Here is a 277504-nt window from a genome sequence, read left to right on the forward strand (position 1 = left end):
TTCTATGGTTTTATAATATAGTTGGAAATCAGGAGTGTGATGACCTCAGCTTTGTTCTTTCTCTGGATGGCTTTGGGTATTTGAAGTCTTTGTGATTCCATATAAATTTTAGAATTGTTTTTTTCTATTTCTGTGAAAAAAATCCATTGGAATTTTGATAGGTATTTCATTAAATCCATAAATTGCTCTAAGTAGTATGGACATTTTAACAATATTTCTGATCTACGAAAACAGGATATTGTTCCATACATTTGTGTTGTCCTCAATTTGTTTCATCAAAATCTTATATTTTTCATAGTGTAGGCTTTTCACTTCCTTGGTTAATTTATCCCTAAGTATCTTGTTGTTTCTGATGCCACTGTGAATGGGATTCTTTTCCTTACTCTTCAGATATTCCATTGTTCATATATAGAAACACAACTGATTTCTGTAGGTTGACTTTTTATATCTGGCAACTTCACCGAATTCATTCATTACTTCCTACAGTTTTTTGGCCGAGTCTTTAGGATTCCCTGCATGTAAGATCATATTATCTGCAAATAGCAATTTTATTTCCTTCTTGATTTGGATGCCTTTTATCTATCTTGCCTAATTGCTCTAGCTAGGAATTCAAGTGCTATGTTGAGCGAGAGTGGTGAGCATGGACACCCGTGTATTCCTGATCTCAGAGGAAAAGGTCTCAATCTTTCATCATTGAGTTATTTTAGCTAGGGCTAAAATTATAATGTTAGCTTTGTATATGGCCTTTATTATGTTGAGATATTCCTTCCATACACAATATATTGAGTGTATTTATCATGAAAATATGTTCTACTTTGTCAAATGTTTTTTCTGCACCTATTGAGAGGATTATGTTTTTTCATTTGATGATGATGTATCACATCTATTCATACTTGTGTGTTAAACTGTCCTTGTATCCTAGGGATAAGTCTAAATCAATCATGGTGCATGATCTTTTTAATGTGTTGTTGAATTCAGCTTGCTAATATGTTGGGAATTTCTGCATCTATATTCGTGAGGGATATTGGCCTGTAATTTTCTTATAGGTCCTTATCTGGCTTGGTATTTGGGTAATGCTGTCCTTTTTAAATTTTTATATAATTTATTTAAACATAAAAATTGTAAGTAACTGATGTTATGAGGATAAAGTACAGCGTAGAGAATACAATCAATAATATTGTAATAACTTTGTGTGGTGAAAGATAGCAACACTTATTGTGGTGTGCATCACATGATGTATACAATTGTTGAATCATGTTGTATACCTGAAACTAATAAAACATTGTAGGCCAACTAAAATTTTAAAAAGTAACAGTAATGGGGATATAAGAGTTCATGGATGTATACATGCTAGGAGTGCCAACAGGCAATTTTAATTCATCAAACCGGACTTTCACTCATGGCAATAACATCTGCCTACATTAAAATGCAAGTTAAACAGGATCCGCTCTGCCTTCCAAAGAGTGTTGACTTGAAGTTAGATGGATTATTTACTATAAGACATTTATTTCCTCAAGATCTAAGATTTTTAAATCAAATGCAAGCTTTCTATCCGTGTTCTTTCCTGGTCATAACTGAATAAGGGACATTTAGAGACAAAACTCGTTTACCTACGATACATGATACTGTACTGAGTAATAATAAACTAAGACTAGACTATGTCTAAAGGCCCTCACAACTTTGATTCTAGTCTTGCAATTATTGGAATGAAAGGCAAAATTTAATAATTACAGGTATACTTCAAAGTGCTTATACCTAATAAGAATATTATCTTTAATCTTGTTTTTAAAAAAAAATTGCTCATAATATTAGTTTGCAACTGTTCCTTCAATTACTTTTGGAGAAATTTGAAAAATATTGATGTTAGTTTTTTAGATGTTGGTAGAATTTACCTATAAAACCATCTGTTACTGGGCTTTTCCTTGCTGGGACCTTTTTTATCACTGGTTCAATGTGCTTACTCATTATTGGACTGCTTTGATTTTCTCTACTTCCTCATGATTCCATCTTGGTAGCTTGTCTGCTTCTAGGCATTTATCAATTTCCTTTAACTTATCTGACTTATTGACATACAATCGTTCATAGTAATCCTTTATGTTTCTTTTATATTATCAGTTGTGATGTCTCCTCTTTCATTTCGGATTTAATTTACTGGACTCTTCTCTTTTTTTCTTGGTCTAGCTAAAGTTTAGGCAATCTTGTTAATCTTTTTAAAAAAACCTCTTAATCTCATTGATTTTTTTTTTTTCCCCTAGTTTTTTTTGGTCTCTTTTATTTCCACTGTGATCTCTGTTACTTCCTTCCTTCTGCCAACTTTGGACTTAGTTTATTTTTCTGCCTTGAGGTATAAAGACAGGTTACTTGAGACTATAAACCGTCCTCTAAGACCTGTTCTTGCTTCATCCCATAGATTTTGGTATATTGTATTTCCATGTTCCTTTGTTTTGAGTTTTTTTTTAATTCTCTTTTGATTTCATCTTTAAACTATTGGTTCTTCAAGAGCATTTTGTTTAGTTTCCACTTATTTGTAAATTACCTGGCTTTCCTCGTGTTGATTTTTTTTTTTAGTTTTGCACCATTGTATTTGAGAAAAATAGTTAGGACTTCAATCTTAAGTTTGCTAAGGCTTGTTTTGTGGCTGTCAAATGATCTATCTTGGAGAATGTTCCATGTGTACTTAAGAATAATGTGTATTATGTTGGATGTAATGATCTGTATAGGTCCATTTGAACTAAAGTATGATTCAAGTTTAATGATTCCTTGTTGATTTTTCTATCTGGATATTTTTTTAATAATAGTTTTTTATTATGTTATGTTAGTCACCATACAGTACATCCTTAGTTTTTGATATAATGTTCCATGATTCATTATTTGCATATAACACCCAGTGCACCATGCAATATGTGCCCTCCTTAATACCCATCACCAGCCTATCCCAATCCCCCACTCCCCTCCCCTCTGAAGCCCTCAGTTTGTTTCCCAGAGGCCATAGTCTCTCATGGTTCATTCCCTCTTCTGTTTACCCCCCCATTCTTCCCTTCCTTCTCCTACCAATCTTCCTGCTATTTCTTATGTTCCATGAATGAGTGAAACCACATAATTGTCTTTCTCTGCTTGACTTATTTCACTTAGCGTAATCTCCTCCAGTCCTGTCCATGTTGCTGCAAATGTTGGGTAATCGTTCTTTCTGATGGCTGAGTAATATTCCATTGTATATATGGACCACATCTTTTTAATCCAGTCATCTGTTGAAGGGCATCTTGGCTCCTTCCACAACTTAGCTATTGTGGACAATACTGCTATGAACATTGGGGTGCATATGGCCCTTCTTTTCACTACGTCTGTATCTTTGGGGTAAATACCCAGTAGTGCAATGGCTGGATCATAGGGTAGCTCTATTTTTAACTTTTTAAGGGACCTCCACACTGTTTTCCAAAGTGGCTGTACCAACTTGCATTCCCACTAACAATGTAGGAGGGATCCCCTTTCTCCACATCCTCTCTAGCAATTGTTGTTTCTTGCCTTGTCTATTTTTGCCATTCTAACTGGCATAAGGTGGTATCTCAATGTGGTTTTGATTTGAATTTCCCCAATGGCTAATGATTTTGAACATTTTTTCATGTGTCTATTAGCCATTTGTATGTCTACATTGGAAAAGTGTTCATATCTTCTCATTTTTTGATTTGATTATTTGTTTCTCGTGTATTGAGTTTGAGAAGTTCTTTGAGGATCTTGAATACTAGTCTTTTATCTGTAGTATCATTTGAAAATACCTTCTCCCTTTCCATGGGCTGCCTCTTAGTTATTTTGACTGTTTCCTTGGCTGTGCCGAAGCTTTTTATCTTGATGAAGTCCCACAAGTTCATTTTTTCTTTTGTTTCTCTTGCCTTTGGAGATGTGTCATGAAAAAAGTTGCTGTGGCCAATGTCAAAGAGGTTGCAGCCTATGTTCTCCTCTAGGTTTTTGATGGATTCCTGTCTCACATCGAGGTCTTTCATCCATTTGGAGTTTATTTTTGTGTATGGTGTGAGAGAGTGGTCAGGTTTCATTCTTTTGCATATAGCTGTCCAATTTTCCCAGCACCATTTATTGAAGAGACTATCTTTTTTCCACTGGATGTTTTTTCCTTCTTTGTCAAAGATTGGTTGCCCAAAGAGCCAGGGGTCCATTTCTGGGCTTTCTATTCTGTTCCATTGGTCTATGTGTCTGTTTTTGTGCCAGTACCATGCTGTCTTTGTGATCACAGCTTTGTAGTACAGCTTGAAATCTGGCAACGTGATGCCGCCAGCTTTGTTTTTCCTTTTCAACAGTTCCTTGGAGATTCGGGGCCTTTCCTGGTTCCACACAAATTTAAGGGCTGTTTGTTCCAGTTCTTTGAAAAATGTCATTGATATTTTGATCGGAATGGCATTGAAAGTGTAGATTGTTCTGGGCAGCATAGACATTTTAACTATGTTTATTCTTTCCATCCATGAGCATGGAATATTTTTCCATCTTTTTGTGTCTTCTTCAATGTCTTTAAAGAGTGATCTGTAGTTTGTAGAATATAGAACTTTTACCTCTCTGGTTAAATTAATTCTGAGATAACGTGTGATTTTTGGTGCTATTGCAAATGGGATGGATTCCCTAATTTCTCTTTCTTTAGTCTCCTGGTTCGTGTATAGAAATGCAACTGATTTCTGAGCATTGATTTTTGTATCCCGCCACATTACTGAATTGCTCTATAAGTTCTAGTAGTTTGGGGGTGGAGTCTTTTGGGTTTTCCATATAGAGTATCATGTCATCTGCGGAGAGAGACAGTTTGACTTCTTCTTTGCCAATTTGGATACATTTTATCCCTTTTGGTTGCCTGATTGCTGTTGCAAGGACTTCTAGTACTATGTTTAATAATAGTGGCGAGAGTGGGCATCCTTGTCGTGTTCCTGATCTTAAGGGAAAGGCTTCCAGCTTTTCCCCATTGAGAATGATATTTGCTGTAGGCTTTTCATAGATGGTCTTTATGAAATTGAGGAATGTACTCTCTATCCCTACACTCTGAAGGGTTTTAATCAGGAAAGGATGCTGTATTTTGTCAAATGCTTTTTCAGCATCTATTGAGAGAATCATATGGTTCTTGACTCTTTTCTTGTGGATATGATGTATCACACTGATCGATTTCTGAATGTTGAACTACCCTTGGATCCCAGGTATGAATCCCACTTGGTCATGATGGATAATCCTTTTAATGTACTTTTGGATCCTATTAGCTAGGATCTTGTTGAGAATTTTGGCATCCATATTCATCAGGGATATCAGTCTGTAATTCTCCATTTTGATGGGGTCTTTGCCTGGTTTGGGGATCAAGGTAATACTGGCCTCATAGAATGAGTTTGGTAGCTTTCCTTCTGTTTCTATTTTTTGAAACAGCTTCAAGAGAATAGGTATTATTTCTTCTTTGAATGTTTGGTAGAATTCCCTGGGGAATCCATCAAGCCCTAGACTCTTGTTTTTGGGGAGGTTTCTGATTACTGCTTCAGTCCTCTTCATAATTAATCAGTCTGTTTAAAAAATCAATTTCTTCCTGTTTCAGTCTTGGTAGTTTATAGGTTTCCAGGAAGGCATCCATTTCTTCCAGGTTGTTTAATTTATTGGCATAAAGCTGTTGATAAATTTTCTAATGATCCTTCCTATTTCATTGGTGTTGGTCATGACCTCTCCCTTTTCATCCATAATTTTATTAATTTGGGTCCTTTCTCTATTCTTTTGGATAAGTCTGGCCAGTGGCTTATCAATCTTATTTATTCTTTCAAAGAACCAGCTTCTAGTTCTGTTGATCTGCTCTACTGTGCTCCTGGTTTCTAATTCATTGATCTCTGCTCTAATCTTGATCACCTGCCTTCTCGTGCGTGGGTTAGGCCTGTCTTCTGTTCCAGCTCCAGCTTCTTGAGGTGAGAATATAAAAACTGCATTTTAGATTTTTCTATTCTTTTGAGTGAGGCTGGGATGGCTATGTATTTGCCCCTTAGGACTGCCTTTGCAGTGTCCCACAGGTTTTGGACTGATGTGTTTTCATTTTCATTGGTCTCCAAAAATTGTTTAATCTCCTTCTTAATTACCTGGTTTACCCAATCATTCTTGAGCAGGATGGTTCTTAGTTTCCAAGTGTTTGAGTTTCTTCCAAATTTTTCCTTGTGATTGAGTTCCAGTTTAAAAGCATTGTGGTCTGAGAATATGCAGGGAATAATTTCAGTCTTTTGGTATCGGTTGAGACCTGTTTTGTGACCAGTATATGGTCTATTCTGGAGAAAGTTCCATGTGCATTCGAAAAGAATGAGTATTCTGTTGTTCTGGGGTGTAGTGTTCTGTATATATCTATGAGGTCCATCTGGTCCAGTATGTCATTCAAAGCTCTTGTTTCTTTGTTGATTTTCTGCTTAGGTCATCTGTCTATTGCTGATAGTGGAGTGTTGAGGTCCCCTACTATTAACATATTATTATCTATATGTCTCTTTATTCTGGTTAAGAGTTGGCTTGTGTATCTAGCTGCTCCCCTGTTGGGGGCATATATATTTATAATTGTCATCTCCACTTGTTGGATACATCCTTTAAGAATACTATAGTGCCCTTCTGTGTCTCTAACTATAGGCTTTAGTTTAAAATCCAATCTGTCTGATATGAGAATTGCTACCCCAGCTTTATTTTGAGGTCATTGGCATGAAAAATGGTTTTCCATCCCTTCACTTTCAGTCTGGATGTATCTTTAGGTTCAAAGTGCGTCTCTTGTAGACAGCAGATGGATGGGTTATGTCTTCTTATCCAATCTGCAACCCTGTGCCATTTTACGGGAGCATTTAGGCCATTCACATTGAAAGTGATTAATGAGAGAGATAATTTTAATGATGTCATGTTTCCTGTGAAGTCTTTGTTTCTATAGATTGTGACTTTCTGTTTGTATCACTCTTGGGGCCTTTTTACTTTTATAGAACCCCCCTTAATATCTCTTGTAGGGCTGGCTTGGTGGTCACAAATTCCTTCAGTTTCTGCCAGTCTTGGAAGGTCCTATATCTCCATCAATTCTGAATGACAGCCTTGCTGGATAAAGGTCCTTGGCTGCATGTTCTTCTCAGATAGAGCTTTGAAAATACCCTGCCAACCCTTCCTGGCCTGCCAGGTCTCTGTAGACAGGTCTGATGTTATTCTGATATTCTTCCCTCTGTACGTAAGGATTTTCTTCCCCCTGGCCACTTTCAAGACTGTATCCTTGGATCTAATATTTGCGAATTGCACTATGATGCGACATGGTGTAGGTCTGTTCTTATTGATCTTGGGAGGGGTCCTCTCTGTCTCTTGGACACGAATGCTTGTTTCCTTTGCCAGATTAGGGAAGTTCTCAGCTATAATTTTTCAAATATGTCTTCTAGACCTCTCTTTTTCTCCACCCCTTCAGGGATACCGATGATTCTGACATTGGAACGATTCATTGAGTCAGTAATCTCCCATAATCTGCATTCTTGAGATTGGATTTTTTTTGAGCCAAGTTTCCGTTTTTGCTTTCTCTTCTACCATCCCATCTTCCAATTCACTGATTCGTTCTTCTGCCTCATTTACCCTGGCCATCAGAGCATCTAGTTTAGACTGCATTTGATTCATAGTATTTTTAATTTCTGCCAGATACACTCTCATTTCCGCCCTTAGAGATTCTATATTCTCGTTAATATTTTCATTAATTTTTTTCTTCAAGCCTACACATCATCTTGACCATTGTTACTCTGAACTCCATTTCTGACAATTTGGTTATATCTATATCCATCAGTTCTGTGGCAGAGGCCACAGTCTCTGTGTCTTTCTTTGCTGAGGGTTCCTCCTACTCTTCATTCTGATGAAGAGAGTTTACAGAGATTCACAGAGCTCAAATTATTGACCAGGACCCGGGCAGTGTGCACTTGTTTTATAGGGACCTTAGGGATGTGGGCTTCTTGATTTTTTTTTTTTTTTTTTTAAGCCTGCCTTCTGGGGGAGGGGCCTGCCGCGCCAATACTCAGGCAGCCCTGTTTGGGTAGAGTCTCCGTGTCCCCTGTGAGAGGAGATGGGGATGGGCACAATGTAAGCCGGTATTTCTGGGCTTTTGTTCTCCGGTGGCTTTCCCCGGTTGTTTTCTGTGCCTCTTCTGAGAGTCAGAGCAGCAGTAGCCGAATCCCAGCCTCTGTCTCAGAGCAGAGAGATCGTAGTTCGCTCTCCACTGATGTTCTGGCCACTTTAACTCTGTTTCTGTCAGTTCTGCTAAAAACCCTGCAGCGACCCAGGATATGCGCCCCACAGCCAGTGTCCCAGCCCTCACTTCCAGGGCTGGCGCGTCTCCGTCCTTTGTGCTTCTAACACTGCCAGCCGCCCCCGGGTCCCATGCATGCTCCCGAGCTCCCTGTTTCAGTGTGGTTCTCACGTGCTCCGGAGCTCCGGTTTTCAGTTTGGACGCGCGTGCTCCTGAGCTCCCGGTATCAGTCAGGTTCCAGTGAGGGCTCCAGAGCTCTGTTTTTCAGTCTGGTCGCGCGCGCATTCCTGGGCTCAAGGTCTCAGTCTGCTCTCTTGCAGGTGCCGTCCGGGAGTCTGCCTGCTCCCCAGTGCAGGTGGTTACCACTTCCCGGTGCCTGAGTGCGGCGGCTCCCTCCCTCCCCCTTCCATTTATCTTCCAATATCTGTGCGCAGATTCATGGCTCCCGACTTCGAACCTCAATACTCAGTGCCGGAGATGTTCGTTTGTAGAGATCCAGATGTATCTTCCTACATCTCAGGCTGATTTCGTGGGTGTTCAGGATGATCTGGTAGATATCCAGCTCGATTCAGGGGACCAGCTGAAAAAAAGGGTCCCCTACTCCTCTGCCATCTTTTCCCCCTCCTCTATCTGGGTATTCTGTCCATTGCTGAAAGTGCAGTATTGAAGTCACCTACTATTATTATATTGTTTATTTCTCCCTTTAGATCAGATGATATTTAATTAGGGTCTCTGATGTTGGATGTGTATATATGTATGATTATTATCTTTTCACCATTTGTCATGACATAATTTCTTTGACTGTTGTTACTGTTTTTTGGCATAAAATCTATTTTTATTTATATAAGTATAGTTATCCTAGCTCTTTATAGGTTTACATTTGTATGAAATAACTTTTTCATCCCTTCACTTGAATCTTAAGTATGTCATTAGAGCTGAAGCTGGTCTCTGACAGGCAGTATATGAGACTTCCAATCCCTTCAGCTAGTGAATGGATACACTCTGTGCTGTTTGGTGGATTTAATCCATTTACATCCAATTATTGACATGTAATAAGACTTATTAATGCCATCTTGTTAGCTGCTTTCTGGCTTTTTGTAGTTTCATTGTTCCTTTTTTCCTCTTTTTGCCTACTTTCGTGAATTGGTGATTTTTTTTTCCCCATGGTGATGTGCTCTGATATCTTTTTCTCTTCTGTTTGTAAATCTACTTTCCATTAACCTTTATATTACAGTTAAGTGGTTAATACGTCGTCATATAATAGAATGAGTTTTCTAATCTGAGTGTATATTTACCTTTACCAGTGTTTTTTTTTTATATTTTCATATGTTTTCGTGTGACTAATTATTGTCTTTTATTTCAGCTTGAAGAAATCCTTTCAGCATTTCATGTAAGGCAGGTCTAGCGATAAACTGTCTCAGCTTTTGTGTGTCTGGGAAAGTATTTTTCCTTCATTTCTGAAAGAGAACTTTACTGGATAGAGTAATCTTGCCTGGCATTTTTTTCTTTTCACATTAAAAATACATCATTCTATGGTCTCCTGGTCTGTAAGGTTTTTGCTGAGAAATCTGCTAACCTAATGGGGGGTTCTTTGGGGTTACAGTCTTTTTTTTTTTTTTTTCTTGCTGCTTTTCAGATTCTCTTTTGATTTTTCATAGTCCAATGTGTCTTGGAATGTTGTTTTGAATTGAGATAATGGCTATTGTAAATAACGTTGCAGTGAACATGAGTGCATATATTTTTTGAATTATTTGTTTTCTTTGGATAAATACCCAGAAGTGTAATTACTAGACCATATGGTAGTTCTATTTTTAATTTTCAAAGGACCTGCCTACTGTTTACCACAGTGACTGTACCAAATTATTTTTTGTCCTTTGTTAAGTTCTTCTGCCCATTTTTTAATTACATTGTTCTTTTACTATTGACTTCTAGAAGTTCTTTATATATTTTGGATGTCAACCCTTTATTAGATATGATATTCAAATATTTTCTCCCATTCAGTAGGCCTTTTCATTTTGATATTTTTTTCCTTTGCTGTGCAGAGATTTTTAGTCTGATGGAGTCCCACTTTATTTTTGCTTTTGTTGCCTTTGCTTTTGGAGTCAGATGCACAAAATCATTGCAAGACCAATGTCAAGGAGTTTACCACTTATGTTTTCTCCTAGTAGTTTGTTTCAGATCCTACATTCAAGTCTTTAATCCATTTTGAGATAATTTTTGTGTATGGTATAAGAAAGTGTTCCGGTTTTATTCTTTTGCATGTGGCTGTCCATTTTCCCCAACACCATTTATTGAAGAGACTGTCCTTTTCCCATTGTATATTCTTGTCTCCTTTGTCATTAATTGACCATATCTGTGCAGATTTATTTGGGGGATCTGTAGTTTGTTCCATCAATCTATGTCTCTGTTCTTATGCCAATACCATACTATTTTCATGAATAGAGCTTTGTAATATAGTTTGAAATCAGGGACTGTGGCACCTCCAGCTTTGTTCTTAAGATTGCTTGGGCTATTTTAATATATTTTAATATGGGATTTTAGTACTGGGATTGCATTGACTCTAGATCGCTTTGGGTATTATGGACATTTTAACAGTGTTCATTCTTCCAATCCATGAGCATGGGAATGTCTTTCCATTTATTTGTGTGTTCTTCAATGTCTTTCATGAATGTTTTATAGTTTTCAGTGTACAGGTTTTTCACCTCCTTGGTTAAATCTCAACCTAGGTATTTTATTCTTTTTGATACAATTGTAAATGGGATGGTTTTCTTAATATTTCTTTAATTTGTGAGTGTATAGAAATGCAACTGATGTTTATATATTGGTCATGTATCCTGCAACTTTGCTGACTTTAACAATTCTTCGGTGGAGTCTTTATGGTTTTCACACTACAATATCATGTAATCTACAAATAGTAACAGTTTTACTTTCTAATTTGTTTGCTTTTTCTTTTCCTTACCTAATTTCTCTGGATAGGACTTCTAATACTATGTTGAATAGAGTGGTGAGAATGGGCATTCTTGTCCTGTTCCTGAACTTGGAGCTTTCAGCTTTTCACTCTTGAGTATAGTGTTACCTGTGCACTTTGTTACGTTGAGGTACCTTCTCTACCCACTTTCTTGAGAGTTTTTATCATAAATGGTTGTAGATTATGGCAGAATCTTTAAGCTTGTATATCTTTCCTTGATCTTAAAACTCATCATGTTGGCTGCTGGAAACCTCTTTTGTATTCTCAAAGTTGGTGCTAGAGCTCACATTTGTTTCTTCTTGCTCACAGGTTTTGGCCTGCCTTCTGGGCTGATTTTGTGTTCTCCAGAGCTAACTCTTGCTGCTGCCCTTGAAGACTCACAGGAGTCAGAGCTCACATGAGGGGCCAGCCTCAGAGTGGGGGAACATTTAGCATTTGGGCCTTGGGATGGCTGCAGGTGAAATGGAGGTCATTCTGAGGTTTTTCCAGTGGTTCTCGTTCCAGCTTCATGCTGGAGTCCAGTATGCAGTCCATAGGAACCACATCCCTTTAATGACCTCTGATCTTCTTATCTGCTTCTTTCCTCCCTCAGTCATGGGGGTCCCACCTCAATACTCTGGGTTTTGTGGGAGAGAAATGGGTTTCTCCATTATTATCTTCATGATTGAAGAAGACAGGCACTTGCTCACTGTTCTCCCTCTCTCCCACAGGAGAGGCTACTTCAGCCCCATAAAATGCCGTCTTGGGGACGTATGGTACTGACCTAGCTTACCCTCTCCAGTACATCTAAACTTATATTTTCTTTTTTCCAATGGAATGCTTGTATATTTCCTCTGGAAACCTGGACTTCTACAAAGGCTATCTTGTTTTTAGGTATTGGCTCAAGTCAGTCTTCTCCAGGTGAACCCCAAATGTGGCAAAGAGGGGCTGAAGCTAGTTCATAGGCTCCTACTGGTTTCACAGAAAGCCCATACCAATGTCTCTCTATTACCCAATGCACAGGTCGGTGAGAATCCTCCTTGATCCTTTGGAATAAGGTGCTTGATCCCACAGCTCCCACAGAGCTTTTGTTCATGGATGTATGCTGAATTTTAGTTGTTAAAATGGGAGAAAGACAGGACGTACATCTTATGCCACCATGATACCATTATTACCCTCAATCCAGCTAGAAGTCTTAAATGTGTTTGCATGTCTGCCTTCATTTCTTCATTATTCATTTCCTTTAAATATTATAGAATTTGGTTTCCAACCTTATTTCTACTAAACTGATAGACTGATCTTCCAGATGTTCTCCTTGTTTCTTCCTCCACACTGTCTAGATACTATCCAAAACCATGTCTTTGACTTCTGCTTCACTCTCTCCTTGGAAATATTCAGTCTAGAAAGATAGCTCTTAAATCTGTATGTCCAACCTCACTTGGTTACTAAACTCTAGTATTTAATATTCAAATACTTTCTAGATTTCTTTGCCTGTTTGGTCTGGAAGCATCTCAAGTTCATCATGTCCAAAATTTAAACCTCCTCTGCTTCTGTTCTGACACTCTTCTTTTAATTGCTATTCACTTAATGAGCCAGGCTTTACATTAAATGACATCTATATTCTTTGATCCTCACACTTCATTAAATATAATGAGGGGTTAACTGAGTTTCCCTAATTCTCTCAAACCCAGGTTGCCCCTCCTCTTCCCACATTGAACAGCTCCTTCTTTAATGTAGTTTATACTTGGCCAATTAATCATCTTGAAGGAAACTCTAAGCATCTACATCCTGTTCAAAAACCTAAAACAGTTCTATAGACCTCCTAGAATAATGTTTGGATGCCAAGCCTGTTACTCTTTAATGGTTTGGCCTCAGAAAAACTGTTATCATGCTATTTTGTTTTGTCTGTAATACAGAACTTTTCCAAGTACATGTCCTGCACTTCCGATCTCTGTGTGTTGCAAAATGTTATTCACTTGCCTAGATTTCCCTATGCCTGCTAACTCTTCCATCCAAGCTGCTCTAGATTCTACTCATTCTTCAGGGGATTAGCTTACATTCCATCTTTATTGTGAAATATTTCTTAGTCTTCCAGATGGAAGTAATCGCTCTTTTATGAAATCTTAGATTATTTTTATCTTTATTTCATCTATGGCATTGGTTCCTTTTGGCTTTGTACTATGTAATGATTGTAACGCAATTTTAATAAATATCTATGAAACACTTGCATGTACCAGGCATATGGGTAGATGCTATGAATGCAAAATTGTATTAAACAAAGTTCAAATCCTCAAGCTGCCTCCATTCTATGTTTATGAACATTTATCTTCTCTACCAAATGAATACAAAGTATTTGGAGAAGACCGTTTTCAAAAGATGTTAAGAAAAACCCATTTATGGAAAAAATAATAGTGACATATATATTACAATCAGGAGAAATCAAGAAAACATTCTTACCTTCAAGACCTCACCACCAGCAGAAAAGTTCTCAGAACGTTCTATTGGTTTATATATCTCAGTCTATACTAAATATCACTTAATTTCAACTTAAAATTCAACTGAATATTTTGAAAACATTTTTAAGAGCATACAATTCCTTTTCTCATTTCTCATGAATTTTTAGGGATGAAAAAATGGCCCTACATCATGATCATCTCCTCACTACTTTGATTCGTAGTCTTTGGTCTCTACACTTTTCTACACCATTCATTACTTCTAGTAATGATCAAATTAACAAACAACGTTTTTGAACATTTGTCAAACCATTATGTAATAGATAATCTCATAATAAAATCTATCAACATGTAATATTGTTACCACTTTACATATATTAAAACAAAGTCACTCTACAGTAAGAATAGACCCTCAACTGTAAGAAGTAGATTCCCTGACCAGACCAAAGGTCTGACTGATACCAGATTGAGGTTTTACTCTCTCCCTACTATTTCTTTTGAGATAATAAATTTGTAGAGATCAGTGATGTGTTATTCTAGTATTTGTTATACAACTTAATTGAACAAAGATAATCAAGATGTTTCCTGAATATAGTATTTGATGAAGTTTCTCAGACAAAATTATTCCACCATGTCTCCTTTAATAAATGGCCTACTTTTTTGGTTAATGCTCTATTTTATCATCAATAATGAGCTCTTGGTGAGGGTATACATTAGGCATTTTCATATTCTCATCAGTGAGCACATTTTCTGCCACATAGTAGACATACAAGAGTCATTGATTGAACTGAAATAGGGTTGTCTCACATTTTACGTTCTAAATGCCAAGGCTTATCACATAATATCAGTGATTAGGTTTAAACACTCTTAGCAGGATGCAAGCAAGTTTCTGAAAAATACTAAACAAATTCACAATTTTATAGTGGATGTATGTTTTTAATCATTTCTTGGATCCCAATCAATCAATAACACCATTTCCTGGAATAATGTAATAAAAAACAGATACTAAAAAGTAATATAATAGGACTCTAATTCTCTTTCAACAGTGCTTGTTTTATGCCTTGACTCTGAGGAAAATTTATTTCTAAGCTTTAAATAAGAAAGAACCTTTTTCTTTCCCCTATAAAAAGTTCATTCCCCCCACACTTATCTGAAGAGCAATCACCATCTTATTCTTTTTAAGGTACAAAAGTATCTATATTACTCATATATTACACTGATAATATTTCTAGCAATGAAGAATAGAAAATTCTCTTCATATCTCATTTTCCAAAGTACCTGCCTGAGAAAGTAGTAAATTGGAAGTCACTAGAACAAAATTAAAATCTTCATTAGAACCCAGATGTTGATAATGTATGGCCAAACTCCAAGGCAAATATATATGTGTGTGTGTGTGTGTGTACAATTTATGTATGTATATATAGACACACATATTTTTTTTCAGGGGCATTGCTGCCAAAGGAAATCAACTTAAAAACTGGTGTTGACAGGGGACCAGCAGTGAAAGATCATAGGAAGAAAGAAAGCACATAATTAGGTACTTGATCTGTGACATATTAAAGTTAAGTCGAGATTATGTGAACCAAGTCATGGCACAGTCTGAAATATCATGAAACCGAGGGTAAAAACAAAAGGATCACACAGCTGAAGGACCCAAAGCAGCAAAAAAACCATGACATGCTCTTGAAGCAAGAGGACCTCTACCAGTGTAGGTCTAGGGGGTCATCATGTCAAGAACTACCACATTTAAACACAACCTTTGCCAATATATAAATGTTCTATAATGTTCTATGTATACATACATTTGTAATTAAAGATGGTTTCCCTTTTTTTTTTTTAACTTCTGACTTTAACACACCCAGGTGTCTGAAAAATGTAAGTACACTAAACAAAATCTACTCTGGGCTTGGAACCTGAAGATTTCTGCAGTCATATAGCTAAGCATAATAAACATCAAACTCCAGGCTCAAAGAGAAATGACAAAAATCAATAACTGAAAAAATACTAATCAAAGTATAGGAAAAATTGTTCTGTTTCTATAAGACTCAGAGCTTGGGGCTCAGTTGAATTATAAACCTAAGTCTGAAGCCAATATTTCCACAGATTCTTTGCCCCCAAGCACGATATTACAGGATGAAAATAAACATAAGTGCAATCAGTTTTCAACATACAGTAGGTGAATATAGTCACTCCCCTGGGTGTTAATAGCACTACTGAGGTTTTTAAAATACTATGCCTAGTATTTTACCCACAGTCTACTATAAAACAAATTGTTTCCAGAATCTAGATACAAATCTAATGTTTGTCAAAATATTGGCCATTGTCAAGATTTAACTTGCATGTAAAATAAATTGAGAGATGGGTGAAGAAAGAAGGGCATATTTCTGTCTCTAGGTTTAAGTACAACTAACACTACATAAAGTAACATCTTAAATTGTGTTAATCAAACTTTATTACAACAAAGGATTTGGAATTAATCAGACTTGAATGTATTAAAATTTTTGTTCTCCATTATTAGCTGTGTGACCTTTGGCAAGTTTCTCACCCTCTCTGGGCTTTTACTTCCTAACCTCTAAATAGGATGACTATAAAATATAACAGATGAAATAACAAATATGAAGTGTTTAGTTTAATGTTTATTATTTAGCAAATGCCCAGTAAACTGTGTCCAGAGTGATATTACCATGCAACAAATAGAATAAATGTTTCTAGGCACTTTATTTGGGACCCCCTTTTGAGATCCAGTGAGAAGCCCTAGAAATGTGTGATTTTGTGGTGTATGTCAACTTAATTTTTAACATTTTGATATATTAATCTCATTTTAAATTTAATTTTAGTGCCTGGCTTTACCTTCATAATATTGTATATATAGTTGACCCTTGAACAACACAGGAGTTAGAGGCACCAACCTTCCATGCAATAGAAAATCTGCATATAACTTTCAACTTCCCTAAAACTTAACTACTAATAGCCTACTCTTGACCAGAAGCCTTACCAATAACATCAACAGTTGATTAACACATATTTTGTATGTTATATGTATTATATACTGTATTGCAATAAAGTGAGCTAGAAAAAAAAATTATAAGAGAAGATGTATTTATAGTCTTGTATTTATCAAAAACAACCTGTATATTAGTGGACCCTCACAGTTCAACCCATGTTGTTCAAGAGTGAGCTATATTCTTAGCCTCCTAAATTGAAATTTAATTCCCACGAACCTTCTATCTACCTGTAATCATTGCCTATAATTAGTAGTCATTACCAATAAGAATCCATAACACTAAAATTCAGTATAATTTCTTTTTCCTAGCTTAAAATAACAAAAGTTTACTGTTAAAGAACATAATTATGGAATCTGAGCTCACAATTAAGACTGTATAACTAGTTTTGCTTTTAAAAACTGATTTACTATCAACAATGGGTCTTCATTTCAAAGACAACACCTCAACGCCTCCAGAAGTTAGGAGTTGCCCTCGAGTTTGCTGCTTCAAATAGGCAGTTGTTTTATTGAATTAAGCCAGGTGTTGTTTTCCAAATGTTAGTGTATTATCAAAGCCTCCGTGTGTTGGGTGAAGATAGAAGCCCATAGTGTTTTAACCCTATGAGATGGAGAAGAGACACAGCGTTGGGAGGAAAGAGGCTGAGTTTAAATGACATTGGATCTAACCTAAAATTGTCAAATGAGATAGGACGTTTGTGAAGGCCATCTGCCCAGAGCCATCATGTCCAGATCAAGAATTCAAGAATGAACCCAAGTCCAATCGTCCATGTACAATTTTTTCAAATATACAAGAGTAAATTTAGAGAGTGAGTGCCAACATATGTGTAGGAGAGAGACATAATGTGGAAAAAGCTCTTTCTGCTAGATGATCCAATGCCTCAGAGAGGCAGGTGGATGGAATGAATCTGCCCTCACATAATGTCCAGTCCCATGAGCCTCTCATTTTGGGAGATTTTTGCAACCTAAGTGTCTCAAGACACAAAGCACACAACTTAATCCGGTGTCAACAGATGTACATCCCCCCGCCCCCTGCTATTTTCTCCCTAAGCCCAACTTGAAGAATCTTTGTCAAGACTGAGAAAAATGAGTGCTCACTTAGGCAGCAAATGTACTAAAATTGGAACAATACGGAGATTAGAATGGCCCCTGTGCAAGGTGACACACAAATTCAGGAAGCATTTCACGTTTAAAGAAAAAAAGATTGGAAAAAATGTAACCATTTTTTGCCATGAACTTTATGCTTTGAACTCTTCTGCTTCTGAAAAATATAAAGGCACAGCTCTTGTAGTTCAAAATTCCTTCATATTATCACTGTGTCTTGAACTTCAAAAATCTATCTCAAAATGCAGAAGCTAAGCATTCAATTCTTTCATTCTACATTTCTGCAATAACACCACTACCATGATCGTAACAAGCCCAGGATGATTTAATTGCTAGGGCAAGGAGAAATATTCAGAGCCAGACTGAGTGGGGAAACATATCAGCTAACATGACACAATATCTCAGTAGGTCAAGAAAAAAGCTACTTGAAGGAGAATATTATGTCTCAGGTGCTGAGGGGGAACATTGCCTAATGCAAGAAATTTCTTACAAATTTCTTTATTAGGCTTCTCCAGAAACTTTGGAGGGATAGTGTAGGACTTGGAACTATGGTGGTAGCAGAGCTCTCTGATGTGGCAATGAAAACCTTTGGCGAACCTTACTGGATGGTTTTACTTAATCTTGTTCAGATGTCAAGGTAACAAACTCAGAGTTCTTTACAAAGTGATGTAACTTTTTGTTTGATGGCATTCAACTATTAAAACTATCCTATTTTGAACATAACTGTATAAATTAGAATCCTGTTTATTGACAGGATCTCTCTCTCTCTTCCCCCATTCCACCTCTTTTTCCCCCATAAATGTACAAAATACGGATAGTTATAGATACACAAGTCCGTAAGGAAAGCAAATGATTAAATTTGCAATTTCTTCATTGTGTATCTCACTTGCAGGACTGTACGTTAATGGTATCAGCAAATATTAAGAAGTTGAAATAGCTTGAAATTGGGGAAAAACATGTCTGTGGATTCTTTCTTTTCCTAGGATCTGGAAAAGGCTGCTGTTAATTGTTTCATTTTCTTCTCTATCGGCGTCTATTCAGCTCAAGAAGCAACAGTGTTCCATGGACGTAGAGTCTGAGAACTACTACGGAACCATCTGATATTCCTATATTATTCTTGTTTCATCTTTCAAAGATTTGGAATCACCTCTTTCTTATGACCAGTCTTTTCTCTGCATGGGCTGCAAACAGCCTAAAGAGTGATTTCACGTGTTCTTGTAAGCAAAACTCTAATCTATGACCTTTTGCAAAAGCAGGACCACGGGGCAACAGGTTTGTTTGTTTTGTTTGGGTGGGGGTGGGGTTTTTTGCACATTTATTTTTCTTTTTATTGATTTTAAGTAAAAGACAGACAACAACTATGAAGGAAATAGATTTAGAAAGAATTTCCATCATGAGAGAATGTCTCCCAGCAGCTCTTGGTACAGGCAATATTATATTTCCTGCCAAAACTCATTCAAGAAGTATTTGGGCCATTCTTGTTACTTGAGAGCATTTGGAAGGAGTCACACAAGAGAACTGTAGTTCCTACAACTCCCTTTTTGTATCTGTTTGAGCAATAGTAAATAGAAGTGCAGTAGAATTAGAACTGATAGAGTACATGAAGTTCAGACAGAAAGCATATGTCCCTTATGAAAAGAGCTTTGAACAATGGCAGGCAAATATTCACTGCTCTCAATGAGCCCTAGATGTAGAAGATAGAAGTAAACCATATGGGTCAGAGGCAGAAACAAAACTAAGAAAAAAATGACTATTTCGAATAGACCAAGACGCTAATAGATACATCTTTCTAAGATGTCTAGGGAACTTCATCAGTAGCAAGCAAATGGTTGATGGTTTTCAACCAAAGAGCCACTTCAGACAATGAGATAAGAGTTCTTAGGTTCTATTTTATGTATGCCATTCTATGTAAGCTCCACATTTTAGCTCCATGGCTGTCAAAGGTAGAAGAGCCGTGAGGAGTGGCACTTCGGCCATGAATTTGGTTTCTGAAGCTTAGAAAAATGCGGCAAGCAACCTGAAAGAAATAATGGTCTTTAAGCTTCTGTTAAGTATACAGTGAATATTTTTTAAAAGTAGATTTTAAGTTTCAAAGAATTATTTTGTTGAACTTTTAAAGAATCAAGTAAACCTGTTCAGACATGCTAAGGAAGGGCATGTAAATGAAAACCCACATGAAACGTAAGTACTATCCTGGATCACGAACAGATTTAGACGACTCGCACCTTAATAGGAAGCACTCCTACTGGAATAAGTCCATAAGTGATCTTTTTAAATTGTGTCTGAACGGAGACTAAATGTATAGAAGCCAACGAGTACCTGCAAAAAGAGTACATGTAATTACATCTTTGAATATAAGATATTCATTTCACTACTTCTAAAGTAGGTAATGTTGTAACATTTGTGTAATGGTGTTTTTTTCCCCCTGAATTACTATAATTAGAGCAATCTTATTAAAGAAATGATGGCATCTTAAAACTGGAAGACTAGGACAGCAGTTGATAGTATCATCAAAACAAGAGCCTTTAATTTTCCTTGGCATCTTTCTTTTTCCCCAGTTTTGAGATATATTCAACATATAGCACTGTATGAATTTAAGGTGTAGAGCATAATGATTTGACTTACGTATAAGGTACGGGGCGAAAAGGAGCAAAAAGATTTTCCTTTTGATGATGTTTTCCTTATGATGAGAACTCTTAGGATTTACTCTCTTAACAACTCCAGTGGTGTTCACTGGAGTAGTCATTATGTTGAACAGTAGATCTCTAGTAATTATTTATCTTACATTTGGAAGTTTGTACCTTTTGACCACATTCATCCAATTACCCCTCCCCCACCCCACTTCTGGAAACCATGAATCTTTGTTTTTAGCTTGCATATCTAAATGCGATCATATGCTATTTGTCTATGACTTATTTTACTTAGCATAACACTCTCTAAGTCCGGTTGTTGCAAATGGTAAGATTGCCTTCTGTTTTATGGCTGAGTAATATTCTAGTGTGTGTACATGTGTCTGTGTGTGTAATCACATCTTTATCCATTTATCCATTCATGAAAACAGGTTATTTCATGTCTTGGTTACTGTAAATAATGCTGCTATGAAAAAGGGGTGCAAATACATCTTTGACATAATGTTTTCATTTCCTTTTGATAAATACCCAGAAGCAGAATTGCTAGATCATATGGTAATTCTAGTTTTAGTTTTTTGAGGAAACTTCATTCTATTTTTGACAGTAGCTGAATCAAATTACAATCCCACCAACAGTGCACAAGTGTTCCCTTTTCTCCACACCCTCTCTAGCATGAGTTATCCTTTGTCTTTTTGATGATAACCATACTAACAAGTGTGAGGAGCTATCTCACTGTGGTCTTGGTTTGCATTTCCTGATGACCAGTGATGTTGAGCAGCTTTTCACGTATCCATTGACCATTCATATATGTTCTTTGGAAAAATATTCCAGGTATTCTAATCAGGTCCTTTGCCCATTTTTAATTGGATTATTTGTCTTCTTGCTATCAAGTTGTATGAATTCTTTATGTATTTCAAATATTAACTCTTAATCAGATACATGATTTGCAAATATCTTTTCCCACCTGATAGGTTGACTTTTCATTTTGTTGAGCAGAATTTTTTGATGTCGTCCCACTTAGTTATTTTTTATTTTGTTAAATGTGCTTTTTGTGTCATATCCAAATACTCATATCCAAGACCCATATCAAAGAACTTTCTTCCTGTTTTCTTTAAGGAATTTTACAGCATCCAGTCTTATACTTAAGTCTTTAATCCATTTTGAATTAATTTTGGTGAGTGGTGAAGAATAGGAGTCTAGTTTTATTCATTTGCGTGTGAATATCCAATTTGCCTACTACCATTTATTGAAGAGACTGTCTTTTCTCCACTGAGTATTCTATTGCTTATCAAATATTAGTTGGGTGTATATAAATGGGTTTATTTCTGGGCTTTCAATTCTGTTCCATTGGAGAGTGTGTCTGATTTTTATGCCAGTATGCTGTTTGACTACTATAGCTTTATAATATAGCTTGAAATCAGAAAATGTGATACCTCCTACTTTATTCTTCTTTCTCGATTGTTTTGGCTATTTCGGTCTTTTGTGGTTCCATATAAATTTTAGGATTCTTTTTCTACTTTTGAAAAGAAAATGCCATTGGAATCTTGATAGGGATTGTATTGAATCTATAGAGATAGCTTTGAGTAGATGGACTTTTTAACAATATTCTTTCTTTTTGTTTTTTTTTTAATTAATTTATTTATTTGGTGAGGGGGTGGAGCCAGGGAGAGAAAGCCTGAGCACAGGGAGAGGAAGAGGGAAAGGAGAATGGAGAGATTCCCAAGAAGACTCTGCACTGGGCACGGAGTCCCATGTGGGGCTTGATCCCATGACCCTGAGATCATGACTTGAGCCTAAATCGAGAGCCAGTTGCTCAACTGACTGAGCCACCCAGGCACCCCTTAACAATATTCTTCCAATCCATGAACACAAGTACCTTTCCATTTATTTATGTTTTCTTCAGTTTCTTTCATCAATGTCATAGTTTTCAGTGTAGAGATCTTTCACTTCCTTGGTTAGATTTATTACTAAGTATTTTATTATTTTTGATTTTTTTAAATTTTGTGCATGGGATCATTTTATTTTTCAAAAAAATGTTTCTAGTGTATAGAAATGTTATTGATTTTTGTATGTTAATTTTGTATTCTGCAACTTTTCTGAATTTGTCTTTTAGGCTAACTTTTTGGTGGAGTCCTTAGGATTTTCTGCATATAAAATTATGTCATCTGTAAATAGAGACCATTTTACTTCCTCCTTTCCAATTCTGACGACTTTTACTTCTTTTTCTTGCCTGATTTCTCTGGCTAGGATTTCTAGACTATTCTGGATTAAGAGTGGGCATGCTTGTCTTGTTTCTGATCATAGAGGAACATTTTCAACCTTTTACAATTAAGTGTGATGTTAGCTGTAGGCTTGTCATATATGGTCTTTATTATTTTGAGGTAGTTCATTCTATACCTCGTTTGTTTGGAGGTTTTATTTTGAACAGATATTGAGTTTTGTTAAATGCTTTTTCTATGTAAATTGAGATGATAATATAATTATTTTTCTTTTATTCTATGAATGTGAGGTATCACATTGATTTATGTATGTTAAATCATCCTTGCATCCCAGGATAAATCCCACTTGATCATGGTGAATTGTCCTTTATGTGTTATTGAATTCATTTTGCTGATATTTTATTGAATTTTTGCAATTTTTTTATCATGGATATTGGCCCATAATTTTTTTCATAGTGTCCTTTTCTGGTTTGGTACCAGGGTAATATTGGTCTCATAAAATTATTCTTTGATTTTTTTTGGAAGAATTTAAGAAGGATTGGCATTAATTCTTTTTTAAATGTTTGGTAAAATTCACCAGTGAAATCATCTGTTCCTGAGCTTTTCTTCATTGGAAGTTTGTTTGTTTGTTTGTTTGTTTGTTTGTTTCGTTGTTTTTGTTTTTTCTAACTATTATTCATGTAATCTCCTTACTAGTAATTGGTCAGATTTTCTATTTCCTTCTGATTCAGTCTTGGTAAGTTGTATGCTTCTAAGATTTTTTCTATTTTTTCCAGGTTGTCTGATTTGTTGGCATATGGCTGTTCATAATACCTTCTTATGATCCTTTGTATTTCTGTGCTATCTGTTGTAATGTCTCCTCTTTCATCTATGATTTTATTGATTTGGTCCTCTTTTTTTATGTTATTCTTGCTAAAAGTTTATCACTTTTGTTAATTTGTTCAAATAATCAACTTTGTTAATCTTTTAGGTGGGGCTATGAATTAGTTTTCCTGTCTCAACAGGGCAGCAGAATAGGCCCCATGACCTCTATAGCTTGTTTGGGGACTTAAATCAAGAAAGACCATACTGAATTCCTTGGCCAAACAGAGCCACTGGTTTTGCTCTGTAGATAGGGAAGACCACAGTCTATCCTCTCTGTTCAAGGGCCACTGTACACAGGATCATTGAAGGGGCTACACAACTTCTCATTTTCTCTGGTTAGGTTCTCTGGTTAGATGGGCTGAAGGTTATATTTAACAATGGGAAGGACTATGAATTAGTTTCTCTGCTTGGGCAAAGCTGGAGAACTGGTTCTAAGTCCAAGAAGGCTCTTTTTGGGGATATGGACCAGTTTTCAGAGACAGCAAGGTTCTTTGAGGATCCAAATCAGGCAGATCTATCCCCCCACTGAATTCCCTGGTCAAGGAGTAGTGCTGTCTTGACTCTGCAGATGAACCAAGACACTAGTTCAGACTACTACCTGGGTGCTGCAGGTAGGAATTTGATCTGCCAGGATATGAACACTGGTTGTTACAAACACTCCCCCTCACCTCCATTACAATCAGATTCCCAGTGGTCAAGTCTCACACATTTCCTGTAATACCATGGGGTGATACCAGAGTTGGGGCTCCCAAGAAGTGACCCACAATGCCAGGAGAGCTGAGTGTCCACCCTGGGCTTTTTTTCCATTGGAGAAAGAACCATAGGCTCAGGGGAGACTGCTCAGTGTGCTGCTGTGCTGGCTTGGCGAGGAGCAGTGTAATCAGTATGGAGCTACTTTTCTGAGACTTCTAATGTAGTCTTTCTTAGTCTCTGTGGTACAGGGGGGTTTCAGTAACTCCTGTGTACTAGGACTTTCTTAGTGGTATCTTGTCTATGAATAGTTTTTTTCTTGTGAGAGAGAGTGAAGTCAGGAATGATCCATGTCACCGTCTTGGTAATGTCACTTCTGTCTTAGGATCTTTGGACAACAAGCTGATTAAGCTAACAGTAAGTCTCATTTACAAGCGTATGCCTCATAAGGAGGAGTGATTGTAGAAAAAGTACATGAATTAGAGGTCAGACAACCTGGAACTTATTTCTAAGTAAGTTGATACTGACTAGTCTTCTAGTAACTTCATGCTAGATAAAGTTTTAGACTCTTCCAATGCTAATATTCTTGGGTTCTTGGGTTGTTTTTGTTTGTTCGTTGTTTGTTTTGTTTTTGTTTTTGTTTTGTAAACTTCAAAATATCCACAATACAAGAGCAGTTGATACTTATAATCTACATCTTTTATAATTCAAGAAATGTACAAATTATCAAAGATTAAATTCTACTCAGAATGATCTTAATGTTAAGTATATATATTTTTTCATATTCATTTTTTTTAAATTGGTCATTTACTTCTACAATTTTTTAAACATATAATTTATTGTTAACTGAGTATCCCTTTGTTTAATCAGGTTAAATAGGTAAAACTTATATTTTGGATATTATAAATTTGACCCTAAGCGTGAGCTACTGCAAATAACTTCGTGAAAATTGCTGAGATTTAGATTTATTTCTAGATAAAAATAAAGTAGGTACATACCATCATCATAGATTGATCACTGTTATTGCAGTTGTTTTATATTCAAAGCAAGAATCTATACAGGTAGAAATAGGAATATTAGAATATATTCATTAAACATAAGAAAACACAAAAGGCTATTTCCAGAGCATTTAGCAAATTTAATCCCCAAGACTTGAAATTTACAGATATATCCCCATGTTCTCATCTCAGAATACATCAATAGCTAGTTTTTAATCCCTGAAAAACATTGAACACTTAAGCACCACTTAGTGAAGAAGAATCATTAAAATAAAATAGAAGTTCACAATGTTACTTGGAGAGGCTTGCATTGATTGTTTCCTATAAAAGTTCTAAGAAAACTGTAACAAAATTACAAATATTGGCACATAGCGTATCACTTCTTTGCCTGCTTTTAAAAGAGTTGTCTGGACAAAGTTTATTGACGTGGAAAAAAAGCATTAACAAATCAAATTTTCAAAGAGCATGGAACATAGATCTCTAGTGAGGTGACTTTATCAGTTCAAGCTTTTTCTCTCACCAATGACTGTTTTACAGAGAACAATATAACTGGCACATCACAGACTACACAATCCCCAAAATATGTCTTCATTCTAAACACAAGCAGTTATATTTGGAAAATATTAACAACATTAGTAAAAATCTCTTTATTTATTTATTTTTCTATTTTAATGTTTTTTTATTATGTTAGTCACCATACAGTACATCCCCGGTTTCCGATGTAAAGTTCAATGATTCATTAGTTGCGTATAACACCCAGTGCACCATGCAATACGTGCCCTCCTTACTACCCATCACCAGTCTATCCCATTCCCCCACCCCCCTCCCCTCTGAGGCCCTCAGTTTGTTTCTCAGAGTCCATAGTCTCTCATGCTTCACTCCCCCTTCTGATTACCCCCCTTTCTTTATCCCTTTCTTCCCCTACCGATCTTCCTAGTTCTTACGTTCCATAGATGAGAGAAATCATATGATAGTTGTCTTTCTCTGCTTGACTTATTTCACTTAGCATTATCTCCTCCAGTGCCGTCCATGTTGCAGCAAATCTTGAGAATTCGTTCTTTCTGATAGCTGAGTAATATTCCATTGTATACATGGACCACAACTTCTTAATCCAGTCATCTGTTGAAGGGCATCTCGGTTCCTTCCACACTTTGGCTATTGTGGACAATGCTGCTATGAACATTGGGGTGCATATGGCCCTTCTCTTCACTATGAAAATCTTTTTAAAAAGACACTACAAAATTATAGTTCAGTTCAACAACATAGGATGCTTAGAAAGATTATGCATGAATATTACATTTACAAAGAATTTAATAACCTGGAGAAACTGTCTTATTATGTCAGTGAAAAAGCACAATACAAAGCTATATATATAGTATAATATCCGTCATATATAGCATCTATAAGTATATAGTAAAAAAACTGAAGGGATTATTAAAAGGAAATATACTAAAATACCATTCATGATTACTTCTTAGTGTGACTTTGATTATGTTAATACTTTGCTATACTTTCCAAATTACCTTTAATATTCATAAAAAGGGAAGATGGCTGAGTATGTAATACAACATTTAAAAGTCCTTTATCGTGATGAAAATTGATACCCAGAAAAATTAAAACTAAAGGTGAAATCATTTATTTGGGGGGAAAAAAGAGTATCACCGTGCTCAGTTTACATAAATGACACAAAATCAATTCCATATTAGAAAAATTTGGATTTTTAAAAAATTCAACAATCAGCTAACCAGAGAAAAGTCTCTTTACTCAAAATGTTTTTCTTCCTCAATAAAAATCAATGGGAGAGAGGAGTCATTCTTTATGCTTACATGTAGAGTTTCAGTCGTTTCCTGTTCCTGTGTCTTCAGTCTCCTCCTCAGACTCCCATAACTCAGTGGTGGGTTATATTACTGAGCCTGTGCCATCTGCTCTCTGCTGAAGAACATGGGCTACGTTGTGACCAGGTCTATTATATGACATCATAACACAGTTGTTGGGAGGACAAGTCCTGGTCAGGTCCCTGTGTTCAGAACTTGGCTTCACTTTGAATGCTGCCCAGTTCCCTAACTTCTATTTCAGTTTCATCTTCTGTAGCATGGAGATGATAACCTCAAAGCATTTTTAAGATGGTTAAAAAGATAATTCTTGGAAGGCTGCTGATACCACTCCCACCTACCCAAAGCTTCACAGTCTTCTCCATTTCATGTCAATTTGGTCCTTCCATGTGCTCAGACCCAACTCCTTGATGTCATCCTATTCCCTCCTTTCTCTCACACCCCACACCCAATCTGCCAGCAAATTCTGTGGTCTCTGTTTTCAAAATAAACGCAGGCTCTGGCCACTTCTCTCCATCTCTGCTGTGACCAACATGGGGCCAGCTACCATCCTCTCTCTCCTGGATTATCTCAACAGCCTCCTTAACTGTCTCCTTTGTTCCCTACAATCTGTTCTCTGCAAATCACACAGTAAACACATCATGTCACTCCCCGCCAAAACCCTTCAGTGGCTGCCTATTGTGCTCAGAGGAAAAAGCAAATTCTCAACCAAGACTGAAAGACCAAAGCTGGTCCCTTATTACCTCTCAGACCTTCCCTGAGGGTCTGAAGCCTCGGGGTTCTCTTTGCTGTTCAGAACAAAAGGCATGTCTTGTTTTAGGGCCTTTGCACTAGCCTTTCCCTCTGCATGGGTCATTCCTCCCTTAGATATTCAAATGGTTTGCCTACTCACCCCCTTCAAACCTTCAGGCAAATATAATAATCTTCTCAACAAGGCCTTCCCCATTTAAAATTGCAAATCCTCCCTTAGGACTCCCCATCCTATTTCCTGGTTCTATTTTTAACTTGAACATGTATCATTTTTTCCACTTACTATGTAATTTTGTTAATCATGGTATTTAGAATATCACTCTAAGAAAGCAAAAATTGGAGCCTTTAACAATGCCTGGTACCTGTAGTTAGTTAATATTTTCTGAGTAAAAAAATAAATGAGTTCATACCCTCAGGATGGTGACTACAGATAGCGAGTATTTTATGTATTTTAATTAATATCATGCTCTGTGAGAATATCTAGAGTTATGAAATCATAGAGTTGGAAGGAACTGAAACCATCTAGTCTATATTTTTGAAAGGTGATCATCTGAACTTTAAGTACACTCTTTAATAGGCCATTTGTTACCAAAAAGAGAAGCCAGTTTTCATTTTTAGATCATTCTATTTGTTAGCTAGTTTAGACTGAAAGTGTCTCCTGGTTAAGTTCTATTCCTTGATGCTATGGTTATGCTCTGCAACCACACTAAGTCCATTCATCTTCTACATGAGGAAGCACTCTAAATATATGACGACAACTACAATGTCCCACTTAAGTTACTTAAGTTTTCTCCTCCTCACGTAAGCATTGTGCATTCTTACATGTTATACCCCAAAGTGAGTTCAGAGATAGTCATACCAGTATGTTTCCACTATTGCAGACCAAGACTACATTAATATTTTATCCAGTGACATCACACCATTAGCTCATACTAAATTTCTGGTGGTATAAGATAACCGGATTATGTTTATGATGTATGGGGTTTTTTTCACATTAGCTTCTTTTAAAGTAATTCTCTCCCATTCCGTTCTACGGATTTCTCACAGATACAAGATAATCTTCATAGAGACACTGTCCTTTGTAAGTTTTGAAATAAACGAATGAAGTATTACAGTGGTAATGCTATAAACTTTCAGGCACAGAAAGAATAATAATCAATTTTACCATCTTTAATTGGAAAAACTTGTTATATATTTAAAGCTTCACCCAGGTAATTTCCATAAATCCTCTTCTTCCACCATTGTATCCTCTGCTATAACTTTCAGAACTCACAGCTAAGGAGAATCCCATCTTCCATGAAACACCTACCCACAGTCGTCTCAGGCACTCTACATTCTAAACTTGCCTCCGAGATCTAACTGTGGAAAACCTCTGTTTCTCCCTCTGCCACCAAACCAGAATCTTGAGAACACATAAAACTTACAAAATGACTCCTTCTCCAAAGATTGTGCCATTAAATTAATTTCACGATGTGAACTGAAAATGTTGACTAGAAACCTTGATTTGGTAAATCGCTTTCTTACTCTGATTTTTGGAACCTCATTGCTCAACCCATTTGTTTATCATTAAAAGCAGAATCATACCACGATCTCTAATAATATCAACAGTGGAATCAGATAGCCTTAATAGGATACTTTTGTAATACACTTTGAACTCCTTACAAGACACGTTATAAATAACAAGCATTTATGAGTTGAAAAAGTTAACTGCAAGAAGTGTTTAATAGCAGAACAAACAGCTTATTCCCTGTACTACAATTCTTTTCACCACATTATAAGCCTTCCCAAAGTAGGCCTCAACGTGGCGAAGGGAAAACAATCTTTACCCTCAAGATTCATTACACATGTGTAGGTACAAGACAAATTAGTAGTCAGGAAGATGGCAAATCTTACACACCCAGAAACAACCATTCGTCATCAAAACAGATTTGCTGAACAATTATTTAGTGCCCCCAGCACAGGTTACATCTAATTACCGAAACTGGGCATGAGAGACATAAATACATACATACAGCTCTGTAGGTAATAAAATGGTAATCAAAATGTATTTCAGTTGCTTTAAAATGTTCTGAGAGAAGGTTGCCAGCCTTAGCAAATAAAATTCAGGATGCCCAGTTGAATTTGAATTTCAGGTAAACAATTTTTAGTTCACATGTCTCCAATAGTGCATTGACATACACATAGTAAAAAATTATACATTGTTGATCTGAAATTTAAATAAGTGTCCTCCATCTTTTCTGGCAATCTTAGGCTAAGATCTAACAGGACTGCCCTTGGAGTTCACATCAGTGTAACAATGGGTCAACCGGGGTTTTTTAGTCCAGGCAACAAAATACAAAAGGTGATGCATGCCAAAGCTAGGTGCTAGACAAGATGCAAGATTCAGAAACAGAATGTACAAAAACTGGTTCCACACTCCTTGGACTCTTGAGTCAAATCAAGAATATTTAAAAAGGGGAGGCAAAGCATTCAGAGAATGAAAAAGATATTTTGGAGAATGTTTCTATGGAAAAAGCTGGGCTTAAGCCCCACCTCCTCTCCCCAAGCAGAAAAAGAGAGGAGTTTGTCATTCCTCATCTCAATGACAGTAAGGGCTGCTGCCAGAGCCCCTGGAGGGACCTGATTCTCTCCATAATTGAGAGAGACCATGGACTGAGAAAGATCATGGCTTAGTTCAGGAAAACAAAGAGACGACATGGCTATGTTTGCAAAGCAACTGTACTTCCATTAGTAAAAGCCAAGAAATGTTTGATTCCCATAGACCAAATGTGGGCTCTGGGGGAAAGAGCTGGTTTGGAGCATAAAAGAACTTGGATGCAGCACTAAGAGGAGGCTATCTCCACACCAGGACTGAGGGCAGGAGAGATGTTATTTCATGCGATGAGAGCTGCCACTAAAAAGGGCCACTGGGGCGTCTTCAAAATATCCACAGAAGAAAGTATCACCTACAAACACCCACCAGGACCAGAGTGAGAAGCTAACTTACGAAGATATCAGCCACCAGCAGCAAAGAACTTTCCTCCCTTATTTCCTTTTCTTCCCTCCTCCTGCTTTAACCTTGGCATGGTCCAAAACTATAGCTCGACAAGTCCAAGCCCAGCCTACTATCCACAGGCCTGGGTCTCTTACTCTGGATTAAAAATCAAAATGCTAACTAATATCTTACACTGGATTCTTTTTAAATTTTGCACTGAAGCTGTCTTAAAGTAACTGTATTACTGTACAGTGAACATAAACATTTTGGGATCTGCTAAGTTTTAATCTGATAGAAAAAAGCTTTGCTCAACTAAAAGTTTAGAAAAAACGAGTTGTAGATAAAACTGTTTAGGTTATATCCAATACATAGTGGTTATATTGGGACAAGGATTAAAATAGAGGCTTTTCTATGGAAACCAGTTTGGCCGGAACAACTTTCAAGATAAATCCATCTATGTCCACCTGTCCATCATACTGATTAACCAAGAAAAATGTTGCCAGGTACTGCGCTATCCACTTTTGCCACTTTTGCTGTTCTTTTGTTGGCCAAATATAGAGCCAGTTTTGACTGAGAAGCCTATATACCGTTTTATACATTGAATAGTAATTTTTTCGTTGTTGTTTTATTTGGGTTTTGGTTTTTTTGTTTTTTTTTTTTTGTTTTACTCAGCAAGAATGTAAGGACACTATAGATAAAAAATACTTCTAAATCTGAGATTTTTCCAGACCTAAGAAAGGTTTTACTTTGAGTCAATTTGTTGTCTTTTTCCAAAGATTTCATTCAGGTTTTTTTTTCTTCCATATTTTGTGCCAGTTTTATCCAACTCTCAAGGATTCCCAGATTGCTTTCTGCAAGAAAAGGAACAATGCTAGACAGATTAACCTCCAGAAACTGAGAACAAGAAAGACATATAAACATATCTGGAATCAATAACAAAATCTATTGCAATAATGTATAACACAAGAAACTCCTGACCCAGCCACAGCCAAAACATAATGCTAGCCAAATATTGCACAATGCTGAAGGCAGCAGTCAAGTTTGAAAATAAAAATAGTAGATAGTGTCACTATAGACAGAATGTACAAATTCCTGTAACATAATTCTCACTGGGAATGCAGAAAAAAAGAGCAAAACTGTGGAGACCTGATCTATTACGCGATTCTATCTTCTAATATTTGCAAATGTCCAAAATGCTTAGGAGTTATCCTGTTATATTTTGTAATAAAGAAGAGCTAATGGAAAAGAAGTGTATAAGAGATACTTTTTAACAAAAGTAAAATTATATAGAGTATCTCGTTTGTCTATCAGTGTAATTCAGATTTATATATCCAAAAGTATTACTTACTTTGGTTGTTCTAATTCCTTACCTTTTTTTATTGAGATATAACTGGCATATAACATTGTATGAACATCAGGTGTACAACATAATGATTTGATATATGTACATATTGCACAATGATTATCACAGTAAGTTTAGTTAACATCCAGCACCACACATAGCTATAATTTTTTCCCCTTCGAGAACTTTTAAGATCTACTCTTAGCAACTTTGAAATATGCAATACAGTGTTGTTACTGTAGTTATTATGCTGTACATTATGTCCCCAGGACTTATTTTATAACTGAAAGCTTGTACCTTTGACCACTTATACCTATTTTGTGCCCCGCCCCCCTCACCTCTACCAACCATCAATCTCTTCTCTGTATATATGAGTTCTTTTGTTTTTTAAATAGATTTCACATATAAGTGATATTCTATAGCATTTGTCTTTCTCTGTCTGATTTCTTAGTACAATTCCCTCATGGTTGTTGCAGATGGCGGGATTTTTTTTTTCTCTAAAATGTACAAAAACCCTAGTTTTAAGGCAATAGCCCCAAGATGCTATTTATTGTGCTTTTAAATATTTCTGAAAAATTATGCACTAATAGCAACCAGTCCTTCAGAAGAAATTTAAAAAGAAAACAAATACCCCTCTATGTAGTGGGTCACAAACTAGGAGACTTGACTGCCATCTACCTCAACTCCCAGTTCAAGTGACAACATAGCAAAGCAAGAGAAGCTGAGAAGACCTGGCACACACACACCTTTGCTTCTGCACCAGAAATAGTTTCAAAAAGGCACATTTGTGCCAATTACTAATTCTACCTCGACACTGTAGTCTAGTGGGGTCTCTAATCTAAAACACATTTGACAAAAATTTTGTCCTCATTCCCCACCCCAACTCTTTGCGAATACAATATTACTGGTTGGTGTTTTGTTTTGTTTTGTTTTGTTTCCAGTAGAAAAAGCAAGATGGATGCAATATAATCAAATATTCAAGTTAAATTCCATCTTGCCCATGCAGGTTAATCAGAACAGTTTCTGAGCCAACTTATCCAAATAAACCAAGCTCTGTCACATATCCAGAACATTTCTTTCTTTTAGGTTCTATTATAAGCTTCTCTTTGAAAGCTATTCCTAGAACAGCTCCAATAGAACATTAAATCACATTTTTCAAGTATTGAAACTTCTCTTTGGCCTTAATGAGAATGGGCTTGAGGGGCTGGGGCTTGTGTATTACAGTGCCCTTTTCTTTCTGATGATTAAAGTGACACTGTTATTTATGTTGTTGCATTATGATTTTTTTTTCATTCAAAAGATTCATGAACAGACTTGAAATTCAGACAAGTACAAACAAAGGGGTAGAAATAATCTATTTTCCTACCAGCTTCCTTTGACTATTTTTCTCACAGTTTTGGTTTGTCTTCTAAGCCTTTGACAAAAATATGTACACTTAAGAATATATATATAATTATATAGTTTTATATCCTGCTCTTCTCACTTATTATTCCGTTAACATTTTCCATGTTCTCATATAATAAGTGAATGTACTATGGTTTATTGTTATGATTGGACATTCTGTTCTAGTTTTTCACAATTTTAATTCTATGACCTTTTTTGAGGGTAAAGCTCTCTTCAATATTTGGGATTACTTTATTATGGTAGATTCTCAGGGATGGAATTACTGTTTAGAGGATATCAGGTTTCTTAAGTCTCTTCATACATATTTGATACACTGCTGTCCAGAAAGGTCACACCAATTAACTCTGCCAGCAGCAATAATTGGATCATTCCATCAGATACTTACCAGTGTTTTCATCCCAGACTCATTAGCATTTTTGCTAATTTGATAGGTAAAGAATTGGATCTCATTGTGGTTTTTAGTGCATTTTTTAAAAATCAGAGACCTGTATGAACATAAAGATAAAAATCTTATGAGACCTTTTATGAAAATTAGTAATCCTCCAAATCCTTTCCTCCCACCCAAACACACAGCAACCATTTCCTGTTCCCCAGTGGTGGAGCGTGTTCTAGCCAATGTCGCTATCTTGTCTTTTGACTGTGAGGCCACATGTTTATGGTCCTGGAGCAATATGACTTCTCTCCCTATTGCTGATCTATCAGTTGAGGGGATCCACTTTGGCTTGACAATGAGTTGAAGGAGGGTTCTTATGTCTGTGTGCATTAAAATGCCCCACTCATAAAGTCCCGATATTAAACAACTTGATTCTTGATTCTTGGTCCATAACATGCGTCATGCAATAGTCTATCCCTGGGGCTACTATGTCAGCTTTATTTCAACAACCCAGCAACCCACAAGAATAATGACAGTCAATTGTTCTTACTTAGCTCTGTTAATGGAGCTGTTTTTCTCCATCTTTAATGGTCCAGATGCATTCAGTTAGTTACAAGATAAATTACTCCTGCCTTCCTTTCAAAAAACCTTGTAGGCATTGATCTACTCCACTGCCTGCTTTTCTCTTCCAGGGTGAAGTTCTCAAAGAGCAGACTTCACATCTCCATGAGAAAAGGCAAGGGGCTGGGATAGGATAGGAATTCTGACTTCTATTAATCTCTGGTATGAGTTCACTGTTACTTTCTGGTGTAACCCTGTTCAAGGTCCTTAATCTCTGTGCTTCAATTTTCTTGCCTGAAAAATAGGAAGAGTATCACACGTCATAGGGCTGTTGTCGTGATTAAATAAGCTGGGGGGAGGGGCAGCATGTAGGAATATGCGTGCAGCACTTAGAAAATGAGTGTCTCACACATAAAGCCCCATTTATGTACAAGCTATAACTATACTTTTATTCTACTTAATTCCTGCCATCTGAAATGAAAATCATTGTTCATAGTTTGATTTCTTGCCTTAGACATTTACACAACTTACCTATGGAATGTTCCAGGCATAGAGCAGAACCCAGCTGCTCTTTGTGCTCTGCACGTACTTACTGTTAAAGGATTCTTACTGACATTTGAAGTTCTATGACCTATATATCCAGCTGGATTTATACCAGGGCTGTTAAATTAATAAATGAATTTAGAGAATCAGCACGTATGCAATAATCTTCCCAGTTTATACATATGTTCCTCCATTTGCTTAACACTATTTTCATAATCTCTTCTATCAGAATTTCATCAAAGAAGCAGAACCACTGCATATAAGATAACACATTAGTTACCAGGATTGAGTCTTACACAATTATGAGAGCTGGCTACGCAGTGTCTATAGGCTGCTATCTTTTGTGCTAGAACTTGAAGTTTGCAGGGTAAAGGAGGGAAGAGAAGATGGATATAGCATGGGAAGGGTGAGAACAAGCTGGAACTCACAAGAAGGAGCCGGAACCCATGAGGAAAGAACAAAACCCATGCCAATTCTTAACACCCGTGATCTTGATGATGTGATCCCACATAGAAAGGGTGACCTTCATCAGACGGCTAAACACACACCTGCCAGGATTTGCAGAGTTAAAGAAGGATCCAGGGAAAGATGGTGAAACTGCAGACTCAGCTAGTGTCCCACACCAAGTTTGAGATAGCATCACTGTCTCTGTGTTGAGAAACACTGAAGTTTTTAACTTCCATCTCCCAAATAGTTTATAAAAATGTCTCTAGTGACCCATTATAACTGGAAATATACAGAAAATGCATTCTGAGAAAAGTAGTTCAGTCTAGCCAAAGTGACATGTTATAAATCCACCACATCTCTCAATAGAATTTATTTAGTGAATTGTATGTTTCACACTCCTAGTTATTCATAATTGCCACTTTTGATGTGATTTCTATACAATATGTTTACTGTATGGTTGTGAACACCATAATACCTTTATCTCCTTTCTCTCCACCATATATCACAGTAACTCAAATGGCCTAGTTACCCATCACTGCTCTCTCCACACTGAAGTTGAGAGAGCTAAACAGACCAACTTTAAATTTGAGTAAAAATCCTACCTTAGTCCTCACTTCTGCCTTCCAAACTACTGCACTTTCCTCATCAATTTGCTCTACTATTCCCCTGTAAGTAATATATAACTTCTCAAATCTCTAGCACCTCCTCCCCCAAATTACTGTACTCAGGCTACCATTACAAACACAGCAGCTTGAGGCTTAAGCAGAAATTTATTTTCTCATTAGTTCTCATAGTTCTAGAGGCTAGCAAATCCAAGGTAAGGTGCTAACCAGTTTGATTCCTTGATAAGAGCTCTATTCCTGGCTTGCAGATGGCTTCCTTCTCACTGTATGCTTGTATGGTGAGGAGAGAGAGAAGGAAGCAAGCTATCTGCCACCTCTTCTTATAAGGGCACTAACTGCATCATGAGGGCCCTGTACCATGCCCTCATCTAAATCTAATTTCCACTCAAAGGTCCCATCTCCAAATACCATTCATTGTATGAATTCGGGGCTAGGAGATTACAATCCACAACATCTCCCTTCATCATCCTCGGTAAATGGTTCTGCTTCTTATTTCATGTATAAATGGAAACAGTCAAAAGAGAAAATCTGTATCATCCCACCTTCATATCTACCAACCCTCTACATTTGAATTCCTATACTCTGTACCTTTCCTGTTATAGTGATTGAAATATATATCCTTATGGGACCAAATACTCCATTTGCTCACTAGATTTCATGCTTTCTTGTCCACTGAAGAACCTCATTCTGGCAAATGGCCCTCTTTCTCCTACATTACCAATTTTTCCTCTCTACTGATTCTTCTCTTAAACAGGAAAACATGTTATAATATCTCCAATATTGATAAAAATCCCTTCATCTTACATTATCCCACAAGCTATTGCCTTTAGAGTAAAATTCACTATACTTACTCTCTTCGTCTCTTCTCTTCTTAGTGCCTCCTGGACCCATCTCAAATGGCCTTTCATTGCCACCACTGGACCAAAACCATTCGCCAGTGACCTCCTCATCAATAAACCCAATCAGTCTCCATCCTATCTACTGGTAGCATTTAACAATATTGATGAATCCCCCCCCCCCAAAAAAAAAACTTTCTTCTTCACTTTTGGAACAAAAGGCACTTAGGTCTCTTCCTATTTCATTAGCCACTTTTTCCCAAGAGCCTTTGCTGGTCTTTCCTCATTGACCAACTTCAAGGCATTCAAGAATGCCTTATAACCCAATCCTCAGACCTCTTCTCAATCTATCTTCATCCTTAAGTGAGCTCATTCAGGCCCTCAGTCTTAAAATCATTCATAACTTGATGATTCTTAAATGTGTAGCTCTAGCCCCAGTCTTCAGACTCCTATATGCAGCTATCCACTCAGCGTCTCCACTTGGGTGTTTAATCAGCATCTAAAATTTAAAATGTTCAAAATAAACTTATTCTTCTTACCCTCAATGTGATTTCCCCTGATATTTCCCTTCTTATTAAACAGCAACTATTCATCCAATTACACAAGATAAAAACTATAGGATCATCCTGCCTCTTCATTTTCATACACCGAAAGAGGCAATCTATCGGTAAATCTTATTGGTTGTTCTTTCAAAATACACCAAAAAATTTACTCACTTCCTACTCCCTGGTCCAAGAACTATTATCCTCAACAACTGTAAAAGTTTCCTAAATAATCTCTCTGCCTCCAATCTTGTAAGTTCACAGTCTAATCTTTACAAAGTTTTTTAAAAATTTTAGATTATTTCATATCTATGCTCAAAATCTTCTAATGGTTTCCTGTCTCTAACTGAATAACCCAAGGTCCATTCATGGTCTAAAAATCCCATAGTATGGTGCATAGGTAACTATATGACCTCATTTTCATTCTCTCCCTTACTTGCTGTACTCTAGTTACGCTGAATTCCTTGCTATACTTAGAACATATCGAGCATGCTGCAACCACAGGATCTCTGCATCTATTGTTACTTTTTGGAATTCCTTTTTTCCCTAAGATAACATCATGGCTAAGTTATTTTTTATTTGAGAAATTATTTGAGAAAGAGAGAGCACACATGTGAGAGAGCACAAGCAGGGGAAGGAGGAGGAGCAGAGAGAGAAGCAGACTCCCCCCTGAGCAGGGCTCGATCCCAGCGTCCTGGGATCATGACCTGAGCCAAAGGCAGATGCTTAACGACTGAGCCATCCAGGCACCCCTGACATCACAGCTAAATTATTACTTCAGTCAGGTCCCTTTTAAATGCCATCTCATCCCAAAGCTTTTATTCAACACCCTAAACGAAACAGCAAACTTGCTACCCTCTATTCCCTTATTCTGCTTTACTTTTTCTTCATATCATTAATCAAACCTGAAACAGGAGCATGAACTGCCTAGATTTGAAACTTGTCTCACTTTCTCACAGCAACCACTCACTGTTACGACTCTGGGCAACTTCCTTACCTTTCTATGATGAATTTTTCACATCTTCAAAAAGAGAAAAAGGTAGAACCTACCTCAGGGCTATTAAGTCATGGAATTTAAACCTGTTTGTGTATGAGAGAGAGAGAGAAGATAGTGAGAAAGAGAGAAAAACATACTTAGAAAAATGAGTATCTGGCATATAAGCACTACATATAAATAAATGCTAGAATAAATATCATTATTTATCTCCTTCCTTAAGAATGTAAGCTCAGGGGTGCCTGGGTGGCTCAGTCGTTAAGTGTCTGCCTTCAGCTCAGGTCATGATCTCAGGGTCCTGGGATCGAGCCCCACATGGGGCTCCCTGCTCAGCGGAGAGTCCGCTTCTCCTTTTCCCACTTCCCCTGCTTGTGTTCCCTCTCTCGCTGGCTGTCTCTCTCTGTCAAATAAATAAAATCTTTCAAAAAAAAAATGTAAGCTCAGTGAAAGCAGTATTTTTCTGTCTCTCTTGTTCCCCCATTGTATCCCTAGTATTTAGAATACTAACTTAAATAAATAAATGCTAACTTCACATAATATTTATTGAATGAAATTTTTAGAAGGTCATTGTGATGTATGACGTGCATCTGGCTACTTACATTAATTCAATTAAATTTGAATAATTTTTAGTTGAGTCTTTTGACTCTTCTTAGATATCCAAACATATCAACTACAAAAAATATTTTCTTACCTCCTGTAGTTACTATTAATGTATATATTTTGTATCCCACTCCCCTTCTTTTTAAAATCATTCTTGAATGCTTATATTCAATTATTTGACAGGTATGTATATAAAACATACTAAATGTCACTCATTAATCCAGGCACTGAGATAGAAGTTCTCATAGTCTGATAGGAGATCATTAAACAACTAGTTTAAAATTACTAGCTAATACAAAATATGCCTGAAAGCAGATGTTCAATTAATGCTTAGTGAATAAATGAACAAATGGTTAAGTGAAAAGCATAACCTATAGTATATATCTCTTTCTGGAGATTTAAACTTAAAGTTATTGTTTTCCCTATATCAGCAAAGACTAAAAATTTAAGTTCGTGCATATATTAGCACAATATACCTCATGTATGTCTGTGGCTAGAATAGGGAAGGGGAAGATCCGGGAGAGAGAACATGGAGTTTGTAGACCCTCTAATAGTAAAATGACATCATGGTTTTGGTGCCTCAAAAAAGAAAGAAAAATGTGTTTCAAAACAGAAAAAAATTCAGTAATTTGTTTTTATAGAGAGCCAGTTCCATCATTGGCAGTATATTCTAACAGTTTCATAATTAAGTGCCATTAGCACAAAATAAAATGTCTCATAAGACTTCCAAATACCCTTTGACTATTTCCTCTTCCGAGTTTCCAATAAGAACTTAATTGTGAGGTAAGGTGCAAGTACAAAATACCATCCTGGTATGTTTCCAATTTCAGAAAAATAGACATCATTAAAGTTGAAACAAAAAATATATTCACCTATCATCATCCATCTTTACTTAGAAAGCAATAGTTGCCTATCCAAACAGAGTTTGATTGATCCTAGGTTTTCAAAACACACATGAATGGTTTTGGACAGATGTTTCATCAATGACAAATTGGCCTTGAGGGAAACATGACCACTTTGGACAAAAGCCACATATCCACGTATTAGTTTCAGCAGCACTCATTTCAAACTGTTTTCTCATCTTAAATTTCTAAGTTAACTTCTGTTAAAATAAATATTAAGAAACTTTTAAAATTAGATTTAAATAAATCCTCTAAAGACTAAAATTACAGTTTTAAGTAACCCACTAATCAACTTTCCAATTTTTATGGCAATAATGTTATTGGCAAGATTTTGCCAAGCGGTTGATGGCATCCACCACAAAGCCCTGTTTATAAGTACATATTATCACATTAAGGGAACGCTGTTTTGATTTTTAGAGCATTCACTTTAAATTCCAACCTTAAACTGATCTAATTCTTTTTCTTGTAGTGGTTGTATTCCCCTTTTTTAAATGAATTTTTAAAGATTTTTATATAAATTCCAGTTAGTTAACATACAGGGTAATATTAGTTTCAAGTATGCAAGATAGTGATTCAAAACTTCCATACAACACCCAGTGCTCATCACAGCAAGTGCTCTCCTTAATCCCCATCATCTATTTAACCCATCCCCCACCCACCCCCATTTTATTTTTGACAATACACAGGGAGAACTGTGGGGAATTATTCCATTTAAAGTTAAAGACTCTGAGTAGCTAAGATTAGCATTATTAGCACCAAAAGCTGTGACATTATCCCTTAGATATTCTCCAGAAAGTAAGGTGGAGGAAAGATATGCAATAGCTTTAGAAAATGTTTCTAAGAGGAAGCAAGAGGAGCCCAAGAAATTCATAGCTATGTAAGTCACTGATGATTGAGATGTTTCTGCTGAATTCATGTTAAATGTACTCTACCATAGAAATTGACACACACACCACAACACATAACAAGGGCTCATTATACCATGAACTGGTTCTCAATCTACTCACCCCAGTTTCTTGTTGTTATATTATTTCATTTAATTGTATATTTTGTAGCTTCTTTACTATTAATATCTGTTTTAATGTCATGTTTGGGAAATCAAATGACCAACTCTTAAATGCAAAGGGTAAATGCAGAGATAACAAAGTATGTCTAAGTTTCTCTTGACCTCATAAAAATGGATCTATGAATATGTTTACACATTGTTTTCTTGGTCGAATAGTTCATAGTTCGAGTGTTTAAGATGATCCAGTGACTCCTGGAGAGTTTGCCATTCTGTTTGGCTTTAAAATTTGTATGTTTACTACCTCTTAGAGAATATTCTCCTGAGGGAGAGGGGATGAGTTGTGATAACCTAATCAAGTTCTAGCCTCCTTACCTTATCACTGTTTCAGAAAACTCACAGCATTACAGAAAAGCATTTCCCTTGCTAAACTCTGGCCCAGGCCATCCAAGCTTCTCTTCTACCAGCTGAGAGAGATCATCAGAATACCCAAATCTTATATTCAAGAACATGATAAAGAATCTGACTCCAAACTAGCAAGCCTTGTAGACATAATCAAATCCAACACTTCTCATTGTTGTCCAAAACAAAAACCAGAGCTCCCCTCCTCTTCACCAGACCAACCCCTGCTCAACCTTTCAGCCTCTCTCTGGCTTCTACAGAAATTCTTCACTGACTGACAAGTGCTCTTCCTGGGAGTTCAAATTTTTGCACACCTCTATTCCATTCTCAGGGCATTTACCAAATAATATCGGGTAGTCTGGATGTCCCCTATTCCCTCATCCTTCTAGCTGAATCACACTTCATCCCCAGAAACCTCCCCTGTGTAAATTGGTTTACACTGTGCACTCTGCCGTTAACACCTTCAAAATCCTTCTTAGCTATCTATCTGCCTCAAAGTCACCTTCTTTACCATTCTCCTTCTGGCAGGACCCAGGCCTCCAGAATTCTCTAGTCTGTCTTCTGCAGAGCAGTTCCAGTTTCAAGCATACCAGGTGCTTTTCAGTGTTTGACAAAAAAAAAAAAAAAAAAAAAAGGGAAAAGAGAAAAGAAAAGAAAAAAGAAAAAATCACGCAAATAGCATTTACGCTCTCCAGATGGCAATTTGTCTGGTCTAGTGTTTCCTGATCATGCTCTTGGAAATCTTTCCTATCTGATGAAAGAAAAATAACATCAGGGCGCTGCAGTTCTTTGTTCTGGAGCTGTACCAATGTGATTATCTATGCTTTGTGTTTCTATTTTGTTTCCCATCCTACATTTCTCCAGCAAATGGTTTCTTCACCCCTACTGTCTATATGCTTATTTCTACCTCATGGTCACTGTTTACTTAGAGTTCCTAATTCCCTCATAATGTCAATCTATACATTAGATCATTATGACCTTTTTGACTTTTCAACTTCTCTCCATACTACTTACTTCAAATAGTCAAACTAAGAAAGCTGATCGCCTAGCTTATCTTTTAAATTTGGTCTTATCACAGCTTATCGGCCACCATATGGGTTGACTATCCTTTGTTCAGGGCCTGGCCCTGGTCCTGCAGTCATCCATAGTTTTGATTGTCCCACGGTACAAAGATGACCATCCAGCCTCACGCCGTCTGCAGCTATTGCCGATAGCTTAGTTCTCCTCAGACTGGGCCAGAGAGAAGCAGCTATTACAAATGTATACTAGGCCAACTGTGGTTTCTTCTTCACTATCGTACTAGATGTGTGGTGCCCAGTCCCCATCTCTAGGAGCCAGTGCATTCATACTCCAGCTCCTGTGAGTGAGGCTGTTCAACCCTTGTAGCTTCCGCCCTTGTCCAGGGAACTTTGTTCGGCGGACAGGAGCTGCCTCACCTCCTACCCCCGCCCTGGATTGCTGCCTTTCCCCTCTTTTTCACCTCCCTTATCTTGCTTTACATCTTCTCTTACAGATTTTTTTCTGAAGAGCTCTCCCTCAAAAAATCTGCATCCGAATTCTTGTGTCATGCTCTGCATCTAAGGAACATAACCTTAAAAACCTGTTAAATAAACTAAGCTCCCTTTGTAACTCCACTGGAAATAAGTAATTCTGCCAGCAACTTCTGACAGTAATAACTTTGTATTTATGTTTTCAAATCCAGAATTCAGATTCTATTTTGATTTAGACATGCTATCATTCTAAGGGAGATGTAAAACTACATAATTCACCTGTGAAATGATGTATATAAGTTTGTGGTGAAATTAAATGAAATGAACTATAACAGGTTTAGCAATTGTGTTTATATAGATCACATTTTTAATCAAATTTCCAGTACTCAATTCTTCTATATTAGTCAGATATAATTGACATAAAACATGTTTCAGTTGTAGAACATAATGATTCAGTGTTTGTACATATTGAAAAATGATCAAACATGTCTAGTCAACATCCATCACCACACAAAGCTCCAATTATTTTTTCTTAAAACACTTAAAATTTACTCTTTAGTGATTTTCAAATATACAATACAGTATTAACGGTAGTCACCATGTTGTACATTACATCCATGGCTTGCTTATTGTATAAGTGGAAGTTTGTACCTTTTGACCCCCTTCACGCATTTGCCCACACCCCACCTCCTGCCTCTGGCAACAACCAATCTGTTCTCTTTATGAGTTTGGCTTTTTATTCTATTGCATAAGTAAGTGTTCTCATACAGTATTTGTCCTTCTCTGCCTGATTTCACTTAGCATAATGTCCTCAAGGTCCATCCACATTGTTGCATATGGCAAGATTTCTTTCTTTTATCACATACTAATATTCCAGTGAATATATACGTCAGATTTTTTTTTTTATCCATTCATCCACCGTAGGACATTTACATCGCTCCCATGCCTTGGCTATTGTAAATACGCTTCAATGAATATGACAGTGTAGATAATTTTTGAGGTAGTGTATTTTATTCCTTTGGATAAATAAACAGAAGTGGAATTGCTGGATCATATGGCAGTTCTATTTTTAATTTTTTGAGGAACCTCCATAGCATTTTCTATAGTGACTGCACCAATTTACCTTCCTACCAATAGTTCACAGTGATTCACTTTTCTCCACACCGTTGTCAACACTTGTCATTTCTCATATCTTTCATAACCTTTCTAACAGTTGTGAGGTGATACCGAATTGTGGTTTTGATTTGCATTTCCCTGATTAGTGATGTGGAACACTTTTTCATGTGCCTATTAGGCATTTGTATGTCTTCTTTAGAAAAATATCTATTCAGATCTTCTGCCTATTTTTATTGGTTTGGGGGTTTTTTTGCTATTTACTTGTATGAGTTTTTTATACATTTTGGATATTAATCCATTATTAGATATATGGTTTGCAAATATTTTCTCCCATTCAGTAGGTTGCCTTTTGATTTTGCTGATGAAAGAGATGGTTTCCTTGGTTGTACAGAAGCTTTTAGTTTGATGTAGTCTCACCTGTTGTTGTTTTTTTTCTTTACTGCCTCTGCAATTGGTGTCAAAACCAAAACATCACCAAGACCTATATCAAAGAGTTTACCATCAATGTTTTTTTCCAGAAGTTTTGTGATTTTATGTCTTACATTCAAATCTTTAATCCATTCTGAATTAAATTTTGTGTATGGTATAAGATGGGGTCCCGTTTCATTCTTTTGCATGTGGCTGTCCCATTTCCCCAACACCATTTACTGAAGAGATTATTCTTTCCCAATTATACATTCTTTACTTTTTTAATTGATTTTTATGAGATGGAATTCACAGACAATATATTAGTTTCAGTTATACGGCACTATAATTATACTTGCATACACTTTGAAATGAACACCACTGTAGGTCTAGTTAACATCTGTCACCACAGTTACAGAATTTTTTATGATAAACTTTTTTCAGCTTTTTAAGTTTTTATTTTAACAGTAGATAACAGTGTTAACAGTTTCAGGGGTACAATATAGTGATTCGACAATTCTGTACATTACTCAGTGCTCATCATGAGAAGTGTACTCTTTAATCCCCTTCACCTATTTCACCTGTCCTCCCACCCACCTCCCTTCTGGTAACCATCAGTTTATTCTCTATAATTAAGAGTCTGGTTCTTGGTTTGTCTCCTCTCTTTTTCCCTTTGCTTGTTTGTTTTGTTTCTTAAATTCCACATGAGTGAAATGATATGGCATTTGCCTTCCTCTGACTTATTTCACTTAGTATTATACTCTCTAGCTCCATCCATGGCATTGCAAATGGAAAGATTTTGTTCTTTTTTTGGCTGAATAATATTTCATTGTGTACATATGCCACCTCTTCTTAATCCATTTATCAACCAATGGATACTTGGGCTACTTCCATATCTTGGCTATGGTAAATAAAGCTGCTAGAAATATAAAGACACATATATCCCTTTGAATTAGTGTTCTTGTATTCTTTGGGTAAACACCCATTGGTACAATTAGTGGATCATAGGGTAGTTCTATTTTTAACTTCTTGAGGAATCTCCATACTGTTTTCCAAAGTGGCTGCCCCAGTTTGCATTGCCACTAACAGTGCACAAGTGTCTCTTTTTCTCCATATCCTCACCAACACCTGTTGTTTCTTGTTGTTTCTGACAAGTGTGAGATGATATCTCATTATAGTTTCGATTTGTATTTCCCTGGTAAGTGATGATGAACATCTTTTTATGTGTCTGTTGGCCATCTGTGTGTTGTTTTTGGAGAAATATCTGTTCATGTGTTCTGCCCATTTTTTAATTAGATTATTTGGTGGTGATTGGATAATGAGTTTTTTAAGTTCTTTATATATTTTGGATACTAACCCCTTATCAAATATGCCTTTGCAAATATCTTCTCCCATTCTGTAGGTTGTCTTTTAGTTTTCTTGTTTTCCTTCACTGTGCAGAAGCTTTTTATTTTGATGCAGTCCCAACAGTTTATTTTTGTTTTTGTTTCCCTAGCCTCAGGAGGCATATATAGAAAAAACTTGCTTTGGCTATTGTCAAAGAAGTTACCATATGTGTTCTCTTCTAGTATATTTATGGTTTCAGGTCTAACATTTAGGTCTTTAAGATATTTTGAATTTATTTTTGTGTATGGTGTAAGAAAATGGTCCAGTTTATTTTGCACAGTGCTGTTCAGTATTCCCAACATTTGCTGAAGATTGTCTTTTTCCCATTTGATATTCTTTCCTGCTTTGTCAAAAATTAATTGACCATATAGTTGTGGGTTTGCTTCCATTGATCTATGTGTCTATTTTTATATTAGTACTATACTGTTTTGATTACTACAGCTTTGTAATATAATTTGAAGTTCAGAATAGTGATGCCTCCAGCTTTGCTTTTCTTTTTCAAGATTACTTTGGCTATTCAGGGGTTTTCTGTGTTCCCATAAAAATTTTAGAATTGCTTGTTCTAGTTCTGTGAAAAGTGCTGTTTGTATTTGATAGGAATTTTATTAAATGTGTAGACTGCATTGGGTAGAATAGACATTTTAACAGTATTTGTTCTTTGAATCCATGAGCATGGAATGTCTTTCCTTATCTTTGTGTCATCTTAAGTTTCTCTCGAGTGTTTTATAGGTTTCAAAGTATAGGTTTTTCACCACTTTGATTAGGTTTATTTCTAGGTAACTTATTATATTTGGTACAATTGTAAATGGGATTATTTTCTTAATTTCTCTTTCTGCTGCTTCATTATTGGTGTATAGAAATGCAACAGATTTTTGTAGATTGATTTTTATATCCTGTGACTTTACTGAATTTGTTTATCACTTCTAGCAGTTTTTGGTGGAGTATTTCAGGTTTTCTATATGCAGTATCATGTCTTCTACAAATAATGCATGTTTTACTTCTCCCTTACCAGTTTGGATACCTTTTATTTCTTTTTGTTGTCTGATTGCTGTGGCTAGGACTTCCAGTACTATGTCGAATAAAAGTGTGAGAGTGGACATCCTTGTCTTGTTCCTGACCTTTGGGGAAAAGCTCTGGTTTTTTCCCATTGCATATGATGTTAGCTGGGGGTTTTTCACATATGGCCTTTACTGTGTGGAGGTATGTACCTAATTTGTTGAGAGTTTTTTCATGAATGGATGTTTACTTTGTCAAATGTTTTTTCTGCATCTATTGAAAAGATCATCTAATTCTTAGCCTTTCTTCTATTAATGTGACGTATCATATTGATTTGCAAATATCAAACCATTCTTGCGACCCAGGAATAAATCTCACTTGATCACAGTAAATGATTTTTTTAATGTATCGTTGGATTCAGTTCGCTAGTATTTTGTAGAGGACTTTTATACATCTATGTTCATCAGAGATATCAGCCTGTAGTTCTCTTTTTTAGTGGTGTTTTTATCTGCTTTTGATAGCAGGATAATGGTGGTCTCAAAGAATGAATTTGGAAGTTTTTCTTCCTATTTTTAAATTTTGCAATAGTTTGAGAAGAATACGTATTAATTCTTCTTTAAATTCTTTAAATTCACAGGTAGAAGCCATCTGGTCTTAGACTTTTTTTGTTGGGAGTTTTTTGATTACTAATTCAAATTCTTGCTGGTTATCATTCTGTTCAGATTTTGTATTTCTTCCTGTTGGAATTTTGGTAAGTTTATATGTTTCTAGGAATTTATATATTTCTTCCACGTTGTCCACTTTGTTGGCATGTAGTTATTCATAATATTCTCTTATAATTTTATTTCTGTGGTGTTGTGTTATTTCTCCTCTCTCATTTGTGATTTTATTTGAATTCTTTCTCTTTTTGTCTTGGTAGTCTGGCTAGAGGTTTATCAATTTTATTTATTTTATTTTAAATATTTTACATATTTAATTATCTTATTAGGGCATTTCCGCTCTAATCCTCATTATTTCCTTCCTTCTGCTGGTTTTCCATTTTGATTGTTGTTCTTTGTCTAGCTCATTTAGGTATAAGGTTAGGTTGTTTGAGATTTTTCTTGTTTCTTGTAGTAGGCCTATATTGCTATAAATTTCCCTCTTAGAACTGTTTTTGCTGCATCCCAAAGCTGTCGTTTTCATTTTCATTTGTTTCCATGTACTTTTTTATTTCTCCTCTTATTTCCTAGTTGACCCATTTATTGTTTAGTAGTATGTTATTTAACCTCCATGTATCTGTTCTTTCCACATTTTTTCTTGCGGTTGACTTTTAGTTTCATAGCAATGTGGTCAGAAAAGAAGTATGGTATGACTGATCATCTTGAATTTGCTGAGGCTTATTTTGTGGCCTAATATGTGATCTATTCTGGAGAATGTTCCATGTGTACTTGATAAGAATGTGTATTCTGCTGTTATAGGATGGAATGTTCTTATATATCTGTTAAATCCATGTGTTCCAGTGTGTCATTCAAAGCCATTGTTTCCTTGTTGATTTTCTATTTAGATGATCTGTCCCATCGATGTAAATGGAGTGCTGAAGTCCCTTACTGTAATATTATTGATTAGTTCCTTCATGTTTGTTATTAACTGTTTGATGTATTTGGATGCTCCCATGTTGGGTACATGAATATTTATAGTTGTTATATCTTCTTATTGGATTGTCCCTTTTCTGCTTATGTAGGGTCCTTATTTGTCTCATTACAGTCTTTGTTTAAAAGCCTATTTTGTCCAATATGAGTTTTGCTGCTCATTTTGCATGATAGATGTTTCTCCTTTCTCTCACTTTCAATCAGCAGGTGTCTTTCAGTCTGAGTCTCTTGTAGACAGCATATAGGTTTTTTTTAATGTATTCTGTCTCCACATGTCTTTTGATAGGAGTGCTAGTCCATTGACATTCAAAGTAATTAATGATAGATATGTATTTGTCATTTTATTATTTTGTTGTTGTTTCTGAAGACTTTCTGATCTTTTCTTTCGTGGTTTGATTTTTAATGATATATTTGGATATTTCTTTATTCTTTGCATATGTATTAGTGGGTTTTGATGTATGGTTTCCATTAGGTTTGTGTATAACCTCTTCTGCATATTGCAGTCTATATTAAGTTGATGGTCATTTAAGTTTGAACCCATTCTTTACTCCTCTCCTTCCCACATTTTAGGTATATGTTGTCATATTTTACATCCTTTTATTTTGTGGTTCCTTGACTGATTTTTTACAGAAATATTCGTTTTTGCTCCTTTCGTGTTTCTTATGCTTACACTGTCCCTTTTGGTCTCTCCTTTCCACTCAAAGTGTCCTCTTTAGTATATCTTGCAAGGCTAGTTTAGTGATCATGAAATCTTCTTGTTTTTGTTTGAGAAATGCTTTATCTCTCCCTCTATTCTGAATGATAGCCTTGCTGGTAGAGTATTCTTGGTGGCAGATTTTTCCCATTCAGCACTGTGAATATATCATGCCACTCTCTTCTGGCTTGGAAAGTTTCTGCTGTAAATTCTCCTCACTTTATGGGGGTTCCTTTGTATTTTACTATTTTCTTTTGTCTTGCTACTTTAAAAATTTTTTCTTCATCACTATATTTTTCCAATTTAATTACAATATGTCTTGGTGTGGATCTGCTTTTGTTGATTTTGATGGGGGTCTCTGGCCTCCTGGATCTGGGTATCATTTGATTAGATTAGATTAGATTAGATTAGATTAGATTAGATTAATTTTCAGCTATTAGTTCTTCAAATAAATTTTCTGTCCCCTTTTCTTTCTCTTCTTCTTCTGGGACTTTTATGAATGTTATTATGTTGGAGTTACTGGGTTCTCCACGTCTATGTTCCTTTTGCATAATTCTTTTTTGTCTCTTCTGTTCCCCTTGATTACCTTCTATTACTCTCTTCTAGGTCATTAATTTGTTCCTCTGCTTCTTCCAGCCTGTTATTCATTCTATTAACCGTGTTTCTCATTTTACTTATTGAGCCCTTTATCTCTGCTATGTTATTCCTTATCTCTGTGTTAAGGGTCTCACTTGTGTCTTCCACTCTTAAGTCCAGTGAGTATCCTTATGATCATTGTTTAAATGCCCCATGAAGCATGTTACTTATATCTGTTTTGCTAGATCTCTGGCCATGGCCTTGTCCTGTTCTTTCATTTGGGATAAATTTCTCTTATTTTGTCTAAGTCTATGTGCATGTTTCTGTGTGTTATGTTAGGAAAGTCAGCTACATCTCCTGTTCTTGAGGGTAATGGCCTTATGAAAAAGAGGTCCTGTAGTGCCCTGCTGTGTAGTGACCCTGTTCCCCAGGATTGGTCCTTTTAAGAGCATCCCCAGTGTTAGCTGCATCTACTCTGCTGTTTGGTTCTAGCCACTTTATCCTTCAGGCCAGTCTTCTGCAGAGGCTCTCTTTGTCTGTTGTGGGCAGTGTTTGATCCCTGGCCTGAATGTGGTGTGTTTTAACTAGGTGCTCTCTTGCCTGCTTGTGAAAGGAGTCCTGTTGCTACTGCCACCAGAACTGAAGCCTCACAAAACTCCTGGGTTGGGAAATGCTTTGTGAGCAGGGGTTGGGGCTAGTCTTTTTAGGGAGGGGGCCCTCCAAACTGGGACTGAGACAAGTGAGACTGGGAAGGGCACTTCCACCAGAACACAGGGAGGGGGATGGGCCTTTGTGTAAGCATGCTATGTAGTGAGTATGGGTGCTGCACTGGTTCCCACAGGTGGCCTTGTGTTTATGCTGAGGGGCAGGGGAGCGAAATGGTGCCTGCCAGTTCCTTTGCTCCCAGAGGGGTCTCTCTATGAATGTTGCCTCTTTGCAACACATACTAAGATGAAAAAATAGCCTCCCCACTGTGTGCCCCAGGTGCTCTTTAAGTCATTGTTTTCATGCTATATATCTGCAATTTGTTCACCTGTCTTCACTCCAAAAGCAGTGCAATGCTCTCCATGTTCTATCCCAGTCACGTCCTCTGACCTTAAAGGTCTGTATGCCCTACTGGTTGCCAGAAGTCATGAAATTCATCCCTTCTCACTTTCCAAGCCAGTTGTTATGGGGATTCATTTCCCCTGTGTGCTCACCTGTATGATAGTCTCTCTCTTGCCCTTCTCCGTGACCATGTCTCCCTCCCCACCTCAGCAGCCATAATCCATTTCTCTCCACACTTCCCACCTTCTTCTGTGTGGCCTCTTCTCTACCTTTAGTTGTGGCATTTTCACTGCCAGTCTTCAGGTAAATTTCTGGGATGTTTAGGATGATTTGGGACAAGATGAGCTTAGGGTTCTCCTACTCTGCTACCATCTTCCAACCAACTCTTTAATCTTTCCTGTAAATTAATTGCCTATATATGTGGGGATTTATTTCTAGGTTCTCTATTCTTTCTATTGATCTATATATCTGTTTTTATGCCAATACCAAACTGTTTTGATTACTACAGCTTTGTAATGTAATTTGAAATCAAGGAGTTTCTTGATTTCAAAACAAAGCCTCCAGCCTTGTTCTTTTACTCAAGATTGTTTTGGCTATTCCAAGTCTTTTGTGGTTTTGTACAAGTTTTAGGATAGGTTGTTCTACTACTTTTAAAAACTCCATTGAAAATTTGATAAACATTGCACTGAATGGTAGATTGCTTTGGATAGTATGGACATTTAACAATATTAAGTCTTCCAATCCATGAGCATGGAGTATCTTTCCATTTATTTATTGTATTAATTTCTTTCATCAACATCTTACAGTTTCCAGTGTATAGGATTTTTCACCTCCTTGGTTAAATTTCTTTCTAAATATTTTATTCTTTTTTTTTTTTTTTAAGATTTTTGTTTATTTATTTATTTGACAGAGAGAGCCAATGAGAGAGGGAATACAAGCAGGGGGAGTGGGAGAGGAAGAAGCAGGTTCCCAGTAGGGAGCCTGATACAGGGCTCGATCCCAGGACCCTGGGATCACACCCTGAGCCAAAAGCAGATGCTTAATGACTGAGCCACCCAGGCACCCCTAAATATTTTATTCCTTTTGATGTTTTTGTAATGGGATTTTCTTAATTTCTATTTCTGATAGTTTATTATTGGTATATAGAAATGCAACAGATTTTTGTATATCAATTTTGTAACCTACAACTTTATTGAACACATTTATTAGTTTTAACAGTTCCTGATAGAATCTTCATGGTTTGCTATATATGGTATCATGTCACCTACAAATTGTAACAGTTTTACTTCTTTCTTTCCAATTTGGATGCCTTTTATTTCTTTTTCTTGCCTAATTGCTCTGGCCAGGGTTTCCAATACTATGCTGAATAAAAGTGATGAAAATGTTTCCACCATTGCGTATGATGATGATGATCTATGAGTTTGTTATATGTTGCCTTTATCATGTTGAGGAATTCCCCTATACCCACTCTAAGAGTTTTTATCAAAAATGGATGTTGAATTTCATCAAATATTTTTTCTGCATCTATTCAGATAATCATATCAATTTTAGCATTCATTTTGTTTATGTGGTATATCAAATTTTTCACTATGAACTCCCTTCTTAGAACTGCTTTTGCTGTGTCCCATAAGTTTTAGTAGGTTTAGTTCTATTTTCCTTAGTCTCAAGATAGTTTCTGATTTTTCTTTGGATTTCTTTATTGACCCATTGGTTGTACAGTGGCATGTTGCTTAATCTTCACATATTTGTGAATTTGACAATGTTCTTTAAGTAATTGATCTCTTACCTCATGATCCAAATGATTCTTATTTTTATTTCAAACTTCTTACGCCTGTTTAGTGGCCTAATATGGTATGTCTTGGATAATGTTCTGTGTGCACTTGAGAAGAATGTTGTCTCTATGCATCATCCTACAGGTGGTATGTAGTTAAGAACTCTTTTTCCATTGGTTACAGTCCTGTGAGACATGTGAGTGTAAGTTCCATTGGTCACCAGAGCCAGGTGATATAGAGGTGTCCCCTGGGTGGCAGATGCCAGATCAGGGTGTCAGACAAGTGTACAAACTGCTGTCCAGTAGATACCAGTGATCTTAGGTGAGGCAGGGGGAGAATGCAAAGATGGGACCAGTTGGCTTCTATCTGTGGAGAGTATTTCAGTAAGCACCTAGAAGTGTGTTAAATTAGGTGCCTAAGCCTCAGGCTGATGGTTTAAGATAGGCAAATAAGCATCTTTTACAGAATATCTGGGTCCTTTTCAGTCACCTACCCCTCTGCTGGACCTTAGATTCAGATTCAGGTCTGTGCATGGGAGCCCTTTAAGAATTATTTCTCAATTCACTATAGTGTGTGGGCCTCTTCAACCTAAGCCCTATTGGCTTTCAAAGTTAGATGTTTTGGGGGCTTATTATCTGAGGTGTAGATCTTTAAATCTGGGTGTATGATGGGGGGTTCAAACCACTTCTTTCTCAGGGAGAAGCTCAGGGCTTTGTATTCCCTCCCCCATTGTGGACCCCTGTGCTGGGGGTAGAGTTTATGGCAAGATTGTGTCTCACCCTTTCCTGTCCACTTTGATAAGGGTTTTGTTCTCATGTGCTCAATTTATAGGAGTCACCAACAGATTTTGTTGTTTTGTCCTAGAGGAAATTCTTCTATATGTAGATGTAGATTTGGTGTCAACAGAAGGAGATGAGTTTAGGATCCTCCTACTCCTAGGACTCAAATTCTTAAAAAAAAAAAAAAAAATTCCAGTGTAGTTAACACACAATATCATGTTTGTTTCAGGTGTACAAAAGAGTGATTCAGCAATTCCATGTGCTACTTAGGGCTCATCATAAGTGTACTCTTAATCCCCTTCACCTATTTCACTCATCTCCCCCGTGGTAACCATCAGTTTGTCCTCTCTAGTGAAGAGTCTGTTTTTTCATTTCCTTTTTTCTTTCTTTTGCTTCTTAAATTCCACATATGAGTGAAATCATATGGTATTTGTCTTTCTCTAACTTATTTCACTTGGCATCATACTCTCTAGATCCATCTGTGTTGTTGCAAATGGCAAGATTTCATTCTTTTTCATGGCTAAGTAATAGCCCATTGAGTGTGTGTGCATGTATCACATCCTCTCTATCCATTCATCGTATCAGTGGACACTTGTATTGCTTCCATAATTTGGTGATTGTAAATAATGCTACAGTGAACATGGGGGTGCATATATCTTTTCAAATTACTGTTTTCATATTCTTTGGGTAAATATCCAGTAACAGAATTAGCAGATCGTATAGTAATTCTATTCTTAATTTTTTGAGGAACCTCTGCAGTGGCTACACCAGTCTGCATTCCCACCAGCAGTGCATGAGGTTTCCTTTTTCTCCACTATTCATCAATACTTGTTGCCTCTTGTGTTTGATTTTAGCCATTCCAACAGGTGTGAGATGTTGATTTGTATAAGTTTTTTGTATGTTTTGGATACTAACCCTTTATCAGATATGTCATTTGCAAGTATCTTTTCCCATTGAGTAGGTTTCCTTTTAGTTTTGTTGACTGTTTTCCTTTGCTGTGTATAAGGTTTTTATTTTGATGTAGCCCCAATAGTTTATTTTTGCTTTTGTTTCCCTTGGCTCAGGAGACATATTGAGAAAAATGTTGCTATGGTTAATGCCAAGACTCAAATTCTCTCTCTCTCTCTTTTTTTTTTTTAAGATTGGATTAATTCATTTGACAGAGAAAGAGAGAGAAAGCAAGCACAAATAGGCAGAGCCAAAGTGTGAGGGAATAGTAGGCTCCCTGCTGAGCAGAGAGCCCAATTTGGGGCTTGATCCCAGGACCCTAGGATTATGATCTGAGCCAACGGCAGATGCTTAATGGACTGAGCCACCTAGGCACCCCACCAGGACTCAAATTCTTAAACTGACTAGACTAGTAGCTAAACAATGAAAACATTTGTAGTTATTTAAGAAGAACTAAAAAATGGAAACCTATTTACAAGTGCTTTTATAAAAAATGGAACAGAACAGCTAGCTTTCAGAACCTTTCCCACCACCCCTGTCAGAGACCATAGACAAAGAAGATGGATTTAAAGGAACCAAAATAGAATTTTGCATTATCCAGATTTTAAAAGTTGGTAATATATAGACTTGACTTCTTAAGGATTAACCCTTTCTTCAAAGAAGATTGGTGATTTGTGTCTTTCAGTGTTTTAAATGTAAATGTATTTTTTGATAAACATTAGTCCGCTTCATAACTCAAGCAATTCTCATTTAGAATATAAATGTTTCTTGTTATTTCTATAATTTATTTCCAGCAATAAATTGGTTAAGGACACTTAGTTTCAAATTTAATTTAAAGGTTATGAAAAATTTATACCTTAATTTTTATTTTATGTCAATTTGAATTAGGTCATTACTATTCTTTCTGAAATCTCTAGAAAACTTTTTCTCTTTTAGACAAATAATGAACCTTAGGCTTTTGGTGTTGTTTGGTGATCCCACTATCCATTGCTTTCTCTACAATTGATTAGGTTGCTTGGAATTGGTTTTAGGTTCCCTGCAATACTGTTTGTGTGTGTGTGTGTGTGTGCGTGTTTTAAGTTTATTCTGAAATATAACACAGGTCAAACATATGCCACGACGATATTCTTCCATTCTCTCTACACTGTAAAGATTGTAGAGTTTATGTTCTACACTTTGAGTTCCTCTACCTGGAATCAGAGTGTTTAAGACAGATTCCCTCCAGTTAACAAGTCATTTTTGCATTTGAGAAAGGAAAACTTTTGTCAAATACTATCATCAATGAAGCATAAACACTTGTACGCATCCAGTAAGGCAGGATGCTAATCATAAGAAAAATCTGTATTTTGTTGTTTGTATTATTATAACTATTTGCCAAAAAATGCTCTCTCTCACTTTAATACACAACCAACCTTACCAAATATCTCTCTGTTGGTTTACTGGTCCTCTGTTCCATGTGCTTTCTAAAATGTTTGTGTGGCAGAAACTAGAAAATTGTACTTCAAACTCCCTTGTAGCTAGGGTTTTAGATACAGTCTACCAATGAGATCCACTGATGCAAGGTGCACAAGATGGAAGTGGGTAAAAGCCAACGATTTACCATACTGCTATTTTCTGCGGACAGTCAGAGATGCTGGGTCTTTCTGAAATGGTGCTCCAGTGCCCACTCGCTGACAAGTCGACGCCCGGCCGCAGCTGCATCGGTGCTATAGGGGCCTTGCGATTGCTACCCCTTGACTGCGGCACAAGCAGCAGCTTCCCTGATCGGTGGGTTCCTCATTACTGCTCTGAGGGTCATTCCTAGAGCCCTACCTAGAAGCTGCTTCTTTGTTTTGAATCCTCTCTACTTCAAACAGCTAGATTTTTGTTCCTTATAACTGTATTCTGACTGGTACTGCCTTCGGAGAAATGGCTTCGAAAAGATCAGTAGAGGTCTATCTGAGGTAAGTCAGAAAGTTTCAATTAGAAGATTGAAGGCGTTTCAAAAAACCTTGGCCACTGAAATTCAAACTGTACTCTGGCTTCCAGCGGTTGGTGAGTGGTGATAACTGATCAATCGTGCTGATAGGAAGTATGGCAAGATGCAAGGAGCAGAACCTTTGAAGTCCAACAACAGTGCACAGTCTAGGGGTTCACAGTTAGAGCTATAGTTTCCAAAAATGCTGGCAAAATCAAAGTAGCAAAATTAAAGAAGAAACTTAATCCCTGCATAAAGACAAAAGTCCCGTAGTCATCACTAGAAGTTTAGCGTCCCATGCCTGGAAAGGTAACCCACGCTAAGCTAGGCCAGGTGGATAGACTTAGAGCCTAGTAGAGAGAGAACGGCCTTTAGAAGGCAACAGTCCTGAGGCCTTCCGTCAACTTTGCTGCTTACTGACTGCTTGACTTTTAGCATTTCTTTAGTTTCCAAGCTTCACTTTCCACAACTGCAAAATGCGGATAGCAACACTATACCCACAGGGTTGTATCATTAGAAGTATAAAAAAGGGGTGCAGAGCGCCTACACGGTCTGGCACATAACAGGTGTTCAGAAGCGGCGACGAAGTATTATCCCTTCAGCTTTTAATTTAAAAGTGAATCCAGTCTTGTTCACACAGAAGCAGAAATTTAAAAATAAGAGAGTTGAAACTGAAGAAAGAGAAAAGATAAGTAACAAGATATAGAGCCAGAAGGGCTAATGTTGTCTCATAGGCCCCGAGACACAGGGAAAAAGGAAACATTCTCCTATGGTGAGAAGAAAGGAAATAAAGTAGTCTGGAGCCACAAAGAATCTAGGGCAGGGCCCTCCTGCTGCATTAGCACTGGGTGACTGTAAAAACATGAGGTCTGCTCTCAGCGGTAGAGGTATGCATAGCGGTTTCTATTATAATTCTGTTTTTACTCAAAACTTGCCAAAAATTTTCTTTTGAGGTGAAACTCTCCAGTATTTTCTACAGCTCAAATTGATTATTTGAAGTAGCATTGGAAGAAAGTAAAGGCATACTTGTTATTAAAATGCATGGAGGTGGGAGAAAAGACCAATTTTAAGTTGCCCCTGGTATAAGGGGTAACACCATGTCGGATTGTCCATATGAATTATTAAAAAGAAGTTGCATTTTTCTATTGAAATTCAGCATGTGAGAGAGCTTCACAGTGAGAAGCTTCACACTCTTTTTAAAGTTGTGAATATAGACACTGACTAAATACAGACTAAAATATCTAATATGAACTCCATGAGGAGAGCAGCCATGTTCTGTTTGTGCCAGCATGTCTTAACGTACATCATGTCCACAGCCTGCACACGTGGCTTCTACAGCCAAAACATCACAAAAATAACTGTTCATTGAGTTTAATCAATTAAACTATTGGTCAGTGAAACAAAATCATGCAAGTCAAGTTTGCTTGTGTATAGACAAATCTAGTCTTCTAGTTAAATTTACATCACTTTTAAAAACTATTAAAATAGCATAATGTATGCTTACTTATTATAAACTCTTTATATATGGATTTAACTATACTTGTAGGAATGACTATGTTCCATAAAGTTCAGTCTTCATCTGGCGCCACTTCTAAGAGTTTCCTTGGTCAGGCAGAGGTACATCTGAAAAGTACAACCTGGCTCAGAATATGATGCTATCTGGGGAAGCCATGAGCTCCAGACACACAAGTGATACGGATACAACTTTGAGGTCCAGCTTAATTAAGAATGTTGTTCCATGTAGGCTTTTTTTTTTTTTTTTAACAGATTAGGAATTTGGGAAAGAGGCACAGATATTGAACCATGATGGTATTAAGTATCTGGTTACTGGCACTCTTCAGCAATCTCACTGAGACAAGGAAGTACTGTAAAATCTCTACTCTGATCTGCTCTCACCTCACAATGACCACTACCAGTCACTGGAACTCCATAATCCAGTCTATCTTTCTTCTCTCCTTTCCCACTACTTCCACTCCAGATTAGACTCTCATTAACTCCCTTCCTGGAAAATTTTAAGTTTCCAACAATGCTCACAAACCCATCATCTCTACACACATACCATAGCCCCACTTAAAATTATTTTTCCTGACTAAATTTGAGTCTCCTTAGTTTGTTAATCAAGGGTGTCTACGACTTTCCAGTTCTCTTCCCCAGTCACGTCCCATGCTTTTTCCCAGCTCTGCCTTTGCCTGGATTATTACTTTTACTCGGAGTTCTCTGTCACCTTTCCAATGTTCAAGTTTTGTCTTGCTCTCAATTCCAAGGCCATTTTCTCCATAGTCATACTCATTCCTGCAAGCAAATGTCATTTCCCTAACCCAGGAGCTTATGTCATGTTATTTATACATATTTACCGATTTGTTAAATGGGAGGGAAAAAATTTCCTCTATCCATCATAGATTTTCCAGTTTGGGGAATTAGACTAGCCAAAGATAAGTTAGCAAGAGAAAATAGACAGAAGTTTATTAGCTTTCACATCACAAATACACACCTGGGAGCACGCAACAGTGAGTAAACCAGAGCTTTTCCTGCTTCCTAGGTTTCCGATGGCCTTTACCTCAAACTAAGCCTTATGTCAAAGGGACATATTTGGGGTGGCATATTCTGGTACCCTCATTACCTTAGCAATTCATTCATTAAGAAAACATCTAGTTTTGCGTAACATAACTATATTTGGGGACGTGGGCCCCGAGCCTGGGAGTTGGCAGATGCTCATCTCAACCCTGCCCCACTCTCCGCAGCTGTGAAAGGGGAGCAGGGTGTGCCATCCCACAATTTGTCTTTTTGGCATAAGGATTATTTTGAGCTGGTTATTTTTGAGAGACAGTAGAATCTCTGAACACAGAGTGGAAGTTGCCCTTTCATAAAGGATACTGACATTTCTAAAGGAATCTCCATTTGTGAGGGGGTCTTCCCCTCCATGTGAGAAAGAGAAGGTGACTTTACATCTCCAGGAACTCTGATCTGTGGAGAAAGGCAACAACTTAAATCTGCATTACAAACCTGACCCTTACTACTGCACTTTTCCTGGTCATCTCCCAGAAGTGGCCTTCCCTCCAGAACATCTTTCTTTTGTCATTAACTGGGGATGGTACTTAAGGTGGTGGCTTGGACCATTTCAGGTAGTTTTACTTGGTTTTCCTGGGTATCTTCCATGTATGCAGAAAGTATACATGTTATCAAACTTATTTTTTCTCCTGTTAATCTTTTATTACAAAGCCGGTAGGGGGATCTCAGCCAAGAACCTAGAAGGATAGAAAGAAAATTATTTTTCCTTCTCCCTGTCCTGTGGCCTGAAATAACTGCCAGTGAGGAGAAAGAAGGTTTTAAAGAGGCATTATCCCAAAGCGCCTGGCAGTGATTTTAACAGAGGACCCAGCTTAGCCCCTGGCCTCACAAGTCCCTGGTGACCCTGCCCAGACGCTTTGGGAGAGGATAGCTTTAGCATCCCTGAAGACCTCAGGCTGTACACATCAGAATTTCCCATCTGAGGTACCTATTCATTCCCGGTGGCGGCATTGGGAGTCTGGCCCTGAGTGTTTAGCCCTAGGGGACCTCTGGAGAAGGGATTACTTTGGATTTGCTGCTGTTCCTAATAAATGAAGAGAGAGGTTCAACTCCAACATGGGATAAAATGACTAATGCAATAGTAGCACCCCAGTTACAACAACGAGACTGCTTGAGTAGGTGGTCTCTGTCTTAGAGAGGGCAAAAGCACCTTGTACACTATTATTTTTACTAAATAGAAGTTATATAGTTGTGTTTTGGTAATTGACATTTTACTGTCTTACACATGCAAATCACCTCCTTTGGTCTTTTTTCTAAATGGTGTAAATGACAGACTAAGACAATACAAAGTTTCTTTTTGATGATTCTAAAACATTTTTACAGTCATCTAATAAAAAAGAATTAACACAATATACATTAAGTAGCATTCTAGATACTAGAATAACAGTGAAGAAGAAATGCCACAGCCCTTGTGGCTAAGAAACATGCAATATATTTAGAGAAATGTTCACCACTCACACATGCAACTTCCATTTATTTAATGAAGAAAAAAAAAATTAGCACCTGCCTGTCCATCCAACACCCAGCTAAGCATGGGGTGAGAAAATCCTGCCCTCAAGTTAGCAACTGAATAAGTTTTTTAAAAAATCAATATATAATTATAAATTGTGATGAACACCATGAAGGAAACAAATAGAAAATAACCCCCTCCTTTGGATTGGTGAGGGAGGTTCTCCACAAAGATGTGAAGTTGCAGCTGAGACCTGAAGGTGAAGAAGTAATCATTCTCGAGAAGTTGGCCCAGACAGAACAGTGTGTTGAAGGCACCAAGTATAAGACATACCTTCTAGATAAATCTATCAAGATATATAAGGGCATAAGCTAGTACAGTGATAAAAATATCAAATGTATTCTTTTCAACGAGTATATCCTGTGTGAATATGATGAGCTGGAGATAAAATGATTGACACAGATATAAAAAAGCTCCTGTTCTCCTGGAACTTACAGTCAGGTGAGGAAGACCCTGAGTGTGCATTTACAAGTGTGATGAGGACCATGCGACGGGGGTAATATGGACATGTGTGACAAGTGGATTTTACCAAACCCAGAAGACTGAGGGAGTCCTTTCTAAGCAACTGACGTTTAAACACGGTTTTGGGAAATTAGTATCAACCTGAAAATAAAAAGCCACAATGAGTGGCAATTGAGTGATATTAGAGGAGAGCACAAATTCAGGAAGAAATCCAAATATCGTCCAGCTTATTGGGTGAAAGCCATGAATTTCTGTGAGGGAAAGGAAGGGGGCAATTACATTAGCTGAAGAAAATATTTTTCTATGGGGTTAACAAGCTAAGCTACTCTGCGTTATGTATTGAGTACTGGTTTTAACTATTAGTTTTATCTTTAGAAGGTCCATAGGTATCAGTCTTATGATCAGAATGTTCTTTCTCCTGCTGACTCTCTAGCAATGGCCATTTTGCCTAGTCCAAAGGTTTTGGCCCCGTTTAAACAAAAGCCGTGTAAACCACTCTGGCTCTATTTTAGAAATGGCTCCAGTCAGGTCATTTTTAAAAGCCCGGGTCTGTTGGTTAAGGTTCTCTGGAAGTAGAGATAGGTAGATTTGTTCAGAGAAAACAATTTACAAAACTAAATGGGCAGTTTAGATTTGATGGGTGATAGAGAAGGAGGTATTGAGACATCGAATATGATACAAAAGTGATCAATGGCTAGTCATGGCTGGAAAAGGAAGGAGTTAGAGCACATTTGAGCCAATGGCATTAGTTTTCCCTGAAAACTTTTGCATAAGAATTAGCCTATCTATTCTTGTCATCAAGTTACTATTTTATACTTAATCCCCCTCTTCTACCTCTGAAACTGTGCTAGTAACGCATTTTAGTTTTTTGTTTTTCAAAATTGCTGTCAATAGTGCATTTGGGTTCTCTCCATTGTTTCCTTTCACTCAGTTGATCTTTCCTGGGGGGGCGGGGGATGGAGAATTTATGAAAACTAAAGTATGTCACAAAACAGGACACAGCTTTCCTCCCTAAGGCTTCTAAAGTAATTTTGGACTCTGAACAGTTACGATTTTACTTTTGTGTCCACAACATTGGTCAAGCATGAGAGCAAGAAAAAAACTGCAGAAGGAAAAGGCATTCCTTCACTTAAAAGCACAATTTGTGGGAAAGAAAGACTAAAATATGTTTTTCTAGAACCTTTACCAAATGATGTGAAGTCCATATGATTGCTAATCTTGTTTTTACCATTATGTTCGTGGAGTGCTTTGTCAAAGTACTTTGGTTTTATGATTTCAAAAATTGCTGTTTTATGACATAAGAGTCCCATGATCTAATGGACATATAATTATATAGAAGTTACATTAGCAAAGCTAAATGCAACTTGTAGCAATAATGTACAGGAACCCTGAGCCCCACATCTCATTCTCTTTGAAACTGTCCTACCTTCCCTGGCAGTCTTGGTTACTTTCTGTACTCAGCCCTTTAATATGGCAGTTATAATTACTGTTCACATACCCATTTCCTCCACTAAACTGAGCAACTCAAAGGCAGAGAATGTTTATTATTTATCTGTCTGACCACAGAACTTTATAGTAGATACACAAAAATAGACTTGTGCAGGAACAAATATGAGTAAAGTTATTAAGACATACTACTGAGGTTATCAAAGATTGGGGCTTTTTAAAAATAACATGTATAAAACTTTAAAGAGGGAAATTCATTTAGAACCCCCTCCCCTTCAACTCACAACTAAGCCAACACCCAAATACCCCCTTGGCCACTTTGACACCTAGTTCTTGTAAATGTTTCCCTTCCTTCCATGTATTCACACTCATAATCCAGTGAGTCTAAGAAACACAGCCATGTTTAAACATCTGGGATTCATCACGCTGATTCTGTTAATCAAAGTTCTGAAGATCAGTTCCAGATGTTGCCTAACTAAAGTTACATAAACATTGTTCACATTTTTAACTACAATCAGACCTAACTTCCCATATCTTGAAAGTAACTTAATTTGTATAGGTAGGAGTTATACTCTGCACTATTTTTTTAAATTAACTCTCAACTTAATACAAAGATAAGGCTGATAGATCTTCCCTAGAAGTGAATATTAATAAAAATTCAAGATATATTTTTGAAAATCATACATTTTTGAAAATCATACATTTAATCACATTAGCTCAAAGATTCCCTAAGATAGGAAGACAAATTAATATTGCCTGAGTGTCCACTATGTAGGGGAGGAAAGATAATTTTCCCTCTCCCTTCTAGGTTCTTGATGGGACCCAACCCCTGTAATAAAGTACAGACTAACAAGAGAAAAACAGTTTAATAACATAAATCCCTCCTGTATGTATGGGAAATACCCAGGAAACATGAGTAACTCCTTGGAATGACTCAAACCACCACCTAAATACCATCTACAGCTAAAGACAAAGATATAAGGAGAAGTTATCAGGCAAAGCAGAGTAAACAAGGGTATGGCTGATAGGAGTTTCTAGAGATTTAGTCAGCCTTCTCTTCCTGGTTCAGAAAGGGAGACACCCTTATAAATGGAGATTTCACTTATAAATGTCAATCAATGTCTCTTACAAAATGGTAACTTCTACTGGTTTTTTCCTGTGTCTGCTGTGTTTTAAAAATAATTAGCTCAAAATAATCTTTCTGCGAAAGATGCTTATTTTGGGTCAGCACACTCTGTTCTGCTTTGGTCCTATCTTGAAACTTCCCCAATAACTTTGATAGTCCAGAAACTGAACTGATGAGTGTTCCATATCTCACTGAACCAGTCTTTTAATCTTGAGAATAGGTGAGTTCAGTTAAAGAGTTGCTTTTCATTTCAGGAGGTAGTGTGGCAGGTGGGCTTCCAAAGTTAGGTCTATAAGGTACAAGTGATCAGGTATGTAATAAGATGCATTTCTATGGGGGAAAAAAAGATTAATGGTTAGAGCAAACTATAAACCCAGTCTGAGTCATGAGAGCAGATAGTTTAGAAGATTTTGTTGGGAAGGAAAAAATTTATCTGCTGTTCAAGGTCCTTCTGGCTGGACTAAGAACCAAACTGACAGGAGAAAATCAAATTTACTTTCAGTCATGAAATTCTAAAGATAGGCACCATGAGGCTTATACGAGATCCTCAGCTAAGGAGGGGGCGGGGGTCTGAGAATACAAAGGGGAAGATGGCCATTAACAGGAAGGTAAGAAGAGATGCTTGGAAAACAAAGGTTACTTGCATAATAGGGTAATTTTCTTAAAGAGGAATCTCTAGTAATCTCTCTCTTCCTGATATAGGCAGGCAGTTGAGGAGGAGGTAAAGAGCTTTCCCTGAATCTACTAGGTTTTGATTACTTTTAACTCAAAATACCATTCATGCCAAAGTGGCCCATCTTGAGGCAACCTGCCCTGGGCCCCTAAGTTCCCTCCTCTGAAATTTAGCTCAAGTTTCACACCTTAAAAGTGAGTTGGTAGATTGTTTCATCTTGTTGAACAAGTCTTAGTCCTGATAATAGGTCAGTTCAATTAAACTCTTTGAGGAGGTGGTGATGCAGTTATGTTTTCAAAGTTAGGCCTATGGTTCAAGTAATCAGGTATTAAATAAGAGGCATTTATATGGAAACAAAACAGTAGCTAATGATTGGATCAAATTAGAAACCAGTTTCTGAGTTCGGAGAATAGCCAATCCAGAAGATTTCTAGATGTCAAGCTTGAAGCATCCTTAGATAGAGTGAGAGCAGGCAGTTTGCTAATCTGACAGATTTTCCTGGTTTGTAGTTCAAATGTCTCTTGTCATCTTTTGTGTGGCCCACAGGCAGGCATGAAGACTGCCTATATGTGAACTGGTGTGGTGCTTTCTCTGAAGTTTACATCAAGCTATTCCTATTTAGTTTCAGAGCTTCAGGAAGAAAAGAAGTGTCAGTTCTCAAATATAACCAACTCAGAAAGGTGGGGAAAGAAATTGAAAATATTCATTTGGAGAGTTGTAACTAGGCATTGGAGGAAACTAGAAAAAATCAGGATCCAGGCTAGTTTATAATGAACATTTACTTAGTTATGTTATTGAAACATTTTCTTTCGATAATCACACTCATTTCTACTAAAGATAGCCAAATTCATATTAATTTGTGTGCAAAATTAGTTTCAAAAAAATGGGTCTGATCATTTACTTAAGTATTATAAGAAGAGCAGTTGACTGGGGTGCCTGAGTGGTTCAGTCAGTTAAGCATCTGACTTCTGCTCAGGTCATGATCTTGGGGTCCCGGGATTGAGCCCTACATCAGGCTCCCCACTCAGCAAGGAATCTCTCTCTCTGAAATAAAATCTTTAAAAAAAAAAAAAAGGCAGTTGACCATATAGGCTCTTTAAAACCTGCTTTCCTGGAACTTTTTATAAGTAATCTCTAGATTGAACTTTTAACAGCCTCTAAAGGCCAGAAGTCAAGCCAAATACTTGTCCTCAGACTTCACCTGCAATACCTATAGATTTGGGTGAATTCTTCTTTTCTTGAGTTCCCCAAAATATCCTGATGTTTTTATACCTTCTTTACTCACCTGGTAATACTGCTGGGAATTCCATAAGCTAGTATCAGGCTTCTATTTACAAGGGCTTTATTAGCTCAATAAAGTCCACCTCAGTTCTTCAAAGCTGTCTGGTCATACGTAAGTCTATGCATCTTTCTCCCAAATATCCCATTCCATTCAAAGCCTTAGTAATACAGCCACTATTTCCAAATAGTTTCCTGTTAGAAAAGGAATGGATTCTTATTGAACATATGTAAATTAATTGCCGTAAAAATATAAGAATACTGACAGTTTCAAAATTTTGGATTCTGAAATCAGGTAGGGATAAAAGATAAATTTTTCAATTAGAATGTACCTATGTAAACAGTCAAATTGCTGTAAGTCAGCTTAAGAAAAGTTTTTTTTAAAAGGTTATGGTTTTCCAGATTAAAACACTGCCGACTTTTTTAAAAACAAAAGTCATAAAAATTGCAATTATTCTCTTGTTTATGTAGTCCCACGTTATCCTTGTTCTGTTTGAACCCAGTATTTCCACTAGCTCTGGAAACTCTTATCCAGTTCGGTTTTATGAGCTTAAGGTTGTCAGAAGCCTATTCTCAGAGTTCATTTAATACATTTGCAATAGCATCAGGAAAACAGTAACTGTAAATGGCAAGACTTAAAAATGGCCCCGGTTAAAGATCTGATTAGAGTTCATTATAATGCAACCGACAAGGAAATTTGGTTACTTCTGTAACATACAACACTTCAAGATAATAACATTGTAGGACATCAGATTTCTAGGAGTTTTATACTATTTTTAGGACACTTATTTTAATAATATACCTATAATCTAAGAGGATTTAGTATCATTTATTTGACTAATGCTTTCCATATAATTTAAGCTAATTAGGCTTATTTGGTATGTTAATTGCTCACAAATTTTTTTGAATTTTTGAAATATTCCAGGAGCTCTCAGGAACACTGCAGAATATGGCCAAACATCAAAAGATTCGGACATTTGATTAAGTAGGATCATGTCATTATGAAACCAGATTGAATGATCCATTCAACCCAAGTGACAATAAAAGATATCAAAGTCAAACACAGGTTACAGTTTTGAGCAAAATTTAGCTCTTAGACATAGGAAAATATGTTGCCAAAACACAGAATCCTTGTTTTCTGGTCAGGTACCTTTAAAGGTAAAAAAAAAAAACATGTTTACAATTTCTTAAGAAGAGATCGGTAGTTATAACTTTTTTAAAAAAAAAAAACTTTTAATTTTGCACCAGTGTATTTTTTTTAAAGAATTTATTTGAGAAAGAGCACTAGGTGATAGGGAGAGGGAGAAGCAGGCTCTCCACTGAGTGGGGAGCACGATGTGGGGCTTGATCCCAGGACCCCGGGATCATGACCTGAGCTGAAGGCAGATGCTTAACTGATGGAGCCACCCAGGTGCCCCTACCTCAGTGTATTTTTAATATTAAAACTCATTTATCTTAAATTCGTCTTGATCTTAGCCAGTACTGACTACATATAAAATTCCTTTCTAAAGATTCCTTTGCCATAAATCTGCAACTTTCTATCTTACATTCAGATTTTGTACTAAATTTTTCCTCAACAAAAGCCTATTCCCACCCCCACTCCACCCCACACATTTTTTGTTTTTTGTTTTTTTTCCCATAAAGACATCATATTTTCCTTGCACACAGAGTTGTTTCTCTTATTAACTGTAGGGGCCAAGGGCTGACTACCCGAAGATGGGCCAGTTTGGCATGAACATTATTTTGAGTTAAAAGCAATCAAAACCCAGCAGTTGCAGGAAAAGCTCTCTCCCCGGTCCTCAGCTGTCTACATTTACATTGGAAAGGAGGGCTCAGACCATGAAGAGCCTATTAAGAGATACCCCTTTACCTAACAAATTTATCTGCATAATATGGCAAGCTTTGTTTCTCAAAGCATCTCCTTTCACCTTCTTTATAATGGCCTTTCCTTTGTATTCTCAGACCCTGCCCCTCTTCTTAGTCATGCTGCCTCATTGTCTTTGGAATTTCATGTCTGTGTGGATTTTTCATATGTACACCATTAAATTTAATTTTCTCCTATCAACCTGTTATCATGTCAATTTGATTCTAAGTCCACCTAGAAGGACCTTCAAGGGCAGAGGAAAGTTGTCTTCTTTGATGTTAAATAATTGTGAACTGTTTGTTATACCAATATTCTTTAGATTAAATACATTTCCTAGGGGCACCTGGGTGGCATGGTTTGTTAAGTGTCCAACTCTTGGTTTAGGCTCAGGTCATGATCTCATGGGCATTCAGTGGGGAGTCTGCTTGAAAGATTTTCTCCCTCTGCCCCTCCCTGCTGCTCACTCTCAAATCTTTTTATGAAAAGTACCAGACAGTTTTGTTCAAATATCCTAGTTTTGTTTTTATAATATTTACAAATATTTTAAGAGGAATAGGCAAAGTTTGGAGATTAATATTGGTGGGCTTTGACTGGGTTCTGGAGTTTCATTTCTGATTTTGTAGAGATTTCTAAGACAAAGACAGTTTTTAATTCCCCCAAAGAATTAGATTATAGCCTTAATATCAAGGCACTAGCCCATCTTTTTAACACAATTTGCTTATTTGTACCAGGGAGATTTTTAGCTAAAATGGGGATTAAAAAGATTTATATCTTTAAATCTGTATAAAGCATTTTAACACAAGCGTGCTTTCTGGGTATATAATTCAACTTGGCTTTTATCAGCTCCTGAATATTGGCCTTTCACAGATCATTTGTAGGAAGGCCTAAGAGAAATTTTGGTCCTCTTTCCTCTGTGAAGGGGGGTTGTAGATAGTCATTAATCTTTTTAATTTCTTTAAATTTGGTAGAACCTTTTAAAAATAGAGGCAAAAGAGCTTTATAATTTAAAATACCTACTGATGTTCAGGGGACATGAACTCTTTTGCAGTGGGGGGATCTAAAATACACCTGCACAGGACATCACGTAGGGAAGTCTAAAGCTGGCAGAACCTGATTATTGAGCTCTGGAAGGTAGGAGCAAAGCAATCCTTAGTGCTAATCTTGGGTGATTTTATTAAACTCATTTCTTGGCTTTCAGTTTTACATGAGCAACCTGTATACTTGAACCTAGAAATGAGGCTGGCATGTTCCCTGTAAATCTTGTAGGGAAAGGAAATTTAAAACAGGCAGATGAGCCTGAATTTTAAGAGAAACTTATGTTGGAAGTGGACACTTAAGTCTAATTTCTGTTCTTTGATCTTGTCATGGGTGTCCTTAAGGCTAGCCATTATACTAATAAGACAATTGTGAGCTCTCTATAAAGAATATTTTTCTTGTAAATATAACCAGTTTAAAGGATCCAGCATCTGGCCATTGGCAAGTAGGATCTATTATTAGCAAGTTAAACCAATAAGCCTTTAAATGATTTAACCAAAGATGTAATAGATATCCAACCAGGGCATAGCTGAGGGAATCTCTATGATCCAAAAATTTATTCCTCAAATTAGTCTTAGGAGGCAAAGGCTTTTGTTGCACAGATGGTAAGAATGGTGTAATGGTGGGGCGCCTGGGTAGCACAGCGGTTAAGCGTCTGCCTTCAGCTCAGGGCGTGATCCCGGTGTTATGGGATCGAGCCCCACATCAGGCTCCTCCGCTATGAGCCTGTTTCTTCCTCTCCCACTCCCCCTGCTTGTGTTCCCTCTCTCGCTGGCTGTCTCTATCTCTGTCGAATAAATAAACAAAAAATCTTTTAAAAAAAAAAATGGTGTAATGAAAATGGTGTGTCTGATCTCCCACAAATCATGTGATGCCTTCAGTCACACACCGGCTAATCTGTGACACTGGGCAGGTGCTAATAGACTGGGACCTTCCAGAACTAACGAGCAACAAAGGCTCCTATGAGCTGGAACCTCTCATGACAAACACCCTGAGAGCTAGCACCCCTGGACAGATAGACTCAGATCCCCAGTCTATTTGACCACCAGGATGCATTCTGTTAAATGCGCCTTCCTGATGGTGGAGGCAGATATCCTCAGTGGTCAAAAAGCAAAGTTCTTAGAACACAGAACAAAATGAAAGAAAAAAACGTCATCTAGTTTTTCTCTTGGCTAAGCCTTGGGTCTCTTGGAGCCACATTAATACCTAGGAGGGATGTGTTACAAGGAACTGTGCATTGTTTTTACAGTAAACCTTATTGCATGGAAGTTTTCTTGAGGTCAGTGGGTGACCTAGTATCAATCTAACCTGTTCCATGACCGACTTATCCTAACACAGTAGTCTTTGAGTTGGGTGGTACACAGTCTACTAGTTTGTAAGTGCTTGACCAGTGCCCGCCAATTTTGCAGCTTTGGCTGCTGGTCTGGTGAGAACTGTGAACGCTGACTTTTTTATGACAAAAAAGACACAAAGAAAAACAAAGACCATCCCTGGGAGGAAATAGATGAGTAACCAAGGACTACTATACAAAATTTAACCAAAGAGTCACTAAGTCCAAAAAACTAGTTCCAAAAAGTATTTTCTCCTGCTAATCTAAATTTAGGAAAGAAAAAGGACTCTTACCACTCTTGCTCCATCAGACTCCAGAGATAAGATTTCTTGCCATGTCAGCCTCTTGAAATCTCTGCCTTTTGCCTCTGCTTGTCAGATTTCTCAAGGATTTCTCACCTGTAGCAGTGTGTGGGGTGAGCTGTGTCCAGCAAGTTGAGGTATCCTGCTGGCTGTGCCAGCTGTTGGAGAGGAAGAATTTTCTCTGCTATTGAAGGTCCTTCTAGCTGGCTAACAGCCAAACTGACAGGAAACAGGTTAACAGGAGAAAATACCATTTAGTGTCATATGGACAGGGAATCCACACACACAGGAAATTCCAAAGACAGGCAATATGAGATTTATATGATATCCTGAGCTAAGGAGAGGTGTAAGGATCTGAGGGTACAAAGGAGAGAATGATCACTAACAGGAAAGTGAGAGATGTTTGGAAAACAAAGGTTGCTCTATTCTGCATGTAAGTTTCTAAAGAGGAATTCTGTTAATAGCTCTTTTTCTGGTATAGGCAGGCAGTTGAGTAGGAGAGGTAAAGAACTTTTCCAGAATCTGTTGGGTTTTGATAGGTTTTAACTCAAAATAACACTCATGCCAAAGTGGCCCATCTTGGGGTAGCCTGCCCTTGACCCCTACAATTTTTGTCAGGCTTGAAGCATCTTCAGATGGAATGAGAATAGGCAGTGGCAATCTGACGGATTTTTTTGGTTTGGAGCTTGAATGTCTCTGGTGATGTTTCTGAATGGCCCACACAGCACCAGGCATAAAGATTGTCCTCAAATGAGCTACTGTGGTTTCTCTAAAGTTTATAACAAGTCATTTAGTTTCAGTGTGCAGTGCTTTGGGGAAAAGGCAGGTGTTGTTCTTAGAGATTCCAGGTCAAAAAAAGTGGGAGTAAATTAGAAACATTAGTTTGAAAGTTGTGGCCAAATATTTGTACACTAGAGAAATTCAAGATCCAGTCCAGTTTACAGGTAGAAAACAAAGCCTCAAAGATCATTAATAGCATTAGAATCTGATATCTACAAAGGGATATTGTAGTTTCTACTGAAACATAAGTTTTCATTCTACAATTACCCTCATTTCTACCAAAGATAACCACAGGTACTAATTTGTTTGCAAAATGGGACTAGTCTTATTAAACCTGGCATGATTATTTACATTAGTGCAATAAGAACAGTTATTGATCTTATAAGTTCTTTTTGTCTGCTTCGCTGGACCTTTTCAAAAGGCATCTTAGATTGGGCATCTAAAAGCCTCTTCAGGTTGGGACTCCCCATTAGACTTTGCCTGCAATACTTATAGATTTGGGTAAATTCCTCTCTTCTCAAGGTTCCCAAGATATTCTGAGATTCCTGACTTTCTTTACTCACTTGATAGGGCTGACAGGAACATTATAAGCAAGGTAGGAAAAAAATGTTTTCAAGGGGCTTTAAAGTCCACCTACATCCTTAAAAATCTCTGATCATGTCTGATCTATGCACATCACTCTCAAATATATTTCAATTGTTTCTAACTGTGACCTATTACAAAGAGAACACACTCTTCCTGAACTTAACAAGTTTCTAAATTCTGAAGGGATCCAGTATGGAGAAATGAAATTGTTTCCAAAGGTAAAATTTACCAAATTGTTGTAAGTCATAGATGAGAGAAAAATCTCATTAAATTTGGAAATACAAAATATTAGTGAACCGGCAACATTTCACACCAAAAGGCATCCTATGGATTCATTCAGTCCCATGTAATTAATTGTTGTTGACTTTGATCTTTGTCAGCAGTTTTCTGAGTCCATCAGTTTCTCCACTAGAGTTCTGTAAATTTTGACCCACTTCAGTTTATGCTATGAAAATTATCAGAAAAGGAAATTTGGTTGTTTCTGACACACATGTTAAGATAATAATAGAATTATGACTGATATAAAACCAGGTCATATCAGATTTTTAGGAGTTTCATAGAATTCTAGAATACTTAAATTAACATATACCCCTCCAAATGTAATTCAAGAAGGTTTAGTATTATTTGACAATGCTTTCTACATAATTTAACATATCAAATAAACCTAATTAGTGTAGCAGCCCTCTTTTCAAAAGTAGAATAAATCTTTTGAAATGTTCCAAAGTTAGTCAAAAAGACTTCATTTAGAATTTGATTTTGGGATTTTTGTCAAAAATAAAGGGTTTTGGACATTTTAGCAAATTGAATCACAGATCATTTTGAAATAGTATTTAATTATCTATTTAATCAAAGTGAGAATAAAAGATTTTTAAAGGTAAGTACAGAATGCTACATACATATGTGTAAGCAAAGCCTAGCTCTTTTAATAATGAGAAGATTCAGTTTTCTTAAGTAATCAAAGACTTGATTAAGCAGCATAAAGCACAGGAAATTATTCTGATAAAATATAAAACCTTAGCTTTTGAGTCATATTACTTAAGAGACTGAAAGATTTTTCTTTACCTTTTATCAAGAACAGACCAATAGTCCAAGCAAAGTTTCTTTCTTTAAAAGGACAAAGTTAAATTTTAGTTTTACATAAGTACACTACTGATTTTAAAGCTTATTTTAAAAAGCTTTATAATGACAATTCAGTTTTAGCCAGCTTGGCCCCACAAGGTGAGATTCTCTTTCCAACTTATCTATATAGATTGTTCTTTATTCTCTTCTTTCCCATGCTGAAATGCCAGTTGTTCTTTAGGACAAAATTACTTTCATTTCCCTTAACAAAAATTTATCTCCATATCTTATACCTTGGGAACAAGGACATATCCTACTTTTCCTGTACACCAACATAAAATAGTTTCTCTTACTATTGCTAGTAGGTCTAATTACATATATTAAACAGAATTCCTAACCTTTAGGAACCTTAATTTCTAGTGAAAACTCAGAAGTAAGCCATCGTGAACTGTTACACTACAATTCTTTAAATTGGCAAATTTATGAATTCATTTCATAATTTTGAAAAGCATATGCCTCTTTTTCTAATGTGGCAGAAGACATGTTAACAGCCCCAAATACCTTTATTTTTTTGTAAAAAGAAACCAAAAGTAGATAGAAGAGTGCTCTGTATTGATAGAGATATTCAATGACTTTCTATCTCTTAGCAAAATTTTAAGACTTGAAGTTACCAAAAGGATTTTGGAAGCTATTTCAAAGGAGACACAGTCAATAATTCATTTATAAACTTTCATTCCACCTGTATCTATTTAATTCACTGTTTTTAACATTGCTCTTGAGAATTTTGAGACATGAGATGAAGTTAAGCCATCTTATTTTTCTCTTGCTGACAAATTTGGTTACAGAAACACTCTGACCTTATTTGACTAGTAAACCCAGGTGGAAAAAAAGTTGCATATCTGCATTAGAGTTAATGCTAATAACTCTGTAGATGTGTCTCTTTTAATTAAACCAACAAACTTCAACCAGTTTTTATTTACAGAGGATTATTCCAGATCATGTGAACTTAAAAAACATCAGGGTTAGTTTTTATATTTCTGAAATTTTGGGGATACCCAATCCATTCAAATTAATTGAGGCAGAAAAATACCACATGTATAACAGACAGACAGACACCCATATCACAGACAAACACAGAGATCTTACAGCTTTTGTTTAAAAATTTTAGCCATGTGTCAGGTACAATACAAAACTCACTAGTTTATAAAACAGTTGGATCCAAAATGTGTTTCTGGCAGATGAAATAAGTTTACCTGCTCAGATGACTAAAGCTATTTTATTAATATTTGTGGAAAAAAACACTTAAGGTTTTTTATTTGCCAAATTTCTAAATAGGTCCCTTTTCCCCTTCCGATGAGAACCATTTCCCTAAAGTTTGCGTTACAAAGAAATGGCTGTCAGCATACAGAGAAGACAGGGTATACTCAAACACACAGAAAAAAGGATATATAAGTTTTCTCCAAGGTGGAATTTTTGGTATATCTATTACCAGAGGTCTAGCATAATTACTATTTAAATTTTCCCTTCTTTTTCTTAAGTGCAGGACAATTCTTGTTTCCAATGTTCTGTTTTTTGGGGGTTTGTTTGTTTTTCAATATCTGCAAGCATTTGAGATGAATAGGAAAGGTTTGGCAATTGGTAATGAGAGGTGGACTCTGAATTGCCTCTAGCGGTGCATTTCTGGTTTTGTAAATATTTTTACAACAGTTTCTAATTCCTCAAAGATCTGGACTGTGGCCTAAAATGGATGGGTGAGTTAGCCCCTTGGTATCACCTCTGTATCGAGAGATTTCCAACTAAGATGGAAATCAAAAAATTGCTTACCTTTTTTTCTGAATGCACAATTCAACCTTAGACCAATTCACCTTAGGAGGAAAAACCTCTTCTATTAGCCCATGCACACTGGCCTCCAACTGAGACATTTCCTGATCTTCTGTTAAGAGGGCTTGGGAGAAATGCATTTGTTTTCTCTGTGAAGGCATTTTCCCAGGGAACAATCTGGCTTGTCTGTTAACTACAGTATAAGGGGTGGGAAGAACACCCTCTTATCAGCCAATCAAGGTCCCTGTGAGTAGAGTTGTGAATCTCCACCGATGTAACTCTTCTCTACATTTGGTAGGATCTTCTGAAATTGGAGGTTACAAAAACAAACAAACAAAAAACAAAACAACCCCCCCCAAAACTTTGCATAATGTCATCATCTTTCCATAGGTACAAATAAAACAGTTGTTTAGGATGAGAGGTCTCTAAAGTTTTCTAGTAGTTCAAAAGATGTATTGTCTGGCCATTGACAAGGATTTTCAATGGTATATTCATTTCAATAGTAACTCAAAACAATAAGCCTTTTCATGGCTTCACTACGGATGCAAAAGCATCCCAAAAGAGGGCACAGAAGATGTTGCCCCCATGATACAAAAAGTTTACCTCCCCAGGTAGCCTAAAAAAGCAATTTATGGTTACAGGCCATAAGCATGGTTTTAGTAAAAACATCATCTTTGGTCTCCCACAAAAACATGAGATGCCTGCAGTCACAGACTGCTAATCTGTGACACTGGGCAGGTGCTACTGGAATGGAACTTCGTCAGTGTTAACAACAAAGGTTCAGATCACAAAGGCTTCTTATGGACCAGAGCCCCTTAAGGTAAACTCCCCTGACAGCCAGCTTGGGCAGAAAAAGAGAATGCTGCTTGTCACTGAGTCTTGGATACCCTGCCTATTTCAGCTGGCTAAGCCAAGAGAGAATATCCTCACCAGCCACGAAGCCCTGCTCTTAAAACAGAACGACAAAAGGAAACCTCATCTTGCCTATGGTTCTCCTCCTTATAAGAAAAGAGGCAAAATCATACAATGACCACTTCTGGGAGGAAAGGGAACAGTAGAAAAAAAGAGTACTCATAATAAAAATCATTAGCAGTCACTATACCCAAGAAACTAATTCACACAATTTTTTCTCCTGCTAATCTAGATTCGAAAATGAAAGAATAAAGTTTGTTTTTTGTGTATTTAACCTTCTCCTCTAAACCAGGAGTACAGCTATAGATTCAGGAGAGCTGATTTTAGTAAGAAGGCTTACTTTCTGCCAGTTTTCCAGGGTATCTCAATGGGTCCCCTCATGGGTCATCAAACTGTAGGGGAAGAAAAATAATTTGCCCTCTACTCTTCTAGTTTCCTTAGATACCCCTGTAATAAAATACAGATTAATAGGAGAAAAACAGATTTTTAATTAGACATGTCTATCTCCTGTATATATGGGAGATACCCAGGAAAACTGAGTAATTCCCCTAAAATGGTCCAAGCCACCAGCTAAAGACAAAAAATGTTGGAATGGGAAAGGAAGAACATTATGGGAAGTTGTCAGGCAAAACAAACAAGGGTATGATAACATGTGGATTTAAGTTGTTGCCTTTTCCACTGCTAAAAATTTCTAGAGGTTTAGTCATCTTTCTCTTCCTGATACAGAGAGGGAGATACCCATATAAACAATGTCTCTTACAAAAGGGATAACTTCTACTTGCTTTTCAGACCTTCTCCCACGTCCGCTGTTTCTTAAGAATATGCAACTCAAGATAATCTTTATGCCTAATTCACACAATTTTTTCTCCTGCTAATCTAGATTCGAAAATAATAAATAAATAAAATCTTTAAAAAAAAAAGATAATCTTTATGCCAAAAAGGCATATTTTTGGGTGGCATATTCTGCTCTCCATTACTGGACATTGTCATGGGTAATTCCACATATACTATTTTCTTTAATTCTTATAATTGTGTGAAATAGAAATTACCTCCATTATACAAATGAGGAAATAGAGGCTCATACAAGTTAATTACATTGTTGAAAATCATATGCTTAGTATCTGAACTGAGATTATAGTCATTTTCCTGACCCCAAATTCAGTATTCTTTCCACATGCTGCCTCCTTCTATAATCTTAGACAATATAGGCCAGAATGATGAATTTTGGAAAAAATAAAAACATGTATCTACAACCTTTTAGGAAATTGTTTTCCTAAGGAAGACCATAAATGTACACCTTATCTCTCCTTTTCAGATGTAATTTTTTTTTAATTAAGTAAATTCTAACCCTAATGTGGGGCTTGAACTCATGACCCTGAGATCAGGAGTTGCGTGCCCTACTGACTGAGCCAGCCAGGTGTCCCTCCTTTGCAGATATAATTTAGTATTTTGTCCACATTTTATGGAAATAATTACCTGATTAAATTTTCATGAAGCTCAAAGTCTGGCATATGAGGAAAACAAGTGAATAAATCTAATTCCAGGGCTGAAGGCTATATAATAAGCACTTTATAATCCAGAAATGCCTCAAGGCTCTAGAAGCAGCATATGTGCTGTTGAATAAAAGTCACAGGCTAACTTCTGATGTTAGCAGAATCATGGCATAAATGTTCCAAATGGTGCTCTTACAGCAATGCAAGTTGATCCTGCATAACTACAATGTACTTGTTTTTTGTTGGCAAATATAATTTCCATTTATTTCATTTTTTTTTTTTCAGGGGTACAGGTCTGTGATTCATCAGTCTTACATAATACACAGCACTCACCACAACACATACCCTCCCCAGCAACCAACAGCCAGCTACTCCATGCCTCCCACACCCCTCCACTCCAGTAGCCCTCCGTTTGTTTCCTGAGATTGAGTCTTTTATTGTTTGTGTCCCTCTCTGGTTTCTTGTTTCATTTTTTTCCTCTCTTCCCCTATGATCCTCTGCCTTGTTTCTCAAATTGCACATATCAGTGAGATCTTATGATAATTGTCTCTCTGATGGACTTATTTCACCTAGCATAATACCCTCTAGTTCCATCCACGTCATTGCAAATGGCAAGATTTCATAATATTGCATAATATTCCATTGTGTATATGTGTGTATACACACATACACCCCACATCTTTATCCATTCATCCGTCGATGGACACCTGGGCTCTTTCCATAGTTTGGCTAATGTGGACATTGCTGCTATAAACATTGGGGTGCAGGTGCCCCTTCGGATCACTACATTTGTATCTCTGGGGTAAATACCCAGTAGTGCAATTGTTGGGTCATAGGGTATCTCTATTTTCAACTTTTTGAGGAACCCCCAGAGTGGCTGCACCAGCTTGCATTCCCACCAACAGTGTAGGAAGGTTCCCCTTTCTCTGCATCCTTGCCAACATCTGTCATTTCCTGACTTGCTAATTTTAGCCATTCTGACTGGTGTGAGGTGGTATCTCATTGTGGTTTTGATTTGTATTTCCCCGATGCCAAGTGATGTTGAGAACTTTTTCATGTGTCTGTTGGACATTTGGATGTCTTCCTTGTAGGAATGTCTGTTCATGTTGTCTGCCCTTTTTTTGATTGGATTATTTGTTTCTTGGGTGTTGAGTTTGATAAGTTCTTTATGGATTTTGGATACTAGCGCTTTGATATATCATTTGCAAGTATCTTCTCCCATTCTGTAGGTTGTCTTTCAGTTTTGTTGACTCTTTCCTTTGCTGTGCAAAAGGAAACTTATTAAGTCCCAGTAGTTCATTTTTGTCCTTGCTTCCCTTGCCTTTGGTGATTATGTCTAGGAAGAAGTTGCTGCAGGCGAGGTCGAAGAGGTTGCGGCCTATCTCCTCCAGGATTTTGATGGATTCCTGTCTCATATTTAGGACTTTCACCCATTGTGTATGGTGTAAGGAAATGGTCCAGTTTCATTCTTCTGCATGTGGCTGTCCAATTTTCCCAACACCATTTGTTGAAGAGACTTTTTTCCATTAGATATTCTTTCCTGCTTTGTCAAAGATTAGTCGACCACAGAGTTGAGAGTCCATTTCTGGGCTCTCTCTTCTGTTCCACTGATCTTTGTGTCTGTTTTTGTGCCAAATACCATACTGTCTTGATTATTACAGCTTTATAATCCACTGATCTTTGTGTCTGTTTTTGTGCCAATTACCATACTGTCTTGATTATTACAGCTTTATAATAGAGCTTGAAGTCCAGAATTGTGATGCCACCAGCTTTGGTTTTCTTTTTCAACATTCCTCTGGCTATTCAGGGTCTTTTCTGGTTCCATACAAATTTTAGGATTATATGTTCCAGCTCTGTGAAAAAAGGTGATGGTATTTTGATTGATAGGGATTGCATTGAGTGTGTTGATTGCTCTAGGTAACATAGACATTTTCGCAATATTTGTTCTCCCAATCTATGAGCATGGAATGTTTTTCCATTTCTTTGTGTCCTCAATTTCTTTCATGAGTATTCTATCGTTTTCTGAGTGCAAATCCTTTGGTTAGATTTATTCCTAGGTATCTTATGGTTTTTGGTGCAATTGTAAATGGGATTGACTCTTTAATTTCTCTTTCTTCTGTCTCGTTGTTGGTGTATAGAAGTGCAACTGATTTCTGTGCATTTATATCCTGCCACTTTACTGAATTACTGTATGAGTTTCAGCAGTTTTGCGGTGGAGTCTTTTGGGTTTTCAACATGTTTTTTTTAAAGCAGATTTGGGCTCAAAAAAGAAAAAAAACAAAAGCCATAGGAAATCTCCCAAGATGAGAAGAAAGAGAAGGAAAAAGAGGGAGAAGAAGCAAAAGAAAGAAGAACAGTAAGTTAAACCCTGAATAGTCCCAGTAAACAAATATAAAAGTCAAGTCTCCTCATTTCTAATAGCAGTTCTGTGCTTAGAAGACACATAGGCCATTCTGCAAGGGAAGGGTGTGGAACAGAATGCCGGTCCATAGGGAGTAAGGTAGGTGCAGTTATGAAGGGTGTGGGACAGAATGCCGGTCCGTAGGGAGTAAGGTAGGTGCGGTTATGAAGGGCGTGGGACAGAATGCCGGTCCGTAGGGAGTAAGGTGGGTGCGGTTATGAAGGGTGTGGGACAGAATGCCGGTCCTTAGGGAGGAAGGTGGGTGCGGTTATGAAGGGTGTGGGACAGAATGCCGGTCCGTAGGGAGTAAGGTGGGTGCGGTTATGAAGGGTGGGGGACAGAATGCCGGTCCGTGGGGAGGAAGGTGGGTGCGGTTATGAAGGGCGTGGGACAGAATGCCGGTCCGTGGGGAGTAAGGTGGGTGCGGTTATGAAGGGTGTGGGACAGAATGCCGGTCCGTAGGGAGTAAGGTGGGTGCGGTTATGAAGGGCGTGGGACAGAATGCCGGTCCGTAGGGAGTAAGGTAGGTGCGGTTATGAAGGGCGGGGGACAGAATGCCGGTCCGTAGGGAGTAAGGTGGGTGCGGTTATGAAGGGCGTGGGACAGAATGCCGGTCCGTAGGGAGTAAGGTAGGTGCGGTTATGAAGGGCGGGGGACAGAATGCCGGTCCGTAGGGAGTAAGGTAGGTGCGGTTATGAAGGGTGTGGGACAGAATGCCGGTCCGTAGGGAGTAAGGTGGGTGCGGTTATGAAGGGCGTGGGACAGAATGCCGGTCCGTGGGGAGTAAGGTGGGTGCGGTTATGAAGGGCGTGGGACAGAATGCCGGTCCGTGGGGAGGAAGGTAGGTGCGGTTATGAAGGGTGGGGGACAGAATGCCGGTCCGTAGGGAGTAAGGTGGGTGCGGTTATGAAGGGCGTGGGACAGAATGCCGGTCCGTAGGGAGTAAGGTAGGTGCGGTTATGAAGGGCGTGGGACAGAATGCCGGTCCGTAGGGAGTAAGGTAGGTGCGGTTATGAAGGGCGGGGGACAGAATGCCGGTCCGTAGGGAGTAAGGTAGGTGCGGTTATGAAGGGCGTGGGACAGAATACCGGTCCGTAGGGAGTAAGGTGGGTGCGGTTATGAAGGGCGTGGGACAGAATGCCGGTCCGTGGGGAGTAAGGTGGGTGCGGTTATGAAGGGCGTGGGACAGAATGCCGGTCCGTAGGGAGTAAGGTAGGTGCGGTTATGAAGGGTGGGGGACAGAATGCCGGTCCGTAGGGAGTAAGGTGGGTGCGGTTATGAAGGGCGTGGGACAGAATGCCGGTCCGTAGGGAGTAAGGTAGGTGCGGTTATGAAGGGCGTGGGACAGAATGCCGGTCCGTAGGGAGTAAGGTAGGTGCGGTTATGAAGGGCGGGGGACAGAATGCCGGTCCGTAGGGAGTAAGGTAGGTGCGGTTATGAAGGGCGTGGGACAGAATACCGGTCCGTAGGGAGTAAGGTGGGTGCGGTTATGAAGGGCGTGGGACAGAATGCCGGTCCGTGGGGAGTAAGGTGGGTGCGGTTATGAAGGGCGTGGGACAGAATGCCGGTCCGTAGGGAGTAAGGTGGGTGCGGTTATGAAGGGTGGGGGACAGAATGCCGGTCCGTAGGGAGGAAGGTGGGTGCGGTTATGAAGGGTGTGGGACAGAATGCCGGTCCGTAGGGAGTAAGGTGGGTGCGGTTATGAAGGGTGTGGGACAGAATGCCGGTCCGTAGGGAGGAAGGTGGGTGCGGTTATGAAGGGCGTGGGACAGAATGCCGGTCCGTAGGGAGTAAGGTGGGTGCGGTTATGAAGGGTGTGGGACAGAATGCCGGTCCGTAGGGAGTAAGGTAGGTGCGGTTATGAAGGGTGTGGGACAGAATGCCGGTCCGTGGGGAGGAAGGTAGGTGCGGTTATGAAGGGTGGGGGACAGAATGCCGGTCCGTAGGGAGTAAGGTGGGTGCGGTTATGAAGGGCGTGGGACAGAATGCCGGTCCGTAGGGAGTAAGGTGGGTGCGGTTATGAAGGGCGTGGGACAGAATGCCGGTCCGTAGGGAGTAAGGTAGGTGCGGTTATGAAGGGCGTGGGACAGAATGCCGGTCCGTGGGGAGGAAGGTAGGTGCGGTTATGAAGGGCGTGGGACAGAATGCCGGTCCGTAGGGAGTAAGGTGGGTGCGGTTATGAAGGGCGTGGGACAGAATGCCGGTCCGTAGGGAGTAAGGTAGGTGCGGTTATGAAGGGCGTGGGACAGAATGCCGGTCCGTGGGGAGGAAGGTAGGTGCGGTTATGAAGGGTGGGGGACAGAATGCCGGTCCGTAGGGAGTAAGGTGGGTGCGGTTATGAAGGGCGTGGGACAGAATGCCGGTCCGTAGGGAGTAAGGTGGGTGCGGTTATGAAGGGCGTGGGACAGAATGCCGGTCCGTAGGGAGTAAGGTAGGTGCGGTTATGAAGGGCGGGGGACAGAATGCCGGTCCGTAGGGAGTAAGGTAGGTGCGGTTATGAAGGGCGTGGGACAGAATACCGGTCCGTAGGGAGTAAGGTGGGTGCGGTTATGAAGGGCGTGGGACAGAATGCCGGTCCGTGGGGAGTAAGGTGGGTGCGGTTATGAAGGGCGTGGGACAGAATGCCGGTCCGTAGGGAGTAAGGTGGGTGCGGTTATGAAGGGTGGGGGACAGAATGCCGGTCCGTAGGGAGTAAGGTGGGTGCGGTTATGAAGGCTGTGGGACAGAATGCCGGTCCGTAGGGAGTAAGGTGGGTGCGGTTATGAAGGGTGGGGGACAGAATGCCGGTCCGTAGGGAGTAAGGTGGGTGCGGTTATGAAGGGTGTGGGACAGAATACCGGTCCGTAGGGAGTAAGGTAGGTGCGGTTATGAAGGGTGTGGGACAGAATGCCGGTCCGTAGGGAGTAAGGTAGGTGCGGTTATGAAGGGTGGGGGACAGAATGCCGGTCCGTGGGGAGGAAGGTGGGTGCGGTTATGAAGGGTGTGGGACAGAATGCCGGTCCGTGGGGAGTAAGGTAGGTGCGGTTATGAAGGGTGTGGGACAGAATGCCGGTCCGTAGGGAGGAAGGTAGGTGCGGTTATGAAGGGTGTGGGACAGAATGCCGGTCCGTAGGGAGTAAGGTAGGTGCGGTTATGAAGGGTGGGGGACAGAATGCCGGTCCGTGGGGAGTAAGGTAGGTGCGGTTATGAAGGGTGTGGGACAGAATGCCGGTCCGTAGGGAGTAAGGTGGGTGCGGTTATGAAGGGTGTGGGACAGAATGCCGGTCCGTAGGGAGTAAGGTGGGTGCGGTTATGAAGGGTGGGGGACAGAATGCCGGTCCGTAGGGAGTAAGGTGGGTGCGGTTATGAAGGGTGGGGGACAGAATGCCGGTCCGTAGGGAGTAAGGTGGGTGCGGTTATGAAGGGTGTGGGACAGAATGCCGGTCCGTAGGGAGTAAGGTGGGTGCGGTTATGAAGGGTGGGGGACAGAATGCCGGTCCGTAGGGAGTAAGGTGGGTGCGGTTATGAAGGGTGTGGGACAGAATGCCGGTCCGTAGGGAGTAAGGTAGGTGCGGTTATGAAGGGTGTGGGACAGAATGCCGGTCCGTGGGGAGTAAGGTAGGTGCGGTTATGAAGGGTGGGGGACAGAATGCCGGTCCGTGGGGAGGAAGGTGGGTGCGGTTATGAAGGGTGGGGGACAGAATGCCGGTCCGTAGGGAGTAAGGTGGGTGCGGTTATGAAGGGTGTGGGACAGAATGCCGGTCCGTAGGGAGTAAGGTGGGTGCGGTTATGAAGGGTGGGGGACAGAATGCCGGTCCGTAGGGAGTAAGGTGGGTGCGGTTATGAAGGGTGGGGGACAGAATGCCGGTCCGTAGGGAGTAAGGTGGGTGCGGTTATGAAGGGCGTGGGACAGAATGCCGGTCCGTAGGGAGTAAGGTGGGTGCGGTTATGAAGGGCGTGGGACAGAATGCCGGTCCGTAGGGAGTAAGGTAGGTGCGGTTATGAAGGGTGGGGGACAGAATGCCGGTCCGGTCCGTAGGGAGTAAGGTGGGTGCGGTTATGAAGGGCGGGGGACAGAATGCCGGTCCGTAGGGAGTAAGGTGGGTGCGGTTATGAAGGGTGGGGGACAGAATGCCGGTCCGTAGGGAGTAAGGTGGGTGCGGTTATGAAGGGTGGGGGACAGAATGCCGGTCCGTAGGGAGTAAGGTGGGTGCGGTTATGAAGGGTGGGGGACAGAATGCCGGTCCGTAGGGAGTAAGGTGGGTGCGGTTATGAAGGGTGTGGGACAGAATACCGGTCCGAGGGAGTAAGGTAGGTGCGGTTATGAAGGGTGGGGGACAGAATGCCGGTCCGTAGGGAGTAAGGTGGGTGCGGTTATGAAGGGTGTGGGACAGAATGCCGGTCCGTAGGGAGTAAGGTGGGTGCGGTTATGAAGGGTGTGGGACAGAATGCCGGTCCGTAGGGAGTAAGGTAGGTGCGGTTATGAAGGGCGTGGGACAGAATACCGGTCCGTAGGGAGTAAGGTGGGTGCGGTTATGAAGGGTGTGGGACAGAATGCCGGTCCGTAGGGAGTAAGGTGGGTGCGGTTATGAAGGGTGGGGGACAGAATGCCGGTCCGTAGGGAGTAAGGTGGGTGCGGTTATGAAGGGTGTGGGACAGAATACCGGTCCGTAGGGAGTAAGGTGGGTGCGGTTATGAAGGGTGTGGGACAGAATGCCGGTCCGTAGGGAGTAAGGTAGGTGCGGTTATGAAGGGTGGGGGACAGAATGCCGGTCCGTAGGGAGTAAGGTAGGTGCGGTTATGAAGGGTGTGGGACAGAATACCGGTCCGTAGGGAGTAAGGTGGGTGCGGTTATGAAGGGTGTGGGACAGAATGCCGGTCCGTAGGGAGTAAGGTGGGTGCGGTTATGAAGGGTGTGGGACAGAATGCCGGTCCGTAGGGAGTAAGGTGGGTGCGGTTATGAAGGGTGTGGGACAGAATGCCGGTCCGTAGGGAGTAAGGTAGGTGCGGTTATGAAGGGTGGGGGACAGAATGCCGGTCCGTGGGGAGTAAGGTGGGTGCGGTTATGAAGGGTGTGGGACAGAATACCGGTCCGTAGGGAGTAAGGTAGGTGCGGTTATGAAGGGTGTGGGACAGAATGCCGGTCCGTAGGGAGTAAGGTAGGTGCGGTTATGAAGGGTGGGGGACAGAATGCCGGTCCGTGGGGAGGAAGGTGGGTGCGGTTATGAAGGGTGTGGGACAGAATGCCGGTCCGTAGGGAGTAAGGTGGGTGCGGTTATGAAGGGTGTGGGACAGAATGCCGGTCCGTAGGGAGTAAGGTGGGTGCGGTTATGAAGGGTGGGGGACAGAATGCCGGTCCGTAGGGAGTAAGGTGGGTGCGGTTATGAAGGGTGTGGGACAGAATGCCGGTCCGTAGGGAGTAAGGTGGGTGCGGTTATGAAGGGTGGGGGACAGAATGCCGGTCCGTAGGGAGTAAGGTGGGTGCGGTTATGAAGGGCGTGGGACAGAATGCCGGTCCGTAGGGAGTAAGGTGGGTGCGGTTATGAAGGGCGTGGGACAGAATGCCGGTCCGTAGGGAGTAAGGTGGGTGCGGTTATGAAGGGTGGGGGACAGAATGCCGGTCCATAGGGAGTAAGGTGGGTGCGGTTATGAAGGGTGGGGGACAGAATGCCAGTCCGTAGGGAGTAAGGTGGGTGCGGTTATGAAGGGTGGGGGACAGAATGCCGGTCCGTAGGGAGGAAGGTGGGTGCGGTTATGAAGGGTGGGGGACAGAATGCCGGTCCGTAGGGAGTAAGGTGGGTGCGGTTATGAAGGGTGGGGGACAGAATGCCGGTCCGTAGGGAGTAAGGTGGGTGCGGTTATGAAGGGCTTGGGACAGAATGCCGGTCCGTAGGGAGTAAGGTGGGTGCGGTTATGAAGGGCGTGGGACAGAATGCCGGTCCGTAGGGAGTAAGGTGGGTGCGGTTATGAAGGGTGTGGGACAGAATGCCGGTCCGTAGGGAGTAAGGTAGGTGCGGTTATGAAGGGCTTGGGACAGAATGCCGGTCCGTAGGGAGTAAGGTGGGTGCGGTTATGAAGGGTGTGGGACAGAATGCCGGTCCGTAGGGAGTAAGGTGGGTGCGGTTATGAAGGGTGGGGGACAGAATGCCGGTCCGTAGGGAGTAAGGTGGGTGCGGTTATGAAGGGTGTGGGACAGAATGCCGGTCCGTAGGGAGTAAGGTGGGTGCGGTTATGAAGGGTGTGGGACAGAATGCCGGTCCGTAGGGAGTAAGGTAGGTGCGGTTATGAAGGGTGGGGGACAGAATGCCGGTCCGTGGGGAGGAAGGTGGGTGCGGTTATGAAGGGTGTGGGACAGAATGCCGGTCCGTAGGGAGTAAGGTGGGTGCGGTTATGAAGGGTGGGGGACAGAATGCCGGTCCGTGGGGAGGAAGGTGGGTGCGGTTATGAAGGGTGGGGGACAGAATGCCGGTCCGTAGGGAGTAAGGTGGGTGCGGTTATGAAGGGTGTGGGACAGAATGCCGGTCCGTAGGGAGTAAGGTGGGTGCGGTTATGAAGGGTGTGGGACAGAATGCCGGTCCGTAGGGAGTAAGGTAGGTGCGGTTATGAAGGGTGGGGGACAGAATGCCGGTCCGTAGGGAGTAAGGTGGGTGCGGTTATGAAGGGTGGGGGACAGAATGCCGGTCCGTGGGGAGGAAGGTGGGTGCGGTTATGAAGGGTGTGGGACAGAATGCCGGTCCGTAGGGAGTAAGGTGGGTGCGGTTATGAAGGGTGGGGGACAGAATGCCGGTCCGTAGGGAGTAAGGTGGGTGCGGTTATGAAGGGTGGGGGACAGAATGCCGGTCCGTAGGGAGTAAGGTGGGTGCGGTTATGAAGGGTGGGGGACAGAATGCCGGTCCGTAGGGAGTAAGGTGGGTGCGGTTATGAAGGGCGTGGGACAGAATGCCGGTCCGTAGGGAGTAAGGTGGGTGCGGTTATGAAGGGTGGGGGACAGAATGCCGGTCCATAGGGAGTAAGGTGGGTGCGGTTATGAAGGGTGGGGGACAGAATGCCGGTCCGTAGGGAGTAAGGTGGGTGCGGTTATGAAGGGTGGGGGACAGAATGCCGGTCCGTAGGGAGGAAGGTGGGTGCGGTTATGAAGGGTGGGGGACAGAATGCCGGTCCGTAGGGAGTAAGGTGGGTGCGGTTATGAAGGGTGGGGGACAGAATGCCGGTCCGTAGGGAGTAAGGTGGGTGCGGTTATGAAGGGCGTGGGACAGAATACCGGTCCGTAGGGAGTAAGGTGGGTGCGGTTATGAAGGGCGTGGGACAGAATGCCGGTCCGTGGGGAGGAAGGTGGGTGCGGTTATGAAGGGTGGGGGACAGAATGCCGGTCCGTAGGGAGTAAGGTGGGTGCGGTTATGAAGGGCTTGGGACAGAATGCCGGTCCGTAGGGAGTAAGGTGGGTGCGGTTATGAAGGGCGTGGGACAGAATGCCGGTCCGTAGGGAGGAAGGTGGGTGCGGTTATGAAGGGCGTGGGACAGAATACCGGTCCGTAGGGAGTAAGGTAGGTGCGGTTATGAAGGGTGGGGGACAGAATGCCGGTCCGTAGGGAGTAAGGTGGGTGCGGTTATGAAGGGCGTGGGACAGAATACCGGTCCGTAGGGAGTAAGGTGGGTGCGGTTATGAAGGGCGTGGGACAGAATGCCGGTCCGTGGGGAGGAAGGTGGGTGCGGTTATGAAGGGTGGGGGACAGAATGCCGGTCCGTAGGGAGTAAGGTGGGTGCGGTTATGAAGGGCTTGGGACAGAATGCCGGTCCGTAGGGAGTAAGGTGGGTGCGGTTATGAAGGGCTTGGGACAGAATGCCGGTCCGTAGGGAGTAAGGTGGGTGCGGTTATGAAGGGCGTGCGACAGAATGCCGGTCCGTAGGGAGTAAGGTGGGTGCGGTTATGAAGGGTGGGGGACAGAATGCCGGTCCGTAGGGAGTAAGGTGGGTGCGGTTATGAAGGGCTTGGGACAGAATGCCGGTCCGTAGGGAGTAAGGTGGGTGCGGTTATGAAGGGCGTGGGACAGAATGCCGGTCCGTAGGGAGTAAGGTGGGTGCGGTTATGAAGGGTGGGGGACAGAATGCCGGTCCGTAGGGAGTAAGGTGGGTGCGGTTATGAAGGGTGTGGGACAGAATGCCGGTCCGTGGGGAGTAAGGTAGGTGCGGTTATGAAGGGCGTGGGACAGAATGCCGGTCCGTGGGGAGGAAGGTGGGTGCGGTTATGAAGGGTGGGGGACAGAATGCCGGTCCGTGGGGAGTAAGGTGGGTGCGGTTATGAAGGGTGGGGGACAGAATGCCAGTCCGTAGGGAGTAAGGTGGGTGCGGTTATGAAGGGTGTGGGACAGAATGCCGGTCCGTAGGGAGTAAGGTGGGTGCGGTTATGAAGGGCGTGGGACAGAATGCCGGTCCGTGGGGAGGAAGGTGGGTGCGGTTATGAAGGGCGTGGGACAGAATGCCGGTCCGTGGGGAGTAAGGTGGGTGCGGTTATGAAGGGCGTGGGACAGAATGCCGGTCCGTAGGGAGGAAGGTAGGTGCGGTTATGAAGGGCGTGGGACAGAATGCCGGTCCGTAGGGAGGAAGGTAGGTGCGGTTATGAAGGGCGTGGGACAGAATGCCGGTCCGTAGGGAGTAAGGTGGGTGCGGTTATGAAGGGCGTGGGACAGAATGCCGGTCCGTAGGGAGTAAGGTGGGTGCGGTTATGAAGGGCGGGGGACAGAATGCCGGTCCGTGGGGAGTAAGGTGGGTGCGGTTATGAAGGGCGTGGGACAGAATGCCGGTCCGTGGGGAGTAAGGTGGGTGCGGTTATGAAGGGCGTGGGACAGAATGCCGGTCCGTAGGGAGTAAGGTGGGTGCGGTTATGAAGGGCGTGGGACAGAATGCCGGTCCGTAGGGAGTAAGGTGGGTGCGGTTATGAAGGGCGTGGGACAGAATGCCGGTCCGTAGGGAGTAAGGTAGGTGCGGTTATGAAGGGCGTGGGACAGAATGCCGGTCCGTAGGGAGTAAGGTGGGTGCGGTTATGAAGGGTGCGGACAGAATACCGGTCCGTAGGGAGTAAGGTGGGTGCGGTTATGAAGGGTGTGGGACAGAATGCCGGTCCGTAGGGAGTAAGGTGGGTGCGGTTATGAAGGGTGTGGGACAGAATGCCGGTCCGTAGGGAGTAAGGTGGGTGCGGTTATGAAGGGCGTGGGACAGAATGCCGGTCCGTAGGGAGTAAGGTGGGTGCGGTTATGAAGGGTGTGGGACAGAATGCTGGTCCGTAGGGAGTAAGGTAGGTGCGGTTATGAAGGGTGTGGGACAGAATGCCGGTCCGTAGGGAGTAAGGTGGGTGCGGTTATGAAGGGCGTGGGACAGAATGCCGGTCCGTAGGGAGTAAGGTAGGTGCAGTTATATGTGCCTTTGGCTCCAGTGAAGAAAATGCAATCTTATGCGACAGAAGCCACCATACACTAAACCTTCAGAATTCTCAAGTTATTTAATTAAACTCACAATTTTTACTTTTTGAAAAAATTTTAAAGGTTTTTATTTACTGATTTGACACAGACTGAGAGAAAGAACAAGCAGGGGGAGAGGCAGAAACATGCTTACACACTTCCCACTAAGCAAGCAGCCCCACGTGGGGCTTGATCCTAAACCCTGGGATCATGACCTGAGCCAAAGGCAGTCACTTAACCACCCGGCAGCCCTAAACTCACCATTTTTAAAAATCACCTAACAAACAATAATGAAATAGGCCACCATGCGTGAGAGTCAGCAGATACAACAACAAAAAAAATTTAAACTCCCAAAACCTGGAGATATTACGACCAAGCAGATTATAAGATTTCTACTTGATCTTTTTACAAATAAAAAAACAGATTTCTTGAAATGAGACAACTAGAAATAAGAACTAAAGAATCTGCAATACTTGGAGATAACATGAAAATACAAAAGCAAAATTAAGAATTATTGAAGACAAAATAAACACAAAGTAAAACATACATGCAATAGTTTCTTGAAAAATAATACAGAAAGAATGCAAAAGAGGCATAACGGAAGGGTTTAGAAGTAGGCTGAGAAATGCTGAGTACTTATGATAGAAACTACAGGTGTAAGATACACAATATTTACCAAATAGAATAACCAAGGAAATCTACATGCAAAATATAGCAAACCTTCAGAACACAAGAGATTAAGTATCTGAAAGGCAACCAGAGAAAAAATCCAGAACACCTACAAGTAAGAAAACAGACTAACAACAGATTTCTCAACAGCTTCAGTCAAAGCCACAAGTCCTTAATGCAGTATCTCCAAAATGTGGAGAGAAAGAACCATCAACTTAGAATTGTGTTGTAAAAAAATTCTTTTTCAAGGTCATTATCAAAATAATAACATTTACAAAAGAGAAAAACCCAGAGTTTACCAGTGACAGACCTTTACAAATGAACATTCTAAATGATATACTGAAGGAGGAAAGATTCTACAAGAGTTATGAAATGCAAGAAGAAATGTTTAACAATTTCCTTGATTAACATGTGGATTAATCTAAAAAGAAATAATGTAAATAATAAAATAAGACAGAACAAAAATATTAGATCTTACACTGTCCCATATAGTATCTGTTAGCCACAAATTGCTATTTAAACTTTTAAAAAATTGGGACACCTGGGTGGTTCAGTCCGTGAAGTGTCTGCCTTTGGCTCAGGTCATGATTCCAGGGTCCTGGGATCAAGTCCCACCTCGGTCTCCCTGCTTCTCCCTCTGTGTGTCACTCTCCCTGCTTGTGCTCTCTGACAAAGAAATAAAAATACAAATAAAAATGTTAAAAATTCAGTTGCTTAAACTAGTTACATTTCTGGTGCTCAATAGCATCAAGTACTGGGGGCCGATCTACTTTGTAAGAATAGAATTACTATAAATATGGAAAGAAACTAAGATGTCACTACTAACAGATTATATGATTGTTTACATAGAAACCCAAATCATCTACCAACAAGATTAGTGTTTATCAAGGTGCCTAAATATAATACTCAAACATTAATGTGTTAATATACACCAGCTACAAATTTAGAAAGCATAATTTAAAATACATTAATACTAAAAATACAACGAAATAGAGATTTTGAAAGACATACAAAAAGTTAAAGGTTTAAAATTTTATTGAAAGCTAAATCACAAATATAAAAAGGGAAACATAACATGTTTATGGATGGAATAGCTATCATAAAAATGTGAGTTCTCCTAAAATTTCACTACAGTCTTAATAGGATTTTTGAGAAATTTGACAAGCTAATTTTAAAAACTTATTTGAAAAAGCAAAGGCCCCAAAATGGGTAAAGCATAACTGAAGAAGGATAAGGTAGGAAACTTGTGTTACCAGATACGAAGCTTTATTATAATGCTAGGTCAATGACTATAGTGTGTTATTAACTCAAGGAGAGACCAGTTGGCCAGTGGAATAGACTAGAGACTGCAGAAACAGACCTATGCATAATAGAACTTCATAATCACAGAATATGACTGATCACTGGAGAAAGGACACAAGCTAATTATATGAAAAAACAATAAAATTATAGTTTATAACATATAATATAAAATTCCAGGTAAATTAAAATTTTAAATCCAAAGGGAAACTTTGGGAAGAAAATATAGAAAATAATTTTTATGATCTCAGAATATGGGAAATATTAACTAAGTGAAAAAAATTGCTAAATTCAACCACATTAATAGAACTTCTGTTTATCAAAAGACACCATAAAGAAAATGGAAATAAACCACAAACTATTTGCAACATACATAAATTCAACAAAGGATTAATATCCATTAAGTACATTCTTAAGAATTCTTATGAATCAACAGGAGAAAGACAAACACCTCACCCCACAAAACAAAAATAATAAAGGACCAAATAGGCATTTCAAATTAGAGAAAATACTAATGGCCCAGTCTCATTGGTAATCAGAGAAGGGTAAATTAAAATCACATCATTTTATTTATATTACATTAAATTACATTAAATAAAAATTCTGATAGCATCCACTGTTGGCAAGGAAATAATGAAAAATATATATGGCTCTAGGGTTATACATTTGGAAAACACTAATTCTGTAAATTGGAACATAAACTTACCTATAACCCAGGGATTTTACTCCTAGTAACAAAACCTAGAGAAACTTGCATATGAGTCCTAGAAGATATGTACAAGAAATGTATAATTGACAATGACTGAAATGATAGAAAAAAATCAGGTAATAAATATCTGACAAAAGTGGATGAATTGATTATGACATAGTCACAGAATATTATATAGTTGTGAAAATGAATTATAGCTACTGGCAACAAGACATATAAATCAAAAACAATGTTGAATGAAAATAGCAAGTTGGAGAAAATTAAATATTATGTAATTATGTAATGCATAATATGTACACATATATAATTAAATTGTGAATTTTACAAAAAGCTTTTTATTTAAGGATTGCGACATAGGTGAAAATTTTATTTTAGAAGATAAGGGAATATGTCTATTACTTCTGGAAGGGAGGTAGAGGAATGGAACTTTGAAGGACTATACCTATAACTCGAAGATGTTGATAACGTTGAGGAGGAAGAATTTACCCTTCAAGGTCCTTCTGGCTGAACTTAAATTGACATGAGATAGATTAACAGGAGAAAATCAAATTTGAATCCAGACAGACATGGAAATTCCAAAGACAGGCAACATGAAGTTTATATGAGCTAAGGAGAGGAGTGGGGGTCTGTGTGTACAGAGGAGAAAGACCTCAGGAACAAGGTGAAAGATGTTTGGAAAACAAAGGTCGCCCCATTATGTAGATAAAAGTGTCTCAGCCAATGAGGAATTCTGTTAATAGCTCTCTTCCTGGTACAAGGAATTTGAGGGTGAGGTAAAGAGCTTTTTCTGAATTTGCTGGGTTTAGATTGCTTTTACCTCAAAATAATGTTCATGCCAAAGTGTCCCATCTTGGAGTGGCCTGCAGTTGGCCCCTATAATCACATTCTAATTTTTAAACAGGGGGTTCACTAGTGTCGGTGGTGTTATGCTTCATGAAGTCACATCCATTATTTATATCGATAATAGAAAAACTCTCTAAAGGCCTGGTATACAAGGGAAACCATTATAAATTTATTCCTAAGTCAACCTGTTTATAAACTTCGTTCAAACCAAAATCGTGATTTATGGCTGACTGGACACGTATTGTGCATTCGCTTTGTGAATACGTAGCCCATTCCCTGCTTCCCTTTATGATACAGCTCATGATTCCTGCCTGTATGCTAATCTACAATATTTTGAGCTTTTACAAGGCATAAGAAGTAATATGTATGAATAACCCTGTAAAAACCTGTTTGTTCTCCAGAACACTTTCTTCCTTGTGAAGAGTGTGTTTTTCAGAAAGTTGTCCTAACGAACTCAAATAAAACTCTTGTTCAATCGGTGTTGGTGCCATTGGCAGGGTATCAGAGGAACTCAACTGAGAACACCGGAGGGTCATCTGAACTCGGCACTCAGTACTAGCGCTGGCCCTTTGTGTCCCTCTGACTTCTCAGCGCCTCACAAGTGTATCTGGTGAGTTCTCCTGATATCTGGATCTCCTCAAATCGGATTGAAGATCCTGTTCCTCAAGCTATTCTCTAGGTGGGAATAACCTTGAGAGATTGAAGTCTCAGATGACCCAAATGGGAGTCTTATGCCATGTCTAAGTTATTTCTCTTATGCACACAATTATAGAAAGCCGGCTACAAGGCTAAGCAACCAGAAAGTAGGAAGTTGTTTTGATGAAACCTCTAACTTTAGGGGAGGAACCAATGTTCACAGAGGAATTCTGGGATTTATTTGGTTCATTTGTTGCTGCAGCTTTGGGCATCTTTACAAAACTAGCCGTATTAGATTGGAAAATGGAAAATGATTAATGGGCCCAGAGATGATACTGCTACCTTGCACTTAGATTTGTTTTAATAAAGGGGAGATATTTAGAAATTGGGCCTTTAATGTCCTCTCCAGAAATATTGAGATTTTCTTTGCATCTTGTTTGTGTATATGTGTCCATATGTGTTATGTGAGATGTTTTTTCTACCTCTGGATGATATTGCTAAGATTAATTTGTAGGGGTGCCTGAGTGGTTCAGTTCATTAAGCATCTGCCTTCAGCTCAAGTCATGATCCCAGGGTCCTAGGATGGAGCCCTGCATTGGGCTCCCTGCTCTGTGGGGAGCCTGCTTTTGCCACTCCCCCTGCTTGTGCTCTGTCAAATTTTTAAAAAATCAAGTTAATTTGCAAAAATCCCTATTTAATGGGTTAAAAAGTTTGTTAAAAGTGCTTATAAAAACTGAGCATTCTAAAACTCAGACAGAGATTAACCCAAATGTTTGATCTAGAAAAATACTCAATATTAAAACTAGTTTAATTAAAATAGACCTGTCTTTTGGAGTTATCAACATCAAATACAATACAGATAACAGCCTTTTATTCTACCTAAATGTACTAGTTAAATTCATATTTTATCTGTTGTAATTTATCTACAAAAAAAGGATGGTTGATTTTGCTTGTCACATGAAGTCTTCATGGGTAATTGTTAAGAACAAGGAGGCTGCTAGATACATTTATAGGAAAACATAAATGGCTTTCAAAGTCTTCAGTGACCTGAAACTTTGAAGTTTTGCTAAGTTAAATGATTAATTGGGTTGAATTCATCAGCTATTCCTTTTCTAAATAACATAGAACTTTAAATTATTGATTACTAGGTTTGTCTGCTTTTGGCAGAAAGGATTCTTGAATCCGTTGGTAAACATGCTTTCTGCTTAACTGAAATTATATTATGAAAAAATTTCTAGAAATTATGAAATATATTCATAAATTTCTGATCTAAGGAATTCTGGTGTAACAGTTCATAATTGATTACTTCTTAATCCTCACAGGAGACTGAAGTTTCTAAAAGTAAAAAAAAAAAAAAAAAAAAAAAAATTAAGATTTTATTTGACAGAAAGAGCACAAACAGGGAAGCAGGAACGGAGAGGGAAAAGCAGGCTCCCCACTGAGAAAAGAGCAGGACCCTGGGATTATGACCTGAGCTGAAGGCAGATGCTTAACCACTGAGCTACCCAGGTGCCCTAAAAATAAAAATTCTGACAACGTATGAGGAATGGGAATACATTTTTCTGAGGGAAAAGAAAGTAATTTTGTCCTAAGAGGAGACTGTTTACAGAGAGAAGGCTCAGAACAAAATCTGAATGAAAAAGAAAATTATAGAAGGTTTGTGAAGGGGACTCTTTAAAAAAAAAAAAAGTTATGCATGGTCAGGAATGACTAAAATTAGAATGAGTTTGAGATTCAGTTTTTTTCTTAGATTATTGGTCTACTTTTTTTTAAACAAGATTTTATTTATTTGAAAGAGTGAGCACAAGTCGGGGGAGGGACTGGACCCTGGGATCATGAACTGAGCTGAAGGCAGACACTTAACTGACCGAGCCACCCAGGTGCCCAATTATTGGTCTACTCTTGATAAGAAATTAAAACCAAAGTTTGTCTTTAGATTATTGAAAGTTAAAACTTCTCTTTTGAAGGGGCTTAAGTTTTGTTTATAACTGTATATAACCTTCTGTAGACTCTTATTGCCACCTTGATTAAATATAAAGTTTATAATAATCTGTAATCCTATCTAGGCAGGCACTTTAGAAGCTTCTGAGGTTTTTTTAACAAAAGTTCCTAAGTATTCGAATTCTAAATGAAGTCTTTTGGACTAACTAATTAGGTTCGTTTATTTGGTATGTTTAAGTTTCGAGGGAGGCTTTGTCAAACCAATGATGAAAAACTTTGGTTACATTGCATAGGTAAAGGCTCTGTGTTAGAAATTATATGACATTCCTAAAGTTTTCATATGTTTTGGTATAAGGTCATGTCAAATGATGTTATGTCACAGAAATAACCAGATTTCCTTGTCACCTCCATTATAATGAATTCTCATCAGATCTTTGTGGCTGTTTTTCAGTCTTTTCACTTTAGCTATTGTTCTGATGCTCTTGTAAAAATGTGTTTCTTCTTCAACGAGACTCATGAAAAGGAATTTTTTACAAACACCGGTTTCTAATATATTTAAATCCTAAAACTAAGCTGAGTAAGAATTTCCAAAACTAATGGGAAAGCTGCATTCAAATAGAACAGGAATTAATAACAGGAGACTAAATGAATTAAGAAAGATGATTATAGTTTAGTGACTTTTGTTTGAAATTTTGCTGGTCCTCTAATGTGTGATCTTACAGAAATAAATGTTTCGACTTGTTTATGAAGGAATATTTTATCTTTTCTCCCTCTAGAATTCAAACTCTGTCAGTGAATATTCTTTCATTCATGGCAATTATTTGCATAAATTCAATAAGAATCTGTTTCCAATGGTGTTCTGTTCCAGAGAACATTGGTTATATTGCCATGTATTTGACTGGAATGTCATATTTGAGACATGTATAGCCTCAGATATGACCAGACAACTTTAAGGAATAAAGGTTGACTGTGCAAAGCAAGAGAGCACCTTGGAAATGTTGACCTGAGACCTTGCTTTCCAAAATTCCCTGTAGCCTTACCAGGTGAGTAAAGAATGTCGCTTCCTGACAGATACAGGGACCTCAGGATATTTTGGGTACATCAAGAAGAAAAATTCACCCAAAACTATAGGTATTGTAGGTAAATCTTGATGTTAAGTATTTGGTTTCTTTTTTTTTTAATTATGCATTCACTTTTATTATATTAGTAACCATACAGTACATCATTAGTTTTTGATGTAGTGTTCCTTCTGACCTTGAGAGGTCATGATCCCAGGGTCCTGGGATTGAGCCCCACATTGGGCTCCCTGCTTGGCAGGAAGCCTGCCTCTCCTTCTCCCACTCCTCTTGCTTGTGTTCCCTTTCTCTCTGTCAAATAAATAAAATCTTTAAATCTGCTTTGCTGGGACCTTTTTTTTTTTTTTTTTTAAAGAACTTGTATGGTAAATCACTATTCTTGCTATGCCTCTTTTTTTTTTTTTTTTAAGATTTTATTTATTTATTTATTTGACAGAGAGAGAGACAGCCAGCGAGAGAGGGAACACAAGCAGGGGGAGTGGGAGAGGAAGAAGCAGGCTCATAGTGGAGGAGCCTGATGTGGGGCTCGATCCCGTAACGCCAGGATCACGCCCTGAGCCGAAGGCAGACGCTTAACCGCTGTGCCACCCAGGCGCCCCTCTTGCTATGCCTCTTAAAGAATTAGGACAAATTTATTAAAAAAGAAAATGTTTCAACAACACATTTTTGTAGATATTTTAATACTATTCATTATATACGGACTAGATCCTGATTTCATCTGGTGTTCTCTAAATGCCTGATACAACACTCCAAACTTTATTTTTCTTCCACCTGACTTGGATCATTTGAGAACTAAAACTGCCCTTTTTCTTGAAGCTCTGCGAACTGACAATGTAAATAGCTTGATGTAAAGAAATCACTGGAGTAGCTCATGTGTAGATAATCTCTGTGCCTATTGCTCAGAGAGCCGCCCAGAGATCATCACAGACATTTAAAGTGCGAACTGGGATAGGAAGTAGATGACATCAGGGTAGATTTCTTTCCCAAGATTTGGGACTAGGTCTGTATTTCTACTCTTCTTTCCTTTAAAATTATAACATTAGGTTTACTATCTTCTATTTGTTTGCTTTTACCTCCCCCTGTATTGCATCATCAGGTAACCATGAGATTGTAACTAATATAACTTTGAATACCACCCTCATACTTTATTATGATGAGAACTTATGCAAAATGTGTAATGACCTCTTGGACATACTCTAGTGTTCCTTTAACTACACTGGTGCTTAGATATTATAAGGAACTGCTATTAGAAAAAACCTTTCAGGAAGGCTTAATTTAACCTAAATTATATAGAACACTCAACATGTTGATTCTATAAACTTACAGGATAATTTATTAAGAAAGGTTCCTGCATACAATGGGAGAAATAGGGGCAGCTTGTCCAATATGCCAAAACATCCATGTACTCACAAACCCTGTTTTTTGTGAATAGAATAGCCTAAGACAAAATAAGAAAAGACAACGGGTATCTAACAAAGCTACTACTTTAAGAGTGCCCTGGTGGATTCAGCTACCTCCTAACTCTAACCACAACCAAGAAGATTCTGAGGTAACTATGGGTCAAAGCCCTTCTTTATTAACTACAGACACCGAAAATGTACAGCTCCCTTCATCTCTGGAAAATCATTTAAAGACTCCTGTAACTTATATAAATGTTCAATTACTGCCTTGGTACCCAAACTTACAGACAACCTAAATTATGTTTTTTAACATCTTAAAAAATACAATATAAGGGGCACCTCAATCAGTTAAGCATCTGCCTTCAGCTAAGGTCATGATCCCAGAGTCCTGGGATCGAGCCCCACATCAGGCTCCCTGCTCAATGGAAAGCCTGCTTCTCCCTCACCCTCTCCCTCAAATAAATAAAACATTAAATTTTTAAAGTTTTATTTTTTTATTAAAGTAATCTTCACACCCAATGTGGGGCTTGAACTCACAACCCTGAGATCAAGAGTATGTGGTCTACTGACTGTGCAAGCCAGGCACCCTAGGAACTATTTTTAATACCACCAGAGTTCTTCCCATTGGAGGAAGATGGGCGTATTATCCAAAAATTCTTGTTGGATTCCAATATCCACTGACCTCTGTAAATTTAGGCAAAATATGTGGTTATGCCCTAAACAACAATGCAGCCCTGAATTCGTTCCCATCTGGCCTGTAACAGCCAGGCCTCTGCAAACTAACATGGTATATGCAAAAAAGATTTTGTGGAATGTTTATAAAACACCTCTGTAATCCTCTGATTTATTTGGAAACCAGAGTACTTTTTATCATAACACTACTGTTACGTGGTACAATACTGGCTTTGCAACTCAACAGAATTGCATGATGCTAACAAAACCTACACTGATGTTGATGACCAAATGTTTGGAGAGAGAGCTATTATAGCTTGTGGCTGTTGTAATTCTATGGAAACCAATTAGCCAGAGAAATCCTTACATATAGTAACAGAAAATACACCATTTTAAACCAATCAGCTCAAATGTATCACAAGGCACAAATAAGAAGGTAAAGAGATACTCTAAGATTATCAAAATACTTGTAATGGATTTTCTTTGTAATTTTGTACCTATTCCTCATTGGTTACTTCAATTGTTAGTAATTGGATTTTTATTACTAATTCTGCATGTCTACTATAAATGTTACCAAAAAAGGTAAAGGCAAACTTACCCCAAAGCACATGTACAATGTTTCCATAACAATTTGATCCCAAATTGATCTAAAAAAAAAAAAAAAGTCTATTTAAGGCCATACTCTTGACCTCCCCACGTAGACACCTAGCATCGAGGGACAAAATAATGACCATCGATGCTGTCAAAAGATTATTGATCAAAAGAGAAATGATGAGAGAAAAACTGTTAAGGCCTGATTTATAAGGGAAGCCATTTTAGATTTCTTCCCAAGTCAACCTGACTGTTCAAACCAAAAGCCTGATTTATGGCCCACCAAGCATATATCATACATCTGCTTTGGGAATGAGTAGCCTAAAGGAAAACCATCTTGTTCCTGAGATACCAAACAACACCCCTATTCCGTGCATTCCTTTATGATAAAACTTATGATTCCTGCCTATTTGCTAATCTATAACCTCTTGAGTTTTTGAGAGATGTAAAAAAGCCTAAACCCTGTAAAAACCGTTCATGCATCAGAACACTTTCTTCTTGGCGAAGAACATGTTTCCCTAACTTGGGCTCAAATGAAACACTTTTAGAGATTCTAAAAGCTTTGTTCGATTTGCATCAACAATATGTATTAAAATTACCTAACACTTAAATCAGATCTTTTGTGTATTGTTTGTTTATAACCCTGAATTTGCTAAAAATGGTAAGAAGGGTGCATTAAATGCATGAGTGAACATAAGAAAAGCATAAATTGGAGCCAGACTGACCTGGATTCAAATTTTTGTTTTGATGCGAGCTGTATAATCAGGAATTAGATACTTAAGATCTCTGAATGTCAGTTTCCTTTAATAATACTTAGTGTGGGCCTACTATGTGCTAAGTACTGTTCAGGGCACTAGAGATAGAATGGTGAACGAAATGCATACAATGTGTTGCAGAAGCATATGTAGAAAGGTTACATATGCTACAGGAGCTGCAAATGGCTGGCCGGCAATGAGCCGTAGTCTTGATGTCAGACCCGAGTCAGTGCCCTTTTAGATGAATTTCTGTGGACATTATGCCATAGGCTGTTCTTTCACCACTTCTGGGAATCTATGAAATGCAGTCAGGGACATTTTACATCAAACTAATATTAATGGTAGATATTAATATCTATTAGTAATAGATATTAATGATAATATTGGTAATCTGCCCTTTCAGCCAATCTACCAAATTCTTCATGGTGTGAGATTGGGTTGACTAGTGTACAAGGGGCTGACTCTGTAGAGAAGTCTTTAATATAACTTTATCAGGGACTAGTAATCCCTGACACACTTAATTGTGCCTTTCCCCATTTATACTCACTCTCTCGAACCACCCCTAGTGTCACTGGAAAGAGGATTTCTCTTTGCAGACATCAGGATCGTAGTTCTCCCCCTTCCTATCTGCTCATCTCACTTTATGGGTCTCATTCTTTCTCACTGGCACGTGCCCACTGAGCTCTTGGACATTCAAGCAGTCCTGAGGCTACGGTTATTGACGCTGGGTGCGTAACCATGAATCCTGAGCTAACATTTGCTCCAAAGGGACATGAGAGAAGAAAAAATTCTATCCTCACATAACAAACACCTAAGAGAAAAATACAATGAAAATCTTATAATAGTATGGTTAGTATAAAAATGAAATTTGTGTATGTGATATTTATAGGAATGTAATAAAAATCCCTCACATTCAGCAAAAAGGCAGCTCATATGTCACACAAAGAACTTACTGAAACCAGGAATAAATTCCTCTAGAAGAATATGCATCTGAAATATGGGCATAAAAAAATCATTAAATTCTTAGCATCTAAAAGAAGAAAAGAGGAATAAAAACAAAGTCAAAGACATTTGCACAAGTCGTATTTGGGAAATTACCAACTGCGAGAGCAAAGCAACAAAATGAGACCTGAATATGTATTCAGAGAGTTACTGGTGGGAAAGTGTGAGCAAAAACCAAGACAGAAGATCAGAAGCATTTAATTTCCTAGGGAAAGGGGTAAGGAGGGGGGTAGTGCTCTGTCAACCCAAAACTCAGAGGCTGACACTGACCTTCCTGAAAGGGCATTCATTTTCAAGCACCTCAAAGCTTAAAAGAACTACATCAGACCACAGGGGAGATTTTAAATATTAAATGTGTTTTTCCATTGTTTTTACCTCTGGCAGTATCTATATCTGAAACAAGAAGTCTTGGCCCATTTACAAACAAAACACATATTTAAAAAAAAAAAATGCCACTCTGACTAGCCCATCATACCATTTTTCTAAACAGTTAACGATTTCCAGCCCATGGGATTAGGAGATCCTAGAACGGTTGGCCTACTAGCTGGACCTTTTTTGAGCTAATTCTTTACAGACCAGTGGATGTTCACCTACCACAATTGGTGACTGGGAGTTCTTTGTCCTACTAGAATAAATGGGATTCTGAGCACAAGCAAGAGTCAAAATTCTGGAAAGCATAGGATCCAGACACTGTAGACAGCTTCATTAAGAAACTGAGATGGATGTTAGCCTGTATGAAATTTATTTATGTGATCTACTTATCAATAAGTATCCTCATGCAAATCACGCTTTGCTCCAAACTGTTTTCTACTCTTTTTACACGTTTTAATTAAATAAATCCCCATTTAATTGGGGTAGTACTCATTCCTTTTGCTTGCTTTGCAAGTCCCCATGGTGTTTTGCAGACAGAGTTTTAGTCCCTCTAAACAAAGTATGATTTTTCCATTAGGATGAACAAAAGAGGCTACTTACATCTGGGTAGTGTGCGGTTGCAGATTTCTACAAAACGGCCCTGGGAAACAAAAGTCAGGTCACAAATCCTTTTCTCAAAGGCAAATACAGTTCCTACTTTTGAGCCAGGCAGAAAGCCAAACCTAGAATAAGAGAAGCCATATGTATGTGTTTGAGAGAAAGTTGCCTACAAAAGTAGGGATTTTCCCCAAATAATGAAGTTAACTTTTTGATCGCTTTAGGAGAATGATGACAATGTAAAGGTCACACTACAAACTCTAAAAATGTTTTACAAATACTTTGAGGTAATTTTTTAAAAAGAAGAAACAGCAAGATAAAAGGGCCACAGCCTTCATCAAGACTGATTAATGCAGAGAGGGCAAGTATGACATTTAAAGGTTCACCAGTTTCCCTACACTCGAGTACAGCTGAAACTTGTTCCCAGATATTTTTATCCATGTCCAAAAGCAGAAAGATCTCTGACTTATTAGGGGAGAGCCCATAAAACTGCCCACCCTCAACCCCTTTCTGATCTTCATTTGTGCTTAATAAGATATGAGAAAAACAAATGAGCATTCTAGGGTTACCATCAGAAAATTTTCTACACATCAGCACAGTTCAAGAAGATTGATCCTCAGGTCGCCAAGCTCAGAAGCATCTACAGATCTTCTGAACAAGTCGTTCTCCACTGGGAGCAATTTGCCCCTAGGGAACACTTGGCATGTCCAGAGACATTTTTATTCTTACAACTGGAGAGTAGGAGACGCTACTGGCATCTAATGAGTAAAGGCCAGGAATCCTGAAAATATCCCACAGTACACAGGACAGCCCTTGACGAGAAAGCATTATAGCCCCAAATATCAAATGCAGAAATTGAGAAACACTGTTGTAGATCAGTGTCTCCTGGATCAGCCCACTCTGTGAGGAAGCATGGTCTTCTTACTGGTTTTTGACCTTTGGCTCTTCATTGTAAGCAGGCATTTGGAGCCAGAACTCCCCTGCTGTGTATGTATCAGTTGGGGGTGAGGGACATGGTTTCTCTCCTTTTTTCCAAGTTGGGAGGCCCTCCTTGTAAGCAATTATTTGGAGTCCATAGCTCTGTTCTCTCTTCTAACAGATCTGGCTCTCAGATCCTGACCTGCTCTGGCCTAAAAAGAAAGACACAAAAGGGAGGCTGGAGCCAAATAAAATGTTATTCTTTCATTTTTCTCAGCTCACCTGGAATATTCTAAGTTAAGCAGAGTGACATTTGGAGTTTGCTTCTACCTTTAGGCCAAACAGTATGTTTGACAAGGACTATAAACGAAAGTAGATTTCGGGGCGCCTGGGTGGCTCAGTTGGTTAAGCCTCTGACTCTTGGTTTTCACTCAGGTCATGATCTCAGGGTTGTAAGATCAAGCCCTACATCAGGCTCCATACTCAGTACAGAATCTGCTTAAGAGTCTCTCTCTCCCTCTCCCCTTTTTCCTGCTTGTACTCTCTCTCTCTCTCTCTCTCATAGCTTGGATATTTGAATTCCACTTCATGGTATACAATTGTATTATGAATTCCCATATTGATATATTTAATCAAGAAAAAAATTCCCATACAATTGTATGTATGAATTCCCATACTGATATATTTAATCAAGAAAAAAAGCCCCAAATGTTTAAATTTTCCTCTATTTAAAAACATTTAAATATATACTTACAGTACAAAGTGGCCAATGTTGTTTTCTTGGAAGAAAAAAAATATTCTGGGATGATATACTTCATTGATTTTGGTGTTAGTAATGGTAGAAACCGACAAGAAAAATACAGACGTTGTAAAAATTTTCCTTAGCAAAGTAATAGGTTTGGAAACTTTGCTGGTTCTCCATTTACTCATTTGAAATTTTACTGATCCGTGAAACCCAAAATTCTGGAATCACTGTTCTAGTCTGGTCAACAACTAAATAGTCAGGGTCTTTGCTTAAGCGACTCTGCTGGCGAGGAATTTTCTGCTTTCTGAGTGAGGAAGACCATGTCATATTTGGCCAGTCCTATTGGGCAGTTCTTTATGTTGCAGTAAAACATAACATTTGCAAACATCCTCCCGCAATTTCTTGGTTCTTGGCTCTTGTTCTACCCTGCAGGTCACAGCAAATGAGCCGAATTCCACTTCTATAGGACAGCAATAAGTAATGACGGTTACCATATCCATCTTGGAGTTCATCTTCTCCAAGCCAAGCATTTATTAGTGCTGCACCGACACAACCCGATAGCTCCTCTCTACGTCGTGGTCATTGTCCTCCAAATAGCTTCCAGTTTCTATAAAATTGAACACCATAAGTTTTAGCTGAAACAAAGTCTATTCTATCATTTTTCTGTTTTAGACATTTCACTTATACCGTTTGAAGGAAAAACTGGATTTGTTGTCAGGCCTTAGTAATATTGACCCATGAGATTATAGTTAAATCAAACCATAGATATTTAAATGAATTCTTCCTCCAACTCCTATGCCCTCGACTGTGTACACAGTCAATTGGTGGTGTTTCTATTTGATTCAAGGTTAGGATTTTTTTTTAATTCATATCCCAAATTTCATCTTGTTATTGTCAGCACATTGTTCCACACTGCTGAGATTTTAAGAAAATATTTTTCTTATAAGATATTTCAAACATTTGGAAAAAGAGATGAATATAACGAAAACTCATGTGGCCAAACCCAAATGCAATACATATTAACATTAGACCGTATTTTCTCTAGGTTATGTTTTTAAGCAAACCAAACATTAACTATAGTTGCAGCCCAACTGAGAACTCTGAAATCCCATCCCCTACCCTCTTCTCCCTAGTTAAACCACTATCCTGAAGGTGCTATGTATACTTCTCATCCCAGATTTATATACCTAATTCTACATATACAAATAGCTATAGACTATACATACTTTTAAATATACCATAGAGGGGCACCTGGGTGGCTTAGTCATTAAGCATCTGCCTTTGGCTCAGGTCCTGATCCCACGGTCCTGGGATCGAGTCCCACATTGGGCTCCCTGCTCAGCGGGAAGCCTGCTTCTCCCTCTTACAACCCCCCCTTGTGTTCCCTCTCTCACTCTCTGTCAAATAAATAAAAAATTTTAAGTCAATCAATCATAGAATATGAATCACTCTATAGCTTGTCTTTTTTTTTAACTCTTGTTTCTGACCCTTATCCTTGTTAAAACATGAGGTACCAGTTTTTTCATTTTCAATTGCCCATTTATCCAGTCTATTTTCTCCATTTCAAACAATACTATTATGCACATTTTTAAACACATCATCTTATATCCATGTATAATAGTGGCCATAGGACAGACATCTAGAAATAAAATGTCTGCATTATGATTATTTATCATTACTTTTAATAGATATTGTCAAATTGCTTTTTAAATTGATAGTACTAATTTATGTTTCCATTAATAGTGATTGAGAGTTTGCATTATTCCACATCCTTGGCAATACTTGGTGTCTTATGGGTTAAATTGTGTCCTCCTCCAAAATTCATAAAGTCATGTTAAAAATTCTATATTGAAGTCCTTATCAATATCTCAAATGTGACCTTATTTAGAAATGGGTCACTGCAGATAAAATTAATAAAATTAGGTCATATTCAAGTAGGGCGGGTCCTAATCCCATGACCGGTGTCCCTAGCAAAAGGGGAAATTTGGACACAGGGAGAATGCCATGTAAAGATAAAGGCAGACAGATACTGCAGTCACGTAGCAGAAGTCAAGGAACACCAAAGATTGCCAACAAACCCCCAGAAGGTAGGGATTGTCCTTCACGGCTTCCAGAGGGGGCCGACACTTTGATCTTATTCTTCTAGGCTGCAGAACCACGAAACAATAATTTGTTGTGCAAACCACCCTTTTGTGATACTTTGTTACACCAGCTTTAACAATCTAGTATACTTGGTATTACCTGACTTTTCAAATGTTTGCCAATATAATAGATATAAGAATCTTATTTTTATTTTCCTCCACTAATGACAGCGAACATATGCATTGCTAATTTGGGTTCCCTCTTCAAAGAATTATCTTTTTAATCTCTGCCTACTTTTAACTGATTTACCTTCAAGTCTGATGACTATTTTTTACATAAATACTTTACTTATTCAACAATACTTTTCTTTATGAAACAGGTTCTTGTATCATGATTAAAGTTATTCCTACCCTGAGGTCTTAATATCTTCTACAGTTTTCTAATAATTTAAAGTTTTGCTTCTCACAATTTGTTCTTTAATCTGACTGGATTTGAATTTTGTGTATAAAACGAGGCAAGAATTTATCATTTTTTATATTTGGATAATCAATTTTCCAAGAACCATTTATTTATTTATTTAACCAAAAAGTGAACAGCAGCATTGTTTTTAATGAATTTTAGTCCAGACCACAAAGCAGGGCACTAGCTGTTGCCCCAACTTGTTAGTATACACATAAACAGCGGCTTTTTGTTCCCCCATAAAAGCAAGTGACAGAAGTATATCGGATGGATAGGATAAGACATTTGAATCTTGTATTGAAAAATCAGTCTGGAAGCTACTACTACTGTTGCAGTGTAAAACGCTTTCATGTACTTTTTGCCCCACACCCACCCCATTTATCAGTTCAAATTCTGGGACTTTCTTGATCAAGAGATTTTGTGGGAGAATTAGTGTACAAGGGTCATTTTTCTTGGTTTTGCTGCTGCTGTCCTTTCCCTCTGCTGCTGGATGAGTGAGGGAGCTGGCACAGTTCTTCAGGAGCTCTTCTGAAGCACTTTGACCATGATGATTTTCACTTAAGTAGGTGCCTGCAGCCCATACTCTCCCAGCTTCTGGCTACGCGGGACATCTTCTGGCCACGGAATGGTGATTGGGCCCCAAACACATCAGAGCAGTTGATCCACACAGTGCCAGCCTGGAGGGCTTGGGACAGATAATTGGCCTTGCCCAGTCCTTGGTGAAGACAGCTGCAGCCAGCCGATAGTTGGACTTGTTGGCTCTCCCAGTGACTTCCTCTGTGGTCTTGAACTTCAGGATCTCCATCATTGGCCCAAAAATCTCCTTGACAGTAGTCATGCTGACTTGTACATCTCTGAACAAGTGGGCTGGATGAAGTAGCCACAGTCAGAAATCCCCCCTCCATCATACAGCAGACCAGCCCCCTCCTCCTTCCCAGATTTGATATAACCAAGGACCTTCTTAAACTAAGTTTCATCTACCTGAGTTCCCTGGCTGTCAAAGGGTTCCCAACTACAAAAGACCTGGCCCGGGTGATGCTCTGCTTCACAGACTCAGGGTAAATATCTTCTTGCACAAAGGTCTGGGAGCCTGCACAGCAGCACTGGCCCTGGTTGAGGGACAGGGCAAAGTGGGCCTGCTCCATGGCCCAGTTCATGTCTGCATCTGACATGATGATATTGAGGCTTCTTCCCCCCCCCCCCTCCCCACCCTGACTCCAGGGTCACTCTCTTGAAATTATTGCTCCCTGCAGCAACCTAGACCAGGTGGCCAACCTCAGTGGAGCCTATGAAGGCCACTTTGTCCACATCCTCACAGGAGGTGATGGTGGCCCCCTCTGTGGGGCCAAATCTAAGAATATTAACCATACCAGGGGGAAAGCCAGCTTCCTTAATGAGGTTGGTCACATAGAAGGTGGTGAGTGGAGTCTGCTCATCTTCCTTCATCACAACCTTTCCTGTTGCCAGGGCTGGGCCCAGTTTCCAGGCTTGCATCAGGAATGGCAAGTTCCACACAATGATCTGCCCTCACACTCTGATAGATTCATGGTGGGTGTAGCTGAAAAAGTTCCCCTCCATGGGAATGGTTTTCTTATCAGCCCAACTTATCAGCCCAACTTATCAGCCCAACTACAGTAATAACGGAGGCATCTGAGGACCATGTCCAGATCCACCAGGTAGATGACATAGGATTTGCTGTTATCCAGGGTCTCCAAGGCTGCCAGGTAGGTCCAGTCTTGCTCAATCAGATCAGCCAGGCTGTTCAGCAGGTGGCCTGTGTCAGACACGTCCATGTGGTGCCAGGGTGAGCCCAGCTGGAAGGTGGCCTGGGCCACCTTTACTGCCCTGTCCACAACTTCCTTGTCTCCTTTAGCTACCTGACAGATGACTTCTCCTGTGGAAGGATTGATGGTGGGGAATCTTTTCTTGCTGACAGCATTGTGTCACTCATTGTTTATGAAGATCTGGTTATAGAAGACTTCGGGCTGCTGGCTGGGGGTTGGCATGGCCTGGGTGGCAGCAGCAGACACAAGGTGATGGCCTAGGCTGGGCCCAAGGCAAGCAGTGTGCAACATGCTGTGGTGGGAGCAGGCATGCAGGACCTCCGAGCACCATTTATAATTCTCAGTATTTTGTTAATTTGTACGGGCATTTTGGTCACAGTTCATGCTCCCATATATGTGCAGCCATACTTCTGGGCTCTCTTCTATTGGTCTTTTTTTGTCTAATTCTGTGGTACTACAACACTGACTTAACTATTAGAGCTGTGAAGTTTTCAGTGACATGAAAAAAAAAACTTTTTAGTATCATTTTCCCCTCAATTCCTAATTACAGTGCATTGTCATTAGAGAACATAATTGGTATCATCTTGAGTCTATAATAGATTAATTATTAAAAGGAGTCTTTTTCCATCTGTTTTAGAGTAGTTGCTAAGTAGTTTGCAACACTCAGCCCAAGAACCACATTCAGGGAAAATATGTGCAGGAGGTGAGAAGAAAGAACTTCTTTCCCCCCTCCACAGGTAAAAGAAAGAGATGTCTTCTTATACCTATTAAGGAGCTTTAAGAAAAATAGCTTGATTCCAGTCTTCTGGAGCTTGAATAGCAATGTTACTAGTAGAAAAAAGGGGACATTTATCATTAGAGGCAGAAGTTAAGCGTAGAGGGAATAAGCAACCAGCTAAAGAGGCACAGCCTGCATCAGGGAGCCACAGACAAATGTTTCCAGCTGGGCAATCTTTGAGGAACCCCTTGCGACTACCCTCAAGAGAAACATTCAACTTTGAACATCCCCTGAACATCAACATAGATGTGCATAATAGCAGGCAAATAAAAGTTTTCTCTCTCCTCTTCCTCTCCCACTTTTGTCTACTATCAAATTCAAGACGAGAGGATATAGAGAAAGAATTGATGAGACTGGATGAAGGAACCAAACAAGGAAATCATGCAACTAAGTAAGCGTGCCTCTTTCCCCTGTGTTAAGCTTTCAGTGAGAAAGGGAAAAATATTTCACTTGAATGAAATTGGAAATTTTTGTTATTCACTGTAATATATATTCCTCTTATACACATGGAACATTTACAAAAATACAAAAAAAATACCCTCAATACATTTTAAATAAAGATGATAATCTTTCCTCTGATGATTATATAATAAATTAGAAATTGGTAAGAAAATTAATGCTTTAAAATCTTGTATTTTTGGCAAACATGACGTATTTCCAAGCACTTGTGTTAAAGATTATGATTCCTAGAAGGACATCATATTAGTACTTCTTCCAAAAATATACAACCTGAATCTAATCATAAATAAACATTAGACTGAATAAAACTGAGAACAGCCTACAAAATAAATGACCTGAATTCTTCAATATACCAATGTCATGAATGACAAAGAAATTGCTAAAGAATTATTCCAGATTGAAGGAGGCTAAAGAAATATAAAAGCTAAATATAATGAGTGATTCTGGATTTGACTGTAGACTAGGAGGTGGAAAGGCTATGAAGGTGATGACTGAGGCAAAAGTAAAAACAAGAAGAGTATTATGAACAACTTCATAATATCTTTTAAAACCTAAATATATGAATTTATGTAAAAGTATAAGGTATCCAAAATTGAATCAAAAGTGAATAGAAATATTGAATAAGAAGCATTAAAGAAACAAAGTACAGTCAACAGCTTTCTCCCACCTCACCCCCCAGTGGTCCTAGATTTTACAGATGAGTTCCACCAACCGTTCAGAAGCAGATAACACTGAAAGAAGCTGCCCAAGGAAATAGCAAATGCTGCCCAGCCTAATTAACAGGCAGAGATAATATTCAACCAATTCTTACTTATACACTTGTATTAGTTGCTTACATTCTGATTAGCTATGCCCCATAACGATTAAACAGTGAACATTGTCATTTTGAATGGTAGTTTGAATATTACTCAGGAAAAGTATAATTAGAATTCCAAAATCAGATGACAAAACAAGTAATACAATTTCATTTATGCATCTGGAAGCAAAAATCCCCAATAAAATTTGGTTTTAAAAAATTCAACATTTTTAAATCATGCATTATAATCACTTAATATTATCCAAGGAAAATTCCACATGAAGAAATCATTCAATGAATGAATGAATGATGTCAATGGAACTTGTGAACCAAAGGTCATCTAAAATCTTCTCCATAAAAGCAATACGAACACTGGCAAAAATTGTCCAACTTTTTCAGAACCTGAAAATTAACTAAAGACTAAAACAATCTGGGGAGCATTTATTCAAGAACAGCTGAATCTCAGTAACAACACTACCTTTGTGGCATTTGAACTTGGCCTGTTTCCATACCTGACTCCCCAGCTCCATGGTAGCTTTGAAAACCAATAATTCCACAATCACAGGGAAAGCAAGAGCATAGCAGTCACTGGAGGGAGGAAAGGATTGGAGCTCTCCAAAGCCCCAGATAGCTGTCATTATTTGACTTGTCTGGCAGTTCCCATGAAATCTTCACTAAAATGACTTGTCTTTATTTGAATTGACCCAAGTTTGCCTAATGCAAACACCTTTTTTTTTTTTCCCCTTAAGGGGTTTGTCAAAGACATTAAGCAGCAACTGTTTAATATCTTAGCTGCCTGAGATACCAATAATGGCTGGGGCAAACAACAAGCTGGTCAAACAACTTAAAGGGAAGGAAAAAAAAAAAAAACTTTTAAAAAATGGGGGGGGGTTAAAATTAAAAAAATATAATATCTACAATGAAAATTTTACCAGAGAGACTCAAAAGCAGATTTGAGCTGGAAGAATGAATCTGTGAACTTGAAGGTAGTTCAAGGAACAGATCTGAGGAACAGAGAGAAAAAATGAATAGTGAATACAGGCTCAGAGACCTGGGGAATACCATCAAATGTTCCAGCACACATATAACAGAAGGAAAGAGAAAGGGAAAAGAATATTTGAAAAAATAATGGCTGAACACTCCCTGATTTTGTGGAAAATATTAATTTACACACCCAAAAAAACTCAACAAAATTCAAGTAGGATAAGCTCAAAGACATTCCCACTTACACATATCATAATCAGGCTGTTGAAAAAAAGAGATAAAGCGTTCTTAAAATGGAACAACTATTGGGGAAAGTAACATTTTTGCTTTATGTTTTTACTAAATGTTCTAAAACACTGAAAATTCCAATATTCTATGAAAGGCAGTATATTCAAATGTCAAAGTATTATGGATTTCTTAATAGGAAATATTCTGTGCCTCCCTAAGTCTGGCTTTGGATACCCTACAAATATTGATTGAATCTGCCCCATTTGACCTACCTAATAAATAGAATCAGCTGGAATAGAAATGTTGATTGCAAAATCTTTTCATTCTCTGTGATAAATGATTCCTCCCCAGACCAGTCTTAGTCACTGTGCCAGTGCTCGGTCATATTATGTCTTTAGAGGATGCACGTCCTAGAGAGCAAACAAATCTCAATCTTCTCAATATCCTTCCGCCCATTACTGACAGTGATACAAGGGTCCCATTGGAAAGACGATACTGAGGAAATAGCCGGATAGAGGGGGAAAAAACCACATAATTTTATAGTTGGTTCTACCCACTTGAAACAGCTACTATAAAAGTGATAAATTGAGGAACTCAGCCCATCTTGAGCCAAAAAATCTCCCCAAAAACCTTGTCATCTGTTTTGTCAAAAAATGAACAAAATGATTTTTTAAAAGATTTTATTTATTTATTTGGCAGAGAGAGGAAGAGTGAGCACAAGCAGGGGGAGAGGCAGAGGGAGCAGAGAAGCAGACTCCTTGCTGAGCAGGGAGCCCACCGTCATGACCTGAGCCAAAGGCAGACACTTAACTGACTAAGCCACCCAGGCGCCCCTGAACAAAATGATTATTAGTGTATTACTTCCTTGAACAAATGTCACAATCCCTTTATAGGCCTTCAATGTCATACTTCCCTTTATTTTTGGAGACAAATACTATGATTCCCTTTCTTTTCAAATATGTATATTTACCTCTTTTCAAATGTATTTTCTTAGAACCCTCTTTTGAAGTAGCCTCTTTGAATTTTCCTAACTTCAGATAAGGACCACCTTCCCCACCCCTGATGAGAATCAGAACACTTTATCTCCCCTGAGTTCAAGAGACCCTCCACCCTTGCTCACAAGGCATATCTTGAAAGGAGCTTGGGGTATACTCGGATAAGGAAGCAAGACTGTATTTTTATATTTTAAGAAGTGGGTTTTAGTGATTATTATCTGTCATGATTCTATGGATTGTTTAGATAAGCTGCGTGATTTTTCTATTCCACTTGGCATTGTCTGGGATCTCATTTGGAGTTCACCAAATCATTCTATGAGGCCAATGTTACCCTGATTCCCAAATCATTACACAGACATTAAAAGAAATTAAACTACAGACCAATATGCTTTATGAATATAGACAAAAAATTCATAATAAATTCTAGCAAACCAAATCCAGCAACATATGAAATGTATTATACACCATGACCAAGTGGGATTCATTCCAGGAATACAAGGTTGGTTCAATATATGAAAATCAATCAATGCAATGGACCATTTAATCGAGAATAAAAACCACATGATCATCTCAATGGATGCAGAAAAGGCATTTGACAAAATCCAACACCCTTATTATAAAAACACTAAACAAACTAGGAATAGAAAGAAATTTTCTCAACCAGATAAAGGCATCTGGGAAAAATTCACAACTATTATATTATGGATGAAAGACTGAATGCTTTCCCCCTAAAATTAGGAACAAGACAAGGATGTCTGCTCTTGCCACTCTTATTCAACATTATACGGAGACTATAGCCAGAGCAATTAGGGAAGAAGAAAAAAGATATCCAGATTGGCAAGAATTCTTACAATTCAATAACAAAGATATAATCTGATTAAACTATGTGGAAAGAAATTGACCAGCTATTTCTCCAAAGAATATATTCAAATGGTTAATAATTATTAGCAACAAGCAAGTCAAAAACCACAATGAGATAGAACTTCCCACCTAATAGAATGACTATAATAAAAAAAGGTCCCCATAAAAAAAAAAAAAGTATAGGTGAAGATATGGAAAACGCTAATGTGTTGCTGACGGGAATGGAGACGATGCAGCTGCTTTCAAAAACAGTTTGGCAATTCTTCAGAAAGTTCAACATAGAGTTACCTTCTATTTCTGAAATTCCATTACTAGGTATGTACATAAGATAAATGAAAGTGTGTGGGGGGGTATGTGTATCCATATTAAAACTTGTATCCAAATGTTCATAGCAACATTATTCATTATAGCCAAAAAGTAGAAACATCCCAAATATTCAAGTGATGAATAAAGATGCTATATCTATACAATGGAATATTATTGAACTAAAAAATAATGAAGTATTGATATATGCTACAATATGGATGAACTTTGGAGGCATTATGCTAACTGAAAGAAGCCAGACATGAAAGTAAACATTGTATGAGTCCATTTGTATGAACTGCGCAGAACAGGCAAATGCATATAGACAGAAATCAGTGTGGTGATTGACAGGGACTGGGGACGCAGAGCAATGAGGAATAACTGCTAATAGGTACAGGATTTCCTTTGGGGGGTAATTAAAATGTTTTAGAACTAGATACCTTTATGGATAAACTGTATACTTTAAAAGTGCTGAATTTAATGGTGTGTGAATTATATCAAGAAAAATTGAAAATTTCCCACATATAAAGAGGGAAAATAATGTGATTGTCTCAATAGAGAAAAAAAAATCTTTGAAAAATTTCCAGATTCATTTATTAGAAAAAAAAGTCACATACCAGAATGGAAGGAAATCTCCATAATTGTTAAAGTTTATATCTACACATACACAAATATAATAAATAGTATACTTAATGGAAAACTTAAGAGTTGTTTCATTTTAAAGAACAAGATTCCCACCAACAATGTCATTTAACATTGTATCAGACCTCCTGGCCAACACTATAAAGTATAATAACAATAATAGTGATGCTGATGGTGAAGTAAAGGTATTAGGCTTCTAAGGGAAGATGCAAAAATGTTATTTAGAAATACTATCACATACCTAGATAAATCCGCTTAATTACCAAATAACAGTTAAGCAAGGTTGCCAGAGACAATCAATACACAAAAACCAATGGCATTCTCTATACCAGCAAAAATCAACTAGAAAATACAATTTAAAAAAGACATCCTTCCAATACAATAAAAATTTAAGGTACCTGAGAATTATCTTTATGAGGAATACATAAAACTCAAATTTCAAAAATATTAAATTCTACTAATGTATGTAGATAATTATATGAATAAATGGAATATATTCTGTGCTGTGGATCAGTCCATTTAATATTATAAAGATATCAGAACTTCCGGGGAAGATGGCCAAGTAGAAGGACCCTAACCTCATCTCATCCCACAGATACAACTAGGTAGCACCCACATCACTGTAAATAAGCCAGAAAATGAACCGAAGACTGGCAGAGTAGAATCTCCACAGCTAACCGTAGAGAAGAGGCCACAACTGGAGAGGGTAGGAAGGGAGGATATGCAGGACTGTCTACTAGCGGGAGGCATGCTGTGGGTGCGGGGAGGGGAAAGAAATAGAACTTCACCCAAGATACCCCAGGCAAAAGAAACCTGCATGAGAAAGACAAATCCCCACAACATCTGGCTTTGAAACCAGAGGGGCATAATTTCACAAGATCTTAAAATCAGTGGTACTTAACATCTGAAACTTTCAAAATCAGCGGCTCAGCTCTAGGAGAACCAAGAGAGCAAGAAGAAATTGAGTCACCACCTTTAAAGAGACAGCAAAAAGAACAGCCCCAGGGAGATACAGCAGGAAGCAGCAGTTTGAAAAAATGCCCGGGGTATATGGGAGGGAGATTTGTTTACTAATCTTAGACTATGTGCTGAAGGGGCAGGGATCACTGGAAGACTCCCCACTAACAAAAGAGCTGGCAGGCACAATTTCCCTCACTAGCCCCCCCTCCCCCATCCACATGCTTGAACACCAGTGGAAACCAGTGCAGTACCCACACTCACTACCTAACTTCCTCACACCAAGCCCTGCGCCCCCACCTGCTCCTGCGGAACCACCTTTCCCAATCTTGCTTGCCTCAGTCCCAGCTTGGTGGCCTGGTCCCCAAAGACCAGCCTAGACCCCTGCTCACACAGCATCTCCCAGTCTGGGAGTTTTGCAGAGCCCCCGCTCAGGCAGCAGTGGTGGCAGGTCTTATTTCACAAGCAGACAGGAGCACACCTAGTTAAAGCACCGTATTCAGGTCAGGCACCAAACGCTGCCCACGATAGGCAAAGAGAGCCTCTGCAAAACACTGATGGAAGAAATTGAAGATGACACAAACAACTGGAAAGATATTCCATGCTTATGGGATGGAAGAATATTGTTAAAATGTCCATACTACCCAAAGCATTCTACAGATTTAATGCAATCCCTATCAAAATACAGATAGCATTTTTCACAGAACTAAAACAACTAATCCTAAAATTTGTTTGGAACCACAGAAAGACTCCAAATATCCAAAGCAATATTTAAAAAGAAGAACAAAACTGGAGTTATTACAATCCCAGATTCCAAGATATACTACAAAGCCACAGTAATCAAAATAGTACAGTACTGGCATAAAAACAGACATGCTGATCAACAGAACAAAATAGCCCAGAAAAAAACCCACAGTTATATGATCAATCAATCTTCAAGAAAGGAGTCAATGATATGCAATGGGAAAAATACCATCTTTTCAACAAATGAAATTGGGTAAACTGTACAGCTACATGTGAAAGAATGGAACTGGACCACTTTCTTTCACCATTCACAAAAATAAACTCAAAATGGATTAAAGTCCTAAATGTGAAACCTGAGATCATATAAATCCTAGAAGAAAGCACAGGCAGTAATTTCTATGACATTGGCCATAGAAACATTTTTCTAGATATGTCTCCTGAGGCAAGGGAAACAAAAACAAAAACAAAAAACCTATTGGGACTACATCAAAATAAAAACTTTCTGCAAAATGAAGGAAACAATTAATAAAACTAAAAGGCAACCTAAGTAATGGAAGAAGATATTTGCAAATGACATATCTGATAAAGGAATAGTATCCAAAGTATATAGAGTATTTATACAACTCAACACCAAAAACCCCAAATAATCCAATTAAAAATGGGAAGAAGACATGAACAGATATTTCTCCAGAGACACACAGATGGCCAAGAGGCATATGAAAAGATCCTCAACATCACTAATCATCAGGGAAATCAAAATCAAAATCACAATGAGGTATCATCTCACACTAGTCAAAATGACTAAAATCAAATACACAAGAAATAACAAGTGTCGGTGAGGATGTGGAGAAAAAGGAATCCCCTGCACGGTTGGTGGGAATACAAACTGGTAGAGCCACTGGAGAAAACAGGATGGAATTTCCTGCACAAATTAAAAATAGAATACTATATGATCCACTAACTCCACTACTGGGTATAACCCCAAGAATAAGAAAACACTAATTGGAAAATATTTATGCACGCATATTTTTATCACAGCATTATGGACAATAGTTGAATTATGGAATCAGCCAAAGTGTCCATCAATAGATGAATGGATAAAGAAGAGGTAACCCACACACACACACACACACACACACACACACACACACACACAGGAATATTACACAGCCATAAAAAGCAGGAAATCTAAAAAAAAACTTTGTAATCTTGACATTACTGACAACATGACTGGATCTAGAATATAATGCTAAGTGAAATAAGTCAGTGAAAGACAAATACCATGATTTCACTCATATGTGGAATTTAAGAAACAAAAGAATCAAACAAGTTAAAAAAGAGACAAGCCAAAAAATAAACTCTTAACTATAGAGAACTGATGGTTACCATAGTGCAGGTGAGTGGGGGGGGGGAATATGAAATAGGTGAAGGAGAGTCAAGAGTGCACTTATCATGATAAGCTCAGAGTAGTATAGAGTTATAGAATTACTATATTGTACACCTGAAACTAATATAACTGCATTAACTAAACTGGAATTTGAAAAAAAATTATAAAGATATCAGTTTTTCCCAATTTAATCTATTGCCTTAACTGAATAAAAAAATACCCATCTGGAGTATTAAAAAAACCTATTTGAAATTTACATAGACAAAATAGAAGTGTGCAAATAACTAAATATACATATACTAGAAAAGCAAAGATCAACACTTGCTCTTTCAATTATTACAATAACTACTAAATAAATAAAAGGGCTGATGAATCAAAAGAGAAAATTTGGAGACAGACCCATGAACATATAAAAACTTAATATACAAGAAAGATGGCACTACACATTTATTTACTAAATGGAAAGAACAAGTTGTTTATTGGATGGTTTTGGGAAAATTGGTTCACTATGGAGAAAAATTAAAATTTAGCTCATTCGTTAATTAGCAAAGATGGAATCATGTTTTATAAAACACATATCTGTAAAAGTAAAACTATGATAATGTGAGAAAATATCTGTGAATAGAAGAGGAAATGAACTTTTTAAACATAACCTTAAGAGCACAGAGTAGCAGGCAAAAAAACATTTTTAAAACCAATTTGATATATCAAAATAGTGGCTATTGATTGGAGAACATAAAGTCTAAATTAATAAATATAGATTGAAAGATGGAATTTATGATGTCTGAAATCAATCAGAAACTTTCTTTCAGATTAGAGATCAGAAAACTTTTTCTGTAAAGGAACAGCTAGTAAATATTTTAGGCTTTGTGTGTCACATGTTGTTTGAACTACCGAACTCTGCCTTTGTAGCATAAAGCCAGCAATACCAAGCCAGCAATACATAATACATAAATAAATGAGGCTATGTTCAATATAACTTTATTTATGGACACTAAAATTCAATTTGATATCATATTCATGTGTCACCGAATATTATTCTTCTCTTCAGTTTCCCCACATCATTTAAAAAATATACACCATTTTTAGCCTTTTAGCTGTAATGAGAACAGGCAGCATATCAGATTTGGCCTGCATACCAAACTTTGCTGACCTCTGGCCCAGACTGTAAAGGAAACTTTTCAAACAAACAAGACAATGGAGGAATAGCAATACTAAATAGGCAAAGACTAAAAGCAAGCAAAATATAGAAAATGAAATTTAAAAGGCCTCAACATTTGACTACATGCTCAAACTAACAACAATAAATGCAGATTTAAATGAGGTATCATTTTTTACCTTTCAGACTGTCAAAAATTAGAAAGCTGAATAATGCCAAGTGCTGGCTGGATGAGAGGGATAGGGATCTTCACACCTTGCTGGCAGAAATGCAGATTGCAACGTTTGTAAGAAATCTGATACTATCTAGTTAAATTACCATCTGATTACCATCTAGATTGATACCTTTCCTTCTGAAACTCTTATCATCTTTATATATGAAAGAAGTATATAAGAAAGTTTGTTCAGATTTGCTGTATGGAGTTGAATGTAATCTGGGTGCCATTATTGAGAGAATAAATGGATAAATGTGATGAATACATACATACTTGCTTGGAGTACGAAGCAGATTTGAAAAGCAACATGCACAGCAAAATTGATAGTCATATCGGCATAGTACTTTGTGAAAAAAAAAAAGTGAAAAGCAGTTGACGATATAGTGAACAGTACCACTTAGGAAAATTAAATAACATCCGCACATTATACAATATATATCACATAAGCATATATACAAACAGACATCTGTTAAACCAATTACAAAGGTTTCTAACCTGAATGTGTGTTGGGGAATGGGAGGTAGGTGGAATAGAGAATGAGCATGAAAAGGAATAAACGTATAGCAAAAGAAAAGAGGGGCATTGCAGGACCATCAATAATTCTGCACTGGGTGTTGAGGTATGAGATCACTCAAACTTTTTTCTCTGGGGTTCAGACAGACATGCATACAAATATGGAAACACAAACAGAAAGGACAAATTAAAATTGCTGAAAATGTGATAGTGGGAGATTTTAACAGATACTTTCCATTTTTGACAGATCAAGTACACAAACATAAGAGAGGAAGAAATAAGAGGTTTTTACTTAAATAAAGTTAAATGAAGATGTAGTTTCCCATACGGCAAAGGAAAGAAACATTTTCATATTGTCCAGGGGCATTTAACTGAAACTGATCACCTCCTTAACTTTACTTATTAAATTTTTTTAGCTGGAGAAATACTATTTTATCACTTAAGATAATCATGAAGATTGAAACAGAACTTTGGTCAGATTCATAAATCAAAGTGACTGGCATTTCAAACTTCTCATGTCCTCACAACTGAAGAGTGGTAAATCTACTCAGTAATTCCTACATAGTCGTTGGGCTAAAATCAGAGTCCTGTAGTTATATATTAGAGGATGCCACCTCCTTAACTTTAAACAATAAACTTAAAATCTATAATTCTCCATAATGTAAAAAGTATAAACTTTAAAACACACAATCTAAAACAAAACATATCCCAACCACAGAAACTAAAAATCAATTATCTACCCATAATAAAAAAGAGAACATCTAAAACAGCTGTGAACAATTCATAGAGTAATAAAAATACTAAATATAAAAACATATAGAATGATAAATGTATAGTAATAGGTAATTTTCTATCCCAGATTTTATTAACTATTTAAAAGAAATGGAACTAGAAAAGACTTACATCTAAGTATTCATAAAAAGAAAGAATAAGACTTGTCATTAAGAATTGAAGGAGAGATACTTTTCCAGGAAAGCAAAAGCTAAAAGACTTTATCATCATAAACTAGCCTTACAAAAAAATGTTAAAGGGATCTCTTTAAGCTGAAGTTAAAGAGCACTACTTAGTAACTGGAAAACTTATGAAAGTATAAATCTCATTGACAAAGGTAAAATATGTAGTAAAATTCAGAATACATGACAGTTGTAAAAGGTGGTCAGTTAATCATTTATAAATCTAGTATGAGGGTTAAAAGAAAAAAAGTAGTAAAAACAACTATAACCACAATACTTTGTTAATGGATACACCAAATAAACACCTGTAAATTGTGACATCAAAAACATAATATGTGGAGGTGGATAATTATGTAGTGCTTAGAATGCATTCAAACTTAAGCTGCTAAAATCTTAAAATTGACTGTTATATATATAAGGTGTTTTATGTAAGCTTCATGATAACCACAAGGCAAAAATTTACTATAAATACACAAAAGACAAAGAGGGAAGAATCTAATCCTACCACTAGAGTACATCATCAAATCATAAGGAAAAGACCAAGAGAAGAAACAGGAACTACAAAACAGCCAGAAATCAATGAACAAAATGGCAATAAGTACATGCCTATCAATAATTACTAAATGTAAATGAGCTAAATTCTGTTATCAAAGTGTGTAGGAAATGTTGGGGTTCAGAGCCAGATGGCCAAGTAAGAATTCTTGAGATGTCTTCAGTGAACAATGGTGGTTTTATTAAAGCATGGGGACAGGATCCATGGGTACAAAGAGCTGCACTGGGGTTTTGAGGAGTTGGGATTATATACTTTCAATTTGCAAGGGGGTTAGGGACCGCACAAGCCTCCAAGGTATTTTGGAAACAAGGTTTCCAGGATCTTGAAGGGGCTATTTTTAGGAAAAGGTCATTTGTTGCTGTCTAGTAAAACCTTAGTCATGAGACCCTTTAGAAGTATATCAGTGGGCCATATTCTTGGGGGATGATTGCCAACATATATCTCGGGGGATAGAGATAAAGGAAGTTTCCAAAGGAATTTTTATATGTTAAAATAGACTTACAGGATCCTGGGGGGTTGGGATAAAGTTAAACTAGATTGCTTTTTGCCCTTAGAAAAGTTTAACATCCAGGCAGCTGACTTCCTAGAGGAATGTCACTCTGCCTGTTTCAAGGACTTGTCAATGGGCTGTAGGCAGTAAAGAAATTTAATATTTTCTTTTGCCTTTGTTTCCCATATCAAAAGGACTTAGAGTGGCTGAATGGATAAAAACAAGACCCATGTATGTGCTACCTAAGAGACAGCCTTCAGATATAAGATACCCACAGACTGAAAGTGAAGGGATAGGAAATTATATTCCATGTACAAGGAAAACCAAAAGAAAGCTGGGGCAGCTATACTTATATGAGATGAAATAGTGTTTAAGATAGACTCTAATAAGACACAAAGAAGGTCATTACATACTGCTCAAGAGGTCAATCCAATGAGAGGATATAACATTTTAAAGTATTTATGTACCCAACATAGGAATGCCTCAATATAAAAAGCAAATATTAACAGACCAAAGGAAGAAATAGGCAGCAATACAGTAATACTAGAGAACTTTAATACCTCACTTGCACCAATGGATAGATCATCCAGACAGAACATCAATAAAGAAACACCCACCTTAAATGACACGTTGTTTCAGAGGGACTTAACAGACATATACAGAATACTGCACCCTGAAGCAATGGAATGCACATTCTTCTCAAGCATATATCAAGCTTATGTTGGGCTGCAAAATAAGTCTTAATTTAAAAAGACTGAAATCCTATTAAGCACTTTTCTGACCACAATAGTATGAAATTAGAAATCAATTATAATAATAAAAGTAAAATATCTTCACAAATATATGAAGATTAAACGACATACTACTGGGCAATCCATGGGTCAAAGAAAAGATCAAAGAGATACTAAAAAAATGTCTTGAGACAATGAAAATGGAAACACAACATGGGGCGCCTGGGTGGCGCAGTCGTTGGGCGTCTGCCTTCGGCTCAGGGCGTGATCCCGGGCGTTATGGGATCGAGCCCCACATCAGGCTCCTCCGCTAGGAGCCTGCTTCTTCCTCTCCCACTCCCCCTGCTTGTGTTCCCTCCCTCGCTGACTGTCTCTATCTCTGTCAAATAAATAAATAAATAAATAAAATCTTAAAAAAAAAAAAAAGAAAATGGAAACACAACAAACCAAAACTTATGGGATGCAGCAAAAGTTCTAAGAATCTTATAATAAAAGCCTACATCAAGAAACAAACAAAAAAGACACAAACAAAAAAATCCCAAACAACCCAAATTTACACTTCAAGGAATTAGAAAAAGAAGAACAAATGAAGCCCAAAGTTGGTAAAGAAAGGAAATAACAAAGATCAAGGGATATAAATGAAATAAAGACAAAAAAAAAAAATAGAAAAGATCAAGGATACTAAAGAGCTACTTTTTCAGAGAGATAAGCAAAACTGACAAATCTTTAGATAGATTTGACAAGAGAAAAAGAGAGGACTCAAAATCAGAAATGGAGGAGGAGATATTACAATTAATACTACAGAAACACATGGAACCACAATAGACTTTTCAGAACAATTACACACCAAGTTAGACAATCTAGACAAAATGGCTAATTCCTAGAAAGATGCAACCTACAGAGACTGAATCATGTAGAAATAGAAAATCTGAACACACCGATTACTAGTAAGATTGAATGAGTAGTAAAAACCTCCCAACAAACAAAAGTCCAGGACCAAACAACCAGACGAGACACCTTCACTGGTGAATTCTACCAAACATATAAAGAAGACTGAATACAAATCCTACTCAAACTCTCTCAAAAAAAAAGAAGAGGAGGAACACTTCCAAAATCTTTTTACAAGGCCAGTATTACTCTAAATAGCAAAACCAGACAAGAATGCCACAAGAAAATTACAGACAATATCCTTGATGAATATAAATGCAAAAACCCTCTACAAAATATTAGCAAACCAAATTCAACAAAATGTTAAGATCATCATATACTATGATCAAGTGGGATTTATTCCAGGGATTCTAGGATGATTCAACATCCATAAATCCGTCAGTGTGATACACCACATTAACAAAATGAAGGATAAAAATCATACAATCATCTTAACAGATGCAGAAAAAGCATTTGACAAAATTCAACATCTATTCATGATAAAAACTCTCAACTAAATGGAAATAGAGGGGATATAACTCAACATAATAAAGGCCATATATGAAAAGCCCACAGTTAACATTATACTCAATAATGAAAGTTTTCCTCTAAGATCAGTAACAAGACAAGGATGCTGATTCCTGCCACTTACTCAACATAGTTTCGGAGGTCCTAGCTGGGGCAATTAGGCAAGAAAAGAAATAAAAGGCATCCAAGTTGGGAAGGAAGAATTAAAACTGTCACTATTTGCAGATGACATAACCAATTACAATAAGAAACAAATCTGAAAACACTGATGTAACAAAATATTTTAAAAACAGCCATTCTTATTTCAACAATTCTATACTTAGAAAATTGTAAAAAATGGACCAAAAGCTTACTAGATTTGAAACATTACTTGAGTAAAGAATCTGAATAAAAATGGACCATTCCCAAGTGAATAATCATTTATAATCCTAATTTAATGGAGAAAAAAAATAAAGAGAATTATAAATGACCTCAAAAAGAGACATCTTAAGTGTGAATAAAATTATAAAATTTTGCTAAAGAATGAAAATTCACATTAAATAATGATAATGCCAAATACTGGAAAGGTGTCATTTTTTATAATAAAATTTTATGTTAAACTCAAAGATAAAGATGTATTTCAATTTATCTGTAGTAAACATCTTGTTAATATGTGTTTTACAGACAAAAAGGTAATCAAAGGGATGTGCCTTGCAAATTATTCAAGTTTATTATGGAGTTAAAATAATTAAAATAAAATTAGCCCCCCAAATCACTATCAATCAATAAAAGAATGTGCTCTGGCATATATAAGATTTTAATATGTGGTAAAAGAAAAAGTTAACTTCTAGAAGAAAATTAGGTCACACTGCACCCCAAATCAATTTCATATTAAAGGTTAAGTATTAAATGAAAATGAACAAAAATAAAGTACAGGAGAACATTTTTGAAGCAGTTTTGCTGCCTGGGAAGAATGAGGATAAGTGGAATGAAGAAAAAATTTTCCTAGGGCCATCGGAGGAACGTGCAGAAACTAACCGAGCTTGGGTTAGATAGGGAGAATTTCCCATGTACTATTCATCCTCCCCATAAAGTGGACTTCCGTTATATTTAACAAAGTAGCTTAAATATAGAAATTAGGGGCATCAGAAGTAAAAGTAGCTTTTAACTCAAGTGCGGAGGCAGCGGAAGCAGGCTTTCAGCCTCCTTTGAAGGACACCATTTAGCTGTAAGTACCTCTCAGTCTCCATAAAGTGGACTTCTTCGCACCTGCCCTCTCAGAGCACTGCACCTGTGTCTAGCAGTTTTCATGTGCATATCTCATGTCTCCTTCCAATAACTCATTTAATAAACCTTCCCAGAATACATGGCCCTAGACATCTACTATGGTGATGGAAAGACAATCTGCTAGCCCTTTGGAATTTAACTAACGATCTCAAAGTGGGACACTGGGGAGGAAATACCCTTAATTTTAAGAGAGGTTTATTGTTCATGTAATTTTCATAAACAATCTGGCATTTGAGCATTGGGACCTTAAATGAAAGGTAAATTTTGAATATATGAGTGTGAGAGAAGGACAGCCCATTATAAAGGAATAGCAATGAAAAAAAGCCAAAGAACTAGGAAACTTTGGGAACATAGACAGGAACATGGAGAAATACAATGATCAACAATTTTAGTGAGTAAGTGTATTAGCTTGCTAGGGCCGCAGTAGCAAATTACCACATACTGAGTGACTTCAAGGAAATGTATTGTCTCACTGTTCTGGAGGCTAGAAATCTGGGACCAAGGATGCAGTCATGCTCCCTCTGGGGGTGCTAAAGAAAAGTCTGTGCAGGCCTTTTAGTTTCTGGTAGTACCTTGGCTTATATTAACCTAACTCCAATCTTGACATGGTATTCTCCTATGTGTGTGTCTGTTTCCCAACTTCCCCTCTTTATGAGGACACTAGTCATATTGGATTAGCACTCATTCTAATGACCTCATTTTAACTTGATTACCTCTAAAAAGACCCTAGCTCCAAAGGTAACATTCTGAGATACTGAGGGTTGAGACTTCAATACTTTTTTTCCTTGTGGAGAAATCAGGAGAAGTAGGGGGACACAATCAACCATTATAGTAAGCAATAGATCAGGGAGAGCTTTATTTAATGGGCTAGTGGAATGAAGTACTGCTTAACCACACCTTAGGTAACAATATAAGTTAAATGATTTTAGTTCAGGGAACAAATGAAAATAAGAAGGAAAACATATCTAGTTATTGAAAGCAAAAAAAAGTTACATGTATTTAACAGGGTCAGAATAAGTTAAGCTATTATAATTTACATTTGCTTTGTTATTTCTTTTGGAAAGTAGGAATTTGTCGTTCAGGTCATGGAAGAACTCAAAACACAGATTTTAGTAAAGGAATACTAGAGCTACCAAAAAAAATTGAACTAACAGCCTACAAAAATGGACCATAACAAAGAAATCTGCTGGAGGACATACAACCCCAGGAATTTTGCATGCCCTAACAACAAACAGCAGATGGTAATAAGTCCAAAGAACATTGGGAAATAAAATAGCCAATGGTTTCAATCAGTTGAAAAACTGGAATGTTAACTCCAAATCCTATGTAAACCAGTTTCCAAAAAGAACTTTTTTCTTTTTAAGTGAAAACATACTAACATTTTGATGGCACATTTCTTTCAAGGCTTTCAAAGCATTACTATGAGTATATTTATCTCCTTTATGAATCATCTAGGCAATTCACTTTCGAGTTGGTATTGTGTTGTTTTCATTATAAACATATAAATATTTCAGGTACACTGTAGTTTCTGGGGTTGGGGGAACAGTCACTACCATTTATAATGATGTTTGTAATACACCTGAAGGTAACATATGAATAAGTTGCAAACCACATAAATATGAACAAACTAGGCAATATGGAAATAGAGAAATTATAAGCATATCACCATAAAAAACATTCAGTTCTATATTAGTTAAAGCTTCTTGCAGAATGTAGCATGTTGGCACCAATCTATGAATTATCACAGATTATGCAAAAATTAACCTAATTCATGGAAAACTATTTACATTAATATCACAATAAAATAACCTCTAACATGGGTTATGCCTTAAAATAAGTGCATAAGGAGAAAACCCCATGTTGTCAAAATTACCCTTGATAACCCATGAAATCACCATACACTACACTATGTGATTTTGTGCACTCTTTCCCTCCAACATGGATTTGAATTGTTTTGTTTTTGTTTTGGTGTGCACCAACCAAAGACAAAGTAATTAGCTAATACGTAATGTCCATACTGTAATAGATAAATAATTTTTGTATACTGAACATATGTAGTCAAATTTGGATAAATGACGTGTAAATATGACAGTTCTACTTTCATGATTAGGATTCACTCCACTTTTACTCAAATCAGTGAAATATTTTAGACACCAAAAGCAATGGCAACAAAAGTAAAAATAAACGAATGGAACTACATCAAACTAAAAAGTTTCTGCATAGCAAAAGAAACCAACAGAATGAAAAGACGGTGTACCGAATGGGAAAAAAAAATCTGCAAATCTGACAAAGGGTTAATATCCAAAATATACAAAGAAATCATACAATTCAATAGCAGGAAAACAACCCAATTTGAAAAATGAACAGAGGATCTGAACAGTTTTCTAAAGACAAACAGATGGCTGACGGGTATGTGACGAGATCCTCAACATCACTAATCATCAGCGAAATGCAAATGAAAAACACAACGAAATACCACCTCAAACCAGTCAGAATGACTAGTATCAAAAACAAAACAAAAACGAGAAATAACACTGTTGCCAAAGATGTGGAGAAAAAAGAACCCTTATGCACTGCCACAATGGAAAAGAGCAGGGAGATTTCTCAAAAAAATTAAAAACAACCACCATATGATCTAGCAATTCCACTTCTGAATATTTATCCAAAGGAAATAAAAACACTATCTCAAAAAGATATCTGAACTCCTATGTTCACTGCAGCACTATTTGCAGGAGCCAAGACATGGCAGCAACCTAAGTGTCCACTGATGAATGAATAAAGAAGTTATGGTATGCATATATTATATATATAAGAAAAACACACAGATGGAGTATTATTCAGCCATAAAAAAGAAGGGAATTCTGTCGCTTGCAATAACATAGATGGATCCTGAAGGCATTACGCTAAGTGAAACAAGACAGAGAGAGGCAAAGCATATGTGACTTCACTACGTGTGGAATCTAAAACAAATAAAAACAGTAACAAAGACCTCAAAGATACAGAGAACAGATTGTTGGTTGCCAGAGAGGAGGGAAGGCATGAGGTGAGCAAAACAGGTGAAGCGGGTCAAAAGGTACAAACTTCCACATTATAAAATAGATCAAGTCCTTGGGATGTAATGTACAGCATGGTAACCATAGTTGATGATACTGTGTTGTATATTTGAAAGTTGCTAAGAGAGTAGATCTTACAAGTTCTCTTCACAAGAAAACATTCTGTAACTCTGTGTGGTTCTGGATGTTAAGAAGACTTATTGTGATGATCATTTCACAGTACGTACAAATACTGAATCACTGTGTTGTACACCTGAACCTGATATGTCAGTTATACCTCAATGAAAAAATAAATATATATTTATCTTTAGACCCTGACCTATCACTTCTTTCTCATTTGCTCTCCTTCTTACTGTCATTTTCCCTTGGTCTCATGATTTTCAGCTCTATTCCTCTCTCTCTTGAATGCCACAGGCACTACAGAGCAGGTGCTGATTTCTGTGGGGCATAGTGTGAAGACTGCAGAATTAGAAGCTGTGCCAGGCTTAACCAGACTCTGCCACTTACTGGTTACGAGGTCTTAGGTCACTAAACGTGTTGGATCAATACCACAAAGTCAGAGTTAGTGCCTATCATATGGTTTGGGAAGAATATATAAGTTATACCCCAATGAACATATATGTGTGTATAAAATAGCACCCATTTTACAGATAAGAAAACTAAGGCTTAGGGAAATTAAGCCCACAATTATAGTAACATGAAATTGTGATGGACTCTTCTAATGCAGGCTTTTATGGCGTTAGAGTGAGTTGTTCATTGTTCTAGGTCCATAATACAAAAGCCATAAATACAAGAGAATCTTAAGCTTGACTACTGTATCTGGACCTAAATATATCCATCTAACTTAGAAATCCAAGCTCTTTTCTTTTCTGCTTCCTGCCATCTATTTGTGAAGATTCTATGACTAAGATACCAATTCTACAAATTCCTCCAGCTAATTAAATGGGATGTGGATCATGGAAAATATATATCGAAGAGCTAAAATACACCACATAGCACACGGAGAAAGTTCATGCATCAACTACAACAATTTTTTCCATGTCTATCTTTAAACTCTTAAGGCAATTTTTATAAATCACCTCAGTATCCCTTCTAAGGGGGCTTCATATTAATTATGTTATTTTAAACATTCTCTTGTTTTAATAAAATTTAATACATCATAAAAATCAGAGCAAAACTTAAGCAATGCTCTCAGTAATATCAAGCCAGATAAAAACAAAATGCCAAAAATTAGATAGAAAAACAACAAAAGTTCTGAATTAAGTAAAAAGAAATAACAGCTCAGGGCACCTGGGTTGCTCAGTCGGTTAAGCGTTTGCCCTCTGCTCAGGTCATGATCCCAGGGTCCTGGGATCGAGCCCCACCTCGGGCTCTCTGCTCAGCAGAAAGTCTGCTTCTAAGTCCCCCTCTGCCTGCTGCTTCCCCTGCTTGTACTCTCTCTCTCTCTCTCTGTGAAATAAATAAATAAATAAATACTCTTAAAAAAAAAAAAGAAATAAAAGTTCAAATGTGCCATTGCCTTTTCATTCCAACTAGCTTACTTTTACTTATAATAATCTTTTAGGATATACAGAATTCTCCTAGGGTGCACATGCTTTCTGAATTTAGCAATTTTGCTCTCTGCCCTGGTAAATACACAGCAAAGAAATATTAATGAGAAATAACTGAGATTCCAGATGACTCTGGACTGGTAACAATTGATACTCCATTTGTTACACTGAAAATAATCATTAAAACACATATTTATGGATTTTATGATCAAAAAATGAATATTCATGCTCTGCTGAAAAAATTTAACACTTTAAAAAAGCATAACAAGAACAGTAATATCTTCCATAATTCCCCTTGAGAAAAACTCCATTTCATCTTAAACAATGTAATGTAAGCAAATAACTGATTGAATTTGTTTTCAAATAATTTGTAACTCCCAAATTTTAGAGAAATCTATTTTATATTTGTTTATCAGTTCAAATGGAGGAACACATGGCAAGAATATACAGTGGGGAACAGACAGTCTCCCAATAAATGGTACTGGGAAAAGTAGACAGCTACACGCAAAAGAATGCAAGTAGACCACTGTCCTACACCATACACAGAAATAAACTCAGAATGGATTAAAGACCTAAATGTGAGAACTGAAGCCACAAAACTCTTACAAGAAAACATAGGCAGTAATCTCTTGGCCATCAGCCTTGGCAACTTTTTCTGGATATGTCTCCTCAGGGAAGGGAAACAAAGCAAAAATAAACTCCTGGGACATCTTTTGCATGGCAAAAGGAACCATCAACAAAACAAAAAGGCAACCTACTAAATGGAAAAAGATATTTGCAAATCATTTATCCAATAAGAGGTTAATATCCAAAATATATAAAGAACTCCTAACTCACCACCAAAATCCCCCAAATAATCCTATTAAAAATGGGCAGAGGCCCTGTATAGACATTTTTCCAAAGAAGATATACAGCCAGCCAACAAACACATGAAAATATGCTCAGTATCACTAATCATCAGGGAAATGCTAATCAAAACCATAATGAGAGATCATTTCACACTGTCAGAATGGCTATTATCAAAAAGAAAAGAAATAACAAGTGTTGGCAAGGATGTGGAGAAAAGGGAACCCTCATGCACCGTTGGTGGTGGGAATGTAAGTTGGTGCAGCCACGGTGGAAAGCAGTATGGAATTCCCTCCCTCAAAAAGTTAAAAATAGAAATACTACTGATCTAATAATTCCACAGCAGGGTATTTACCCAAAGAAAATGAAAATATTAATTCAGAAAGATATATGCACCCCTATATTTGTTGCAGCATTATTTACAATGGCCAAATTATGGAAGCACCCCAAGTGTCCATCGATAGATGAATGGATAAAGAAGGTACGGTAGATATAGAGAATGAAATATTATTCAGCCATAAAAAAATGAGATCTTGCTGTTTGCAACAACATGGATAGACCCAGGGAGTATTATGTTAAATGTAATAAGTCAGAGAAAGACAAATATATGGTTTTACTTCTTCGTAGAACCTAAAAAACAAAAGAAAAGAATAGAAATAGACTCATAAATACAGAGAACAAAGTGGTGGTTGCCATAGGGAAGGTAAGTGGGAAGATGAGCAAAATATGTGATGGGAATTAAGAAGTACAAACTTCCAGTTACAAAAGAAATAAGTCATGGAGCTGGAAGGTACAGCATAATTAGTATAGCCAACACTATTGTAATGATTTTGTATGGTGACAGGTAACTATACTTATCATGGTGAGAATTGTGTAATGTATGGAATTGTCAAATCACCGTATTGTACATCTAAATCAGATATAATATTGTAGGTCGACTATACTGCAATAAATAAATAGGCAAAAGCACTCATTCTGTACCCATTCAACAAATATTGATTCTTCATTGAAGAACTATCCATTTAAAATAATCTGAGGCACTGTTCTAGCTATTTGGAATGAACCAAACAAATGTAAATTTCTTCCCTCATAGAAACTACATTCTAGTTAAGGCAGTAGTAAGGGCAAATAATTTTAGACTAAATATCTAAAAAACAAATATTTTAAAAATATGGTGTTTTAAAAAGTGATATGTGCTTTGAAGAAAGATAAAGCAGAGAAAGGGGAAAAAAAGACTGTCAAGAGGTAACTAGTGTAATTTTAAATAGGGTGGTCAGAGAAGGCTTCACTGGTAAGATGATAGCTGAGCAGAGCTGAAGGAGATGAGGAAACGAGTCCTGCCTGTATCTGGGAAATAGGGTTTTAGGCATTTCTCACACACCCTCAGTCACTGTTCCATCAAAGAAAAAAAGCAAAGGACATTATAGCAATAATAGTTGGTTTTCATTGTGGCAACTTAGAACTAAAATCAGTGCTTAACTGTATTTTATAAACAACTACTTCATAGCCCTTTTAAAGTATATATAGTATGGCTTAAGTCTACCTGATCATTCTATACCAATATTCAATTAAATCATTGCCAATCACTTTATGCCTTATGGAAACACCACAGAAGCAATCACAGAGAATGCAGCCTTATTCTAATTACAGCTAAAATGATTGATTTTCATACTTGTAGACTATGAGAATTTCAGAGTATGTGTGATGACATATGGCAATTGATACTCAGTGTTATGTTGAAGAGACAACAGGAATTAGTGGGGACTATAATGAGCTAGAGATAACATGTTCCATCAATTGTCCCACCACTAGTTAGCTCCAATCAACTATTGCAACTCAGGATTTACACACACACGTACAACACGGATATAAATAAAGTAGAGTGAGAATATTCCCTAGGCTTCCTATCACCTTCTAACACCTGGCTCAAATCCTTTCTAAGGTCAGGCTGCATTCTTGCCTTTCACTGCCATGAAAGAACTGTCATCATGAATGAACAGTTGCGTAAGCCAAGTGTGGGTGGTTTCTTTTTGTTAGAATGCAAAGAGTCCTAAATAATGCAGATGAAGGAAAATAAGAAATGAATTAAGGCTTGTATCTAAAAGCTACGAGCTAGTGAATTATCATCAACTCATTGTGTAAAGAAAGGATTCATGAACTGGATGAAAAATTGTGTGACAAGGTATTATATGTAACTTACTTAAAAATTTAAAAAGACAAAAAACATAAATTTACAAAGGTAAAATGCCAGATGAAACTTACAAAATAGCAGCCAAAACCTAGTCTATGATTCATTGGACAACATGGCCAGATGAAGAACATAAATGGAGGTCAGAGTGAAAGGAGATATGACCTGGAAGAGACCATTTTGTGAAGAGGAATTTCGAAGAGTGCCACATAATGCTGGAAGACCTGTTCCCTAAGAGGAAAGACTGTGGAATATAACCCCTCACCTCAAACTCTGGTGGGGAGAGATTCCAATCAGACTCTGAAGAGAGATTATTCTGTGACCTGTAAAGGTGGGGGCATAGCAAACTAGGTTGCTTGTGGAGAAAAGAGATGGAGGAATGTTTGGCAATGGGCTAGAGTGTTCTACATGGAGAGAAAACTAGAAGATGTAAGACCAGTTGATTTAGTGTTTTGGTGGCAGAGCCAGGATAGCTGCCTCATCACTGAGGTTGTGTGTGTCCCCAAAGTTTGTTGGAAAAAGGAATGCATGAGTGTTTCCTATGTGCTATAAGTGAGAGAGGGCTGGCAAGGAGTCACCTTGTGTCCTGTTCTAGGAGAGCACAAGTCCTGAAACAAGAAGCTAGAGATGGAAGCAATCCCTAGAGGCTGTAGGAGGCGGCTCCAGTCACTAGTCAGACTAGATACGCAATCTCTTGAATCAAGGGAACAGCAAGTAAGAAATCCCCCATTTAGAATTCTCAAAGGAGCCAGTGGAAGGGACCACAAGCCAAAGAGTGGGCTTTAACCATGCCAAGCCCAGAGAGCACAAAACCATTCGGCCAACATCTGTATTCCATTACCTCTCTTCTCTGCCCATGCCTCATCACTGATGGGGTAGAGAACACCCGCCGGAGAAACGGGGGAAGAAAGAAAGAGTGTTAAGTGATCACTACATCCCAGGCCTTAGCTCAGAGGAGGTGAGAGACCTATCTTTGAATAAAGACTAAAGTGTTAATTAAGAGCTCGGACCAGATGCTTTTAATTTTGGAGACAGAAACTGACTCCAACACAGTCTATTACCTCGATAACTCAACTGAGTAGCTGAAGAGTCTTCCCCTCACTGAATAAAGTTGAAAGGGGCATTGGGAGACAAAGATTTGATCACATCCCATGAATCATGTATTCAATTTATCAGTTACACATACCTACTATATATATGTAATCTTCATTATAAATGTTGTGGTTTTCACATTTTAAGACATCTGCAAATAATTGGGCATGCTTAATTTAAATGCTATAGTAAATTTAATCATACCCATACATTTAGTATATAATGAGCTCTCAGTAAGAATAAATGGTTGTAAGTCTGCATAGAGACAGTATAGCAGATACAACCGATGCATCGTCCCATAGCCCCTAGACTCCCCTCCAAGTTCACCTCCCGGTGAAGCAGAGGAGTTCCCTGCAGAGGGACAGCTTCCCTCCTCACAATGATATTGTATAATCTAGTGATATAATTATCAAAAAATGTAAACAGAAATTGTATAAAAGGATAAAAATAGTCCCTTCTGAGGAACATGAGATGGAGTGGGAAAGAGAAAGGCAAGAAACTATGGCTTTACTTATGAACTCTTGTCTCCTTTTTTTTTTCTAATTCTTTAAAGTATTTAGGTATACGTACAACTCCAAAGAAGTGTATGCAAAATATGTTATTATGTTCTAATTTAAGATGCAAAAAATACTATGATGTATCCAATTTCAATAGAACTAAATGCATGCATACACACACCATAAAATTTGTGGAACTTCTCTTAAAATACATCACTTTCTTTGGTTGCAATTTGACCAATGCTAATGGTCCAGAGCAGGTGACAAGACAGATGTCATCTTGGGAAGGAGAAAGAAGTCTCCTCCAAGCCTGGAAGAGTAAGAGATTTAGTGGTGAGGACCAATGAGGACCTCCTTCCTAATTTCAGCCAAAATCTCATGTTGGGGCAGGGGCATATTTGACAGGTTGGGGGAAAACTAAAAGCGATAGGGTTTTGGTCTGGTTTCCCATTTGGTCCTTTGGGAGGACCACACAGTAAACAATTAAATGGTACAATGGAGGAGAAGCAGGGCTTGAGTTTATCTTTCTAGAACTTCTGCCAACTGCCCTTATGTGATATGATTGATGCAAGGGGCACTCAAAGGTTTTATGGGCCCTCTGGAGGAAAGACAGGCCTTGACTGGTTCCTTTTGGGAAGCAGGACCAGGAGGGCAAGACAGGAGAAGTGGAGCCCAACGAGGACCCAGAAAACAACTCTGAGATTTTCATGCAGATATGAAACCTCCTCTATTACCCCCCAGCCACCACAAACACACCTCGGATTGCCCCAAAAGCCAAGTAGTCACTTTGGGAAGAAAAAGGGCTATGGATGAAATCCGAAAAACTCAGCATTTACTCAAGAAGGTCTCTGGTACACAAAAAAGGACCTTACAAACAACCATCAGAACTTCACAAAATATACCTTTAGAAGGTTAAAAAAAATTCCACAAATTGTAACAGTCACAATTGAGTTCGAACATGAAATATGAGAGATCGTGAAATCACAATGTGAGTTGTAAAACACAAATTCTTCCTCTGAGACTGTAAAATGTACTAAGGTTTTGTCAGATACGATTGAAAATAAACAGGATGGAGTGCCATCTTATGGGAAAACTTCCTACCCACCGCCTCATGGGACCTAGCAGCCTCCCCGCTCATGACCAGCCCGTTGTCTCATTTCTGTGTCAGCATTAGATCATGCATGCATATCAGAGTCCACCAGTGTGAAACCAATTAATCAAAAGCACATAAGGTTTACATTGGGCTAATTAACTTCAAAACAAACATAAATCTTAAGAGCATTCTCTACATAACAGCAGGAGTATGCAGAATGAGCCATGTTTCCACAGCCCCAGTGCCAACTCTGTAACATTTCAAACAGCCTTGCTCTCGGTAATAGAAGGTGACCAGGTCTTACTTTAAAACTGTTATTCTATATTTGATGACAAAACAATGACCTGAAAATAAAAATATGCAATAAGTCAACTAGCCACTTCCACCATGCTGAACTTTATTTGTACAGCCGTGTTTTCGTACAGTTTTTCTCATTACAATGAATGAATTAAAGATTGTTGCAGCACCATAGACATAACTTCGGGTGAGATGGTAAAGCCTGTTCCTGCCCTCATCGGGGGCACCACAGCAGAAGAGCATACAGACCAGAATGAACCAAGAGTGATTTTTGCAGCAGGTTGTAAAACCGGACCCACAGGCAGCTTTGTGGGCAAGAGAAGCCATCTCTACAGCATGACTTTTTATTTTATTTTATTTTATTTTATTTTATTTTATTTTAATTTTATTTTTATTTTATTTATTTTTATTTTATTTTATTTTAATTTTATTTTATTTTATTTTATTTGTTTGTCAGGGAGAGAGAGTGCACAAGCAGGGGGCACGGAGCAGAGGGAGAAGCAGGCTCCCTGCTGAGCAAGGAGCCCAATGCAGGACTCATCCCAGGACCGTGAGATCATGACCTGAGCCAAAGGCAGACGCTTAACCGACTGAGCCACCCAGGCGTCCCAGCATGACATTTTAAAAAGAGCATGGGCTTTGCAGACAAATAGATCTTTTCCCTCTCCTTGGTGAAATAAAATTAGTAATATTAAGTTACTTAGATTCTTAGAGGCAAGCAATAGACACTGACTCTAGCTGATTTTAGGGGAAAAACAAAACAAAACAAAACTTTATTTAAAAGACAAAGTGGCGGGGGGCACCTGGGTGGCTCACTGGGTGGCTCAGTCGTTAAGTGTCTGCCTTCGGCTCTTCGCTCAGGGCATGATCCCGGGGTTCTGGGATCACCACCCCCCCCATCAGGCTTCTCTGCTGGAAGCCTGCTTCCTCCTCTCCCACTCCCCCTGCCTGTGCTGTGTTCCCTCTCTCGCTGGCTGTCTCTATCTCTGTGAAATAAATAAATAAAATCTTAAAAAAAAAAAAAAAAAAGACAAAGTGTTGTTCACAGGATCTCAGGGAAGGGCAGAGAACCAGGCTCAGAGGCTGACCACAAGTTAGTTTGCCTCTCAGATGCCGTGGGCACCTTCTCTTTCTCTCTCCACTCTTCCATCAGCATTGTTTTGCTTTTTTTTTTTTTTTATGCCTTCTGATTTATCAGGAACACCCTCTTTCCATTCAAAGTCTGCGGTCAGTGTGCCCACATCTTAATTACGAGGGATGCTGAGAAGATGCAGTATAAGATAACTTTTGCCCATTGGTCAGCTACAAACACTTCTTTTGAAGACTTGTAAAAAGGCTGAAATTATACACATTCCATCAAGGAAGAGACCATAACCCCTAAGTCAAGGCTGGCACACAATGGCTGCTCAGTGAGAGCCATGTGAGTAATACAGTTTTAAAAAGCAAGAGACAGGGGCATCTGGGTGGCTCAGTTGGTTAGGTGCCTGCCTTCGGCTCAGGTCATGATCTCAGGGTCCTGGGACAGAGTCCCACATCAGGCTCAGCAGGGAGTCTGCTTCTCCCTATCCCTCTCCCCTGGCTCAGGTCATGATCTTGGGGTCCTGAGATCAAGCCCCATATCAGGCTCCCTGTCCAGCAGGGAATCTGCTTGTCCCTCTGCCCCTCCCCCTGTTTGTGTTCTATTTCTTTTTCCCTTTCTCAAATAAATTTTTTTTTTAATGCAAGGAACAGATGAATATAGGTAAAGAGTCATGCTGTGTAGCACATAATACACAAGTAACGAATGTATTTTCTTCTCCCAGTATATAAGGCTCGCTTCTCTGGAAACTACGTTATATAAATCATTTATACTTAGCAATTGGAGAATAAGTTTTCTGATGTATGGATTAGCCTGTTTAAATGGTAAATATACATTCAATAAATTATCAATTTAAAAGTTAGGTAATATATGTAGTTATTGGTGAAGATTTTTAAATTCAATTAACCCCCCTTTTTTACAGATTTAGAAGCCTCTACAGTAGTATCCCCCGGACATTGTGCGTTATATCCTTAGTTAATATTCTGAAAATGAAAATAAATACCACATAATTCTTATAATTTTAGATCACCTGCTAAAGTAACTTTTAAACATACTTTTTTCAGTAATTATGATTAAGGATGTAGTATTAACATTCTACAAGGCATTAACATAAATGTTCAATAATCTTCTTTAAAAAAAATAGTATCTCATTTTCATTAGAAAGCAATGCTTTCTCAAACATGCAAAGTAGGCTTTAATTGTCTCATTTATTATCCTTCATTTTTGCTATGAAATGTTCATGTCCTCCACAAATTACTTGCTTTACTAATGAAGTAATCATTATCATGGACCACATTTTCTCTGTATTCAATCATTGGAGTTCAATAATTTTATTATAAAGATGGCATCATTTTCTAGGCAAGAACTGAAAAAGTGGAGAGGAAGGTAATTTACCATAGTAACTCTGAATAATCTTATCTTTCTACTTCTGAAATGTGGGGGTTTTATGAAATTACAAAATAAATACAAAAGTAATTCAAGATGTTTTGAACCATGGTAAATCAGAGTTAAGCAGACCATGCCGCAAAGCTATTTACACAACACAGCATTTTTGGCCATCTGGATCGTTGTTAAACTAGACCGACATAATGATGAAACACACAAGGACCAGAGCCACGTGCAACGAAGCCAGCTCTCACCTCAATTCTATGTATGGCCCCGTGTCTAGAAATGACATTGAATCAGAAGTCTCAAGAAAACACTCTTTCTACAAAAAAAAAAAAACTCATTTAAAAAAATATTACACATAATATTCATTAAAGGAAAATACAAATAAAATCAGAATGAAAGCCCCTGTAATCCTACCACATAAGTAAATCCTGTTAACGTTTTGGTGTATTTCCCTCTAATTGCGTTTGTATGTATGTGTGTATGTGTGTCTGATGCATGTGTAGATATAGACAAAAATCAAATTATACTGTATAACCTAATTTCCTCACCTAGCAGTATTTCTGGCCTCACAATGTTCCAGGGCATGGATCTACAAAATTATTTACCCAATCCCCTCCTTAGGTATTCGGGTTAGTTCTAATACTTTCAATACAAGCATAATCGTGATAAACACACACTGATAGACTGACCTCATTTTGCAAGTTTGACCCCTGTTTTCAAACGCTACCCCTCCTCCACAAACCCCACAGGGACCCTCATCCTAGCCCCAACCCCAACAAAAAGCAAAGCCACTTACTCAGCCTTTCTTTTGTTCCAGTCATTCTGGATGGTCCTGTTATCTGAGTAATAAGCTTTTTCCTATCCCCTTTGTGCACGTGTGACATCGTTCTCAACATCTCAACATCCAAACCAAATCTGAGTGACGTGCGGATCCTGCCAGGATCATGACAACAGAGCTGTGCTGTGGGCAGGATGGCCTCGGTGATGAGCACGACCACCAGGGAGCTTTGTTCTCCGGCATCGGGCTTGCTAACCGGATCACCTGCCTGTGGCAAGCACACACGTGGAGCAGCCGTGTGCCAGCTAGCGGGGGCCTCGAGTTGTGCTGCCACCTGCGGCAAGCTTGCGTTCTGAGCTGCCCTACGCTCTGCTGCATTTGCAGAGTCCTACCAAGCCTCTGTTACAGACGTAACCCACCTAAAATCACAAGTTTCAATAACTGACATTAGAGATATAAGTATGGGATTGGGGCTCCTCTTGAAATGGACCTGGGTTGTGTGTCTTGGTCAAAATCGATTTGTGTGACAGAAGAAATCGTGTCTCGATTCCAGCTGATGGTAGGCCCATTCATGCCGTTACTTACAAATTGGCCCACTCTGAATTGTGTTCTCTACCAAAAAAGGGCTCTAGAATCTATCCAAACTACCATGCAACATGCACTCCCAGAGGCTGTCACTGTACAAGAAACTCCCTCCTCAGCCCCACGCTACACTCCATCAGAACAGCAACCTCTGGCCACGTACTGAACCCTTCTGGAGATGGAGGCTTTCACCAGCCCTAAGCCTCCAACTCCTCACACCCGACTGACTGCTATGCCTTGAGTTATGGGACTAGAACCCCAAAGGCTCAGGATGACAACAGAGGCCTCCTTATTAACATGGAAACAGTGCTTACAGATAGAGCCAAACCTGGACCCTTTGGTATATTCTACTTCTAACAAAAAGTGGCTTCACCTGTCCTCATTCCCTCACCAGGTACAACAGTACCAGAGGAAGTCACCCCTCTTCAGACCCAGTGGCCACCTGAGAAGCCCATCGAAATCAACCGAGTGATCAGAAAAGGGGTTCATACACTTCACAGATGGTACACATGAAGGAGCTCCCTAGAGAGTTGCTTCCGTCCATCCTCTAACTGGTACATCCCTGATCAAAGACAGCATTGAAGGGTCAGCATCATGGACCAACTTCAGGAAAAGGAGCTGGACAATTATCAGCCCTTTCTGCACGTTTCTACAGATTCTTGGGCCATTGGCAATGGTCTGGCTATCTGTTACAGTCAACAGCAACAGCAATTCTTCATCCAAGGTTTCTTCCAACAAGAATTTCTTGCCTCACTGATACCCAAAATATAAATCAAGGTCACACATGTCTCTACACATGCTAAAGCCATTGAACAAGGTCTCACCGAGACACTCCTTACACCATTCAGAGTTCCAGGCATTACTGATAGTGACCAAGGCACTCATCTTACTTCTCAGAATACACAATACTGAGCTCTTCAACAAGGCATTTAATGGAACTTTCACTTTCCTTATGAGTTAGGGTTCTTGCCTTACAGAATGTCATATGGCTTAAACAAGTTCAAATTCAGTTAATAAAATATGGCATATTTCCATTATCAATCCAAAATCAGGAGTAAATTGCAATAAAGAATCTGACTCTATTTTTGATATTGGACCACAGACAGCTTTCAAGCCCGACCTGAGCTGATAAGAAGGCCTGGGTCCACCATTCTTTTGGTGCCCCTGGAAAATTCAGACCATGCAAGTGGCTGGCCCTGCCCAAAAACATTCACCCTAGCCCCATTTCTTAACCACAGTCAAAACCAAAGCCACTCATCTCTCCCTCCAATCAATCCCTTCCAAATCAGCTTGGGTGTCTGCTCTGCTCTTCCCAGAAAGTCCTATTATATGAATTATAAACTTTTTTATACTTCTTGGTACATGTGTGGCTTCATCAGTATCAACATCTGAACCTATTCTGGGTGAGGGATCGATCCCACCCTTGCATGGCAACCACAAAACATATACATACATAGGTTGGGTACTTATCTAATTATTGCCACAGGGAAAATTCCTAGAAGTAGAATACTTATGGTTTCTAATTTTTACTCTTTACTCAGCGATGTAAATTATGTTACTTGCAAATATTAAATAAGAATGCTCTTTTATCTTTGCCAGTCTGATAGATGAAAAATTGTATCACATTATTTAATATGAATTTATTTGATTCTTAGAGGTGTTACACTAGTTTTTAAAATTATTTTTCTATATTATTCATCTATTTTTTTCCTATTGTATACTTCTTATTGATACCAGCTGTCCTTCTTGCTGTTAGTCTTTCTCTTTTCCTTATTAATTCTGAAGAGATTTGTGTATTAATATTAATCTTTGTATATGCAATCTAACATATTCAAATATATATGAATTTGTAGATATAAAATAGAAACAATTTAAAAAATACGTCACTTACATATACAAAATAACATTTGACCAAAACTAACATTTGCAACTGCCTTATTTTACCATATGGCACTCTTTGTAATAGAAAACCTTTAAAAAATTTTTTTTAGATTTTTTATTTTTAAGTAATGTCTACACCCAATGTGGGGCTCGAACGCACAATCCTAAGATCAAGAGTCACATGCTCTACAGACTGAACCAGCTAGGTGCCCAAAGCTTTAAAATTTTTGTATGAAATTCAATCTTTTTTTTAATGGACATTAATTTTAATTTCATGGTAGATATAATATTAGGATTTTGATAATGAAAATAGAAAGTTATCCAGCAATTTTGGTCCTTAATATGATAGTTTGCTATATATATGTTTAAATATGTTAATATTAACATATATTACTATATTAAGCATATATTAACTTTAAACACACATTAATATTAGGATGAGATGTTGCCACTTTGTAAAGAATTCCATTAAAAAAACAATATATGGAATAATAGATGGCTATAAAAGTCAGTCTTCTAATGTTTGTTCATACTGATAACCTGAGGGTTTTTTTTTTTTTTCCTTTAACAAGTTAGGAAAACTTAAAGTTTCTATTTGTAATGGAAAGAAGGGATGCCATTTTGGGGTTTCCTACGATATCTACAAATTTCCTTTAACTATTGAGCTAATCAGACATCATAGAAGGAGAAGCGGCCTCTGAATATAGCAACATCCAGATTTAAAATTCAGAATCTATTGAATTACAGAAATATTGTATGATTTCTCTTGTCCCCTCCAGTTTATACTCAAAATAGCTGTCAGTGACTTTATTAAATTTTAAGTCGGAACATGCACCCCCTGTTCTAAACCTTCCAGTGGCTTCTCATATCACTTAAAGCAGTGATTCTCAGCAGTGATTTTACCCCCAGGAAATACTTGGCAATGTCTGGAGACATTTTGAGTATTCGCTCTGGGGGGAGGCTGCTGTAATCTAATGGACAGAGGCCAGAGATACTACTAGACATGGAACAATGCACTGAGAAATACTGACAGAGTAACAGGGGATTTGCCTCTTGTCCCCAACAATTCTTATTCTAACTCCTCTCTTATAATCCTCCCCTCCCTTACTTTACTCTAGGCACACTGGCCTTGCCTTCTGTTCCATAATCAGTCAGAAAGGCTCTCACCCCAGTATCTTTGCACTGCTGTTTCTTTGCCCGGAAACCCTTTCCGTGTATCTCAACATGGTTTACTCCTTCCCTCCTAACATGTCTCTACTCAAATGCCATCTTTTCAATGAAGACTTCTCTGCCTACAGGCTGTCAACTTTCAATCTCTCCTGCCCCTAACACTTCCTCCACCCCCTCCCTGTTTTTCTCTTTGGTATTTACCACTGTCTAACAAACTATATGTTTTGCTTATGCCATATATTGTCTTATTCCCTAATTAGTAAACGAGCTCCAAGAGAACAGATTTTTGTCTTTGCTCTCTTCACTTTTTTTTCCCACTGCTGGATCCTCGAGTACCTCAAACACTGCCTGGTGGTAGTGTAGGTAGTCAAAAAATTGTTAAATGAATCAATGAATGAATGTCCAAAATGTTTGATGTTGTATATTTGTTGTACCCCAGAAACTCTACCATCTCCAATACACAGTTGTGAGTGTTAGTTTTTTCCAAGTTAGTTTAAGTAACAGGAAAAATTTGGCTGTATCAGATCAAAATTTTTTTGGTCCATTTCTTCAGAAATTACAAATTTAAAGAAAGGATTCGAGACAGAAAAGATACAGAAAAATCAGCACCCCAGCCAATGCCTTTTCTAAATCTTCCCTAAGAATTGTTTAGTTTCCAACCATGTCCTGAGAAGACAATTTCTTTCGCATTTTCAGAGATCTGAGGATAGAGTGATTGCTTTATTTTTTAATTAGAGAAAGTCTAATAATTATACTATTTCAACCCATGAGACTCTTTTTCTACTGCTCTATTCAACTTCTAGGATACTTGAGCAGTCTGCTACATCTACATTCTAAAGGAATCCAATCCCTCCAGACATTTTAAAAAAAGATTGCTATAAAAATATAAGCTATTTGTATTATAACTTTAAATCTGGACTTATTTCCTGGGTCTAAAGTAAAATGCCATTTATATGAAGCAAATGAAGCAAGAGCTACAATCAACCAATACTCATATCCTGATGCTGAATAAATTGAGTTTCCCCTCAGCCAAGTCAACAGATGAACATTACAGACCACATGCAGCTCATAGGGCTCGTGCCTATCAAATCAAGGGCTTCCATCCCTGCCAACCTGTCATAGAATGGATTAAATAGACTACTCCAAAATCTACTCATGTGGAAAGTTTGACAGTGAAAAGAATATTTCTCTAGACTTAAAGATGATTGAAAGCAAAATGTGAATTTGAATCTCATAAAGTTGATTCCCTGCCTTCATCGGCCAACAGATGAAATGAAGTATACACCATGCCTCCCTTCTCTCTGATTTTAGGTCATCAGTTTATTAACACAGGTAGAAATTCTTTATGGTTCAGTAATTTGTACAGATTTGTTTTCAAAATAGGAAGATGGCTATAGTTTAATTTTGGCAGTAGGACTGATATCAAGGGAAGTATTTATCTCAATCCCAAAGTCCAAACACATAAATGTGAAGGGAAATTTTACAGAGTCAAATTGAGCCCTCAGAGATACTTTTCAAGTATGCTAAGTCCACAAAGCTTTTTGTGCCTCCCCAAAATATAAATCTTAGTTCATATTCCACTAGTGCTGTCTTATGTTTTGTTTTATATCGTTTGGGGTGGGTGGAGGAGAGGAATGTATGGGACAGAAAATAGTTGGGAAGTAAACCCCTTGTACCACAAACAATGTTTCTGTTCAAGCATGTGATCCAGAGACAGCAATGTAATGTTTTCTCCTGAGCAAGCAGGACTCATCAGGAGTGATGGTCAAGAGAGCTAGCTGTGTTGGAAGAGTCTGAGGCTGAGGGTGCAGGCATCTCAGCCATTTACTTTTGCTCTGAGTTGTGGGAGAGGCTTTGGAGTTAGACAGACATGGGTTTGCATTCTGGTCCTGCCGATTACGAGCAATTTTTAACCTTGCTGCGTCATCTATAAATGGGGATGATGTTCTTTATATCGAAGGATCTTTGTGAACATTAAATTAAATAATAACCATAAAATGATTTATACATAACATTCAATAAATGAGAGTCATTATTTTAGAATGATAAAGTATATACCCCCCCACACACACACTCACACATATAAGCCCCACACTTATTTATAACCTCTTTTGTTCCAAAAGTGATGAGAGGACATTTTCAAAATGCATTTTGAAAAAAAAATGCAAAAATTTACAAAAACAATAAAGAGAAAGTAAAAAAATTGGGATAAGGGTCAGTTATAAGAAAATAAGAGGAAGTCAGGTATGAAATTAGTTCTCAAAGTATATACAAAAGATTTTTAATTTCACTAAAGTTGGGCCAGAAATTTTACTTCAAATCTTGCAGATAGCAAGAGGAGGAAATCTGATCATTTAAAGGTTCTCAGGGCCAAAAAAGTAAAAACGTTTTGTTCAGATGGAGCAAAACTATTCTTTATTTAGCATGATAAACGTTCAGAACAAGAAGCTTCACAAAGGTCTGTTTCTTAAATACTTACCAAAATAACCCAAGGCCATTATGCCAATGTATTTGTAATACAGAAAGTGATATATATCAAAATGCCTATAATTCCTTTCAAAAGAAAAAATTCTTTTATTCTACGGCAGAAAGACTACGCACAGAGACAAACACAGTACGTGATCAAGGTGGTTTCAAACTAATCTCTCCACGAATTCTGTGCTTCTCCACCTCTTCTTGGATCCCCTTCCCTTTGAAAGGAGCAGGACTTAATATTCATTTCTAATAAATAGAATACACTGAAAACAAAGGTATGAGATTTCAGACACTAGGTTATAAAAAGACAGGCTTTTCCCCTGTTCTCTCTCTTTTCCCGGGATTACTTATGCTGAAGGAAGCCAGCTGGCACGTTGTGGGCTGCCCCATGCAGAGGCTGTGTGGCAAGGCACTGAGGTCTGTTCCCAACAGCTAGTGATACACTGAGGCTTCCTACTCACTCATGATGCAGGTTGGGAGTAAATCCTCAGCTCCAGACAAGATTTCAGATGACGGCGGCCCAGGCTGGCACCCTGACTACAATGTCATGAGAAATGTGGACCTAGAACCACCCAGCAGAGCTGCTGTCGAATTCCTCACGTGCAGAAACCGAGATAACCAGTGTTTGCTGTTGTAGGGTAATTTGTTATACAGAAATAGATAGCTAAAGCAACTTCCTGAGAGAGAAAGACTAGAAGATTAAAGCTATTTGAAATTGGTAGACAATAACACATTACTATTGGTTGCCTAAAGACAAAATAAATATTTTCGAGTATCTTTCAACAGGACGAGAACTGCATGTCTGCAGATTTTGCAAGCTTCTACTTGTGGAAAAATACAGATATGCACAATTTAATGAGTCTAATTGAAAACACTTTGAGTTTCTTCTCCAGGTCAAAGCGATTTTTTTTTCCATTTCCAGGTTTTTTGGGATTTTTTTCCTTATGAGCCCCTTACAATAACCACAAATATTAGAAGATGATTGGATTCAAAGGCTTGATGGTAAATGTAATTAGCCTTTAAATAATGCACAACAGTTGTACAAAGAGAGTAATTTGTGTGCAGCCATGAATCTGTTGCAAAAAGTAGAGGACCTAAATGGTCAACGGATATCATTCATTGCCTCAGTCTTTTAATTGAAAACATTGACTCCTACTCTGTCTTAGGCACCAGGCTAGATACTCCTGACGCAGACATAAAGCCCCGAAGTTGAGCCAACTGATTTTTACAGAATTCTATGAAGTCCTAACCAAACTGCCCCATACCCATAAAGTCATCCCCAATTATCAAAGAGGACTTTCCCTCTTGTGGACCCCTCTAGCATTTATTTGCATAGCATGTATACACACGACCTTCCTTACATTATTACAGCATTTATCTTATTGCCCCAACTGGACTTCCTTGAGCTCAGGAAGAGTGTTTCCTACATGCTTGAATTTTTTACACCATCTTCCTAAATGTTTAAGGCAGAATAGGAGCTCAGTATTTGTATGACATATCAACAGATGCTGCTTAGCATTATATAAATATACATTAGATAATAGATGATAGAGATGGTTGAGAGAGAGGGAGGGAGAAAGAGGGAGATAAGGTGTGTATATTCTTGCATTTTTTTTCACATGTCCTCATTTTCCTTCTGGGAAAGCTGGAGTTACAAGTGGAAAGGAATAAAGAGAACTACTTTGGAAAGGACTATCATGCTTTTATCACAAACACATCACAGCTAAAATCAGAAGATATAGATTAGTTAACACATCTGGGTTTGAATTCTAGCTCTTTCACTGACAGCTCTGTCAAACTAGCATATTACTTCTCTGAAACTTAGTTTTCTCAGTGATTAAATGAATCTACCTACAGGGTTGCTGGGAAGAATTAATAGATGACAGATGTAAAATACTTAGCACAGTTCTTACACAGAGTAAGTACTTAACAGATGATAGGTGGTAGCAACATTCACTTGCAATATTACTTTGCAAACTGCATCTAGGAAAAATTCAAAGTTGGTAATGTTCTAATGGTATTAGCTCTTTCCTCCTTGCTTTTGGCTTCATTTTTTTCCCCACCTTCCTCACAGTTAAACCTCCTGATCTTGACTGAAGATTCCCAACAACTACAAGTACTTAAGCCTGGTCCTAAGGGTCTTATAACATTAAGTTATTCCCTAATTTGAAAAAAGTGGCAACCTCAAGCTGATTTCTCCTGATTTACAATCTGTTCACTATTCTTTGATATCTAGTTAATCTGCGAGCATTTTCACCTGTGCTCCTAACACTACATCGGACAAATCTATCCAGTTTCATATGAATGGACTTCTGATCTCAAGTTGTGCTTCTAGAAATCTCACTTAGGGCTCCAACTGTGTGGCCATACTTTCCACTCTCAGAGACTATCCTTGCTGTGTTCACTATCTAAAGGCTTGGTTTGGTTCCCTTCTTGAATGCTCTATGAACAGATGCTTTACTCACCTGTGATCATTCCCAATCCTGCTCCATGACCCTGGTACCGCCCACAGGTGAACAAAAATGTCCACTGTTCCCTAAACCCACAGATGAACAGGATATTTGAATGTCTACCATTCCCTCAACAACTAACAGAGTTCACCCAAATTCCAGGCTGAGAATTTTATTACCCTCTTGCATAACTGATGCAAGGAATGTAGGGAGTTAGGGTAAAATTATTTCAGTAATAATATAGATGAATCAGAAAAATGTGTTTTTCATTTTTGTCTATGCAACTTCCTCACAGGCTACATGGTTCTTACCACTTCTAAATTTAGCATCTTTTCACTGGTTGCATCTTCTATACAAAAGACCTGTCCTAGCTCAGTCTAACTATGGTTCTCTTTCAAATACCATCTTTCTAGGAGCCCTCTCTGTGCTCACTGAAGTGTGGGGTTCAGGGGGTTGGCCAGAGAAATGGTTGTGTTAATGAGGCAGGGATCACACAGTAATAGAGAAAGGCTGGGTCAGGACTAGGAGTTGACCCGTACAGAGTAGGGTCTACAGTTACTGGAGGTAGATATTCAGAGACCAAGCGGAGCGAGGTCAGAGAAAGTCCCAACCCCAGAAGGGTGATTTTCCATCTAGTCCCTACATTATCCTCTACGGAGATCTGTAAAAAGCCCATGCCTGGGTCCTAATCTCAGATTATTCAGATTTTCTAACTCTGTTGCTGGAAATGAATGCAGGATTTTGATTCAAATACAAAGTTGATCTACTTCCAGTGTTACTATCATTATGCAATACACTGAATATTCATTCTAGGCCAGCAACCATGCTAAAAGTGTTATCTGCATGTATTTTTTTTTTCTTGAAACCATTTTATAGATGAGCAAATTACACCTTGCCCAAGGCCATGCAACAACTAACCGTCGAAGTTGGGATTCAAGTTGTGGGCGCCCAAACTCCAAACCCATTCACAACCCCTACCCTATATGGCTTTTCAATGTCCCTGCCTCTTGCTACTGTTGCCATAAATACAACTTACTCTTTAGAACTTGTTAGCTCTGAAAGGATACCATAGACTGGGGGGCTTATACACAAACACTAATCTATTTCTCACAGTTCTAGAGGCTAGGAAATCTAAGGTCAAGGTGTTGGCAGATTCAGTGTCTGGTGAGGACACACATCCTGGTTCATAAATAGCTGTCTCCTCACTGTGTCCTCCCGGAGGGAAGGATGATGAAGCTCCCTGGGGTCTCTTATAAGAGCACTAACCCCATTAGAAGTCTCCGCCCTCATGACCTAATCACCTCCCAAAGCCTCAACCTCCAAATGCTATCATATTGGGGATTAGGTTTCAAAATATGAATTTGGCAGGGAGCGGGGGAGAAGACAAAAGTTCAGACCATGGTAGCATCATTAGAGTCAAACAATTCAGCAGAGGGCTCAGCTCAGCCATTTCTCCAGATGTAGTTGGCCTAGACCAAACACAGGAGACCAAAGACATTAAGGTGAGAACTGATCCAACTCTTTCCTAATGTCATTCTGCAGTAAGGAAACAGACCCTACGGGAAAAACTACCCCAGTCCTCCCGTCCCAGTAGGAAACAGACATTTCTCCACATTTCTCATACTATCCTAAAGCAGTCAAATACAGCGCTGGAACAAAATATTCTGAAGCTCAAGCTAGCCAGGTTTGGTGATATTATTAAGCCTGTGGGTGTATGTGTTTTAAAGACACATCTTTATGTGTCTTTATTTTTAAAGATTTTATTTATTTAGAGAGAGAGAGAGAGCAGGAATGGGGGAAGGGGCAGAGGGAGAGAGAATCTCAAGCCGACTCCCCGGTGAGTGCGTAGCCCAAGGCTGGGTTTGATCTCACCACCCTGAGATTATAACTTGAGCTGAAATCAAAGACACTTAGCCAACTGAGACACGCAGGCGCTCCATGTCTTTCCTTTTTTAACATCAACTTAAATTTGTAAAATCAAGACAAACTACCACAAAGAAATGAAACTGGAAATAGAATCTGTCATAATCTCCTCTTCAGAGTTCCACAGCTTGGATTAAGGTATTTGTTTAAATTAGAAATCCGTATCTGGGCAGTAGCTAGGAAAAGGGGCTCAGCTGCTTTTAGTGCTGCCACTTTCCGATTTCAAGGGTGCTTAAGTACACGTACAGCCTAAGCAGAGAAGAATGCGTTACCACCACAGCTCTAACCCACTGACATACATCATATTGTTGGAAGGTAATCAGTACTTTTTCTCCTACCACTAATGGGATAAATGCCATGTGCTGAATTTCCAAGAGAGAGATGAAAGAACACACAGCATGAGAAATGTCAGGACACTTCTGTCCCAAATTCAAGCGGCCCTGTATATCCACTGACTTCTGAAATGACTAGGTCAAGACAAACCAACCAATCTTTCTTGGCAATTGCAGCAGCATCCCACAGTATCACAAGTATCCAGTAGTCCAAGCTGTTCGACTTGACCGTGAAACAAGGTCTCTGACACTTTCTCCCCAGACCCAGACCTTGGCCAGTTTCTCCTCCACTGGTGATCCCATTTCCCCCATCTGTGAAATCAGAAAACTTTCTCCTCTGCAAGGATGGGATAGTGGATTAATTATCTACTGTCTGCCAAAGGATCATCAGATTCTCTGGGGGAAATATCCAAAACCTTTATGGATAGTAACATACAGAAATGTGTCCCCCTGCTGTTTTCTCTCTTGGCCAACTGGCAGCTACTGGAAGATGAAGGGCTTCAGAAAACACTGCCTCAAAGCTTCAGGGTTCCAACAACATGCAATCATGGCACAGAATATTTCATTTGGCCTTTGGTGTCAACAGTCATTCTATCTCTTCTTTTACTCTTAGAAAAACTTTGAGCAGGGAGGATCTTTAGAGTTAGGACACCTCCAGGCTTCTACAACACAAGCAGGAACTTAGGAAGTTTTCTCAACAGCAAAGAAACCTGAATAGATCAAGTGTGTTTATGAAACTTCCCACTACTGGTAACGTAGATTCCCGTGGGCACGGAACACATCAGGAGAGTAAGTTGCAGACAGGGCTATGCCCCATGGATGAGGGAACAGAAGGCAAACTGAGGACAAAGCACAAGCTGACACCCTGCAATCTCCCTCCACCCCCACTCCTGGGTGGGACAAGTGTGACATTCTTCCAGGAATCTCCCAACTATCTTAATGCTAACGCCTTGCTAGAGGGGGAAACAACCTTAACTTGACAATGGCAGGGCCCGGGGTATCCTGGGAGTCTTCTTTAACATATGAAAATGAAAATCAAAAATCGTTTTTGAAACCTCCCTTTTTCCTTACCTCCCCCAACCCCATAGTACCTAATCAGCCACCCCTCACAACCCCGGGGCAGCAGCTCTTTCTGCCCACGGGTCCTGTCTCTGTGCTTTAATAACCCACCATTTTGCACCAAAGACGTCTCAGGAATTCTTTCTTGGTCGTCGGCTCCTGACTCCACCCACTGAACCTCACCTACATCACCCTGACTACTGAGTGACCTTTCCTCCTTTGCGGTTCTGATGCTCTGCTCTCTTAGCCTGACCAGCAGTGTGGAAGGATCCGAGGACTCAAACAGAGGCTGTATGAATACGCTTTACTTGTGACCAGGGAACCAGAGACTCCATGAGCCACCCTGCTTCACCTTCTCAAGTCATGTTTACATCTGGGCCTCTTCTTTTCTTAAACAGATTTTTTAAAAGTATTTTTAGGTTCACAGAAAAGTTCAACAGAAAGTACAGAGATTTGCTATATACATGGCCCCCCCCCCTCAGCCTCCCAACTATCAACATCCTGCCCCAGAGTGGCGCATGTGTCACAATCCATACGCTTACACGGACACATCACTAGCACTTAGGGACCGTGGATGGTCTGGGTGTTGTACAGTCTACGGGCTTTGACAGAAGTCTAATGACATGTCTCTACCATCTATAACCTCACACAGAATAGTTTCACTGCCCCAAGAATCTTTTGTGTTCCATCCATTCATCCCTCCTCGTCCCGCACCCTGAACCCTGGCAACCACTAATCTTGTTACTATCTGCTTCGCTTTGCCCTTTTTAGAATGGTAGATAATGAAAATCATGCTATATGGAAGTTTCCACATTGGCTTCTCTCAGCAACAGGCATTTCGCCTTGATGGCTCATTTTGTAGCGCTAGGTAATATTCCAATGTCCAGATATACCACAGTTGATTTACCCATTCACTAACTGAGGGACTCTCGCTTGCTTCTAAGTTTTGGAAATCACGAATAAAGCTGCTGTGAACATCTGTGTGCGGGTTTTTGTGTAGACATCCACTTTCGACTCGTTTAGGTAAATACTAAGGACTACAACTGTTGGATCACAAGGCAAGAGTCTGCTCAGTTTTATGAGAAACCACCAAACTGTCTTCCAAAGTGGCCCTCATTTCTTCCTTGTATCCAGAGGAAATCTGTCTTAGGGCTCCAAATTTCTCCTGTTCATCGTATCATCATCTTTACCATCCACCGAATGGAGCCAGGCCTGGAGGGGGGACACCTCCACCCCCTTCCTCACCTCTTGGATATCCGGTCAGGAATCCTGGGAAAAGCTGCTGACCTGAGCAGGACAGCATTAATCAGGTGACCGAAAGTCCGAGCCAGAAACCCTCCAACATCTGTTTCGTGTCAGCAAGAGGTGTATTGCACGGGGTGTTTTTCCTAAATGCAAGCCAAGCTGGAGGGTCAGGACTCAACAAAACCTCTTCATCAGTCTGCGTGCTGGGCTGTCAGGGGCTCCCCTTTAGTAGTTGGTCACCTTCCATCAAGCTCTTTAGCATTTTCGCAGCTTGAGAAACACCTCACTGTCTTCAGCTAGGTTATAGGGCCTGGAGCAGGAGAAAGTCTCTAGTTTACTACCTAGGGATTCCAACTGCCACATGAATTCTTCACTAGATGAACGAATGGATGAACAGTCACTGTTCACCCACAGCGCACAGGCTCAGAGGTCCTCTTCTAGAGAGATTTGGATACACACACATCCTCTTACACACCCTGAGGGGCCCCGCTGAGCCAGTGGTCTCACAAATGAGCACAGAAGGAGACATCGTGGTCACGGAGACCTGCTCAGGATTCTCTTAAGGACAGAGCACTGCCAGAAAATGTCCACATGTTAATTCCACAGTCTAAAGAGATATAGGCATAAACCTGCAAACATATACAGTAATGAAACGCATAGATCATAATAGCCACATCATAATTGGGTGGTCCCTGATTAGCAACTTACTAAACAGGATGTAAGTTTGAAAATCAGGATTAGTAAACAATTTTTTTGGCTGGTCTCAATTGTGCCAATATAAAGTAAGCTTGTATTTGATTAAACTTATTTTGAGATCTCGTTGCCGTAAGTAAAAACATCCTGCGTTGAAACTGCACCTCTGAATAAGAGGCAGAAGAGAGGGGCAGAGTACTCGGTACTGGACGGGGCCTCAGAGCAAACATCTGGCACAATCACACTAGCTATTGACGAATGTTCAGTAAGGGGTTGTCTGCCCCATTCTGAGTGGAGTACAGCAGCCTGGGGCATAGTGGAGGCCAGGAGGACATCCAGGCCGGAAGGGGCATGGGGAGAAGGCGGTTACTGGAACCCAGAGAGAACTGTGCAGAAAGGGATAACTGGACAGCATTGACATCCAGACACACATGCAGCCAACCTGTAGCAAGAGGAGGGAGATAAATACCCCAACCCATTCTCCTCCCAACGTCCAATACCCCGCCTCTGCCTTTCCCTGGTAGAACCTGTCTGGGAGACAGAGAGCACGGGTAGCCCGTGATGCAGAGAATGGCCTGAAGGAGCAATGGTCTTATTTAAGTTTAAATCTATGCAAGCTCTGTTTCTTATTAGCATGATTAAAGTTCCTCTCTTTAATATTCAACTGCTTAACTAACCTTTGGTTTAATCACAAAGGAATGTAACTCTTCACAGTAAAGCTTTTGATGACCACAAACATTGTAAGACATTTGCTATAGGAAACCATACTCGCTAAAAATTGAAAAAAAAAAAGTTATCAGAAGTTAAATTTACACACTGAAGTTATAATGTGCTCACCAACATCAACCTTATAATCAGTCCAACCCTCTGTCAATGAATTCATCCTTCCTGTGTCCACGAATTCATCGTGTGGCTTTTCTTTTAAGCAGAGAGCATTCTGGCTAGGGTCCTATAGCTATAGAAGGAAAAACTAGTCTCGTCTCTGACTAATGTATCTAAACATATCACAAAGTTACTTTGCTTTTTCATGCAAGAGAGTTCTTTATGCTCTGGAGAACTTGCCTGTTTTTTATATTTATGTAAATCATGGTTACACGTCTTAGACTTTGAAACATATAGAAAAATTCCGAATTACCAAGAATTTTTACACTAAATGGTCTTTTCTTTAAAATCACCCAAATAAAGGTGACTCCAGACCTTTGTAGGATATTTAAAGCAACTACCCAGGGTCAGGGGACTAACAATAAAATCTTTATGTATACATCTGTCTCTTTGAAACTAATGTGTCTGTAGGAAATGTCAGTGAAAGGATGACGCACAGATTCAAAGTGTTAAGGGTATATTCTGCTCTCCTTCTGCCTAACCCTTGCGGCAGGCATTAGCCCTGTGATACCGAGACAACTGGCTTAGGAAGGCTCCTTAATATCTACGCATCTATGGGGTGCCTGGGTGGCACAGCGGTTAAGCGTCTGCCTTCGGTTCAGGGCGTGATCCCGGCGTTATGGGATCGAGCCCCACATCAGGCTCTTCCGCTATGAGCCTGCTTCTTCCTCTCCCACTCCCCCTGCTTGTGTTCCCTCTCTCGCTGGCTGTCTCTATCTCTGTCAAATAAATAAATAAAATCTTTAAAAAAATATATGTACGCATCTAGGACAATGATCATAGAATTACACACACACACACACACACACACACACACACGTACCTTGGTTTGGGGGATTGTTTTTATACAAATGATTTTCATATTACAGTCTCTACAAGTACCATTTCACACACATGGAAATCTCACCAAGAAAGTTGTCAGATCTAACGCCTTCTTTGATCACACACTATTTGAAACTTTAATCTTACATTCCATCTCGTCTAATAAATATTGCCACTCTCCTCTTTTTGTTTGCCTTGGGACTCTCTCGTCCATCCTCCTGTTTTCACATTTTATCACTTTTAAGAATGTTATCTGCTTTCTTTTATTTTAAACCCAACCTCTCGGTTTCTTTCAATAAGAGAATTTGACTAAGTCATATGCAACAATTTATATACTTTATTCTTTGCATCTTACTCGGTTTACTTATTTTCATTTTCTTATGGTTTCCTCATTCTTTTCACTTGCTTTGGCTGTTTTGCCAGTTATTCCCTCTTTCCCCTGCATTGAACTTGAAACTCTGTATTTTTCCATTCTACCATTCCAACACTCATAATCAAACACTTACTTATCTCTTTTTATATGAAACCAAAATAACTCTTTCTCCCAACTTAGATGAGCTATGTCTCTACTACGTGTTCTTCCCCCTGCCCCCCAAGCAAGGCCGCACTAAAAAACTTGACTTTGTCCATTCTCACTCTCGATGATGAGTTCTGTAGAATGAGAACTTTACTCCAGCCCACTCCACCACACCTAAATTCTACGTTTCTAAGGCAAACGTTTAGTAACTGCACTCTTCCCTTCTTCTACATCCCTTCTGTTCTAACAGTGTGAATTTAGCACCTAAATGATGCATTTAATGTTCCATTATCATTACCCATTTACATGCCTTTAATGTACACTGGTGTATTTTTATTGCGTGCCATTGTTTCTTCTTTTCATCTCCATTTATACTGAGGTCTCTTCCGCTGTAAGATTTTCAAGTATCTTTCCCATTTGGGGTATGTGCTTGACATTCTCCCTGAATCTTTGCAAATCCACAAATCTTTCTCTTCCCTTAGCAGATGAGTTAACATCAACATTCTCGGCTTGCAGCCCATTCCCCCTGGTGTTCTATGGCAGCGAGTCCAACATCTTCTGGCTCCCAGAGTTCCAGTATCGTTTTTCTTCCTTTGTAAGTAGTCTATTTTTCTTTTCAGCCTGAATCTTGCAAGATTTTCTCTTTCCATCTTCTACCTTCTCAAGAATTTTCTAGGCCTATCCTTCACATTTTCCAGCCTTTTCCATCATCTTTTACATTTTCCTGAATTTCTTCTGATTACTCACTTAAAAAGTTGCCAAGCTAAAAATTTTCCAATCTCAAATTATTTTGTTACTTAATGCACCCTCTTTCAGCAAGTCACCATGCTCTATTCTCCTCTCCTCATGCTTTGTAATTGAGAAATATGCAACGAATGTTTGCACATTTGCTCTCTCCAGAATATGTTGAGTGCACACTGTATGTCAGGACCTCTTCTAAGTGCTGGGGATACAATAATACATTTTTTAAAGACCAAAATGTTTGCCCTTATTGAAGTTGCTGTTTTTTCATCTCCCATCCTCTACCCACTGAAATCTACTTCTCCCCATCCACTCGGCCAGAACTGCCCTAGCAAAGGTAGGGAACAAACTGCAATTGCCAAACCCATGCCTATGTCAGCAATCCGGGGCATTTGTCACTGTGTTCAATGTCTTCTTGATTGTGATAATGCAACTGTATCAGTGAGGATGACTTCCATTGCAAATAAAAGAAAACTCAACCAGAATTGGCCTTACAAAGTAACAACCTATAAATGAATACCACTGAAATTTTCAGTTAAGGCCGGTTTCAGAGCCAATTTGAGTAGGCAGCTCATCAAGAGCCTGGTTTCTTTCCTACTCTTCTGCTTCTCTGGTTTAAGTTTCATCTTATGCTATAACGGTTCCATGTTTCACATTAACATGCCATACCTCTCAGAATAAGATGGTCTTTGGGGAGTTTTTCCCCAAAAACAATCTCTAGCAAATTTTCTATCATGTCCAATTAAATTTAATTGGGTCTTTGCCCCTTCCTCAATGAATCCCTCTCACCCTGGAAATGCTATGTTCTGAATGTCTTAGGTTTGGGTTATTTGAACCCATCATTATGGCAACAGTCTAGGATTACTCTGAACGGCTAAATAAACTAGGACTCGTCCCTAGAGCTGGGTTTAAGTCAGCTTCTTAGGACACACGTCAGTGACATAATGGAAAGATGTGTGGATGCCCCCCAAAACTCTGGGTACTGTTAGGAAGGGGGAGGTAGGGGAATTATTGCTGGGTTGATCATGCACAAATGCTAATCCATTTCCTCTTAGACCAGGAATTAAATTTTGTGGCTGTTTAGAATTTCAATGTACAGCAATTCTGATATTTTAAATCCATTACTTCATGGTTTTAACTACCAGCTGCATGATGGGCACTCTCAAATCTGTATTGCAATCTCGCCTTCTTTCCTGGAATCTAACTTTGTATTTCCAGCTACAAGGAAGCTTGGCTCATCAAATATAACTCATCCAATATCTGCAGAGAAATGACCAGCAATCCAAGACAGAATCCTCACAACCACCTTTGGTCATCATCTCTTTCGCTTCTTAATGTTCTCTCCAAAACTGAGGAGCCTTTTGCTATCTGCACCAAATATCTGGATCTTCTTTATTAGCGTGCCCCTTGCATAGCTTCATATTACACTTAGGCACCTGAGAGTTTCATCCAGGAGAAATGTTTTTTAAAGATTTATTTATTTATGAGAGAGAGAGAGAGTGTGAGCATGGGCACAGGTACAAGCAGGGGAGACGGGCAGAGGGAGAAGCAGGTTCCCCACTGAGCAGAGTCTGATGCGGGGCTTGATTCCAGGACCCTGGGATCATGACCTGAGCCAAAGGCAGACACTTAACCGACTGAGCCACCCAGGTGCCCCTCATCAAGGAGACATGTAATGTTTAACCTTTGCTCCTGATCATGTCTTTTGTGTCAAAGCTCCATCCACTCTTACAATATCAAGTCAACGTGGTAAGCCAGCTCAGTATGATGGAAAGGTTAATGTCCCCACCCTTTGTTCTTAGGCCTTCCTTGAAGTTTTGACCAGAGCTAAGTAATCGAACATACTTTACTCTTCTGTGTCTTCCTATCAGTGCTCTCCTGGCTGGAAATTTCTTTTCTCCTTGGGCTCCTGCACGAAGTCTTCCCTGACTTACCCCCAGACGGGTGTTACTATCTGGCAGAGTTACTGACTCTCTTTCCCAACACCTTACACAGACTTAATCCTCTAGTACTGAAATGATCTGCTGTTGTCCAGACATGCTACATCATCATCGGTTTTAGGTCCACCTCCATAGCAAAGGCCATGTCCTCGTTAGGTATACAAAGTATGTTCCAAAGAGTGGAAGGAGGGTAGGAGGATACATGTGTTGTAGTAATAAGCAGTAATCTGTGATCTTAGAATATTGCCTTCAAATTTGAGTGGATAGATTTTATATGAACAAAAGGGAATAATCTGAGGATGAAAATAAGGATCTGAATCTAACTCCTTCTATTAATTACAATAGGTACTAGAGCCCCAAACTCAGCAAATTCTCTTTTCTCTCTGGATCCAACATCAATAACTTACAAATGCAGATAATTCTAATCAGCCAAATTTTTTAGGCTGGCTCTGGAGCAATGTGGGATACGCAGTTCAGTGAAAACGCTGGGACAGAAATGAGGCGTGTTACATTAGTAATGTGGCTCTGGTTTCATGTGCTACAGTACAGATCTGCATACGCACTAAATTAGAGACAAAAATCCCAGGAGGCTAGCAGATATCTTTCTGCCCCATTTAACAAACACAACTTTTTCTGGTTTCTTGGAGATTGAGCTCTTGTTTCACTTTCTTATTGCCTATCAATCAGCTTGAGAAGACATTTGCAATTGTATTTCCTTCATAAAGACATAAGTCCGGCAGCAGCCGCCGACACTCATCTAAAAGCTCCTTTCTAAATTACCTCTGTCAGACTGCGTAGAAAGTAAAAGGCACACTTCGGTCTTATTTGATTAAATCAGGGAATGTACCAGCCAGCCAAAGAATGGAAAGTCCTTTCCATTTACATGCTCCATTAACTGCACTTCACTGAAAAAATAAATCTCAGTGCAATTCTTTACCTTGCTCCTCTAATTGCTACTTACAGATTCTTTTCTCTCAATCATACTGTCTTTCATAAATCAGGAAGCAAAAGCGCATTTGAGGCCGAGGCCCTGGCTCTAATTTAACATGATTTGCCACTATGCCACTATTAATGCCAAAGACAAATAATATACCAAGTTACTATGGGAACCAGGGCATGTGAAGGTGAAAGCCCTCCCTTCCATAAGACAGGTGGGGCTTTGTGGAACCTTATGCCCCACCATCAGGGGCCATGTCATTTTGGCAAAATTCCTCAGAATCTTCTCATTCCCAATCCTGGAGCTGTGTGGGTCCATGTTGCATCCCCCGAAACCTAACACGTAGTTGGTCCTTACTTCCAAAGGAGAAAAGTTACAGGGTAATCAGTCACATTGCAAAGAGATTATTCGTTACACGTTCACTTTCAAGAAACAAAGCATGTGACAAAATATTAAAAAACCAACTTAGAAAAGAGATCAACGGAGGATTACTACCATTAAAATAATATATTTTACTTTATAAAAGCACTCATCTCAAAATTCTATAAAGTTATATAGTATCCTTTTACCTTCCAATTCTTATTTACACCTAGATTATAATTTCAAAATTGGAAGTGAGCTCACATAGTTAAATCAATCAGAAATAAAAAACAAATATCTTTATAGTTATAAATTAATGGAAAGAATTCACTGTTTTCCAAAATGTTAATTCACCCTGTGCTTCAGTGATAAGGCTTGTTTCCAGTGACATAAAACTAGGCCAGCACGTGCATCTGTGTCTGTGCCCCTACAGCCAAGGGGCGAGCTCTCCTACAACTCTTCTGCCCAGTATTTCTTCCTCAGCCTCATCCACTTGGATTGTATTTGCTCTGCTTCATCCTCGTCCTCATGCAAACAGAAAATGTCATTTATAAGGAAAGAATTTGTTGAATTTCCACTGTAAGAAAAATATTTCTTGAGAGGAAGAGACAAAGAAAATGCAAAGCACAGTACTAACATGATAACATATAATTGCTTTAGAAAAAAGTCAACTCAATTGTATGTATGTTAACGAATGGGGTCATTTGTTTGCTTTCCTGAAACGCTTTCTCCATTTTATTCAGAAAATGCCTTAAAGAGCTGAGCTGAGGTAAGCAACCCCATTCCCTTTTGCTATAGTTCTAGAAAATGTCAAGTCAAAATCAGGGCACAAATGCATTGCTGGTTACCAGAGCAGACAAATCTTTGCCACACATGCCGATTTCATCGGGATTCAAATTATTGCTAACAGTCTTGGGTTCGTTAAATTCAAAACATATTTTATGGAATATTTCGGCCCTTCAATTTTAAAACCATGTGTGCTTTAATGAAAATCTAAATTCAAGAGAGTTTGATTTCATTTGAAATCATTAAGGTTTAAGTAAGCTTCTTGATGTCGACCACAAAGGTCAGCCAAGCCTACAGAATGCTGTCGAGTGAGAGGACTGGCGGGTCACCAGGGGCCGGCGCTGGAGCGAGGGCCCTGCCGCGGGAGTGGACGCAGCGGTCCACGTGCACCCACAAGTCCGCCAGGAAACTGCAGGGGACAGAGCCACCCAGAGGCCGCAGATTTATCGTAAACGGTCTCTATCATTTGGCACATCCACTTGCCTTTTTTAGTAGATGAAATACAGTTTCTCACATCTATCTTTTCTAGTTGTGTGCATGTCCACACGTGTGTATGTACGCACACTACTGTGTTAATAAAACACAAATTTATCGAATAGGGAGTTTTTTCAAGTTTTTTACAAGTCAGTTATTTCCCTAGACGACTATTCAAGTAGGCGAGCCATGAAGTCACCAGAGGACATTGTGCTAGAATTAGGACTACCACTAATAACGTACTGAGCACTTATCACACGCCGAACGCCCTGCAAACGATGACTCCCCCCACCCCAAACATCTCATTTAATCTGCAAAACAACTGCATGAGGTAAACATATACCAGATCTCATACCTTTTCCTAGGCCCCATATATCCTTTCTACTTATCCTTTATAAAGCAGTTTAGAAAAGAACGTATGAAAGTAGGCCATGCCGGGAGGCTTTTGTTTCGGGTTTATCACTTCACATGATAAGAAAAGGGAAGTGTCATTTATTTGTGCCAGGATCAGAACCCGATGTGACAATCTGCGTACTAGACAGATTGGCAAAGTTTAGGTACCAAACACTTTACCAGGTTCAATCTAGCAAAACAAAAAACGCCAGGGGGTAGGACTTTTTGCCACAGTGTGATATACTGTATCATTCAAAAATATTCACTGCTCCTCTGTGCGAGAATTCTGTCTCCCTGTCCTGTTGACAACAGGCTTAGCCACCAGACCTGCTTTGGACAATGAAATGTGAACAGAGGGGGAAACAGGTCACTCTTCAGAACCATTCAGATCCAGCACATGAATCGCCGTGTTTCCACGTTCCTTTTATCATGAGCCAGCAGTGCCCCCGATAGGAGCTTCTCTATCAGCCTAGGAGCAAGACTGAAGACCACAGATGGCAACCCCCAGCCAGCCCATGGTGCGCGTGTACATGAGAATGCCAAAATCAATGTTGTGTGCTGTAAAGCCCCTAAGTTCGGGAGGTCATTTGTTACCACATATTAACTTTGTCTACCCCTACAGATACAAACAATCCAACACAGTGATTAGAGGATGAAGTCAACAGACTGCCTGGCCTCAAATCACAATTCCAGCGCTGTTATTTATGTTATTGAAATTCAGTTCCAAAAATCTGACCCTTAAATAAGCCAAAGCAAATGTATAACAAATCAAATTTGGTCCCTTGAATACTCCCAACTGGCTAAATGGACACACAAGCAGGACGGATAATTTACAATTGGTTTACATGAACCAAAATAGGTTACAAAGTTCATACATCTCAAAGGCTTTTGTAGAAGTGCTTCCAATACACAACCATGTTATAAATTTCAAGTTCTAAGTGACTTTGGTGCCGTAATTCCTTTCAATAACACTTATCTAGCATTTGTTCTGTATTTGAGTGGTGTATCTGCTTCTTTCTTTCATTCCATTACTGGAATTATAGAACGTTAATATTTCCCTATTTCGGATCTTCCTCAGACATTGAAGAATCATACTCAGAAAATAATGGTATGTGATTTTCTGGTGGTCCTTTTACCATATTTGATCATTCATTGCTTATCCCTATTTATCATGCTTATAAGTTCTGGTAAGGTAAAACATCTGTTCAGGTAATTAACCCTAAAATGCTTTCAAAGTGATTTGGAGTTGCTTATAGATGATACCGCCACAGAGCCAAGGACAAATTGAGAAATGGGTGCAAAGGAGAATAAAGGCAGGCCTGTTAGAGGGATTCAGTACATAAAACCTGAACCCAACAGCTTACATAGTTATAAAACGCTCTGTGAATTCCACTTTGAGATTCCTAGTGCCCAAAGCAAAGACAGAAACATAATCACTTACCAGATATGTAATGTCCTAAGACTTGTAGTAAGCAATCACTCAAGAGAAGCACAGCTTCTTACGTCGTGGCAATCTGTCCAACATCTCCTCTGTGGGCCAACATAGAAAATGTGAGATAACATCCTTAGCAATGTCTTTATCAATATCCCTGCAAACAAAACATCAAAATACAGATTTCCTACTCTGCATTCTATTAAGACTTTAATTCCATCCTGTGACTTGAGAAAATATCCAAGATGATAAATCCGTTCAAGTGATTTATTCACAGTAAACTTACGAAGCTGTTTAGGTCATGGTAAGTTCTTTACGTATAACGTGCCATGTGGCATTTCTGAACTAAATACAAAAGTAAATATTGAAACACTGATCATGGTTGTAGATACTCTGTAGTGTGTGTGCTACAATTTATTTAGGCCTAGATGTTGGAAAAACATTCTGGTTTATCTGCAAAAGAATTTTGAATAAGCGAGATCAAATTCTTTTATTTAATTCAATTCAAGATCATATTCTTCTATTCAATCCAACAATCTCCACATCCCTTGCCATCAACATTTTTTTCTATTGTCATCTCCAATTCATGGTTATTTTTCATTTCAATTTTCTGAAGCCATTCTTCTTTCTATTACTGACTTTACTGGCTAGGCACCTCACTTAAGGTGGCAATCACACAAAACTATCCAATGAGTATAACTCATTACAGATGTCCTGTTTTCACATAAGAACTATACAATAGTATTGCTGTTGGCACTTGTCTTCAGAGCGCCTTGCTGTCTATAGAGCTTTTCTGGCCTTGCTTGTCTTACTACATGAATGTCAATGATTCTCACGATAAAACTGTGCCTTGGTGAAGAACAACAAAAGCAGTCCAGAAGATGGGGGGTGGAGAAGAATAGTGAACTGTGAATGGATTTGAGTACATCTCTGAAATCTTGGACTCAAACTTGGGCAAACGTCTTCAGAAGCCATTGAATGAACAGATATGAAAAAATCAAATTTAGATTTGTAAGGTCTGTTGTTTCGTTCTGTTGTTCATTCCTAAATTTATCAGGTTTTTTAAAAGATATTTTATTTATTTATTTATTTATTTATTTATTTATTTATTTATTTGAGAGAGAGAGAGAGAGAAAAAGGGAAAGAGGGAGGAGGGGGAAGGGGCAGAGGGAGAAGGAGAAGCAGTCTGCCCACTGAGCAGGGAGCCCCAAGTGGGGCTCAATCCCAGCACGTGGAGATCATGACATGAGCTAAAGGCAGACACTTAACTAACTGAGCCACCCAGGCGCCCCTAAATATATAAGGATTCAGGAATTATTTCACTCTGGGAATTCAATATTGAGATATGTTGTCCATATTCTTGTTTGTTTGACCCAGAGAAAATTGGTTAATCTCTTCGTGCCTCTGTCTCCCCATCTTTAAAATATAGATTGCAGGGGCGCCTGGGTGGCGCAGTCGTTGGGCATCTGCCTTCGGCTCAGGGCGTGATCCCAGCGATCTGGGATCGAGCCCCACATCGGGCTCCTCCGCTGGGAGCCTGCTTCTTCCTCTCCCACTCCCCCTGCTTGTGTTCCCTCTCTCACTGGCTGTCTCTCTGTCACATAAATAAATAAAATCTTTGAAAAAGAAAATATATAGATTGCAACAAGGTCTAGTTCGTCGGGTTGTTGTGAGGAATATGTCGGTTAAAATTCATAAACCACTTTGAGTCATGCTTGGCAACAGTGTATTACGAAGTGCCTGCTATAAAAGTTTTATTCTTATCACTCCCTATATTTTTTCCTTACCCACTATTCAATAGCCCGAAATGATAGAAATGGGCACCATGAAAATTAAAAGACATTTTAAATTTTTCAGATGAATTCCAAATTCTACTTCATTAGGAAGAAATGAGGCTACAAGTTTTCCTTTCCTCGCACACACTGTTTTAATCAATAGACGACATGACATTTTAATCAGTGATAATTCAAGAAAGATTTGTTATTGCTGAGGTCTCTTCACAAATTAGTGCTTTTTGTTAAAGGCCTGAATAAAGCCAACTACAGTTTTAGATTTTTTTTTTTTTTTAAGACCCTTGTCCGCCATCCAGCTTGTCCCTGAAGACTCTGTTCACGTATCCCTAGCCTGGCAGCAGGTTGCAGTGAAAAGAGCATGGGTCTGGAAACCAAAAGCTTGTCCTAAACTGATAGTGTCATTCACTGGTTCTTTCAACAAAGCTTGTCTCCTTTATGAACATAGTTCCCTTCAGGGGCTAAACTAAGATGCTCCTTTATAATTATAGAAGTCCATAATAACTCAGGAGCTTTTCACCTGTTATCCCTAGATGTTTGACCATGTGACATGAACTCCTCCACAGTTACACAACTACATACAGAATTGGACAGAAGATGAATTCTCCTCATCTAGGTCATTCATGTATTACCCAGATTTTCATGCTTTCTAGAAAACAAAATAGTCCTGTAGAGGGCAAGATGGAGTCACTCATGTCACGCAGTGAATGTAAGCCGGCAAAGGCACTGCACCTAAGACCGGATATCATGAAAACCAGTAAAGGCAGACGTCACCCAGAACTGACACCCAGCAAAACCAAGAGAGCCTGGAAGAACCAAGAGCTGATACTCACCAGAACCAGAGGACCCCCCAAGACTGATTAAACTACTCTACAAAGGGAGGACTTTTGGAGCAACCTGTCAGATTCTCCATATTCTTCCACCTCTGACCACACCAGAAAGGCAACTACCACCAAAGCCTCTGCCTGTTTGATCTCTGAACACGATAAGAGATCCTCCGTGGCTTGAATAAGCAGTAAGCCCTGAGGGCCGACCTGGGCTAGACCGAGGCCTCACACCCACTGCACACTCGTGAACTGACTCTGTGTTCAGTCCCTTTGCTTTTTACCCCTTTTGGTATCTTGTTTGTTGTGTGGCTATATTATGCTTTGATTTGTGTGATGTGTATGAAGCCAAATTAAATACATACTGAAATGTCAGTGGATTTGTATCCTGAACCTGCTCTATAATCATGTTAACCTTGCTTTGACTGAAGGAAACAGACATGAAATACTGAATAAAGACAGCACTTGTGTGTGACCCTGCATGCACACTCGTGTGTGCTCACGACACATTCTTCTATTTGTAGTGTGCCCATGACAAGCTCATATTTAAAGCTATTTCATGATTTAATAATTAGAATATTCTTAACAACATGGAAACTATCATGCCTTTCTTTCCACAAAGCAAACATGCAGATTTGACTATTTTTTACCTTTGCCATGATGTCCAATTTCTGGCTTCTTCTTAGTAGTTAGTCACAAATACAAGTGAGATAGTCATTGCCACATTTGCTTCTCAAAATCTAATTATCTAAATATAGCTCCTTCAACCCCTCAGTGTACAGACACATAGCTATCTTCCGGGATTCCTGCTTGTACGTCCTCATGCCAAGCAGACCATAAGACCTGCTTGTTTTACTTCCAGGAGCACTAGTATCTAAGTGGTACGACCATGTTGTTCATGCTCATGCTATTCACATCTAGAACCATAGACTGTAAATTTTTGGAAATACTACTAGTGTCACAAAAGGTAGGAGACAGTTCCTAGAGTCACATCCCCCCCACCCCCAAAAAGGAAAGAAAATAGACAAACCAACAAAGTAGAGCTCACCCCAGGACTTCCAGGGGACAGGGACTGGGTCAGGCACAAGACAAAGCAGAAATCTCTGAAGAATTTGATAAAAATGTCTAAAAAAAGAATTTGACAAAAACGAGCCAGGCTCACAGAGGAAGGGAGGCTAGGCTAAATACACAGAGAATTTGAGGAGTGGGCAGCCAGACGGTCAGGGAGACAGACTAAATCGACAGACACCATTGAAAGGCAAGAGTCCCAAAGCAACAATGATGCAGGACTAGCACCGGGAGGCAAAGTTGCGTCTGAGATTCCTCCTCTGAGCTGTAACTGAGAGGGAAGGATCCGCAGTGTCTGGGAGAGCTCACCCACCCACCCAGCAGGGGAGGCAAACTGTCCTTAGTTGAAAGCTTTCCTAAGGTAGGTCCACAGGGCTCCTACAGATTGAAAGCAATAATGACCTCAAAATAAAGATCACCGAACACACAGGAAAACAAGCCACTGTGTAGGAGAATGAGCCCGTAAGAAACAAAGATCTAAACGGAAAGAACTGCAGATATTGAAACTGTTTGACATAACAGAAAATAGCTATGTGCAAAATTTGTAAAAGTGGAATCATAATGTCTATAGTAAAACTATGAGAAATAAGCAGATAGATACAAAAAGGTTACAATGTACAGAAATAAAAAATAATTGAAATTATAGATGTTGTCATTTAAAAGCTCATTGAATGTCAATAGATTAGATAAAACATAATAGGTTAAAGGAAACAGAGTCAGGGGGTGGGGCTAAAAGATCAAACTCTAATTGTAAGTTGGTCTTCTGGCAACTAGCCCCCATCCTGACTCCATATAGCGGCCCCCAGCCAGCAGACATCTCATTAGCATACAAAAGACATTCTTATCACTCTGGGGGTTCAAGGGTTTTAGGAATTGTTTGCCAGGAACCAGAGGCAAAGACCAAATATTTTTTATTCTATTACATTTCTCTTAAGTTGAATGTTGTCTTTTAATGAACAATAGCCATTTACATTTCTTATGATCACGTTTGCAAGGCACTGCTTCACATCTTCAAGGTGGGACCTTCAATCATTTTGACACTAAACAACCAAGACTCTGATTGTTTTCATTGCATCGAGTGACTGAATTAACAAACCTCAGCCTTTTATTTTGTATATTTAGCATAAATTGGAACAGTCTGTTTTTCCAGAATTTTTTTTTTTTTTAATTTTGTTTATTTCAGAGAGAGGGAGAGAGAACAAGTCAGTGGAGGAACAGAGGGAGAGAAAGAGAGAGAGAAAGAGAATCCTCATGACCCTGAGATCATGACCTGGGCCAAAATCAAGAGTCAGACCCTTAACCAACTGAGCCACCCAGGCGCCCCTCCAAAAAGGTATTTTTAATGCAATTAACCTGAAAGAACTTGAGTGCCAGGAAAACAGGAGCCGCAATGTTTCCAATATTTCTTATTTCTCTGAAGTCAAAAGTAGTTATTCTGCAGCTGTAAATGTGAATTAAAGAATTCCGGAATCTCCTAGGGCACCTGTGGTGGGCAGAGTAGTAGACCCACGAAATGTGTTTGCTCTAATTCCCAGAACCTGGGAACGTTACTTTATAGCTAGCAAAGGGGCTCTGCAGACGTGATTAAATTATGGATTTTGAGATGGGAAGATTTTGTTGGATTATGCCTAACTGAACGATGTAAACACTTAATAGTGGAGTTTCTTTCCAACTATGGACAGAGAGATGTGAGGACAGATAAAGGCAAGAAAGAAGTTGGGAAAAGGACAGTCATAACCATTCTGGCTTTGAAGACAAAAGCGCCTACAAATCAAAGAATGCAGGTGGCCTCTCCAAGCTGAGAACCAGCCAACAGCCAGCAAACAAAACAAAACAAAAAAACAAAAAAAGAATCTTAGTCCTACACCACAAAGAAATGAATTCTGCCAACAAGCTGAATGAGCAAGGAAACAAGCCTCTTGCCTAGAGCCTCCATAAAGGAACGTGGCCTTGGTGACACGATGATTTTAGCACAGGACGTGGTTGAGCTAGAACAGTTTTTATTCCATTTTCTATTACTTTACTGTTGGTGGAATCAGAATATATCATTATTTTCCTGGTAATAAATACTGAACTACTTCATAATGGACATTTAGCAAACAAACAGATGTTTTGAAAGATACAGATAATGGTGGTATTAAATTAATATCAATTTAGTTTTCAAGGAAAGGAATCATAAGAGCTTTTTAGTTTTGGCTTAGAGGGATGAAAATAATTTCGACATTTTAAAAAGTTTTATATCATATGTATGACTTAAGAAATGTTTATTTTATTGGCAACAGAACAGATGTAGGTCTCAACCAAAAAGGCTATTCACAAAAAAAAAAAAAAAAAAAAAAAAAAAGGCTATTTGCTACAGTTTTTAGTACTTCGTGAACAGCAGGTTGGATTCCCTAGAGAATGCAGGCTGAATTCTATATAAAGTATTGATTTATTAGTTTAATATGCTTTTTAATTATAAATATAAAGGGAAAATTTTTAAAAACCAAGAGGTTATAGAATTTTTAATAGGACATTTAGGATTTATTAAAATTGGCGAGTCAGCAAATTGCAGTAGAAATGGACTTGGAAGCAAAATGTTTCTCATTGTGTAGCCTTGGGCAAAAATCCTTGAAGGCTCAATATTCTCATCTGTCAGCTAGTGGAAGACCAAATCTGTTTCTGCCTACGTGCCGTATTATTTTAAGAACCAAATGATATCATAGAGATAAAAGCGATGTGTAAAGGGATCTCGAAAGCACTGGACTAGGAGCCGAGGGACCTGAGTGTTACTTCCCAATCGGCCATGTGGCATTGTATACTAGGCTGTTTCAGCCCTCAAAACTTTAGTTCTAGCCTCTGCAAAATAGAAATAATTAAACATTCCTTTTGAACTTCACAAGACATCTTCTTTGCAAGTATTTACAAATAAGAAAATTATATACATGAGACCATTTTGGTGTATGAAAGGGATAGCTCACTCTCAAGAAGTTATATTGATTATAGATACAGGAAATAAACTGTTGGTTATGGGGGGGGCAAAACAGATGAGGAGTAAGAGGTATAAAATTCCAGTTATAAAATAAGTAATTCCTTGGGATGTAATATACAGCATAGGGAATGTAGTCAGTAATACTGTAATAATTTTGCTTGGTGACAGGTGGCACCTAGACTTATCAGGAGCATCATTTTGTACTGTATAAAAACATCAAATCACTGTGATAAACACCTGAAGCTAATAGGATATTGTATGCCAATTATACGTCACTAAAAATAGAGATGTCCAAAGAAATCTAAATATTTCTGAGTAAACGATATGATAATGTGTTATAGAGTTGTTCTCCCAGATATATAAATAATTTCATGATTCTTAGACTTCTATGTAAAGCCACAAATTTGGATTAATTGCCAAAGGAGCTTAAACTGTAAAGGAAATATACTTCTTGAAAGGGAACCATTAGGTATATGCCTAAAACTAACAGAGGAGAGACCTATAGCCAAGCCAAAAGAGGAAAGCTTTGTGCAGAAACATCCAGGAAGTCAGGAGTTGTACAGTAACCATACTGAGACACTGAAGAGGACGCCGCACCTACTCCATGAAGAATAGACTCTGTCTTCCATGTGTGCTCAAAAATAGCTGAAAGGGTCATAAAATATCCCAGAGATGAGAACTATCAAACAGCTGGCTGATTCATCTCTTTGCACGGAATTTGGGATTTATAACACTTCATTGTATTAAGAGCATAAAAGTAGAAGACCATATTTTTTAGGTATTTACTATCCGATTGAAAAGCTTTGCCTTGTAAAGATTAGAAGACTGATATTCATTCTTAGAACACAGTTCCACCAAATCAAACACACATGCTCAGATGGACCAGGTACCTCCTTTCTGATACAAATTTAAAAAGAAAAGAAGATGTATTCTATTCAGCTGGGTCAGAATCCAAAAGTTCTTATAATTTCTCATTACTTGTACTTTCCATTGTTAAATCCAGAAATGTTGACCTGCTGTTGAGAATTTTCCAGAAACCACCCTGAAGACTATCATACTGTTTCTGGCAAATTACGATTATTTATCCCTCTCTTTCTGCAGTTAATGAAAAACTAGATGTTTGTGAGCAATAATTAAAATTTTAATTTCTCAAACAAGTAGCAGAGCGACTCTTAGCAAGTCCGCAGCATGAAATCCCTATGTCTTCATAAAATAGGATTTTGAATACAATCACCAAATCACCAAACAGAAACAAAATAGTAAAATAGTATTTAAGTTTTTTTTAAGAATACTAAGAAATAACCCAACTGCCATAACTGTAAAGGTGAACAATAAATCATTAAAATACATTCACACGAGTTAGAGGACTCCTTAAAATCCCTACCATCCATTCCTTATCTTTGGAATCACTCAGACCTTAGTTTAAATCTGCTACTTACGTGTTATAGGAACTTAAGCTACTTCAAGTTACAGTGCACTTGTTAAGAATATCTACTTTAGGGGCATCTGAGTGGCTCAGTCAGTTAAGCATCTGCCTTTGGCTTGGGACACGATCACGGGGTCCTAGGATGGAGCCCCATGCTGGGCTCCCTGCTCAACAGGGAGTCTGCTTCTCCCTCTGCCCCTCCCACTCTCCCCCTCTTCCCGTTTGTGTGCTCTCTCTCAAAGAAATAAAATCTTAAAAAAAAAAAAAAAGAATATCTACTTTACATGATTATGGTGAAGATCAATATGTGTAAAGCTCCTACCTTAATTCTTGTTACATACTAAAGAAGTTTTGTTTTATTGGTCCATAACCATAAGAAATAGAGGAAAATTATTCTACTTTTCACAAACTGAAACTCTTAAGAACTATATTCTAGTACCCACTTTAACAAAATCATTGTAATAACCTGGGCAACATTTTATAATTGCATACCAATTTATCAATTAATAATACTTTATAAATATTTCATTCAATATTAATCCATAGCAATAGTTAATCCATATCCTTTTAGAGAGGAGAAATTTGAGATTCAGAGAAATTAAGGGATTCTTAAATAATTTTTAGTGTAGTAGACATACTTCGGTTGCCTAGGATTTTTCTTTGTCTTGAAAAATGTCCTGCCCTCTAGGGGCGCCTGGGTAGCTCAATGGGTTAAGTGCCCTACTCTTGATTTCCACTCAGGTAATGATCTCAGGGTCTAAGATCCAGCTCCATGTCGGGCACTGAGCTCCGAGCAGAGTCCACTGGAGAGTCTCTCCCTCTGCCCCTCCCCGTACTCATGCGCGTGTTCTCTCTTGCATGAGTACACACTGTCTCTCACGGTAATTAATTCTTGAAAAAAAAAAAAAAAAAAGTCCTGCCCTCCACTTCTTGTACAGGGTTCCTCTGAGAATTTCCAAGACTTACATAAATCCATGCTCCTGGCTACAGATGATTGGTCCAATAGTGGGAACAAGATTCAAGTGGAGCCATTAGTAACAACCCACATTCTCAGTGGCCGTAAGTGACTGGTCACAGGATGGACATCTGACTCAACCTGAGCCGAAGGGCTCTCTCGCAGGACTCTTTGGACGTAAGCCAAGAAAGCTTCTCTCTGATGACAAGGCTTCAATATGTTTAGCTCTGGAGCTTAGGCATCCATGACTTGAATGGAATGGGGAATTTTATTCTGAGCCAGAAAAAAAGAATACAAAAATAAAAGTGAAGAGGAAAAAGGGTGAGAGAGTCCCTGTCCCATTTATTCATGAGGTAAAAGTTCTTCATACTTTGTCCTTGGTTTTTACAGAGTACACCAGTGTTTTTATAATATATTCTGTTTTGACTAAAGCCAGTTTGTGTGATTTCTACAACTTGGAACTGAAAGAGGCTAAAATGGGGTTTTCTTATACTAAATTTGCTGCTTGTTTTTACTAGACAGACCACTAATAACATCACAGTTCTCCAAATACATCCTTTTGCCATTTTGATGCACGTAATATTTGGTCCTAAGTAGGACAGAGCTGTAAAGGGTCATAATCAAATTCTATCCATGTACTAAAAGGATTACAATATATAAGAAAATGATACAGAACAAAGAGACAGATCATGTCCCAAAGCTGCTTCGATACACCGAGTATACACTATAACCCAGCTAATGAATATCAGAGTCCTTTAACTCGCCCCGCTCATAACCCCATCCCACCCCACGGTCTGCTTGTCACTGCTGCTGCTGCTTCGAACCCCCAAACGCTGGCCTACACCCTTGACAGCTCTTTGCTGAGTGTCCTTAGGTCTCAGCATGGAGGTCATTTATTTCAGGAATCTTTCTCTTAATCTCCAAGTCTGGGTTTTGTGTATCTCCTCCATGCTCTCTGAGCATCTGTATTAAACCTATCATAAATCGTACCCCTTTGCAGTGGAATTTCCTGATAAAAATCTACCAATATAATATAATCCCAAGAGGGCAAAAACTATTCTGCTCAATGCTGTATCTTCAGTGGCTAGGATTGTGTTTAACATACTGTGGATACTCCACAAATATTTATAACAGTCACCCTGAATAAATTTCCTTGGGAATTTTTATAAATTTTATATTGTCCCCTCTTTCAAATGCATCACCGATGAGGCATCTAACTTACTAATGAAAGTATTTGAATTACTCAGTTGTATTGGGATGAACATTAAACTGAAACTACTCAAATCTAATATGCCTGAAGTCCCCTTATGAGATCCCATAAATAGTATTAAAGGCAAATTTAAATGGGTACTGAAATAGGAATGGCCTTCAAAGCATGTCCAGATAATTTATTTATATTGATAATGGAGAATGATAATATCTATATTCCATCAAAGTACAATAAGAGAGCCAAATTTCATCCCCTAGGAAAGAAATTTACAACAGATTAAAACTGAAAATTGTAAAGTGGTTCTCATCTAACTGGCCATTGACTCCCAGATTTTGGCAATACCATTGTGGACTAAGTACTCTAAAACCAAAATGTTTTGCTTATATGAGTGGACATAACTATGCAACAAAATCTTCCTCAGACTATATTAGAAATGGCAGTGATGAAATAAAAGAAAAAAACTCAGTTAAAGAAATATGTATGCTACTCAAATTCCACCAGCAATTTAAATGGTATGAAGCAAATGATCCCCTCGCTGGGTGACATCAATCCGACATAAACAATAGCACCAGGAGAGTAACATACCTAAATATACTCCTGTCACAAGGACTTAGGTTGAAGAGAGGCAGAGAGGAAGCCCAATGTTTTAGTTTCCATCAACTATTTGATGCAGTGTTTTCATCCTATTGCTGATTTTGGCCCTTATGAACATTTTTTTTTTAAGATCTCTAGAAATAGCACATCTTAAAATACAAGGGCACTACGCATTCTAGGCCAGGAGAATGGCAGTGCCTAGTAATGTGGTATACCCAAGATCATGCCTGATATACACTATGTGCCTAATAAATACCTGTTGAATGAATGAATGGACTAAACAGTTTATTTGTATACTTTAAATTAATGTTTTCCATGTTTTTAAATTTTTTAATTGTTAACAACAACAACAAAAAAACCTTGGGCAGTATATGACCACAAAGCAGTCTATTTATAAGCAGAATGGACAACTGTTAACAAGTCTTGAGCTTAATGTACCTCTTTTTCAAAATATGCCTACTGTGTCTCTTATTAGCATTTACCTTACTTGTTTACAGAAGAGCACTAGGCAAATCCAAATGTTTTCTTTGGATCAAGTATTTGAATACAAATATATGTACGGTCCTTAACATGAGAAGAAGCCAATTTATACATTTTCCCCAGAAAAGATCAAGAAAAAAACAGAAAAGTGACAAATAAATTAGGGCTAACTATGGAGCCCTAAATTCAGAATGGGATATAATAATCATTATTAATATTATGCCAATAGCTTAATGATTGAAATAAAATGGACAATTTCCTGCAAATATACTTAGTATAACGCCCTCAAAAGGAAATAGAAAACATAAGTAGTCCTTAATTTGCTAAAGAAATTGTATTAGTAGTTAAAAATCCACCCAGGTAGTCCAAAGCATCTCAGACTGTATTACAGATTAATTCTACTAAATAATAAAGGAAAAGATTGTTGTAGACGTCACAAACTCTACCAGAGAAAGAAGAAACATGCTAGTAACATTTGAGGATAGTATAACCTTAATACCAGTATCATAGTATGAAAAGGAAGCTTTACACTAAATTCACTTATGAACAGGCTTGAAACAGAAAGGGGTAATGCATGTTGGATTTGTTCTATGAATACAAGAAAAATTTAACAACAGAAAATGTTATTCATCACGGTAACAGAGTAAAGAACATTAAGATAATCAGATGGGTAGGAAGTGAATTCAGTCAATTCTATACCAATTAATGATCAAACTTTTATAAAAATCAAGAATAAATGAGAACTTCATTACCTAATGAAGAGGATATACATAAAACCTACAATAAATATTATGCTTAATAATGAACCTCTAAAAGCCTTCCCTTTAAATCCAAGAATGAATAATTTCCTGCCATCATCACTTTTAATCCGCATGGCCTTGAGGCCTAAGCAATCACAGTAAGAAAATGGTTTAAAGGTATAAAGATTGAATATGAAGAAACTAAACAATTATTATCCACATACTACATAATTATTTACATAGACATCTGCAAAAGAGAACATAGGCAATGTGTGAGAATTTTAAAAATATATCAAGGTTGACGAACATAACGTAGATTTAAAAAAGATTAACCTTCTTTCTATCTGCTAGCAACACTAGAAAATGAAATTTTAAAAGTAGCATTCTAAATAACCAAAAGATGAGAGAAATAAATTTAAGAGCTCTCTCTAGATAATAGTATAAGACCTTCCAGCAAGAATTAAAAAATACCTGGATAAGTGGAGGGATGTACTAAAATGCAGTGTTCAACTAGGCTGTGGCTATATATTAAAATCACGTGAGAAGTTTTTTTTTTAAGTGCTAACACCTGGGCTCCACTTTCAGCAAGTATGATTTAACTGGTCTGGCATGCAGACTGGGTTCTGGGAGTTTACAAATCTCCCCAAGTGATCCCAACGTGCAGGCAAGTTTAAGAAGCAATGATTTAGTGGATGCTGTGGTACCCACCCAGATCTCCACTACAGGACAGAAACACCTGTTCTCCCAGCCGCTAAAAGTATTGACCACTGATAGTTCTCAGATGACTCCTCTGTCCTGGAATATCCCTCACGTCCTTTGGCTGAAGACACTAGAATTGAAGCCCCCTATACACCACTCCATGGACACTTCTCTCTACTCCTTGCTCCAAAGATAACCATTAACTTGGATTAGGTGTTTTGCATTGTTATGCATTTCTTTATCATTTTACTACATATATATGTATCCCTAATGATACACAATACTAAATTATATCATACTCCATCTATTCTTCTTGCTTTATTTGCTCAACTCTTTATAAGACGCATTCACATTAATAACTAATTTTAATTCTTTTCTCATGTATCAATTTCAATTGTATGCATACGCTATAGTTTATCCATTTTCCTGTTGATTCCTTGTACTGAGGGTGATTCCATTTTTCTGAAAGCAAAGGTTGGAGGGTTTTGAGATGCCCAAAACAATCCACAATTTCTTTAAGTATTCAGGGAAAGGGACAGAAGTTCTGGGTGGGATGGAAAGCCATTGAATACGGCACTATAGAAGGAATGGAGAAAGCAACAGTGAGAAAAGATACAAGGAATCAAGATAAAAGCTAACGGGGATCCACATTCCTGAAGGCCAGCCAGAGGACCAATTTTACCTCTTTATCTCTGTCACAACTTCATTTTCATTTCTCTTTATCACAACTACCCTGAGACCCTCAAAAATCCTCACCACTCTTTTCCTGAGGCACTTCTAAAATGACATAGGAGGCAAATTGTGTCCTGCCATAGACCACTTTTCCTTAGCCTAAGTTGCCATGTTTTCTCCTGCTTATACAGAGGACTACAATCCTGTGACATTGGCAGAAGAAAGCAGGATACTCATGAATCATGGCCCACATTTTATAAAAGATGAAAGTCAGTTTGGGAGTCAAACAGCCTGGGCTGATGCGATACTGCCTGAGGAAGTTATTTTGCCTCTCCAAGTTTTGATTTCCTCCTTCTCCAAGTTTTGATTTCCTCATCTGTAAAATGGAAATATAACATAAAATACACTTCTTTAAGGGTTATATGTAGGACAATTGACATAGGCACATAAAGTCTTTGTATGCATACCTGGTACAAAGTACTCAGCCGATGCTAGTATTTTATTTATTTATTTATTTAACTATTGCTCTACAATCCTTAGAAAATCCCACATCAACTACAGAATAACACCAAGTTATCATCACTGTCAAAAATTAACATCTCTGCTGAAATAATTTTCTTGGGATCAGAACATGCTGAATTCTGATCATATGAATTCCTTTACGGTGGCCCAGTTGGTTCAAAATCAGTCAGTGATGCATATTCAGAAAATGGAACTTAAGGTTTCACAGTGGTTTTTGATCATGTCTACTTCAATAGATTCTACAAGGTATATGCTCCTGAATTATAACACCTTTGAACAAAGTAATAAAGGTCTCTGGTGCGGTTCATGCCTCCCATATAGGGCTGATAAACCTAGGGTCCGCATTAGGTCTTCACAGGTGGCTTCCTGGAAAGTGAGGCTTCCCCGGAACTGCATGCAGAATTTGACCCGCATGTGTATTCAAGCGCTTTGTTAGCTTTCATCAGGTTTCAAAAAAGATCTGTGACACAAAACCGAACAAATCCTGGCTTACTTAAACCAAGCTGGGCTGGGGGGCAAGCAGCGATCTTCTGTCGCCCTCCTGCACTGGTGCTGGTGGCCTGTGATTTATAAGGTTGCTGCTCCGTGCGCGGCTTTAGTCCATCACCTCGCTCACCTTAGGACAGAGCTCATCTCCCTCCTCGTCGGGCCTTCTCACTGTAAGCGCCGCCGTGAAACCACCTCTATGCCGTTACAGCTAGAGCGGACGTTCGTCCTCAGTGGCCTGGGACGGTCCTCTTTCCCACGGGCACCAGGGTTATTAAGAGCACCACCTTCGCTCTCAAAAGTGTCCCAATTTGAATAATATGATTACCATAAACACAACTCAAGAATGCCTGAGAACAAGACTAGCCTTTGATGAGACACCATCATCCTTTAGGGAAAAAAATTAATCACAGTGAACTTCCAAACCTAGCTAGTCTTGCCAGCGGCAACCAATCTTACCAATCTTCGGGAAGTCCTTGCCCCCAACAGGGGCTACAAGCCCCTACAGCCGATGTTTGCTGAGGAGGCAGAACAGGGTGGAGCGGGTGGGAAGCAGCTTTCTCCACCCTGCAGATTACAGAAGGAAGCAGCAGTTCGAGGACAGACAGCATGACTCATGATCACTTGCCCCAACACTGCCCTTTCACTGGCCAGGCCACCTGACCTCTGAACGGAAACAACTACTTTTAGAATTCAGATTCTCAGAATTCTTGGTGACTTGTCCAGATCCCGAAGCTAACTTCATAATTCCCAGGAAGAAAGCACGCTGTGAAAATGCCTGAAGTACCACCAGGAGTCAGTCCTAGATGTGCACTTTAAATGAAAAAATGTCTACTACATTTTCCATGCCGCTCTTTCCGGACAGTAAAAATGTATGACTAGGAGATGGCAGCATAATGGACGTTGCATTATAAGATATTATTACACGATATTATCTTATTCAAAGCATTACATTAGGTCTTAGCAAATGAAAACACAGCACTGTTTTGAATATGATATTGAATGAGGTCACAAAAGTGAATTTCTGCCTTAGTGATGTGGAACTCAGTGATCCAAAATTCTTCAAAAAAGAATTCATCCTAAATTTGTCCACAAAAACACCAAATATAATGAAGTGGTGAGAGACAGGAATCAAAAGAAAATAAAGATATAAACTTTTATATCCAGATTTAGAATGATGTAAAAAATTATATGCTAGTTGGGAAGATTCCATGTCCTGTGAAAATCTTCTCAAAAGAATTCCTTTCTTTTAGCAAATGGCTAGAGCTGTAAGTAAATTGAATTAATGTGAACATGTGATGCCAGCAAGGGGTGGGTAAATATCACTGAATCCCCCTGGCTTACAGAATAAAAATCCTCTTGTTGAAAGTATTTTATTAAGGGAAGAAAATCATTCAATTTTACCCTCTCCAAGGAGAAATCTTAAGAAACAAGTATCCATCCTTCAAAAAAGTCGAAGAGGAACTGCATTCTGATAAGAATGCTGATGGTCTCACTGAAAATTCTTACGCTATTGAGATTTCTCCGACAGCTTGAAACGAGAGTGAAGTTTAGCCATAACCGGCCCCTAGGCTCCTTGCTTGAAAATCCAGTCTCACCAGGTATAGTAAAACGCCCTTGTATGTCAACCTTCAAGGGATGGGTGTTTTTCATTTGGCTTAAAAACATGATTTGTAGAACATGAGCTGAGAACACAATTTAACCCAGTTCCCACCCAAAGCCTAAATCCAAATGAATCCCTCTGGGGTTTTATGTGCCTGGTACAACAGACAATAATGTCAAGCTACAAGAAAGCTGTGACGTAAAGGACTATGTGGACTCCTCCCCACAGCAGGGAAGTCGGTGCCAAACTGGAAATGTTGCAGAGTGAAACCATATCCTGCCTGGGCTTCCAGTTCTCATTTAAACCCAACTATTCCTTGCTTAACCCTCTGAAGCTATTCCAAAAGACATACTAGTCTATCAACAAGAATGCAGGCAATGTTATTTACAAATGCTACCTACAAATTTACTAGCACTGTTCCTTCCACATTGTTTCCATCCCATTAGTCTATCCTGCTTCCTCTCTGTTAGCGTGAACCGACGTCTCTGATGAGTATAGTAGGTTTAGGGAGGGATGTTTCACTTGGGCAATCTTCCCACCCCGGAGCTTGCCCTACCCCATCATTCTGAGTCCCTGAAATGCCAAAGCAGGAGTGCTTCTGATACAACCTGAGTTATGCCTGGTCTCTGGTTGTTTAAGAAGGAGATAGGATTTTTATGTATCCTCAGCCAAAGTCTTTGCCAATGAGTTAGTCTGACAGCAGCATGGTACCTCATAGAAACTGGAAATACCTGACTTCCTTCTTTCTCTAAATATGTACTTTTTTATGTCCTATGAAACTTAGGAAATATTAGGAACCCAGTGATTGCATGAGGAATATACCTTCCCCTAGGTTTGGGTGGTTATGAACTGGCATCTGACTATTTCAAGCTATCTAGAAAACTTATACAACAATATAGTTCTAAAAAACATTTTATAAAAAGTAGTAAAGCATCGGTGAACAGTTGTTGATAGTTCAAGTGGGCATTTATTCATTTCAAATATCTAGTAATTCAATATACACTTAAGTAGGTACCAAATATAAATGTTTAGATAGCCACATCTTTCCTTCACATGATTGAAATCTGCCCATCTAGTTTTTCCATACCCTTTTGTAAATTGAGAAGAATTTTTTTGTCCTGTTTTAGTTTCCCTCTACCATGGTTGCTGGTTAGTTTTATGTGTCAGTTTAGCTGGGCCACAGGGTGCCTAGATATTTGGTCAAATATTCTGTGTCTGTGAAGGTGTTTTTTGGTGAGACTAACATTTGAATTGGTGGACTCAGTAAAGCAAATTGCTCTCCTCAGTGTGGGTGGGCCTCATCCAATCAGTTGAAGGCTGATACTTCCTATCATAAGGGGGGGACTCCTCCCGCCTGAATGCCTTAGAGCTAGGACATGTGATTTCTCCTGTCTTCTAACTCAAACTGAAACATCGACTCTTCTTCTGGGCCTCGAGTTTGCGGCTTTCCAACTGAAATTTATACTATTAGCTCTCCTGGTTCTCAGGCCTTCACACTCAGACTGGAACTCTACCACTGGCTCTCCTGGGTCTCCAGTTTGCCAACTGCAGATTTTGGGACTTCTCAGCTTCCATAACAATGTGAGCCAATTCCTTATAATAAATCTCCTTCTATCTATATATGCATCCTGTTGGTTCAGTTTCTCTGGAGAACCCTAACACATGAGGAAAACCACCAAAATAATCACAAATCCACCAAATACTTATAAAACTTAGACTTTAGAATCCAAGTCTAATCAAATGAATAAATACATTCTTAAAATCTAGTGAGCCCATAGTTGCTATGGTGGACACAGAAGAAAAACACAAAACTTATAGTGAAAGAAAAGGACTTATAGTCTAGCTAAGGAAAGAACCACCTGGCTAAGAAAAGAAGATGTACACATGTGAAAAGCCAAGGCAAAATTACATGAAAAAATATAATCCAGTGCTAGATGGTAAACAAAAGAAAGGGATTTACTTTAAGAAATAGCCTGGGGGACTGTACAAAATTATGACTGGCACACAAAATTCACTCATTTCATATCTACCTTTAACATTTCCTGCTTTATCCAAATTATTTCATGTCCCCTTGAAGTCTGGGAGCCTTAGTTATCTACAGTGTGTTACCCGTTAAGAAAAAAAAAGAAAGGCAAGCCATAGCCTGGGAGAAAATAGTGACAATACATACAAATACCAAAGGATTTATAACCAGAATATAGAAAAACTTCCTACAACTAAGTACTATCAAGACAGACTATTGATTTTTAAAAATAGAAAAAATATTTGAACAAACACATCACAGGAAAAGATTCACAAGTGACTAACATCGTTAGTCATCGAGAAAATATAAATGGAAACCACAGTGAGATACCACCATACACACACTCAAGTGGCTAAAATTTTAAAAGATTGACATTGGCTAATGTTAGTAAGGATATGGAGCTATTGGAAATCTTACACATTAATGGCAGGAGTAGAAAATGGGGCCAACACTTTGGAAATGAGTGGTTTTTTTTTTTTTTTTTAATAAACACACACTTGTACATCTGAGAGCAATGAAAATATATGTCCACACAAAGTCTCGTCTTGAACATCCACGGCAGCCTTATATGCAACAGTGCAAAAATGGACACAACCCAAACGTCCACCAACACGTAAACCAAAATACAAACTATGCAAACTGTCCCAGCAGTGGGATACACAGGGATGAAAAACATGAACTGCTAAGATACACAGCAACAAAGCCGAACCACAAAAAAATGTACGCTGAGTGAATGGAAGCCGACACAAAGAAATACTATTGTTTAATTTCATTTTTATAAAACTCTAGGAAGATAAATCTAAATTACAGGTAAAAAAAGATCAGTGATTGGCTGGGACTAGTGCTGAAAGGTGGGGGTTGACTGGAATGGAGCATGAAGAAACTTTTGGACGGGACAGAAATGTTCTATATTTTGTTTTCGAAGGTGGTAACATGAAATATACATTTATCAAAACTCATCAAACTCTAAAATTACAATGGGTGCATTTTATTATATGTAAATTATACCTCAATAAAGTTCAATTTAAAAATCCAAAATAAATCCAAATATAGTCTAATATCCTTTCTCTAAATAGTCACATGAAAGAGTCCCTCACCTCCTTTGAGTCTCTGTTCAAATGTCATCTTTTCAATGAGGACTTTCCTAACTACCATATTTAAAATCTGAACCCTTCTTTCCAATTTCTGATTGCCTTATCCCACTTTATTTCTTTTGCTTAGTACCAACCATTCTACTATATAATTTATTACATTGTATGCTTATCATCTATTCTCCAGCTAGAATGCAAATTCCATAAAGTCACAGATATTTTATCTTTGCTTTTATGTTTTGTTTATTAATGCACCCCAAATTGTTATGTGCCTTACACAAGGTATGTGGTCAGTAAATTTTTTTGGGTAAATACAATTACAAAGAGCTCATCTTTTCAGAGGGATCTCATTTTAACAAGCCACTAGACAAAATGAGTTAGAATACCTTTGAAAAAAAATCATTTTTTTTTTATATTGTCATGTTCAGGCAGTCATTCTCAAATATACTCTCAGTGTTACTGATTGGCTTTAAGCAACTAATCCATACATAATCTTGGTATTTTTGTAGATAAAGGAGAAGAGCCGAGAAAAGTATAAAGAATGACTTTATACTAAATATAAAGACCACGGTGTCATATTCAGTGATACAACAAAGGAACTAACAATGCATCCTAGTAAAATGGCACTTTAATCATATTTACTCTTAGGAATGCTTTAGGAGTTAATTGACTCTTAAGTAAATAAATCCCTTCGAATAGTCCTATGTGCCAAAGGAACTTTATTATATTTACCATAATCAAATTATTTAAACCCTCTGGATCAGTTTTCTTATCTGTAAAATGAAAGAGCTTTTCAGACCAGGTACAATCACTGAGTTTTGAAAAAGATTGTCAGAGTTCTAAAGAGTACTTTGCAAGTAGACTTGGGTTTAGATAATTAATGAAAATTTTTTCAAGCTGTGTCATCAAAATGTCAGAAAACTACAGAGATCTACGATGTCCAGCTGTTTCTACTCTTCCTCACGACTAAATTGTTCCACTCTTCCTTTGATTCTATTGGTTATCACAGCTTCTCTCCAATAACCCCAGTCTCCTTTAAACTTATGTTAACCAGAGTAATCCTCTGTTACTTACAACCAAGAGTCCTAACTCATAATGAAATTGGTCCTTGGAAGCGAGCATCAAAAGCATCATACGCTAAATTGTGAAAATGAGTGGAGACCAAATGAGAAGCAGTGAGGATTTCTTACACTGAGGGCTAGGAAAATTTCAATTCTTGCGACTCTAAATAGAAAAGCTGTATGATTCAGCAACCATCTGTTGTGTTTTGAGACTCAGATAATATGACTAAAGATAGGAATTTCAGGGGGCTGGATAGAAGATGTCAGGATGATGGAGGATGTTAGCTACTTCTTTCAGATTTTGATAAAGTGTTGCAAGAGAGGGAAGCACATGGCCCAAGGTACTCCAGCTGACGGAAGCGAGCAGGACAGTTAGAAAGCTTTGTTAAGAGAGGTCCAATAATGCAAGGCTGCCAATGGGCAGAGGTTAAAAAGTGTAATTTGTTTCCTTCATGTCTTAGCCAGGAATAAATAAAAAGTGGGAACAGAAGAATTAAGAAGGCTGTCAAGAAAATGATAGAACTTTATACAGTACCAAAAGAAAAAAATGAAGAAGCATGAAACATTACATCAGGCAATAATGAAATTCATTTAATCCAAATAGTGAATAAATTAAAGTGTGTGTAGGGGATAAAAAATTCAATCCTTTCCATTCAGGCAATTAAAATTTGGAGTCAAGATTAAAACAGAGATTGAAGTTGAAAATTGGGTTAGAGCCAAATTTACTGGGTTGATAAAATGAATCTCAGCTGTAATTATAGGCATTCACCTCTCTATTGACAAAGCGAGCAGAGTCCTAGCTGTAAGAACGAGACCAGCTTATTGATATTACATTTTAGAAAAAAAATGATTTTGGAAGGTACAAAAGCTGAACAGATCCCAGGTCCTGTTCCTCAAATCTTGGCCAATAACTCAAATCCATGTTTGCATCAGTCACCAATATCCAATAAGTAACTTCCATTTGTATGAGACAGTACATGTCTTTCCTATGTAGACGAGTTTGAAACCATAAGAAGTTGTGAAAATAAGGGTAGAAATTCATAAATCAAATCTATTTTATTATCAATTTGAGGTTAAGTTCAGAAATAACATTTGATGATTGCAGAACTTAAGTTTTTAAATGCTTAAAATAACTCAATATTTTAGAGAAATTTTATGTATTTTAATAAATCATATATAATTCTATGTAACGGGTACTCTTTTGACTTTTTAGAACTATTATACTATTTACTACTCATAACAGTCCTAAAATAATTCATTATATAGGTGAGAAAAGAGAAGCAGAGAAGTAATTCACTCAAGGTTGATTAGGTAGTAAGTGGCAAATCTGGGTTTTGAACCTAAGATAGTAAAGTTTCAGAGTTCATACTATTATCCACTACGCTATGTGGACCCTCTATTGATTTATTAGACATGTAGTTTTCCTTAAACTTTTAAAATTGATATTACAGATGTGATTTTACTTTGAAAGGCATAAAAGACAATTGATCAATTTCTAGATAGTAGTTTTAATATTAAATATAATCTGATTTATTAATTTAGGAAAAATTTATTTGAAGTTGTATCGGAATAGCTAAGGATATTCTGCTTGTTAGATGGGTAAATCTGATTTTCATAGTGTTGAGAAAATCAGATATATTAACTTTTTGAAATACAATATTATAGATGGTATTATTCATACAATGGAATTTAATCTGTTAAATTTATGAGTTAATGAACATAAATAACAAATGGGTGATTGCTCCCAACCCATAGATCTATAAATAGAATAAAATTTGTAAATCGTACATAAGGCTTGGAAAAAAACTAAGTTTGAAACTTACACTTCCAATAATTTCACTATTACTTAAAATTCTGGTAACTAGAGTCCTTTATGAACACAAAGTTTTCCTCATATATTAAACATTTCATTGATAGAGTTATAAAGATGAGCTTTACCACAAAAGTTCATGTGAGATCATTCCTATGGATTTCTATAATTTTTACTGTATTTTCTAAGCCTTTTCTGTAATTGTCTAACATTTTGCTAAAAACTAGTATATTTAGATTATAATAAATTTCTATTGTAAACCCTATGTTCACATATCAATCCAGGTAAAGTTTAGGATATTGCCAGTATTGAATATTTTAGTGTTATTTTATATTTTAGCATTGATTACTGGCTATCAGAGTCTTCTAAAAAGAAAGCCAAAGGACTTAAGGCAGTTGTATTGTCAGAATAACACCAATCCCAGAAGCAGGATGGTGGTTGCTCATCTTTATGGCGATCTCTTGAAAATGGGTTCAATTGTTTTATCTACCTGCATAAATAGACCTTGAAATCCTACTCACATGGGACCATAAAAATCATTGTTGATTCTTTCCAGCCCAAGACCACCAGTAATACCCCTGTAGTCGAACAAGCTATCATTGGTTGACTTACTGCCCCGAAGGAGAACACCTACTAATGAGAACCAGGGGGGAGATCTCAGTAGGAGGGTTTCAGAAAGGACTAATAGGATTTTGGCTCATGTTAGGTGATCTGGGAAAGTGTTCATAGAAGCAGTGCTTTTTTTGTTCTAAGAAGAAGTAAATTTATGATTAGGTATCTTAATTTTTATTATGAACTAGTCTTGTAACCACAGCTCAACTAAGCTGTAAGAAACTGCTGCTAAATTTTAGCATACTGGGAAAGAAGAATATTCACTATTATCTAAAATTAGGTACCTTAATTTTTATTATGAACTAGTCCTGTAACCACAGCAACTAAGCTGTAAGAAACTGCTGCTGAGGGGTGCCTGGATGGCACAGCGGTTAAGCGTCTGCCTTCGGCTCAGGGCGTGATCCTGGCGTTGTGGGATCGAGCCCCACGTCAGGCTCCTCCACTATGAGCCTGCTTCTTCCTCTCCCACTCCTCCTGCTTCTGTTCCCTCTCTCGCTGGCTGTCTCTATCTCTGTCGAATAAATAAAATCTTAAAAAAAAAAAAAAAAACTTAAAAAAAGAAAACTGCTGCTGAATGTTAGTGTAGTGAGAAAGAAGAATATTCACTATTATCTAAAAAGTCTGCTAAAATACATCTCCTTTTCCAATCACATATATGTCTGAGGCTGGATTTTGCTCACATATTTCAAGCAAAACATATTGCAAAAGACCAAATGCAGAAGCACATGTTAGAACCCACCCATCTTCTATTAAGGTAGACATTAAAGAGACGTGGGAGAAAAAAAGTTAATCCTTTCAGTAATTCTTTTTGTTTTAAAAGATAGAGTTTACTTTTCACAAAAATGTTGTTTGTAATATGTAATGGGCTTATATTGTATAAGAAAACTAATAACTTAAAATGTTCTCAGCTTCGGGGCGCCTGGGTGGCTCAGTCGTTAAGCATCTGCCTTCGGCTCAGGGCATGATCCCAGGGTCCTGGGATCGAGCCCCACATCGGGCTCCATGCTCTGCTGGGAGCCTACATCTCCCTCTCCCTCTCCCCCTGCTTGTGTTACCTCTCTCACTGGCTCTCTCTCTCCGTCAAGTAAACAAATAAAATCTTTAAAAAAAAATTAAAAATTAAAAAAAAAATGTTCTCAGCTTCAATTTCTAATATGATAGATACAATCATATAACTTCTGTCAACAAAAGCCGTTGGTGGTTCTCAGTCATTTTTCAGGGTATGAAGGGATTCTGAGAAGAGCTTGAGAATCACTGATCTAGGCAAGGGGCACAACATGTACAAAAGGTGAGAGGCCAGAAAGGATATAATATCACTGCAAAAACTGAAAGAAACTCAGCTTAAACAGAGTAGAAAGAGGGAAGTTCTAGAAGAGACCAACTAGGAGAGGTTGGCAAGAATTGAAGAAATACACCTGTCAATACGACACAACCTTATCGAGGACCTTAGCATCTCATGGTTCGCCATGGAGGCCCATCACATTTTTTTAATAGTTCTTCATTTTTTGTCAGCACCAATTTGTTATGAAACAATGTCACTCTGAGATCTGCCTTTAGGCAATAAATCATCATCATCAATCATTTGGATGGTCCCTTTGTCCCCTCCCTGCCTCAATTCTTTGAGAGGCACAGAAGTTAAAATTTTAACCATGAGGGGCACCTGGGTGGCTCAGTCATCAAGCGTCTGCCTTTCGCTCAGGGCGTGATCCCAGAGTCCTGGGATCTAGCCCCACATCAGGCTCCTCTGCTGGGAGCCTGCTTCTTCCCCTCCCACTCCCCCTGCTTGTGTTCCCTCTCTCGCTGGCTGTCTCTCTCTGTCAAATAAATAAATAAAATCTTTAAAAAAAAATTTTTTTTTTTTTAACTCTGAATAGAGGGTCTTAGTAAGGGCAAGAGATTGAATGAGAGTTATTTATGGCCTGCTCAGCAATAATCAGCGAACGAACTTCATAAGAGTATGCTGCTTGAAAACAAAATAATACTGTTGGTTTAAATCTGTTATTTTGCATGATGCTGAATCTGTCTCGAATATAATAAACTGAGCAACTGACTACCTGAAGTCTCACTTTTATACTTTGATGTTTACCTTTATCTTGGTAGGAACTAAATTTCTCCCTAAATACATTGTGAAGAGACAAACTAAAAGCTCAGTGCCTTTCTAGAAGGAAGTGATAGGTTCCTAAATTTGAGGCCACTTTCCATATGGAAATAAAGAAAATTCTCTTTGTACTATAGAAAATAGCTTTGTAGTTTTTCTGTACCACAATCTAAGATAAACTTGAGAAATGAACTTCAGTCATATTCCATTTTTTGTCCAAGAACAGTATATCAGGAGTTTGGTATAATTGCTGTTTTCACGGAAGGACGTGGCATTGAACCTGATAAGAAACCAAGATCTATGAGGCTAACACAGCTCACATGACAAAATACCGCGACCTTGCGTACAGAAAAGAAAAAATCATAGGGGGAAATGTGAAAGATAAAATCTAGTGCGTAATGAATTCTTACAATTTACCTAACACAGCATCTCAAAATTTCGTTACCTTTAAATCCTTGACTCTATGACACGCAATGGGAAAGAAATACAACACAAACATGCATTAAGATGAGTACAAATGGGATGAACTCAGAGTTGATGCATTTTTGTTGAGAAACCAGAGTTAAAGCATGCACAAACTGACTTCGTCTTACTGACGGCCTTCCCTTGTTGCTTTAGTTTTCGGAACTGTTATCATTTTAACCAAAGCTACCCCCCATCCTCTTGTGATCATTTTCATTCATCTTAGCGGGAGAAAGAGAGTAGCTCCCTTTTCCAGCACAACGTACACCTCAAAGATAATGAGTTGGGGCAATGATTTTTAAACAAGCTCCACACTGAAATCACCTAGGAGCTTTAAAAAATTAGCCACGTTTGAGTTCTACCCAGAAATTGTTATTTCATTGTTCTGGGTAAGCAGGTGCTTGAGTATTAGTTCTTTTAACACGGTAGTTCTCAGGCTCCATTTCTTATTGGGATCACCCGGTACACCTGACCATTTAATGCCGTGATCAACCCCCTAACATTTGGTTAGACTCTTCACAGGCAGCACCCCTAAGAGTGGTGCTTAAAAACTCACAGGCATTACTTAGCGGCAGAACGAAAACTTGAGGCGGAGCCTTTTCTTCAAAAGGAATGAGAGATCCCAACCTCCTCTTTAGCAGAAAATCCTATTTATAGATCAGCTCCCTGGCCTTACGTGATGCCATGTTCTGCAAGTATGTCACCGTGAAGCTGTATTGTGGTCAGATACACAGAGGACAGTGGGGCTGTCCTATCTAAGGGACTGGACCGTAAAAATTTTAAAACCTAGTGCTTCCATGTGTTATAGTTTACTTAGATTTTTTTGAAAAGAACTTACAAAGAGACGAGATTCCTAAAGAAAGGGCAGGAGTTGCTACTACACGAAAAACAAGTTTAAAAAAATAGTAATTCAAGAGATAAATCGAGGGAATATAGTTGAAGGATGGCAAAAAAAAAAATGCTGAATCAGAGGACTTAGAGCTGCATGACAGTATCAGATAATTTCTCTTAGCCTCTATTTTCTCATCTGTACAAGGGGCTAATACCTACTCTGCACGGCTATTGGAGAATTCCACGTACAATAAATAAGTTCTATGCCCTTGCTACTCAAAGTGTGCTCCTGGAATGAGCAGCAGCAGCACCACGTACGGACCTGGTAGAAATGCAGGAGCTCAGGCCATACCTGAAATATACTGAAACCGATTCTGTATTTAACAAGATTCCCCAAGTGATAAATGCGCACATTCCAAGTTTGAGAACTCTTCTCTGTACATCAGCATTATCATTACTAAAGTCGTCATTTTGGGTTGAAAGTTCGTTGATACAGATGCATATATACAAACAAAATAAATTTGCACTGAACTTTCCCATTGCACGATTTTTCTGAAGCAGTGGTCTCTGTAAAGTGTCTGCAAACACATGCCACACTCTTGCAACCTGATAGTCGGAATTCAGCTACTTGGCTAGTCGGTTCATTGGGAGGACTTTCTATTCTGAACCCACTCTGAAATTCCGCCACATATGACAACCTCTCAGTGGAAAGGCTAGCTTACATTCAACAGTCTTATATTCAACTGTCCAAGAAAAACTTATCCCCACTTCCCAAATACAGGAGAAAATGTAGTATACACACATGCATATATACACACACACACACACACACACACTGAAATATTATTCAGGCTTTAAGTAAAAAGAAGGAAATCCTGCCATTTGTGATAACATGGATGGATGGATTTGGAGGACATTATGCTAAGTGACATAAACCAGACACAAACACTGCATAATCTCACTTGTGTGTCCAATCTAAAAGAGTCAAACTCATAAAAACAGAGCGTAGAATGTGGTTTCCAGTGGCTGAGAGGAAGGGGGAATGGGGAGATGTTGATCAAAAGGTACAGTTTTAGTCATGCAAGATAAAGCAGTTCTAGAGATCTAGTCCACGGCATGGTGATGATAGTTAATACTGAATTGTGTATTTGACATTTACTAAGAGGGTAGCTTTTGAATGTTCTCATCATAAAGGAAGAAAGGAAAGAAAGATGGAAGGAAATAAACTATTCGAAGTGATAGATATGTTAATTAGGTGGTGGTGGTGATCATTTCCCAATGTATACATATATCAAGACATCAAGCTGTAAACCTTAAATATATTAAATTTGTATTTGTCAATTATGCACCAACAAAGATGAAAATAATAATTTAAAAATAGAGAAGTAATCTTTTCTAAGGTTAACTGGAAAAAAGACCAGGAAATGGAGTGGAACTCTATCAACTCTCTCTAGAACTTCGGGGCACCTGGGTGGCTGTTTGTTGAGCGTCCGACTCTTGGTTTCATCTTGGGTCTGATCTCAGGACCCTGAGATCCAGCCCTGCATGGGCTCTGTGCTCAGTGGGGAGGGCGCTGGAGATTCTCTCCCCTGCCCCTCCCCCCACTCATGCACTCCTGGACTCTGTTCTTTCGCTCTCTTCAATGAGTAAATGAATCTTAAAAAAAAAAACAAGAACTTGTTCTTGAACAACAGATCGGTGATTCTGAAACTCCACAGGAAAAAAGTCAGAATATTTAACCCTTTGCCATATCATTATTTCTTTTTCACACAGGAGCCTTTTCTAAGATGTGTTTATTAGCCAAATACATCAACTACAGTGGCTCTGCTGTATTTTGGTAGGCAGAATACCTCTTCAGAGAAGAACAGAAGTTTCCTCAGACTAATGGAGGTTGTTTTTCTTGAGATTTGATATGAAAGATAAAATTTACTACATATGTTATAGGACTACCCACTGTTTCTCTGAGAAGGAGAAAAACATACACAACTCTCCATTTTCACGTAGAACGAGATGCCAGTGCGGTGTATCAGGAAATAAAGTAATTTTTTTAACTAAAATATCTAGAATCTCACAAGCCCAGACATGAAAAGAGGGCATGACAGGAAAAAAAGATTAAAAAAACAAAAACCAAAAAACCCCACCATATAGAAAGCCAGTAGCATATTAGTGCAAACTAAGTATTCTGTGAACATTCTCAGTGCGTTCTTTATGCGTGAGCATTTTGCCTTTCCCCAAATGAAACGATAAACACTCTTGTTAAAGCCTTGTCTAATCACAAATCTGGATGGGAATTTACAATCCGCTCTGCTTGTAGACAAGCTTGACTCAATCGGACCACCCCATGAAAAAAAAAAAAGGAAATCCAATTAGACACAGATGGAGGAAAACAAACACTTCGGCAGGTTTTTTATTCAAATGCAGCCAACTTCACTGTGTATATATATTTGAAGTTTACGAGGGAAATAGAAAAACACAGGTAAAGATGGAGGAATAAGCTTTTTTTCTAGGGCTTTGGATTTAGATCTCTAGAATTTTAAACATTTTAACACTTTCACATCAGTACCTAAGAAGAGTATGTTCGTGGGCTACCACTTAAATGTTTTGCTTCCAGGCTTACGCCTGATATATTCTCCAATTGTTCAGTACAGCCTTCTATTTTGTTATTAGGTCTAGCTTCTAAATTACTGTTCAAATTTATTATGTACTTAAATGATTTTTTTTTTTTGACTGCTGCTTATGCCACATACTGAAAGAGGTAAGACACATTCTCCCTAGATGATGATGCATTTTTCCATTTCTCTTTGTATTTCGATTTTTGCTTTCTGTATTTTGAAGCTATATTTTCAGTTCAGAATTGTTATTTCCCACAATTGAATCAAACATTATTTCACTGTGGAGCAAATCCATAAAATAAGTTATCTTTTTTGAAGTCACCTATAAAGTCTTTTTTTACTTTAAAGTCTATTCTTGCCTGACACTAATTCAGCTACTTTCACTTTCTTCTGGCTAGTATTTTACCATATTTTTTCCATTTCTTTTTCTTTCAAATTTTTGATATCTTTTTATATTTTTGTTTTAGCTGAGTCTCATCAAAATATCACAAAGTTGGATTTTTAAAATCTAGTCTTACAGTTATTGCAACTATGAGTATATTTAATTTATACTTCTTTTGATTACTGATAAATTTCATTTCTACCATCTTATTTTTGATGTTTCTCTTATGATTTTCCTATTTTTTCTTCGTACCTTGGCTTATTCAATTGACTGGGAGAAGTTATTTTTTCTCAGTCCATTTATCCTCTATATTAACTTATATATTATACTTTGATGTTTCTTGTTTTAAGAAGTCCCATGATTAAATCCAGACCAAGTCTAATGTTAGTCAAGATCCTTACTCTCCTTCCCGCAAATCTAAGAATCTTAGAAGACTTTCATTCTGATAGTTTTCACTAACACGTATGAATTCCACCATTGCACACTGCATGATGCATGTTAGGCTGTATTTCACTCACATTATGGGGTGTGTGTGTGTGTGTGTGTGTGTGTGTGTGTAGATTACATCCCACTATCCTTTTTGCTTAACATCTCAGAGTTTTACATTTTTTTTTAAGATTTTATTTACTTGAGCAAGAAAGAGAGCATCTATGCTCGTGAACAAGGGAAGGGCCAGAGGGAGAGGAAGAGAATCTCAAACAGACTCCATGTTGACCTTGGAGACCCACACAGAGCTCAGTCTCACAACGCGGAGATCATGACCTGAGCCTAAATCGAGAGTTGGACACTTAACTGAGCCACCCTGGTGTCCCTAGAGTTTTACATTTTTATCTTTTTTATATGCAGTCCAAAAAACTTTAGTTATAGACTCACAGATATTTTTCCACGACACATGTTTAGGTCTTTCTCACGTAATAACATCTTGATTCATCATTTCTTCTCACCAATTACAAGTACTTCCTACAGTATAATTTTTCTTCTGCCTTAAGTGTATTCTTTATAACATCCTCTAGTGTGGGTTTATTGGTGATAAATGTTCTCAGTTATTGTCTGAAAATGACTTAATTTCCCCAATATTCTTGAAAGATATTGTCACAAATATATAGTGTAGGTTGACTGCTACTTTCTTCAGACTTTGAAAGTATGACTTATCTTCTGGCCACTACTATTACGAAGTCAGTCGTCCCTCAAATTGCCATTTCTTTGCAGTAATCATTTTTTCTGTCTTTGTTTAAGCACCTTATTTTTGCCTTTGGTATTTTATAGTTTACTTGGACTCATTAAATTAGTATTTCTTATTTATCCTGTTAATTTTATGTCTTACCTTCGTCTTTTTTCAATTGAAAAGTTATGGTCTTTCCAAAAGTCTGGGAAACTCTTACTATTTATCTCCTCAAATATTGCTTCTTTTCCTGTTTCTTCTGAAATCCTAATTAGGTACATGTTAGACTGTATCCCGATACTCTTTTTCATCTTACCCTGTCATATATTTTCTATCTCTTTGTATATGTGGTCCCCCAAAATTTAATTATACTCTTCTTTTATAGATTTCTCGCTGAATTTAAAGTGGTTACGCTTGACATATTTTGGAATAAATTACATGAATCCAGGTAGCAAACCTGTATGAGGATTAACTTGTGGCACAAATAATCCAGTGAGATATTTTCCCCTTCCAGCCTATGCCAAAGCTATGTCCTCTTCTGTGGACAGGGCTATTATTCCTTTCCATTGCACTGAAGTATGCATCTTGAAGCTTCTAGCTCTAGCAGAGTCTTCTGTTAGATTCTTCATATTGAAGAGGTTCTAGATTTTATCTCCCATTCATCAAGCTCTATGGAACTTTGAAAATTGGGGTTTAATTCTCTTCTATTTCCTCCCTTCTGATTTTAGATAAATATTGACTTCATTCAAGAGCCATAAGATAGTTCAACTGTGAGTGCCCCTCACTAATTCTATGTATTATTCAGTGTTCATCACAGTAGGCGTACTTCTAGTCCATTTCACCTATTTCACCCTAACCTCATATTGTAATACATTTTTTCCATCCTGTTCTTAGTATCAATGTGTGTGTTATCTCAAACTTTTTATCATATTCTCTATTCTTTTAACTTTTATTAATTTGTTCAATTTCTTCATACACATCTTTCATATCCCTCATTCCATTTTCAGCAGGATCTAATCTTCAATTTTCTTTTTGCTAATTCTCCTGTTTTCCATTTCTGATATGGTGGTATTTCTCAAATTTCTTGACTAAGGGCTGCTACCTTACTATTTTTAATTACCTTCTACTCTTTTATCTCTAAGCATTTGTTTCAGGGTAGTCACTATTGAACTTTATGTATTTTCTGTCATAATATTTGCCTGCTTCCTGGTAAAATATTTTTCAACCAATTCCAATATTTTGTCACATCCCTTTCCAGATTCTTTCTTCCAATATTTTAAGAAATTCCATCCTAGTTACTCTCTGGTTATTACTAGATTTTGAGTGCCAGCTATGTTGTTGAAAAGTAAAATAAGGGAGAGAACTGGAGAATCAAGTAGTCTGTAAGCAGTTTCAGTTTCAGCTAGCTGTCTCTGTACTCTTACTTCTTCATCAGCTTTCTGCCGAATGAACAAGTTTGAACTCCAGCAGAACGGGAATTTTTCCTGGCTACAATGACGTTCCTCATCTGGTAACCCATTACGGTGACCTAGCCTAATCGTCATCAGCTAACAAAAATCTATGGCTATAAAACTAATTATAAGCTACAAGGTAAACCATAGTTTATTACAAAGAAATAAAACTGGTAACAAAGATGGTATGTCACTGTATTTCCTCCTTTATCACTGCCCCAAACACTTGATAGTGTCATGCTGGGATATTTATGCAACTCAGAGGACACAAACACATACAGATCATACTAGGCTGTTTCACTCAGGGAACAGCAGGAGGGCCAGAGTGCTTGTAAAGTATTGGGCATATCTGAGATGAGGTCAGACAAGTAGGTAGTGGCCAACTCACATAGGGCCACAGGCCATGAAAAGGAGTTTGCATTAAATTTTGAATATAATAGGAAACTATTGGCACATTTTAAGAAGGGAAGTAATATGCATCCAACTTCACAAATAGGAAGTAAGAGCAGAAGCAGGGAATGCCATTTGGATGGTATTTTCATAATCTAAATAAGAAATTGGACTAAGGTGGTAGTGAGTGACTGAGCGATATGGATGATGCATAATTTGGGAGCTGAGACCACAAAGACTTGTTGTTGGGTGAGCCAGGGAAGAGGACAAAGGGGGAGGGAGGGGTCCAAAGAGGTTTTGCAGTAATTTGTCTAAACAAAGGGGAAAATGGGGAGTTATGAGTCAGAATAGGAGGAACGTTTTTTAGAGTTGGAAATAATTATCAAATGAATGAACAATGATACATCAGTCTGCCCTTGATGAGCATATGACCCAGTGGGGAAACAGATGAGCAAGAAAGAACTTTTGATAAGACGTGAGAAGTACTATAACTGCGGAACACTGCACAAGAGTGCACAGGAGGGTCATTTAACCGGTGCTTTGGAGGTCAGAGTGGACTGCTTGGAGGAAGTGGCTGTCACTTGAATCCAGTGGTGAGAGAGAGAATAGTGCATCCCAGAACCCTCAGGGTGGCTGAAACAGACAACAAGGCAGGAAATAGAGAAGGGATGGAGAGGTGAAGGCAGGCAGATCACAAAAAGCCTTCTAAACCATATTCGGAGTTTGGTGCTTATCCTGAGGGAGCAGGATATCAGGGTAGGTTAAGCAGGAAACCTGAAAGTACGCACTGCCCTTCTGTTCCTACGTCATTACACAAGCCAGGCCCAGATCTCACACAGCTGCATGGGCCAGGGAGTCGGGTCTCCCTCCTGCCCAAGAAGCCAGAGGAGGGGATCAGTGAACACTAGCAATGTCTACCACAGACGGAGGCCTATTGTTACACAGATGATATATTCTCTAAGTATCCAGATTCGTTTTTCTTCAGTGCTTCAGGGGAAAAGACACACGGACGCAAGTTTAAAAAATGACCTATTAATATAAAGTTCTAGTCTAAGCATATATTTGTTTAGTGCTGTAGCATATGAACAAGGATGTATATACTGTCATCAAATCTTTATGCTACATTTGGGATGATCGATTTTTAATATGGGCTCTGTACCAAATGCCTGACTGGCTGAAACCGAGGAACAGGGAAAGCCCAGTATGGCTGCCAACTGGAAGAGATTTGCCAAATATGTGAAGACACCACTGACAGAGAAAACAGTGGTTTCAAATCTGGTCTCCAAGCAGAAAGCCCCAAGTGCAGATGCTTCAAATTGCTGTGATGGGTTCAAGCTGCTGCCCCGTCTGCACTGTGCACGCCTCAGAGGAAACAGGGCAGAGATGGCTTTTTAACAATGGCTGTGATTCTCTTCAGTAACCCTGTAGAAACCAGTTCTTGATATTATAGGGAAAGTTTTTGATATTATGCTATAGCTGACACAATCTGTTAAGCTAGTTGACACTGCTTGAAATAGATTACTTTTGCCTATTATTTAGGTGAGGAATTTGTCATGTACTTTATTTTGCACAGAACCCCTGCTGACCCCCGGTTCTACTACCTACGATCTGTGTGGTCTGGGGCAATAAACTCCCACTTTGTGAGCCTCAGCTTCCTCATCTGGAATAGGATCATAATAGTGTATACTTTACTATGTTATTATAAAGATTAATTTTTTAAGACCTATAAATCGCATAATACCACGCATGCTTGCCATGTGGTGAAGACTCAATGGGAGATCTTTCAACGTCATTTTTCATTTCTCTGTGCACACTTGTAGATTTTGGATAAAACTTATTTTCTTTAGGTCACTGAAATTCAAAATAACATCGTTCTTATTTTAAGTGTACAACATAATCATTTTACACTGAGGAATTTTTATAGAGTTCATTTTAACGAACCCATTTTTTTTAATTAAAAAAAATGAATCCTATTAAGGTCAGATCTCTCTCTTCATAAAGTTCTGACAAGCAAAATTAAATGTTTGCCAAATGTTTTCCCATTTGCTATGAACTACAGCTGTCCTGGCACACAGTACAAGGACACCCACAGTCATACCCACAGGCTGAAGGGCTTAAAAAAAATCTCATTTATGGAATCTGAACCCACCGTGTTTGGTGGCTCAAAAAGATCCCCAAACGCACAGCCCTCAGGTTTGGCTCAAGTAGTGATGGTCCCCTGAGGGACCCACAAAATTCAGCACTGTGAGTCCTGGAAGCCATAAATGCAGATAATATGTTCCGCCAGATCTCCAGGCGCCCTGGTCCATTCCAGGATTCATGTGGTTGAACAGGTTACAAAGAAAGTGTACTGAATTTAGTAAGGCCTGGACATTTGTGCTTTAACGTAGTTATGTGAAAAAGAAGGACAAATAGCAAAGACCTGTAATGTTGAAAAGCACCGCAGTAGCGGCCTCGCAGAGTCACCAGGCTGCAGAGATGAAGAAAAAAAGAGCAGAAAAGAACACCCTGCAATCAGGTTTCAGAAAACAGACTCAGGTAGATGAAAAGCACGATCCTGAAGCCCTGACGTTTGGCTAATGAATAGCTTATGAAGAGCCAACTTCTAAGGAGCTCTCTTCCATTCTATTCCTGATACTTCGACATAAGGACAAAAAGGCCAACTTCTAAAAACAAGCTGAAGGGTAAGAATTTACCTTTTGCTCTATTCACCTCTCTATTTGCAAAGGTCATTATCTAGCCTCCGTTGCAAGGCGATCATGGAAACCTGTCCAAGAGGGGACTGGGAAGGCAGGCAAGTATGGAAAAGAAACGGACACACACCGCTTTACCACGAGCTGGGTTTTAGGCCTTCCTTGGTCCCTGATGAAAGGTGTGACTTCATGAAATTACACATCTTTATGGCTTTGTTTCCAAACGGGTACCGTGAGAAGGTTTAACTAGGTGACCTTTCGGAAAGTGACCAGACTTCCCAGAACAGTCCCCATTTACACCTGTCCCTGAGTTTTCATAGCATCCGCTCTCACACAGAAACAGGTCCTGGGTTGGTTGATAAACGTGGTTCAGCCTACCTCCTAGGTTGTCTTTTTGAGCTCGAAAATCCTATTCATTCTTCCACTCATTCGTTCTTCCAAATCTAGAGCATTCATACACAGCAATGCACTCACTGGAAAAATAGTTGATGATAATATAATGATTATTTACATATGTTCCATGTATTAACATATTCTATAATTGAAATTTTCTATTTAAGATTCAGCTTTTTTTAAAAAAATTCCAAACTTACCAATTAAATAAAACAACTTTATTTTAGCATTGCATAAGCCAGACATCTATTTCTTGGCTATCTTTCTCCACAATTGATGATCCTCCTTGGAAACAGAGACTTCCCCTTCCCTTCTCCATTTCTTTGGCAGCCATGATTATCTTCTGGGACACTCCCCCCTCCATCTGAGCCTCCCCCACCCTTCCCCCACGACAGGCCATCTCTGGCTTGCCCCCCTCACTTTCTCTCCTGCACCCTTCAACTGGAACCGCCAGTAATTTATCACTGTGATAACTGCTTGCAGCAAAGCTGAGCTTTAAACATTAGCACCACAGTGTGGGGGCACGTCTACAGGCGGTTATCAACCATCCAAAGAGGAACCAAAATGAATTAGTTGATTAATGAAGGCCACCTAACCATCATACCCTGCACTCTCCTCTTTTCTCCACCAATTAACCTTCCATTTGCCACCATTCCAGAAGAAGACTCAAACACGAATCTTAAAATCATTTATCATCCAAAGAAATCTACAAAGTCCAGTCTGTAACTATTTATTACTATTAAAATAATTTCCTGTAATGATTATAAACTCTCTCCATCCCATACATGTCTCAAAAGTATTCTTAAGTGATTGATTTTGTACTTCAAACTATGTAATATTAACAGAGTTTGACAAGTTATATTTCATGTTCAAAAATCAAAATATGTTCGACAGTCTAATAGTCTAAAAATAAATAACAGAAAAAAATGAAACAGATGCTTTCAGACACCATTAAAAAATAGATAGGAAAGGAATATTTAAATATCCAAGGCTTATAATAATTATACCTAACATTTACTTTCTCTGTCCCAAGTCAAGATCTAAGATGCTTCTGCTGTGTAAACTTATACAGTCACCACAACAACCTTGCAAAAGTTAACTGTTTCATGGATGAGGAAACTAAACCAAAAAAAAAAAAGGATGACTTCCCAAAGTTTTCAGAGCAAGCAAGTAACGGAGATGGACTCAAACCCAAGACTTACCCCATAGTCCTTGCTTTTAAGTCATTATGGTCTTCTGCATACATCAGTGGTTTTTTAACCCTCTAAATATTGTGAAACTGTTATTTCAAAATCCTCAAGTGAAATTTATAGAAAATGTAATCCGTTTACAGATATAATGAAAACAACCCCTCAAACTCCCTACTTGTTATATAAAGGAGAAATAAAAACAAAGCAAATTATACTAAGACAATGCATAATTCAGCATGTGAATACTTACATAAGAAATAATGATCTAAACAGCCAAAAATGCAAACTGACACAGGTGTTTTGCATTTTTGACTCAAATACCACAAACGGCAGTGTCCTCAGTGATGAGAATTACTGTAATAATGCACAACTCTTGGTAAAGCTCCAAGTGAAACAGTAAAACCTTTCCCTACATATACAATAGCTGCATTCTAGCAAATTCAGTTTATATTAAAGCCGCATAAAAATGCTAAATGTTTAATAGGTAAAGAGATCATTTGGTTCTCCCTTCATATAATTATAAATAGGTTCTCGACGTATATGAATGTCTGGTGGGACTTCTAAAAATGAGTGGCAGCATAAGAAACGATGATTTGTTCATCGTCCTCTCCTGAACACGGCTAGACACGCAGCCTCCTGATGCCCCACTCACTAAATGCCAGTAGAGCCTCTCAATCACTGGGGCAGCTACAAAACACCCCCCCCCCCAGATTTCCAAAAGCACCGAGCATTGGGGCTGCCCCGCCAGAGTACCACTGCTTATAGAACAGAGGGTAAGCTTCAAGCAGAGAAGGCATCGCCTCTATGAGAGGAAAATAAAGCACAAGACTAAAGATGGGAAAGTTTACTTTAGAATGTATAATCTAAGGCAAGCTGATCTTGAACTTTAAATGAATACTGAAAAACAGATCTTCCAGAGTGTTTGGAATTTTGTTTTGAGATGTTCCTCCCTTCACACCAGCCTAAAACATCTTGCCTGGCACAGCTGAGTACGTGTCTCTAGGATGGCTCCTTTTCCAAAAGACCATGTTGAAATGGGGTCAGTTTATGTTGTGAAGGGAAGTCTACTTGCTCTTTTTATTCTCTGCTGAATGAACTTCATGACGTTCCCTCTTCTGACCCTACTTTCCCCATCATTATTCTTCTAATATCCTTAGCAGGTTCCTAGGAAGCAAAACAGGACAAAAAAACAGTATGGAACCAGAAAAGGCCCCGAATCACCAAGGAACTGTTGAAAAGGAAAAACAAAGCTGGGGGCATCACAATGCCGGATTTCGAGCTGTACTACAAAGCGGCGATCACAAAGACAGCATGGTACTGGCACAAAAACAGACACATAGACCAATGGAACAGAATAGAGAGTCCAGAAATGGACCCTCAGCTCTTTGGGCAACTAATCTTTGATAAAGCAGGAAAAAACATCCGGTGGAAAAAAGACAGTCTCTTCAATAAATGGTGCTGGGAAAATTGGACAGCTACATGCAAAAGAATGAAACTTGACCACTCTCTCACACCATACACAAAGATAAACTCCAAATGGATGAAAGACCTCGATGTGAGACAGGAATCCATCAAAATCTTAGAGGAGAACATAGCCAGCAACCTCTACGACATCGGCCAAAGCAACCTTTTTCATGACACTTCTCCAAAGGCAAGAGGACAAACAATGAACCTTAAGAACAAATATTTTTGTGCTAAAGAGATTAGTTGATATAAAACGGGACAAAGACTTCTAGAAGTTATTTCATTCGACAAACATTACTGAGCATCTTAGATGTGCCATACACTGAGTTTGGCACATACTCTCCATCTAGAAGGAAATTATGACCTAGTGGGAAGACAAATAATAAACAGGCAGTTTCAAGATATGTAATAAATATCCTGGGTAAGCCCAGGAGGATACTGGTCATGGAGAAGCTCAGAGAAAGGACACCTGACCCAAGCTTGAGGAACAAGAAACCTAAAGGACTGAAGAGTAAAATGAGGAATAAAGGAAAGAATATTTAGGTAAGGACAGTAGCGTATCTGCAACTCGGGAGAAACTGGAGTCTGGGAACTGGAGCAACTCAGTGCTACTAGAGGTAGGACGAAGGTGACAAGTCCTGAGGCTCATCGTGTTAGCAGAAGCAGGGCGTATGTGACCCACCCTGCCAAGACCGGACTGTCCCGAGCGCCATGGGATCCTACTGTGAGGCTTTCACGATGAGATTTGCATTTCCTTTTTACATTTTTATTTATTTTAATTTTTTACTGAAGTATAGTTGGCTTACAATGCTGTATTAGTTTGAGGTGCACAACACAGAGATTTGCATATTCGAAGGGCCGTTCTGGCCCCTTGTGGAGAATATTTGCAAGAAGGACAGTGGCAGAGGCAGAAGGACCAGGAACATGGATCTACTAGGTTGTTAGAAGCAAGAGACTGAAGCGGCCCCGGTGGGGATGTGAGCGGTGGCCAGTGTGCAAGTTATGATGGCCATAGGAGTGCTTAGGACTGGGTGACCGTCTGAACGGAGAGGGGAATAGGGCACACTCACAGTTCTCTGGGTCTGTCTGCTCGGTAGCGGATGGTGCCTTGGCTGAGATGCAGACCGCAAGAGAAGGAGCAGGTTGGGTAGAATGAGAATGTGGACAGTAAATTTTGAGGCAAAATATCCGATTGCATCTCTGTTACTAAGGTACCTCATTTTCTCAGAAAACAACTTTGCTGTTTAGAGTTATTCAATTTTATGAGAACCTAAGGAAGTTTTGGTTATCAGACATTGAAGTTCTTCATTTAAAAAATAATGAAACCAAGCACAGACCAGGAGAGAAAACAACTTAATCTGTAACTTACAGCTAAAATAGTTCATGGAGGCAGAGTGATAGAACACGGAAGAAGACCAGAATCAAATCAAATCTCTGGTCTGCTCCTTGTCAGCGGGGCGCCCTTCACAAGGGCCCCTCCCTGTCTACCTCCACTTCCTAGTGTTGCCGGCGAGCGAATTGATTGCAGGTGCACAGCGTAGCATGGTGCTGGGTGTGGAGCAACTCCACCAAGTATTCTGGTCTTCATCCCACAGACCTGGTCATTTCCTAGATAAAAGGGCCAAAGGATGATTCTCCTAAAACGTAGTTTTCACTAGTCCTCTACTCGGGCATGGGAATTGGGTAGAATTAGGCGCAAATACAGATTCTGACACTGGACTGGAGGAGTTACCGAAATGTCTTAAAACTTGATTTCCTTGTCAGTGAATCTGGGATACTATCTGTCTCACAGGTTTTTTCCCCAAACATTAAGTGAGAGAGCATGTGAACACGTTTAAAATAGTCCCAGGCACATAGCAGATGCTCGGCAAATCCTTGTCAGTAAGCAGATGTGGTTGAAATTTTAATCTAGCTGTTTAGAAAAGAGATCAGGAAGACAGATATAAATTGGCTCCTCTAAATAAAGAGGACGGTTGATTGAAGATGGAGACTGGGAAGGGATCCTAAAAATGGGGGAAATCCACCACTAGATCTTAAGGAGAACCTAGATTTAAGAAAGATGGTGGGGGGTGGAGGGGGAAATAGTCAACAAAACCAAGGATTGTAAGCACTACTGACGGAGTTTAGAGTGGAAGTAGGGGTTAGTCAGGCAGTAAATACAGCACAGAAGTAAATAATGAGAGGGGCCAAGAAAAGACTATGAAGCATGTGAGCTGGATGGGAAGGGTAGAGGACACCGAACAGCAGTTACAAAGTGATTTCAAAGCACACAAAGTGAACAAGTCAGTAAATATCTACTACAGTTCAAATACTAATTTCCAGGATGTGTTTGTAGGCGGGGGGTTTTGTTTTGTCGATTGGCTTTGAGTGAGGGATGCGACCTTTGGTTTTGGAGTTTGGGGGTGTTTTGTGGTAGAGAGTGGGGTCTGCACAATTCTTACTTCAGAAAAGTTACTGCAGATGAATGCAGTAGGGTGCAAACGTCTGGGCCATACAATTCTAACAGTGAAGATTCTGAGCCTGCTTTCGCAATAAATGCATAGGCACGCATATCCGCACAATCATGTAATTTCATTTTCATCTATATTTTTACATTTCAACTTTATTTTATATAATATACTTGTGTGTTTTTTATATATCTATATCTTATAAGGTGAGATAAAAATAAACACAATTAGAAGTTCCAGAATTTCTTACCCCAATATTGTTTGGGTATATATTCTACGAGACCTCTAGGCTCGTCGCAAATGACAAAATTTTTAAACTTTCTTGAGTGTAAGTTATGTTCTCATTGGGTGAAAAGTTTGATAAGTAGTTCAATTATCTATGTCCTTCAGTTTTAACATGCTTGATCAGAGTCTGCCAGACATATTTACTACATTATGTAAAGGACATCTGTAATTTCTCCAGGCACTGAGGTTTTTACTTTACATATGTTGATCTGAGGTTATCACTTGCCTGAAAATATATAATTTCACCATCCAGTTGGATGATTTCCCTCGTATATGTCTAAGTATATACATATATATAAGCATAAGTACATTTAACATAGATACATACAGATCTATGTAGATATATTGATATAGAGATAAGTAGATACAAATACACAATCAGACACAGATAACCAGATAAACAGATACATCTGTTCATTTAATGATTTTCCCCATAAACTCTCCTTTGCAGGATGTTGATCTTAACACTGGTTTTGAATTCCTCTGTGCCTAATCTATCCTTGCCATTCCTTTTACACTTAAAACATTTATTTTAGTTTTGTCCCTTAGAAACAGCAAATATTTGAATTTGAGTGTTTTCTTTTTAATCTAAAAACCATAATCTATGTTTATTAAAGGCAAATTATTATTTATATGTATTTTAATACACCCCTTATTATCCCCATAACTTTTCTTGTTTCTGTCTTTTGCGCTGTGGACTACGGCTGTGTTTTCTCTACTTTTGTCAATTAGAAGTTATCTAAAGTGTTTTTAAAACTCAAAATATGTTTGAAATCATGTTCTTCAATTATCAATATCAAGAATGCAAGAGAATGGGGCGCCTGGGTGGCACAGCGGTTAACCGTCTGCCTTCGGCTCAGGGCGTGATCCCGGCGTTCTGGGATCGAGCCCCACATCATGCTCCTCCGCTAGGAGCCTGCTTCTTCCTCTCCCACTCCCCCTGCTTGTGTTCCCTCTCTCGCTGGCTGTCTCTATCTCTGTCGAATAAATAAATAAAATCTTTAAAAAAAAAAGAATGCAAGAGAATCTCTTGACTCTCCCATGTAAATAAGAAAATTCTTATGTTTCCCCTAATTTTCTCCCACACGTATTTATTTATAAAACATGGGTTTTTAAGGCATGGATTATTTCTTTTTTGTATATTCTCTTTGGGCATAGTTTTACATTCGCATTATTTTTGTATTTATGTTTACATAAAGAATTCTGACTTGTATCTATGTGTCCCTGGTATCAGTATCTAACATCAATCCTTTTATGGCCTAATTTGTCCTTTCACTGAGTTTGTTGCTAATGTAGGTCCTGCTCCAAAGTACATTTTTAAAGATGGATGGGTAATATAATTTTTGTATTTTGATTTTATGAGAATTTCTTCATTTTACATAACTTTTTCATACATTCTTATTTTCCTATTTCCTCTCTACCTTAGAAAAAGACAGGGAAGCTGGAAGTGACTTCTGCATCATGATAACAGAAGTCATTTCTCTTTGTTCTCCCCTTTGATTAACAACTATTTGGACATCCATAACTGAATAAAGGGGCTCTGCATTACACGAGAACACCCAGGAGGGTTCTACCCACCTGTGCGTTCAAAGTGGGCAGATAGGACCCCAGCAGCGGCTGTGGATCCAAGAGAATCCAGGAGCCTGCTCCACTTCTACTCCCCCTGGAGAATTAAAAAGGGAACCTGGAGAGCACAAAACTGGGCAGATATCCATGGGCAAAGGAGAATTTGAGGAAGTCCAGTGTGCCTGAAGGGAGAATCTGGTGAGCCACTGGAGTAGGACAGGGAGGAGCTGGGATGCAGAGAAAAGGGTGGCCCTCCTCCCCCAGGGGTACTGAGAGTGGCTGGGCTTCTGGCAGTGGCTACCTCGGGTAGAAGAGGTAGAGAGGGGCAACATCTCCCCCAGAGGAGTTCAAAAGCCAAAGTGGTGACTCCCTAGATGTCACAGTTGTGTAGAAACCTGTGTCTCTCCAGCAGCATGCAGAATTGTAAGAAGGGACCTCATTGATTGGAAGGGAAGGAAGAGGAAAAAAAAAAAAAAGGAAGCAAGTAAAAATCTCAAAGGGCATTAAAGGAATGCATTCCGTGCCATCAGCTTTGGCCCTTCAGCGGGCAGTCTGTTCATGGACCCCTGGGACTGCTCCACTGACAGATACCCTCACTGGACCCAAAGCCTCAGATGCTAAGCCCACACCATCAGCAAATCTGCTGCCAGCTCCTGGAACACACTCCCAAGTGCCTGAGAGGCAGCGGCACAGAGAGACCACAGCTTGAGCTATAGCGCCACCTTCTGGAATACAAAAGAAAGGTCTCTAATAGCCAACCTGTTGATGTAAGGACCACACACACAGCTTTAATTAAGGACGGGTAGCCTACTTCAAACACAAGAGCAGAAGTGTACATCTTCAAACACTGAAAAAAAAAATCAAGGAAATACGACATCATAAAAAGAAAATAATTCTCTAGCAACCAAATTCAAAGACATGGAATTCTACAATGTAACAAATAAAGAACCCAAACTAGCTGTTATGAAAAAAATTCAATTAGCTACAACAAAATTCAGAAAGACCATTCAATGATCCCAATAATAAAATTAATAAACAGAAGTAGTTATTTAACAAAGATTAAAAGTATAAAAAGATACAAACAGAAATTTGGGAACTGAAGAATTCAATAAAATGAGAAGAATGCACTAGAAAACATTGGTAACAGGGCAGACCAGATGGAAGAAAGACTAAGTGACTTGGAGGACAGGAATATAGAATTAATGGAAGAGGAAAGTAAACTGAGATTTTTTTTTTTAAAGAAACCCTACAAGAGCTATTAGATCAGATCAGAAAGGCAAATGTAAGAATTGGTGTAACTGAAGGGGAAGAGCAGCTGGAGAGCAGGAGATTATTTAAAGAAATAATAGCTGAGAACTTCCCAAACCCAAGCAAGAACTTGGACAAAGCTAATAGAGACTCTGCAAAGCTAATAGAACACCCTATGAGCTCAAGGCGAGAGACCTTCTACAGGACACATTGTGATGAAACCATCAAATATCAGTAATAATGAATCTTAGATCCAGTGGGCGGGGGGGGGGGGGGGGGAGAAGTAGCCTACAAAAGAATCCCAACTAAGCTACAAGCAGATTTCTCAACAGAAACTCTACAGTCAGAAGAGAGTAGAACAACATATTCAAAGTGTTGAAAACTAAAAATTGCCAGCCAAGAATACTTTATCTGGCAAAGGCATGAAGGAGAAATAAAGGCTTTCCCAGACAAACAAAAGCTAAGGGAATTCACCATTGTTGGGCCTGCTTTGCAGAAAATGCTGAAAGGAGGTCTTCAAGCTGAAACAAAAATACAGTAATCAGTGACATGAAAACATATGAAGGTAAATAACAGTCTGGTAAAAATGAGAACTAGCCATAACAAGAAAACTGAAATTCTGTATTAAATGGTGCGTTAACCAAATAACTGTAGTATAAACATTAAAGGAAAAGAGCATTAGAAATAACTGTAGTTGCTATGATTTGTTAATGAATGTCCAGCATAAAAAGAATTGCGATGTCAAAAATATAAAAGGGGAGGAGTAAAAGGGTGGGGCCTTTGTAGGCAAATGAAGGGAAGTTGCTATCAGCATAAAATAGGCAGTTTTATCTATGAGATGTTCTACGTTAAGCTTCATGCTAACCACAAAACAGAAATATACAGTAAATTCATGAAATACACAGAAAGGGGGAGATAGAGCATACCACTATGGAAAACCACCAATTTACAAAGGTAGGCAGAAACAGAGGGACAAAGAAACAACAAAATATAAAGCAACCAGAAGGCAAACAAGAAGATGACAGTAGTGAGTCCTTACTTACTATTTCAGCTTGAAAGACACACCTAGACTCAAATTAAAGGGACATGAGGAGATATCCCAGGCAAGTAGAAACTAAAAGAAAGTGGGAGTAACAATACTTATATCAGGCAAAATAGATTTTGAGCCAAAAATAGGCAACAAAAGACAAGGAAGGTCATTATATAATGACTAAAGGGTCCATATATCAAGAAGATATAATAAGAGTGTGTGTGTGTGTGTGTGTGTGTGTGTGTGTGTGCACCCAACATCAGACAACCTAAACATATTATGCCAATACTAACAGGTCTAAAGGGAGAAAAAAGTAACAATACAATACTAGGGGGCTTCAATACCTCATTATCAGCAACAGACAGACAAATGAACACGGAAACATGGGACTTGAACCATACTTTAGAGCCAATGGACTTTAGACATACAGAATATTCCGTCCAATAGCAGAATATATATTCTCAAGTTCATACGGAACATTCTCCAGAAAAAAGCATATGATAGGCTACAAAATAAGTCTTAGCAAGTTTAAGATCAAAATTATGTCAAATATCTCTTTTGATCATTATGTTATAAAACCAGAAATCAACAAGAAGAAAGCTTCAGTTGGTCAAATGTCTGCCTTCGGCTCAGGTCATGATCTCAGAGTCCTGAGATCCAGCCCGCTTCTCCCCCTCCTCCCTGCTTGTGCTTTCTCCCACTATCTCTCAAATAAATATATAAAATCTTAAGGAACGAAGGAACGAAGGAACGAAGGAACGAAGGAAGGAAGGAAGGAAGGGAGAAAGAAAGAAGCAAGCAAGCGGGGAAGTCTACAAGCATGTGGAATCTGAACAACACACTTTGGAAAACCAATGGGTCAAAGAAGAAATAAAAAGGGAAATAAAAATTATCTCAAAACAGGGGCGCCTGGGTGGCACAGCGGTTAAGCGTCTGCCTTCGGCTCAGGGCGTGATCCCGGCATTCCGGGATCGAGCCCCACATCAGGCTCCTCCGCTATGAGCCTGCTTCTTCCTCTCCCACTCCCCCTGCTTGTGTTTCCTCTCTCACTGGCTGTCTCTATCTCTGTCAAATAAGTAAATAAAATCTTTAAAAAAAAAAATTATCTCAAAACAAATGAAAATGGACACCTATCAAATCCTATAGGGTGCTGCAAAAACAGTTCTGAGAGGAAGATTTATAGTGATAAATGCCTGTATTAGGCAATTAGATTCAAACAACCTAACTTTATGCCTCAAGGAACTGAAGAAAAAAACAAAACAAAAAAACCCTAGGCCCAAAGTTAGCAAAAGGAAAGAAATGAAGATCGGAGCAGAAATAAAAAAAATAGAGACCAGAAAAAAAAAAAAAAAGAACCAATAGAAAGGATCAACTAAACCAAGTGCTGGTTTTTCAAAAAGAAAAATATTTTGACAAACCTCTAGCTAGACTAAGAAAAAAAGAAGATACAAAAAAAAAAAAAAGAAAAAGAAATGAAAGGAGATATACAACTGATACTATAAAAATACATAATATCATGAGACAACTATGAACATCGTGTCAAAAAATTTGATAACCCAGAAGAAACGGATACGTTCCTGAAGACACACAACCTACCAAATCACGAAGAAACAGACAATCTGAATAGCCCAATAATGAGTACAGAGATCACATCAGTAATCAAAAACCTCCCAACATAGAAAACCCAGTACCAGAGGGCTTCACTGCCAGAATAAAGAAGAATTAATAATGTCAATCCATCTCAAGTTAAAAACAAAAAAAATGAAGAAGAGGAAGCAGATCCAAACTTATTCTACGAGGCCAGACTTACCCTGGTAGCAAAACTAGGTAAGGGCACGATAAGAAAAAAATAGACCAATATCCCTGATGAATATAAATGCAAAAATTCTCAAAATATTAGCAAACCAAATTCAAGGACACATTAAAAGGACTATAAACCATTACCATGTGGGATTTATCCTTAGGATGCAAAGATGGTTCAACATACATAAACCAAGAATGTATATCGCATTAATAGAATGAAAGATAAGAAAATCACATGATCCTCTCGATAGATGCAGAAAAAGAATGACAAAATACCACACGCTTGTATGATAAAAACTCTCAACAGATTGAGTATAAAAGGAACACACCTCAACATAATAAAGGCCGTATACGGAAAACCCACAGCTAACATGGTGAAAAATTGAAAGCTTTTCCTCTAAGATCAGGAATAAGACAGTGATGTCTGCTCTCACCACTCTTATGCAATATCGTACAGAAAGTCCTAGCTAGAGAAATTAGGTAAGACAAAGAAATAAGAGGCAACCAAATCAAAGGAAAAAGTAACACTATTATTTGCAGATATGATTTTGTGTATAGAAAAGCCCAGAGACTCAACCAAAAAACTGCTGAAACTAATCAATGAATTAAGTAAATTTGCAGGATATAAAATCAATATGCAGAAGTCAGTTGCATTTCCATTTGCTAATAATGAAACGTCAGAAAAAGAAATAAAGATAACTATCCCATTCACAATAGCATCAAAAATAAAATACCTAGGAGTTAATTTAACTGAGAAAGTAAAGGACCTGTACAATGAGAAGTACCAGACCTTGTTGAAAGAAACTGAAGCAGAGACAAACAAAGGGAGAGACAGCCTGTGTTCATGGATCGGAAGACTATTGTTAGGATGTCCATACTACCCAAAGCCGTCTATGGATTCAGTGTAATCCTCATCAAAATGCCACTGACATTCTTCACAGAGGTAGAAAAAAATTCCAAAATTTGTATGGAACCACAAAAGACCCTGAATAATCAAAGCGATCCTGAGAAAGAAGAACAAGGTGGGAGGTACCATAGCCCCTGATTTCAAACTATACTAAAAAGCTATAGTAAAAGAACACGAAACAGGATAGTGGCATAAAAATGGACACACAGACCGACTGAACAGAGGAGAGGGCCCGGAATGACCCATCCCCTATATCCTGGACTAATATTCAACAAGGGAGCCAAGAATACCCAGTGAGGAAAAGATAGTCTCTTCAACAAACGGTGTTGTGAAACTGGATAAAAACAGGCAGAACAATGAAAGTGAGCCCCTTCTCCTACACCACTCACAAAAATTAACTCACAATGAATCAAAGAGTCCAACATAACACCTGAAACCATAAAACTCCTAGAAGAAAATACAAGGAAGAAGCTCCTGGATATACATCTTAGCAATGATTTTTTTGATAGGACACCAAAAGCACAAACACACAAAGCAAAAGTCAAAGACGACTACGTCAAACTTAAAATATTTTGCATAGCAAAAGAAGCAATCAACAAATGAAAAGTCAACCTATAGGATGGGAGAAAATTTTTGTAAACCATATACTGGTTAAGGGGTTAATATCTGAAATATATAAATAATTCATATAACTCAATAAGAAAAAAAATTGGATTAAAATGGGCAGAGAAACTAGACACTCTTCCAAAGGAGACATCCAAAGAGCCAAGAGGTACATGAAAAGATGCTCAAAATCACTCCTCAGGGAAATGTAAATCAAAGTCACAAGGACCTGTCATCTCGCACCTACTAGAAGACATTATTATCAAGAAGACAGGAGATAAGGGGTGCCAGTTAGGCATCAGAGTCTTGATTTTGGTTCAGATCTTGATCTCAGGGTTGTGAGATCGAGCCCTGGGTTGGGCTCCACACTCAGCAGGTGCCCCTCCCCCCCCCCACATGCATACTCTCTCTCTCTCTCTAAAATAAATAAATCTTAAAAAAAAAAAAAAGATAAGAGCTAAGTGTTGGCAAGGACGTGGAGAAAAGGGAATTCTTGTCACTGTTGTTTGGAATATAAATTGGTTCGGCCACTATGGAAAACAAAATGGTAGTTTCTCAAAAAAATCAAAAATAAATCTACCATATGATCCAGGAATTCCAAAAGTAATTTAAATATATACCCAAAGGAAATGAAAACAGAATATTGAAGACCTACGTACTCCATAATTATTACAGCATTATTCACAATAGCCAAGATATGGAAACAACCTAAGTGCCCATAGACGTGTGTGTGTGTGTATGTGTGTGTTTATACGCATATATATGTATACACATACATGTACATGTATATATGTATGTATGTATATATATGTATACACACACACACACACACACACACACACAATGGAATGTTATCCAGCCATGAGAAGGAAGGACATTCTGACATTTTTGATAACGTGGATGGACATAGAGCACATTATGCTAAGTTAGAAAAGTCAGAAAGACAAGTACTGGTATGTGGAGTCTAAGAAAGCCAAACTCGTAAAAACAGAGCAAAATGGTGGAGGTTTTAATTATCATTACAAGAGCAATCAAATTACAATATATAAGTGTATTAAATTAACATGCTGTATACCTTAAATTTAAATATGTCAGATTATTTTGATAAAAAATATTTTTAAAAAAGAAAACTGAGATCATGATTTTTTCCAATGGTGCATAAACACTGAATCCTTAGAGTCTAACACTAATGTTGTAAAGTATAAAACCAGTGTCATTTCATTTGTTGTTTTTTAAAATATTTTATTTTTTTAACTTTTTAAAAGTTTATTTTTTTAGTACTCTCTACACCCCTCTTGGGGCTCAAACTCATGACCCCGACACCAACAGTCGCACTCTCTTTCAATTGAGCCAACCAAGCACCTCAGTTTCATTTCATTTGTAATAACCCTGGTTTGCTTCTATTTTGCTTTCCCTCCCCCACATCTAGACATTTAAACAGAGTGCTTTCTTTCTCTGAAATTCCGAAACAATTCATCAGGCTAGGTCTAGGGGTTTGTCTTCTCAAGTTTGCTTGCTATTTGGTGTCACCTTTATTTACAATGGTCTTTCTTAGGTCAGTAAATCTTTATGCTCTCCTATATTTGATTTTTATTACTCTTCATTTATTTCTGATCAGGAGTTTTTTCAAATTTTGAAAGAATTTTTTGAACAGCTATAAATCATACATTATTTAACTTTGTGCAACAAGGTTTTTCTGAAATTTACCTGCACAGAAGTCCTTTTTTCATATTTCTTATCACATTGGTTCATGTATATATATTATCTTTATAGAATTTTTTCTATGTTTCATTAAAACCTAAAGCAGGTGTTATAAAATTTACTTTTGTGTTTTTTTTTTTTTAAAGATTTTATTTATTTATTTGACACAGAGAGAGACAGCCAGCGAGAGAGGGAACACAAGCAGGGGGAGTGGGAGAGGAAGAAGCAGGCTCACAGCAGAAGAGCCTGATGTGGGGCTCGATCCCAGAACGCCGGGATCACGCCCTGAGCCGAAGGCAGACGCTTAACGACTGAGCCACCCAGGCGCCCCTACTTTTGTGTTTTAAACAATTTTTGGAAGTCTGATTTTTTTTTTCTACAACGTCCCCAAAAAATGTTCTCATTCTTTAGATTGTAGAATCTCTCCCTAAGTCCAATGTTCCTTTACCTGATTCCTTGTGTTTGTGAGGAGAGCTCTTTTCAGCTGGAGCATTTTCCACGGAAGCAGCATGAGAACATTCTCCTTGAACCCAGACTCGGTGCCGTGGTCGATGTGCCCCACCTGTAAGCCACTTGCTGATGTCTAGCATTCACTCTGTCGGTGTTAGCACGCTGAATTAACTGCAGGCTTCTGGGGCACGTTAGGTCATTCTCAAGCCAGCGAAGTTCTCCTCTTGCCCTCCCCCTGGAGGTGTTCACTGGCAGTGGGCATCCTGGAAATCCAGAGTATAATGCTTGGGAGGACAGATTCTAGAGCCCCGCTGCTTCTGTCCAAATCCTGACTCTACCACTTGGAGTTTTGCATGTGGGTACCTGCTTTGCAGGATGCCTTTTGAAGCTGTGGAGGAAGAAGCATTTTGCAAGCCTCTCCTAGTGTTCTCATTTCTCAAACAAAGACCTAGTTTTCCCTCATGGGGTTGTCGTAAGGATACAATGAGTCACTCCCCGTAAAGCACTTGGAACAGTGCCTGGCCCACAGTTACTCTTATAGAGCATGTTTGCCACTTCTAAGGAACTTTAGCTTTCAAATGGATTGTGGAGAGATTTGCAGGCTCCACATTTACACGGGTCCATGCACTATCAGTTAGGAACCGACACCACCAGAGCAAAGCAAAACAGCTGAAGATACTCACCTAGTGCAAAACTCTCCGTCACTGTGGACAGTCCACTCCACACCGAGGAAGCCGCCTGCACTGAACTACTTCGTCTTGCATGTGCGACTGCTGACACCGCACTGGAATCATTTTGTCAGTCTTACGATGCGTATTCACGTCCATTAAAATCCTCATGTGGAAAATGTGTCTTTAATGATGTAAGGATTCTCATCATCTGGCTAGCAATGCACAGTGAAGAAAAGACAGCCGTGTTTTTGGAATTAGACACGTAAAAGGATAGAGCAGAAGAGGCAGATATGTGGGAGATGGAGAGACGAAGGGCAGTGGGCTGACCAACACAACAGACTTAACACTATTGTTAGAGAGAAAGACACCCATGAGGTCTCAAAAAGCCACAACAAAGAGCCAGTGGGTTGTGAGAGGATGAAAGTGCTGAGGAGGCAGCCATCCCACACAGCACCTGTTACGTGGCAGACGATCTGGAGGTTTGGAGTGACACCAGATCGAATCAACAGTGAATGCAGAGGAAGGGGCTGTGCCCTGTGCATGTAGAAAAGATTCTGTAAGGGAATAAAATTCAGAGAGGGGGACAGATTCACAGTGAGCTAGAATTATTTGGCCACAAACACAGCCCACCCATTATGCTCATCTTCTATGATTATATGGTAAAAATTCCAAGGGTGATGCGTGCACTGACCACTTGCAAAACAGCCTTTTGTTTCTTTGCCAGATCTTCTTCCCTCCGTGGTCCTTAATTATCAACAGTCCTTTTTTTTTGTTGTTTCCAACTTAAGCATCAGACATTTTAAGAAACCTAAACAAACCACTTGAATAAAACAGCATCTGACCCATGTTTACTGAAGAAAAACATTGTACTTTCTTCGTGTTCCTCCACTCTACCTAGATCAAGGAGGGGACAAACCGTTTTCTGGTAATTTTGTTTGAAATCACTTCAATAATTGGCACATTTCGGGTGGAAACTCATTTTCATGTTAATCATCTGAATAATTGTCTCAATCCATGTCGCTTTTAAAATCCACAATCTCCTTCTTGATTCAATAAATGACCTTGCTCTTAACAGGAGTAGGCACGGGTTTGACAGAATTGGGTGCAATTCTCACTGTGTCCTCAAGATGGCAGGCAGGGATTTGGACTGAGTTTTAAGAGCTCTGGGGAAGACTTCCCCTCTACCCCCATTCAGGCCTGCTAGGATTGAATCCATCAACAAGCCTCTTTCCATCTTATCCCTAACTTCACTGAGGTAGATCTGAAACATTAAGAGTTGTATGAATTGAAGGTATGCAACATGACGATTTGATACACATGTACATTGTGAAATAACTACCCGCATCGAGTTAACACACATCACCTCACACAGTTGCCTTTCTTTTTGTGGTACAAAACACTTAGATCTACTCTTAGAAAATTCCAAGTGTATGATACATTATTGTTAACTATTGTCACTATGCTCCACATTGGACCCCCGGAATTTTTCATTTTCTAACTGAAAGTCTCTACCCTTTGATTAACATCCCATTTCTCCCACGCCCCAGTCCCCAGCAACCACCATTCTACTCTCCGCTTCTAGGAGTTCAACTTTTCAATAAATCTCTTTTGAATGCATAGGTTGGGCCAAGGATTATGCTAGATTTGGTTGGGCACTACCACTCAGTTTTTAAAATTTACCATTATTTACCATATGGTTTAGAAAAACACTGGGTATTTTATTTCATGGAGAAAAGGCAAGAATTTTGGACAGCACACTACTACAATTAAATGGTGCACAGGAGGCTGTAACTAAACAGTTGGGGAAAAGTGGTATATAAAGCAATAGTAAGATAGAGGACTGTCTAGCAATTTGTTAAAATCCTACTGGGATTACCACAAAAAAAAATCTGAAGATTGACTCCAAAAACCCAACCCTTTTCTAAAAGTCTTTCCTTTGGAATTTAATTTGCTTACAATAATAAAATTGTAAAATATTTTCCCCCAGGAAACCGAGTTAACCTTACCATTTGAGTAGCATTGGAATTATCAATGCTGAGAAATAAACCTTCACCGTATTACAAAAGCCAATAAAGAGAGCTACATTTTCAGATAAAGGAAATTTGAAAGGTCAAGTGATGCCAGGGAAAATTTTCCCTTTCCAGATCTTTAAATTTAAATAGAATACATTTTCTTATACCACACTGATGCTGGGCAAAATTGGAGTCACTGAAAAGTGATGATTTTAGAATTTCTACATATTCACCTATCTTCTTAGGGTCTCATAACATTTAACATGACAAAGTATTGAAAGTAAAGTCATAAAAAGTAAATTTTAAATTAGTACCCAATATTAGAAATGACTAAAATAACACAAATACAAAATGCCAGATGGTATCAAGAATTCAATCTTGGAACAGGAAAAAAAGGCACTAGTGGAAAAACTGGTGATATCTGAACAAAGTCTGTAGTTCAGTTAATAGCATAATATCAAGGCTAATTTCTTGGTTTTGACAAACGAACCAACGTTTTGTGACAAGGTTTGTGACAAGGTTTTAGGACATCCTGGGAAGCAGGGTGAAGGTATACAGGAATGCTCCATATTTGCACCTTTCCTATAAATCTAAAATTATCCCAAAACAAAAAGTTAAAAACATATTAGCACTCGATCTATTCAGCAAGTGCAACTAAGCACCTACCATGTATCAGGTAATATTCCAGACACTGGAGACACAAACCCTGCCTATGCTGTTCATAGCCTAGGGGAGAGATATGAAGTATTACTTTTTAACAAAAATTTTCTGAAAGGTATTTTTTGATATCTGCTATTATTGCTTTTATTTGGAAAAATTAAAAATCATGGAGGAATTATTATGAGTGAAAGAAAAAAAAAGATGGTACGGTCACAAGATGGTACGGTCAGAAGCATTACAGGGAGCAGTCAAACAGAAACAAAAAGGAATAAGGACGAAGCGAAGAGCAATTAGGCAAAGGAAGTACATGATCCAGTGTGGTGACGGACATCTTCTCTACCACCGTCTACTGTTATACTTTTCCCAATTAAAACAGGCATTTTAAAAATAACTGCAAGACAAATATGACCTAAATGGTACAATTCCCATGGATAATTTCATGTACTATTTTGCTTTATAGCCTATCATTTTGGCTTGTGAGTGGTGCTTATTTTACCCTATTCTCCCAATAACATGCTTTGTAGATAGAGAATAGAAGAAAAAAAGCACAGGCCAAAAAAAGTTGTGAAAAAGATGGAGAAAATAGAACATGAGGTGGGGAAATAGAAAAAGGAAACACATCTCATCTAAAAAATCATTCCTCAACTAAATTCGGTAGGGCCGTGGTAGAAACTGAGCCAACCGTACTCATGTGTCGGCTATCACTGTTATTTATCAATGGATGCCTCAGATAATAAACTTTACACAGAAAGGATTTAATAGCTTTCTGAGAAGTTGGGCTCTCAAATTCCAAGAAAGTTACATTTTTATCTTCCTTTCACTAGATAAGAATCATTTGCTCAACACCAAAACACAAACAATCGAATTAAAAAATGGGCAGATGAATAGATGTTTTTCCAAAGAAGACATCCAGATGGCCAACAGACACATGAAAAGATGCTCACTGTCACTCATCATCAGGGAAATGCAAATCAAAACCACAATGAGACGTCACTTTCTACCTGTCGGAATGGCTAAAATCAAAAACACAAAGAAACAACAAGTGTTGGCAAGGATTTAGAGAAAAAGGAACCCTCATGTACTGTTGGTAGAAATGCTAATTGGTGCAGCCACCATGGAAAACAATATGGAGGTTCTCCAAAATATTAACAGATTCACCACATGATCAAGTAATCCCACTACTGACTATTTATCTAAAGAAAACGAAAACACTTTTTGAAAAGGATATACGCACCCCTGTGTTTACTGCAGCATTATTTACAATAGCCAAATTACGGAGACAACACAAGTATCCATCTATAGATGAATGGATAAAGAAGATGGGGTATTTATATACAATGGAGTATTATTCAGTCATAAAAAGGAGCGAAATCTTGCCATTTGCAAGATGGATGGATCTAGGGAGTGTAAGTATAAGAAGTCAGGGAAAGACCCCATATGTGATTTGAGGTATTTCACTCATGATTGATTTCACTCATATGTGGAATTTTAGAAACAAAACAATAAAAAAAGACCAACAAGAAAACACTTTTTTCTTTTTTCTTTTTTTTTGGGGGGGTGCCTGGGTGGCACAGTGGTTAAGCATCTGCCTTCTGCTCAGGGCGTGATCCCGGCGTTATGGGATCGAGCCCCACATCAGGCTCCTCTGCTATGAGCCTGCTTCTTCCTCTCCCACTCCCCCTGCTTGTGTTCCCTCTCTCACTGGCTGTCTCTATCTCTGTCAAATAAATAAATAAAATCTTTAAAAAAAAGAAAGAAAGAAAAGAAAACACTTTTTTTTAAAAAAAGAAAACACTGTTAAATATAGAGAACAAACTGGTGGTTACCAGAGGGGAGGTGAGTAGGGATGGATGAAACAAGGATTAAGAGTACACTTTTGATAAGCACTGAGTAGTATACAGAATTGAATCACTGTCTTGTACAACTGAAACTAATAGAACATTGCATGTTAATTACAGTGGAATTAAAATAAAAATTAAGAAAACAGCCAAATATCAGGGTTCAATATTTGTACTGACTTCATCATGATAAATAGAAATAGTGTTATCATATAGTCATATAGAGTTGAAGACCATAAACTGAAATATGGCGGTTAACATGTCACCTCTTGTTTCATCAAGAGTCTGTGATCAATGGAGGACACAGACCAGTCCATGGATCAGCTCATGATGCAGAAATGGTTTTATTAGGACTCAATTTACTCAACATCATTGACCACATACCAGGTAAGAATCAGGACCAAAATATTTTTCAGATTTCTGTCACAGGATTTCACCAGTACCCTTGGCCAATGAGAACAGAATTGCCTTGTATTGACACCTCTGATTTCTAGAAGCCATAAGTACTACATACAGGGCTGCTTGGACTATGTGATCTCGATGTTTCCTTCTAGTTCATCATGCTTGTGTGCTTTTTATATGCCTACCTGTGAAAGCACTCTGTGCTCGGCTCCTTTAAGAAGTCATTAGCAGTGTCAGTGGAGGAAGGCGGACAGTGGGGACAAGGTAGGGGAAATCAGTGAGTGTAACAAGCCATTTCATCAAAAAGAGGACTTCTCTTGTTAAAATGTATATTTAGAATATATCAGATTCAAAAATATCTGAGAAGTAGGTATGATTTATAAAGCTAGACAGCACACTAAATTGACTCATTTTTACTCATATATTCACATGTATTAAGAAATGAATAGAAAACTATCGCCACGTGTGCAAATGTGTATTTCATTTTCATACTTTCTATTTTGCTACAGCAGCACAGACCAGTAGCCTTCGTTTACACTAAAATCTCAATCATAACTTAGATCAGAGTGGATTAAAGTTACATGAGAATAAGAAAATCAACTTTTCTTGAGAATTTACTATGTCCCAGGCACTTTTCTAAGTGCCCTAAGTGTATGGTATCCTCATAATATCCCCATGTGCCAAGTATTATACTTATCACATGTCTTTTACAGATGAGCAAAGTGAAACGCGGAAAAACCTAACTTGCCAAGACTCACATCTAGACAGCGGCTGTATCAGGATTTGAACTCAGGCATTCTGTGTTCAGAGCTTCACTCCTAGCCTCCACATACCCCAGCTTCTAAGATGCCATCAGGGGTAGGATTTTATGCTTAGGGGTTTGGTACTGGCTCTGTAGGACCATCATGGACAACAAATCTGAAAATAGCCTTAGTGTCCCAACTCAGGTGGGAGAGGCCAGTACAAAGTTGAAAGGGGTTGTTTGGAGAAGGTGCAATGAATTTTTGTTTATTTGGCAGATAAATAGCATAGGATAAAGAACGAGTTGAAGTTTAGAGCCAATGACACTCTGTTTTATGTTGTAGCAGGAAATAGCAGGTACCAAAAAGGAAAATATTTGGATTATTCTCTGCCCAGGTAAAATTCAAAGCTATGATTATGCCATCAAGATATGGCAGGGGAAACCCTCTTGGATCATTTAGAGATGACGCCAATCACTCACTTGCTCACCCACGTGAGTTAATAGAGCGATACAAATACGCTAATGGAACTTGGTGTCTTTTTAATACTGCTTAACACTGCTTGCTGAGTTTTTTAAAAGTATTCAATATTTTTTGTAACTATTTTCTTAGCATTGTCTTTTAGAATTGAAAATTCTATGGAAGTTACTGGTAAAGGGTTTAAAAAGTAGATTTTACAAGAAAGCCTGGCATATAAAAATATTAACAATGTGACAGCTTCATTGAGCACACCCGTTCCTAACTTGTCCTTCTGGCTCCCTCCCTCCCAAGGGGATGCATAAAGGTCTTTATGAAAGTCCTCAACCTCCAGACCACAGTTTGAAAACCACCAGCTATTACTGAGTGGAAAACTAATGGGCAATATCCCTGAATTCTGCAGGTGGTACAAAATACATTCTGAGGACCAAGAAAGAAGTTGTGTTTTGGAGACTCTGCCATTTAGCCAGTAAAGTCCATTTTAAAGAAGGTCTCCAAGGGAATGGTAGCATTAAGGAAAGGAGTAGCCTAGGACCTTTCCTAAAATTCAGAAATGCCCAAACACGTACAATAGGCCAAACACAAGTCCATTTGATTTCGGGTTGGAGGAGTGTCTTTAAGTCATTCTAAGGAAAGAGGGAGCCAAGAGAGAAGATTTTATGAAGTTTATTAACACATACAGGGAAGGGACAGGGCAGAAGGATGGATGGCATGGTCAGAAGCAGAATGACAATTTGAGAAAAATGGTTCCAGATAATTATAAGGACAAAGAGGGGCTACTGAACTTAATCTGAAGGTGAGCGTTGCAAAGTGAGAGGATTGAGGAATGATGCTTGACTTCTGGGTCACCATCATTATAGAGTTGAAGAGGCCAGGGAGTATATTGAAGGGAATAAATCAAATTTGATGGTGAACTGAGAGCTCAAATCTTAAGTTCAAAAGATTTTCAGTAAGTGAGGGCAGGATGAGCATGACAGGGAATGAACTCTGGACACAGGTGGTGGTGGTGTTGATGGTGATTGAGGACCCTCCCAGTATCTGTCAAATTTCATCTTGTTACAGACTTGCTCTGGCTGGTAAGAAAGATTTTTAGGTCCTATTCCTTTCACCCCAAAACTTCACCATTTCTTCCATTTCGTCCAGCTTAATTTACCATTCATTAAGTTAGTGGGTCTCGGCCAGTTTTTTAAATGAAAGGGAATAGGATAAAAAATTGAATGTATTTCATACAGTGAGGGTATTATTTTGAGTTTTTTAAGTACATATGTTTATATATTTATTATATGTATATGAATGTGTGTATGTTCTAAGTCTCAATATAAAATATTTTTCTTACTCTTGGGTCATATTCAAGAAAATTTTGGAAGTCGCTAGATTAGGTAAACTGGTAATGGTGAAAGTTTGGGGAAAAGGGCACTCTTGTACTCCTCCACAGAGAATGTGAAATGGTACAACCATTTTAGAGGCCAATCTAGTAATAATTACACACCCATAGAATCAAAAATGTTCTGATCTTTTGAACTTGTAATTCTGCCACTCAAAATTTAGCCTAAAAAAGTATTTGATCAAGGGGCACCTGGGTGGCGCAGTCGTTAAGCGTCTGCCTTTGGCTCAGGGCGTAATCCCGGCCTTACGGGATCGAGCCCCACATCAGGCTGTTCCGCTATGAGCCTGCTTCTTCCTCTCCCACTCCCCCTGCTTGTGTTCCCTCTCTCACTGGCTGTCTCTATCTCTGTCAAATAAATAAATAAATAAATAAATAAATAAATAAATAAATAAATAAATCTTAAAAAAGAAGTATTTGATCAAGTACTCAGGCATGTGTATTTCTCACAGCATTATTAATAATAGTGAACACCTAGAAACAACTAAAGAGTCAAGTAAGACAGAAATGCTTTAAATAAAATTTGTGGCAGATACACAACATTCACCAAAGGGTGCTAGTTGTTCTAATATGGAAAAATATTCATAGTAAGATTATAATACAAATGATGTGTCCATAGAAAAAATTATGAAAAGATTTGTACACAAAAAATTATAAAATCAGTAACTGTGGGAAGTGGGGAAGCATTATGGATGAATTTCATTTTTTCCCTTTCTCTATTACTTCAAACATTGTCTTTTCCAAGATGAATACAGGGTTTTATTTTTAAAACATTGATAATTATTTCAATCCTGTCCAATTTGAGACACTGTGACTTCCAGGGCCTATACCCAGAGATGGACCTCCAGTGTTCAATCCACACAATTTCTTACAAGAGTATTTGGAGTCCTATATAGTACAGCCTATAATTTGAAGTGGGAAATAGGAGTTACACAGAAAGCAGACAAGAAGGAATTGATCCAACGGCAGTAGGAGAGGCTTTTCAAGAATACGAGGTTAGAAAGGGTAGTCAATAGGCTATCAGGCCTTAGATGTAGAATTTGCAACATGCACTTAATCTTTGTAAGATAATGAGTCCTTTCACAGGAAGGCATGGGAGGTTTTCCCTGTCTGTACACCCTGATGTCCACTTGGTCTAACTTTGAACTCTCTCTATGCACACTAATTCTGAAGGGCAGAAGATCCATTTTGCAACTTGAGAATGGCAGTATGTGGAATTAAAAGAGAAAGTGATGCAGGAGAGTTTTTAATTGACCTCTTCTCACAAAACATCGGCTATTCGTTTCCAGCTACTCTAACAAGTACTTAGGTTTTTATGACATGCTAAAGAATACCGCATGTATGCATCTATAAATGTCAGCTTGAGTCCTAGGAGTAATGTTCTATGTGATGCCCCATTTTGTAAAGGACAAGATCTTTAATGATTCTTTCCTTGCAGTGTTCCAAGCATTATGTTTGGAAAGCACCATGCCTTAATGAAATAAGACCTTAATATGCTCAGAGGGAAATAAAAATGGACTCTACTTAGTAACTTAGTAAAGACCACAAATACTCTTGCCTTGATTAAGCCTTAGTTTAGGGCCTCGCAAACTTGCTGTAAAGAGTCAGATAATAATTATTTTAGGCTTTGCAAGCCAAATGGTCTCTGTTACAACAGAGACTATAGACAATATATAAACAAATGGGTGTGGTTGTATTCCAATAACACTTTATTTTCAAAAACAGATAACAGACCCAATTTTGCCTACAGGCCATAGTTTACCAATCTCTAACTTAGACAATATCAAGTAAACTTGACTGAAGCACGAATTAATCCAAGTTCAGAAAATACCAAAGAAAATACTTAATTAACTAATCAACAGGGATTTGATCATTTAAATATCCTGCTATTCAAACAGTAATTGATTTTTATATAAAATCTAGCAGACTATTTAATCCATCATTTTATACTAGATTTAATTATTGTTTTTCCAGGAAGATTCCCTATTTTACAAAATCCAACAATGTAGAGATGCAGATCAGGTTTCCTCTTCAGATGCTTATATATTTCTAATTTTAAAGTTAATAAATGTGTAAATTATTATAACCCTGATGGGACCTGCATTTTAAGTACATGCTTGAATGCACAAGTACTTAGCCTTCCTCTCTATAATTGGAATTGACTAGCTCTATAGCCTCATTTCTGCTGCTGGAAAACAAGCCAATTTTAGATCAATTCTCAGTCCAGCCCAAATACTCAGACAGTTCAGGTCTATGGCTATAGTCTTGTTATAGTCAGTCTTGTTATAACTCCCTCACATGCTTTTGGGTTTTCTCTTTCACTCAGTTCTTGAGTTGACTCTATAGTCCTAAACCAGGGAGATTCTAGTGTTGGCTGGTGAGTCTCTGTCTCATTTCTTTGCTCCACAGGTGAACACTGACCTTAGCATGCTGTGTAAAGGACTCCACTTCTTCCCTCCTCTCTGGCTTTTGGGGTCTATTGAAATTCCAAGTTTCCCAATGATCTATGGGGTAAACTATGTACCCTCGCATTGCATCCTACTACTAGTCATGGTCACCTGGCAACACGCCTGGGAACACTTCCTCTTGCCAATTTTTCTTGCCAGTCAGGCCCAGAGAAACTCCAGTCCCCTTCAAATTCTCTGAAGCACTGAAAAACTCAGCTTGGGGATGAAGGACAGGGCAGTCTCTGAACTCTGAGGCTCCAATAGATTGTTTCCATTTTCAACTCCCCAACACACATGAACTCAGTGGTGCGGGGAGAATAGGAGAGGCTATACTCTAAGATCTCAAACCAGAAGCAGGTTACAGCCCACTCTCTGAGCCTTGAATCCTATGGCACTGGGTGGGAGAGGGTGTGCTTGAGGGTGGTGGGGCAGGACATCACATCCCCACAAAGTCCTACCTTTATTTCCACCTGTCATTCTTTAGATCTAGTAGGAAGGACCCTTAGTTTTTGCACACAAGTTTAAGATTTTGAGGTCCTTTATTTTTTTATTTTTTTATTTATTATTTATTTATGTTTTTTTATTACATTATGTTAGTCACCATACAGTATATCCCTGGTTTCTGATGCAAGGTTCGATGATTCATTAGTTGCGTATAACACCCAGTGCACCATGCAATATGTGCCCTCCTTACTACCCATCACCAGCCTATCCCATTCCCCCAACCCCCTCCCCTCTGAAGCCCACAGTTTGTTTCTCAGAGTCCATAGTCTCCCATGCTTCACTCCCCCTTCTGGTTACCCCCCTTTCTTTATCCCTTTCTTCCCCTACCCATCCTTTATTTTTAAATTGGTCTTTGTCAACTCTCCCTTGGTATATGAGGTGAACAATGAGGTGGTTCGTCAACACAACCAAATCTGACCTCAGGAATGGAGGCCAAGATCTGCTTTATGGAGATTTTCATCTCAGGGCGCCTGGGGGACTCAGTCAGTTAAGTATCTGCCTTTGGCTCAGGTCATGATCTCAGGGTCCTGGGATCAAGCCTGGCTTCGGGCTCCCTGCTGGGCCAGGAGTCTGCTTCTCTATCTCCCTCTGACCCTCCCCTCAGCTCATGCTCTCTCTCTCTCAAATGAATAAATGAAATGTATTTAAAAAAAAAAAAAAAAAAAGATTTCCATCTCTCATCAGCAACCAGAGCCCATGGGTGAAAGCTGGGGGGAACAGGTCTCTTAGCTAGAACAAAGAAGTAGGAAAGAAACCATGAAAATGTTTTCTTTAGGATTCTTATTGTTACAGCAGGAGTTGTCGTAAGTTATTTTCAGAAGGAGGCAGGGATGTCACACAGACATAGGGACTTGTGACTGGAGAATAAGGTGCTTGGGAAGAGAGGAAATGACAGAAAATTAGTCCTGAAAGTCAACCTGCAGCAGTGCTGGAGAGAATGTAGTATGCTAGTATGTGGACAGTGACTCAGTGGTCAGAGAGACCCAGGTGAGAATCCTCAGTTCTCTTCATTTGTTGTCAGGATAATCCTTCTGCTCCTAAGTCCAACCACTCCACGGGTACAATGGGTCCTTATAATCCCAGCTCTTTGAAGATTTTGCTCCGAATAACTCTCTCCCCGCTGCATCATCCTGTTAGTGTCCACGGGGTCATTCTTACCAGCTCACGTACATGCTGTTAGTATGCGTTACATTTCAGCAAAATTTCTTTCAAGGTTTGGTCTGTACTCACTGTCCCCACTTCCCCACTTCCAATTCTTAGGAAGGCATTGGCTATGTTTTAATGCGTTCTAAGTTACCATCTATCCTAATCATCCATAGAAACCTCACTTTTCAATGTTAACAGTGGACACATCCTCAAACCTCACTCTTACACCTCTTGGCAGTATTTGGTGCATCCGAGGATGCTCTCCTTTCAGTTGGCCTCCAGAATAGTATGTTCTTTAAATATGCCTCTCACTGGCCTATCCTTCTCAGCCTTCTTTGCTGGATCTTCTCCCCAGCTCTCTTCTCTAACGTCCTTTACCCTAATGAGCTTCCTCAGTGCTCTTGCTTTAAATTACTTCAACATAATTTTGAATTTGATGATTCCGGAATCTTTATCTCTTTTCCTGACATCTGCCTTAGGATCCAGAAAGCCTACTCTACATCTCTACTCAGATATGCAATAGGCATCTCAAATTTAATTGCCCTAATAAAACTCAAAATCCTCCTTCAGTCTAAAGACAAAAAAACCACCACCAACAAATGTTGAACTCTAGTTAATAGTTTGCTTTTCACAGTGATAGGCATTAGCAATTCTGAAACTATTTTGTGTATATTCCAGGATTGAGCAAATGGGTCAACATATTGAGAATAATAGGAGCCAATTTGCTCACTGTTGAAAAAAGAAATTACAGATGCAGAAATGGAGAAGTCTAGACTGGAATTGAAAGTATTAGTGTGAATGCATGGTGTTTGATCAATAGATGATAGACAGATATGGTAAACAAATAAAGATACACACATATTCACAGCTCTTTCCTGCCGAGCAGACTTAGCAGCATTGACCCTCTGGGAGCAATGAACACACCTAGCATATTCTTTCCTCACAAAAAGAAATCAAGAGTTTCTTGGAAACCATGGAGCAGGGAAAGTAGAAGATAGGCCTGGAACATCTTCCTATGCTAGAAAGTAAGGAATTGTTCGAAGAATAATGAGGGCACATCAAAGGGACACAAGAATCAGCACGGAGAGACTGACTGGCTAAATCTTGGAAAACGGGAGCATTAAAATAATCAGTGATAGTAATATATAATAATCCTTTGAATAGAACAAAAATCCGTGATTCCACACTAATATAAATAAATAAATGAAGAAAGTAAAGCTTTACCTTCCAGTGGAATGACAACTAATAAATGTACAAGCAAGAATAGAATTGAGGGAGTGGGGAATCACCATTTTCACCATCTATGTAACACGTGACGTAGGAAAGGATCATCAATGGATGATAAAACTAGTGGTTGAGTGATGAGAAACACGGTATTTTACATAATTATCTGAGAGTCTTCCCACGTATTATAACAAAGGGAAATATAGAAACTGTACAGTTGAAAGAGCTAGTGACCACTACCTTAACATAGTAATCAAAGTTAATATCACTAATAATAAGACAATGCTCCATTAAACATTTGATATGATCCACTGAGGACATAACATGTGTAGTATTCCTGCTGACAGAGCTTGTTAACCCAATCGCAAGGAAACCATAGATACCCAGCTCAAAGGACATTCTAGAGTTTACCTTGCCTATCTGCTTAGAAAATATCAAGTTCTGGGGCGCCTGGGTGGCACAGCGGTTAAGCGTCTGCCTTCCGCTCAGGCCGTGATCCCGGCGTTATGGGATCGAGCCCCACATCAGGCTCCTCCGCTATGAGCCTGCTTCTTCCTCTCCCACTCCCCCTGCTTGTGTTCCCTCTCTCGCTGGCTGTCTATCTCTGTCAAATAAGTAAATAAAAAATCTTGAAAAGAAAGAAAATATCAAGTTCTGGAAAGACAAAAATGACTGTAGAAATGTCCTAGATTTAAGGGGACTAAAAATATAGGAAAACAAAGTAATGTGTAATACTGACTTGAATGGTGGGCTGGGGAGAGGGAAAAAGACATTGGAAGATTGATGAAATTGGAATATAGAAATATAAATTAGGTAAAAAAATAATACTCAATTGTAAATATCCAGATTTGTATCATTTTACTGTATTTATGTAAATGAATATACTCTGAAATATTCTGGGAATAAAAGGGCACTTTTCAACTTATTTTTTTAACGATTCAGAAAGAGAAGAAGGGAATGGAATAATAAGGCAAGATGTTGAATGAAAATAAGTGGTGAATCTGAATATGGAGAAGATAGTTCTTTGTACTATTTTCAAACTTTTCTGTAAGATTGAAATTATATTAAAATTAAAGTTTACCAAAATGTTTACATTGTTTTTAGAAGATTCAGGAGTGACACACTGGTCATATATAATGCTAGGAGCTAATATGGAGAGCAAGAGACAGAAGTCTAGGTGTGCTAAGAAGGAGCTTCAGAGTTTTAAACCCCATGAAAGAAGTATTTTCTGAGGGAGGGAGTTAAGATGGCGGAGGAGTAGGGGACCCCTTTTTCAGCCGGTCCCCTGAGTCGAGCTGGATAGGTACCAGACCAGCCTAAACAACCACGGAACCAGCCTGAGACGCAGGAAGACGCATCTGGATCTCTACAAATGAACATCTCCAGCGCTGAGTATTGAGGTACGAAGCGGGGAGCCGTGAAACCGCGCACAGATATCGGAAGATAAACGGAAGAGGGAGGGAGCCGCCGCATTCGGGCGCTGGGAAGCGGCAGCCACTTGCACGGGGGAGCAGGCGGACTCGAGGACTGGCACCGGCAGACTGAGACCGTGAGCCGGGTGCGCGCGCCACCAGGCATCTCGCGGATCACCGGAATCCCGGTGCGCTCACTGGATCCAGACTGAGACCGGGAGATCCGGGAGCGCGCGGGGCGGCTGGCAGCTGGTGGCGTTAGAAACACAAAGGACAGAGACGCACCGGCCCTGGAAGTGAGGGCTGGGACGCCGGGTGTGGGGCGCACATCCCGGGACGCTGCAGGGTTGAGCAGCACCAACAGTAACGGAGTTAAAGTGGCCAGAACATCAGTGGAGAACGGGCCGCAATCCCTCTGTTCTGTGACAGAGGCTGGGATTCGGCCCCTGCTGCTCTGACTCTCAGAAGAGGCACAGCAAACCGCCAGGGAAAGCCGCCAGAGAACAAAAGCCTGGAAATACCGGCTCAGGGAGTGCCCATCCCCATCCCCCCTCGCAGGGGACGCGGAGACTCTATCCAAACAGGGTTGCCTGAGTATCGGCGTGGCAGGCCCCTCCCCCAGAAGGCAGGCTGAAAATACAAGAAGCCCACAACCCTAAGGTCCTTATAAAACAAGGGCTCACAGCCTGGGTCCCGGTCAATAATTTGGGCTCTGGACAACCCCGCAACCTCTCCTCATCAGAATGAGGAGAAGGAGAAATCCCCCCCAGCAAAGAAAAGACAATGAGTCTGTGGCCTCTGCCACAGAAATAATGGATATGGATGTAACCAAATTATCAGAAATGGAATTCAGAGTAACAATGGTCAAGATGATGTGTAGACTTGAAAAAAGTATTAACGAAAATGTTAATGAGAATATAGAATCTCTAAGGGTGGAAAGGAGAGCAAATCTGGCAGAAATTAAAAATTCTATGAGCCAAATGCAGTCAAAACTAGAGGCTATGACAGCCAGGATAAATGAGGCAGAGGAACGTATTAGCGAATTGCAGGATGGGTTAGAAGACAAAGCGAAAATAGAAGCTGGACTTAAAAAAATCCACGCCCACGAACATAGGTGAGGGGAGATTACGGACTCAATGAAACGATCCAATGTCAGAATCATCGGCATCCCCGAGGGGGTGGAGAAAAACAAAGGTCTAGAAGAGATATTTGAACAAATTGTAGCTGAAAACTTCCCTAATCTAGAGAGGGAAACAAACATTCGTGTCCAAGAAGCAGAGAGGACCCCTCCCAAGCTCAACCATGACAAACCTACGTCACATCACGTCATATTGCAATTCGCAAATATTAGATCCAAGGATACAGTATTGAAAGTGGCCAGGGCAAAGAAATTTCTCACGTACCAAGGCAAAGATCTCAGAATTACATCAGACCTGTCTACACAGACCTGGAATGAGAGAAAGGGTTGGGAGGGGGGCATTTTTAAAGCTCTTTCAGAGAAAAACATGAAGCCAAGGATCCTTTATCCAGCAAGGCTGTCATTCAGAATTGATGGAGAAATAAAGACCTTCCAGAATCTCCAGTCATTAACCAATTTCATAACCACGAAACCAGCCCTACAGGAGATATTAAGGGGGGTTCTATAAAAGTAAAAAGGCCCCAAGAGTGATACAGAACAGAAAGTCACAACTGATACAAAGACTTTACAGGCAACATGGCATCATTAAAATCATATCTCTCAGTACTCAGTCTTAATGTGAATGGCTTAACTGCTCCCATAAAACGCCACAGGGCTGCAGACTGGATAAAAAGACATGACCCATCCATTTGCTGTCTACAAGAGACTGATTTTTGAACCCAAAGATACAGTCAGACTGAAAGTAAAGGGATGGAGTACCATCTTTCATGCAAATGGACCTCAAAAAAAAGCTGGGGTAGCAATTCTCATATCAAATAGATTGGATTTTAAACTAAAGACTATAGTTAGAGATGCAGAAGGGCACTATATTAAAGGATGTATCCAACAAGTGGATATGACAATTATAAATATATATGCCCCCAACAGGGGAGCAGCAAGATACACAAGCCCACTCTTAACCAGAATAAAGAGACATATAGATAAAAATACGTTAATAGTAGGGGACCTCAACACCCCACTATCAGAAATAGACAGAACACCCTGGCAAAAACTAAGCAAAGAATCAAAGGCTTTGAATGCCATACTCGACGAGTTGGACCTCATAGGTATATATAGAACACTACACCCCAGAACCAAAGAATACTCATTCTATTCTAATGCCCATGGAACATTCTCAAGAATAGACCATGTTCTGGGACACAAAACAGGTCTCAACCGATACCAAAAGACTGAAATTATTCCCTGCATATTCTCAGACCACAACGCTTTGAAAGTGGAACTCAACCACAAGGAAAAATTTGGAAGAAACTCAAACACTTGGAGACTAAGAACCATCCTGCTCAGGAATAACTCGATAAACCAGGAAATCAGAAATCTATTTAAACAATTTATGGAGACCAACGAGAATGAAAACACAATGGTCCAAAACCTATGGGATACTGCAAAGGCAGTCCCAAGGGGGAAATACATAGCCATCCAAGCCTCACTCAAAAGAATAGAAAAATCTAAAATGCAGTTTTTATATTCTCACCTCAAGAAGCTGGAACAGCAACAGAGGGACAGGCCTAATCCACGCACGAGAGCGCAGTTGATCAAGATTAGAGCAGAAATCAACGAATTAGAAACCAGGAGTACAGTAGAGCAGATCAACAGAACTAGAAGCTGGTTCGTTGAGAAAATTAATAAAATTGACAGACCTCTGGCAAGACTTATCCAAAAGAATAGAGAAAGGGCCCAAATTAATAAAATTATGAATGAAAAAGGAGAGGTCACAACCAACAACAATGAAATTGCAAGGATTATTAGAAACTTTTATCAACAGCTCTATGCCAATAAATTAAGCAATCTGGAAGAGATGGAGGCCTTCCTGGAAACCCATAAACTACCAAGACTGAAACAGAAAGAAAATGATTTTTTAAACAGGCCAATTAATTATGAAGAGATTGAGTCAGTGATAAACAATCCTCCAAAAAATAAAACTCCAGGCCCGGACGGTTTTCCTGGAGAATTCTAACAAACATTCAAAGAAGAAATAATACCTATTCTCCTAAAGCTATTTCAAAAAACAGAAACAGAAGGAAAGCTACCAAACTCATTCTATGAGGCCAATATTACCTTGATCCCCAAACCAGGCAAAGACCCCAACAAAAAGGAGAATCACAGACTGATTTCCCTAATGAATATGGACGCCAAAATCCTCAACAAGATCCTGGCAAATAGAATCCAACTGTACATTAAAAGGATTATCCATCATGACCAAGTGGGATTCATCCCTGGGATGCAAGGGTGGTTCAACATTCACAAATCTATCAGTGTCTTAGATTTTATTCAGAAACAAAAATTCAGAAATCATATGACTCTCAATAGATGCAGAAAAAGCATTTGACAAAATACAGCATCCTTTCCTGATTAAAACCCTTCAGAGTGTAGGAATAGAGGGTTCATTTCTCAAGCTCATAAAAGCCATCTATGAAAAGCCTACAGCAAATATTATTCTCAATGGGGAAAAGCTGGAAGCCTTTCCCTTAAGATCAGGAACACGACAAGGATGCCCACTCTCGCCACTATTATTCAACATAGTACTAGAAGTCCTTGTAACAGCAATCAGACAGCAAAAAGGGATCAAAGATATCCAAATCGGCAAAGAAGAAGTCAAACTGTCTCTCTTCACAGATGACATGATACTCTATATGGAAAACCTGAAAGAATCCACTCCCAAACTATTAGAAGTTATAGAGCAATTCAGTAATGTGGCGGGATACAAAATCAATGCTCAGAAATCAGTTGCATTTCTATACACGAATAACAAGACTGAAGAAAGAGAAATTAGGGAATCCATCCCATTTACAATAGCACCAAAAACCATATGTTACCTTGGAATTAACCAGAGATGTAAAGGACCTATATTCTAGAAACTATAAATCACTCTTGAAAGACATTGAGGAAGACACAAAAAGATGGAAAAATATTCCATGCTCATGGATCGGAAGAATTAACATAGTTAAAATGTCCATGCTACCCAGAGCAATCTACACTTTCAATGCTATCCCAATCAAAATACCGATGACATTTTTCAAGGAACTGGAACAAATAGTCCTTAAATTTGTATGGAACCAGAAAAGGCCCCGAATCTCCAAGGAACTGTTGAAAAGGAAAAACAAAGCTGGGAGCATCACAATGCCGGATTTCGAGCTGTACTACAAAGCTGTGATCACAAAGACAGCATGGTACTGGCACAAAAACAGACACATAGACCAATGGAACAGAATAGAGAACCCAGAAATGGACCCTCGGCTCTTTGGGCAACTAATCTTTGATAAAGCAGGAAAAAACATCCGGTGGAAAAAAGACAGTCTCTTCAATAAATGGTGCTGGGAAAATTGGACAGCTACATGCAAAAGAATGAAACTTGACCACTCTCTCACACCATACACAAAAATAAACTCCAAATGGATGAAAGACCTCGATGTGAGACAGGAATCCATCAAAATCCTAGAGGAGAACATAGGCAGCAACCTCTACGACATCATGAAAAAGCAACCTTTTTCATGACACATCTCCAAAGGCGAGAGAAACAAAAGATAAAATGAACACGTGCGACTTCATCAAAATAAAAAGCTTCTGCACAGCCAAGGAAACAAAAAAACTAAGAGGCAGCCCACGGAATGGGAGAATATATTTGCAAATGATGCTACAGATAAAAGACTGGTATCCAAGATCTACAAAGAACTTCTCAAACTCAATACGCGAGAAACAAATAAATCATAAAATGGGCAGAAGATATGAACAGACACTTTTCCAATGAGGACATAAAAATGGCTAACAGACCCATGAAAAAATGTTCAAAATCATTAGCCATCAGGGAAATTCAAATCAAAACCACACTAAGATACCACCTTACGCCAGTTAGAATGGCAAAAATCAACAAGATAGGAAACAGCAATTGCTGGAGAGGATGTGAAGAAAGGGGATCCCTCCTACATTGTTGGTGGGAATGCAAGTTGGTACAGCCACTCTGGAAAACAGTGTGGAGCTCCCTTAAAAAGTTAAAAATTGAGCTACCCTATGACCCAGCCATTGCAATACTGGGTATTTACCCCAAAGATACAGACGTAGTGAAGAGAAGGGCCATATGCACCCCAATGTTCATAGCAGCATTGTCCACAATAGCTAAATTGTGGAAGGAACTGAGATGCCCTTCAACAGATGACTGGATTAAGAAGCTGTGGTCCATATATACAATGGAATATTACTCAGCTATCAGAAAGAACGAGTTCTCAACATTTGCTGCAACATGGACGGCACTGGAGGAGATAATGCTAAGTGAAATAAGTCAAGCAGAGAAAGACAACTATCATATGATTTCTCTCATCTATGGAACATAAGAACTAGGAAGATCGGTAGGGGAAGAAAGGGATAAAGAAAGAGGGGGTAATCAGAAGGGGGAGTGAAGCATGGGAGACTATGGACTCTGAGAAACAAACTGAGGGCTTCAGAGGGGAGGGGGTGGGGGAATGGGATAGACTGGTGATGGGTAGTAAGGAGGGCACGTATTGCATGGTGCACTGGGTGTTATACGCAACTAATGAATCATCAAACCTTGCATCAGAAACCAGGGATGTACTGTATGGTGACTAACATAATGTAATAAAAAAACATTAAAAAAAAAAAAGTATTTTCTGAGGGTGATAGAGTCTAAATCATGACCTCACTAGTGAATGATGGCTAGGAAAAGAGAAAAACCAATATCCTGGCACTGCGAAAGGAAGGAAAAGGCCCTTCATCGATACAATGTTTAAAGTCCACAAGGATGACAACAGCGATTCAGTTGTAGACAAAGGCTTTTCTAAGTGTTGAGGTTATCGAATAACATGGAATGAGTGGACAATAACAATGAAGTCGGGGAGAAGGTGGCAATACATGGATAGCACTGTGGTTCAAAGAAAGGCACCAACAAGGATTAGTGGGGAAGCAGTGAGGAAGAAGCAGAAAACGGGAACTGAATGTGTACAGACATTTCTAGGATCAAGGAGAAGGAGAGGTGGGGGTGGGGTAAAGCCTCTATTTGAAAGGTTGGCCAGAAAAGCAGTATCATCAGGCAAAACCATGTTTTACTTAAAGATTAAAAAAAAAAAAAAAAAAAGAACACATTCCAGGGAATTGTCAAAACTGTAGGGTCATCTCTTCAACAAATGGTGCTGAGAAAACTTGATATCCACATTCAGAAGAATAAAATGGACCCTTACGTTACATCATATCCAAAAAAATCAACTCAAAAATGGACCAAAGACCTAAGTAAGAATTGAAACTATAAAATTCTTAGAAGAAAACAGAGGAAATCTTCATGATGTATTTAAGAAAATGCTGCAAAATCCAACAACACTCAAAGCAGAAGGAACAAAGGCAAAAATAGATAAATTGGACTTCAACAAAATTGGAAACATTTATGCAAAGAAAATAACAGAAAGCAAAGTCAAACCACAGAATGGGAGATAATATTTGTAAATCATACCTGATAAGGGTCTGATATCTACAATATAGAAAGGGCTCTTAAATTGCTCCAAACTGACAATTTAAAATGGTCAAAGGACTTGAATAGACATTTCTCCAAAGAAGATATACAAGTGACCAACAAGCACATGAAAAGATGCTCAACATCATTAATCGTTAGGAAAATGCAAATCTAAACAGGGGACACTACTTCATAGCCACGAGGGTGGCCATAATAAAAAAAAAAAAATGGAAAAGAACTGTTGGTGAGGGTGAGAAGAAACTGGACCCCTCCTACCCTGCTAGTTGAAATGTGAAATGGTACAGCCACTGTGGAAAACCATTTGGTGGTTCCTCAATTAGCTGAACATAGAATTACTGTATGAGCCCATAATTTCACTTCTAGAGGCAGGTGTGCCTGTGCGAGAGAAAGAGAGAGAGCACGCGCGTGAAGCACAAGAGCATGCAAAAGAAAGTTTGAATACAAATATTCATAACAGCTCTATTCACAATAACCATAAGGTAGGAATGACCCAGATGTCCATAATGGATGAGTGGGTGAACAAAATACCGTAAATCCATCGGTGCAATATCGTCTCACTACAGGAAGGAACGAAGTACTGACCCATGCTACAACATGGAGGAACCCTGAAAACATGATGCAGGGTGAAAGAGGCCAGACACATCAGGCTACTTTTTATAGGAGTCCATGTAGGGAAATGGGGAGTGACTATTTAATGGGTCTTGGTTTCTTTTTGCAATGATGAAACAGTTCCGGAACTAGACAGAGATGACAGTTGCACAACAAAGGAACGTATTTAATGCACTGAACTTTACACTTAAAAATGGTTAAAACAGTAAGTTTTATGTTGTATATATTGTAGTACAATAAAAAAATACAGGGTGTCAAGGAACATAGAAGAAGGTAGAGAGGTGGGAAACTCTACAGATGGAGCTGCAGATGGAGAACAAGAAAATGGGAAGAGTTGCACAAAATCACCAGAAAGGGAACCTGAAACCAAACTTTGAAAAGCTTTGAACATCATTTTAAAGAGTTTGTACATTACTCTAGAAACATTAAAGAGCCACTCAAGAGTTTAAAGCAACAGGGAAGATTGATCTGACAGTTCTAAAGTTTCTGTACCACTCTCTTGAATGGGGGTCCTATAAGATATCAAAACAGCTATGAGAAGTTCTCTTATGGACAGTTTCATTAATAAACTTGAGGAAATTGCCTCCTCTTTTTCCCCAGGAAGCCAGGGCTCAAAAGTCTTCTCCTAGAAGACTCTTTTTTTCCCTAACCTCCTTCTTAAACTGTAAGCTAAAAGTAGCCAGACTGATAGCCTCCCTAAAAAGGTTTAATTTTTTTTATTTGAATATAGTTGACATGAAATGTTACATTAGTTTCAGGTGTACAACACAGTGATTCAACTTCTCTATATATTATGCTATGCTCACCACAAGAATAGCTACCATTCATCACCAAAGTAAACTATTACAATACCACTGATTATATTCCCTCTGCTGTGTCTTTTATTCCTGTGACTTATTCAGTGCTACCTGGAAACCTATTATCTCCCACTTTCCTTCACCCATTTTGCCCATCCCCTCACTTTTCCCCCCTCTCCCCTCTGGCCACCCTTTGCTCTCTGTATTTATAGGTCTGATCCTACAAGGATTTAATTAGGATACTTTTTTTTTTTTTTTTTTTTTGCTAATGCTTCCCTAAACAATTAGTGGACTCAAGGCCTAAGTTATTTTAACAAAAATATCTCCCCTGCTCCCCGGCAGCCACGAAGCTTCCTCCTAGCTGTGGGATGATCCTTTGTGCGTAAGCATGAAAGCCAGGGCTGCTAACATTTCATGGCAGAAAGTCAAGGCTGCCGCCTGCAAGTCTGGCATGTAAGGCATATAGATCTATCTTTAATCAAAACCACAGACCGTTGGCACTTGGGGCACTCCAAGAATGCAGGCAGGAATTCTCAATGATCCAACCCTGGCCCAAAGCTCCTAGGAACACCTGATAAAGCGATTTGCTAAGATCCATTGTTAACTGTTTACTAGATAGTTAACCACCGCTAGGTTTGAGTTAGGAGAGTTAATAAATCGCATACGGAGAGGTCTTATTAACCATAGTTACCCATCTGTTTGCCTCTTTTGGATTTGAATATTATAGCTTCAGACTTACTCAACTGAATAATTTTAATTTTTAAAAGTCAACCACACATTGTGAGTTATCCATAGTCATTTTATCCCTCTAGACTCATCCCCTACTTTTCCCCCCAGAGCCCCAACTTCTGCCTATTTATCTTATTTACAGTGTACCTTCCGATGTGTCATCTGCTGAGCACACAAAGATGGATAAGACATGGTTACTGCCTTCAAGGTACTCTATTAGCCCAACAACAACAAAACAGATATTGGGCTGTTGCAGGAACAAGGTATTTTCCAAGTGTCTCTCTCCACTATTGTTTTAGGAGGTCACAGTTCTGTGCCAAACACCTTAGGAGCTTTACAAAATCAGAGACACCTCCTCATTCCAGGCAGGACCTTGCTTTGCATTTTTAAAATCACAGTGAGATGAAAATTTAGGACAATTAGGCATGAAAAGGGGTTTTACTGTCCCTTTATGCCTGACAAAATGGGCCACCAAGAAATACCCAGAAGATACCATCTCTGTCCGGGTTTTGAGCATCCTGTGTTCCCACCTGAGCCCGGACCCGTCAGGCTTGCATACTCTCCCCAGCCAAACCTCACCACCTTGACCAAGTAGCAGCTCCGAAGGAGAGGAGGTGCTGTGTCCTTTTTGTAACTCTTGGGCTTCAAACTGTGCTGTTGAATCACAACACTGTTACTTCTTTTGTGTCACGAGGGGCGGGTCTCTAACCGCTCATAGAATCATTAAACAGGCAACATTTTGAACAAATAAAATAATCGCTTAGAAATTTTACAAGATCAACAGGCCTTCTTCCTTCATAAATACATATTATTTTACAGTGACTTATTTAAGAATAGACAATGAGGGGGTGCTTAGGTGGCTCCCTTGGTTAAGCATCTGACTGACTCCTGGTTACAGGTCACGATCTCAGGACTGTAAGATCAGCTCTTCCAGCTCCACGTTCAGCGGGGAGTCTGCTTGAAATGCTCTCTCCCTCTCCCTCCACCCCTCCCCCACCCCGTCAAATAAATAAATCCTTAAAAAAATAAACGATGAGCACAGTTTGTTAATCCTATTTGTTTCTCATGAAAAGAGGAAAAAATTATATGTTAAGCATCAAGACCCTTGGTGATGATTAATTTTATGTTTTAACTTGACCAGGCTAAGGGACGACCTAATGGCCGGTAAAACATTATTTCTGGGTGTATTCATGAGAGTGTTTCTAGAAGAAATTAGCATTTGAATCGGTAGACTCCGTGAAGAACATCTGCGCTCACCAATGTGACTGGGCATCACCCAATCTGTTGGCCTGAACAGAAAGGCAGAGGAAGAGTGAATTCCCCCTCTTCCTGAGCTAAGACATCCACTTCCTCCTGCCCTTGGACACCAGAACTCCTGGTTTGGGGGCCTTTGGACTCTGGGACTTATATGAGCACCCCACCACTTTGGGTTCTCAGACCTTTGGCCTCAGACTAATAGTGGTTATGCCATCAGCTCCCCTGGTGCTCAGGCCTTTAGACTTGGACTGAATTACACCACTGGCTTTCCTGGTTTTCCAGCTTGCAGACAGCAGGTCAGAAGACTTGTCAGCCTCCATAACCATGTGAGCCAATTCCTATAGTAAGTCTCTTCGTATCTATCTATCTCTCTATCTATCCATCCATCCATCCATCCACCCACCCATCCTATTGATTCTGTTTCTCTGGAGAACCCTAAAACACACTTTAAGGGGGAAATTAATTTAGGACCTCCCCATTGCAAACATCCAGCATGCTGCTGGGCATATGGATTTTTTTTTTTTTTTTTTGATGAGGCACTAATTTTTGTCCTTATTGTGGGCTTCCATAGAAAATACACAATCCACCCCCACACACACATACTTTGTTCGGATTCTCTTTGAATTTCCAAACAGCATTTGTTTTTACAATACCTACTGGGTCAGTCCTTTTTACATATAGGAATTGTACCTAGTTACCAAATTTTCCATTGATTGCCCCCAACACTGCAAAATAACACCAATCTGCTGTGTCTGAATGAGTCATTAAAGCATGCAGCTTCTTGTCTAGCCACTATTTGTGCCCTATGTGTCAAATGCTCCATACTTCTGGAATGGAATGGAAACACAGGCAGTAATTGTGAACCTCATACGTAGCCAAAAATCATTGTGGGGATGTTTCTCTTCCGCCTGCTTTCCCACAGGCTGTGAGGCCACCCAAGACCCTCCACAGAGCTGGCCAAGGCAGTTCACAGTCTGTCCTGCACACTCAGTCCTCTCCAAGGCCAGCGCAAGGTCTGGATTTACAGGGAGGTAGTAGGAAGTTTGCCTTAATTTCCAACCAGGGAGAGCTGAGCTATGAGAATTATTAGTTCTTGATTTAAAAACTAATAGTTTGTTTTCCCCAAACAAGTTTTGGATCTATTAGCACTTAGAGAAGAAGAGGAGTGACTAACTGGTACTCGAGAATGCCAACAGGCCTAAAGTAGGCCACTTCCACAATGGCTCGATTTCACCTTCCAAGGCAGTTTCTTTATGACCACATTGGCAAAGGAAAATGTGTACCATGAATTTATTTCTCTTTTCCCTAAATACACACAAAATCTGCAGTTAGGCAGGCAGCTCCAACACAATCTAGAATGTCCAACACATCTTCTAGTCATCTGGTCTCCACTCTTCTCCCAAATAACAAGAGTGAGATTCCCTTTACTGGAAGGGACGTGGGAAGATAAAGGCTAATAGCCATATAAAGAGGAAGTAAATTTAACCTCAGCAAAAATTCAAATTCTAATCATGAAAATCCTTAGCAAAGAAGTAAAACCCATCACTGGAAATGCAGTGCAGAAGCTGGATGTTCATGGCAAGGGCCTCTGGAAGGGATATGCAGTTTGAATGAGAAATCAAACGTTCTCTGAGATCCACATACGTAACAAGATAGGAAGTTGTCCAGCCAAAGCACAACCGAGAACGGCTTTCTTTCCCCACGTAGCTTGAGAAGCCACCAGGTGTCAGTGTAAGCTGGAAAATACAACCAACTCCTTGGGGGTTTTCTGTGCGTGTTTTGTTTTTATAACTTGCCTCAATTTACATGAGGAGAGAACGTTCTGGACATGCTGAACATAAAAAATACTAAGGGGAATATGGAATACAGAAACTCAAAAAGTATCAAAAGTTAATGATCATTAACATGATAAATCAGCTTCCAATTCTTCTCACATAGGGAATGTTTCAGTTGACCAACACATTTGGGAGGAAGAAACAATGGTTTCTACTGGTCGGATATGCAGCAAAGAGCAAAATTATTTTTAATAAACTTGACTGTGAGATGCATTCCCACCCGAGCTCAGCACGAGCATCGTGTGAAGTGGGCAGTAATTTAGGAGTCACAGCTGTTGATTAATTTCAGGGAATTTTGCAGGCATTTCCGCATTCCCCATGTGAGTAACCTGGCTTCATATTCTTACTGCAATTTTAGAAAAAGTTCTGCCTCTTTAGGGAATTTCCTCTAGACACAAAGAATTAAGTAAAAACAATGAACACCCTCACTCCCATAGGAGACCTAAATTTACTATGTTTAAAATAGACGGCACCTCCTAGAATTTCATATATTTCTACTTCAGTGGTTAAGGGGTTCTTGTGGGAGCCTCACCTATACTCTCTAATTAGCCATATTCTTGAAAATTAGTGACACATTTTCCTCAAAAACAAGATTATCCCTGAGGAAATAAAAACCCATATATTTATACCATTTTTTGCTTACCAGACAAAATTTCTACCCACATCTGTTATTAACAGCAATCCTATTACATAGGTAAAATAATTCCATGCCCATTTTATAGAGGAGATTGAGGCTAAACAATGATCACAATATTTGCACACTGGGTTCACTTCTTAGCATTCAATTCCCATTTGTAAACTTTTTTTTAAGTAGGCTCCACACCTAGCATGGGGCACAATGCAGGGCCTGAACTCACAACCCTGAGATCAAGACCTGAGCAGAGATCTAGAGTCAGATGCTTAACCAACCCAGCCACCCAGGTGCCCCTCCATTTGTAAATCTCTGACGCAGCTCCAAGAGCAAATAAAAATAAAAGGGCCCGATGCTATGGAAAAGGTTTTGACTGGGGCACCTGCGTGGCTCAGTCGGCTAAGTGTCTGACTCTTGGTTTCGGCTCAGGTCATGATCTCCTGGGTCCGAAGATTGAGCCATGTCAGACTCCGTGCTCGGCAGGAATTGTTCGAGATTCTTTCCCTGTACCCCTCCCCCTGCACGTACGCTGTCTAAAATAAATAAATCTTTAAAAAAGACAAAGTTTTATATTTCCGGTGAAAACCACCGGGCAAATGTAGAATAAAGAGACAAATTTGAATGTGGTTATCCAACAGAAAAAAACGACACAAGACTATTTAAGACGGTCAACTAAAGCAATTTTTGTCAAATTCTCAAGAGATTAAATTTACCATGGGACTACAGCACTGTAAACGTAATGGAAAATGTATATACTTTTTTCCTTCATGTCTTTGGCAAGAGCAGAATGGGTTAGGAGCGAAATATAGTTAATGTTTATTTATAAGGCCTTAATTCCATCTTTCCAATTTCTATTGTGCAGAAACTAGGAGAGGTAGGAAAATAAAAGTTATGAGGATTTGAGAAGGAGCCTCAGTAAAATAAACGTTCACTCTCCTGAGTTCTGAACGGATGAACAGGGCAGTCAGGCGGACGGGACTAGAAAGGGCTGCTTTATCGCTCACGAGCTGGGAGAAGTGTGGCTGAGGAGGGAGAGTGCACCGGGTTCCTCGGAATGTATCCTGAACAGATTCTGGGCGAATCTGAATAGATTCACCCAGAAGCAGGACCCAAGACGAGGGTGTGACTACAAGTGGTTTACTCAGGACTTAATCCAAGGAGGGGAGTGTGGGAGTGAGGCTGGCTGGCCAGAAGGCTTTCTAGAGCCAGTCACTGCCTGAGCTCCAGCCAGCTGGGGAGTTCTGGAAGAAAGCAGAGAGCACACCTCTGAGAGAAGGTGGCAGATCTCCTCATCAAACTCCCATGCCATCCTGGCTGGAGAACGGCCTTTAGAGACATCCACTCTCGGGCACTTCCAGCTTATCTTGGGCACGGGCCAAAAAAAACACTCAGAAAATACAGGGGTTTGAAGCAGCAGCCTCCTGCCTGTAGAGGTGAACGCCGGAGGGGAGAGGTGGGGCACACACACCATTTGCTACACCCAAGCCACAGGCAGCCCTGGGCAACCTCAGGCTTCCCGGGCAGGGCACCCAGCTTGAAGCCTACCACATGGCCAAAAGCGGACCAGGCTTAGATTTTCCTGAGCACAGAGAAAGGGACGGAGCCATGCATGCTTCCTCACCCAAACTCAGATGAGTAAGGCAGGAGACAAGTGGAACCAGCAGGGCACTCAGTGGAGGTGGGAAAAACAGACTCTCCAACGATGGCAATTCTGGGTGAGAATTACAGTAGGCAGGAAGTATCTACAAAAATTACCTAGAATGTCCTCACTCACTTTTGTTGCCTCTTGTTACCAAAAAGAAATCCCCAGCAAGCTACTTTCTGTGGTGGGACTGCAGTCCCCTAAGAGACCAAGTGAGAACGAGCTGGCGAACCCCAGCCAACCCTCAGACCTAGGGAGAGAATGCTCAGCGGTCGTTCGCCCCTATTTGAGGGTGGTTTCCCACACGCCAGTGGACAGCCTGAAACAGAGCTCATGAAAGTCAACGCTCTTTAGACTTCAACGAACCAGAAAAGGGGACTGGAAGGCGTTCTTTGTATCTACAAGGAGTTTCCCCGTAGTGGAGACGGGGTTTGGCCACCCTGAAAGCCGGGAGGTCCTCCTGCCCGGTTCCTCTCTCCGTTTCCGTGCAGGCCTCCCGCAGCCCTCACTCCTGCGCAGAAACGCAGCCCTGGTCAACCCTCTTCATTACTGAACAAGGGAGGCGGCACTGTTTCCTCCCTTAGTTTGGAAAGTCTGCTGCTCACCTTCGGAACCGGCCCTGTGGGGACGCCCGGGTGGCTCAGTCGGTTGAGCATCTGCCTTCTGCTCAGGTCATGATCCCAGGGTGCTGGAAGTGAGCCGTGTGTCTGGCTCCTTGCTCAGCGGGGAGCCTGCTTCTCCCTCTGCCTGCCTCTCCCCCTGCTTTTGCGGGTGGCCTCTCTCTCTCTATCCCAAATAAAATCTTAAGAAAAAAAGAAATGGCCCTGGGGGGAGACAACTACCAAAATGATTCTGAGGAAATGATATCTTCCTGGAGGAAGACAGCGTCAGAAGGGTCCTTTTCAATGCAGCATTATGATAAATCCCACTGGCTTCTTTTGTTGCTGTTGTTTGAAACAATGTAGAAAACCTTGCCGGGCAGCTCCTTTTCATCAGCACGGGGTGAGGTGGGGTGGGGGCGGGGGGAATTTACTTCCTGCAAGATGCCAGATGCAGGCAAATTACCTTTGCTCCCAGATCTGATTTACGGGAAGGGGCCTCCGCCTCAGGACTAACAAGCACAGCTTCTCCGAGTGAGCCACCCCTCACCCCACCCCCAGGACGCCGGCAGGGTGGAGAGGCCCCAGGGGTGGGAGGCCCTAGGGGTTGGGAGGTGGGAGGTCACCAACAAGGGGAACAAACGGGTTGGGAGGGGTGGGTGGGATGGAAAGAAGTGAAACACCCAAGCGTCTAACTCAAAATATTCGACAATTTCTGAGTCCGTGGCCACTGTCCTATATGGGAATTCGCACTGCCATGTATCCCAAGTATGAGCTAACTGACCCGGGTCCTCTTCTGTCTTTTACAAGTACGAAAAGTCAAAACAGCTTTGCTGTAAAATCATTGCTGGAATAGTCCCTTCACTCTGCAGGTCTCAGAAGCCTTTCCTACACGTTTTTAACATCTACGTGCTGGCCTTTAACTCTGGCCCAGCTCGGCCACCTAGTACAAATGCAACATGGAAACGTGGTCGTGAAGTACGCTGTTGGGTTCCCGGTTGCCATCCTTCACACCAGCCCAGACAGCTTACTTGGCTCGATGCTATCATTACTTCATCGTAAAAGCAGCATTCCAGTTACGCGTTCCCATATTAAGCTCATTAAACAACAGAAGGGGGTGGAGAAAACACAGGGGTTCTCAGCAATTGCGGTTCCCGTGGCCTTCACGTGCATGCTTGACGGCGTCAACTCGGCAGCAGTGGTTCCCAGCTCGGGCAGCACGTGAGAATCCCCTAGAGAGCTTGTAGCTCGTGCTCAAGCCAAGCCTGCCCCAGACCAGTTACATGAAAATCACTAGGGGTAGTTCCCGGCACTGGTCGTTTTTTAAAGCTTCGTCGTGATCCTGAAGTGCAGCCCAGAGCATTTTTGCTCTGTATTATTTTCATGGACAATAAAGCCACATGATTTTCCGAATGACTACTTTCAGTGCCTCCTGAAACTTTAGGGCTGTCTGCTCCCACTGTTGCCAGTTATTGCACTAGTTAGCGCTACAGATGACCCTAAGTCTTTGTTAAAAGGAAACCTGCGAGTCGGAAATCTGGAAGACTCTGAGAATAAAAGGAGCTCTGGAGAGAAATGCTCTGTTGCTTGAAGGCAAGTTCTGCACTCAAGGTTATCCTTAGTGCAGTCATTCTCCCTAAAGACTCAGCAATTGTGTCTAAGTGTTGTATGTAACCCCCCAAAGAGCTACGGGCCCTCCAGATCAGAATTAGCATATTGTATTCAAACAGGCCAAATCCAAATATATGTCCAAAAGGCCTTGACAAAGGCATCTTTACTTGCATTTCTTGAAAAGTGGCAGAAAGAAAATTATATAGCAGAAAACAGCAAAATATACTTAAAAATACTGCCCCCACCCCAAATCTTACACAGCAATACAGCAAATGCTTCTAATGTCTCCTCCCTCTTTCAAAAACACCGCCTCTCAAATATTCAGACTACTTGGGATTTTCCACTTTTTTTTTTTAATCAATTCCTCTTTCTGTAAATAGCTTATGGTCTAATATTTAGTCATTGTTATCTTCTTTTTCATGCCAAGAATCTGAAATTTCTTATTCCGGTAATAAAAGCACTTTTCCTTGGGAAATCACCCGCTTCTTGACAGTGTTTTGGGTATAGCTGACCACACCGGCCTCTGGGACTAAGCACCAGCCCTGGCCCATCACCTGCAGCCCATGGTGCGGGGCCTTGATCAAGCACACGTGCAGCCAGGCCAGTCGGAGGCAATGGAGAGGCCAGGACTGTTAAGGCTATCGGGCAAAAGACGTTTTCTTCTGGGGATAGCAGTTTCAGAAATAGAAGTCTAGAGTTGCCTAAAGTGAGTATAGGAAGTCTTGAGAATGAATCCAATGATAAGAGTATAAAGCTCCGGGGTGAAAATAAAAATCTGGGTGTGAAACATGCCTCGGAGAGGTTAATCCCAAACCTACTAAGCTTTTGATGAAATTCAGCTGTGCTTCAAGAAAAGCTACCCTGCTTCACGTGTAGAAAACAAACTATTTGAAGATATTTTGAATTCTGTTGCTTGAAACTGGAAGATTTAGGTTTAATACAGAAACCAGTACTTAGATATAGGGTCTAAGTATATTCTAAGAGTCCATAAATGTGGAATTGGCTGAGCCATGATGTGGGAGCTGGCAGTAAGGATACCTCTACTATTACGAAGAAGTTGGAAAGGTTTGTTACTAGGTGGTTGACCCATCATCTATTCCATCTGGGATATAGATAACATGCCTAACAAGGCCGAAATTCTGCGGCCGTTTGCAGAAAACTCTAGAATGTGGGGGTGTATTGGTTATTCCATGAAGCCTTCACCCCCCAGAAAGAAACAGAAGTTTCTGTACACAGTTCTGTGCATGTTAGCCTATCTGGAAACAGAGGGAAGAAAACAGAACTGTGCTAAGAAAGACCTTTTCATCATACAAGTCATTGAAGGGTTTTGAGATTCTGTTCATGTTTTTACTTGCGGGGTTAGCGATACTAAATTCTCTGGCCCAGACTAAGTTGGAATGGAGGCTAAAAGTGGAGCGGGAGATAAGATAGGAGGATGAATCAACAATTTTCTGCCTCAGACTTCTTTTAAACACCCCAACCTGTGAACTCCCTACCTAAAAAGAGCAGACCAGCAGCTCCAATGAAAAGAGCCTAAGGACGAGGGAAGGATACTATGGGACTTCTGAGCTATCTTGAGACAGAAGCCAAACTGGGGAGTACGAAGCTAATCACTGCAAGGATGTGCAGAGCTCTAGGGTCCACTGACCAGAATCTCAATTCTGGCATCGACTCGGCAAGGTGACTAGCTTTGTCTTCACTAAAATTGGCACAAATAGATCCCAAACCTACTAAGCTTTTAGGGCAACTTTTTTTTCCTTTTTTTTCACCGGAGAATCCATAGTCTCTTGAATAAATGCCTAAATGTATAATGTTCTACAGCTTTTCTTTTTTCAGTTAGCAGTCAGTCTCGGGAAGAAGCCAAGAGCCATGCCTACTGGCTTAATCCTAACTTCGGCAAATGGTATTTCTTTGCGTAAAGGTTTTATAATTTATCAAGCCCACTACTGCTGACCACAGACTACTATCCAATTTAGAGATACCATAAAGAATGCTGCACTGAATATATGTGACGGTCCTTGTAGTTTTTCTTTAAAACTCCAACCTGGTACTATGGGAAGGGTTATCATATTTTGGCAGCCAACTTCCAGGAACTCACACAAGCATTTGTTCACTAACTGAATGGATAGCTATCTTTATTAACCACGAGTGTTGTGCTTCGTTTTCAGGGAGGGGAGTCTCAGAAGTACCCTCCATAATGTTTCAACCAAAGACCTTAGCAAAGTGCCTCATGGACAGTGAATTTGGGATCTTACCTTCTGTGATTCTCAAGCAGCCCGTACAGAATCTCCACACCCCAATTCTCTTTTTCTTCCTGGTTGGTTTTGTCAAAGCTCCACGGCTTCCTACTATGCCAGCAGCATGTTTGTTTTTCATTTGCCTGTGGCTTATAAAGCCACAGATGTGGGTGGGTGGCAGGAACTCAGCACTTTGCTTCCTGAGCGATAAGTACCGCCATCAACTGCACACATATGGCTCCTATTAAAGTAAATGGAAGGCACGTGTCTAATTTGGAGGGCAAAATTGGCAAAACCGAAACAGCTGTAGCTATTGACCCTCTGTTTGGAATGGGTGTTACGTGAGGTGAATAGTTTGGTCCCCTTTTCTAACCTGTTTGTATGACTTCCTCATTGCATAATGGTCATTTCTTTCTACCTCCGTTCGCATATCATAGGATTTTCCCCAGGCTCTTCTTAGTTCAGTATTTCTTTCTTTCACATAATGAGAGAAGAAATTTAGGAAAGCCATTTTGCATGAGTCTATCAACACCAATGACAAACAATACCCCTCCAATCTGGCAGAAACTGGGTGACCCATTATTGGGATATTTTAGAGGAGAATCAAATATCTAATTGGGATAGTGGTTGACTGGAAGATTTCTTTTGACCTCAAGTGTCTACGATTCATGGGTTAATTCAGTGAACATATTTTGAGCATCTTAATATGCCGGTTCCTGGTAGAATCCGGACACACACAAAAAGACAATTTGCATTTCCAAGGATTTCACATTCTAGAGAGGGCAGTCAAGAAAACTGCCTCCTACAAGAAACCATGAACAACTTGAGGACAATGAAACTGCTGTTTGTTGTCCTGTTGTTAGCACTCGACAAGCATTTGTTGTATTAATCAAATAATTGCAATGTATATGAGGAAGCTAACTAGAGAGAGTAGAAACATAGATCTGAAAGTTGAAAGAATAGTCTAAACTTGGATGGAAATTTTTGAGTCATCACTGTAGAGATGTTAGAGAAAATATAAAAATGAATGAGACTGACCAGGACAAATACATGAAATGTGGCCAGCTCTGGAGCAACTGAGCTCTCATGGACAGATACGGGATAGGGAGGCACCAGGACACAAACAGAAATATAAGATGAGACTCTGTAAGAACTAATGTCCTGGAAGTGCAGAGAGCTTTCTACAACAACACACCATACACTAGGGGGCTTGTAAACAACAGAAATTTATTCTTCACAGTTCTGGAGGCTGGGAAGTCCAAGAGGAAGGCCCTGGCACGTTTGGTGTCCAGCAAGGACCAGCTTCCTGATTCGTAGAGGACACTCTCTAGCACGTTAACTTCACATGGTGGTAGAAGTGAGAGAGAGCTCTCTGGGGTCCCTTCTATAGCGGCATTGATCATATTTCAGAGGACTCTACCTTGACGACCTCATCACCTCCCAAGGTTCCACCTTTTAATACTATCACCTTGAGGTTTTGGATTTCAATGGATGAATGTTGGAGGGACACATTCATACAACAGCAGTTTCAAGAAGAGTGTTACCAAAGATAAGAAAAGCTACAGATTACATATGTAACATATAGACTGAAAAGTTCCCATTTAATAAAAAGGATTAGAAAAAGTAAAATAAAATAGGCCAAATTGTAGAGAAGTAGCCTAGAAAAGAGAAAAATAAAGCTGGAGAAATAAGACTTTCCTCTGTCTCTGTCTCTTGGATAGAAGCTTCCTTCGTATCCCTCCACTGAACCCAGTGCAACGATTAGCAAAGAAAACATCTGCCCATGCAATTCATCTATGTTTTAAGTTGGACACGAGATATATTGTACCATTAAATAAAATGCTGACAGTCTTTCCCAATTTGTACAAAAAATTAATTTAAAAGATGATTGTGTTCTCAACTGCAAGTTCGTCTTTCACGTATTTGTATTACGTTTTTGGTGTCCATTCTGCGCTTCTGCTATCAAGTGGTAGTGTCTGAAAAAACAAGGGGGAATCAAAGTAATACATCTTAAATGAGGAAACCTAGGAATAAACTAACCATGTGGGTTTGGTGACATTTATTTCATGGACAGGTATGCTCAGGATTGTGATTTCACATTATAAATGTAAAGTATGTTCTCAGTTCACATAACAGAATTGATTAGTCTGTTTTTTCTTGGTGTTCTGAAAAGTTTCATAACATCAGGGGGTTTCATGGTATCTCCTAGACAAATCTGAGAAACGTTGGCTTAATACATTAGTTTGCATGGACTAATCAAACAAACTTCCTACTCCAATTTAGTCCTCCCATTTCTTATCAGAAGTCTTACAGTGAGTTTAGTGTGGAATCCACCTTCTAAAGAGAAAACAACTTTCTCCTTTGTGCCTAGATGACACATGACGATTGCCAATTCAGAGTATTCCAGACTGGGAAGTGAGACTATGGGTAGGTATTGGAGAAGCTAAATAATTGGACAGAAAAATGGATATTTTAATAAATATTACTGAATTAATAAATATTACTATTTGATTCCCCTACGAATATTCTCAAAATAGCGTAAGTGAAATAATTGAGTTTTTCCTAGATTCCCTCTTGGGAGTCTGGATTCTGGTGTTTGAATGTTAAACTACTACTTATATGGAGCTCCGTGAGTCTTCAGTTTCATCCAGAATTTCAGGTCCATTTGGGTCGTTCTGAGGCAGGTCTCCAGTTAGCTGCACTAACTTCCTGAGCAGAGAACTTTCCTCTCAGTAACACTTTGCTACACACATTCACCTCTGGATAGCTATGTCCTGGGCAAATGGCTCTGCCCTCTTGCTTTCCTTTAGTTCATTACTGTTTAAACCCAAAAGGTTTTGTTCATCAGCAATATCTGTAATTTACTTACTGTTAGCATCTAAAGGAACCTGAACATGATCAGGAATGAAAGGAAAAGTTCTCTAAGAGCTTCAAGGAGTCAGAGCTAAGGGAAGGACATTTGAATACCATTGTCATGAATGGTCTGAGTGAAAGAGCTGATCTCTTTGGACATGCTCAGGGCTTGTGACCTTTACTATTAAATGTGAGGAGGGGACTGCACACAGAAGTACACACCTAGAAACAACTGGTCTCCCAGCCTTAGCCAAGCTTCTAAGGACAAGACACCAAAGGCCTTTTGCTCTCATGGTGAAAATCACTTCCGCATTATTGGTATGCTATCATTTCCACACAAGGACTAAATGAGCTGAGTAAATCCTATTTCTTCCACCCTTGGGAGCATTAGCTGGACAAAACAGACATCCTACTGATTTACAATCTGGACAGCCGTTCCCACAGACGTGACAAAGTATTTCTCACAGGGCTTTTCTCAGCTGTTGCTTTTTCCTGACGCAAGTGTCAAATGCTCTGGCAGGTGAATTCTGCATCCCTGTGGTGGCCTTGGGCCTTGGCATTTGTAAGCCAGTATATTTCTGTCATCTCCTGCATGTCAGAGCTCAAAAGAGCTCACCCGTGGGTTGGAGCAAAGGCAGCTGCTCTTGTCCCTGGGGGAAAATGCAATTAAGAAACTTTGTAGCACACAACATCAGTATTTCCTTTGGAGAATAAGTGGGAGAGTTGGAGATCCAAGGGTTCAGGCCAGGGCAATGGACGCTCTAGAACCAGATATACAAATCTAAGAAGCTTAAGGAGATAGCAAGGTAGAAGGGAATGATAAAAGATTAGGGCCTCACTCCATTCCTCATTTTGCCCAAATCTTTGTCTCATGTAGCACCCAGAAACTGCTTCATTTGATTCTGCCTGACAAAGCACAAGGATGGAATTAATTTCTAATGCATTTTATGTTGTTTAGACCTAGCAGGAACTGACTGGAATGGAAGGAACCAAATGTATATGTATGTATGTATATAGTTTATATACATATACACACGCACGTACATATCTCAAGACGCATCCTACTGCCTTAGTTAGCTGTCAATTGAAATATCTGACACTTTACTGGAAGACAACTAGTTTGAAAAGTAGAAAAGGCACTTTTCAAACAGAAAAGAATAGGTAAAACCATCACTGGGTTGAAGCAACGCTTTATACACTGAAGGAAATATAAAATATTAAAGTCAGAAATTACCTTAGACTTAAATTTCCATACCCCTCATTTTGGGTGAAGAAATTGAGGCTCAATAAAGTGAGTTAACCAAGGTCTTAGCTGGTTAGTGAGAAGAGTAACTGTGATGGTTCTCAAGCAAAAAAAAAAAAAAAAAAAAAAAAAAAAATTATTTTTCCAAGGCATGGTGCTGGGTATCTATGGTTCCAAAGGGAAAATATACACACTCTATCCAGGTCTTCGAGGGTGGGAGCTATGGTTTGCCATGCGGAGGACAGTGCTAAAGGATCCCACCCAGAACCACACATGTGTGATAGTGGATAAACCCAGGAGTGGATAAGCTCATTCAGGTACAATGTGCAGAGCAAAAACAGGAAACACAAAAGCCAGTCTCCTCATGAAAATTCCAAGGTTCCTTCTACAAGGCTTATCTCAATCAATACCTACAAAAGAAAAATTTAATATAATGTCCACAGCATTACAGTGTTCAATCTTGTGATGTAAGAGAATTTTATGTGAATGAAAAATGTCCTATTTACACCAAAATGCTCTCGAATCTTGTACTGGTTACTACAAAGCAGATTTTGGTACACGATCCAACAATGCCAAGCCTCACCCCAGCGAGGTCACGTTTCCCTTCTATGTTCAAACTCTTATGGTTGGAACCCTCTCATCCTTTTGATGTGCAACTTTTCCAGGTTGTCTTAGCTGCTATAACAGAAAACCACAGTTTAAATGGTTTATAAACAACAGAAATTTATTTCTCACAATTCTGGAGGCTTGAAGTCTAAGATCGGGGCGCTGGCAGATTCAGCGTCTGCTGAGAGCCCTCCTCCAGAAAAGACTGCCATCTTTTCTCCATGTCTTCCCATGAAGGGGCTGAGGGAGCTCTCTGGGGCCCCCTTAAAAGGGCACCAATCCCATTCATGAGGACTCTGCTCTCATTACCTAATCACCTCCCAAAGACCCCACCTCCTATTACTACAGACAGTCCTTGACTTATGATGATTTGAGTTATAATTTTTTGACTTTACCATGGTGTGAAAGCAATGGAGACACATTCCCGGAATTTTGAACTTGGATCTTTTCCCAGGCTAGCGATACCCTACAGGACCCTCTCTCGAGATGCTGGGCAGTGGCAGCCCCGGCTCCCAGTCAGCCATGTGATCGTGAGGATAAACAACCAATACACTTACAACCATTTTGTACCCAGGCAGTCATTCTGTTTTTCACATTCAATACAGTCTTTAGTAAATTATATGACATATTCAACACTTTATTATAAAATAGGCTTGTGTTAGATGATTTTGCCCAACTGTAGGCTAATGTAAGCATCCTGAGCATGTCTAAGTTTGGCTAGGTTAATTTGTGAAGTTTGCTAGGCTAGCTACATTAAAAAATTTTTAATTCACGATATTTTCAAGTTGCGATGGATTAATTGGGATATAACCCCATCATAAGATCTGAATGGCTGTAGGGGTCGGGATTTCAACATAATGGATTCTGTGGGTACAAACATCCAGTCTCCAGCATGTTTTCTTCTTCTAAAAGTTTCTGAATATCTCAGCATCTTCTGTGTTACCCAGATTCTTCTTTCACCACCCAATTCTTGACCCTAAAAACTGCTTCATTTCATCCCAGAAGCCGTTCCCCTTCACTTGTCACAACATTGTAGAAATGGGCTAGTATTTTTAAAATCCTAATAGTAAGACTATTTTAAGAATAATCTAAAGATACTGCACAGTCCTCAACACCTTACAGGCCCCTTACAATACAGGTTCACATCATGTCCTCTATCCCATGCCATTTGCTCAGAGCTACGGGTTTATACTATACCCAACCACCTTCACACTCCAGGCGCCTCATACCTCCAGGTCTAGACCAAAGGGATCCCAGGCTTCAGAGAGAGAAGAAAATATTTCCCTCACCTTGTTCTAAAGCTCACTCAGGAATGACTTCTTTCCAGAATGCTTGACAACTGAAATGTCCATTTCCTTCAGATACAAACCCATTCCTATCTACAAGGTTGTGGCCAAGCTGCTTACAAGACAATTCTATGATGACTGATAGCATGTTTCCCAAAGCCCACATTCTCTAGCTTGTCCCCAGTTTGTAGGACATCAATAGCCCAATAGAAGTTAGGTGTTGCCAAAACTAGCATTATTCTGTGATGGGCAGAATAATGTCTTCCAAGGATGTCTACTCCAAATCCCTGAAACCTTTGAATGTGCTCATTCCCTTGCATGGAAAAAAGGACTTTGCAGATGTGATTAAGTAAAAGACCTTGAAATGAGCAGATTATCCTTGATTATATGGGTGGGCTCAATGTAATCGCAAAGATGCTTAACCACAGAGAAACTTTCCTGGCTGTATTCTGAGGTTGATATGACTACAGAAGAGGGGTCAGAGAGAGGCAACATTACTCACTTTGTTGTAAAGAAAGGGGCCGCAAGCAAAGGAATGTGGGCAGCCTACAGAAGTTGGAAGAGGCAAGCAAAATGGATCCTCCCCTAGAGCTGGGTAAGGAATGCAGTTTTGCCAACACCTTGATTTTACCCCAGTGAGACCTATGTCAGACTTCTAACCTCCAGCCTGTAAGATAATAAAATTGTGTACTTTTAAGCCATTAAGTTTGTGGTAATATGTTATGGCAGCAATAGAAAACTAATATCTTATTTCTTTTCAGTCTTTCCTCATTAAAGCTGCAAAAGACACGGAGACCCAGTCGTCTGTATGAACACAGTAGCAATGTGTATTGTGCTTGTTACACCCGTAATGTCAGCTCATCTTGGATGTGACCTAGGGAATTTTAATAAGCAGCATTCTGTACTAAACTTAGCCATTCTTGGACTCGAGAAAATAATCTAAAAAAGAAGAAGAAAATGACCTAAAACAGTAAATATAGTTGAAGTCTGTAGAGAGAAAATTTAAATCAATTAGAAAAAAATTCTAATCCAAGAGTTCTCCACTTTGGCATGATTGGCATTTTGGGCCAGGTAATTCGCAGTTAGGTAGGGCTCCCCTGTTCACTGCAGGATTTTTAGCAGCATTCTTGCCTCTACCCACTAGGTGCCAGTAGCAAGCCTTCTCCTGAGACAAGCGGACACTGCCAAATGTCCCCAGGAGACCAAATCATTCGTGGTCCAGAACCAATGTTCTACCCCAGTGAGATCTTGGAGGACAAAAGCTGTCTTGTAAGGATAACCTTGCTATTCTAGGATACGAAAATGTTCCGTGAAGAAGTATGGCAGGATATGGGTCTATCTCACAGGCCTTTACAGTTTCGATACGTGGGACACACAGTGTCAGGGATACAAATATTCATTTGAAAGTGATTTATATATGAGGACTTTCGTGGATAAATTATTGGTCTTTCACTTTTAATACGAGGTCTCTTCCCATGAGTCGGTCGTTTTTGCTGGCCAGCCGACTCGGAAAGGCGCAAGAAGAGCTGGGCACTGTGGCTTTACTTGTAAGGACGTGGCCAGACTTCTGAGGAGATCACACACTCACACAACCAACTGCAGGCGGCTTCGAGTTACAGAGCACAGGCCAGTGGGCAGGGAGGGGACGTCGCCATAGAGTCACCCACTAAGAAGGGCAGGGGCTTCCAACATAGTTCTATTCGTCTGGGCTGAAGCTATTAAATGGGATGCATTCTCAGGGGGAAAATCCATTAATGAGATGCTATACACAGCCAGTCCCATACTTCCATTCCATGCAGGAGATTCAGCTACTTAGCCCTACGTGCTGGCACCTCAGGCTACCGCGTGCACAAGACATCAAAGGTTACCTATTCTTCTCAAATATGGTAACGATCTAAAAATAGGGAAGTGATTTAAGAGCTAAACAAAGCAACTGAGTTGTTTATAACCCATGAATAAGCCAGTGCATGAATTCAGCTGAAAACAATTTGAAAATGAGGAATTCAGCCTGGAGCAAAACTTAATCCATTATCATGATCATATCAACCCAAATTAAAACATTAATAGAACGGATGGTCCAAGGTTCTGGTCTATAGCAAAATAGCTAAGAATTTGGGTGACATTTCTTTCTGACCATCAATAAAGTCTGCTGGGTCTCTTTGGAGGACAGAGACTTTTAAAACTGGGATTTTCTTTAGAGTACGTTTATAATGTCCAGTTGCCACACATAGTAATAGTCTGCGGAAGCAGTATTTGGGGATGGGAAAGTAAGTTAAAAGTGGTAAATGAGTTATTCTCAGCAGAGTTCTATTTTAGATGGTTTTTATAAATACACTCCCTGTAATTAATAATCACGACACAATTGGAGAAAGACAACCCCATTTCTCCTTCAAAATAATTAACAATTCTCATTCTCCCTTTAGATTAGTTCAAGGTGGTCTCTCAATTACATCACAGATAGAGGCACTATGGTCACAACTTACAGCTCTCTTCAAATAGTTCAAGGTCTGATAGACTGGAGGGAGATTAAGGCCCTAGATGCTTCTCCAGAATGAGAACCCTTGGATGGAAGTTTCAGGCAATCAGGTTTCAGAACAAAATACAAAAAAACCTTTTGTTGCTGCTGTACAATGAGACTTGTTTAACCGTAGGCTGCGCTCCATTGTTTCTCAGCTCTGGCAGGGGCTGTAGCATCATCACTTTACAGCCGCGTGTGCAGGAGCCCTGACTTCAATGAGAGGCGAGACTGCCAGCCTCTTCATACTGTCAAGGTCTACACTCCAGCATCTGGAGGTGGCTGTCAGCTGAGGCTCCCAGGTCCTGGGTTCTAAGATATCAAATGACTCTCCCAGCCCCAGAGGGACCTGACACAGTCTCCCAGAGCAGAGAAGGGTGATAGGAGGCTTGTCCTGTGTTCTGTGTCAGGGCCACTGGTCATGATGGAGCACAGGCTCTGTCAATAGCACAGGGTAGCATGGTATGAGGAATGGCCCATGGTCCATTCTTCTGCTCCATACTCCCCTTCCCAGCAGCAAAAGTTTTTATAACCCAATTAAGGTCTCATTCCTAATAAGTCAGGTCCTTTATTAATGTTTGTGAGCCAGCTCAAAATTTTGGCTCAAACCTGTTCCCTAAGTATGTTATAAACTGAAATCAGTCATTCAATAAATATGTATTAAGAACCTGCTTGTGTCAGGCACTGTAGCAGGCATTGAAAATAAAGGGATGGGCAAAATAAGGGTGGTCCCTTCCTTTTAAGGTGGTGACAGTCAAACAGAGGCGATAGGAAATGAGCAAACACTACAGGAGCATACGGTGGCAGCCTCTCACCTGTGGAGGGGAAAGGGGGCTTGCCAGAGCCAGGGGCCTTTAAGCTGAGACTTGAGGAAGGAGTGGGGACAGGACAAGGAAAAGAATGAGTGTTCCAAACAGAGGAGGAAGCCTGAAGACCAGAAGTCAGCAGAGCTATCTGCTTTTGAGGAAGTGGCAGAAGCTGCCCCTGGTTGGGATATAGAGAGGTGGGGAGTCCTGAACACTCAGGCTGGAGAGAGGGGTTCAGGTCCTTTTTCTTCTTGGTGATTGTTTGGTGTGATTATATTAAATCAGTCATACTGGGAATAAGGAAAGCACCACCCCAAGGGCTATAAAACAACCCACCCCAATACCAGCGTACATCTCCTCAAACAAAGACTGTCCCTGCCCAGACAGCCCAGGTGCTGATCTGTTCCAGCCACACAGCCTACAGTGACCCTGACAGTAGAGCCAGGGACTGTCTGTCTGTCCCGTCTCCCTGTAGTCCCCACCAAAGGTTGCTTGGAAGCTGCTACCCTGTCCCAGAGAGGGTCTATTGCTGAGGTATCACGCACACCACAGTGTCCAGGGCCACCACCTCCTGACTCCAGTGCCACCCCGCTGGGATGCTCCCAATACGCAGTCTTGAGCAGGAACTTCAGCGGGACCTGCCCATCTGTCATCTTGTTCTCAGGGCACAGCATCACCTGGAGAGAGAGTTTGGAGAGGGGAATGTTAGTGAGATGGCCTGTCCCTTCCATACTGCTTTATGCTCACTTTCCCCCTCGGGATTGATTGGAAATGATATTCTGGAATGACAGATACCAATTCCAGCCTCTCTCCTCCACCCTCTACCTAGGTTGCATGATGTGGGAGGGTGGGGAGACTGTGTGGGTGCAGCTGTAAACAGTGCGGTCTCCCCCATCGCCACACCTCTGCGTCATGCAGCTTGCTGATGGATGAAAAGAAAGCTTTCTTGGATTCCCACTTAAGCCACTACCACGGAGTTCAGAGTCTCATGGATGCTAGTGGGTTTTCACGGCCCGCCCCTCCTGTTTCTCAGAGCACGCAGCTCTTCTGGGCCCTGGCACACATGCCCCCAGGGAATACCTCCAGTTCTGGGTAAAAGGGATCAACTAGGTTGCCAAAGAATCTTGGTGGGCACAGGGTGGGCATCCAGCGGCGATCACGGATAATGACAATTAGCTCCGGAAACCATGCCTGGGGAAGAAGGTGCAGTTTTATGCAGCTAAAAGTAGAACTTGTTTGGGAGAATTTGAGCCCTAACTAACTGATCATGATGTTAAGGAGTGATGGTTTATTGTTTAGGTGTGATCATAGTATTAGAGATATATTAAAAAGAATCTTTTAGAAAGACAGGCCAACCTGAAATATTAATAAAATCATACTCTGTCTAGTAATTTATCTCAACAAAATCTGACAATGGAAGGACAGTAGGGATGTGTGAGGTTAGATAAGCTTAGCCATTAGCTCATGCTTGCTGAGCCTGGTTGACAGACACTCAGGGTACAGAAGACTTACGATACTGTAATCTCTACTTTTGTCTGTGTTTCACATTTTCTCTACTACACAGTTTTAAAGAGTATATCTAGTAAATATGCAAGCTACAGAAAGTTTTAAGATAACTGAAATCCTTTAAAAAGCTATTAATAAATGGCATTTCACTAGGTGAATAAAGGCAGAACAAAGTCTCCACAACACATGTGGAATCGAGCAAACCAAAAATAGCTTCTGGAAGACCTTCTACTATGGATTATAGGTATGGGAAAATTTAGGCTTGGAAAATTAAAATTAGATCACACCAAAGAAGGAAAAATCAATAGAACAATTTTAATATATATTCTTTCTTGGCAATGATACTATTAGATTTACCAGATAATCAAGATTTAACAACAACAAAACATTTATTCATTTTCTGAAAAGTTTTGAGTCCAGTACTGCTAGAGGGCAGAAACAGAGTTCCAAGTAACCTCCAGTTCTCTCAAATTGGTTTCTGTGTAAATGAGAGATAATATGAAACCTCTCAGAACCATTCTTTTCTATTCTACTGTTGGCGGGTTTGGCTCAAAAAAACAGACATCAGTTTATTATCAAAAGGATTGGAAATACTCAGTTCTCAATCAATGGTGTAGAGATGTGGCAAGATTCAGGAAGTGGATCCTAACCCTCACGTGGGGCTCACCCACAAAATGTAAGAGAAAGGGAGAGAATACAGTAAGCTGGTCATTCCATTCTAACTTAGAATTTAGATGTCTATCACAATCCAAATTCTCAGTTCAGTAAAAACTGCCAAGGTTTCCCTGTCATACTTCATCTGCCACGAGGAACTGAATCAGGAGACAGGTATTGACCACTTGAGCAAGTACCCTGGCCACTTTCAGGTAGGATTGGAGCCTAACATGGTTAGGTAACCCATGGTTGCCCCGTGGGTGCTAAACATGTCACCAACATTACTGAATATAAACTTTTTTTCACTCTTACTATCTTTCCATTTTGCAAATAAGGAAACCAAGGCACAGAGAGGTTCAGAAAGTCACCTGAAGTCATACAACTAGTAAGTCACTAAGTTTGGATTTTTAAAACTGATCTGACTACAGAATCCATGTCCCTTGCTATCACACAAGCCCATTTTATTAAATACAATGGAGACTATAAAATATACCAGAGACCGTGTTCTCTCTGGCATTGACCAAGTAAACGCATACTCTTTTGTCGATTCATCAAGCAAGTCATCCAATTACGTCCTTTATCCCTCACTATAATTAACCTCTAGTGTTGTGAAATTCCTTTCCTTCCAGAGGCTCATCAGGACTCCAATCTGGAATATGGCAAAAAGCCACTCTTATATTTCAAAGTAGCCACTTGTTTTTCACACACACGCACAATTGGTTTTGGTGGGTTGAAAGCCAGAGACTAAGAAAAGAGTCCCAGAAAGGATGCCTGTGATAATCAGAATTAACTTCTGATTAGAATTCAGAAAAGAGCCCAATCTAAGGCAAAGCTGACTTGTTAATTTGCCAGAAAAACTATTCATTTCCTGTCCAGGAAGGAAGTAAATCTAGACCTGCAGGTATGTGGGCAAGATGGCCGCACATGACTTGAGAAAGAGGTGAGAAAGAAGGAACTCTTTTCAGACAGGGTCTTTTTTAGGAATAAGAGGAAAGGCCAATCTTTCCCCAGCAAGCTCAAGCTCATTAGCTCTGTGTTGCTAACCTCATATTGATCCCTAAGATTTATTGTGTAATATTTAAGTGGATCCTGTTACAATGTCCTTGCTAACTCTGAAGGACAGAATTTGGCAGAAAAGTGAACACAATCCTCCCCTTTGAGAGGTATAAATATATATCTCCCTAACCCCACTGGAAGAACAATCTTGTAGCAAGTAATATGCTCTATTCAAAGACTTACCATAGTGCTTGGCTAGCAGAGTCACTAATTAAAAGGCATCTTCTCCATGATACAACTTTTGAGCTAGCTGATTTAGACGTAGTAAGCCTTCATTTAATTAGACATGTAGAAAGGAAAATCATGGCCTATATTCATGCCCTCCCTCCCAAATATCTGACAGTGCTAATGAGGTAAGTGGCACAGAGGAGTAATATATAATGTCAACTAAGGAACTGAAATTTATGCATTTTTTCTTAAAACAGAATCATGGGGTTTTTTTAATACCACTCTTGCTAGCTTGTATTTTGTTTTATTCTGAATTTTGGTTAATTTTACATGATAAAATTCCAGTTTAAGGTGGCCTAAACAAGAAAAGGAATTTATTAAAGTAACTGAAGGGTCTTAGAGGAGTAACATCTTCAGATATGCCTTGACCAGAATGTTGAAACAGGGTCATGTGGACTTTTATTCTCTCAACCTTCTTTCTTTGCTTTCCTTGACATTGATTTCATTCCCATACAGGCTCTCCCCATGAAGTAACAAAACAGCTTACCTTATCACTTAGCAACACCAATAGAAATCAAACCTTTCCTTCCCAGTATTCTAGAAGAACTCTGGGATTGAGTCTCACTGTATCACTGGGGTCACTTGTCCATTTCTGCCTCCAGGGAGGATAAAATATGGTGACTTGTTAGATCAATCACTCCCCTGGAGAGGGGGAACAGGTGGGTAGTGGGTCCCACTCAATTACATGGGCAGAGGGCAAGGTGATTATTGAAAGATGAAATGAGATGCTGGTTCTAGAAAGAAAACTGAAAGCCAAGGGGACAAAACCAAGAGTAGTCAACTCCATACAACAATGTGATGTGAGCAAAAGCATTTGTCCACTGCACCTAACAGACAAACCTATTTTATGTTTCATACTCTTACAGGACAACACCAGCAATCACATTATAGTGGTAATGTGTATTAGAATCTCATAAATCCTAATAATTTATTTTCTCATTTTGTTGATAGATTAATTTTGAATAAGGAAGAAAGCAAGGGAAAATGCAGAGAGAGTAAGTACTATATTTACATCCATATTGACTCTGACGCTGTTATGGTAAACTTGGCTTAAATTTACATCCAGATTTTTTTTAAGTGTCATCTATCATATGTGTGAAAGCAGATATAGGTATGAGAGCTGCTCTAAGACCTCTGAAGAAAGAGCCTTATGGGAGCCCATCTCTACAGGAGGAGAACCTCTAACCCACTGAAAAATGTTCTGGTTGTTTAATTTATGTTGTTTGGGTTTATTTTGGATTTTTTTTTCTCAGATATCTAACTGATACTAGCATATAATGTAGGAATTGCCAAGGATATTATTGATATCAACAATATAATTTGCAGAAAGATCCATACTTTATAATGAGGATAGAAATGAATGACTCTCATTGCTTTATACATGCAATTGCCTTTGAGTGCCCCAACATAATTCTATCTTATTTATTATTGTCATAGAAAAAAGGTAGTTGATGCAGGAAATTTTTCCAGCTACTTGTTTAAATAATGTGTTACTTTGACACATTTTTCTAAAGTGCATTATTTTATTTAGGAGCTTAACATACATACCAGGGCCATAGATAAAAATATCAACTTAATTACACAGCCAAGGAAACAGTCAGAAAAACTAAGAGGCAGCCCACGGAATGGGAGAATATATTTGCAAATGACACTACAGATAAAAGACTGGTATCCAAGATCTACAAAGAACTTCTCAAACTCAATACACGAGAAACAAATAAACAAATCAAAAAATGGGCAGAAGATATGAACAGACACTTTTCCAATGAAGACATACAAATGGCTAACAGACACATGAAAAAATGTTCAAAATCATTAGCCATCAAGGAAATTCAAATCAAAACCACACTGAGATACCACCTTACGCCAGTTAGAATGGCAAAAATAGACAAGGCAAGAAACAACAATTGTTGGAGAGGATGTGGAGAAAGGGGATCCCTCCTACATTGTTGGTGGGAATGCAAGTTGGTACAGCCACTCTGGAAAACACTGTGGAGGTCCCTTAAAAAGTTAAAAATTGAGCTACCCTATGATCCAGCCATTGCACTACTGGGTGTTTACCCCAAAGATACAGACGTAGTAAAGAGAAGAGCCATATGCACACCAATGTTCATAGCAGCAATGTCCACAATAGCTAAATCGTGGAAGGAGCCGAGATGCCCTTCAACAGATGACTGGATTAAGAAGTTGTGGTCCATATATACAACGGAATATTACTCAGCAATCAGAACGAGTTCTCAACATTTGCTACAACATGGACGGCACTGGAGGAGATAATGCTAAGTGAAATAAGTCAAGCAGAGAAAGACAACTATCATATGATTTCTCTCATCTATGGAACATAAGAACTAGAATGATCAGTAGGGGAAGAAAGGGATAAAGAAAGGGGGGGTAATCAGAAGGGGGAATGAAATATGAGAGACTATGGACTATGAGAAACAAACTGAGGGCCTCAGAGGGGAGGGGTGTGGGGGAATGGGATAGACTGGTGATGGGTAGTAAGGAGGGCATGTATTGCATGGTGCACTGGGTGTTATACACAACTAATGAATCATCGAGCCTTACATCGGAAACCGGGGATGTACTGTATGGTGACTAACATAATATAATAAAAAATCATTATAAAAAATATATATATATATCAACTTAATTAACATGTCAAAAATTGGCAGTCTCAGGTCTGATGACTTACTGGGGTTTATATGGATCTTTAGCCAATATATTAGATATCTTCAAACGCACGTAGAGTTGAAATTGTGTCTGCTGTGTCCTCCTCCACTGCCAGATGGTCATCTAGCTTCTTCGTGCTATAAGCATATCTTCCTCATTGCAGTTTCTGACCTGTGCTGGAAGGGGTAACAAATAGCTTGTTAGAATTTATCTAAAATAAGAGTACATAGATTCTATGTGATAATTTAAGGACCTCTGCAGTAAGTAAGGTACAACAGTTTCAATGGCAGTGTTAAGATCCATAGGATTCAAAAATGATCTATCACTTTTTCACTTCATGTTTCTTGTGAAATTCAAATTACATAATCTGAAAGTCTTTTGTAAACTATGAAACAATATCTAAAGATCAAATGCTATTGGTATTATTTTTCCATGAACTTGAAGTTTTTACTTGTTGCTGAAAACCATCCAAATTCTTTGGTTTCTTTTTCCTTCAGGTATTTTTCAGAGATAAATCAAAACAAGTAATGCTTTGTCTTATTCAATCATGTTTTTATATGCAGTTTATTTTTCAAAAGTCCAAGTTCTAGTTTGCTTTTGGATTTGTTTTGTAGGATTGAGTTACATATTCTATAAAATTTGGGAGTGTTGGGAATGAATATTTGCTTAGAGGATCTTAGGGAAAGATTTACAGCATTTTAATTAGTGGAATTGTCTGATCTAGGGAATCTACTTCCCATATCGATCTAATAAAGAGCCAAGGAATGAAGTATGGATAGGGAATATAAGAAGTCTGAGAGCACACCTTTCTTTATTGGGTAGAGATTCAAGGTATGCCTGATTGCCAAGTTTAGCAAATAAAATAAAAGACCAGTTAAATTTGATTTTCATATGAACAATGAATAAATTTGTAGTGTAAGTATTGCCAATGTTATGTCTTGTACTTTATCTGGCAACTCTAGGTAAGACATTACTTTTAAGATTCTTACAAGACTCCTTATCTACTTGAAAGGGACAGTAGGTAGTCTTAACAAAGCTATACCTTCAGGTGATCTTCACCCAAAACTGAGATACTTCTGCCATCTGGAAAAGGATTCTGTGGGTTGACCAGGGTCATCTGGGATGTTCTTTCTCTTTTAGTGTCTTACGTAGGTGCAATTATATGGCTGCTGGGGCTAGAGTGGTCTAAAAACTCAACTGAGCTGGAGACCCAAGAGACCACACTCATATAATTGGCTATTGACTGGGAGCTCAGCTGACACTATTGATTAAAGTCTTTACATATGGCCAATACTCATGGCTTAGGCTGCTCCTGGTATGGTGGCTGTGTTCCTAAAGAACATCCCAAGAATGAGTGTTTCCAGAGTTAAGTCTTTTGGTTTTTGCCTTCAAAGTAGGCAAACTCAGTGATATTGTTGATACCACCAACACTCATGTCTTAGAGATGCTTAATATTGTTATAGCAGATGTCACATGGCTGCTCTCTAGGTACACATTTACTTCAACAACTATGAGTAGAAAGACATAGAGGAGAGGTCAAAGAGTAGCAGGTAAAATGAAGATTGAACAAAGGGGCAGAGGGACAGGTGTGGAGGCAAGTTATAGACATAGCAGTGGTGGCCAGGAGTAGTGGATGAGGTACCAGATGGAGTGGGAGAGCGATGGATTATACTGGATTGATATATGAATTATCTGGGATAATTCTGAGGATAAGGAGAGCTGGTTTAATTAAGAAATAAGTTGACCTCTGAGGAAGAAAAACTGAGAACCTGAAATACAGTTAAAAAAAAAATCTGCCCAAATATTTTCTATACTTTTGGCCCTCTCAGGGACTAAAATATAGTAGGTTTGTAGTTTATCCTTCTTAAAGAAAGTAAAATTTTGATTTTATTTACACTTTTTTCCCATTTCTTTTAAGTCTGTGCCTAGTCACTTTAAAATAAAAGGCTACTTTCACTTAAATGCACTGAAAATGTTAATTTAACCATAGAAACTTGCCTTTAACACAGATCTTGGCTTATATCTTGAATTCTAACATCCACTGCAGTGCTGTTTCCCTTCCATATTTCATGAATGTCCCTAGTATAAGCTGAGAACCCCAAAGGCATTCAGGGGCTTGAGTGAGTCTAATTCCACTCTATCAAAGTTTCTAATCACAAATTCTTGACATGCTTAAGGTACACTGGGTGTGCAGACAATGTTTGACCGAGGCTCCCTATGATTGTAGGTTAGCCGCAGAGGTTGCTTTTGGTTAAATAAACATTAGGTCCGTTAGAAAGCTACCTTTCCCGACCCTAACATAGCTGCCTGCTGAGCAGAACCCTTGGCAGCTGGAAAAGTAGTAAGAATGTGTTCTGCCTGCTGCTATGAAACGTGAGAGGAGGTCGCTGATAGCTCGACTTGCCCTGAGAGACTGCAGAATAGAAAGGTCAAGCAACTCAGTTATATATTTGGTCTAAAATGCAACTGAGTTGTTTCTGAAAGGCAAGCCCAGAGGGAAACTATAACAAGAGGGAGAAATGAGATCCTATTGTCCAGCCAGTGACTGAAAAATCAGGCTATGATCTTCGGGTCTGTCACTGTATCAAAAAGCAGGAAATTTCACCCACAGCATTCAGTAACGGGACCTGGAAAGCCATTGAGTAAGGAGGGGAAAGTATCGGGGGTGTCCATTTCATGCTAAATCAGAGTACATATGGCTCTGGAAAGAAGCAAAATAAGACTGGTGGTCATCAGTCAGCAATATACACATCCTGTGGATGTGGCCTGGCCATGAGGAACTAGAAGAAAGTTTCATTTGAAAAATGGGGCTTGGGAATGCAAATGAGTTAAGGAGATAAAAGGGGAATAATCAGTTTGACTCTATGTGGCACAGAGGCTGAGATTAACCTATCCTAACAGCATTTCTAAACAGCCTTGGAGGCAGATAATCATACCTGAATATTTAGTCTTCAGTCTCCTCTAAGAACTAGTCTTGACATTGGAGACCTTAGATAACGTTGGAAATTTACAGTGGATCTTTGCTACATGAGTTGTTGCTCTAACCTTGTCATATCATCCTTGTGGCAGAAGGATAAGGGCGGTTCATTTGTTGATATTTCAAACGTCAGTTACTAGTCCTCCCTCACTTAAAGCAAAACAACTCCTAGAGGTTTACCTAACTCACTTCAGACAGTGTCTTTGCTTAGCTTCCAGGGAAGATCGAAAACTCTTCGTCCCTATGTGTCTGAGGCTGGCTTATCGTAACCAGCCAGATTTGCAGCTCGGTAGCCAAAGCCTGGCATCCTCTCTGCAGTCATTCCCGTAGCAGAAGTGCTACGGAGACTGCTCGGAGGCAGACGGAGGGCTACCCCTTCTTTTCCGTCCCCCTTTCTTTCCTCCACAAGAGTGGTTCAGCAGCTCCACTAAGGTATTCGGATTTCCAAATACCAGACCCCATGAAGCGGCTTTCCAGGTGGGAACTTTACAGAGCAGAGGCAGATTCCTGACACTCCGGAGTCTGAGAGGAAGGAACGGAGCGCACTGCAGCAGAAAGACAGACCACGCTCCCTTTTCAGACAGCTTCCAGCCATTGAGTCCTTGAAACTGCACTGAGCAGCACAGTTACCTATGAACCGACTTTACCCACGGGTAAACACTCAAAACACTGAACCACTGGGACAGCCTGAGCCCCGAATAAAAGCTGGGTCTGGAAGGTCCCACCATGCCGGGTGCGGGATTCAAGGTGTCTAGAGGTTCTTGGGGCAGAGGCAGGGATTGTGTACAAGTGTGGTTCGCACGAGTATTTCAACATCCCAGCAGCTGTGGTAACTGTGTCTGTGTTCACCTGCGTCCTCTCATTCCTGTTCATAGCCTGTGCCTCACCCCAAATGGTCTATTGTAAGACACAGCAGAAAACAAATATGATATGATCTTGATTGTGTACCTTTGCTGTGCTTCTGATGCAATTATGTAGTTAATTGCATTGTCTTAAGTTCTCCTTGTGTGAAATAATTTTCCCCACCTTCAGTCAAGACATGAAAAAACAGTGATTGTGAGAGCTTTCTGAAGGAAAATCTATCATCTAAAAATATCATTACTACTCTCTAGTATTATCTTTGAAAGAGTCTTAAGGAATTTTTATCATGTAACTTTCCTGACACAGTCATTAAAAATGCACATACTAACTTAGCAGGATTCAGATTTGAGAGTTATAACTACTGTCACCCTCCTCTTCATTATTATTTAGAGAATATTCTAAAGGAAAGTTTAGGGTTACTCTTTTTCACTGTCCCTAAGTCAAATATTTTTGGGTGGGTCAAAAATACACTCTTCTTGTGTGTGTGTGTGTGTGTGTGTGTGTGTATGTGTGTGTGTTTTGCCACAATAAAAAAAATGTGTTAATGATGTTAGCAGTTTAGGGTTAGAGGATATTAGAAATCCAGGGACTTCCAATATAAGGACATAAATATTTATATATATACAGATACCTGTATTTCAACTGAGATGTGACTGTAAACATTATGACTGTCATATTCAATTGACTAATGGAGAAAAATATATATATACTCTATCCTATTAACACGAATATCTGAAGACACGGTACAATTTTCACAGCAAGGTCACCTCCTGAGAAGAATAAGATGAGAATAACATTTGCATTAGCACCCAAACCTAAACCGTTAGTCGACAAACAAATGAAAAATAAAACATGTACTGAAGGAGATAAACCTGTTTCTTTATCTCATCACTTAGTGGCATAAAAAAGGTTTCTGAGGGAAGAGAAGGTTGTGGGAATTGGGTTGTGGGTCGAGGAGGATGATTTATGGAAGTTCTGTTGTGGAGTAAGCTCATCTGCGGTATTTGCCACAAACCCAGTGAGAGTGTCTTCCATCGAGTAGAACGAAAAGCCCTCCTGAATGCTTATAGAGCTTCAAAACAAAGAGCAATCTAGCCGGTAGCTGCTAGATACAAGTCTCCTGAAAAGACAGTATAATTAAAAATATCCGGGGGCTCCTGGGTGGCTCAGTCATTAAGCGTCTGCCTTCGGCTCAGGGAATGATCTCGGCGTTCTGAGATTGAGCCCCACATCGGGCTCCTCTGCTGGGAGCCTGCTTCTTCCTCTCCCATTCCCCCTGCTTGTGTTCCCTCTCTCGCTGGCTCTCTCTCTCTCTCTCTCTCTCTCTCTCAAAAATAAATAAAATCTTGAAAAAAAAATCTGAAGAGTATTTTGAATACAATGTATCAAGTCATTTCGGGAAGGTAATGGAGCCATTGACAAAGAACGACAGGGATGCTGCAGAAGCAGGTGCTTGGAATCGCATTGCCTGTGTTTCACGTAGAGGCTAAAAGAAAAGTGAAGGGTAGAAGTCATCTGCCATTGTAATTTTATCATCGTGAGAGCAACCGTGCGGCCACTCTGCTTCCTCATCGCTTACACCTGCGAGGGACGGTGTGGACTCAGAAGCAACATTCTGCCAGTAAGCCCCAAACAAAATTTCTGCCGAAGAGGAAGCAACAGACAGTTTAGTGATGAGCAGGTGAGGCGGGACAGACACAGAAGAAGGAAGCAGGTGTTGAAATGTGTATCGAGAGATGCCCTTTCCATACAGCCCGTCCTCTCCCGGAGCCTGCCTTGTGCCACACGGTAAAGAGCCTCTGGGGTTTTGAGAATCTGAGCTTGAATCAAGATGCTAGATGTCAGTTCTGTTGACATCATGCATTTCCTCCGTGACGTGGATAAATAACGTCTTCCACAGCTCCATTCACCTGTCTGTAAAAGGAAGATTTCCAGTTGAAGTTGTAACCAGGAGAAGCTTAGAGTCTCTTCAGTGAGGAACCAGAACACGAGAAGCAACTGGCACTCTAGCGGCGTTGAGCTTCATTTTCACCCAAGCAAATTCAACAGACACACTTGGGATGTCCTGGAAGCCCAGACACAGATACAACGTAATTCCTTGACCGTCATTCACTTTGTACATCCTGCTTCAGCCCTGGTAAAAAGCAACTTTCAAAAAGCACAATTATAAGCATGTAATTCTCTGTATCAGGTATATACTATAATAATACACTTTTTTAACACTTACCATGTTTTACCAAGCCCAGTTTTTTTTTTAAGATTTTATTTATTTATTTGACAGTGATAGAGACAGCCAGCGAGAGAGGGAACACAAGCAGGGGGAGCGGGAGAGGAAGAAGCAGGCTCGCAGCGGAGGAGCCTGATGTGGGACTCGATCCCAGGACCTCGGGATCATGCCCTGAGCTGAAGAAGGCAGACGCTTAACGACTGAGCCACCCAGGCGCCCCACCAAGCCCAGTTTTAAGTACACTACACATATTATTCATTCATCTGCCCCATAACCCCCTGGTTAATACTGTTTTTATCCCCTCTTTATATTTAGGCAAATAAGACAGAGTAGATAAATAAATTGCCCTAGAGGTACTGGTTTCCTCTTGCTGTACAACACATCAGCACGAACTCCACAGCTTGAGGTAATACACATTTATTAACTCACAGTTTCTGCCGGTCAAGAGTCCAGGCACGTCTTCTTGTTCCTTGGCTCACAGTCAGCTCGCCAGGCTGCAGTGAAGGTGTCAGCTGGGCACGCTCAACTAATGCGAGACATTAATCATATCTGCAAAATCTCTTCACCTTTGTCGTATTCTACCAGCGCGAAGTAAGTCACAAGTCCCACTCGCACTCAAGGGGAAGGGATCCCACAAAGGTGTGAACAACAGGAGGTGGAAATTATTGGGGGGGTCACCCTAGGGTCTGTCTGCCACACTAGATCAGTGCTTCTCAAACTTGAACGCACATACAAATCATCTGGCAATCTTGTTAAATGCAGATTATAACTCAGGGGGTCTGGGAGGGGGTTGAGAGTCTGTCCTTCCAAGCTCCCAGGTGATGCTGCTGCTACTGGCTGGTCTAGGGACCACGAGGACCCCATAAAGCTGGGGCAGGAAGCAGCAGTTTGAGCTCCTGGCCCCCTGCTCTTAACCACTTCACTACACTTGTCAGATCTCCCAGACAGCACTAAGGTTGTTATCAACCACGGGTCTAGTTTTATTTTTGTTCCACATTCATCCTTGGAACCCTAAGCTATTCAATGTGGTTGACATCCCATTGCCTCTTTTTGATTTACAGAACAAAACTTTACAAGGGCAACCTGACCTTCAAGTCAAAGCCTCAGGCACTCTCCAGCTGGCCCAAATGTCCTCCAGCCCCTTCCTCGGAGGGGGCAGGTGGCCTGGTTAAGGGTGACACCCTGGGGAGGGGATTTTGCCTGTTCTCAGGGTTCCATGTTTTGCCTGCCGAGGAGTATTGAACAAATATTACTGTAGATTCTTGACCATCACATCCTCTCTCTAAGAGAAGATTCTTTTTGTTTAATAAATTGGATCTCCAGACATTCTCATCTGACTGAAGTGTCTCATCAAAGAAACCTTTTCCTTTTAAGAAAAAGGAAGTACAGGTTTTAAATATTCCTCGCTTTTGAAGAGAATATTTACTTTAAAGAAGACAGGATTTAAAACATCTACTTAACTACAAATAACTCTCCCTGGACTTTGTAGGGGTGGAGTCTTTCTCTTGAAGATGAGTAAAGAAAGCCAGAACGAAACTTTCTCTTCTACTAATCTCTCCCAGACAGGAAACTGTTATCTAACCTCTTTTTAAAATGCTCCTTAGATCCTTACAACTTAAATTTAGATCGCAGGCACCCTCTCCTTTTCCCTGTGGGATACAAGTGGTGTTAAATGACTGAAAGATGTTAAACAAGATATCTCCCCACACGGCTTCTTCTGATTCTTTGAGTAAGTGCCAAACTCTACTTACAAAAAAACCCAAAAAAACAAAAAAACAAAACTAAGTCTGTCAGAGCGCCTTGAAATTAACGTAACTCAGCCATCCTGCCAGTGTCCTAAAACTTAAAATAGCGAATTACCAATTGTCTACCAGTTAGCTGCAAGGCTTCCAAAGCAAAGCCAGTGCTCCAGGATTGGAGCATGCCTCTAACGCTTACCTTGGCACCGGGAAAATGAAGGCAGAAGGACCAAGATAAATGCTTCCTTGTAAAAGCACACATTGAAAAGCTGAAATCTTACCACAGATGCTGACCACAGTGAGATCATCTCGTCCCACATCTTTTGAGCTGTGCTAATAGCTTTACATTCCAGGCCCCATTTAATCTTCACAACAAACTTGTCAAATGCATATTTACACTTCCCAACTCAGGCAGAGTAGTTAAGTAACACACCCAAGGTCACACAGCCAGCTGGTGGCTGGACTGAACTTGAACCAAAGTCAGCCTACTAATGCAGACAGAGAAAAAGGAAAGTAAGAGAATACCATGCCTGAAGACTGTAGTGGATTGAATGCTGGCCGCCCACCACTGGCTGATCCACATCCTAATTCCTGGAATGTGTGAATATGACGTCATTTTTAAAAGAGTCTTTGCAGATGTAATCATTTGAGGATCTCAAGATCCTCCTGGATTACCTGGGAGGGCCCTAACTAACCCCAATGACAAGTGTCCTTACATAAGAAAAGGGCAGAGGAGAATGTGACAGAGGAGGAAAAGACACAGACACGAAGGAGATGACCGTATAAAGACAGAGGCAGAGACTGGAGTAGCGTTGCCCCAAGCCCAGGAAACCTGCAGCCTCCAGAAGCTGGAAGCGGCAAGAAAGAACCTCTCCCCGCCAAGTTTGTGGTGATTTGTTACGGCAGCCCTAGCAAAACAGTACAGACTTAGAAAAGGAAACCTTAGGTCAACAAGTTGTGGAGTCCCTTGTGCCTGAACCTCTGACAGGATTAGCTCCTGAGAGGGCACAGACACCACTCATTTGTCTCTGAACTCATGATATCCATGTACAGCTTAATGAATCTTCATTGGACAGAACCACAGAAAGCGCTGGACATTTGGCATGTAGATGCAGTAAAGGCTGTAAGCCTGAAACCCTCTGAGAGTGTACAGGGATGGCGGTGACAAGTCTGGCCCTTGCAAAGGGGCCACACGGCCAGGCAGTAGAGTGTGCGTGCGTGCGTGTGTCCATATGTGCGCGCGTGCGTGCACACGGCTCCCCCTGCAGGACTGAGGAGGAGAATCGAGAGTCCGGCCATCATCTGGGGGATGTAGCTGCGGCCCTGGGGACATTGAGCTACCAAATGCTTTCAGCCTTGCCGAATCAAAACGTAGTCGTGGAAATGGACACTGGTTCCTATAAAATCTGAAACGGAGAAAACAGAAATAAATTCGAGGCCTCTTACTATCCACTATTTTGTTGTTTTATTTTTAATTTACTTTTTAAGTAAATTTATTATTAAAGAAACACAAAGGTACCAGTGAAGTCTCCCTCCCCCGTCACCCATCAATTCACCGACCAAATATTTGTTGAGTGCCTACACTGTGCCCTGTTCTCAGTGCTTGGGGTGCATCAGAAATAAAACAGACACATGAAAAAATGTTCAAAATCATTAGCCATCAAGGAAATTCAAATCAAAACCACACTGAGATACCACCTTACGCCAGTTAGAATGGCAAAAATTGACAAGGCAAGAAACAACAATTGTTGGAGAGGATGTGGAGAAAGGGGATCCCTCCTACATTGTTGGTGGGAATGCAAGTTGGTACAGCCACTCTGGAAAACAGTGTGGAGCTCCCTTAAAAAGTTAAAAATTGAGCTACCCTATGATCCAGCCATTGCACTACTGGGTGTTTACCCCAAAGATACAGACGTAGTGAAGCGAAGGGCCATATGCACCCCAATGTTCATAGCAGCAATGTCCACAATAGCTAAATCGTGGAAGGAACCGAGATGCCCTTCAACAGATGACTGGATTAAGAAGTTGTGGTCCATATATACAATGGAATATTACTCAGCTATCAGAAAAAACGAGTTCTCAACATTTGCTGCAACATGGACGGCACTGGAGGAGATAATGCTAAGTGAAATAAGTCAAGCAGAGAAAGACAACTATCATATGATTTCTCTCATCTATGGAACATAAGAACTAGAATGATCAGTAGGGGAAGAAAGGGATAAAGAAAGGGGGGGTAATCAGAAGGGGGAATGAAACATGAGAGACTATGGACTATGAGAAACAAACTGAAGGCCTCAGAGGGGAGGGGGGTGGGGGAATGGGATAGACCGGTGATGGGTAGTAAGGAGGGCACGTATTGCATGGTGCACTGGGTGTTATACACAACTAATGAATCATCGAGCCTTACATCGGAAACCGGGGATGTACTGTATGGTGACTAACATAATATAATAAAAAATCATTAAAAAAAAGAAAGAAAGAAAGAAAGAAAGAAAGAAAGAAAGAAAGAAAGAAAGAAAGGAAGAAAGCAGGCAAACCCGTTGTCTTCACGGCCTTCACATTTGGCTGCACTAAGTCGAGGCACACCACCTTGAGAAGGCCAGACTTGAGCAAAGACTTGAAGGGATGTCGGCCAAGCAATTACCTTTCTCCTACCACGTTTGTAATTAGAGTTTTCTGGAAGCTTCTAGAGTTTCTCTGTGAATATGGCAGCAAATTTGAACATATACACTTATTTTCTCTTTTTCTGGAAAACAAAAGACAGCATATTCTACTGTATCTTGCTTTTTTTATTTAATATATCTCGGAGATTTTTATCAGATAACTTTCTTGACCAAAAGTTTCCCTGTTTGTTTATTTTTGTACAACTGACTAGAACATCCTTATTTGGGTGGATACAATAATGAATTTAATTGTTTCCTTATGATGGACATTTAGGTTGTTTATAATCCTTCACTATTCTGAAAAATGCGATAATGCATAACTTCGTACAAATATCATTTGACTCTCTTGGATAATTTCCCTGAAGAGGAATTTCTGGGTCAAACTATATGAATGAGTGATTTTTAACAAATATTGCCAACTACCCTCCTGACATATACCTCCCAACAACGGTGAAGGAGAGTGCTGGTTTCCCACACATGACCAACAAGAGTATGACATAAAATGTTTATTTGTAAGTGTTCTGGCCATTGCAATTGGCAGAAAAGTGATAATTCCATGTAATTTTAAATTTTAATTCGTATCTTATGAATAAGGGTGTGTTTAGGAGCCATTTGCATTTCTTTTCTAATTAACTCTTTCTTCATATTTTTGCCCAATTTTCTACTAGGAGGTTGGCCTTTTACTCATTGATTTCTATGTGCTTTTTATATACCAGGGAGATTATTCTGTTTTACGAGTTGCAAATATTTCTTCCTGTATGTTGTCTTTTGACTTCATCTATAGTTGTTTCCCTTTTCTTTGTATTTTTTCCTTGTATAATATTCTAATGTAGTAACGTTTATTGGTATTTTTCTTTATAGCCTCTGGATTTTGAGCACTACTTCAAAAGACTATCCTTACCACAAATTTATAAAAGAATGTTCTCATTTTCTTCTAGTATGGTTTCATTTTTTATATTTAATTCTTTGATCTATTTAGAATGCATTCTGGTGCACAGTGTGAAAGATATATCCAACTTTTTCCCCAGATGCCCCCCTACTTTTCCATCACCATCTTTTGAATAGTCTATTTCCCCTTTCCTGATCTAACACCTCTATCATGTATTAATTTCTTACATGTAGTTGGGTTTATTTTCTATCCTGCTCTAGTGGGTTCTGTTTGTCAGTTTCTGTCAATACAATACCATTTAATAATTGAAGTCTCTTTCTCTCTCTTTTTTTTTAGTGTCTCCTGTTTATTCTTTTCTCTTTTTTTAAGATTTATGTATTTTTGAGAGGGAGTCTTAAGCCGACTACTCACCAAGCATGGAGCCCAACATGGGGCTCGATTTCACGACCCTGAGATCACAACCTGAGCTGAAACCAAGAGCCGGACACTCAACTGACTGCAACACCCAGGCACCCCAAATCTTGATTGTTTTATTTTCATATTATCTGTAGAATCAGCTTGTATCCTTCTAAGGAGAGAAAAAAATTAAATTATTGGAATAGAGTTAAAGTTACCATTGAGACAAATTATGTAAAATCCTTCTAAGATTATGTGTGTTTTTTCATATTTTATTTTTTTAAGTTTTATTTAAATTCCAGTTACTTAACATACAGTATAATATTAGTTGAATTACAATATAGTGATTCAACACTTGCTTATATCACCTGTGTTCATCATAGCAGGTGTGCTCCTTAATCCCCATCACCTAATTAACGCATCTCCCTATCCACCTCCCTTCTGGTAACCATCAACTTGTTCTCTATAGTTAACAGTCTGTTTCTTGCCTCTCTCTCTCTCTTTTTTTCCCTTTGTTCATTTGTTTTGTTTCTTAAATTCCTCATTTGAGTGATATCATATGGTATTTGTCTTTCTCTGACTTATTTCGCTTAGCATAATACCCTCTAGCTTCATCCTTGTCCTTGCAAATGGCAAGATTTCAATTCATTTTTTATGGCTGAGTAATATCCCATTGTATCTATATACCACATCTTCTTTATCCATTCATCAGTCCATGGACACTTGGGCTGTTTCTGCAAATGACGTATCCGATTATGGTTTTATCTTTTCTTTATTCAGTTGTATTTTGTGCCTTTCAGGAGTACTTTATGGTATATAGTTTTTGCATATTTATTTATAAGTTTATTCATATATATTTTTATCTTTATTGTTATTATAAATGGCTAATTTCTTTCATTATAAATGATTATAAATGATTTTGTTAAATATATGAATGATGTTCATTTCTGCATACTAATCATCTACCCCACCATCCAGCTGAATTCTTATTCATTTAAAAATACTTTTAGTTGATTGTTTTCCATGTTATACAGTCATAGTTTTTGTAAATAAAAACAGATTTATGTCTTCCACTACCATTTGTCTACCTTTAGCATCTTTTTCAAGACTTTTTTTGTCATTGATCAGTGTCTTTCCGCTTCACCCATAAATTTTTATATCTGTTTGTACTCTCCCTTCTTTTTCATAGAGGTTTCTTTGTCTTTAAATTTATGGCTAAATGTTCACATTTTTCATCTGTTTTGTGACAACTTTTTCTGGTGAATCTTCTTTGTTGATAAGTTCACTGTATTTTTCCACAGTGTGTTTCAGTTAATATTGTGCCTATTTAAAACTCTTTTTACATCAGTGAGTTGAAGTTTTCTGGACTAGGCATTTAAGAAAGCTCCTGTGAGGAGGGAGGAGGGACCAGAGTAGCTTCCCAGCATTCAAATCTCTGTTGCTACCATTGAGATGGACCATTTCCTGCAAATACGGCACATCCGTGCAATTCCCTATGCAACCTTACTACCTCTGCCTCTTTAAATCTATTGCTTTTCAAAGTTGGAGTTCAGGAGGATTTTTACTGTCATTTCTGACAGCAGATTTTCCCACTCACTATAGCAAACAAGTCATGCAGTTTTTTAAATAGAGGGTAAAGCCCTTCCTTTCAGAAAATGTGTTTTCACAAAATCCTTTTACAACCTACCTTCTAAGTATCCGTCTTGATTTCCTGCTGGGTGGGCTCTGACCAATCTCAGCTATTTTAGCGGTCATTTCACATATGTCAGAGTCTGCAGATTATCTGTGTCCTATTTAACTGAAGATAGAGTTTGAGAGGTTTTTTTGTTTTTTGCTTTTACCTGTTGGTTTTAGATGACTACCAGAGAGGGGGGAGCCTGGCATACAAAGCCATGGTCAATAGGCCATCTCAGCAATTTTCTTTTCCTCAAAATAACAGCTCTTCTGAAATTTCTAGCACAAAGTTTCAGGATTGGGAGTAGATTGTATGAAAAATTCATGTCTATGGATGAGTTCTGTATGTATGGTATAATTAGGATTACTTTTTTCCTTCTGGTTTTCCAACTTTCTCTTTCTGTCATGACTTTCTCTCTCTTTCCCTCAACACATAAGCATATTTACACACACATATACACACACACAGAAGGGGATGTATATAAGATTATTAATGCTCTATAGAAAGTTTAAATAAGTGAGAACCAAAACTCTCCCTTGGATTTGGTAAAGAGGAATTCATCTATGATCTTGAGTAAATTGAGTTTGTGGAAAGAAACAAGAATTATGAGTTGAGATATGAGCAAAAGTTCATAGATTAAGGAGCAGAGAACACCTTTTAAGTACACTTTTTTCCTCTTTATTGAAATATAAGTGACATATAACATTGTCTAAGCTTAAGAAGTACAACATATTGGTTTGATATACTTTTTTATTGCAAAATTATTACCACCGTAGAGTTAGCTAACACCTCCATCAGGTCACACAAAGACACTTGGCTATTAAGGAAAGGAAAGTTTTACAGGATCACATAGAAAGTCAGGACTAAGAAACTATATTTAGACTTCCTTAAGAAGCTTGTTTAGAAGGTGGTGTCACGAGATTTTGAAGTCCTGTCCTTCAAGGTGGGGGTGGAATGCAAGGAGTAGGAAAATAATTTGTGTTAGAGCATAGTCATTAACAGCGCTGACTCTTAAGTCAGAGGGCCTGAATTTGATCCTGTTACAACTCTTGTTAGTTCTGTGACTTGGCAGAACTTAATCTCCATGAGCCAAAATGATGCCCTAATCTGTATGAGTCCAGATTTTTCTCCTGAACTCCAATCCCTGCTTTCTGAATCACAGTCTGGATGTCCTGCAGGTATCTCCAATATGACCAAAATTTAATTTAGTATTTGTCCAATCCCCAAGCTTATGCCCCCTATATTTCCATTCTTAGTGAATAAAACCATCTATGTGGAAACCCACATTTACCTAATTATCTTCATTTCTTTCACACCTAACTTCTCACTGCGACCAAATTATATCAATTCTACCTCCTTATTTCACTGAAGCACTTATGCCTTCTTGTCCAGCTTTACTGCTGCCATCTTGGAGTAGGTTTCAATCATCTCTTACCTATACTACTACTCTCCTATGGCCTCTACCCATCTCCCTTGCACTTGGCCTTGAGCCAGAAATCCCCAGCTCAGATTTGTGAATCAGGTTCCCAGGGAAGGGGGAGGTGAGACAGTTGGTGGAAGAGATGTGGGAGCAGTTGCCCATTGGCTGGAATTTGGTCACCATAGTAACCAGATTGGGCAGGTGGGGTAACCTCTCCCCTCTCCCTTCCAGTGGTGGAAACAATCCTGGTCTGCCTAATTTGGAATTAGCAAGACTAACTGAAATTTCTGAGTTAGAAGAGCCTAAATGATGTGGGGAAAAGGCCACAGACCCATTCTCCCACCCTGCCCCCAACACCCTGCTTTTGTGGTAGGGAACTTCCTTTGGATAAAAGAAAAAGGAATTCGTGAGCATCTACTCTTGCTCACACACCATCCTTGAATCTATCCTTCATACCACCAACAAAGTGGATTTGTTAAAAAGTTTAATCATGCCATTCTGCAGGTCAAAACTTTATAATATTAGGATAAAACTTACATTTCTTATCAGGGTTTTAAATTGCCTCCACAATCTGGCCCTGCCTATTTACCTCTCTAGCCTTGAACAACAAAGTTGATGAGAAGTGGCCAAATTCTGGATACTTTTCAAGGTATATCCAAACGGATATACTAGTGGACTGGATGTGGGATATGAAAAAAGAAAAGGAGTCAAAGATTACTTCAGGCTTCTTTCCTTGAGCAACTGGTAGAACAAAGTTAATTTTGAGCGGAAAAGACGAATACTATGAAAAGCTCAAGTTGGAAATACTTATTCAATTTTGTACACATTAGGATTGAGCTAACCATTAGGCAGATATCCAGTAGACATGACTACCAGGTTGCTGAGTAAACATGCCTGGACTACAAGGGATAGGTCAGGCTGGACATAGATGTTTGGGAATTATCATCATAGAGCTGGCATTCAGAACCTTAAGATCCCCAAGGAAGTGAGTATAAATTGAGCAGAGAAGAGGGCCCAGTTTTGTATAGTCTAACTTTAAGAAGCTGGGGAGGAGAGCAAGTACCAGCAAAGGGGATTAAGAGGGAGCAGCCAGTGATATAGGGGGGAAACCTAGAGAGTTTTGTTCCAGGCATCAAGTGAAGAAAACATCTGAAGGAGGAGTGACTATTCTTATGTGTCAAATGTTAAGACAGGACAAGTTTATTTAGAATCAATAATTGATTATTAGATTGTACAATATGGAAGTTATTGATGACACAACAAGGGTAGTTTTAATAAATTGTGAAGGTTAAGACCTGTTTGGATTAGGTTCAAGAGAAAACAGGAGACACAGTTGGAGAAAGGCAATATACACAATTCTTCCAAAGAGTTTTATGGTTAAGGGGAATGGAGGAATGGGGTGGATATGGGGCCAAGAGATTGTACTTTTAAGGTAGAATAAATACCAACATTGTTCAGATTTAAATAGATATAATAAGTATTTATGTGTTTGTTTTCTGAATTAAGTTAATGTGACTATAGTTTGGTAATGGGTTTTGTGACATTTGTTCTCTGAAATTTTCTTTAGTCTCTGGGAATATATGAAAATTGCTATTGTCTACAATGTAAAAGTTTATACTTCATTATTCATACTGAGGTTTGAAATGTAGTTTATGAATCTAGTTATTTATTTAGAAGATGGCATCATAATCCTCAATAACAGTGTAGATAACAATACAAATAGCTTCCATGTGGTGCTCTCAGTGTACTGGGCCATAGGCTAACTGCCTTATAGACCTCATCTTATATAAACACAGTAACAACACAGGGGAAGTAATCACTGCCATTTTCAGATAAGGAAATTGAGTCTCAGAGAAATTAACTAACTCTGCCAGGGTACAGAGATTCCGAAAGAAGTCTAGAATGCAAAACCAATCTGCTTGAACCCAATACCCGGGCAACTGGTCATTACACTCTTAACACCTACATGTTGAGTCTCTGCTGGACCCACAGCACACTAGAATCTAGAACCATGATTCTCAACCCTGATGGTATGTTAGATGAAGCCAGCGCCAGGACTCCACCCAAGACCTGTCTTTAGATACAGCACTTCACCATCTCTAGTTTTTAAAGCCCCATTGGTGATCCCAATGTGATTTAAGATTCTAATGTGAATCTCAGGATTGTAAACCACTGAGCTCTATATTCCAGATTTCAGGAAGGAGTCTGCACTCAACGGAGCTATCACTGCCAAATAACTGAGACCCCATCTGCCCCTCGTCATGCTGAGGGAAACCTTTTAGACACTGCCTTAAAAGCCTCACTATAAATTACCTTAAAATAAAACACTATAAATAAGCTTTCCCTTGTGGCCTCCAGTACCTACAAATGACCCCACTTGACCCTCCCATCTGAAGACTCACCTCTGCCATGCGTACGGTATTAATCTTATCCTTCATCAAACAGAATTATTTAAGGAGCTTTAATTTCCTAACCCTGTGACTCAACATCAAGGTATGAATAACAATAGCCATGTATCGAGCACTTACACATGCCAGGCATGGTGTTAAGTGCTTCACATGTGTTAACTCATTTAATCCTCACCCTGACCCTATGAGGTAGATGTTCTGATAATATTCATCTTACAGTTGGAGAAACTGAATCATAGAGAAATTAAATAACATAGCCTAGGTCACCCTGCCAACCAGCAGTGCCCAGATTTCCACAGGCTTCTGCTTGGCCACAGAGTCCGTGTTCCTGGTTACTCACTACTCGACATCTCCAGAGGCATGCCCTGGAGCTTCCTCACTTCAAGATGGAAGCTCTTCCTTCTTACTACAAATCCTCCTCTTTTCCCGTTCTTTCCCAGCTAATGTCACTTCCTCACTCCCATCATTTAAATAGAAATCTCCAGATCATCCTTGACACCCATTACCCACACAAGTAGTTGGTCCTTCTGTCCTTTTGATGTTCCTCCTCAGTGGCTCTCAAATCTTTCAGATCCTCATTTGATTCTTCCTAAGATTATATTAGTAACCCCTGTAAACAGTCTCCCTACCCTAGTTTTATCTTTTTCAATCCAAACCCCACTTTACTGGTTCTAGATTTGATCACTTGGTAATGCCAATTTGAGATTGCATGGGGCTTAAAATACGTCAGTGATACAATGAGCCCCATATGATAAAACACTGATTCCCCGAGCAAGGTGTTGTTCACAGTGTAGCATCAACTGAATTCTTCAGAGGTCTGTCCTGCTGCTCCCTAGCCCCTTGTCCTTACCCCATAGACACTGCATGTTCTTCTCCAAAATTCATAAACTGGGGCCCACAAACAATGTCATCCAAAGACATGCTATGTCATGTTGGTTCACCCAGTACTACTGTGTGTGAATGTGTGTGTGTGTGTGTGTGTGTGTGTGTGTGTGTATTAACTGTCACCATTTAAAGAATTGGGAGAGTTTTTGCAAAATTCCACATTTCTTACGTCTCTTAAAACATTATTTCACCAGTTGCCCATCGTCCTCACCACCCCATGTTGTACCCCCAACCCAGCTCACCTCACACATTTGAGTGACCTGTATAACCCGCAGGTATTTGAGTTTGTGATCTCCACTCCAGGCTGTTAGAGGGTCTCCAAGTGTACCACATATCTTCATGCCTCTGTAACTTTGTTTCTTCAGAGCAGAGTATCTTTTCTCCATCTACTAAGGTTCTCTTTATCTTTAAAAAACCAAATAAAGGATCAGCATTTTTGTGAGGTCCCTCCAATAAAATCAGTCACTCTT

General features: G+C 39.2%; 1 long non-coding RNA gene, 1 other non-coding gene and 1 pseudogene across 2 annotated transcripts; 1 reads left to right on the forward strand and 2 right to left on the reverse strand.

The window, feature by feature from the left end:
* Positions 1 to 17739: 17739 nt before the first annotated feature.
* LOC123797996 (U6 spliceosomal RNA) lies at positions 17740 to 17842 on the forward strand. Its single transcript, XR_006781150.1, has one exon. It is a non-coding gene; the product is annotated as a U6 spliceosomal RNA (small nuclear RNA).
* Positions 17843 to 102869: 85027 nt separating this feature from the next.
* On the reverse strand, positions 102870 to 243573 carry LOC148109434 (uncharacterized). The gene is made up of 3 exons (XR_015725631.1): positions 243490 to 243573; positions 160141 to 160229; positions 102870 to 102987 (listed from the first exon to the last, which is right to left on the reverse strand). It is a non-coding gene; the product is annotated as an uncharacterized LOC148109434 (long non-coding RNA).
* LOC123797966 (aldehyde dehydrogenase, mitochondrial pseudogene) lies at positions 105438 to 106996 on the reverse strand (annotated as a pseudogene).
* Positions 243574 to 277504: the final 33931 nt, after the last annotated feature.

The sequence above is a fragment of the Ursus americanus genome, chromosome 9 (assembly GCF_024610735.1).
Source record: "Ursus americanus isolate L20-20 chromosome 9, mUrsAme1.1.p, whole genome shotgun sequence".
NCBI lineage: Eukaryota > Metazoa > Chordata > Mammalia > Carnivora > Ursidae > Ursus > Ursus americanus.